The sequence below is a fragment of the Thunnus maccoyii genome, chromosome 16 (genome assembly GCF_910596095.1).
Source record: "Thunnus maccoyii chromosome 16, fThuMac1.1, whole genome shotgun sequence".
Classification (NCBI taxonomy): Eukaryota; Metazoa; Chordata; class Actinopteri; order Scombriformes; family Scombridae; genus Thunnus; species Thunnus maccoyii.
In genome coordinates, this window is record NC_056548.1 from 10,055,338 (window position 1) to 10,288,365 (window position 233,028).

Below are 233,028 nucleotides of genomic sequence, written 5' to 3' on the forward strand. Positions count from 1 at the left end.
CAATACTCTGAATATGAAGGTGCAAATTCCCAGGACTAAATGAGCACATATTTGTATCACTAATTATTGAACATAGGTTCCCCTACAGTTGTTAGAAACAGAATGGTGCTGAACACCTTGTATCCCAGAGAGGCTGTGCTTCAATCCTTTCTCTAAAAGCAAGTCAACAGTGGTTAAGGCTGCAACTGCTTTAAAAAGCAATGACACGAGATCAACTAACGTTACTATTAGCTTTGCTACACATGAGTCGACGTTAAACTATATCTTTCCACGTTAATGATGATACAATCCAATTTCGATCCAACTTTAAAATTCATTAGTCACTCTTGTATAAAAACAATTGTCCAGGATGGTGCAAACGTATCTCACTGGGCAAGTAGCTGGAAAGCGAAGAGCTGGCGATAGTTGCTAACATGACAAATTTGATTGCGGCCCGTGTTACTGCCTTGTCAAAAATTTAGCATGACGACACTACCCGGGTAAAATCACGAACGAGTCCTACATGTTAGCTACCTGCTTAGTTTCTTTGCCTTCAGAAAAGCGATGTAAACAATGGCTCAATATAGCGTTAAAGTGGCTTCACAGCTAGAAGTTAGGGTAGAAAGCAAGCAAACACCATTAACTAGCCATGTTACGTGGCAGCTGGGCCAGATGCATCTTACCCGGTGGCTTAAAAATAGTTAGGTGGCTTCAGGTTCCCACTCCGTTAAGTGCCTGTCATGGTTAGCCAAGTTAGCTCGACCCACACCCATTGACACTTGACTGACGGTGCTGTTGCTAACGTTAGCTTAAGTGCTGTGCTAGCTTCTGTCTCACCGAACCTCGTCTCACTTCTGCTCAGTTAACGTTACTGATTAACTACCGAGGCGACGAATGCCTCCACATTTGGTAAGGCGTCAGTACACCACAAAGCAATACGTTACTATGAATAATGGTACAAAAAATGTTACTTATACGCCCCTACGTTTGGCTTACCTTGTGTCTTGCTTACACCGAAAAAGAAAAATCACTTCGCATGCGTAAAAGCTTCTGTACCGCAGGAGGAGCAGAGAGCGCAGGTGTGGGCTCCGGTGACGAGGGGGGTTGGAGAGGGGTTATGGGACGACTCATGCACACTTGTCCACTACTGTACTTTTACACTGTATTTTTCGTTCGTACTTTGTAGTGTTGTCAATGAAATACTGACGTACAGACTTACTAAAAGTACAGTTATGACGGGCAGGATTACATTACTGTGATCTTTAAAGACAGCGGCAGAAAAGTAGAAATACTGTAGTCTAAAAATACTCCAGTACAAGTAATAGTCATGAATTCAAAATGTTATTAATGTTATTATTAAATGTTATTAAGTTAAAGTACAGACTCATTATTAGCAAAATGTACTTAAAGTATCAAAAGTAAAATTAAAACAAAAGTATGCAGACTGGCTTCTTGTGTTTCATGGTAATAGTGCTGCATCATATTATATAAGTGTAGCATATGTTTTTTGATAATAATAATAATACAATTTATTTATATTGCACATTTTTAGTGTGTTTAGAGCTAAAAGTGCATAATGATTTTTTTTAAAGAGAATAGAGCACACAATTTAAACAACAGTTAGAATGTTTTTTTTGCAAAAATCTTGATCTAAAAAGTAACTACAGTAGGTAGTAACTATAAATGGCAAATAAATGTAGTGGAGTAAAAAGTACAATATTTCCCTCTGAAATGTAGTGGAGTCTCATAGCTAACTATAATAGGCATTTTTGGGGGGTCTGCTTATTTGTTTGTTTTTGACCCTCTTGGTGAGGGGGCTGCTTTGTGTTTGTCTGTATCATGATTTATAATGACTAATAGACTCAGGGCGTTTTTTTGTAATATCACAAAAACGGCCCACCATCTTGCATTTATGATAAAATAATTTGGATTTCAAACTTTTCATGATGTCTTCATTATCTGTTTGTCAATTTTTGAGATGGAATTAAGTTTACTTTATACAGAAAGATACAGACAAGCATTTCATTCTCAAAGCTTATTCTTATATATGCAATCAGATCACAAAACAGCTGTGACAGAAAATGCAAATGGAACAGTGATTAATAATGGTAGGCTACTATATTGTATTGTAATGTTGCAAAATACTGTATCTTGAGAGAGAGATTTAAATAGTGGTTATCATTTGATGTATTTCTTGTATATATTACATACAAATGTGGTTCTCAAGCAGAGTGTCATTCAACACCTGTTCTATATCATCAACATGTGTCTATTTTAAATTTAGCTCCTTGCTGTGTAAAATGAGGTAGCTTACTGTGTGTATGTTATTCAGCCTCATGTAGTTTAGCGTTATGTAGTTTTCTATGTCTCTTTAATGTGTTGAATTGACAAGCTTTATAGGACAGAGTTGTTTGTTCTTTGACTAAATGTGATAGAAATGTCCATATCTGTGTGCTGTCGTTCTGGCATATACGGTTGAGAAGAAATCTTACTCCTAGACTAGATAGGCTCTTTACCCTTGTTTCTATCTGAGGGTTGTTAACTAACCTTTAGGGTTAGCTATGGGTATTTTTGAGTTTGTACAGGGGTACTTAAGAACTGGCTGAGTATCAAGTCGCCAGACAGAGAAAAGGTAATTCTAGGTGGTATGCTCTCTCTCTCAGAAATATGATGCATTGTGCTTCTGATTGTATTATTTCATTACTTTGTTGATTACATTGTTTCAAAACCTGACAATGCTCTCTTTGTGTGTTTATTGAGTGATCAAGCAATTCTCCACTACAACCTCTTTAAAGGGGTTCTTGTTTTTACGGTTGAAGATGATGAGGTGCTGCGAGTTTCCTGTGTTTCCAGGTGTGTGTTAAATGATGGCTGTTTAGCTCAGAGCAAAAATGTTGTGTTTACTGGGAAGAGCTGACACAGCCAACTTGTAATTTATCTTATTTTCGTTCTGGTGCGTTTCTGAGGGATGTATGAGAACATTTCTTTGGGTAAATGGACCTGTCTGAAAAAACAGTAAATTTTCTCTAGTGTCAGTTAAACTTTTGTCACCACCTGTTTGCTTTCTGCTCTCCCTCATTGTGGATTTTAGGCACTCATTATTATTCCAAACAGAGTGTTTTTTATAATCTTGCAACATGTCTGGAGGTGATCTTCAATGATTATACAGTATTTCAAAACAGAAAATGGTAATTCCACAGATTAATAACATCAATATGAGGTAACCAAATGTGTCACAAATGAGTACAACAGAGACTTGTAGTAATATCTTGGCTCACTAATTCCACAGTTATATTTTTATTGATAACCAAGCAGTCACAATACTGAAATAAAAGATTATATTTCAATTAGGGATGGGGTTCGACTATTGACTTCAGTACACAGTAGGATTCAGAAATCTGAATCTTTTTGAAACACTACAGTGTTCAGTGACATCCTAATGTTCACAACCTGTACCTAAAACCTAAGATTGAGAAGATCAGTGTAATATATTAAATGTTAATTAAGTATCTGACACGTTCAATTATCAGCTGTAAGCTGAAACAATACTCCATACAAGATGCTATGCTAGCAGCTTTGTGAGGCAGTATGGGCTTAGAGCTAAATGATAGATGTTAAACCTGCAGTGTTTTGTCTCCCCCTTCTGGCAGTGAGAGTAAGTGAGCAAGTTAGCAGGGGTAAACCAGAAGCCAATTTTTTTCCCCCAGTATGGCAAAGTCATGACCTGCCCTATTCTGCCTCTGATTGGCTAGTAGTCATTCCCTTCATTGGTTGTGTTGGTTAGGTTTAGGCATGAGGAGTGAGATTGGTTAGGGTTAGGGTAAGCCAATCAGAGGCAGAGTAGGGCAGGTCATGACATCACCATCATGGGAAAAAAAATATTGCAAACCAGAAGTTAACCGGCTCGGCCGGTGGAAGTCTCTGGTGCGCATGCTCTATGTATGCACTTCAGCTCTGGCAAACCAATCATTGCTAGTTGACATAAAATGCATCACTACCGGTGCATCAGTGCGGGAAAGTCGCCACAGACACTTGATTTAAAAACTTTGTATACTGTGAAATATTTGACATTTATCTGGCGGTGATAAGCTCATTCATTTTATTTATTTTTTATTTGTTTATTTGTTAGGGACAGGATGTTGAATGAACATCAGTATAAAATACAAGATGTAAACATGTCGGAGTTAGCAAAAAATGCTTATTTACATCTGTAGTCCCTAGGCAGGTAACCAAAACAGAAACATGCAAATACAAATATACAAATACAGTAGAAAAAGACAAAAAAGACTGTACACAGGTCTGGTTAAAAGTGATCACAGGTCCGGTTTGCTTTGAGCCGTTGTTTGAAATGAGTCTTAAAAGTGGGATATGTGGAGTACTCCCTTATTGAAAGAGGTAGGCCATTCCAATATTTACTCCCCTTTACTGACAGTGCAGTATGTCCAAATGTAGCGCGTCTATGGCACCATACAGTCCCCTCCCCTTCAGTGGTGGCCCTGGTGCTATTGCCACTGTCAGCCCTTTGTTAAATGAATTCATTTAAAGGAGACGAGGTGGGGCAAGTCAATGCAAAGCCTTATACATGAAAAAAGCATATTTAAAATTTTTAAAGTTTCCAAATGATAGTTTCCAAATGATAGTTTTCCAGGATGTTACAATGATGGAATAAGGGTGTTTTTTTTAAATCAAGAACTTTTATGGCTTTCTTGAAGAGTAATTCTGTTAGTTTAAGTATTGTTACACCTGTAAGTGATCAGTTAGTAAAACAGTACTCTATGTGTGAAAAAAACACACCTTTTTCACATGACTTACAAAGTCATGTGAAATAGGGAGTCCAGTGTGACTCCAAGATACTAGTACTCATTTACAATGTCAAGCTCCTCGCCTCTCAGGAACACTTATCTAATAACGGAAACACGATATTGCAATGTTGTTTTTTAGGTAGCACACACACATATTTATGTTATGAAAAAATACTGTCATGTTTTCTTGATAGATTCTGTCTGTAATTCACCAAGTAATTAGTGTAATACTACAAGGACATAAACATAGAAACACACACCACACACAAGATGGACAGGTCCATGCACAAACACAAATAGACTACACAAATACACAACTGTTGTCTCAAGCATCTGTAGCTGTTTTGAGCTGCTGCAGTTCAGTACCATCTTTGGGGGTCGCTGCCTCTGTGTTTTTTCGTCCCTTCTTGAAGCCAGCAGCAATCTCCTTGAATGTTTTACCCTTGGTCTCAGGGACCCGGAGATAAACAAAGATAGTGGAGCAAAAAAGAATCACAGCAAACAGGATGAACACATAACTGTCCAACCAATCCTGAAAAATGAAAAGTAAAAAGGCAAATCAGGAGGGACAGTGTGTCTGATGTTGTGTGAATGAAGCAAAGGCACATGTCAACCCACATGCAAGTTGTGTTGCACAAGCATACAGTACATATTGTGTCCCTTCTGCCTACCTGTATATATGGAAATGTCATGCCTATGATGAAGTTGCTGGTCCAGTTGCAGCAGCCAGCAAGAGCGATGGCTGCCGGTCGAGGTCCCTGGCTGAACAGTTCAGCCACTATGAACCATGGAATAGGACCAGGACCAATCTCAAAGAAACTCACGAAAATGAAGATAGCCGACATGCTGACATAGCTCATCCATGAGTAGTCATTCTGAAAGAGAGAGTACATCAGTGCATCACACTGAGCTCAAAACATGTTGCACGCCCATCTGCATGCTGTCAAGACACTTTAATGTCCATTTTGGACATTTTGAACTTTTGACAGAATGAACTTTCATGCTCAAAGGATGTAAACAAATGTAGGGGATTGTGGTACATGATGACAACTGAACTAACTCCATGACAACTGAGAAAATCTTCAGAAAAAGCTACTGTAGTAAGTATCTTCAGCTTTCTTTTGTTTTCTTGCAAGAATGATCTTTCACACTAATGCTAAACTGCCACACATATTTTAGTGTGAGCAACACAACATTGGGCGCATTTAGAAAGAATGAACCAACAAAAATACAGGTTGTAGAGAACAAAGTAAATGATTGCAGAAAAAGTTTACCTTAAATGAACAATTCTTGGCTGGGAGAAGTAACTTCCTGAGTCCCCATGAGGTTGCTAGGCAACCAGTGGAGATTGCAGGAAGTCACTGGTCCCGGCCAAGAAAGCACATAATGTCCCATAACATTGCAATGTGCCAGTTTTACACATTGGTTTTGGTACGGATTGAATAAACAAGATATAACATGTTGCTGAGCTTAGGTACGTATTGTCGGATTTGTTACCTTTGGACAGAGCCAAGCTAGCAGATTTCCCCTGTTTCCAGTCTTTATGCTGAGCTAAACAAACCAGCTGATGAATGCAGTTTCATATTAAATGAACAAATACAAGAGAAGTATCAATCGTCTCTTGATAGGAAAGTGAAAAAGCATATTTTTCAAAATGTTAAAACATTCCATTAAGATGCTGACAGACTAAAGTTCTGAAGCCTGATTGGACAAACCTGGAATTTGAGGCCCACTGTCATAGCAATGGCACAGCAGCACATCCCTCCCAGACCAACCAGAGTCAGAGTACGCCTACCAGCCTTGTCCACCAGTGCAACCTGGAACATACAGTAAAAAAGGAATGTGTGTAGTAAAAATAAGATGTGCATGTTCATGGTTATGTGTGTGCAAGTGTCTGTGTGTTTTGCATCTGTCTGCATGTGCATGTAGCTACTCACAGACACCAGAGTGAAGATGGTGTTGATGACCCCGACTCCTATGGTGGCATAGACTGGCTGTCCAACTCCAGCCCGAGCGAAGATAGACGTAGAGTAATAAAAGATCTTTACGACAAAACAAATACAGATTTTTTCCATGTTACTTAGAATCGTCAGTGATTATAAAGAACAGTTTGAGTGACATATAAGTAAAAAGTCATACAATAGAGCAATATACATTTTGCCAACATAGAAGGGAAGGGAAAGATTTGTGATTTTTTTTAAGTTACTGCTAATGTGTTTATATGCTCTGACAATGAGACCATCATTTTCATCTTATCATGACAAAATAATAATAATAAAATAATTTCAATCAATGAATTAAAATCTGAATGAGAGGCATAAAGAGGCAGAATTGAAATAAATGTTACACTCACAGCATTGATGCCAGAAAACTGTTGGGAGAGGTGCATCATAAGGGCAACAAACAGCTGCTGTCTGTACACAGAGGAGCAGATCTTGGAGAGAATAGAAAACAGTATAATATTGTCACTGCAGTTGTGTTTTGAAGCACACAACTAGAATACACACACATTTTTTTTTAACTTTTGACCAGCTGTTGAGTGCATTTCTTGTCCAGTCTTTCCCGTCACTCAGCTTTGTTATAAACTGTTATACTAACTAGCTTTACAACTAGAGAATGCATGCAATTTCAAACAACATCATGTGTGTTTAATTGTCTGCTGTTGTGCATGAAATAAGTGTTTTAACATGTTTTGTGATTGGTGAAATTCCATTTTTGATTTCATCTATAGGAACCGTGGGACTGCATCTGCAGCCTTTTTACAGTAGGTTATAACAAAGTGTATATATCAGCAATCTGAGACTTTAAGTGTTCTCAGACTTTTGGACCCTACTGTTTTTAACATTAACCATAAGAGATTCATTACAAGGCATCATGACATTGTCAGTGCACTTTGGTTGCTGTTTAATTTGGACAGGAGGAAGAATGTTATATTTCAGCTCTATTATATAATTATAGTGTAACGAGAGTGTTTTGATGGCGCAGGAGGTTTCAAACATAATATTAACTACCATAGTTCTCTTCAAACTTGTTGCTGAAAAAGTTGAAGTAAAATTCATAGAATATAAGCTGACCATATTTCTGCATAGAGACATACCAAAGAAAGGATAGAGATCCTGGGCTCCTTGTCTGCCTCCTCTTTCTCTTTTTTCATCTCCTCCAGATCAGAAGTTGCATCATATGCCCCCTTTAGTCGATATAGACCTGCAACAAAACATAGAGCAAGAGTCTACATAAATGCAGTTTTAAGATCCTTTACTTAAGAAAACGTAGCAACAACATGAAAAATAATGTAATAATACTGTATTACAAGTTCAATCCTAGCATATTATCATCATGTGTAGCCTTTATATGTATATTTCTGAGTGAATTCTGAGAGAGACAGATGATGGAGACAAAGAGTTGCTGTGTATAACTCTTACTTTTTCGAGCCTCTTGCTCCTTGCCCAGATGAATATAAAGGTACCGTGGGCTCTCAGGGCACAGAGGCAGCATAAGGGATTGTAATAAAGCCGGAGCCCCAGACAGACCAAGCAAGAGGGGCCACATGCCATCATTACCAAGTACGAAGTCCAAGCCTATTACCTACACTCACATCCACACACAAATATACACATACATGGTTTAGGTTATATGTTTTGGGTGTCATCAAGAGGAGATGCAGCTGTGAATGTGTGAATGGGTGTGTGCATCTCACCTGGCTGATTAGGATGCCAGTAACAATAGCCAGCTGGTGTAATGTCCCCAGAGCCCCTCTGTAAGCCTTGGGTGCGATCTCTCCAATGTACATTGGAACTAGCCCACATGTCAACCCTGACACACAACACACATTATTAGACTAATTGACTTAAAACCATAATTAACTGCCATGGCTCCATGTACAATTTGGGAACATTGATCATTTTTACCATATATATGAAACACTTTGCTTTCAATATGACCCTTAAGTAGTAAAATAGTTCAATTTTACAACTATTCCTAATTTACCAATATGTGAATGCACAGTGTAATGTGTATTTATTATTATGAATGTTGGTTCTATGTGTTGTTAGTTTTATATCTGACTCAGAATGAGCATAGTATATATTTTTAAAAATGTATCAAAGCAATTGATAACAAGTACAATTTGCTTAATCTATTATATCTCATGAACATTGGGATTTCCAACTAGATTATCGGAGTATGAATTGAAGGTTGTAACAGTGGCTTTACTGTACCACAGTAAAATCCCATAACAGCACGCCCTGCGATGATCATGATGTGAGGCTTCCACATCTTGCAAAGACCCATCAGCAGTCCAGCAGCTACAGCCAGAACATTGACCATTAACATGCCCTTTACCCTGCAAGACAAAGAGAGATTAGAAAGTGACACCTGGTGATACAGAGAGACAGATGAGTCATAAGGGCATGTATACAGTACCATGGCATTCCATATTGATCCTGGTTTAACTTCAACTTTTAAATTATTTTCCTACTACCCCTATCTCTCCTTTCATCAGTCTCCATACTCCATGATTTCCCTAAGGTATTTTTTCCACCAAACGTCCATTCTTCCACTATTGTGCACTTATTATTTTATACTTTCTCTCTTACCTGCCTCTCAGGTCTCCCACAAATCCCACCAGGAAAGAGGATAACATGCCACCGATGGAAAAGATTGACACCGACAATGACCAATACATGACAACAGCAGGGTGTTGTCCTGCCTCTAGGAACTCTTCTTCTGTACTGTTTTCTGACAGCAAAGCAGCCTCTTCTGACCATACCCCCAATGCCCGTCCATAATGCTTCTCAATGACCTATGACATGGAGATTTTTTTCATCAGCACAAAGTACAGTGTAAGCATGGCTGATCACTGAGAGACACAGACCAAAAGGCAGTCACAAAACAATAAATGTGATTTAGAATAAACAAATGTTCAGTGTATGACATACATTAATGACATAGGTCTTACATTGAATTAAATATAACTTTGTCAATTGAAACAAAATAGGTATCAGAGGCAATTGTAAAGCTTAAACACTGTTACTCTAGTACTGTGACACTACTGGAACACTTTAAGTGGTACATTTGGTGTACATCGCCTCAAGTGAATCATAGTCCATCAACAATGTCATATGATCGGTTGTGGGCTGTGTATTGCCAGTCTCTTTCATTTAAGAATATCCATATGTTTACATCTGCCATGTCTTCACAGTGGCTTACAAAGTCCTCTAGCTGGACACCATTATATGAACACACTTGAGGTCGCAGTTAGTATGCTGGTGTTTCTTCTTAATATGACATCTGACAGCAATTTGACAATAGGCCAACATTGATTTCTTTTTAGTATACTGCAGCTTAACCACTCATCCAGCTGTGGAGTGAGTGCATGATGTTTACATGCACTCACTCCACCAAATGGTAGCAGTTCAAGTACTGTCTAATGGTGGTGAAGTGCTTTGACAGCCATGGCAGATCCTGCTTGAGAGATGCAGGGCATATCAATCGATGTTACACTCATTTATTATAGGAAAGAAAAAAATCTAATAACTGGTTGAAATTAACCAGTAGAAGGTGTTGGAGAAAGAAGTGGCCAGCCATGGCTCAGTGAAGAATGGGAGATTTGCATCTTTTGTATGTTTTCTGTCCTGAACAATGTCTACATAAGGCCCAACCTCAATTCTATTGAGAAATGGCTGTTAATGGAGAGGGAAGCCTTGCCCATTAGGAGCTGGTACAGCTCCAATTTCTTGCCTGCCAGAACTTCCATTTCAAGCTCCTCCACACAGTCTGAGATGTAATCCACAATGGGTCCAATGAAGGCAGATCTAACCACCAATGCTGGTCTGTATAGGGAGGAGGCCCAGTAAAAGAGTTCAACATCACTTGAACAGAACTGAACAAGGGGACGTCCTCATTGGGTGAGAATATAGTTGTCTTTCGGCAGGGAATGAGCTGAAATAGCAATTTACAATTTAAAATTTCATTTAGCAGATGCTTCTAACCAAAGCAACGTACATCTGAGAACTGATGCAATACAAGCAGGAATCTAATCAGGAGAGAACAACACGAGTAAGTGCTATAAAGCTAATTTTGAGTCTGATAGGATGTAGGTCCCAACAGGCAGTGCTTAGAGGAAATGCATAGAGTGCATAGAACATATAGAAGTTTTTTTTTCCTTCAGTCCATCAAGTGCAGAGGTGTTTGCAAAAGGGCTGGGTCTTTAGTCTTTTCTTAAAGATTGAGAGGGACTCTGTGGATCGAATAGAGTTTGGTAACTCGTTCCACCACTGGGGAACTACAGAAGAGAAGAGTCTGGCTAGCGTACACCTAAATGAGGGAGTTCAGTTAGGTGGGAGCTGTTTTACTTGCTATTTTTAATTTGATGGGAGCCAGTGGAGGAATATGAACAGCAGGGTGACATGCTGTTTTGGGCTGGTTGAAGACCAGACGTGCCATGACGTTGCAGTAGTCAATACATGATATTATGAGATCGTGTAGCAGGAGTTGTGCTGCATGCTCAGACAGGTAGGGTCTGATTTTCCTGATGTTGTACAGGGTGAATCGACATGACCAAACAATTGAGGCCCTGTGAACCTTAAAGGTTGGTGGGTCATTGATCATGACACCCAAGTTTCGGGCAGACTTTGTGGACATGAGTTGATTCGAATTGGATGCTGATGTCTTGTTGTATAAAGGGAATGGCTGGGATGACAAGGAGCTTGGTCTTAGAGAGGTTAAGTTGAAGGTGGCGTTCTTTCATCCATGCCAATACATATTGGCAAGGCCTGACGAGATCCGAGCCAAGATTGTGTGGTCTTCTGGTGGGAATGACAGGAAGAGCTGGGTATCGTCAGCATAGCAATGGTATGAGAAACCATGGGAGAGGATTATTGTGCCATGTGAGGTGGTGTATATTGAGAAGACAATCGGACCAAGCACTGACCCTGTGGATAAGCCGTGCAGTGTGGACACTTCTCCCCTCCAAGATACTCTAGAATATCTCCCTGAGAGGTAGGACATGAACCAGCATAGGGCAGATCCTGAGATACCAAGTTTAGTTAGTGTGGAGAGGAGGATTTGGTGGTTAACCATGTCAAAGGCAGCTGACAGATTTAGCAGCAATAGAGCTGAGGACTGACTAGCAGAACATCTAGCTGAACATAATGATTCCATGACCGACAGGAGTAGAGTCGTGGTAGAGTACCCCCACTTAAAGCCAGACTGATTCGGGTTGCACAGGTTGTTCTCAGAAAGGAACTCAGAGCCTTGGTTAAAGACTGTGTGTTCATGTATTTTTGATAGGAAGGGCAGGAGTTAAACCAGTCTGTAGTTTTCGAACTGGACTGGGTTAAGTATAGGTTTTTTGAGTAGTGGGGTGACCTGAGTTTGCTTAAATGTGTCAACGCTGGTGCCAACACTGCCAGCACCTTTCCTCAGAGAAACATCGGCACTTGGTGCATTCTCATATTTCTTGTCCCACCCAACAAGACATGTTTGGTGAAGAGGCACTCAAAGTAGCTTGCAGAGTTTCAGATGAAAGAGTTCTTGGTTGGCTACAAAAGAGGACTTGTAAAAGGCTGTGGTAAAAGCTATTTCCCAAGATGCAGAGAACAGTTTGATCTCTTAGATTGTTCTTATGTTGTCTCCATTGCTGCAGAAAAGTAATTACACTTGTCTTGTCTTGTTGGGCAAGTGGCCATAGGGTGAAGTAAGCTTATCCTGACTGGCTAATTATACATGAGGCAATTTGATGGCCGAGTAGGGGAGTGAAGGCTGTGTTAAAGTACCTTCTGAGGTGCATTGATGACTCCCAGACTGTAGCCATACTGCAGGGACCCCAGGGCTGCTGTGAACACAGCCACAGCCAGTGTGCCCGTTAGCTGCTGCAAGATTAATAGGTAATTGATGTGATAAGGACACACACACGAATGCATGAACAATAAACACATAATTTAACATGAATGTGCACACAAGCAAGAACATGAGTATGTAACTAGTAAAACAGCTGTACTCACATAGTATACACATTCACAAATAAAAGTGCAAATAAAGATGCAGAAAACGACTTTAACTACATTATCAATAGATTAATTACTTCTTCTACCACTTCTTACTTTTACAAGGATTGCCTTTGTAAATTAGTTACAAAAGTTAAAATAATAATGCTTTATAAATGAAAAAATGCATGTGCACTTATAATTTGAATTGAGATCTCAATGTGGCAGAATTGAATTTGATTTATGATGCCAATATCCATTGCAAACTGACAATGCAAAGGACAGATTATCCAAACCATGTTTTCATTAAAAACTACTAATTTCTTCAAGACAGCTGTTTGCAGATATTGCTTGCATGATTTAAAATAAAGAGGAAGAATACATAACTATTTAATGAAATATGAGTAAAGAATGTATTTATCAAGAATTCTCTTTACCTTTCCCGACTCCATAACGGGTCCAGAGTTTAAACCAGTCCTCAGCCAGGGAGATAAGTAATCATCAGTGAAAGCAGGATCACGCAGTGTCCACTCACTAATCGACAAACACATGCATGCACACAGATGCACATGCGCACACACACACATCTATAGTGCTGACAGATTTGTTAAACATAAATGAGGCTGTGGCCTTATTTTCCCCTATATACAAACACATACATTACTCCTATGGGAGAGAAGCAATAAAATAAAAATCACAGTGACAAAATGTTGAGCCAGTCTGGAATCTATTTAGGAAAACATTGGTTTCAGGATCATATGAGTGGTGTTACATGCTGGTGCACTATGGATAATGATATTCTGTATATTACAATCAATAACGGAATGCAAAATTACCACCAAATAGCAAACAACAAGTTTCATCTAAGCACCTGTTGCTGCTCAGATCCAGCCCTGTTGTTCGATAGTACTAGTGACATATGGGCACCACTCTCTCTCTCTCTCTCTCTCTCTCTCTCTCTCTCTCTCTCTCTGTCACATTCACGCACACTATGCAGTTAATGATATACTGGGGGGACAAAGTCTGAGGGTCGAAGCTGATACAAATGAGCACATCTTGCAAAACAGACATCCACAAAAAAAACACAACTCCAGAAAGACAGCATAATGCTCTAGTTTCATTTATTTCTCTCTTACAGCATCTCTTTTACAAAACAAATAAATCCCAAAACAGGACATTAGTAATGCTCTTTCAAAATAAAGAAAACAGGAAATAAACAGAATAAAGAATACAGTGGTTTTGTCTTTGAAAGGAGAGTCCTCAGTGTAATGACTGTCAGCATTTCCAATGGGAAGAGTGAATTCCATAATGGACAAACATAATATTAATGCCCCATTCACACTTGCTCATTAATCATACACACAGATGCATGCACGCGCGCACACACACACACACACACACACAGGGAAGACAGTGGTTTCTTCAGCTCGGCTCTTTATTGCTAAAATGTTAGCCTGCTCCCCCTAACAGAGATCAGTGAACCTAACTTACAGCTGCACAGGAACAACTACTCAATGCAAGTGTAAAAAGTCCTTGAAAATACAACAGAAACCAATTTCACAGAAAAAACTTGATTCAGATGATGATTACATTATTGGGGAACATGTATTCTTTTGTGTCATCTTAACTTTGTTAACCATAGGCCAACACTGCCAAGCCTACAGTATATCCACCAAAAAAAAAAACTAACTAATCTGCATTATATTGTTCTCCAACATGGATGAGTATGCATGGACTAGTCCACCCTCAATAGTGTTATAAATTGAATGTATTAATGATTGAGCTGTACTAAATATGTATGAAATTGTAAGGTTTTATCATATCATGTTCAGTTACTCCTTTCAAAGAATAAATCAAGTCTCAGCTTTGTTAATGTACATCTCCATTAAGAGAGACAAATAACATCGACTATGTGTTAAAGTTAGATCATAACACAAAGAAAACTGTGTAAAGTGAGCCTTTAGGCAATATAAATTTTAATTATAATATCAGTGATAATCTTTTGGCCTCCATTTTAGTTTTGCTTACATCATGCTAGGCACCATATGAACAGTTAGGAGCCAAAATCAGAAGAACCAATCACACAGGAGCATGATTCAAAAAGGACACCACAGCTTTCAACAATGAGTGCTTTCACATGCACACAGTATTGGGGGTACTAGCTCATATCCCATTAAGGTCAAATTCAGGATAAGGTGTTAATATGGATCTTTATGTCGCTGTGCTCACAAATAGCCAGACCATTTTGAATATTACTGTGTCAAAGGAAACAGAAACATACTCCAAAAATCAACCACTAATATTGCCTATTTTTAAATGCATGGTGTTTAGATACACCAACTCATAAACTTCATACTAAGAAGATAATATCATAAATCTGCATGTAAACACACTCAAAGTTGCTTTGATCGCATTAAGGTCAGAGTTCACGCACAGAGACTGGATTACTCTTTTTCTAGACATTGACTTCAATGTCGCACTTTGATTCGAACTTGATTTGAATGGGATTCATTTCAACATCAAGTGAAACGCACACACACACACACACACACACACACACACACACACACACACTCACGCTGACACACATGTGCTGTACAATTCATCAAGCTTCAAGACTGACTGACTCCAAACTGTTACACAGAAAAGGAAAAGAACAGAAATAAACATATACCTAATGAACAGAATGACACTCTCATTCTTCATTGTAATATTACAGTATATCTGATGCAGCACCTTCAGAATTTAAAGACATTAAGAGTAAAGAGAGGTGTGTTGATGATGATGATGATGATGATGATGATGGGGGTTGACAGGAGGAGGGAAACAGAAAGAAAGGAGACAAAATGGACCAGTGATTTCATTTTAAAGGGACACAGACATCATGTTTGCATACTGTTACGACCTGCCTATGACAGCAGAGTGTCTCATCGCATCTCTATCAGCAAAAATGCGATCGAACACTACATCACAATTCAGTCTACTTGGAGCCTGAAATGATGGCAAGAGGAGGAAGTAGAGGAGGAGGAGGAGGGGAGTGACGGAGGGGAAAGAAAATCAATCAGGTCACTGCCAACATCCTGAGTAGATTTGTCATCCCTCAGCTGCCCTCCCTGCACTGTCATATTCAGAAGTATATATTTAAATTTAGATTAAATCATATTCCTCTATTCTTCCTCCAGCCTGTGCGGTGTAGTTCTCAGGGAATGGGCCCACACGTGGTGGATAGGAAGTGAGGGAAATGGAGCACATGGATGTCAAAGGACTGAAAAAGTGATGACTTGATGGAGGGAAGGAGCAGAGGCTTGGTCATAAAGAAGGAGGGGGCAAAAAGGAAGAGGAGATAAAGGGAGGCAGGTGTAAAGTGCAGCTCTTAAGTTGTTGAACACTTGAATGCACTGGTCCTTGCAGAGAGAAAATAGAAAAAGACAGACAAAAAGGGAAAAGAGTAACAGACAGGGAAAGAGAAAGAGGAAGGAAGAGAATATTTGGAAAGTCAGTGGCACCAGTTTGCCAGTCAGTTGAGTAACGATGGCTTCTGCATGACCTGATATAATCTAGGGTAACATGTCTCTTCATTTAGAACAGGTCGTTGTTGTTGTTTTTCTCTACAATAACTTTGACTTTTTTTTTCTACACCTTTTTAGTCTCTCCAAGTGTTTAAGAGTTCACTTGTGGCCACTCATCGATTGGGTTCATTTGTGAGATGTGCCGTGGGCCAAGTTGGGCTGGCCAAGGGGAGAGTGAGGCAGAGTGGACAATTGCAGGAGCCATCACCAGTTCATCATAGAGTTTCTGTTGAGTGTCATGAAGAAAACTTGGCTGCTACCTCCTGAACGCACCGATGCAAAGAATACCTAGAGAGAGAGAGGGAGAGAGTAAATAATATTAATTGTGGTCAATTTATGTGGAAACTGTGGATACATAATTTTGGACTCAAATCTCCGTACATTTGAAGTGTTTATTTTTTTTATTATATTTTTATTTATTATTTTTTATAGGGTCTGTGCAAGATCTATGCAAATCATACCAAACTTAATGCTCACAATCTATGTTTTAACATCTTGTGTATGTGTCCACAAGAAGCAGCGCTGAAATCAAGACCAAGTCAAAGTCAAGAGCATTGTTTTAATGTTATGTGATTTACTCCAATAATTTTCGAGCATGACATAAGAATAGCCAAGCATCAAAGAAAAGAGTTTGCAATCTGATTGTGTTTTACCTTGTCGTTCCTCTCACAGAGGAACTTGAGTCTCTGGGCTCTCTTGTGCATGAAGACTCCATCCAGATGACCCGTCTCCACAGAGCGGATCTCTATGGCTTTCTCACCCCAGCCCATAATCTGATTAGAATGGATATAGGCTGGAAAAGAGGAAAAAAACACAGAGGAAATTATATACACTTCAGCTTTATTCAACTTTTACTTTTATAAAACCAACTGCCTACCACAAAAATAAATTAATTAGTTAATACTGTTACTTTCATACATTTTTTTGATAGATTATGGACATTTTATTTCTTTTTGAGGCTTTATTAAGATCATATGATACAATTATGCAATGCTGTATTTTATTATTGGGTAATTCTCTTTGTGTTTTTGAGGTCAGGGTCGATTACAGAGATGCACCGCTGCAGCTCGAGGACATTTCAGGAAGGACGCTTGCTGACACTGGACAAGTTCATGGTACTTTCAACAAAAAAATCTTAAAGCAGGTTCCATAAACCAAAGTTATTCAAATGTACAACGTACAGTAGAGTCCAGATGTGATCCGAAAGTGTAATATCCCTGACTGCCACACGAGGGCACTACAATACAAGAAATTAAATGGTATTTTCTATTGAAACAAGGGCCCTGATTACACCTGGTATTAACATCCGTCTTGGGTGATCCGATCACAAGTGGACGGCTCTAAATATGGGTGTAAACGCACCCAAGACGCATTGAGGACGGACTGAGATCCGATCACTCAGATCACATTCGGAGGTCGTCTGGGCTGCATGTAACCACATTCATCTAGCAATGTAAATGCAAGGCATCCTGGACCACATTGAAGGACCGCCTACTCAACTGACGTCCTCTATTTTCTGGCAGACTAGACAGGTAATTGCATTGCTGCTTCGGGGTCCAAAGCAGTTCAACTTGTTTGATAACAGAGTAAACAAATTAATTTCATGTTAATTAAAAAATGAAATCCACCTCCTTTTTTTCCTGTTTTTCCTGTTCCCCTAACCAGTTTCCCTCTTCATATCGACAATTAGAATGGTAATTAAACCAACCAGAAATTAACTTGTTTTTCGCTTGTCACATGCTCGCACGCATCAGCTGGTCTCTCTTGCTTACTTCCTCTCTCTTTAACTCCTTGTTTCGTACTCCCTCACTTTTCCTTTTACACTCACTATTAATCAGCTTTATCCATTTTTCCTCTCTTTCTCAATCTTTTACCCTCACTACCCTTCCCTCGCCTTTCTTGTTCCTACTAAGCACTTCTGGAAGCCTTCCTGTGAAGGCTGATGTTATAAACTGATTTCTGAATGTAATTAAACCTTACATGAACCCCCATAAGCTCAGCCTCACAACACTTTTGATCTACATTGCAAAACACTAACAAGCAAATCTTCTTAACTTCAAGTTTCGTGAGTTTTAAATTACATTTTGGATCTGATTATTTCTCTATAATGTCTTAACTATTCCAGTGTAGATAAAAACTATTTAAATCAACAGACCACAAACATGAATTCACATGTGGTTGTAACATACCAACAGAGGTAGGCATCTCTCCCCATTGTAGCACCACGTCCTTGGTGATTCGACCATAGGTGTTGACGTAGACGCCCTCGTCCTCGTAACACAGCAGCATCTCCATCCCATCAGTCTTAGGGAGCACCACGATAGCATGGGGTGTCACCTGGCTCTGGATCTAATACAGACACAGATGCACACACGCAAACATTTCAGAGGCTTTAATTAAATCTGTCAAATTTAATCATAACTTACATTAGATTCAAATATTATAATAGAGGTTTCATCATGGGCATTTAACGCAACAGAATTTGGCTGGCTGTTTAGCTTTTTTTTTGTTTGACCGGCTTGCGTTCTGTAATCCTCTAAGAGCCAACTTTGTTGACTTTGACGAGGCTGCCAAATATCAGGCGCATCAATACTGCAAAAAGGTCGAACTTAGGTTTGTTGGCTGAGAAGCCTTGTTCTGTATAATGGGTGAATGGACAAACAGCATAGCACATTTTCTCTCATATTAATTAACATAAACAACACCAGAAGAGTTGAGAACACTAACAAGCACACAGACAAACAGTAGCTTGAATCTGTGCATTTTACTCAAAGTGTAGCCCAGAGATACAACCCCCTATATTTGTGCCAGCAGGCTATTATGAGGTCAAAACTACACTTCAGGAGCACAACAAGGGATTATAACAGTACAACAAATGAGTGACAAGGTAGTGAAAAAACTCATCTTAACCCATGAGAAACTGCATTTACACAAGAATTCTGCAGAATTTATTGCCACACTTCTGCTTACTCATGACCATGTAAAGGAAGTAACTTCCATCAGATAAGAAATTGATATGAGAAAATGGAAGCACTGTAACCAAACAAAACCACTCTGAGTGCATCATACCGTGGTGGTGTTGCTGGTTGGAATTTTGCAAGGTGAGCGATAAAAATATTTCAATGCATTAAATGAAAACTCTATTTAATTGAAAGTAATACTAATTATGTGGAAGTATGTGGAATTAGGTTTGAATCTGCAATTCTGTGTTGCGGCTCCAGCATGAGACCAAACTTCTCGCTGGGAGTGCAGTATCTTTACAGAACCTTGTGTTGGCTGCTTTGGGTTAGATGAATTTATTCATGCAAACCTAGTTCTAACTAAGTTATCTATTAATCTCTACACTAATGAGCTGTACTACACATAGACACATAGAGTTCTGCTGTGCATCTACTATGGGGTTTTACTAAGAATCTATTGTCCAAGTCTAAATGGTGGATGGCAGGATGTCACCTTTAGCTGTTTGGCACACTGAAAGAGAAGTTGGCAGGGAAGGAGAGAGAAAGGAAGTGTGGATGAAAGGCGGAAACAGTAAAAGACAATCACCTCAGAGGTCAAGAATATTCCTGTGGTGCACGTATTACATAGCATAACCTCAGTCACTCAAGTTGAACACACACTAGGCTACGTTTGCGTGTTCCAACATCTGTACTCAGAGGTTTATGCTCACTGAAATATTGCCACTAAATCAAGAATTTTGGCTGAACTGCATTTGAACCTAATTTGAGTAAAAGCATGCGATTAGTGAAGCCACCACGGAACAAACTAATCTGCATGCAAGTACCAGAACTGATTTGCATTCAAGCACGCAACTGTACAAACACTGACAGTCTACCTAGCTACAATGAGTGACTGAGAGACTGCCTACATGTCTGCCTGCACGGTGCCATGGTAAAAAGAAGAATGCTACAAGAATAAGCTGCCTTTTCTTGCCAATAATGCTCTTTGGATGACCTTTGCTCCAAAAGGAAATTTGGTGGCAGCTACCACATCTTTGTGTTCTGTAATGAGAGAAATTCTGTGATTTGAGCTACATTCTGTGTACTTAAGATAGACAGGCCATATTTACCAAACTACAAAAAAATCTAATAAAAAGAGGTCAAACTGCCATTGATCTTTTTTCTCGCACAACAGTAAATAGATCAAAGAGGTAATTTGTCAAAAGAAGTCATTGTATTCCTTGATGCTAATCCTCATGAGAAAGTCCTGTGTGAGTCACTGCTGACTCTGGCAGAGCAGGAAATCCATAGGTAATACAGTAGGGTTGGGCATGAAGGATTTCAAAAAAATCTCCCTCTACTTTGTCTTGAGAAAGGCTTCGGAAAATATGTTCTCTGAAGATTTACAAAGGATTCATACGCGCGCACACACACACACACACACACACACAAGCTTACATGTGAGGGGATGTAGATGTCGTAGGGGTTGCCTGAGTCCACATCGATGACATGGAAGCCCACGCTGGAGCCATAGATGACCTTTAACCTCTGACCTTCCTCCACTGTAAGGTCAACCAGCTGGGGACGGTGCTGCAGCTCAGTGAATGACTGATAGACAGAGAGCAAAACAGAGGAGGAAGAAGAGAAAAAGTGAAGCAGGGTAAGAGAAAGGGGAAGGCATAGACATTCAGGAATAGAGGGTGATAATGGAGTATAGTAAATAGAGTGAGAAAGGAAACAAATGACAAATGATTGATCCAACCAAACAAAATTTTGAGATATGATGGAAAACATTCAAGGCTCATAGTCATATAGTATACATATAATAGGTCTGCATCTATACATGTGAATGAATGAATGTATGTGACGGTTAATGTGTGTATGCATTTGTTTCTACTTCTGTACCTTAAAGGCCATGAACTTGTGGTAAGGTTTGGGAGCCCAGGCATAGATTTCCACAGAGGTCTTCAGAGCAATCACCAGGAACTTAATCCTCTCATATTTAACTAGAAACATGACAAAGACAAATACACATGTTAAGCATAAATGGAATAAAGAGTCACATTCATTTTTCCATTTGCTTCAAAGCATGACTGGCTGAACTTTTCGATGTGATCACAAATACATTATATATGTTACATTTTTAACATGTATTGAAAGATGACTGATATGACATTTTCTATTTCTCAAAATCAGAGCCGCATTTAAACCCTGTTGCCTCCCAGTACAAAGAGCCCACTCACTGACACAAATCTCCTGACTGAAGACAAAGATGAAGAGCGAGAACCAGAAACAGCTGTTGTGCTAGTGTAACCAGGTAAAAGGCAGACAACATTTCAGCTAAAAACTGGCATATCAAACCAAACCCCATTTGTTTTTATTTAACAACAATTTCAGCCCACTCTGGAATGACAAGCCCAGTCAAAATCAGTCCAAAATATCAGCCTCTACATATGTGATCCAAATTAATTACTTCATCATTCATACACACACACATACACACACCCTTACCAACTTTATAATGCACACAGCCCTCCAGTTCCCCAACTGTAATCCAACCCTGCTTCTTCTCTACTTCCGGGTCGTTGTGTAATATTCTGTTCCTCAGCCAGGACAAGTAGTAGACACGCAACTTATTCTTTTTCCCTGAGAGAGGACGGACAAAGGGAGAAAGAGAAATGAGATCAAATTTACTGGAATAGGGATATAACCCCAAAATAAATTGGAAACCTTTCTGGGTTCCTATTAAAAAGTACACAATGGAAGCTGATCTGGCCATTGTGACTGTGCTAGATGTGTACTTTGAGAGTAATGGAAGAAGAACAAGCATGTTATGAGCTACAATCTGCATTTCTGTGAGGTAAACAGCACTCTGCTTTTTCATGTGTGAGCTGGCATGTTAAATCAATCCAGATATGAGCATGCATTAGTGTGTGTACATACAGGGTGAATGTGTATGTTAGACCAACCAGATATGGTGACTAGCACATTGAGCCCCTCCAGCACATCCATTTGTAGGAAACGCCGTCTGGTGATCAGGTTATACACTTTTCCCTGTCCACTTCGGTCAAGCAGCATTAGACCGTTCTCCGTCCCCACCAGAAGGTTCACACCTGAACAATACACAAACATGCAAGAGTCAGAGACACAGACAGATACACAAAAAGACATGTAGAGGTATTCTGAGTAAAGATTTTCCTATTTTGTTTTTGTTTTTTAAGTAAGATGAAGGATGTACCCCAGAGCGCAGCACACAGGATCTCAGAGTTGAAGCGTTTCTTGTATTTGCGGATCTCTGGTGTGTCACTGTGGGGTCTGATGTTTGTAGGGTTGACGTTGACCACAGAGATCTTTCTGGCTTCATTTAGCCTGGCTTGCTCTTGCCTCAGCAGTTCATTCGCAAACATGGCTGAGATACCACAGAAGAAGAGAGAGATGGAGAAAAACTGTTTGTTGACAACTGTGCAGACATTACAGGTGCAAAACAAATTCACACAGTTGGCTTTTCTACTAATGACGCTCTGGATTGACTAACTGAAAAATAGTTGCCTGTTTACAATAAAAATGTTCTGGCTGAATAAATGTAATGTGCGACCAAAGCTTTTCTATGCTTTCCTTACCTGCCGCTGAGTTCTCATTATCATCGTCACTCGGGGAGGTTTGATAGACACGTGGATCGACAAATGGGGTGAAGGATGCTTTGGACCCGCCCAAACCAAACTGTAAGACAAAAAACATGAGCAATTACTTTGTAGCAGCCTACATATACTGTATAGACATAAACACACCACCCAGACTAGCCTAAACCTATACCAAGAACATATTAGTATCTCCAATTTTGTTTTTCTTATTTCACAGGCATAAACATACATCATATCAGGATGTAAAAATGGGCTTATCTGATCAGGATAACTACAAAAAAAGGCTGAATTTGTTTTCAACCTAGTTATTTCTTTCTTCTATGTGAAGTTAGATAATTTATTGCATTAATTCAATTCATGTTTTATTTACAGCACGATATGCAGGATTGTGTGTGTGTGTGTGTGTTTCTGACCTCAGCCATGTCGCCAAGTTCCTGCAGGGCTGTGGGTGTGGCTGAGGGAGAGTTGCTCTGCTGTACCAGGTCGGGGAGGTTACCATGGTTACCGAACCCATTGCTCTCTGTGTGACCACCTCTCCTCCTCTCCTCTGCCTGAAAGTTGAGAGTTGATAAACGAAGGGAAGAGGAGATTTGATAGTGAGAGAAGTGAGGAGAATAGAAAAAAAAGAGATAAAGATGGTGATGAAGAAGCAAACTGTACCCAGTTTGATGGTAGAATATAAACAAAAACAGTATTTTCTCTGTTAATTTACATTCTTTTATCTCTGAACCCATGTGGCTCATGTGTATATGTGCACATTCATCACCTCTCTCATCACTAGAGTGCCGTCCTTGGAGCTATTATAGGCATCTCCCAGAGAGTCCTCCGTCAGCCCTCCATACGACTCACTGCTGCTCTGCACTGCTGGCCTGCAACGCACACACACCACAAACACACACACAGACCAGATCATTTACAAAGCATTTCTGCCAAAACTATACTGACAAGCTACTGGCGTGGCACATATTTCAAAGACATGCATATCCCATCACAAATGAACACTGACAGGTCCAGCTTGAAAAAAACCAAAAAAAAACCCCAAACCACATAGAGAGAGAAGAAAAAACAAAAACAGAGGACAACTTACATGATGCGGGGTATGTCGCTAACAGCAACTGTCCCATCATGCCCCACCGTCTCCCCGTCCTCATCACTGCTCTCTGATTCTTCACTGGAGGACGAGTAGTCTGTCACCTTCATAAGAACGCAAGATGTAAAAACAAAAATGCAATCCTTAAATAAAGAGAATTGGTGAGAAACCCTCTGAGAATAGAACACTGAGATAAGAAGAGGAACTTATTAGGGTAGTATCTAAATTACCCACCAATACTCATGTGGACTTTTGTGGACACACATTTTCAAAATCTCAGTGTTCAGACAGTGGAGAGGAATAATTATTCAAATGAAGTTAGGTCTCACAAAATTGTAAAGAGTGCAGGTAGTGAGTGGTCTGTGCGATTTGTGGTCCTAATCCACCTTTTCCCTTCTCTGGCTGTGTTGGCAACACTGTTAGCTGAATAAATGTCAGAGCTCATAATCCTTTGTCTGTATTCTGTATTCTTCTAAATCTCTCTCTCTCTCTCTCTCTCTTACTCTCTGCATAGCATGTGAGTAGATCTTTTATTTAACTGTTCATAGTAAACAGTGGTCCATATGGTCTCTGTGGTCCTGACCAGTTGCTCGGTGGTGTCACAGGCAGACCACTGAATTGGCTAAAACTCCTTCTCATTTTCATTTTCAGTTTCATCCGAGACTACCATGATTATGCAGGTAGCTTAACTAGTTAAGCAAGTTATTCATATTCTTTTAGGAGTTCACAGGCAAAAATACGTTGTTACTATGTATACTGTTGCAGTTCTCTGGAACAGTGATAAGGGATCTCTAAAAACAAAAGCATACCTTGAACTTTTGACAAAGAAATGTTCTTTTAATAGTCAATCATAAGTCTGTTTGTTTTGCATGGGGTTTTTTTAGCCATTATTGCCTGACACAATGATCTGTCATCCTGCCATTACCACAACAGCTTTTATAACAAAGCTTGTACTGTAGTTTTATTGTGTTTTTATTCCCAGCTATCTTAATTGCAGGCAATCAACGGGTGATTGCAGTCTTGTGTTTACCTTTATTATTGCCATATATCTATCATCTCTCATTATTATAAATGTCATCCTACCTTGACTGGAGGTCTGCTCCCCTCCTCTACTCTCAGTTCTCTGAGTTCCTTAGCCAATGCACTTAGGTCCTGCAGAAAGAGACAGAGGAGAAGAAGAGAAAGAGGCAAAGTCATTTAGTTCATCTGTTCTTTATCGTCACTCTCATAACCTGAGGAGTGAGAGACCAAATCACATACGAGGACGAGGGGAGCATAGAGGAGCAAAGAGTAGGACAAACCATCAGCATCATGACAAGAGGACAACTGATTTGTTGCCACACAAACATCCGGGGCTATAAACATAGGTGTCCTGGAACAAGAGTGCTTATCTGAGGCCACTTCATTTTTTTTGATTAGCAACAGTAAAATTTTTATTTTGTGACCTGAGAGGTGAGCACAGATCAGCACTTTTATTCACTCGAGAGCAAATATGATGTACACGAGTCATAAGTAGAGAGAGGTACAAATAATCAGGCTTGGTGTACTACTGGAGTGCAGCATAAATCTGCACCCCCTCTACCAATCACCCCCATGCCAGAAGGCCCGTTGTTACTCCCTCCCCATTCAACCCAGCTGATGGATCAGACCAAATCATGCAGACGGGGGGGAGGACCGTCATACACGGTGGGCTTACCAGCTCCTCCTGACCCGTAACCGTGACAACAGAGAAACAGGAAAAGAGATTCAGAGACTACTCAGGTGTTTGGCAGTACAGGTTACACACCTGCACATACCCACATACACACACAGATCACACAACACATGCATGTCTACACACAAACCTGCAAAAGCACAGGTCCGCGTACACTCTTTCAGGTATGTGTGTAGAAGCACACATGCACTGCCGTCGTCACAACACCCTGATATTTACAAGTTAAAAAATGAAGAGAAAAATCATCTTCTTGTGAAGCCAACTAACTCCACCACGCCAGTGGGGGAAAGAGAGGCTCTGAAGATCGAGGCAAAGGAAAAACCGGGGTAAAGGAAAGGGGACTCAAGTGTTACTAACCTCATCTATGGCTTTCTTATAGCTCTGAAGAATGGAAGGAGAAAGAGAGAGAGGCAGAGAAAGAAAGAACCAGATGAATAGCAGAAAAAAAAAGAAGACGGGGCCTGTAGAGGATTCCCAGAGAGGAGATTGCTGCCATAGAAAGTAAATGTGTGTGTGTACGTGTGTGTGTGTGTGTGTGTGTGTGTGTGTGTGTGTGTGTGTGTGTGTTGTGTGACTCACTGCAGGTCTGCTGGGTCTGGCTGATTCACGGCCCTCCTCCTGTTTAGGCTTTGTCTCCTGATTGGCTCCCGGAGGGGATCCTTCCTGCTTGGTTTGACCTATCAAACCGAACAAGGGCATAATTACACATTTGACCTACATACATAAAGAATCTTCACATGAGAATCACCAAAAGCATTTATTAAAAAAAAGATGTCAGTTTAAAAGACTGGTTCCAAAGCTGTTTGTCTTAAAGGATTTATCTAAATTTGTTCAAACATGTTGTGAAGATTTTGTGTTTGATACCAGTTTGTATTTTGACGACACTGACTCCCAACTTGATTGCAAAATGACAGTGACCTGTCCAACCATACTTCAACCTCCACCCCTCTCACTGTGCCATGTGTTTGTCAGGGGGAGATCCATGCATATCTTAGATATCCCTCTGGCCTGTTGTTTGACACATCGCTCTACGCCTCTCTCTATCTGCCTCTCTCATTTCCTCTCTTCTATCTCTCTGGAGGCTGAGAGTAACAGGGCACATCAGACAGGTTGATCAGAGCAGAACTGCAACTGACAATGTCCCGCTGATAGCCTCTGAAACATGATGAAGCCCTGTGAGTGTATGTGTATGTGTGGTTCTCCATTTGCATACTGCATACACATTACTTCCATGGAAATGCGTCCACTAGTTTATGTCTGTTTTCATTTTATGCGTGTGCGCGAGTAAATGAGAGTATTTTTGTGTGTTCTAGATTTTGTGAGTACCTCTCCTCTCGGCTGAGCCTCCCTGAGATGAAGGGGAGGAAGATGACGACGAGTTGGAGGAAGTTCTTTGCAGCATGGCATCCAGGGAGAGCTCTGAGCGTCGTAGGTCTGGGTTACTGAAAAAAGGATGAAAATCTTTTCATGCATTTCCCAGTTGTTTATTGTTAAAAACATGCATATAATACAGAGGTATGAGTTGCAGGAGTGATATGTCCTAGGTATCTTCTGCAATATAAAAACAGAATTGATGCAGCATGGTGGAGGTTCTGCTAAATGATGTTGAATTTTATCTAATTTAACACCTAGAGCAGTCTATGGTAACACTACATATCAGCAGTTTTTTGTAATAACATAAATATACAATAAAAATACAGTAAAGTAAAGTTAAAAAAAAAAACCTATCAAAACAATTCTACTTAAATGTGTTAAGTGGCTCAAATGAGACTATAAAGGTGACTTCAGATATTTAACTTAGAGGTGCACAGTGTGCTAATATGAGCTTTACCTAGCGCGTATGAGCTGAGAACCCGTGCGAGGGCCCAGACCCACTCCTCCATTAGGGGAGTTCTTCCTGACCAGGGCTGGGGAGATAGAAGTGGTCCTTTGGGGGACCTAGACACACAAACACAGAGATAATCACCACAACTAGTTCGGCTTGGCTTTAATCCCGTCATGCTTGTATCCAGAATGTTTTAAATTAATATATCATCTATATATCTGTGTGGTTGTATGGTAAAACACAAAGACCAGCACATTTACTGTAACTGTAGGTGGTGACACTAACTACTCTGCTACTGAGTAATAATGATCAACCTGTAGTTTTACACCTGTCCTAGTTAACAGTGTCAGTAAAGCCAACATTAAAATAAAGTAAGAAAGTTAATAAAGAAAGTTAAAACATTATATAAACAATATACATTCAAATATTTGTAAGCCACAACAAATCTATACATCATCACTGATTGTGTGTTTTTCTGATTCTCTGACCTTGGGTGGGATATCCTCCTCTCTCAACCAGGCGGTTCTATCCCGATCCTTGTCCCTGTCCCGTTCCCGATCTCGTTCCCGCTCCTCCCTGCCGGTGATACGCAGCGGTAGGGGTGTAGGTGTGTCAGAGGTGGGGTCTGAGTTCTGGCGGGGCATCTCAGGCCTGGGGGAGCCCACGCTGACGCCCTCACTAAGAGCTGAACCCGTCTGGTCCTGCAGTGACTGAGAGCCAGACATGGAGCTGGAGTGGGTTTTCACTGGAACCAGGTGAGCCATCTGTGGGAGGGAGAGAGACAGAGGAAGAGGGAGAGATGAAGGGAGCGAGACGGGTGTATGGGAGCAGGTTGAGGTTGGTGGGGACAGTGATATGAAGGTATGGCGGAGAGAGGGAACAAAGGAAGTAGAGAAAGATGGAACAGGGTCAGATGGGGGAAAAATGAAGAAAGAGAGAGAAGAAGAAGGTAGAAAGGATGGATGGAAAAAGTAGTAGAACAGAGAAAGCAGATGGTAGGAGGAAGAAAGAAAGGATGGAGAAACAGAAGAAGATCAAAAGGTAGAAGTAAAGAATAAGGAAATGGGAACAATATGATAGAGAAAAATGAAGGGAATGAAAAAAGGTAAGGTAGAGGGGAGGGAGAAGAAAGGAGACAGTTAACAGAATAGAGGAAGAAAGTAGATGCATTATGAAATTAATGAAAAATGAAAATTAATGAAAATGGAAAATTTGTAGGGAAAGAAAGGACAAGAGCAGAAAGTGGATTGAGATGAAAAAAAGGAGGATAGAAAGAGGTAAGGCAGTAAGGAGGGAGACAGATATATGATAAGAGTGTTAGATTGATTGTTATGGAGACATGAACTTTTTAAAAAGGGGTTATAATGAATATAAGAGGTCTGTGGTTTGGAAATTCTGCTCACTAGTAAACACATCAATCACTCACTTGCCTTCTTTTGCACACACACACACACACACACACACACACACCTGTGGTTCGATGGAACGGTGGATGGGTGGGGTGCGGGCGGGCTGCATGCCCCCGCTGCTGAAGGACTCTGAGCGGGGAGGGAGGGAGGGGTCGGAGATGCGGTTGGACAATTTGTGCTGCAGCGCTGGAGAGCTCTGTCTGTTCAGCTTAGATCGTTCCTCCACCTGGGACAGGTCACATACCACTGTCACTCACAGCCCAACACGCAGAACAACTAATCACCACACTTGTACCACTCTGGGTTATCGACACCCTAAGCACCCCTGCAAGCCACCAGACGACCTAAACATCGCTCAACTCTGTGGGACAATAACAACAACGTGGTATGTAACTGACCTGAATGAACGTTGATGATTGCATAAGGAAGTGATACTGTTTTTTACTTCTTTTTGTTTTGGTGTTCTATTTCTACAAATCCAATGTTGAGAGATTCAGTGGAAGGCTTGTTTTGCCTGTCATAACCTGCCTTAACGGTCTCCTTCATATATCATTGGAGCAAATCCAAAAACATCAACAGAATATACAAAATCTAAACTGGCAGGTTTGTTGATACAAATTTGGCACACAGAGTCGCACTTTGTTTCTCACGCCTAGTTGTTTGTGTATGTTTATCTCCATGCCCCACATACAGTTGAGGAGTAAGAGCATCTGATGGCTATGCATGAAAGGTCAAGAATTATCCCTAATCTCCTTTAGCAGACACCACATTCAAACCTTAATCAAGGATTTGAGCACATGCAAAGGTGTGCACTGATAGCGTGTTCACACCTGCGAAACCATGTTTGATTGTTTGTATATGTATGACTTTTCCCAATGACTTGTGGGAGTGTGTGTGTGCGCATCAATGCCAACGCATACCAAATATCTGTGTGTGAGGAAAGGCAGAAAGCTCCTCTTGCCAGTGTAATCAGATTATCAGATTATCTGCTGTGCAGTAAGAGAGGCCTCCAAGGAATGCTCCCAGCTTCCCAAATCACACTTTTCCACTCTTAACAATCTACTCCATGATCCATGGAGAGTTGAGTCATGGATCAGCAGGGCATAATGTCAATAGCCCCCAGGTAAACATGCGTGTGCAATGAGAACTATCCCCTTTGGAGGCTCTCTGTAATTCCACATGAGCTCATAATCTGGTCGGATTATTTGAGATTATGACCTGGGTCAGAACAGCAATGCAATACTGTGTCATTCCTCAAATCTTTGCTAGTTGCCTGCTAGGGAGTCAACTACAATAAGGTAACTGGTGATGTAAACTCAAAACAAAAAACATCTACAGTATGGTGGCAGAAAAGAGGACTGTGTTTTTCCAACATATTAGTTGTTCATTTGGGATAAAAGGAAGCTAAACAAATGTAGACAGATAGTCATTAACTATAGAGAACCAATGGAAAAGAAACCTATACAGAGATTCAGGAGAGGGACTGCTGTGATCAAAGTCAGGTCATTAGAGTTTGATCTGTAGAGGCAGTCAGAGGTTAGCATGAACTTCAACTGACCTACGAGAGAGATAGTTTACTATTAAGAAAAAATCTCCTCACAGAAGAAAAACCTTTTGGATGGTGCTGCTTATTTCTGCAAATTTTGTGTATTAGTTGTTTTGGTTTTGCTCCAGTCTACCACCCAAAAGCTCTTTCCTACTATGGCAGAGATTTAAAGAGGTAAAACAGAGCATTGAAGGAAGTTAATTTCGACCACTGCTGCATCTACACTAAGAAAGGACAAGGAAAAAGACAAATGAAAGTAGTTGGAGGAGAGAGCGCATCCTCTGAGGATCCAGATTTGCTGGAAGGATTCCACCACCACTTGGCCAGCACCCATCACCAAGCTTGGAGAATCATTGACTGGTTAACTGACCTAAAAGAGAGCTGGGACGGGTAAGTTTCCCAGATGACATCGTCACCAGTATGTCTAGGAGCCGGCTTGCCATGGTGCATTGTGGGGCATTAGATGATAAGAGTGACTTGGGGGCTGGCACAGTGGGGGAATTGAGGTCAGGTTGTAGTAACTAAGCTACCAAGGGATCAGGGTGATAATAAACTGTCCCTGAACACTGGCACCTCCTCTATGGATCTCAGTCCCAGTAGAGAATATTTTCAATACAAATTAATACAATTCCAGTATATGTGCATTAACATGTATGTACAGTTTGTATGCATGTTCTTGTACTTCTATCTTTGTGGAGACCAATTTGACTTTTAGAACTTGAGACAGTGAATATTTTTCAGAAGTGAAGACATATTTGCCTCTTCTTCACAGTGACCTGTTTGAGTGTTGGTTTTAGGATTAAATTTATAATCAAGTTTAGTTTAAGAGGTGTTATCAGTTTTGATTTATGGCGAGATGGGCATATTTTTTGGGTTACAGTTTTGTGTTTAAAGGGCGACTCCATCTGTGTTTTTTTTTTCAGGTTGTTCAAATGGAAACGCCCACAGCCATTAGCAAAAAGCAGTGACTTGGGTTAGAGGGTTATTTTTTAAACCTTGAGCAGCAGCAATAGAGAGTGCTCCATTTGTGTGTGTCTGTGCGTCTGTTAACACATTTAGCAGAGCAGCAGCAACAGTAAGTGCTCAGTCTGTCTCTGTGGCTATTGGCTAGGTGGGCTGAGGATATATATCGTTTATATGTAGTAATGTCATCATGCAGAAACCTATGTCAGGTCATGTGGGAAGAAGTTTTTAGGGGGGCTTTGGAAAATGGCATTTTGACACTAAAACATACACACTTCGACCAAAATTTGAATTTTAGGATTTGAATACATGTGGAACACTGCTGGGAAGCTACAGAATGATATATAAACCTTAAAAAAATGGACTTGCCCTTTAAAGATTAGATTCTGAATAATTAATTTCTAATTTGTCCTTTTGTTAGTTACAGTAAATGTTTCATCACTTGTCAAGTTAAGTTGACATTTGAATTTGGAGCTACAAAAGAAATGTGTGCACCAAAACCTTCATGTGGTATCAACCAGTACTAAATGCAACAAAAAATGTGTTGAGATGGTTGAGTTTAGAGTTAGGGGCTAAGAAATACATTATTTTAATCACAAATATAGAAGTACAAACATATGTGTGTGTGTGTGTGTGTATGTGTGTCTGTGTTCTTATATACATGTGCTTTGGAGAGAGGTCTAGCACTCTGCTCCAACAGATCTGATGCAGATCTGGGTCTGGGATCCAAAGGGAGAGCCATAGGGGGAGCAGTGAGGAGTAGAGGCAGGTGAGATTAGGTGGGGAAAGGGGGTCTGGTTGGACAACTGGACGTGGGGGCGGGAAGATGGAGAAAATTTGTGGGTCATGATGTCAGGAGAGAATGGAGGGGAAAGGGTGCATGGGGAGGTTGAGGGTGTGCTTTGTGGAGAGGTGCGAGGAGAAAGGCCCAACCAAGGAGCTGGAATGGTTGGAGTGTTGGATACCAAGGAGTTAGAGGAGCGACTACTCATTAGATGGCCTACAGCCAGGCTCCGTGTAACCATGTCTCCTGGGGTAGAAGTGCGAAGGTCACACATAGAGGAGCTACCTCTTACTGCATCCTGCATCCTGCCTCCAAATCTCTCATTCCTTCTGTCCCTATCAGAAGTAGGGCTAAGGAATTGATTGTTACCAGGGACTTGGAGGAAATTACAAATGCGGGGGGCAGGTGAGTAGGAGCTCCTCTCTCTTGGTAGGGCGGAGTGGAGAGCATTTTCAGGGAAGGATTTAGAGAGGGGGTCAATGAAGTCACATGGTGTGACTTCCCAGTCCGAGGGCAGCATAAGGCACTCGTGGCTGACGGCTGGCCTCATCTCTTTTCCCCACCCTCCCTGATGCTCTAGTTCTACATCTACATCTACTCTAAAGCAGGGTGAGTGCGACCTGGCGCGAGTATGGCCACTAACCAGTTTGATTGCAGGGTTGGACCCAGAGTTAGATCCAGACTGAGGTTTCCGGACCTGTCCTGGGGACTTAGGATGAGACTGAAGGGGCTTAGATTGTGGGTCTGGAGACAACAGCCCCTGGATGGCAGCCTGACTGGGGGCAGAGAGAGGCCTGTCTCTAGCCTTCTCTTTCTGATTACCTGACCCCAGAGGATAAGGGATGGGTACTGCATTAGACTGACTGATTGGCCCTTGACTGGAACGCTCTTTCTGGTTCTTACTCGGTCCCTTACTAGGCCCTTGGCCAGCAGCCTGGTTGTGTTCCCGGATGGGCCCTGGGCTGCGGCCCCTCTGACTCAGTTTCTGAGCCCTAAACTCTCGGACCTGCTGACTTATCTCCTGCTTCAGCCCCAGATCTAGCGGCTCCGCGGGGTCTAGTGAAATATGGATATGGGGGAGGTGGGTGGAGAGGAGCTGGGCAGCATGGGACGGGGTTCGTCTAGGGGCCTGAGCTCTGGGTTGGCCATGGGAGGCAGAGGATGAAGCTGGTTGGTTGAATGACTGGTGATGTCGTAGGTGAGAGCGGGGCGGGTTACCGTGAGCATGCTGCTGCTTCGGGACCTAGGAGTCAGAGTCAGAGGAGTTTGAGCAACAAAACCAACACACACAAAGGAGACATCACAGTATGATTATCAAAGCAGCGTTAATTCTCAGGCTCTAAAAATATGTTTATGAGTGGGATCCCCAAACATTCTCCTCCCATTTTCTTCACAGGACTGCTGCTTCAGGTAAGACCTGTTAAATAAGTTATTACTATAACATAAAAAGGCCACAGGGTGTGTATAATATACATTAGGGATGGAAAGGAGGTGCCTTTACTCACCTAAGAAAGGTGATTTCACATTTTGGAAAGAAACTCATCACATATTCATATCTGCATGCATGTCTTTGTATGTCATGGATGTTGTGACTTACCTCTTTAGCCCAGGCAGGCTTGTCAGTAGGATTGATGACATCTTTATAGTGGTAAAGCTGTTTCTTCTCTGCTTGCCTTCCATCCTGCTGCTGCTGCTGCTGCTGCTGTTGTTGTTGTTGCTGCTGCTGCTGTTGTAGAGACACCAGGTAGGCTCTCTCCTGCTGGAGCTGCCTCTGTAGCCGCTCTGCCTGCCGCTGCTCCTCTACCTGCTTACGCTTGTACTCCTGGAGGGAGAAAGGAAGAGGCAGTATGGGAAGGAGGAAAGAGGTGAATGACAGGAACGAGAAAACAGAAAGAAAATGAGAGTGGAAAAAAAGATTATGAGGAAGGCAGAAAGGGTTAACAAGAGGGATGACAAAAGTAGAGAAAGAGACATGGAGACAGAGATCAACACCAAAACGTAATTTTCAACCCATTGAATGATTAGCAGTGAGAAAATAGTAGTTGCAAATCATTCTTAGTATCTTTTACGACTTGCCAGATGTGTGGCGTTCACTGCTTTAGGATAACTTGCAGATCACAATCGTAAAAGTCACAATTGAAACTTGGTGTAATTTGCAGGAAGCTACACAGTTTTTTTTCCTCAATTGTTCTGTTTTGTGTGTATTTGCAAATACTGTCACCAATGCCAAATTCAGGTCATGCATTCACAAATGAACCGATAAACACAAATACTGACAAATGGGATCACATAGATGGAACAAGAGCACACGTTTCGCGATTAAAATCACAATTTCAAGGCTAATAATGGATAACGGAGACTAGGATATTATCAGACATAAGGATTCGGCATGAGTCAAGGGAGAGGAAGATAGGTACTGTAGGGAGGGAAGGAGGGATTGAGGCAGGAGGGATGGCAGTATGAAGGGAGGACACATCCCTGGGTTTCTGTGCTTGTACTCAGTGTAGTTTGTGGAGCTTTGCATGGATGGGATCTCAAAAGTTTTCCTTAAAGGCTGAAAATGTCTCTTTAAATAGGATGCAAAGGGAAGTGGACAAATACTACAAGACATAATGTGATTTCTTACACTAATAAAGCACAAAGCTGTTACCCTAGACAAGACTGGGAGTGCTCTGTGGAAAACAACTATGTCCTATTTTCTCCTGAATGTTCTTGCATTGTGTGGGCCAACATGATTCTCTACCCGCTGGGGAACTCTCTGAGATCCAGCCAAATTAAGTGCTTCACATGCAATCACTGATGTCAAGATATCAAATACAAGATTAGACATGAGCAAAAGCATCATGTTTCTTCAAAACATCGGTAAGTAACAGGTTGAGTGATTCCCTCACAGTTCCTCTGTACAACCGAAACGCAGGTGCATGCAGTGAGGATAAGGGGCCACACAGCACAGTTGGGGAGCAGTAGTAACACGTGGGAGGGCTATGGTTACCAGCAGTAACGCTTGTTCCTGTAGTAGTTGCTGCTGGAGAATCTCTAACTGCCTCTGTTCCTCTTCCAGCTGTCTACGGATATACTCCTGAGCAGCATGTAGGCACAAGGACATAGTAGATTGAGAGAAAAATCAGGAAGTCTGAGCATCCAAATAAAGACAAAGTGAGAAAGACAGAGACAGAAAGAGAAATAGAGAAGATAATCTCCTGAGATGGCTGTGAACGAGGAGAGAAGATAAGAGTCAGAAGCTACAGGAAGAGAAGGAGACCGTATTCTCGAACAATTGTAATGTGTTACAAAGGAAATAATGATGAAGAGACATAGAAAAAAAAAGATTTGAGGATATCTTTCCAAAACACTTGAAACAACTAAAAAGCGTGGGAAGAGAGCAACAGAGCTAAGCAGGACAGACAAAAAAAACACAAACCAGTCCAGCAGTAGGTTCAATGAGAGGACAAGGGGAAAAAAAATGTTAAAAGAAAGTTGGAAAGCTGTGCAGCTTCTGGATCTGTTTTTTTTAATTCAAGGAATCAGCTTATTAGCTTTAAATCCAACTTGTAGTCCAACTCATCTTTTTGCAATATTGGCAACATTTAAGATGCTGCAATAAAATATTGCATTATTGCAATATCTCATCTATTATCATGTCTTGGACATGATGATGTCCAAGAGATGGACATAATCAGAGAGGAGGAGGCAGTGTTTAGGTCTTTGCATGCAAGATCTATGAGCAGGGAAAAACAAAGATAGATTAAATCAGATTAAAATCGCCCGAGTTCTGTGTGTCTGAAACTATAAACCCCGTCCCAACAGAAAAAATAATCTCTGAGGTACAGAGGTAAACAGAGTGACTCAGAAAAGACATGAAGGACAGACAGAAAGTAGACTATAATCTAAGGATTCTGGACTTGAGTTTCACTTGTTTGCATCATTAGGTTACACATATCTGTAGCGCCGTACTACCTGTGTACATATCTGTATCTGAATAGAATCTAACAGCAAGTGTATGAACCTGTTCTCTCTCTGCATGCCTCCTCTCCTCCTCTCTGCGGAGCTGTTCCATTTCCTCGTAGCGCCTCCTCTGTTCCCTCTCATGCTGTTTCCTCAGCTCTCGCTCTCGCTGTTGCTGCTGTCAGGAGAACAGAAGCGCGAGAGGGACAGAACGTCAGTCAGGTTGCGCGATACATTTTGTATTTCCACGGAAATTCAAAAATCAAATCAATTTATTTCTATAGTGGGTCTTGGCTTAGACTAATTTATTAAATAAAAGGGAGAAATTGTGACAGTGCGTTCACACAGGACACAAATACACAAACACTTATGCTTTCATATTTGCACAAACACACATGCGTTTGCTCACACACGCTCACAGACACACACTTGGCCCATAGCGGAGGGGTCATGTCAGTTGAGTCGAGTCATGGCGCTTAGCCGTGCGTTGGGAGGCAAACCCTGGTGGGAACCCAGAGAGAGTGCACAGATTATGGGCTAAGGATTTCCTTCTGTAAATCTGCTCTCTGGAAATAAGAGAAGGACACTGGGGGAAGGCTGTGTGTGTACATGTGTGCGTATGTCTCTGTACTGCTCTTTCTCTTTGCTGCAGCCTCAACCAAATGGTGAATGTAAGGTTTCGTTAGTTTGAACTGTCGGGATTGGGTCCAATTATGGCTGCAAATATGTCTTTAAGTGTTTCAGAGGAGAGAGAATGGAGAGCCAAATAGAGGGCTTCCATTATGATTTGGTGTGTGAATTATATATAGAGTCATTTCAAATTGACTAGAGATACATTTCAGTGTACCTGAATTTATCTGAATGACCCTATCTGGTGTAATCCCAATAGTTTAACCTGCGCCACACATACTAAAATCATACATACTCATGTACACTTCCTAAGTTTCACCATTCACCAAGGTCAAAGGTCACAGTTAAAGCCTCCCCTTTAACTTCTTCCTGCTTACTTCCTCCAGCCGCTTCCTCTGCTCCTTCTGCTCCTCGATGCGTTTCTGTCTTTCAGCCAACAGTAAGCGCTTGTGCTCCTCGTTCTGCTGTTGCTCCAGCTGCTGCCGCCGCTGTGCCTCCGAGCGCTCCTTATTGGCCAGCTGGAGGCGCAGGAAGTCCCGCCTAAGGGTTGATTCCCCGGGGATGTTGATGATAGAGCTGTAAACAGACCAATGAGAGTGAACTGACAGTGATTGAGGATGTCAAACATGTCTTTGGAAAAAAAAAGTTGTAGAGAATGTGTTTGTTTATATGTTTATATGTGTGTACATTTGTAAGGACACTGACCTTGGTTCACCCATGTCTCTTTCTTCATCCTCCTCTTCACTGCCACTGTACTCGTACTCTGTCTCATCTGACGAAGAGAGAAAGTAAAAAATAAAGAATGAATAAAATAAAAGTGAGTGAGGTGATAACCAGCAGTGAGCAAAACCATTTTACTTTACATTGAGCATTTTTCACTTGAGCTACCTTTGGTCATTACTACACCGCTCACGATTTTGGCATTCCCAGATCTTCACTCCTTCAAGGCACTTTCTTTTAGCCGCTTTGAATAGGAGTATAAATTGTCATTTTACTGTGTGTAGCGAGGTGGAGAACATTAGCTCAGAGCTCTCTCAGTCAAACGGGGCTTAAAGCATAACGGAAGCAGAAGAGGCCCCGCTCTTCCCGAGACACATCCGCATGGACCTGTCCTCCGAATGTGATAAAAGTGACGGCTGCAGAAAGCCACTGTCTCTACAATGACAAGACATTTCTATACATCATCGCGACGTCCGCCCTGCGGTATGTTGTTTCTTGAAGCGGTTAATGTGGTTCTCGCTAGCGCAGTTCTGTGTGCGAGTGTCAGTCTATCACTCAGATGGAGTGTGTTTGTGTCGTGGTGGAGTGGAATACAACTTTGTCACTGTTATTTCCCGCTCTGCTGAAATCCAAGAATGTGACGTTACATGTGTGTCAGAATTTGTGTTGGTACACGTCTGAGAGGGTATTACATCTCACCCTTGCAGCTGTATTTCTCCAACGAAGTGCTTGTTGCTTGTGTGTATTTATGTGTGTATCTGAGAGAGCATTTCAGCTACACACTGAATGTAATGGGAGTGTAATGGGTTGTTCCTATTGGTTTTGGGGATGAGCTTTGGTGCCACATAATCCAAAGAAACAGTTTGAGTGAGAACCACTAATCATCTATCAAGCGCAACCACTTAATGAAACTGTCGCTCCATCTGCCATGTGTGTATAAATCTACTGGATGTGTGTTTAAATCCATATGTGCACATGTCTACAGCATATGTTCTTCCTCACCCCTCTCTCCTCTCTTCTTCTTGGTGCGGTCGATGTGGTCCTTCAGCTGGATGCGGACCTGCCTCTCGTTGGGCAGGTCTCTGATGAAAGGGTGTTTGAGGAGCTGCTCTGTGCTGGGTCTCTGGCTGTGGCTCTTCACCAGACAGCTCTCTATGAACGACTGGAACTTCTTCGACCTGAAACCACACACACACATTAAAAAAACTCATTGTAAATGTGTATATACAATATATATTGTAGTGAGTAACAAACGTTCAATGAATGGATAAATAAAGTTTTTTTTACAGATATTGAGCATTTTTAACATGTGATGATACTTGTTCTGGTAAGGATACATTGAGTAACATTTAAATTCTAACTTAATTTCTAATCTTTTGTTGGCAATTTTAAAGAGAAAAATCTTTACAAATACCATCATAGAGTTTCTAGGTTGTATTTACCCATCCATCCATTGCTCAATAGTCTTATTTCCAATCCAGTTTATTTCTGGACTCATTTTCCTGCTTTTAATAGTGATAGAAAACATGCACCGCAAGCGCAGTTATCAACATAAACACTCACCATTTCTTTGACTTGAGTCTGGGAGCGGGGTTGCGTGGGATGAGGAAGAGGGCTCTCATGGGGTGCATGTCACACAGCGCTAAACGGTCAGATATCAGATACCAAACACGGATGAGTTAGGGTGAATGTTTCTAGGTAATTGTGCTAAACATTATCATGGCATATAGTCAAAGCCAGCTGGGATTAGCCCTCACCTGATCAATATAAGCTGTCGATACTGATAACAATCTGTGCGTTACATTCATACAAACACACACACATCTACAGTATGTGTTCTTATCGAACGCCCATGCTGGTTATCCATCTTACTAAAGAACATGTAGCCAAAAATGGGCAGTAAATATTCAAACTTCATATTTTCAAACCTATCTTGACTATTGTTCAGCTAAAAATGTCAGCCAAAATAAAAGAAAAGACATTTAAAGACATACATGTTTTAGATCGATTATTTCCTAGCCTTCATTTCATCCTATGTGTGTAAAGTGACTGCCAGTTTTCACCAATTGCTGGCCTGAAGCACACACTGACATGTTCTTTTCCAACTGGAAGACTTTTTTTAAATGTCTACATGGGTATAAAAATAAAACAAGGATAGGACGGAACAACCTTGAAAAAAAAAACTGAATCATGTCCTTCAGGTTTACCATGATTAATGACCAACTGTAGCTTGGGCAACTTTACACCGAGGAGTAGCTTTTTTACTTAACCATAATTAATAGGAGGGAGGAAAAAAGTCTTGCTGCCTCCAATTACAACAACCATGTGCCAGCACCTCTAGGATTAAGAAAATAAATAGACAACCAATTATATATATCAGTTCCTTGGCCTTCATTAAAAATATGGCTAAAGATGAGTAGCATTGGCCTGAGCTGCAAAATGATCTGCCTCTGATTATAGTGATCTACTGTAGTAGCACTAAGAAATGTAGCAGAGAATGTAGGTTGAGATGTAGGTTATTGATTGAGTACGTACGTGGTGCTCCTTCAGCCATCTCTATTGCTGTGATCCCCAATGACCATAAATCACTCTGCAGTGAAACAGTGAGACACAGTGCATAAATACTCAAGGTGATCAAGAAAAGGCACAAGATATCTTCAGAGGGGGGAGAGGAGGTTGCCAAAGCACCTTGAAGTCATACGTGGCGTCGGGGTTCTCGTCACAGGCGATGACCTCTGGTGCCATCCAATATGGCGTCCCGATAAATGTGTTCCTCCTTCCTACCGTTCTGTCCAACTGGGCCGAAACACCGAAGTCCACTACCAGGCAAATGCACAAACACACAAAAAAATATGTCAGGGCATAGTGTGTAGCGTATTTAATGTGTGTTTTTGTCTCGGTTTTTCACTGTGTGTGGTTTGTTTATGTGTGTGTGTGTGTGTGAGTGTGTGTGTGTGCGTGACACAACCAGTGGGCTTTAGTGAATTTCATCATGGACTCTAAACAGGAATGAATTACCCACACAGACACACCTTATAATTCCCACTGAGCTTTAGGGAGAGAGCTAAAAAAAGAGAGAGAGAATCCCTTCTTTAGCAATCTGCACCACACCGTAAACATTGGCAGAGGTACAGAGAGATGAGTAGGCTTTATTCAGCATAAAAGAAAGAAAAGCCTCACAAAAACGCACGCAAACACACTCACACACACCTCTGAGCCATCTGAAACTTTATACCTCCTACTGCCCTCGCAATCCTAAAGCCTTTTTGTCAAGCAGGGTAAGATGACAGACTGACCTAGTTTGACCTCTGCATTCTCAGTCAGCAGGACGTTCTGTCCCTTGATGTCTCTGTGGATGACCTTGTGCTGATGGAGATGAGTCAGACCCTGCAGACAGCGACACAGACACACGGTGAAGGACAGCCACTGCAGCAATGAGCCATGTCAAGATTACCATTATTACTATATATAAAGAGCTCATTTCCGAAAGGAAGTGTCCTTGAGCAGGACTAGCAGCTCCAGGGTAACTGCTGTGTAGCTGACCTTGACCTCTGACCTCCCTATGCAGGGGTGGCAAGCAAAAAGATCCTTCCTTACAGAGGAAAATGTTTTTTGCAACATCATTTGGTAGCAGTAGTAGTTTGGTGGTAGCAAAAAACAGCATCTGAAGAACATTACTTTGTATTGAACATTTTATACTGTTCCTAACATAACCTTTATGCAAATATTTTATCATTTTGTCAGTATAATCAACCAACCAACTATTCATTACACAAGGAAAAAAAGTAAAATTTTGATTTTGGACATGTTGTCTCCATCTTTCATTAAGTATTAGGAAATTAAGAGATGTTTGCTCTTGCAAGCATAATTACATTTGCACACATACTGTAATATATAGGCATTTGTGTTCAATAAATCCAAGCTGAAATACAATATTGTCTATTAAGTATTTATGCTTTGACAATTTATGTACTAATTATTATTTTAATGTAGTCTCTTATATTGATTGTAAACTGACTGAAATTAAAGGTAAAACACTGAGAAATAGGAGACAGTTGAGAGACAGAGACAGTAAAAATCTTTAAAGGAAACAGAGGGAAGGCGGGAAGACATAGAAAAAGGACAGAAAAATAGAGAAAATCAGAAGACAGCCAAAAGGGAAGAAGAGAGCGGGTCAAACAGAGACAAAATGCAAAGCGACAGAGAGAAAGAAAAAGAGAGGAAGACCAAATCAGAGCATGGTGAGAGAGAGAAAGAGCGGAGAGCACGAAATAAGACGAGCAATGAGGGGTGAGAAAAGAAATATAAGTGGATCAAAGGAAATTGTTGCCTCAGTTCAGAGAGGAACGGTGACTGACAATATGTAGTGATGTTGCTGCTCCCTGTTTATCCCTCAGCACAAAAAATGCACATCCATAGCAGAGAAAAAATGTGAGTGGGAGAATGAGTAAGGTTTCCCAGGAAGATCTGATCGTGGGTTTCGATTCAATTCATCTGTCTAAACCTGAGTTAAACCTGACATGTTGATTTGACTTGTCTCTGCCAGATACAAAAAAAAGTGACGTTGCTGCTCCCTGTTTGAGGCTATAGCCCTCAGCACAAAAAAATGCACATGCATGGCAGAGAAAAGATGTGAGTGGGAGAATGAGTAAGGTTTCCCAGGAAGATCTGATCGTGGGTTTCGATTCAAATCATCTGTCTAAACCTGAGCTAAACCCGACATGTTGATTTGACTTGTCGCTGCCACATACATAAAAAAGAACATTAAATTTTTGATTTTATTAACAGTTTCAAAATGTTAATTTGTAGTTTTATTTGTTATATTTGTGTATTTTTGTTCCTGCTCCTACGCATGAATGCCTGAAGTTTATTTTTCCTTCTATGGTTATTTGTAGATTGGAATGTTGGAACTAAAGAGTACATGTACAGTTCTAGTTCTGCTGCTAAATTTCCAGTGCTTGGGAATATTTTTCTCCATAAATCAAGTCTGTTCATTCTTCAGCAGTATCTACTTAGAAAAAAAAAAAGGAAATGTTTTCTTGTGAAAAGCAACTATGAATGTTCACACCATCTGTTGTTGTTTTTTTCTTTTTTTCCTTTCAAAATCATTCAAGTAACTGACGACTGCTGATTCAAAGAGTCAAAATGACTCAACAGTTATTTCTATAGAGGTTTGAGGTCTGACTTGGCAACGTGGCCACTTACCCTGAGAATCTCTCGACAGATGTAAGCAGTCCACTCCTCTTTCAGAGAGTTGCCCTTGGTGTTCTTGATCAAATCTGTCACTGAGCCAGCTCCACAGAACTCCATGACCAGCTGCACACATACAAGGTTGATTATCGACTGTTCTGTAAAATCAAGCAGGTCTAGGATGTGTTCCAGACAACCCAGTAACTCCTATAAATCAACCTCCTGTGATAACTAGTGTATCTTACTTGTTTATTTATGTACTTTGTGGAATTCTTTGCCGTTGAACTGTAAAATATCTTCTCTCAGCTAAAAATATCAGCTTCTCTGATATTGTTATCAGCCTCATAACTCTGGTGCTAGCCAATCTCAACAAAGCACCAATAGTCATAATGTCTCTTGGATATATTCATTTTTATAGACCGGTACTGACACATGTGCACTGAATAAAAAGCGCTCTCTTCAACATGGTAGACTTTGGTAAAGAATATACACAGTATAATCACATTACTGTAATAGCATTAGTAATAAAGACAGAACGGTACCAGGCAATAAACATGAACAACACACACACAGACAGTCGTGTAACACACACTCTTTCTCTGTCACACTTTCCAAACACACACACACTGCAGAGACCACAGAAATTACTGGCATAAACTGACTCAACAGGATCATGAGATCACATGAATGAATCAAGTCCTTCTCTTGACCTAAACACAATGTGTCCATTCTGTCCATCCCTCTCCTCTCCTCTCCTTTCCTCTTCTCTCTCTCCTCTATCCCTGCATTACATCCGTGGATATCAGCGGCCAAAAGTTCAGCTGGTCAGTCCTGGCTTCGCTTCAAGCTCTCTCTTCATCATCACTCTGGATTACATAGAGAGAGGAAGTTGGCGAGTAATAGCTGGACCTCTCTCATCCAGGCTTTACACGTGTACTCAGACACGCAAAGACAAAAGAAACAAACTCGGACATGCATAAACATAAGGGGACACATGTAAAGCATATAAGCGTACAATGCATCGTCATGTTACTCACACCCACACACACACACACACACACACAGGGAAAACAGGCAGCTGTTGAGTCAGGGGGAATTATGCAGGCAGTAGATCTAGCTGCTGTGTGAATATACGCATGTGTTTGTGTGTGTGTGTGTCCTCTCATTGTTGTGTGATGAATGCTACATGATCAGAGAAGAGAGAGCTCCCTTAGATCGTGTTAACACATGATTTATTGCAGCAGCCAGCCAGCCAACCACACACTTATTCATATCCTTTCACACACACACACACACACACACACACACACACACTGACACTAAGTATATATGCATATTCCAGTGCACACAAATCTACAGTCACTGCATGCATGAACAAACTACAAACTGGCTTCTCTAACCTAATGTAACAGTGAAAAATGAAACTTTTACAGAGACGACAACCATCTTCTCTTCCTGTATCGCTCAGTTTCATACACACAAACACATACAGTGCAACTGCAGATAAAAAACAAACACACACACACACAAATGATGCCATACCCATAGCTGGTCATCTATGCCAGGAGGGTTTTTCTTGATGAAAGCTCCGTAGTAGGTGGCGATGTTCCGATGGTGGCTGTACTTCTTCAGCATATTAATTTCTGCTTTAATCTCCTCTTCCTCATCCTGAAACGAGCACAAACACACACACACAAGAAGAGAAAAATCAACAGGCATAAAACTGCAACCTCTATTTGTGACCTCTTGAACATCTTAATGGGGTGGTGATAGAGCAAAACGGATCAGGCTGTTGATACTATGGTTGCAAAGAACGCAACGAGGTTCTAAATGATCCTATAACAGCATTACTTTTTAGTTACTTGTGTTTTAGGAGGTTACTGCCACAAAGCCAAAAGCAGTTGTTTGAAACAAGTTGCTACAATAGCAGTTGTTTACTTAAAAATATAATTTCTCATTAATTATCCAACGTCAGGAAATTGTGCCGTGATTACTTCAAATTAGGGCTCAATGTCTCGGAAAACAAAGACACTTGTTTTACTAAGCTGATTTCGTACAATATCGGCTCGTTTAGTAAGCAATTTTCGTGTTTGCCCTCATTCACTAATACAGTCATTAATTTTTTATTGTATTTAAGCAGATTTATTTAACAGTCATACACAGTTTTGTTTATTTGTTCATTACTTCTGTTTCGATTCGGTCATTCATTCATCTTCACACACCTTCCAGGACATGCTCAGTCATTTACGCTCATATTCATTCATTCATTTTTTAAAATTTTCTATTCATATTTATTTATCCATTCATAGGTTCCATTGTTGCTCCATTCCTGCAGACCTTCATTGTTTTGCTGGCAGCTGAGTGCTGACAGCGAGGCGTAGGGTGAGAGGATCTCTAAATATAGCTGAGATTCCCTCCTGCTTTACAGACACGCCTGAGACCACACTGCTGTCCTAATACCTCCAGCTAATATTACCATGGCAATAGGCCTGTCCTCATTTCCTCTCTGCCACATCACACACACACACACACACACAAACGCGCACGCACACACACACACACACACACACGCCAGCACTGACTCATCGCTCATAATTAGATGACATGGTCGACAGTGGTATAATCACTTGAGATGATTTGCTGTGGGTAGGTATGTGCGTGTGTGCGTGCGTGCGTGTGAGTGCTGTACTATATGTGTATATGTGTGTGTCTTACCCCAGTGACATCCATGACCTTGATAGCTGCCAGCTGCCCGGTCTTAACATGGCGACCCTGGAGAAAGGAGGAAAGGAGGAGGACGGAGACGCAAGGAGACAAAAAAGACAGAGCAGAGAAAAGGATTAGACATAAAAAAGAATACAAGAAAAACGTGAATGTCTTTGAAAGACAGTTTTCTCAAGAAAATGCACATGCACAGTTGAAGTGCACATCTTTCACTTTCAGTCAAACATCACAAAGCATTAGACAGATTAGAAAACCTGTAATCTGTCTAAATGTAAAGGGTCATCCCACCAAAATCCATTGTTTTGGATTTTGGTGGGATGGACAGGAAAGGACTATTATCCCCAGATGAACTGACTGGTCTTTTTTTAAGTATTTTTGAGGCATTTATGCTGCACTTAGAGATTTAGCAGTTGAGAAATTACAGAAAATGAGGGCAGAGTAAAGATGAGGAATGACACGCAACAAAGGTCCCCATCTGGACTCAAAACTGGAATGTTGTGGTTCATGGTCATCGCCATGTACCCATTGGACACTGCATCGCCCCAATCGGCAGCTCTTTTAATACAAGGAATAACAGCAGGCAACTAAATTACTAATATTTTCTATTGCAGTTAAGGGTTTATTTACATCAATTAAGCTTGTAGGCAGGAAACTATTTCAGCTGTGATAAGCTGTGAAACATACAAAATGCTCATTTTCATTTTAAGTCTTTTTTTTTTCTTTAGCTATGCATGTGAATGAGTCACATCTGTTGTATGTGGTCAAAACTTATGAATTGCAGGCTTTAAGTAGTTGGAAGCAGAGAGCATCAGAAAATGATAATATGGTGTCCCTGACAAATGTCCCTGACCGGATTCAAATCAAGGACTTGACAGTAAATACATTTGACTGCTGGGTCAACGAGACACCCTCGTATATCACTGTGATTTGACTTGTACTTGCAGCATCAGTCCAATCAGTGTAACTCTAAAAAATCTCAGATAGCAGTTTAATAAATACACAGCTGACAGTTGAAGAGACAAACAGATACAAAACCATAGACCCGGGTGTGTTGTATAATATCGAGGCTAGGCAGATGCCTGGGGGGAGCGATGGTGAGGAGCTGGGAGATTGGAAGCTGAGGGGCGAATGGAAGGCCCAAGCGGTTCGTTTGCAACAGAGCATCTGTGGCTGTGATTAGCTAATGAAGCTAACAGGGCTAGAGACTCTAAAACCACTGACGGCTATTACTTCCACCTGTCTGGACTGAACTGATTAGCATGTTACAGTCTGAGAAGAACAGCTTAGCAGCAGTGGCACAAACAAGCAAATACATACACACATGGGCAAGGACTCAAAACAAGGGCAGGACTGTTTTCCTGGTGGAATTGTTATAAACCAGATGGCATTAAGGGTCTGGCACTAAAGCGCCTCCTGAGGGCTTTAATCGAAGGGCCGTTCTGATAATGAGTGCTAGAGCAAAAACAGAGGCTAAGAATGCTACAGCGCCGTATTATGGCTAAACATCAGTAGCGTTATTGCTTTGCAATTCATTCAGGAGTGATTTTACAGTTGCAGAACAGACTCTGCACCCCGCCACCAGTCATTAGTCATTCTCATCACTTCACATTCTATTTTTTATGACGTTTTAACAGATCAATTGTACCCACAGGCTCACCAAAACTCACTTTACTTGATTAAAAGCTTGTGAGTAATATTCAAAATATAGAGTTGTTTACAGCAAAACAATGTAGGCAGCTCAATTGCTTACTTGTTCTGTTACACCTACATTTTACAAAGTAGAGAAATCGGTCAACATAACGAGATGATAACGATGTTTTTACTCATGAGGTCAGCTGGTGTTTAGGCTAGGGTCAAAGTCCAAATTTAAAATCAACTTAATGAGTTAATTATCAAGAAATTAATTCTGAAAAAGAAGAGTTCATTATTCACTTATCATTTTGTAAACAAAATGCGTCACTTGCTTACTGTGCCTCAAAAGTCACCACAGTATTAGAGCCATTACTAGAAACAAAACTGTTACTGTTCATTTGGTGGGTTCCCACAAGATGACTGGCAATATGTTAACATCAGCTCAGGTCCCTGAATGATTTATAAATCATGAGAACTTAAACTTCTCATTAAACTGCTCTTCTGGAATTAAAAAAAAAAAACTTTTAAACTCGCTGATTTATTGCTAAAAGAAAGTTTTAATATGATAATTCATTGTGTCACAATCCAGAACCGCACAATGCAAACTAAGTTGAATGCTGTGATCAGTCTCTCTCTCTCTGTCTCTCTCCCTCTCTCTCTCTCACACACACACACATATACACACACAGTCCAGATTCTGTGAGAGTAAAAGAGCTGGAAAGATTGAACAGGGATTTCTCATTAGGATCAGACTGCCCCAATTCCACAAGCACAAGGACTGGCTTTGTTGGAGACCAACAAAGGAATTACAGCCACTTACAAACCAGTAACTCAGACACACACATACACATACATGCAGACACACACACACACACACACACAAAATACAAAAAGATCTCCCTTTTTTCCACTACTCACACAGACAGAAGAACTCTTGCAAACGCCCACACATGTACACACATAGACGCAGAGAGAGAGAATGATTGAGGGAGTGGAAGAGTGACTAAAAGAGCGAGAGAGAGAGAGAATGTGTCAAATAGATTTTGGACATGGATATCATCAGAAGTGGATAAAGATTCATTACTCTGAGCCACCTGACAACCTCCCTCCCTCCATCTCTTCTTCCCTCCTGGAGCAAGTAATGTCACCCAGCCTTATTAAATGACCAAGTGTGAAAGGAGCAACAGAGAAGAATTAGCACTGTCAGTTCATCTTCATCTCTCACTCTTTCTTTGTCCTCCCACGGTTCATTTATTTGCAAATTCAAAAGATGGGATTTGGTTTGGCCTTGGTTATATGAATGTCAACTACAATAGTATTTTCAACAGCAGTTGAGAGGAGAATGTGTGTAACAATGATGTCAAAACAATTCAGAATAACTCAATGAATTATTCCATTAATTTTCATCAACGAGTTCATTCATCAAGCTGTAATGCCACATATCCAGCTTATCAAATGTTAGAATCTGCTATTATTTTCTTTTTCATAGCATTGCAAATTAAATCCGTTTGGGTTTTGGATTGTTGGTTGGACAAAACAAGCTAATTGAAGACATTATCTTAAGCTCTGGGAACTTGCGAGGGGCGTTTTTAACTGTCTGACATTAAACACACAGAAAGAAAATAACAGTAAGCAATCAATCCAATGTTTGGAAAAAATGATTGATAAATTAAACAAATACTTTTTTACTTTCTGGCTGAGAGCTTGATAAGGACATTGATACCACTCTTGTGCCTTACTTATGAAGATGGAGCCAGGATGTGGTTCAAATTCTCAAGAGGCTGACTAGGCACAAATGTAGTGAGAAAGAGTGCAAGACAGAAATTATTTTTATTTTAAATTATTATTTTTTGTACATTTCTTTTTTATATAATTAAAGTTAAAAAAAACAACAACTGGAAGTAGACAAGAAATACCATAAATTTAGCATAAAGACCTTTGGTGATCCCTGAATTGTCCTCTAGCAACACCAGCAGGTTGACATTTTTGGCTTTTGGTGAAATATCTTAACAATTATTGGATGGAGTCATGAAATTTGGTGCAGATATCTGTTTCCTCCTTCTAAGCTAAGCTAACTGGCTCCACCTCTGTACTTAGTTCACAGATTATCCTCAATTAACTCTCATCAAGAAAGCAAATATTCATATTTCCTAAAATGATTGCCTTAATCAAAAATGAAAAGTATTATTAGTTACAGCCTGAATAATGACAAATAATTGGAAAAGAACATCACACAGTATTGAAGTTGTTCTATCATCCTTCCTTCTCTCTTTCTCTCTCTCTCACACAGAGATGAACCATTCTCTCCCTGAGCTGTCCCATTCACAACGAAGAGCTTTGAGCTTCACAGGCCTGTTCATCCCTTCCTCCACTCGTTTGTTGACTGCTTTGCCTCTCTGACCTAGATCTGCAGTTTCTCTCTCCCTCTCCCTCTGCCTCTCTCTCTCTCTCTTTCTCTTATCCCACTGATTCTCTCTCATTATCTAACCCTCTTAACTTCTCACAATCTCCTCTTTATGCCTTTCATTATTCCTCCCTCTAGATGTCTCGCTTACTTTTGCTCTCCCTGTCTCTTGTATTTTCTGTCTCCCTCTCTCTCTCTCTCTCTCTCTCTCTCTCTGTCATGCCTCACAGCTCAGACCAGCGGCCTGTGAAAAGCGGGTTCTACATGGACATGACTGAGCTGAGCGCTAATGCTTGCGAAACAGCGTTCGGCTCGGAGCTCGACAAGCAAATATGACACAAACCCAGGACTCCCCGCAAAACCTTTCACTTTGTGTCTGCTAATGCATCTAGCGCCTTCCGGAAACCACAATGCACTGACACGGGCCTGAGTGCCTCCTCAAAACAAAACAAACACACACACTGTATACATAAATGCACATAAATGCTTTCATCCTATACTTCCTAACTGTCATAATACTGAGTACACTGTGCATTAACGTCACTTCGCATCATATTGACGTTTCAAATGAGGTTTTTGGAAATTATTCCCACGTGTCAATTTCTCCCCTTCTTTAATCCCGTGGAGGTATTTTGACCAAATAGGATAGCAAAACATGTCACTCACACACACACACACACACACACACACCTCCAACTCCACACACACCTACAAGGAGTTTCGATGCTGCCAGGCCAGGTGTATTTGAGCGATAACAGACCAAATTGACTACGTTCGTTCCGCTTGGATGGCCATGCTGTGATGGAGACAGCAAACTGATACCAAACTGATCTCCAATCAGCCTTCAGGCGGCCGCATCACGGAGGAGTCATTACTTAGCGACATCCCTGCAGGAGTAAGAAGTATGCTTTCCTAAAACGGGGTCATTTACACCCGTTTAGTATAAATGTTTAAAAATATATTTGCTATTTTAGAGGACAGTGCCTTGAGTGATTTGATTTTTTTTTTTTAATCACACAATTAAATCTGAAGAAAAAACAAGAGAGTCTTCTTGTGATATTTGCTCAGCTGTTAATTTGTTCATTCAGCTGTGATGTCTCAGAGACAGCTGAGTAGATGTAAACAAGATTTTGTGGGCAATGAAGCTTCTACCCAGCATTTTCACAACTATGATTTCATAACTTAGATGTTAAAACTATACAAAAACAAGAGGGATGCAAAGGAGGTGGACACAATAACACAAACAGCTGCTCAGCAAAATACCATTGCAAGAAATATGAGCATTGTAAAGCTTTTCATGTTTTTTTTCCCCATGATTTAATGTTTAACGGTGTCATAAAAGTGTTGATTCAGCTCTAAAATGCAAGTTAGGGCTCAAGCTACAGATTTATTTAATTATCAATTAATCTGTTAATTACTTTTTTGATTGATTTCACAATTGTTTTGTCTATAAACAATGCAAAAATGTTCCTCACTTCTTCCAAGCACTGAAGGTGACATCTTCAGGTTCCTTGTTTTGTTTGATCACCTTTTTCAGCATGTTAAAAATCCTCAATTTTGCATCTGTATAATCCCACACTCAGTCAACCACTCACCATGTTGTCTATATATGTCCTATACTGCACTGAAATTTTCTTGTGACACAGTGACGCAAAATATGATTTTAGGTCCGATGTTATATGGTGCTGATTCATCTCTCATCTCAGCTGTCCCCTTTCATGTGCCGCATGAGGGAGGTGTCAGAATGACACAAAGTACACCTAATCCAGTAATTATCATCAACACGTCATAATTTTGATTAATTGCACCTGCCAAGTGAAAGTAAAGTCTATGGGGAGAGGTACTTGGTATGATGTGTGTTTGACGATGAAAAAACAGAGGTTGTGTGTGTGTGTGTGTGTGATTCTCTTTTACGATTTGTCTGCTGCTATATGGAGCTGAATGTTGAGGGGAACAAACACACACACACACACACACAAGCACTGCAGGCTGCAGAGGGAAGCATCTCTTCATCATTCTCAGCTTGCAGCCTCAGTTAGGCAGGACCAACATGCTAACCACTGCTTCAATACAGCCTGCCGGTGGATATCATAATGCCCAAGGTGTGTCTGTGCGTGTGAGCGAGAAAGAAATGCTTTTACACAGTGTGTGTGCATTTTGTTTGTTGGTGTGCGCATCCATGCCCTTGCCAAGTCAATTACACAGACCCCCCCTCTCGGACACATTTACTATGCAGGACACTTCCTGTCGTAGCCTAGCAACAGTCTTGGCTGGCCAGAGTACAGTGTGCACGACACGTCAACACACACACACACACACACACACAGAAAGAAGGAGAATAAAGGGAATAAGAGACTATTGTCCTGATATGGGAGAGTTGTTGTTTAGAAGAAGAGGTGAGGATGGGGTGAGGAAAGGAGGGTGGAAGAAGGAAGTGATTCAGATATGAGGGAATGGATGAGCGTAAGACTACTTCGCTGACAGCTGAATTTCACAGCGCATCTGTCCTCTGTGCATGCCGGCTGTGTGGCCAAGCTGCAAGGTCAGAAGAAAACCGTCCAAATTTTACTTTTAAATGACTGTCTTGTGGTTTCAATTTGATCCTTATTTGACTTTCATTTGCACAAACCAAAAGTTTAAACACCCATAACTATGGTTATGCATGTTTTAGCCCATTAACTACAAATCTCATTACTTGGGACGATTTTCAAAAGCCTACCATAATTAAGATAGATTTCCTACTTTCTAGGGAGCCCTTGGTTTCATTCATTTCCCTATGATTAAAATTAACTCAGAGACATGAAACCTTCTTATGTTAGCCAGTCAATCATAATAATCATCTTGCTGCTATTATTTATCAGTTTGGTTGTTTTTTTTTCAGTTTTTTGTCATCATGGTGATGCAGTTGCAAGCAGAGTCATTTTGGAAACCTGCTACCTGTCAGTGTGTTTAAGGACACTGCGACATCTGTGAAGTTGGCTGCCAAAATAGGAAGTCTTTTAATACGAGCAACACCCAAATTCAAATGATCAGTTTCAATGCTTGTTATCATTTGTCACCTAGGTTTCATTTTCTGACAACTTAGCTGACCTAAATGCGATGCTTTTTGACATCTGACTCTGCGTTAATGAACTGCAACATTGGCATGGTCCTTTAACTCTCCGTTTGAATTTTGCAAGATAGAAACCATATAAGTACAAAAGTCAAAATTTTCATTTTTCATTAATTATGAAGAACTCAGCGATGTTACGCAACCATGAATTCCACTTGCATTAGTCTTCATGTCACTTGTTTGCAAATGACCCAGAAAGACAAAAGCAAACATACACACATATGAACACACATATATACACACACACACACCAATGGAACAACAGACTGTGATGCCAACTCTTTGTTAAAAGGAAATGGGTCACACCCTAATCCTAATCTGTGCCGTTGCGGTAATCCACACGTACACACAACAGACACCAACATCAAGCAAGAATCCAATGAATGGCATCTAAGTATGCTCTCCTGGCATAGGGCCTGTTGGCATGGTAACGGTATCATAGGGGAGAAGTGCGCTATGGGATGTGCCCCTGAGATTTCACTCTATACATTTTTCTTTCTGTCTGTTTCTACTCTGACAAGCAAGTCCTAGAGGGAGATTACACATTGCTGTCACACACACACACACACACACACACACACATACATACATAACACATACCAAACTGTATTTCAGATGCGTTAGGGTTGAAGAATTCAGACAAGCAGTGTTTCAGTCTGTACCCTAGTATCAACAACCACTGGTTCTAGTCTGTAGGCTTACAATCCCAGCATGCACAGCAGCGGGTGCCAGAGCTGCAATGCTGAATTAAAGCCACTTTCTGCAAACAAACGTAACAAACACAGTTCTGCTTCAAGGATCCCAAAGAAATAAGGGAACCAATACTCCGAGACACACCTCATTGCAGTTCAAACACCTGCAATCATTCCGCATTCGCACGTGCTCGCACACACACACACACACGCACGCACACACCAATGCATGCAGACAAGTGCCCACAAACACACGCAAGCGCACACACCGTTGGGGAATCAGTGAGGCAGTAAATAAAAGTGACAAAGGCCTCCATTCCAATCTACTACTGCACTGCCCAGGAAATATAGAAGCGCCCTGAAGCTGTTCACACACTGGCACATGAGAGAGGAGAGACACAAATTGAGACAGGAAGAGATTTAAAAGGAGAGGAGATATAACGAGAGCTAGTGAAGATGAGGGAAACGTATACAAGCAGGGAGCTTGTGGGAAAAGGAGGTAGTAAAGAAAGAGCGACGGAGGAGATGAAAGGAAAAAAGAAAAGATGAGAGGAAGAAAGATGAGCGCAATGATCTGTAGAATAGTCCAGAGGGCTTTTATTGACAGCTGAAGGGAGGGGGGGGGGTAGGTAGTTGCAGAAAAGAGAAGCTGGATTTTTGCGACAGACAGCCAGCATGTGTTGATTCCACTCTGAATGAAACCCTGTTATCAGCTAAAGCCTACTGAAACAATAATCTATCAAGTCTGAAATACAGCTCATTAACCTGCCTGATCGCAGTACAAAAAACAAGCTAATTAACAAGCCAGTGGACACACAAATGTTTGGGGAAAACAGACTAATCTGGGGTCAATGAAAGGATTTGACGCTAAATAATCTCAAATGCAGGCACATGGTTGAAAGTAAGAGAAATTCTGCAAAAAGGCAAATACACAAATTTGATCATAAGCAACATAGGCACATCTGTCAGTCCTCATGGTGGTGCTAGAAAATGAAATGACACGGCAGATACTGTACACAAAGCCCAAGTAAGTCCATCCTCATGACAGGAAATATGGTCAGTTTAATGTTATATATGTAAAAAGGGATCTGCGGGCATGTGTATGTGTTTCTGTTTATGCATAGAAGACAGTAAAAGCTTGTCCTCATCACAATATCTCCTTTGATGTGATGGAAATAAATCAACCCTAACAGGATAACCACTCGCTGGATGAACATGTGTGTGTGTGTGTGTCTAAAGCTTATTTATGGTAGGCATTTGAGGCTGACACAGATTAAATGAAACACAAACTCAACACACATATCAACACATGTACCGTAACCTACACAAATGTCCATTTTTTTTTTTAGCTGAAATCCATCTTAACAGCTGTATGACCCCCCCTCTAAAACTGTTAACTCTGCACCATCACAACAGTATTTCCACAGACTAACATACTGCTTCATTGAGTCACTAACTCATTTACATAGGTTAACTCACAAATGCACTCACTGACTAATTCACTCAGTTAGCCACTGACCCACCCACTTATCTCTCATTTCAAATCAAACTGCCTAATGTCTTGTGCCTCCCTCTCCTCCTCCCCCCCGATGTTACAACATCTGCAGAACAAGCAGGCACAGAACTGGAGGAAGAGAGAGTTGAAGAGTGTGCATGACTGAGGGAACACTACAAAAGGAGGTGCAGCAGGAGGAGGAGGAGGAGGAGGAGGAGGAGGAGGAGGAGGGGGAGGGTTGCGGCGAGGAGGCAAAGCGGCAGGTTCAGCACATCGGCATCACGCTCTGGCGGCTCTGGAGGTCAAACAAACAGCCAAGCTGATTTACTGTACAGAGCGGAGGTGAGAGAGGGAAAAAGCGGAGGAGAGAGAGAGAGAGAGAAAAAAAACAGCTGAGTGAGGGCACTGGGAAGGAGAGTGTGGTAAGGACATAAAAGATGAATATGAGAAGTTGTTCGGATGGAAGAGAGCAGGGGTAGAGAATGAAAATGAAGAGCTAAAGGCTGTGAGAAGAACACATTCACAGGGAAAAAAGGAGAGATCAGAGGCAATTAAGAATAATAGAGAGAGCCAGGCCTGGTATAGGTTATTGATTTAACTATTGATGGGCAGTAGTTCTAACTGTGGGAATAAAACCTTGGCTAAATAGCTCTTTACAGTGCACACTATCAATTAAAGAGAGGGGAATCCGACTGGAAAACATACAGTAGAGGAGAGAACGAGAGAGAGAGGCACACAGAGAGAGAATGAGAGATTGTTATTGACATCAGGCATGGCTAATTGACCCTGGTCTGGGTGGCAGGAGTGCATTGTGGGTAAGTGGGGCATGTGGCCTTGGGGAAGACAAAGTGAGGATGTAGGCTAATGAACACACTGCCAGGTGTGTGTGTGTGTGTGTGTGTGTGTGTGTGTGTGTGTGTGTGTCACCGCACACAGGCAGAACGAGTACATCTGCTGTTCCCACGGAAACAAGCAACATCCACCTCAGTCACGGTTCACATTTCATTCATAAGGACTCCAGAGATTGAAGTGTGTGTGTGTGTATGTGTGTGTGTGTGTGCGAGTGAGTGTGTGTAGACAAACTACAAAAGGAGCAATGACACGGCGTCAAACTGTAAACAACTGAAACGACGTCTACACCCGGGAAATACAGTAGTTATATGGCAACAGGCAAACACACACACACACACACACACACACACATATCCATTTATTGTACACATGAGCACAAACAATACCCGAGCCTTATAGCCTGCAGACACGCCCAGCTGAGACCTTCTGACAACTTCCCCATTAGCACTAAGGCTACCATGTAGAACTACATTCTTTATTCATTTACATGTGTCAGCCCCTTACCACGCTAACTGCAATTTACTGATACGGTAAGCATGACTAGCTTATACATTTTTTAGGGGAGGCTGTGTGAATGAGTAATGTTCTCCCCTTGTGCGAGAACAAGAGTGAGACTCAGAGACCAAAATTTTTGGTGAATTTTTAAAGTAACAGTCATGGCACAGAAGTTGTATCTGGGCTCAGTCGAACAGAAGTGAACATCCACTGTACTCTTTGCAAATAATTATTATCATCATTCAGATTTGTGTCCCTATTTACAGGAATGTTTTGGTCCTATGTGATCAACTTTCATTGCTTCTGATATTATATTATATTAAGTATAAGTATATCATGGTACAGATTATTTCTTCAAAGGAAAAAAAAACAACAATGAATGGGTTATGACAGCATTGCATATACTGTATCTGTTACATTTCAATCTGCATTGTTAAAATGTAACAAGTCTAATCATGTTCTGCTTTTTTAACTGTCAAATAATGATGGATGAAGGATGAAATCAAAACCAACAATGCTCTGATCCCAACAAGATTAGTATTGTGCAACCAAAGTCTGATATTCCTCACTGATAAGTGTGACACACCTTTGCAGTTACATAACTTATTCCTTCATTACAAGGAACATGGGCACTGTGGTTTATTTTGAACAAATCTCACAAGCACTGTCCTGCTGCCATAAATACTCGCGATGGCACGTATAGTGGTCGACAAATACACTATTTACTCCTGTATGAGCAATGTTTTCTAAAAACTACCAGTTGTTTTTGGAATTTCTCATCCTTTATCTAGATGACAGTATATACAGTGTATTCATGATGTGTTTTTTCTTTTCCATTTTTTTCAGTGGAAGTAAACGGGATTGGGACTGAGGGTCAGAGTGAGGCTGCAGAAGTCAGAAAGTACTGAGAGAAGGACAAACACATTGTTGGTTTTAGTCTTTTCATAGGGTATGTTGATAATAACAAAACTAAAGAATATAACCATCATCCTTTAAAAAATTAAGATACAATTGTAATATACTGTAAGTGTAATCAGATGTTTCACTGTTTTTCAAAACCGGCTGGCTGCTTACGAACAAATCCAAGTGCGCCTGTCATTACTGTGTTGCTATTTTTAACCAATTAAAGGACCAGTGTGTAGGATTTAGTGGCATCTAGCAGTAAGGTTGCACACTGCAACTAACTGTATACCCCTCCCTTTCAAAACAGGTAGGAGAACCTACAGTGGCCGCGAAACTCACGCAAAACACAAAAGAACCTCTCTAGAGCCAGTGTTTGGTTTGTCTGTTCTGGGCTACTGTTGAAACATGGAGGTGCAACATGGCAGGCTCCATGGAAGAGGAGCCACTTCCTATGTAGATATAAAGGGCTCATTCTAAGCCAATAAAAACACAACAATTCTTACTTTCAGGTGATTATACACTAATTAAATCATACTTATAAATATTATATTCCATTTCTGCCTATAGATCCCCTTAAATCCTACACACTTCTACAAGCTTCTAGTTTTCCAATTAAACTATTGATTTCTCCTCATTTTTTTATTTATTTAATCAATAAATCATCAGTCAATCCTTCTGTTGGTAGTACTGAGTGACTGATGCAGGACAGTTTTGGTTATATCAACCTTTTGATCAAAAAAATAAGTTAAACTAAAACAGAATAAAAAATGATGTACAGAGCAGGAAATAACATAGACAGTATAAAATGTAATGTGACCGCTGATTTGTCAAGTTGCCATTTTAGTATAATCTATCATTGACTACTTTCAAAGAGAAACACACTGTATATGCTTGCTTGCTTGATCTTCTTTCCTGCTGTGAAACACTAGCTGGAGGAGTTCAGAACATCAAACAAAGAGGAATAAATGAAGTCACTCTATCTTCCTTCCTTTTCAGAGTCTCTTATGCCAGGCTTTCACACTTCACGCTGCTTCTCTGAGGTGTGTGTGTGTTTGTGTGTGCCTGGCGTGCAAATGTGTATGTGTGGTAGTGGCGTCGCGGGCATACAGAGAGAAAAAAATCTCCCACAGTCCTTTGCGGCGTGACTTCCAGCAGATAAGGAAGATAAAATAACTTTGAAGTTTTATGTGGTTCTTAAGAGGGCAGGCGAGGCAGGAGAAGGAGAGGTGGGCCTGGGTGCAAAACAGACAGGGACACTGCGGGTAAAAACAAAAAAAGACACATAGACACAGAGAGAGAAAGAAAGAGAGGAAGATACAGGTGTTGTTGGTTAATAAGATGAAGCATTTCTGTGAGTCCTTACATTAATCTTCGTCCCATCCGTTACATCCAGAGACCCTGGATTGCCACGGTAACAAGATTATCATGATATCAGCAAAGACACGAGGTCATAACTGCACATGACTCCGTTCTGCATTGTGCCATCTCATCTGTTCATCAATTTGAAAGATAACAGAAACCCATGATAAGAAGAAAATCTTGTTCATCTTGTTCAGGACCATACACACACACACACACACACCACCGTCACTCCTGACTGCATGAAACAAACATACACAGTGACATGAGGCTATGTCACCACTTACATGCTCCTTGAAGCCCATGTACACAAACATATCTTTTTACAGACGCACACCAGTGCAGTAAATGGAAACCACAGAGCTGCTCTTTGTACTGAGTTGCTGTCACAGTGGGTGAGCATATAAAAGCCCATACGGCCCAGGTCCCCAACCATCGCTTTTGCTCTGCTGTGTGTGGTGTGTGTGTGTGTGTGTGTGTGTGTGTGTGTGTGTGTGTGTGTCAGAGTGACTGGTGAATATTTTAAGAGTGCGGAGCACTTCGCCTGAGGAGGAGCAGAGTGGATGTGTTCTGTCATCAGAAAGAAAAAGATTGGTCGCCTCTTCTCCTCTTCTCTTTCTCCTGCTCCTTTGCTGCATGGATACAGCACAGTCATGGAGAGAAACTATGTGAAATGTGAAAAACAGCACACACACACACACACACACACACACACAAATTCACGCAAACACCGGAAATGTTTCATTGCTGCCAAACCCGAGGAGACAAGTCGATGAGACCATGGGCTGAATGTGTCATCGTTCACGTGTTTGTGCATGTGTGTGAATGTGTGTGTCAGTGCCACATTTGTGTTCTTGTGACCGATATATGATTAGTTGCCCTCTAAACTTGTCCTTGCATCCATCAAGGAGAAAAATGACCTCTCCCGCGGGAATGACGAGGAGCTGTGATTAATCAATTAGCCAATCAATAAGCCTGTCAGTCAATAAGTCGTCTTGTCAGTCAGCCAAGGAGCATTTCGGCAAGTGGCTGCCCAGGGATAGTCCCCATTCCCACCCCACTGTGGCATTATGTGTGAGGCGAGGAGTGCTTCCTCAATTCGGAGAACTGCAATTCCCATAAGCCCCATCAAATATTCACACCCATAAGAAAGAAAAAGAGAAAGGGGGGAGACAGTAGAGGAACAGAAACGTGATGAAATTAAAAAAAAAAAAAGAGGAGAGGGAGGGAGAGCTGGAGGGATGAGAGTGGAGGAGAGAGAGACGTGGCAAAATAAAGAGAGGAAATACCAATGAGGGAGCGGACAGAGGGAGTTGATGAGAAAGAGAGTGACAACAGTAAGAGAGAAAAAGGGAGAGAGAGAGAGCTGAAGGAGGAAACAGAGAGAGAGAGAGAGAGTGGAAGATGGAGAGGGAGGAAAGTGGAGAGAGAATGTGTTTAATTATTCAGCATTACCCGTGTTCTCTATTTATGGCCCTTTTAGAGCAGCCAGTAGAAGCTATATATACACGCGTACTGTAGGCACAGGCTGCTCCCTTAAGTACAGCTCAACAGGGAAGTTTCAACCCAAAAAAAAAAAAAAAAAAAAAAAAGGGGTTACCAGAGGAAAAACGTGATTACATATTGATAAGAGAAATGTGCAGAGGCGAGGAATGAAGAAGTGAAGGGGATGAATATACAGAAGAGGAAAAACAAGGAAACAGAACTGCCATGGAGATGTAAGATGAGAAAGGGAGGCAGAGAGAGAGAAACTGAAGTCAAGCTAAAATTATCTTTTCGCTGCGGCTACTCGTCTATCACTGTTCTCGGCCAAACTATTTCTTGCTGACAGGGAAATTGCAACAAAAAACAACAACCTGGAACAACTTTTCAAGATGTTTTTTTTTTTGTTTTTTTTAATTGAGATGAAATTTTTGGATGTGCATGAGAGGGGGAAAAAATGAGAGAGATGGAGAGAGAGAGAGAGAAGAGCACCACAGAGCAGATCTGTATCATTTAACTAGATGGGGTAATGGAATTGTTGATAAACCTGTTATCTCTTATTCACAGACACACAGAACTGTAGCTACACTGCACATTATTGGCCCTCCATCACCAATAACATAAAACACTGTGCTGGCCATTATTATCACACGCATATACACACACACACAAAAGGGATGCATGCATGGGTACACATAAACCTACATATCTCTAGCTTCATTACACATAGTCCACCGAGTAAAATGCACTGCAGCAGAATGCAGTGGACTGGTTTGGTCTTGTTTTTGCTGCAGAAAAAACACCAAAGTATCCCATTACTGCTCCTTGTTTTGACATGTTTTCATATTATAATCCTATTGAAAAGCTTAGATCTCCGCAATCATGATTGCTTCAGAAATGTCATAGTTGTTAGCTTTTAACCAACGCGTTTTTCACTTCTGACTGGCTAATTAAAGTTTCAATAAGCCCAAAGGTAGCCTGAATCTGCCTATCCACAGAAATAAACGGTCAATTTCAGTGAAATTAAAACCTTTTTTATCTCATATGTATCCGTGTAAATTTCCCAATAAATTCACCAAGGAACAAACTAAAAAGATTATATAAAGAAGGTATAAAGATTGTTTGTATATGCTTGAGTTGTCTGTTCATTCTCCCTTTTGCAAACAGCTGCAGCAAACATTGGCGTGAAAGAAAATATCAAGGCACAACTTGTTAACTTGCAGTGTATGATCACAGACACATTAGAGAAAAACTGGCCCCTTGCCACCGAGCAAATTGAATTCATTTTTTGAATCACAGCAAGGAGTAAAAATCATATTTACAGCCCATCTGACTCTAATCTTTACATCTGAGCGAAAATTCAAAGTCCACCTGTGTTCACTCGATTCATTGATTTTGACTGGAATACTGTAGTCCAGAGGTATATATGATATTCTTATGTTATTTTCTCTGATATAACAAGTGTCTCAAATGGTTCAGAGAGAGCCAGAGCAATTCCAGTTCACTAATACCTAGCAGACTGAAGGTCAATTTATCTTCTCTGTCTGTGACTGAAAGATTCACCTGCTCACAAGAAGTTGATCCTTTTCAGGCTGCTTACTTAGATAGGGGATCTCAACCGCATAAGGAATTTAAAATAGATGGCATTTTTGCTCAAGTGACGCCGCTCCTTATCTGTATGTATGAGTCACATTTTTTCCAGTTCACATCTGTGTCTATTTGTGTAGTACTTAAGGGGCAATTTGAGCACTACAAAGCATTTTCAGCATGTTTTCTGCTTTTTTTTAATTTAAGATTTATATCTATATTAGGGCTGCAAGTAGTGATTCATTTTACTAACGATTAATATGTGATTGTTTTCTCGTTAAAAAATTTAGTCTATAAGTGTCAGACAATAGTGAAAATTGCATATTGTTCAAGATGACACCTTCAAATTTGCTTTTATCGAAAACAGTGCAAAACCACCCATAAATACGTTTTCTGTCAAGTGATTGATTTACTCACTTATCATTTTAATTCTACTTTCTAATGTATTTTGTGTGCACATGCTTGTATGTGAGTATTTGTTCTTAAAGTTTCCTTGCATATTTCCACATATATATAATGAGCATTTGGCCCACAAAGCTCACTAAAATATCTATTGGACACATTCAAAACATCATAGGTGTGAAACAGAAAAGAAAATCGTACAAATGTAATTTTCTGAGCTGCCAAGTAGTAAGAAGTAATAGTGTGAACCTCACGATTGACTCCATTTAGTATTATACACTGTGTGACACCCAATCAGAAACCAGTGTGGATCAGCTGTATGGGCTACAGGCCCAACATGCCGCTGCTGTTGCCATAGGCATTCTGTGGCTCTGTAATGTATAGGAACAGACTGGCTGAATGTCAGCCAGTAAATGAGCCGTGACTTTCACCAAGACAGCACAGTCAGCAATAAATGGATACACATAACTCTCCTGTTCTCCATTCCTTTTGTGTTTTTTCCTCCCCTCTGTCCCACTCACTCACACACACACACACACACACACGCAGATTATTTCTCGGAGAGTGAAGAGTCATGTCCAACCTCTGCCTGACCTTTCATCTGGTCCAATCTGCTGTAAGAACAGCTCCTCTCCATCACCACCTGACCTTGACTCACTGCTTCATCAGACACAATCTAACACGCACAAAATACATGCGCTCACAGGGGGCCTTCACATGTCTATATCTTCAGATATTTGAACAAACACATGTTTATTCCAGCCATAGGTGATTGAACAAAGTGCCACAGGCTGCTGTAGAGTGGCAGGATGAGGCAGCAACATCAGGAAAAGGAAGCGAGGACTGGAGAAAGATGGGCCGACATGGAGGGAAGAGGAAGTTCAGACAATGACATGGACGGAAAAATTGTGTTTGAACGACAGCGGGAAACAGCTGAGTCCAGCTGACAGCAAAACCTCAAACCACAGTGATGTCACAACAGACACCAATTAAGAACAAGCACTTCCCACTTCCCCCTACAGATTTTATTCTAGTCTAGTCTTTTCCCTCTCTAATCTAAAGGTGTAGATGTATAGAAAGACATGTAAATACAGCAGGGAAAGGGAGAAAAGGAAGAAAAAGGAGTAAAGGAACTTCTCCTAAAATCACTTTAACGTGTCCCAGTTTCTGCTTCTCCTCTCTGCGTTTAAGTCTCTTTTACATTCGCTCCATTTCTCTCAAGCTTGTGCGTTGCTTTTATCTCCTGTCTTCTCTGTTTCCTTCAGTCACAATGCATATTTCTATTCTTTGTCTCATACACTTCTGGAGAATACGTAAGAGCTGATATGATACAGAGAATACTATCAGAAAGATGGATATCAGTCTATGTGCATATCTTACCTTGTACACCTGTCCGTATGTGCCATTTCCCACGAGTTCAACCAACTCAAAGATCCCAGCAGGGTCCTAGAAAGACAAAGGAAACATGATGGGATTATGATCAATAGGACTAACAGGAGCATTAATTCATACATTCAACTCAAAAATAATGTTAAAAACCCTTCAGTGTATATTGAATCAGATTTAGAGAATTATCAAGTATTATAAAGTATGACGTCAATTTCTTAACCACACTAGCAGCGTGGCACGAGGAATGGCAATGTTGGATGGTCGGTCCAGACACTTTGAAATATCACAACAACTTTTGGATGTACTGTTATGAAATTCTGTATGAACATTCATGTTCCAGTGGAATATCTATACATCTACTACATGAATTGACCCAAAATATTGTAGACATTCATGGTTCCAAGATGATGTCTCCTAATAGGCTTGAGTGGTATTAAGGTATTACGGTATAGCAGGGTATTTAGAAATCCCCAAAGTATGATTTTCAATACTGTCAAAAATACAGACACTCCTCTAGACAAATACGTGTTCATTCATTCTCAACAGAGTGTTACGTTATGGATTGTTTATAGCTTTAATGTTGCTAGGCTAGCAAGTGTCTTTAAGTCTGTTTATAGTGAGTGTGTTAGAGTTAGTCAGCACTAAAAGTGTTTCGTTAGTCCAGTTTAACCTGCAGGAGTTCTGAAGGCTTGTGTAACGTGTCTTTCTGCCAAGGAGGAAATAAACTGCAGAAACTGAATATGTCAAATACCGCTGTCACAGATAATAAGGAGCTCAAAAGATAAACTGGCAGTTGTATAAATGCTAACTGCCGGTGAAAATAATTTTTGACTGCTCCGAGAGCCTGTTAGGAGGGTGTGTGAGTATGTAACTATACTATGATGTAAGTTATATTCAAAAAGTATTTTTCCAAAAACAGGTGTTGGAAAAGGGGGCGTCGTCTAATAATCAGGGTTGCCTTATATTCCAGCTAACATGGTATTTAGGAACCAATTATTTTATAACATCTAAGGTTTAAATTATTTTTTTATGGCAGTTGTTATTTTACTATGACGGTTTGAATGGCTTTGCTAATTTGTGTGATAAGGGAAAAAAAATCAGTACTGTAGCAGCTCTATTAGACACACAGCATTGTAGGCTAGACAGTGTCATACATGCAACAATGACGTCCAGCAGCTCAGCTTTTACATTTTTTGTTGTTTTTTTGTTAAGCACAGATACTGTCATATACCGTATACCCTGGCGAAATGTCAAGAAGGTATGAAGGTATGAAAAAATAGATACCGCCCAAGCTCCTAATGACTTTGGTAGTCGCTTAATCGACTAATCGTTAATTAGCAAATGCTAGCATGCTAACACACTACACTAAGATGGTGAACATGAACAAATATACATGCTAAACATCATAAACATCAGTATGATCACATTGTTATTATGAGCATGTTAGCATTCTCATGTTAGCATTTAACTCAAAGCACCACCAAAGTACATGCATTTTGAACAATTATGGGAGTTGTACCTCTAACCCAGTCGGTACTGAAGTGTTGCTCAACCAACTGAGCGCTACAAGTGTTGACACATTGGTCTGAAATGCAGTGCTGGATTGTTTTAGGCCTGTGTCCAGACTAGCTAATCATTTAAACCAACAGTCGCTGGGTTGCCAACACAGAACTCAACACATCTCTGACACAGAGCAGCTCGAATAGAGCATAAAACTCACTGACCCCACACACACACATACACAGAGACACACACACACACACACACCTCCCCCTTCTACTCTGCCGCATGTTGCTACGGCATTCCAACAATAGCTGGTATTCACCCTCTCTTTCCTTCTCTCTCTCTTTCACACTCTCTTTGGTCCACCAGCTTCTGTTCTCCAACCGGCGTTGTCCAGGACAAGTCTTTCTTTACAACGCTTCTCTCGTTTCAACAGAGTCCCAGAACCACTGAGGCGTTTTACCAGCTTCTGTTGAGTATCTTTTCATCTAGTGTGTCCTTGCCATTTGAAAGTTTTGTAAACTTTACATACCTTTTTTTTTTTTTGTCTCAGTCGCAACTCTCTTCAGGTTTATACCTTGTTCTTTCAGCCAAAGGTGTCAGAAGAGCTAGTCTTGGAAAAAATTCATATCCACAGTGTCTGTAAATATGCAATATCAGCACTCTTGCAATTCTCACTATACAGTGCTTGCAATGTCAATTGCCTTGGATATAAAGCCAGTTGTACTGGGTCAGATACAAATAGTGTTTATAAATGATTCTGATAGAAGTAGAATGCGTCTTCAGATGAGCCAGAGAAGGTGTTTAAAGATGAGATCTTCGACTGGGGCAGAGCTAGAGGCTTATTTCGTCGCTGATTCACTGAAATAAACCGCACCATTGTGTAGATCTGCACTGGGACTCACGCAAAGCTGGAGAACAGATGATATTACACGATACCCACTTTTCACAGAGTATTCCCCTCTCAATAAAGCATCTTTTTATTTCCGTTCTGAAAAGCCACACACGCACTCTATTTCCATCCCTGTCTCTCCCCTAGCCTCATCACATCTCTCTCCTGCATCTTTCGTACACAGTCTGTCTTGTTTTTTTTTTTTCTTTTTGTTGCTTTCTCACTTTCTGCATTTCTGTTGAACTTTCCGATAATTTTGCTGTCATAACATGCATAAATAGAGAAGGAAATGACCCGAATGTGCATTTTGGGCCCTGCAGTTTAATACTGTGTATATGCTCACGGTATCTGCAAGTGTATATTTTAATACTGTATCCTTGTGCATGTTTACTTTCTATCTTTCCTTCTCAGTTTTTCCTCTCTCTCTCTCTCTCACAGTCTCTGTCTATCCCTCTCTCCCTCGCTCCCTCGCTCTGTCTATATATGTTAGTTTCTGCGGGTCTCAGCAGACCTGTCAACCTGTCATCCGCTTCTGAAGACAGGGCCTTGTGCTTTTTCTTGCTCTCTCCTTCCTTTTCCTGTCGTTTTCTTTCACCCTTCTCTCTCTCTCTCTCTCTCTCTGTTGTGTGCAGCAAACACAAAGACACACAAATGCACTTTCCCGCACATACAAGCACGTGCACAAAAAGGCAGACAAACTCATTCTCTCGCTCTCCGTCTCAAGTACATCCTCCCGCTGTCTCGCTCTCTCACACTCTCATAACCACACACACACACACACACACTCAACAACTGTGCCAAAAGCACACTCCCACACGAGTGCTAGCGTTCAAATGTTCTAACGACTATGAGTGGGCATGAAATGAAGAGTGTGTGTCTAACTAAATGCGTGTGTACATGCGAGAGAGAGTCAGAGAGAGAGACTGCAAGCCACTTTCAGCAGTGCAGACAGCAGCATCCAGTAGTGTGGCTGTTTGCGTTGCCATCACGCCTTGAGCTTATGCAGGTAGGTTTTTTTCCTCCCCTCACTTCTTTTGTCTCTCTCCAACTGTGTGTGTGTGTGTGTGTGTGTGTGTGTGTGTGTGTGTTTGGCAGCTGTGTGAATTTACTCTCAGAGCTGCATACAAACTTCTGACAGGAACTCCCAAGACACATTCAAGGATGCACTCTCTTTCTCTTTTCACACAACAGAACCATACAGATAACACCAAAGCATGCACACACACACACACACACACACAAATGCATATGTATATACTGTAGGCACCACAAGTACTGGACATGCATGTGGAGCTTCCTTCTCTGCCACGCACAGCATACAGAATGAGTGCTATGGCTAGAGAAACAGAGCGTTTTTGCTGCTCCAGTTCATACATGTCCTTAGGCTTGCTGATAAAAATATAGCACGATATCATTCATATTTTATAGGCCACTTGCAGAATGAGCTCTCAGCGTGCGCCAGGCTTTGTCAGCGTGTCTGCGTTTGTGTTTATGTGTGCGCGCGCCTGTGTATCAGTGGTTTAGAGTTCCCTATGACTGGAGCAATTTTGCCCCCTTCCCCTTTCTCATTTTGTGGTCCTGCTGAGCATTTAACGGCGTCACATGACTGCCACATGACCTCACCGGTGGCCAATGAATCACTGTGCGTCTGTGTGAAGCTGCTGAATAACAGAAATACGTTCATTATAGCTCATTAAACAACATAAATCTGCTCACAAGAGGAAGAATGACTATCAGGCATTAGGGAGGTGATGTATGGTGAAAAAAACAAACAGACACATCTCCAAAATGTGAATCATGCACCATCATGTGATGACGGTGCAGGTTTTTGTTTGGTTTTTTTTACTTTTTTGAAATTATTTCATAACAGACCTGACATCTGAGAATTTTCCAAACCCACAAAAGAACATGACTTCCCTTCATTTCTGTGAGAATGTTTTTAAAGAAAAGTTTCATTAGCAAGGCTTTCACACATCACAACAGCGATTTTACGTTTAAGTGTCTTTAAGATCGTGAACTGTTTGTCCAACCTCACTTACCACTTATCCAGAAGTGTGAAAAAGAGCAACATTATCTTGCAAAATTCAAAGCGTGACATTTAATAGTCAGACGTTTAATCTCCATTGTAATTTTTTACACACTCCTAGTACAACATAAAACAAGAAGACAGGATTTCTTCTGACATCCCTGAACATCCACACATAAAAATTCTGCAAAAAAAAGTATTTTGCCTCTTTTACTTCATTAGTGGCTTATTTTTTTTGCCATTTCTCCTGGACATAGAAGGGTTTTGTGCAAAAGTACGACCGAACTTTGGACACTGAGATGAATACAGCACTGAATCCACTCTTTTCTCTGAACAGGAGGTCTTGGTTCATGAGAGGCACAGGCCATTATAAATAATAGCTTTTAGAGTGCAGGGCTGCAGTTCTTGTGAAAGCCACTTTACAACATGTGTGAGGAATTCTACTGACTGCATTCGTATTTTCATTCCTCAACCTAACCTTAATCCCCTTCACTACATTCCTGACCCTAACTCTTACCTAACCAAAAGCTAATCCTGGTGCTGTTCTGCATTAAAATCCATCTCAGTGATCCAATCACAGCTGGTAAATAAAAGGTGTGAACATATTCAATCTGATCACCAAAACCACATTCAAAGATGATAGGGGATTATCACCACACTGCATACATACGTATTTGTTCTTCACCACACCGTGCCACAACTTCTGTAGGTGAGAAGTTGAAAGTACACATCTGTGCGTCAACAAAGCAATAACAAATGTGACTCATATCCTGATCAACACATATATCAATGATCATCTGTTCGTAGCTCTCTCTCTGATCTGACTATTATGTTGTCAGTCAATGTGACCATTTCAGCGTTGGATTACAGAAATACTGTTTAGTTCCATCGGATGAAATGACTTTTCCTCATGTACATGTAACATGAGAAACACCTGAGAATCTATTTTTGTTTCGTTGTCTCTGGCTGCCGCACAAATTCCTGATCCATTGTGCCAAATCATAACAAGACGGCTATTGTGCACAAATGGTTGGTGCCAGAGCCATTCCTTATATTTTTTCAGGTAAATATTTGAACTGAAGTGCCTTCAAAAGAAAGACAAACACTTAAAATCTGAGTACATAAAACCCACACCTGCTGACTAATGAATGTGTTCTTACTAATCACCTTTACTTTATACAAATATACCAAAGAACTCTCTGTAACCTGCAGATCAGAGGAAGTTTTATTACCAAAGAAATGTAACTGATTCGCCATAAAGGGCTTGGTATGAGATATCTATCAGTTATGGTTTCTCTTATCAGTTGAAGTCCAAACATTTCTATCACAGTCTGTCACACACACACACAAATACACACTTTAACAATATCGACATGTGACGTGGATTAGTAGGAAATAAAGCGTAAGGTGGATAGAGAGGCTGTTTTTGCACCAACTGTGCAATATGTGAAAATTAGATTTCCATTAAAAAACTGAAATAAATCAGTGCAGATGTGGGAGCTTTAATCTGTGAGGGTGCACAGTGGCCCAAATTACTAAAGAGATAAACTATAATCTCAAAAGAAACTGCACTCTTACAGACAAAAGCACAAGCAATTTGTTCTTTGTATTCATGAAAAATCTTATGACATTATATACAGTATCTACTGCATGTTGATACTACTACCTACTGCCTGTCTCTATGTGTACAGATGTCTTCAAATTGCTGGTTTTGTCAGACCAACAGTCCAAAAAACAACACAAAGCAGAGCAGTAAATCCTCATATTTGAGAGAATGGAACCAGCAAATGGTTGGTGTTTTGCCTCAGGAATTACTTACTCACTTAATAACTAATTAACTGATTATCCAAGTATTCGTTGATTTATTTTCTTTTGCCCGAAGTGAGTAATCGACTAATCATTTCAACACTAGTGTGACAAATTTATGTGATGAAGATTGTGGTTAGCCTCAAAAGGTGAGTAATATCAATTCACAAATTCAAAAGGTTCAAGATTCACTTTAGCTTAGCCTACATAGATGCTAGATAATGGGATTTGCAACAGAGTGGTATAGTTTGTGCCTGAAAGTTACTATAATTACAATTAAAGCTGCACCAACCACAATTTAGGTGACAGAGGACTAATGACTGCAGTTCTCGTCTGCTCTACCAAGTGCTTTAGTGTCTTTCAGCTCATTGTTTTGGTTTTATGGGCTGTAACCTTCACTGTTTTGATTCACCGCTCTCATTAAAATAGTTTCCAACAGGCATCCGTTTTCAGCAAAAAGACTCGACTGCACACTGCCTGCCCAGCACCAAACCCCAAAACAGACAAAGTCAGCCACTAGCTAGTGAACATAGTGGAGCATTTAGCAGCTAAAGTACCAGACATTTGCCTCAGAAGTTGGTGGAGAGGAAAACTGAGCTAAAAGAAGAGTTAATATTGACTGACTAACAGTCATCAGGTGGCTAGAAACATAACTCAAAATGAATGCTAACGTTGCTCTGTGTCTGGTGGATATGTAAATAGGCAAGACATTTGCCATATCAACTGTATAAGCAGATATATGTCTATGATGTGTTTAGAGCTTGTTCCACTGCCTTCAACTGGCCACAAAAAGTCTATTAATGCTGCTTTAAGTATTACAAAGTGGGTTACACATGCTTTTCGGAGAGTGATGATACCTTAGCTTACACGATATGAATTGTCTAGGTGCTATAAAATGCTATTTAATGCATTAGAACAAAAAAGGGGAAAAAAAGTATTTGTAAAGCTAATAAATTGTGTTTTAAAACCCACCCTGACTGTTTCTTTCATATAGGTCTACTCTGTATCTATGGTATATCTATGTTTCTGTGTACTAGACTGTGCAGCCAGGTGAGTGCTGTTAGTGTCTATAGAAAGTGAATTACAGAGAAGTGAGGTGGATTGAATTAGAGACCCTAAGAGGATGATAGGAGTCATGCTGGGGCCAGGTCTGCCTCTTATAAAACCACTTACACTTAACAACACAGCTCACCAATGCTTGCTTTTACAAGGAGATGCTATGGTAGCCTAATTCCCAGTACATCTCACCCAGACCATTAACAGGAGTCAACCCTTAATCACAGATTTACAGCCTGCCGGAGACGATACACGCTGCAGAGTTTGTTCTGCGATGCTAATGAACCCATCCGCTCCTCGCTTCTCGCATTCCATCCGTCTCTGCCAACTTGTCATCTCACACCTTTTCCTGTCATCTCTCCATCCATCCTTCCATCCCCCTCATCATTCATCTTTTCTTCTCAATTTTTGCCTGACGCTCTCTCCCTGTGTCGTTTCAATTAATCTTGCTTTCCTCGCTGCCCTGCACCAAGGAAGTCAAACACAGCAGAGGGATTCATCTCCTACTATGGACTTGTTTACATGCGCATGATTCCTTCAAGCACTTAAGATCAAGTGTGTGTGTGTGTGTGCGTGTGTGTGTGTGTACACTATGCATGTGTTTGAGTATGAGAGGAAAGAAAAAGGACGACAGTGTGCTACAGAGTGTGTGCTTGTGCATGCTCATGTTTTAATATATAATCAAAAGTCTTTAAAGCAAGATGATGCATACTTATTACAGTTTAAAAAGTTATAATCTGGAGGATCATAGCTTTTGTTTTATGTTTGTGTTTGCTGGTTTCTTTTGGCATCGTGTTTTCTGATAAGCAGATATTGCTGTGCTGTTTTTGCACTGCACTTCCAAGAAAATTTGAAAGTCAAAGTATGACACTGTGATGTCTCTTTCCTTGAAATTGCACTTCCTTTGCCTGCTCAAAAGCTGTGCTTACACTAACTATAAACCACTGGTGTTTTTGCTGGAAACACAAACTTCATAACTTCCTGTGCATGAGAGAATATTCCCAGGAAAACCTGCCCTTAACCTGAACATTGAGAACAACAACTCTTTCCTGGACTTGGTATAGGCTGAATTGCCACTTTCCTAAATCAGCTGATGATAGCAAGTAGAGGGAAAGGACATAATGTCAGTGATAACTCATTTAATTTGGTATATTTTTGTGCATATATCTTAGTGCCCATATAAGTATAGCAGAGAATTAAAGACTTGATGTGGCTCCATCAGTGACTTGGGGGGGAAAAAATAGGTCAACTAGAAGCAGGCAGGCAGAGTGGAAAGGAGGGTGGGAGGGAGAGGGGCATTTCTCAGCGACAGACTGCCATACAGTATATAGACTATTCATGAATAAGCTCTGTGTAAGCCTTGGGCACTGCTGTGGCCCCGTTACTATGGTGTCCGTGGTGAAGGGCCTAGGAATGTGGCCTTACTGGGCAACAGGGATGAAGAGGGAGGGAGGGAGATCTGGAGAGGGGTCTTTGCCTTGGACTACTTTAGTCACTGGTCACATCTCCACCTTTAGCCCAAGTGCAGCCTTTGTCACTTTGTCTTCCTCTTCTCTCTCTGCTCTCTCTGTCTTTCGCTGTCCCTCTAAATCTCTCTAAGCTCCATTCATCTTCACACGTCCCGTTTCTCTCTCTGAATCCATCGCTGTATCCTGCTGCGTCTTTCCCCGACCATGTCACCATCCCTTCATCCTCACCTGCTCTCTCTTTCATCTCAGATCTCACACCTGAGTCCCTGCACAGCACATTAGTCTACTGCCAGTGTGTGCATTTGTGTGTCTGTGTGTGATGCTGTGGCTATACTTCCTGCTGGTTTACCATCTGTTGCTCTCGTCAGCTGACTGCACGAACCCGTGCTTCTGACGCCTCTGACCTGCATGTGTGAGCGCGTGTCCGTTTCACTTTAGATAAAAACCACTGTCTGTATAAAAGGAAAACCACAATGTTTCGGCCTCTTCTGTTCTCTAGGTTGACATTCTGAGTCACGCCGAGACAGAGAAACAGAGATGACATCTCCGAGACTGGCTCCAACTCTGGCCTTTCCCACTTGAGTGAAACATGCGGCATCTATACAGGTGCTGCCGGGGCTGATGTGCGACAACAGCAAATGTCAGAGAAAGCCGACGAGGCATGGGGAAGAGAGGGAGAGAGAATAACAGAGAAAGTGCAGAGACAGCAAACATGAGAATCCACTTTTCTTTCTCCATTCTACTTCCCACTCAGTTCAATCTGTCTGTGGCTTTGTGTATCAGTGTGTGCATGTGTGTGTCTGTGAGATGGTCATTGTGCCTAAGAGTAACCCATTGCCCCACCCCCCGCCCCCATCGCCCCCACACACACAGACACACAAACACAATCCCCCATCATCACCACCACCAATGCCAGTATTATAATGACCCCCCATCCCTCCTCCCCACCTCATCATCGTCAGAGCCAGCTGACCTACTTCCTGTCTAGTCTGTCCAGTGGTTGACTGTACACTCATCTGAGTATGTGTGTGTGTGTGTGTGTGTATGTGTGTGTGTGTCTTATCATGATAAGTCAAAACACACAATGAAAAGACGGAAAAATGAGGGGGGGAGCAAGAGGGGAGCAGTACAGATAAAATCATAAAGAGACAGAGGTAGCGCTGAAACAATAATGGGAGTGTACGCTGTAAACAGACAGGTCCAGTCCAGGCATGTCTTGCTTTCCTGAGAACGTCTATGGTGTTTACCATGAGAATGTATGTTGTCATTATGGAAAAAGAAATTCCTTAGCAGCTGGGATTTCCATTTGCTGTAGAGAGAGAACAAAATGACATCTCTGTGGTATATCTTACTTAAACTCTTCATATTATAAAACATATTACCTCTTACTTAAATCTACTTAAGGGTTTGAGTAGATTTAGATTTGGAAAAAAATATTTTAGTCCACACTATCTGACAGTATCATATGTTGTCTTATTTTGGCTTGTTACAACTCTTCATTCAGGCTATATGATGTTTACACTGGGTGAAACATTCAAACCCAAATTTCATTAACTCCATTAAAAGGTTATTTGGGTTTAAAGCTTATAATTACTGGTCAGTGGCTGGTCATGGGGGTTAAAGGGGGTTTTTATGTTACTACCTTAGCCAAAGGAATCTATGAGTGTGCACATACAGGTGTCAAATGATCACTAATGATGAGACTGCTTCATATTCAGATACGTACGGTCTCACATACACGCATACTTTCAGATACGCGACCGTGCCATGTAAAATGCAAATGTATGAGCATGTGCGCGTGTGTCCTTGTAGCCGCTTCTGAGTCACGGTGAGAGACATGCGCTCGAGATCACGCCTCTGAAGGAACAGGACATGCATGGGCTGACTCCCAATAATGTACAAACACTTCCCTCCTCTTCATCTCCTCTCTGTCTGTCTCATTCTCGCTCCCCTCCTCTTTTTCTTTCACCTTTCCATTCTACCTCCCCGCCGGCGAAAACGCGCTACAGTACATACATGTAAAACCCTAGAAGTAATGTTTGTTAGCTACACATCACTCACCTCCTCTGTGAACGTTACTTTTCATGCAGGGGAGGTGGGCAGCGAGATAATGGTAAGAGACAGAGCGGCTGGCAAATAGACAGGGAAGTGCATTCAGTCAGTCAGACAGACAAGATGCTGGAAAAACAGGCGACAAAATTGATGGAGAGAAAGATGAAGAGCATGCGGGTTAGATAGATGAACAGTTGTCATTTAATCAGGGAACAGATAAGCAAAACACAAAGAGAAAGGGACAAGCAAAGAGAGAATAATGGTATAAGAATGGACATGCAGGCGTAATCAAGCAGAGAAGGAAACAGGTGAATTCAAGCAGGCAGACAACAACTGCATTGTGTGTGTGTGTGTGTGTGTGTGTGTGTGTGTGTGTGTGTGAGCGCATGTGTGTGTATGAGATGTGGTTTTGTCGCTCAGAGCGTGAACAGCAGCAAACAGGTCTTTAACTGAAGCCCTTTTCTCATGTGCAGCATGCCTTACTTGTGTGCAGCTGACTATCAGCCCGGCAGACACCCACACATTAAAAGCACACACACACACACACACACACACACACACACACTCAGAATAACACACCATGCCCAGTGAGGCGAAAACATGGGTATCCACGCATAAACACAACTGCAGAAGGGCTGTTTGTGTGTATGTCTGTCCATATATGTGTGTGTGTGTGTGTGTGTGTGTGTGTGTTATGGTTTGCAGCACACACTGGATGAACAAAAGAACTGGCTATTGCAGCATGCGAGGCTTCAGCTTTGATGGAGAACAGGCTACACTGACTACAGGTAGGTTGGCACTCACACACTCACACACACCAACACACAACGAGCATTAAAAACAGCAAGAGGGGAAACTAGTTTACCACTATGGGGGGGGGGGGAGAGAACTCTGCAAAAGATAACAATTTGAGGCTAAAAACAAGGGACAACCTCTCTCACACTTAAGCCTGGACAATCAGCAGTGTGAGAGAAAAATAGGTTAAATTCCACTACTGTCTGAATCAAGGCTGATGGGCCTATAATAGGCTGGCCCAGTGAAAAATAGATACACAAACACCCCTATCCAGGTCAGCAGAATCCCAGCAACAACCTCAATTCAGCATCACTCACACACACACACACACACACACCATCAACATTCCTGTTACTGACATGAATGAAGATATGGCATCAGCAGCGCGAGCCAGATGTCATATTAGTTAAGGTCTATATATAATTTGATCTATAATTTGACACATTGTGACGGCCTGGCTGCCCGTCTCCCACACATCCGCCTCTTGCAGCCTCCTCCTCTGCTCTCCAGCCGGTTGCTATTCATGGAGCGCTGTCAGGTGCAAAGAGAACCAGAAACGCGCGCGCGCACGACACGCACACACCGGTTTGTTTCAGATGAGGCTAAATTTCAAGCTTAAAAAATAAAATTGCAAAAAAAAAAAAAAAGTAAGTCACATCATCTCACCCTCAAAGCGGAAAGGTCGATTTCGTCCAGACTCCGAGCTGGAGAGTCACTCGCCATGATGGAGGACACAAAAAGCCGCTCTCAGTTGCCCGATATCCTGAAACGGCCGTTTGCTGTCACGACTGTGTGGTCTTCTCCTGCTCAGAATCTACTGTCCTCTCTATCTCTCTCTCTCTCTCTCTCTCTCTCTCTCTCTTCTGCACAGTGATGTCTCAGCGAACCGACAAAATAATAACAGTCCTCTTCTGGTCGGCAGCAGGACGTGTCTCGGACCGGGAGCGCACAGCTAGAGCGCGGGGAGGATGGGAAGCAAGAGCGCCGTGCACATCGGTGTCTCCAGGTCCATGTTTGCGGGATGTAGACGGGTACAGAGAAAGGTGAGAGTGCCGTGGAGAGTGGATTGCCGTTACTGCTCGTCTTTGAGCCGCTGCTGTGACAGCCAGTGGATATACAGAGGGAGGGAGAGGGAAGGGCACTGCCTACTGCCTCACCAAACCACGCCTGTTACTGGGCGGGGTTTGGTGAGGCAGCAGCAGGGACCCCCAAACTTTTTCTTGCTAACTGAATTTTGATATAGAGCAGTATCCTTTTGTATGTTGTGTAAAGTAGATATGAGGATATAAAGGTCATCCGTTTTGTTTGTGAGATGATGATACTTAAGCTGAAGCAAAATCTCAGCCACACAGTCAAAATAAAAATATTACATGAGGTTTTATGGTTGTATTGTATTGCATTATGTAGTAAGATGTCTTAAAGGGGTACTCCAATGATTTAGTATTGCACTTCCATAAAGTGTGGGGACTCAAAAGATATAGTGTATATTTTTTTTTTAAAGAATGGTCAAAATTGGAGCAGCAGAGTCTGAAATGTCCTGACTTTTGGTCCCATGTGAAGATCTAAAAGACACTGGATCCTACATCTCCTATACTGCAACTCCATAGATTCTTTCAGTAAACCTTCCATGGCTTTTAATTGCCCTCATCTTCCATACTCCACACTCACAGCGTATATAATGCAGGTTTTCTGTCAAAAATTTGAACTGGAGCCTAACTCAAGATAACTCTGATGGCTTTGGAACCATTTTCACACACTGAGTAGAAATCCTATGATGAGTTAGTTGAAGTTCATACGTAAAATTGGTGGAGTGTCCCTTTAGAAGCTCCCAATCTGACAGACTAGACATAATATAGTACATATTTTCCTGTCTTCACTGTGGATGAGGAAATGACAATTGATAAGAGTAAAAAATAATGATTGAAAACATTCTTATTTTGCAAATCATGAGAGGAAGCTTTTTGAGGATTCCTGGATTCATAATCTCACTTAAGGAACCACTAGAGCTGCCTGAGCGCAAGCAATCAGCATACATATATTATGAGTGTTTCAGATTATGCATCTGGCATTTGGGGGTACTGTGGATATATGAATTATAACACTGCACATTACAGAGCTATTCAGTCGTTTTTGGGAGTTCATAAACTTATACCAGCTCTGGCCATTAGTGGTGATATTGGATAGGAACTTCCAAATGTCAAACATAAATGTGAGATGATTCAAGTTTGGAAGTTTGGAACAGACGCGTGAGTATGCCTGACCAGGTGCTCACTGAAAGATTTCTAACTAAGACATTTTGCATGAGAAAACAACATAATATAAGAATCCATTAACTTGGAAGTGATTGCTGACGTCTTCACTTCCAATTAAATAAATCCAGTGTTGAGTATAATTTGGCACCTGACAGGAGAAAATGTTGTGGCTCGTTCTACACATTGAAAAAAAGTTGCGCAAGTCTTCTTTGGAATATCTTATAGGCAGTTATTAAATCCTTTTCATGCCTGACCTTGTATTATTTTCCAAAACAGATTACAGTGTACTGTTCATAATGCCAAGCACAAACTGTTAACTGCTAATTAAGAATATATTGTCTGATAAAAAAAAAAAAAACAAAAACAACAACAACTACATTGTGGTGCCTTTTATGAAGCATCATTTATCCAAAGATCTCTGTGTACATAGTTACGTTCAGGTATATTACCATTAACTATAGAAACAGGCAGGTTTACTGGTCTCCCTGAAGAGAAAAGACTGTTTGATATGTGAATTAGATGAAACTGAGGACAAAATCAATTTTATCACGTTTTATTGCTCCTTAAATGGATATATCATACACTATTTATTAGAATGTCCTCAATAGGCAGTTATTAAATCCTTTTAATGCCTCTTGTGAGAAAACAAAACATATATTTCAACTGAAAGCCACAGTGACACTGTCTTTCTTTGAAAGATGTTTTTCCTTAGAATCTTTCTCACACCTGAGTGAGCAAGCAACCGAGATTATTAAGGATTAAGGATTTGACAGGCGTTAACAAAGTTGAGCACATCAGCTCTTGTGACAAGGAGGAGGGCAGCCAAATTATGAGCTATTTTCATGGCAATCAAAAGTGCTTGAAGGGTTCTGCTTGAGCAGCTCTGCTCTCAGGTGCGGTTTATTGTCCTGGGATTCCCCCTTTGACTTCCGGGTGCTCATTAAGCTTCCCCTTGTCCTCTATGTCATGAGAACAAGTATATTTAAATGTCAGAAACCCAACGACTTTGGCAGAGCTAACTGACTACAACACTAGGGGAAAAAATAGTTTGATTATTTTATGTAAAACCTTATTTAATGGGAATCAGTGGTTTCATGCTTGTTGAAAATTGCCTGTTGTATGCACTACAATTTAAGCAGCAAAATACAATACCATCATTCTATTACTTCATAATTCTAATACTTGTTTTATAAAACCAGTGGGTTTATTTATTTAACCCTAACCTTCAGTGTAGTGCTTCTTATTCCCATTTCTATCTACTGCAAACTTGAAAACATCTCCTGCAGTTAGCACAGTATGTGCCTCTCACATAGTTGTTGATTTGCATTGATTACATTCATATCACAGAGTTGAGCATCTGATTCTCTAAGAAAAAAAGAGAAAAGCTTAACTTTGACAACACCTAACATTCTTAACTTGTTTCCCAAGATGCAACTGAACTAAACAAAAAAAAAATGGAAATAACATCTCCATGCTAATTTTACAAAGCAAGAAAAAAATATGTTATTATACCAAAATGGTACAAAATGAAACTGTTGTTTCAGTCAGCAGTCACTGTTGAATACCATCTTTGTTTGACTGAACGGTCAAGAACTTGGAAAACAGGTTAAACATCTTCATTGTCTAATAAACCCAAACCTTTTTGTTTGCGTGCAGTTGACAAATGACTTGTTTTTAAAATAGTTTAATTTGTATTTGTCTTTTAGAAAGATGTGTAGATATGGGACTCAATTCCCGTGAGAACCAACAACTTGGTGTTGCCTTGCATTATGACAAGCTCCAATCACAAGTTATGACGTGACTACTGTTATTGTTTCCAATGACGAAAAACTGAAATTCCATAGATAATTTTATTTGTAGACATTTAAATTATGAGTTACATTGTGTTAAATGAACAGATAGAAATTAGAAATATACTTTCAACTGTACAAAAAGGTATTGTACATAAACAATGGAAGCAAGAGCAGATAAATTGAAGATTTAGGGGTAAATACAAATGACAGAAAAGAAACGGAGCTTGATGATTATGCAGAAGAAACAGTGGCTTAATTACAAATCCACAACCATCCATACAACTGTGCCATACATTTAAAAAAAAAACAAATGTTTACAGAAAGTTAAATGGTTTCTCTTCCATAAATAATACATTGACAAATACAGCAAGGGTAAACAATACAGGGTGTGTTGTCAAAAGTATCGAAAAGCAGAAGTTTTTCATCTTTGTAGGAACAAAGTCCATGATCTTTCCAAACATTATCACTTCAGCTAACATTTTTCCATTTCCTGGTCCCATTCAACAAATCAATATTTTAGTATCAGATCCTGGACAATGCAGTTATTGTCTGCTTGTATTTAATAACTGATTCACATGTTGAGTGTGTGACGTGGACAACAAAGAACAACTAAAAGGTTTGTGGCCCTTTCGTGACAAAACATTTCTTCCAGGATTTCTGCCAAACGAAACCATTTACCTTGATGATTCACTGAATTCCTCCCTCAGACACGTCCGCCTCCAGCCTTTATTGTTTCATAACCTTGATGAAGATTTTTAATCAATTATTTGCTGTAACATTATATGTGGTTATCAAATATTACTGAGAATAATTAGAGTTAGGAGTGGTTCTTTGACTTCACATTAAAAGGGAGCCGCTGATGAAAGATACTGTGACATATATTAAAAATCAATCAACACAGAGTTCATACATTCACACATACAAAATACATCAATTGCCTGATAGGTCACCTTCCACAAGAATCCTTAGAAAAGTTTAATTAATTTCATTAGAGGGAGCAGCCTCTTCTCAGAAATATGCTGAATTACAGATCTTTTCTTTTCTTTTTTTTTTTTCTTTTTATGAAACGCTTTGAGGAGGAATTTTATTTTCACTCTGAGAAAAACGCTCCAACACACACACGCACACACACGAAAACACAATTGGAACTGCCTGGAAACAAGAAACAAGCAATTACAAACTGGATTTTTACATGACAACTTTGCCATTAGCATCAGTTGTATGCTGTGTGGAAAATCTAGTTTTCAGAATTGTTTCGACAACCAAACCAAGAGAAACCATTGGGAGAACTGAAAGTCCGAATCTCAGACTGTACACACTGTACTTTTAAGAAACTAGCACCATCTGTTGAGCAAAGAGGAAATTACTTCTCAGAATTTACAGGCAGATTGTCTCATCCAGCCTTTAATGTTGGCCACTGGCACTAACATTTTTCCACTTTGTAATTATTTTCAGCTCACACTTTCTGCACGGATATGATGAGTTGAATTAGCTTTTGTACCAGTCCACAATGTTCACTTTGATTCAGCTTGATTTCAGCAATATGTAAGGGTTAGATCTCATGTCACAAAACACTTTTGACAGTTTTTCAGAGCGGAGGTGTGATTGGTACATGCATCATGGCAATCATGTTAAGAAAATTTGAGCATAGTTAGTAAATCATGCGCCACTGTTGATCCAGTTACAGTATATCGTCTGTGTGCATGTACCACAGTGAACAGCAAGCACATATTTTAGATTTGTTGTACAGAAACGATACAAAGATACATCTTAGATAACTAGCATTTAAACTCAGAGAATTTCTCTAAAGCAGCACATACGCAGGCTAAACAACTCATAAACAGCCTACATAGCATGAATGCACCTTAAGAGCGTACATCACAATCTCACTAGATCACATGCATCACCATCTCTGTGTGTTTTGTTATATCTTTAACCTGGAGTTTAATATTGTTGTTGAAAACTTTTACTTCTGCATCACCCTGGTCCCATAGAAATCTTCTGTCTTTTGAGCTTTTCCTGCAGTCCAAAAGCGTCCAGAGTTGAGTTTGATTCCCAAAACCCCCACGTCCATGTGCCTGTTCATCTCCACAGTTAGAATTCAGACATTGTTGTTGTCCTCAAGTGTAATGTCTATGTGTTCTTCATACATACAAAAACGTAGTGTTTATCCTGACAAGTTGTAACTACTGTTTAGTGTTGTTCAGTAGCGACAGATTTAAGAGATTTGTCAATGCCCAGCAGTCATATCAACCCAGAGGAGAGCTGTAAACCTACCTCTCATCTCTGGATTATGTAAATCAAAGGCAATCTCTTGCAAATCCAATATCACACATTCGCTGACGATCACAATCCAGAGACTTCTCTCAAAAAACAGTCAAATTCGGATGTGTGAGTAGATGGCAGTGAGTTTCACATCCTTTATGTCCAGATCTCAGTTGGGACCATGGCCTCTTTTGTTCCAACAGAGGGCATGAGGTTATGTTCAGACAGGAAGTCTAGAGGAAACTGGACCAGGAAGCCTCGGATTTTGCGCAGCTCCTCTTGAGCACGGGCCAGGTCAATCTGAGCCAAACCTGGTTTGGATTGGTACTGCTCGAGCTCAGACATGTTCCTCACCAGGGACGAAGGAAGGCAGCGAAATACCTGCAAGAAAACAGACATTTGTACTGCAAACATACTGCTGTCTTTAACTGAAACTCTTGTCTTTCTTGCGATGGCAGTGAAAATCAGTCTGTCTGCCCATTACTTGGGTTTAGACTGAAATATCTCATCAACTATTTTGCCATGATATTCAACACCAACTAGTGTGGCGAGGTTTAGCTCAACCTTCAGTTCAGTTCAAAGTATAGTTGAGGCTAAATATAGCTGAGGCTGATGAAAGTTGAACCAGGTTTCTGAGTCTGAGATGTCACAGAAAGGCCACTTTACAGACGATAAAACCTTTAGATTTAGGTAACATCACGGCAATACATTTCAGGCCCCAGTAGCATCTAAGGATAGTCTAAGGATTTTCATTTTTTTCATTGTGTAATGACAATTATAGCCTCAAGGAGGAGCTAACATTGGTATGTAGACTATTAGTCTTGTAGAATTTATATGATGTGAATATACCAAAATAAAAAACAAATACAGATTTCAACTTAACCTTATGCCAGACCCTTGGAGAATCATAACTTTGCTTTCCCACATTTATCATCTAATATTATACCAGCTTACACACTTTTAAAAATAGATCTGTAAATGAAGTTATGCTACTAAAATGTTTTACCTCCATCTAACACACATGTTCATTTCTCAACCTACAGTAATTGTCCCCATGTAAAGATTAACCATCATGTTCATACTACCTTCTCATAAATGGTGGCATTGCGGCCAGCTGTACTCATCCAAACGTCCTTGTAGAAGCGATCACTGATGGGGTCAGACAGGTCAATGCTGGTGTCAGTGTGACCTCCAAGAATAGTCCTGTTCAGAGAGAGAGAGAGAGAGAGAGAAAGCGAGACAAATGTTGCTTTGCTTGTAGAATTTGACCGGAAATGTTTCCATCATATGAAGCCCCTTCTCTAAAACGTCTTGTTTTTTTCCCCCTCACGTACCTGAAGCATTCCAGGCGCAGCTGAAGCGCATAGGGTCCAGCTTCAAATTCTTCTCCGTCCATCACAGAGGCAACTCTTTCAGAATCCTCAACAATCACTGCAACCTCACTGTCGCGTTTACCCAGCATGCTTCTGTCGTTGATGTTAGCAGAACCTGGAACAAACACACAAAACAGTGGATGAACACTGAATCTCTGCATTTTATATGTCTTGCTGATGTGGACATTACCTCTTAGTTATGCTATAAATAATTAGTAATTAAATTTGGAAGAATTAGAATCAGAGAGAATTTTTAGCCATTTTTTGTGTTGATTGTTGTTGAGATTCTGCGTGAGTGTGAGCTGCACCTTATCAGCCAGCAGGTGGCACAACAGAGCTATGTTGCAGCACAAAAGTATTTGTATGTGTTTGTTGTAGCAGCACACATGGTGACAGAAAAAGAAAGCCAGATTTTTTGATTTATCACATTTTGATGGTGTCAGTGCAGAGTGGTTAGTTGCCTCAAATAACAGTCAGTGAAGGCAACATAACAAAAGAGAGACAGAAGGTGAGAGAGCAGATCAAGGACAGACTAACCGATGATGACTGTGTTGTCGTCAGCGATGAGCATCTTGCTGTGGACGTAGATGAGCTCTGTGACCAGGCGTCCCTCCAGCTCACAGTGAGTCCGTAGACCAGCGAAGGAGATGTAGTTCATCCACTGGTCGTCCACTGGGAAACAGAGGAGAGGGGAACATTAGCATTTTTCCAACTCCAACCTTAATATCATGTACCAAAACAACTGATGTTTATTTTTGTACTTACTCTCCCTTTTCAGCTGGGAGATGATGGAGTATTCTCCTCTGATCATGGTTCTTCAAAGACAGGGGTCAAAAACTCATCAAAAAGCACACCCAGATATGAATACAAATTATATTTCCACATCTGCTTCTGCTTTCTCATTTCCTTTCACTCTTCCTCTTTCAATATAAAAGTCAAGTGACATGTGGTTTACCTGTAGTTGAAGTGCATGACAGCCTGGATGGCGTTCCCTCCTCCTGTTGTGATGTCTCCCTCAAAGCCAGGAAGCAGAGGGGTGACCACATACACACGGTACTTTTTACCCTCCCTGTGAGCAAACACACATCAGTCACACTCAGACACATGAAGACTACCAGTGTTAAGCTGTGAAAAGCAGAAGTAGAAGAGCTAAAAAGACTCAGAAAAGAGGTTTAAATAAAGGGAAGTACTTGTGTGCTCTGATGATCCTTTCGATGATAGCATCTCCAATCTTGTTATAGACCGTCCTGTTGTCTGCACAGCTGATGAAGAACTGGTTCTGAGCAGAGGGGGTAGGACACAAACCCCGAAGAGAGAAAATCAGAATGCTTATCAGTCTCAGGCCTTGTTTTCTCAAGTACAATATAAAGTTTCTATGCTACAGAGTAATGAGGCTTTTCATTTCACAATGAGTTAGTCAGTAAGTACACTCGCACTGACAGAATAATTACACACATCAAAGCCAGTCTCAATGGAGGTATCTCATTACTGATTTTATTAACAAATGACTGCAGCACTGACAAATATACACAAGCAATTTTCCCCAAAACTGAATGCTGCTATGAAATAAACCTTTCATAACAATTTCATATTACAGTATTATACTTTTATTCTCACATCCTGTCCTCACTGCAGGTTTACCTCTATGTAGATGTAGTGTTTGCTCTTGGCGATGACTTGGATGTAGGCATTATGGATGGACTCCTCGTGGTACTTTATGCCCGCTGACCAGTCAGCTGCTGACCGCAATACCTTATACATAAAGACATAGGATTATTATAACAGTACTTTTTAAAAGTGGCAGCATCTTGCACCCATTTCATGGCAGTTATACCCTTATGATGTGTGTTGTTAGTCTTCACCAATACAGCGTGCATCGATAAGAGCGAAATGTAGGAGAAATTAGGTGACAAAGTGATTCAAAAGTCATTTTTATGTACTTCAAACTGCATCATTCTTGAAACACCTATAATTCTATATTTTTAAGTCTTGAACAGACAAAAGGATGGCTTAACTTTCACAATTATTATTTTTTGCCTTTGCTATATTTGTCAGTTCTTGTTCAAGTAAGGTGTTCAAAACTATGCCTCAACAGACATAATAAAGCATGTTTGGTTGTGTATTATGTGAATTATCAGCATTGTGTGAATGTTTTTCAGCAGTCATGCAGCTTGCTTAAATGTACCTATACAATAAAATACAATAACTACTGACTAGTCAATAATCATTTTAAGACAATACCAAACACTGATTTTAAAAAACTTGGCATACATCTAAATATTTAGTGTACATAATTCTGTAAGGACATTGACTTTGCTGCAAATAAAAAGGCTATGTAATGTCAAAAGGACAAAAATAAAGAAAAAGACCCTCCCCCAAATCATTGTGTATTATTAGTGCTAGTTATAATAAATCCAAATTGAGTTGTACAACGTCTTTAAAAGAGGTGTCAGTTCAAAAACACAATGGACTTATGACTTATGATCCTCCTGCACTTCTTATTTTAGTCAAGCATTTCACTCAAGGGTCAGTTCCTTTCAGCTAAAAAACCTCAAGTGTCAATCGCAAGTTCAAACTTTTGTAGTTATACAACATTTTGGCCCATGGAGAGTTTTTCAATGCTCACTCTCTTTTATCTCTTTCCAGCAGCGCTTGCAGACGTGCAGGAAAGTGGGAGTTTATACAGTGTGTGTATTTGTGTATTCTCTATCATTTTCTACCAGTGGTTCCTTTTAGGTTTGTTTCACAGTTGGCTTCCCCCCCCCCCAGTTTCTTTTTTTGTATAATTACAAATACAAAACCCCTAATTTTGTTGTTTTGTGAGTGCAAGTGGGTAAAAATGGTACTCGGTGTGCTCTCTTACCTGTACTTTGGCATTAACACAATCAGGGACTTGGTATCTGAGCTCACTGGCACTGGAGTGAGACTTGGGCAGCAGGAATGGATAAGACAAAGAGCGATACTTCGGCTTCATGATCTGTAGGGGAGGTAGTCGGAGAAAGTGGGGGAATGAGAGGGTAAATATGGAGTCTGGGAGAAGAGGAATGGAAAAGAGTAAAAACAAGAGAACCAGAGGGAAAAAGCTGGTGCCATGGAAAGCATTAGTGTGAGGATTAAGGTATTTTTTCCACTGTTCTAGCCAGACCATGATTTAGCCAGGTTAGTGTTAATTATCCTGTTTATAAATGTGCGTGTGAATGGGTGCAGTGAGGTTGTGGTGAACAAAAAAGCAGACAACCTCCAGTCAATAATTATCTTATGACAATAAATTCCAACATGCTGTCAGTAATAATTAAATAGATTTATGACCATTATAACAACTCATTCAATTACAGTTTGCCATTACTTTCTTCAACTACAAATATGAATAAGCATTAGAAATATTAGTAAAGAAATTGAGATAATATCAGTTTGAAAAAGTGATTAAATATTACCAACGATAAAAATTCAGATTAAATGAGTTTAGCGAGTTTAATCTGGCATTACATCCCTGTATGTGTTTGTTCATGAAAATACGTCACAGTGCCTTAGTGAAGTTCCAGCGCTGAATGAAGTGTCTGGCCACATCCCGGGCAGCTCTACCATGAACCACTGAGGCGATGTCATGCCAAGGCATCCTGGGAGTGGTGTACCTGTTGATAAAGTCTGCACAGAGCAGAAGGAAGCCAGTGAGGATAAGAAAAGGGTGGACATTAAAACAGTGTGGCAAGCAAAGAGATGAAAGAAAGGACACAGAGGAATAAAAAGATCCATTGGGATAAGATGAAAAAGGCACAGAAAAACATAGAAGGAGAGAAGATGGAAGAGTTTGGTAAAGAGGGGAAGAGAAAAAAAAACAGTTCCAGTCCACATTAGTTTTCCAGATGACTATTTGTTTCCATCAAAATTGTGTCAGGAAAAAATCATGAGTCCAGGATTAATGTTAAGTAGGGGTTTGCATGCTGAAAAGAACTTTGGACCTTGCAGTAAGAGGAACTTTTTAAAATAAGTTTGTGTGTGAGTGCGTGCAACTGACCATCGAAAGGTTTTTCGAGCTGAATCCAGTCCCTGTAGACAAAGTTGCAGTAGTCTTTTCCATGCCAGAAGCGAGTGTTGCCCTGTAATTCTCCAACACCTGTCTTTAGGCTTTTCACTGAACCACTCCCTACACACACAACCACACACAGAGAATTATTATTTAGAAAATTATCATGTTTTTATTAGATAAAACTTTGTGTTTAAGCATAATTTAAATGTCTCTCTTTATACTGCTAATGCCTCCTACACAGAAATATAGCGATATCAACCTCAACTCATATTTCAACATTCTCAGTCTTATTCTCTCATTTTCTCTCTCTTTCTTCACACCTGCGCTGTCGACACTGGTGACGCTGTCTGCTTGCTGCAGGGTGTGTTTGTGCAGGTGTCTGTACAGACTGAAGCGAGCCTTCCTACTGCGACCAATTCCCTTCAGCTTGGGCAAGTCCACTGGATCACTGGGTGCGGTGCCTCGTCCATTGCTCTGGCAGATGCCATCAACAGAGGACACGCCCTTACTGGATGGAGTGTTGGTGGAGCCAGCCTGGGGTCATGAAAACAAAAGAGGACACACTCTGAGCTGTGAGTTTATTAGCCATGTTCATGTGTTTCAACCACAGGAACTTTCCCTTTCCCTTTGAGAAACTCAGTTCCTCTCCCTGCATTTCCACTGAAGGGACCAGGGTCTAAATTAAGTTCCAGGGAGATTGTTTTAACGCCCCAAAAAGTCCCTGCTTGAGGGGTGGGTGGGTAGGTGGGGTGGAGTGGTACTTCTCAGGAGCTTTAGGGGCAGGGTTTGCAAGGAGGACTGTCGCTGATTGGTCAAACACACACAGCGTGGCTGCTTTGACTTATGTGCCACTTCATTCACAGAACAAGGAAGTATGGTGCTCTAGTATTGATTTAGGACCAGTTTAGTATGAGGGGGAGACATTTCTCTTTGTTTGTTAACTTGAAAAGTAAAGTAAGGCATTGTTGTCGGCTTCCCGCCTTGTTTTAAAGAAAGGGTGAGAGAAAAAGGGAGAGAGCGCTAGCGAGCTGAGAGCACCAGCGAGCTAGATAAAGAGTGAATGGAGAGAGAGAGCAGCGGTAGCGAAAACAAAGCAGTGAATCAAAGAAATAAAACATTTTCTGATTGTTTCATAGCGATTACGTTCTAAAGCACAAATAAGACCATCAAACACCCAACAGATGATATACTGTGGAGACAGACGCTCAAGTTTCAGTTTCATTTTCCTCTTTTGTATTTCTGCTTTTCATTCATTCATTCATTAGTCTACATCCAACTCATGTAAATTCAAAGAACAGGACAAATCTGTGTTGTTATTTCCTCATGTGTTAATGCTGCCATCATTTTTAAATTGCTCATGGATCTAATTTGCACGATGTACCTGGTTCCTCAGATGCAGTAGAAATGCAAACAGGACTGCACTACAGGGACTTTAAGTTCCAAGTTTAGTCCCCGTGATTAGTTCCCCTAGTTCCAAAGTACCTGGAACTTTTGGTCGAAAAGGCTTAGGTACACCTACAGCAGCTAAAACTAATGCAGTCTATTACAACAGCCCTGCGGGAAGGTTATAGGTCACTTTTCAGTTTTTGTTGAAACTGTCGTTGATTCAACTTTATCCTAATTTTGGAGGGTGTCATTTGTGGTGATGTTGAATTGTACTGCATTATATTGAGAATTGTTTCTAATATTACATCTGTGCACATTGATAAAAAATAACAAAGGGCAGGCTAATAAAGGCAGGTTAAAAAGACAATGGGGTGTATTTTATTGTGTGTCTGTGTAGCTTGTAATTCTATCTTTGTGAGAATCTGTTTGAGTTTTGCTTCCCAGAACTAATCAACAATCCTCCCAAAATCTAGCAGGTACTCAGGGTCAACTCCACAAAACATGAGCATGACTGTGCAACCAATTTTAATATGCAATCTTGGTTCATCCTCATGAACAGAAGAGCATGAAGTAGTACATTTGTAGTCAGATTTTAATGGAAATATTATGGCATTTTGATTTTTTTTCACTACAATAAAGCTCAGGGTTCACCAAAATATAAGAATTTATTCTCTAGGGACATTGATATCTGTTGTGGGCCATGTCATAGACCAAAGTGTTAATTTAGACCTGACGGTGGTGAGAGTCAACCTTCAATGCATCATTAGGCCCTGCTGGGAAATTTATCTACTAAACTTGTACATTATGAAGATGGATTAGGCTTTTATTGGATTAAGGGGAGGGAAAAACTTACATTGAATTTCCGTGCTGATACTTTAGAATGCTGATGTGTGTATGAGGGTGTACAAGTGTGTGTTTGTATGCGTCATTAAATTGAAGAAGCCAAAGTAATAACAGGTGCTCTGTAAGAGTCTGCTCTTAATATTCTGTATTTATGCGCATAAACAATCACCGCAGGATGCCACTGAGGGTACATGCAGTGCTACTTCTTCATTCCCTCCTGTGCCACTGTGTGAGTGTGAATGCAATCATTTTCTCCTTTTCCTCTGCTCTCCTCCTTTTCCCCATATTTGAACTATTTGTCAAATCAGATGGTAAGAATCACATTGCCTATAACTCCAAACTGTGGACACGACATTTGTGTGTGTGCATGTGTGTGTGTGTGTGTGTGTTGTGTTCTATCTGACCTGCTCCAGGGCCACGGAGCGTGTCACACTGCCAACATCTGTCAGCCGATGCTCTCTGTCGTCCCAGCGACCATACGCGAGGTCGATCCCGCCGACGAAGGCCACTGATTGGTCAATGATGACGATCTTCTCATGATGTGCCCACAGATAGACGGAGGAAGAGACGTGGTCTGGATGACGCATCACCTGGACCACAAACACATAAAACACAGCACATATAAATTCAGACATTAATGCAAAAGGCACAAATATATTGATATTTCTTAACTTGTGACATGTCCCTTTATATTCTTTTTTGCAACAAGCATACTGCAACCTCTTTCTACTCATAATCCTTCAGTTACCTTGATGTTGGGGTGCAGGTGCATGAGGGTCCTCTTGCTGTAGCCCGAGTTAATGCCCAGGGCGAGCTCCACCTCTTTATATAACATCACAAAGATCCGCACTCCCTGTGTCTGTGGACAGACAGAAAGGAATATAAAAAAAAGCATTATAAAAAACATACTTCTTGCATTCACACCTGGAAGCTGCCCAGTACAACCCCAGTCTGATCTGCCAGTCACTGAGCAGCTCCACTGGAGGGCTTGCTCAAGAGCACCTCAGTGGTGCTGTTTCACTTTCCCCACCCAGATTTATCCTGGCAGTCCAGGGATTGAACTGACGACCTTCTGGTCAGGAGCTAAAGTCTTCTCATGAGTATAGAGTCTACAGTCCTCATTCTATGCCTATGGGTCATTTCGCTGCCATAATTTAGGCAATTTAGTGCAGACTTACTGCTTTGCGTTTAAGGATACAGTCCAGCCTCCACCTGTTGCCTTCCACCACAGGTCTCTTCAGGAAGATCTCTGGACTCAACCTGAGCAAGGGAGACAGAAACAGACACAGAGAAAGACAGAAGCATAGAGAGGGAGAGGTAGATGAAGAGAGAAAATTAAATATTCCTTTCAGGCACAAACAATAAAAAAACATTAAAAGCAGAAGAAAATAAATGTTTATATTCATCCATCAGAGCTGCTAACATATTTTATATACTCTACATATGACAGACATGACATAATGATAAACTCTCATGAGTCACTCACTTTGGCATCCTGAGCTTACACGTCTACAATGCCATTGCCTCACATTACACAGGCTGACACCTCATTGGACTGCCACAGACCATAAGCCCAGTGATTACTGCCTTAGAACACAGGGATTTCAGCCACGTCAAACTGTTGCACATTTGGCTCTGAGGCACCATAAACTACTATGTTTGAAATGACACTGACAAAAATATTATAACTGTGGCAGTAGAGACAAATAGAGTGTGTATTCCCCATTAGAAAACTTCATACAAATGATAATAGAGGATCAGAAAGGCAAAACAGTGATTAAATGGAACTTCAGATGAAATACAGACAAGGATAAGTTTCCTAACTTTGCAAAGCAGTTGAGCCGGTTATTGATTAGATTAGATTTGCATCTTTGCTATACCGTGTGCCTGGTTACTGTACCCTCAGAGTGCAATAAAGTTTAGAGCACAAGAGTGACTGTCATTTGAAAACATGAGATAAATTAGATTTTTCTTTGTTTTCAAGAGAAATTGTGTTGCTTAATTCTTTAAAATTACATAATATCCTTGTGGTACGTGCAAAACAACACACACATTAGAAAACAGTGCAGTGTGCTCTTTCAGACATCTGATACAGTAGGTCAGATAATCGTTTATCACATGAGGATCATATGTAAAAAGAAAAGTGGAGTAAAATAAGAAGAGACACAGACAGACAAAGGGGCGTGTAGCAGAAGTGTAAACGGATACAGGGACTGTATCTTTCTGTCAGTGTATTTCTATTCTGGGTGTGTGGATGAGGCTGTAATTAGAGCATGAACCATTGCATGGCCTGCTAGTGAGCCGGACTTGTGGGTAAAACATAAATTAATGTGTAACAGCATATACTACACCAACTAGGTATCAGAGTGTCATTGCTGTCTGCTCATTCTTTGGCAGCAAGAACTGTGTATGGTCTGTTTGTTTACCAAATTACTGAGATCAGCCAATATAACTATCCTTTATTATGTTCAGCTGGTGCAGGATACAATTTTTAAAGCATCGCCTATCATACTACAGTTAAATACTGCTGAATGGTTTATCCATCTTACCATTTAAAAAAAGGACTGTAGCATTATTATTACATGACAAGTGCAAAGTACATAAAAAAATAGACATGTAATGGTGGATTCTGAAACACTAAATCACACATGACGCAATATAACATATGACGTATCTTGTAACCATGACAACAACCAAACCCTACCATAATCTACCAAAAAGAGGCCACTATGTTCTGTGCACTTCGTATTTTAGAGTTTACACAATCAGTCAGCAACCAGCTACAGTGTGGTATGGTGTTACTGTTCCCTATTGGTTGAGTCCACTAATAGCAACACACTGTGTGTTTTTATGCTGTTTTGCCTGCAGGATTACTATTCTGTATTGGATGTTGCAGTGTTATTTTTTGTTTATTTGTTCTTTATTAGACATAATAGGTGAGACATGACATAATTTAATATGAAATGTGATTTGACAAGGTTGACATGAGACAAAGATGCTTTGCATTGAATATATACAGAACCAACAGCGAAAAAAATAAAAAACATCGTTAGGTTCGAGTGTGAATTGAAACTGCGGATACAGTTGCTCTTGTGTTGATGTAGGTGTGTGTGTATGTGTGTAAGTGTGAGTGTGTGTGTGAGTGGCAAGTGGCATCTCAGGTCCAACCCTATCAGCCATTTTATGTTATATCCTCTCTCTGCTTGCTTTTCTCTTTTTTTCTGCTTAATCTTTTTCTTTTTTCTTTACTTTATAAAGTATCACTCATGCTGAGTGAGGCAGGGGGTTTCCCTTCCTTTGGCCGCCCCCCTGCCCTTTGAAGGGAGTTGGCTATAGATGTTGCAATGTTGAAGCAAGACACTGGGTTGTTTTTACTTGTTTCTCACACTTACGCTTGACAGCAATCACACCTCAACCAAGATATCTTCGACATGCATGCTACTCACCACCAGTCAGTGATAAAGATTTCCTCTTTAGCCTCCTCCAAAGCATCAGCGACATCCTCCATGTAAGTCTTTCCATTCACATACCTGCAAAGGAAAATTACTGTTACACTGTTTACCCTTTGAAATCAGTCATCACTGTCACATTTGCTTGGGTAGACATATGCAAACATGCACATGCAGTGTTTCACTTTGCACTGTGTACAGTCAATGAATAACTTGTGTCATTTTAGCACACACTGTCCTATCACAGGTCGCCTTACAACTACCACAAAACCACAAGTAAGTCATAAGCAGACTGAAAAAACAACACAAAAAACAAGAGCAATAAGAGGGTCATGAAAATGCATTTGTCTGTTAAGTTCCCTGACTTTCTTAACCGTGCAGGCTACACCCATAGCTGTGTCATCATGACATAACTGTTCTTTAAACACTCTCTTTTTCCATTCGCTCACAGGCCCACATGTCTGTCCCTCAGGCTCTTTGCTGAGTACAAACGTAATGACGCTACCACACGGACAATTCAATATCACAGAATCTGCGTGGTGAAGGAAAGAGACTGCAAAACTTCTCTCCCAGTATAGCTACCATTTGGCAGGGATGTTTTCCTCTTCCTGTGCAAATGATCCAAAGCGGTGATCTCGGAGGAAAGCCTTCCCATGATTCCTCACAAAGCTTTCAATGCTCTGACCCCACCAGCGGGCATGTCTGTAGCTGCTGCACTTAAACACCAATGTCCTGCAATGAGAATGTACACAGACACAAACTCAGACACAATGAAATAAACTTTAATGTCTGTGCTCAAACACACAGACACATATAGTCTTGTTATGGGCTATAGGCATGAACAACATTGGTTCCAAAACATGAGGCAATTATGTGACTTTTAGTCTCATTTATCTTATCACCGCTGAACAGTTTATCAAAGCTGGCATTTTTGTTTTCCTTTTGTGAGATAAAAGAGCTGAGCAATTATTCCTGAATTAAAATAAGCCTTCAGGAGGTTGGAATGGAAAGAAACTTAAGACAACAATCCACCCTATAATACCAGACTATTAACAACCAATTTAAGCAATGTACTGTAGCTATGGCTCCAGGGATGGCAATGTTGGTCTGTCCTTCTTGTCCAGACTGACAGTCATGCACCTCAGAGAATTATTTCATTGTGACTTTGGTTATCCCCTGTCTTTGTCAGTAGCACCACTAGCAGGTCAAAGTATTGACTTATCCAGTGAAATATCTCAAGATCTACTGGATAGATTGCCATGAAATTTGGTACAGACATTCATGTGCCATTCAGGATGAAATGTAATGCCTTTGGGGATCTCCTGATTTTTCATCTTGTTTATGATCAATTACCTGAAAAAGTAATGACATTTCCATTGATCTCAGCTGTACGTTGTGGCTAATTAGCAAATATTAGCATGCTAACAAGCTAATCTGCAATGGTGAACATGGTAGACATTTTTCATGCTGAACCTTGCAGCCGCTAGCATGGCTTAGTCTTGTTTATGTTTTTTTATTTTTATTTTTAACATTGGTTGAGATTTTCAGCGCAAGTTGGATGGAAAAAAAATATTTTTAGCTTTTAAACATCTGGTTTTGGTGCCAGACCAGGGGTTGACATGCCACAATCATACAGGGAAAAGTTAAAACACCTTTCTCTGCGGTTGTAGATTCAACAAACCCGAATGAAATACAATATATTTTCACCAAAGGGAGAGATTTAACATCTTCTCCATAGCTACTATGGCTGCCTACACATTAAAACTCACAATGGAAGCAACAGGTATGCCTGTTCTCTGGGGGTTGTGGGAGTTGTATTTTTCTTTTATTGAAGGAAATCACTGTTTAAGGACTGAGTGAGACAGACTGAGAGAAAATATACTACCCCATCACAAAATAACCCTCTGGAATACATTTTAACATCATAAACCGATTTTATTTTAACAGAATAAGCCAGTCACACACACACAAACAAAAATATAACCTGGATAGGCTATCGACCCTGACTCCATGTTTGGTCTCTGTGTCTTTGGAGTCCATCTTGATGCTGAACTCTTTATCCACCAGCAGGACGAAGGAGATGGCCCCTGAGTCTGGTTTCATATACAGCAGGAATGAGTCCTTCACCACCAGCCAGCTACACAAAGCACACAAATACCTGTCATCATTATCATCATCATCATCACTGTCATCATGAAGATTTATGATTTGTGTGTCTACTTTATGTAAACTTCTGTGGATCTCTATTGATTTCTGTGGACCGGTTCTTAAGGGTGTAGGAAGAAAATCATCACGGAGAGGTAGGTGGCTGGGCTGAACGTTTCAAACGTGTGGGATTTTTTTGTGTTGTCTTTAGAAAATAACAATAAAACACTGCTCACATAATAATTTGGCTGTGATAAAGAGAAAGAATGAAAAACGAACAGATGAAGAGAGATGAGGTGGTGTACGTCAATGAAGCTGGGTTGAAGATACTAAGATACTAAGATGTTTGCAAAGTACAAACATAAATAAATACACAAGAGAGCCAAAAATACCTCTTATTAAAATGCTATCATTATTATGTTTTTAATTTTCAATGAATGGTGACTGCGTTTTAACTTTTTTCTATTTTTTTTTACCCACTATTTTTTAACACCCACACTCTGACAGCTTCATGCCAGAAATCTGCGTCTGGGAATGTGTAATTTCTTTTGTACGTAGCATTCATCACACCCACATTTTTAGACATGTTTGCCAGTTTAAAAAAAAAAAAAAGACATTCACTGAAAAAAGGAGAGAGGGAAAAATGCAAGTCTCTCTTCCTGTGTATTATAGTATAAAACGACAGTATTGTTAAAGAGAGACAAAGAGAGCAAGAGACAAAGACAGAGGTAACCACACACCGTTTGGACCAGCGGTAGCAGGCCTGGCTGTGACCACAGCAGTTCATGCCAGGGATACGATGTCCACCTGAACGCTTATAAATCATCCCTTCCCTGGAACAGACACAACAAAACAGTAAAGGGATAAGCCAACACGTTTTTGTGGAGTTTGACATTAAGAAAAATATACAATAGACTTCATGCTTTAAATATGTTATATATATAAAAACTTGGGTATAAGGAAAGTATATTCTGTAAAATTTGTAAATAAGCATACTCAAAAAAGCATTTTTTTCATCCTGATCTCAGATTTCAGCTCAAGTGCTTCACTCTGCTGTTAACTGTTAATGTCTTATCCACCTGAGACAAGACTGACATAACAGTTTTTACAGGTGGGATGAAAAGGGATTCAAAGAGGAGAAAATGCTCACAGTCCTTTGGGTCCCAAGTCATGAATGAAAGATAGTTGGCTGATGTCAATGAACTCCATCTGAGAATAGACAAGAAGAGACAACAAAAGGCTTCACATGGTGACTCTTGTGAAGAAAAAAAGTGATATACAAACATCGACATGTGACTGTGGGCAGGCAACTATTACATCCACACATACTATCCATCTGAATTCAGCTCATCTTAAATTATGTATTGTCACCTCAAATATAAACTTTAATGCATCAGAATGATGCATTAAAGATGCACTACGCTGTGGCTAAACATAGTGTTGACCTGTTTCAAAGGCTCCATCTACCATAAGGGTATAATGAAGAGAACATATTATACATTTCTTTATTGGTCCAAATATAAGACAACTTCCACTTTTGAACAAATAAAAAGTATTTGGATGCAGTGTAGAAGATGATAATCAACATAAATGACAATGCTGTTTTAAAGAAATTATCTGTAACACAAGGTATAGTATATACCCTTTTGTATATGTAATTTCCAGAAAAATAACTGTCTTATATTCAGGCTGACATACATTTTTTTTTATTCCATGCATTCAGGAGTCATCAGGCCTTTAACACATATGGGTAACATACAATGAGCAGCGATAATATGCTTAAATTCCTTGACTGTGTCAACATAAAGCAGACACAGTGCTATGGGTACACACAGATTAAGCATCTGTGTCAACACTCAATGTTCCACCATAAGGGTAGAACATGGAATAAGGTAGAAAAACACTGCTAATTATGTTTACTTTAAAAGTGCATCTCAGGCGTCTAGCTGACATGAGTCATTTGGTTCATATCCAAAGAAATTCCCAATACACACAAAATTAGTATAAATGTTAAAATCTAGATTGGCAAGCAGTCATTTTGAGGTTATGTCTAAGTGTGACATTGCAAAGCCTAGTAGGATTACTCACCGTATGGTGATATTTGCGGTACATAGCCATCCTCAGCAGCTTGTTCAAATAGTCTTCTAATTGTCTCTGCAGAAACACATATACTATATTTTGGCCACTGTGAGTATTTTAATGACAAAATCCATGCATATAAACACTTCCATGCACACACACATACACACACACACACAAGCATACACACAGTGAGAGAGTGTTTTAGAGGATACATGTGTTGACAAGTACCATGGCAACAAGTGAGTGCCAGGAGAGCTCCTTTCCATAAAGTGAAAATATGACAAAAGTGGATTTTCCAGCCAGGAAAACAAAGGCTGCAAACACAATGCTGTGACATACCCTCCTGCTGGAAACCTGTTCGTCTCGCACCAGCTCATCTCCTCCTCCCCTGGGCAGGGAGGGCATCTCCCTCACCTCACTCTTCCTCACTGTCTTCCTCCTCACTGTGTGGCTGAGAAAGAGAAGAGGAGAAACCAAGAGTTTGTGTGTATGTTTGTGTGTGTTATGTATGTTCACAAAGTCCCAGAGTACAACAGTCTGATGGCTTGCGGATAGAAGCTGTCTCTGAGCCTGCTGGATCTGGCTCTGATGCTTCTATACCGCTTGCCTGATGGTAAAACAACATAATTTCCTGTGTACCTTCCAGCGAACAGGTGTTGGGACATGCAAATATAAAAGCTTGAATTAGATGACAGCAGGCTAACTCAGTGTGTTGTTTTATATCGGCCAGGGATGCAGAGCGGCAAAATTGACAATAATCATATGAAAACAGTGATACAACCACCAAAAAGAATTTGAAAATACACCCTTTTATGGGAGACACAATAAAAAAAAGTCAACAACACAGACAAAGAGAGTGAAAGAGAGAGTAAGACCAAAGCAAATACTATTAAAATCCACAGGGCATCATTCTATTGTTTTCAAGTGGGCACATCACCAGAGTGAAAAAGAGACAGAGACAGAGAGGGAGGGCAATAAAGGGAGAGACAGAAAGGTGCATTTGAGGACATAAAGATCAAATTGTTAATTCATAGAGTTAAGACTTGGTTTGAGGTGAAGGTTTATCTCTCCATGGAAAGACTGTGAGTCAGTGCACAGTGACAAAAAACAAATGTGCATGTGTGTTTGTGTAAATTAGTGTTTGTACATATGCACGTCTGTGTGGAAGTGTAAATCTGCGTGTGTGTGTGTGAAGGCGCCAACCTGCGTGATGGCAGCGGTATCCTCATGAGGGTCTTGTATGTCCTCAGCTCTCTGTGCAGCTCCATGAAATGTTTCTCCTTTCTCTTTACCATCCAGGTAAACTCACCGTGCTTCAGCTCAATCTTAAACACTGCTGGCAGAGACTAAACACACACACACATAGGTGGAAAGTCAGAAATGTGTGTTTACAGTAAGAGAGAGAAAATATCTGTTGTAAATGATGATGTATTATATATCAGGGTAAACATTAAGGTTAGAATCATTTTAATTGCTTTAGGAGAAAATATTTAAATTCAAGTGTATAAAAAGTCTGTAAGAATTGTGACTAAAATTAATTCTAGTGATTTATAATAACAATTAAGGCATTTTAACTTAAAGCATTCATTTTTTTAAAATTAAACCTGCCAAAACATTGCCATAAATAAACAAAAATAAGCATAAATATCCAAAACAAAATGTTGATGTATTCTGGAAATAATAAATTGCGCAACATGAAAGAGAAAGTGTGAGACACTTTGTTTTTGTGATTGTATACTCTGTGCAGTACCTTGTTGACACTCCTGTGGTGAGACAGGTTGAAGCGGTCCTGTGCGGTGGTGAATCTCTCCACCTCCAGGATCCGTGCAGTAATGGGAACAGTGGGGAGGTAGACCGTAGCACTGGCCTCCTTAAAGCCCACTGTGGCGTACACGGCTGAAAATGGGATACGACAGTCCCCTAGGAAGAGAGAGAGAGAGAGGCGGTTGTTGTTCAGTTTGTGCATGTAGGAGTTTCTCGGGCTGGTTTTGGAGGCGAGTAGGCTGCATTGCTGAAAAGTCGGCCTTTGTTCAAGATTTTTTTTTTTTATGCATTGCTAGTTTGCAGCGTTAGGTCAAATGTTTCTGTTTATTCTCTGGTAAAGTTTGTGAGATCTAAATTACGTAAAGGAAATAGTGACCCCTCAGACTCTTGCACTGTTTAGATACCAGTTAAGAGGCTCACTCTCACTTAGCCGTCCTCAATTTCCTACATTTCCCAGAGACCCTGGGTACAACCCTAAGAGGACAGCATGAACTTATTGCTCTGGGCTTACAGAGACATGTACAGTCGTTCCATCAAGTTCAGTCTCTTGGGGAGTTTGCATAATCCTACCATCTGAACTGTTTATCACTGGAATAAATGGGCACTTTGTTTAGTTTTAACTGGCTTTTGAATAGTTTTTGCAGTATTCTTTAAATATATTGTTTTCAAAATAATCACACCTACTGTACAGTAGGTGTTTGTATCACTCAGGGTTCTTTGTTCTGTTTTTTGATTTAGTCTATTTTAGGTATAATCTTGTACTTGAGGGAAATGATGGTGAGATCATAATATTCAATACAGAAAGACAACAGGCAAATACAAACACACCTACGTAGTTTCCATCATCGACCTCCTCTCCCTCCCCTAAGTCCAGCTCTCTGGTATCCAAGCTTTCCACAAGGTCAGCCATCTTGATGCCGTCGTGTTCGTCCAAGACCGTTGTGGTGTCAGAAACTTCCGAGTTCACCAGGTTGAGGTTACTGGTAGTGGGCTCAGCTTTACCCTGCATGCTTAGCAGTTAAGCCCCTGAGCAGGGTTCACCTAGAGGAGAGGAGAGGAGAAGAGAAATGATCATTTTGAAAAATCAGAAAAACTTTATGACATTGTAGTCATGTTCTGCGGAATAAATGGAAACTTGAGAATTTCTGGGTTTACATGTTCTTGTTCATGTTGTAAGGATGTGACCATTTCCTGAGTGTACATACAATCCCACAGAGAGGGTCATTTGACCTCTAGTGATCATACTTCTCACGACTGGTTACCAAACCGTGCTGTTTTAACATAAGAGTCCCAAAAGGACCCAGAAGAATGCAGGACCTTTGACAAACATACGCACGAGAGACAGTTGTAATCCCGGATGAGCCCCCATTGTTATGTTATGGCTGGTTCAAACACCAAACATAATAATGGACACAACACCAGTAGAAGTTTACTACATATGAGTTTATTGAAGTAAATTAATCAAATGAATGAATGAATGATGACCTACCTAGCACCTAGATACCTAGCACCACAAAGGTGCTGCTACAGCAGGGTGGAGAGAGAGAGACTTCTTGTTTGTGGACTGCTGGTCTTGCTTAGCCTGGGATTTTATTTGTTTTTGTTAATAAATCCCATGGTTTGGGTATTTTTAAAAAGTGTTAGGGTTTTACTTTGGGTAAATGGTGACATCTTGTTCACCCCGTAAGGCCAGCTAAGGGTGAGGCATAACACATGTTAGAGGATAACATGTGGACAGCATACTAGACACAGTGGCACTAGGATGGGAATATGTAAAAATGAGACAGTTCAGTGCTGAAAATCAGCCAATCAGGTGACAGAAAGGAGACGTTCAACATAGGATCTGATGTCTGTTTTGTAATCATAGCTCCAAAATTTGCCTATTCCAAACACAAGGTTAATAATAAAGATGGTAAATATATACGGTTGCAACTAACAATAGTTTTCATTATTGATTAATCAGCCAATTATTTTATATCATTTTAAAAATAAAATGTCAGAAAATAGTGAAAAATGCCCATTATAATTTTGTAGAGCTGATGGTAACATCTTAAGTCTTGTTTTGTTTGATCAACAGTCCAAAACCCAAAGATAGAAGATAAAGTCCATGTAAAGGAAAATCAGAGATTTATTTCTTAACACATTATACATGTCAGAAAATGATTGCTGTAAACATGTTAAAAGACTGAACTATTGAATTGTGGAGTTAGAGTGTTAAACTGTTTTTCGTCATTTCTGTGTTCAGGATTTTTTGGGCGGGCCAGAAATGGAGGCTTGATGATGTAGAGGGGTTACCAGCATGACCCCTCCCCCACTATATAAAACACTACATCATACATACTCATAGTTATTACTTTTACACTGGATAGTTTTTCAAACTTCAACTGGATACAACTAGGATTCACTTCAGATAATCCACTGTTACTAGTGAATGGGGCCATTTTCGCTCAATGTTAACACTCAAGGAGTTATTTTAAACTGTTCGGCTGGGAGGACAGAAGGAGTCGGAAGCAACCGACACCTGCCTCCGCCCCCAGCCTCAGCTTCTGCATTGGCTGTGCGGCTGGGAGGTCTCTGGCCAGAGGGGAGCATTTGCTGGGCAGCACTTCATCAAACAGCACAGCGTGAGAGGCAATTGCTCCAAGGGTGAAAGCCACAATGAAGTTGCCGAGGACTTTTCAGCAGAGAAGTGAGTAACATTAAGTGCACCAAACTCCACTGACAAAAATGACAATGTAACATAATGATTGGTAATGGATCTCCTGTTAATTAGTCATTTAGGTTATATTTTTACTGAAATAAGTCTATATTTACCTAAAAAATATGTGCTGAATTAAACAGTGTCTCCTAACGTTACTTTATTTTTAAAGCTCTTAAAAATAAAGCTTCAAAAGCTTTATTTTTAAGCTCTATAAATATCTATGGATTACTTTTGACAACTAAAGCTAAGCATATGCAGTGGACAACAAATATACAGATGGATGAAGTAGAAGTAGAAATAACTCACTTACTGAAAAATGTCACATAGCTGGGATGTGATCTGTGCCAAACATAGTATGAGTCATAGATCTTACGCTCATGTTAAGATTAAGTAATCCCCTTGTGCTCTCTATGAAATCATCCACAGTTGTTATGTTTATCCACTAATTACAAACCATTGTGTTGATCATTATTCTTGGAGCCATAAAATAAAATAAAAAACCTGATTTTTCTGCAGAAACATTTGCCATTTTCTTTTAATGATGAAGAAAACAATCATGCTGAAATACAGTCCTAAAATCAGGAAAAAACCCTGTTATATTATCTCTAATACTGCACCAGACAGGGCTGCAGTGCTTAATTGCTTGTATCTTGGATCCAAAAGTGTTGTTGAGAATAAATTATTTTCTGACCGATAAATGTTGCACCAACCCGACAACAGAAGAGCTTTTGAGAATGGGCAGTGCCTTTAACTGTGGTGGGCTGAGATTAAGTTGTTCTCTCTATGAAAGGGGGGTTAAAAGGGTTCAATTCAGGTTGTGACAAAGTCAGATTGGTTTATTATCTTGGTGATTCAGAGAATTATTTTGTGCTTCTGAAACTCAGCAGTACTGAGATCATACACTCACTACCGCACCCAAATTTCCAGTACGGCACATTTACAGTAAAATTAACCTTGTTTGGGAGTTATGGCTGCCTGAATAAAATGTGCATGGCACAAACTGCTCTCTCTTGCTGTTCGTGACTTCAGAGGAGTATTTATCAGCACACGTCCACTCACATGTACACATCCCTGAGAGCTAACCTACTTAAATCCAGCTAATGACCAACTACTTGCCTGACTGGAATTCAGTGACACACACAGTGACTGACATAAAGGAATCAGCTGACACCTTCCACCCCACCCAAATCAGACATGTCATCCCGAGTTTAATGACTTGTTATGTGCAGATGAGCCCATTTTGTCACTTCTTAATTTTCTTCTGTCTTTCATTTATTATCTTGCCCTCTGGGTATGGGTCAATGTCTTATACAGTGCAAAAACATTGCAATAACTAGACAACTATAGGACAGAGACCATCATTGAAATTTTAAACTGATTTTTCTATTGATTACCCTTTTTTATTATTTTGTTGATCTTTATCTGCATTATTTAAGGTCTGAATGTATTTTCAAAAGGAGAATCAGCATTGAATCATCTACATTATGTCAGTAATCTTTGTCACACAGACAGACTCTACATGCAAGAGGAAGACAGTTTATAAAACATATTTCAAATAAGAGGAAGAACTACTGTATTACTAAATCTTTTCCAAACACAAGTTGACTAAAAACATGTCAATGCACAGTTGTTACAGACACACACACATAAAGTCCTCCTGGGATGTGCACAGCATCACCCCAGTTTCATTTTAAAGGCGGCTTCACCAGAGTGTATCTGATGAGTGTTTTATTAGGGTCAAGAAGTCATTTATTCATCCACACGGATCTTCTGCTTACAGATTCTTATTTTATATTCGGGTCAGTAACGTCTCTGCTTTCCCCAACCTAGCAGTATAATTTCTCTTTGACTGAGATTTGAAAACATTCTATTTTTGGCAGCCTTACAAAATATTACTCCACAGTTTGTGGTATTTTGTCAATGCTGTATCTGTAAATGATTTCACTGACTGCACCCATGGGAGTGTGTGCTAGTGATGTGATTCACTGTGTAAGATGTGCTGTAAGACACCATCACACTGAGTAAGACCTTGCAAAGTGAGGCCTTTAGGACCCACATGCACATCACACACACGCACACATCCTGCCACACGTACGTGAAGCAATAACATTAAGTGCACCTCTACCTGTGCAATAATGCTAAATTAACACAAAAATAAACACAATATGCATTGTAAACACAGTCAAAATACAACTTTTTGACAACTACTCCTTGCAGCATAGACACGTGTAAACATGCAGCAGGCTACATTTATTTCATGTTAAGTGGATGTTTACGTTGAGCAAAGAGCAGTGAAACTGTACTAAATTCCCCTTTTTTTTGTTTCACTATAACCTCACCAATACACACTGCAAAGAACATGAGCTCCTGTTTGTTTCGAAACAATCCTTGAGATGCCACAAACCTGCTAAACCTGAAAATGACCTATTTCATGTGTTTGATACACAGCTGCTCCGGCTTCATTTCAGCCCCAAGAGCAGTCATCTGTAAAATCCTGCATTACTAAGGCAGGATACAGGCAGGGTGTGGGAAATAACAGTCCTGTAGTTACAACAGCCACAACTGCATTTTCAATCTTCCACTTTTCAGTGGGAAATAAAAACCACTCAAAAAGAAAGACTCAAAATTCCACCATGCAATATGCTAAGTCATCCAAGACTACCCCATGCTTATGTGGTCCATTAATAAACCTCCCTCCACCCAAGACAGGACAGAGTAGAGAAGAATAAAGAGTCAAGAGAGCAGAAAAGTGGGGAATGAAAGAGAGGAGCTGACTCAGCAGAAAGGTTCTGAAAAGGTTCATAAAAGTTTTAGTATAATTGTTACTGATGTACATCACTGCGAATCATTTTTATTTATTCTACGCTGTCTTCTGTATTAGCAGTTCAACTCAATTGTAGTGGTATAGAAATGTAGTTCACAAGTATGGCTAGTGTCTTATGAATACTGACTTGACAAGAATGTGATAAACGTTATTCCAGAGGATGTTAACAAGGCCTGTAAGATTTATTTTGGGAATGTGCTACGTGACTAATGTCTTTATAAGCAGTGCCGATGCCCCCTGCTATCTTACCCCAGCTCACAGCGATCCAAAAGCATTAATATGAAAGATGAGCATAACATCATTAAACATACAAACCAACTAATGAAAGGCAGCCAGAAAGCAGCTGATAATAAGAAAAATAAACATCCTTTTTGGATAGGACACATACAGAAGGGGTTTACAGGAAATGTGGTGTAAAGTTTCAGAGACAGCAGCTACAATGACTAGCAAGAAAGAACAGCTGTGACTATTATGATGTATTGACATAGCAAGTGGAACCTCGTTGTCACCAGTGAACAGAAAAAATAGGTCTTTTCTGGTCTGGTTTCAAGTGAACAGGGAGGAGTAGCACCAAACGATGAGGGTTCTGGTGATTCACCAGATTTCTGGTCTGTCCTCTCTGAGGCAAGTTTGGGCAGGAACAACACACATATAATTATACTGTCTATACACAATGAAAAAGAACAAGGTCAATTGTTTCTTTACAGTTATTGGAGGCAAAAGAAATCACACCCTCTGAGACTCACATAGGTTTACTTGTCCGCTGATCAGCTGTCACTAAAGCCTAAATTTAACACCGATTTGACCATAATTTGTTTGAGTTTAACCTTAAACTGAAACCTGCCGAAAGAACACACCCTGCTCAAGTTTTAAAAAACGGGTAAATTGTATTTCTTTCCCTGCAAAGTGCTAAATTCCTCTGTTTGGAACTAAAAATGTCCGTGACAAGTGAATAACACACAAACACATACACCAACAGATAGCAGCTTGACAGTAAACATTCCCACTCTTGAACAAGATCCAACATGCTCCTACAGTCAGAAGAGTCACCAGCAGTCACACCTACAGTGTCTGCATGTCTGTCTGCTTCCAGTTGTCCAGGCCATTAACTCTTCATTCATAGTCTTGTTTTTTTGTCTGAAACAAGAACACTAATGTAATGTTCATAAACATTCTTATTGTTTGAATCAATAACTTGAGTAACAAATTATTTAAACTCCTTTTTTTAATGTTTTTTTTTAGATTCTCAACCTTTGCCATTCTCAAGTTTTGTCAATTACGTCGACACTGACACTGAAGAACACATTTTGTGAAGTCACATTTTGCAGAGAGGGACAACAGCGTGGGGGAAGACATTTCACACAATTAAAAAACAGTGTGATGTCTAATTTAGTCCATGTACAGAAGTATAGAGTGTGCATTTTGTCCCACTGACCTTTCATGATGATCAAACAACTAAATGTTTTTATGTGCAAGTAACATAATGCCATCAAGATCTACTTGATGGTAATTCATTTTTCATTGTTTTTAGTCTTCAAGATTAAAAAAAGATCATGCAGTTGTGTAACAATCTATCAAAGTGTATGTGTTTTCATACCACAAACCTCCAATATTAAGTCCTACAGCAAAGAGAAAGCAATTTTTTTTGGATTTGGTCTTTGTAGACATATGGGATGCATCAATGTCATTCAATTCAACAAGGCCCACTGGTTAACTAAGAACCTTTCCAAGTGTATGTGGAGTTCATGCAATCTTAGTTCCAGAAGAAATATTTATGACAGTGCGGTTATCTCCCTGCTCTAAGAATACCCATGACCACCCACAGGCTTGACTCTCACATAGGTCAACTGCAGAGGGACCTGGAATGCTGAATGTAGTTTGAATGTGTGCATGTAGACTCAGATGTCAAACATATATGCATGCACACACACGCATAAAAGCTCTGGTCATGGTAATTCTGTTCATGCAACCTGACGGTTGAGCAGAGAGAGGGTGAGAATGTAATGGAACTGCGGGAGTTATCTCTGTACTCCATTCCAATTGTACACTGCCTACTTCCTGCTTCCTGTCCTGTTGTCATGGAGATAGTTTTAACAGCCAGCAAGCAGCTTATATATAAATATCAACAGAAAGAGCTAAGAGTGTCCGCCTCTCCCTTCATGTGCTCGCATCCCTCTTAAATGTCAATTAGTTGGAATTGACACACTGTGAAATCATAGATGAAGAAATGAAAGAATGTTGAGTGGGAGAAGAACTGCAGAGTTTCAGGAGGGGGTGAAGCAAAGAGAGAGAAATATTAGGCATCATAAAAGTAAAGTGCATGGGCATTCGTCAATCTTTTCAACATGTGACACATGGAAAATTTTGTCTCTCCCCCTGCACTGCAGAACCATTAAGAACACGTCATGCTGGGACCAAATCTCAAATTCTAATATTGCCAAAACCATTACTGAGAATGTGACATTTAACTCAGCATTTATGGTGGGCTGTGTGCTACTGGTGAACAGAGAAAGTTTGGTACCGCTTTCTAATAAAGGCACAGTTTATAAAGCGCTTATAGAGGAAGTTGTAGTTAATGTTTTATTAATGGTTAATAAATAATTTACTAAAGCTTAATAGCTCGGCTAAGCTATTATTAAGTACTAATTATGAGTTGCAATGTTGGTGAAAAATCTAGCTGGATGGCATTTAATCATCTTCCAGCAGGACACAAATTAACAGCTTATTAAGATTTACAATTAAAGACTTAAAGACCTTTATTTAACCAATTAATATTTATAATTACAAATGACTTACTTAGTTTTGTTGGTGACTCATTAGAAAGTGAGAATCCTGTTTTTATGACATTTAAGTCTTTAATTGTAAATGATAGCAGCACTTTTCCAGAACGTCAGAGGTTAAAAAGTCCATGGAGTAGCCTACCTGTTAAACTAAAGAATTACATAGTGTCTCTATTCATTCCTTATCAATATTTATAACTGGAGACTTGATTATTATTGATTATTAGAAAGACTTGAAAGTTAATTGCTCACCAACCAGGAAACCCAGACATTGTTCTAACTAAAGGCTTACAACCTCTCCATTGAGCATTAGTTGATGATTTGTTAACGTTTCGTCATTATGTTCAACTTTTTTTAGTGGACCCTCATGGACAGCCGTGTTGGATATACAGTCCCTCACATGGTTCCACCTGCTCTCCTGAGATTTTTCATAGCATAATAAACTTCTGTCTGAGGTTTTGAAATAAGAAAAGAAGAGACACACTCTTGTTTGTCTGTGTTATGCAGCAGTTCCTTCCTTGTAGCCTCGCTTCTCCAACAGTGCAAAGACCTGAGAGGGACACATGGGAAGGAAGACGAGGTCACCCTGCCATGTGTATCTACTGGCAGAAAATAAAAAATCTTCATCCAGTATCAGTTTCTTACCTAAGCTGTCCAAAAATCAAGTTCAGCCAAGAAATTTGTGTGAATTGCAGCCAAAAGTTTGATTCACTGCCAAACCTTTGTGAGCGTGGGAAGGTACTGCCACTGATTCACATGTAAAATGATCATGTGTGTCTGAAACTCGTTCTTTCATCTTTAATCATACTCTTGTATTTCTTGCACAACTAAATATGAAACCACTGTTTCATTTAACACTAGATAGACGGGTGATTTAGGGCTTTTTTATCATCTCATTGGTATGCTATGAGTGCCCCTTTTTTTAGGTTGCTTGCAGTGATGAACAGAACATATTCATAAACAAAGACACTACAGCCTTTTTCCTGGTCTATACATAAATTATCTTTTTACACAAAAGCAGCATGATAATGATGTGACTTGTCTGATCTAGTCTGGAGGTGGGAACTTGCCATGCTCCAGCTACAGCTGGAACTTGAGTTGCGCTCACTGCATGAGTCCTAAACCAAATACTGAAAGCTTTGAACAGGGAAACAGTGACAATTTCCTCACCCAGATCTGGGTGTAGAATATTTACATTTCAAATATGCTACGGAAAATGATAGGGCATCCTGGTGGTACAGAGGTGTATGGTAACATACAGATTATTTTTATCATTTAAAAGGAATTCACCACAGCAACATTCCACTCTCATTCTTTGCACGTCATCTCCTTTTTCGCTCCACTCGTTCACACCGCTCTCAACTGCTTAACGTCTAATAAAACAGAATTTCCCAAATGATTCATTCTTCTCACTCTTCTCACTCATTCTCCTTGTTACAGTATGGTCAATGTTTTTTGGAATATAGAAAATCCAACATCATATTTTTTCTCATTTCCTTGGCCAAATGAAGACAAGGTGAAGTAATGTCAAACCAATTGTAGCACAGCTCCAGATCAGTTTGATAGCAGAGGATGTTTTGGCATCATAAACACCAAGAGTATACCAATTCAAACAGATAATAATCACACAAAGAGTAATCCAGTCTATAAAGAAGCAGAGATACTGCAGGGCTACATGTATTGCGGGATGATATCATTTTACCAATCTACAAATGTCCTGTTGTTCATATGAGTGAGTCAGAGCAAGCTGCAATTAAAAATTAACGAAATGTCACTGACGTCTTTGTGACACATTCAAAGAGCTTCGATCTCATGTTATTGCAACGTGGTGGCTCATTGCTTTGAGAATCAGTTTGATTATTTTATTTGGAAGTGTGCATACAATACATTTGTGCTTTGAGAAAAGGGGAAGAAGAAGACAAGACAGTTTGAGCAAAGTTGAACAAATTCCAACATTTCATAACAAAGATGTGGGATGCACCGGGCATTAGAAATTTCTGAGTTACTGTAACAGTAGATTATTTTTCATATTTATGGTGAGACACAATGATCAAGAATTAGTCATCATCAGTGACCAACTATCACTATCATCATCACCACTTATTTTAAGTTCTACTGACCAAATGACTCTTCATCACCACCCAGTCAAAGCCAGATTAAACAGTTACATCAGCATCTGTGTAGTGACAGAAACTTGTTTTACCCAAAAATGCATCAACAATTATACATACCAGTTTCTGTCTTAATTAAACTGAACTCTGCCTATGTCAAATGTCAGCTGATGCTCCTACTTTTGTCCCTCTACACCAGGCCTGCTTGCAATACATGTCTGAAAAGTGTCAAATTATTGGAGAGAACACTGGAGGCGGACTGAATATCTGTGTCAACATCAGCTGAGGTGCTGTCACTGATTACCCATCGAGTGTTAAGAAAAATAGATAACTTGTGAAATGTACCATTTATTCCTGGATGTGGCATAACAAACTTGATATTTACAAAGTACTGAGACAAAAACAGTGAATGATCTAAATACCTCTAAAGATACCATACAATCAGTACATACAAAAACACTCACAATCACACATTTACACAAACACACACACACATACATAATACATACATACAATGAAGATCGCATAGAAACATTGCTTGGCATTTACAGATCGCATGGTGCCAAGCTCCTCATGGCGCAGATGGTACAAATAGAGAGAGCGAGAGAAGATGGAGGGAGGTAGGGAGAGAGAAGCAACAAGGGTCTGTGACACCTCTCTTTCTCTGCCCACACTAAGCTGCCTATTATCTAATCCTTCACACCATGGATAGGGGGGATAGGGATGGTCAGAAAGGCATAGAAAGCAAGACATACAGTACAAGTAGATGCCAGAAAAAGACAGGGAGCAATCGTCGTCGTCACCAGAGTGGCGTTCTGCTGGCGTAAACACAAGGCATCATTGTACTGAAGGAGTGAGGGAACTGCTCTCTCTGCTCTCTCTCCTCCAGCCAAGCCCGACTCAGCCCAACCAAACCAGCCAAGTTTGAGCCTGGAAACAACCAAACTATAACTTGTGTCCAGACCACTAAAGTGACTCACCATGATTAAAGTAGCAGAGAAGAAAGTATAGAAAGCGTTTGTGCTCTTGGCTTTAAAGGGTCAGTTTGTCCAAATTACCAGCTCCAGTGGTAGTATGGAGATAGTTTAAGGTGTTAAAATACTTGCCTCTGAGATTTTTGCCACCAACCCAGTACAATTAAGCTGAATGGAATAGTGCCTGTGGTGCTCACAACTCCTAGAAAACAAAGTGGTTTTGGCCAATCTGCTGTTTCTGTCAGAGCCTCTCAGGATTGGAACAATTTACCACAACACATAAGAAACTGTGCCAACTACCATTTATTCACCACAACGTTAAGAGCCTGGTTCATTAGAAATCAAACTTGTGAACGCTAGAACAGTGAGGTGTTTTTGCATTGTTTGTTGTCTTATTTGTCATTATCATGCTCGGTGTAAGAGCTGCTCTTGCTTATCATAGGCTCTCTACATAATGTCCACACTTCACCAGTCCTGCTATGCTATTTGTCGAATGTGCTGTCATGCTGTTTGTTGATTTTGTGTGTCTTAAAAGGCTATCTTTCTTGCCTCTATGTAGTGCAGCTTCTGTTTGTATCTGCATATTCTCACCACTTTTATAGTTGATTGTAATTTCAATGCTTTTATTCGCAACGTCTGTGATTCCAACTACTTGCCCGCCCAGGGACACAGCTATTGAAAATTAGCCTTTCTGGCTAACTCTAGCATATTTTCAGAAATGTTATTAAAGTCCTTGTCATATAACGTAATAAATTTTAAAAAATAACAACAATAACAATTTAAAAAGCTCTTTCCAGATGTTCCAGTTAATCAGCAGACCACATTGTGAACAGATTTCATTGGAACTTCTTTCTACAGAAGAAATCATTTGCATGGAAATTGTGGATTTGTGGATTTATGGATTATCGTGAGTAATGGACACATTGTGTCTGGAAAAATATGTTGAATTCATTAAATGTGACATTTAGATGCTGTGGGCAATTGTTTTTGGGGACGCAGGCAGAAATCTCTGACACAGATATCCTCAAAACATGTGAAAATCAAACCAAAACTATTTGCATGACTAAGAACTACTGAGTGAAAAAATATATTTTTTTGTAATTTGGGTGAACCAAATTGAAAGGTTTGCAAGAAAATAATCTGAGTGCCCTGGACCTCATTACTTGAGCAATCATGAGGCAGGACATGAAGCAGGTCTGTATACAAGCCAAAAAGTAGCTACACTGATCCGACAGAGACTTTACACACAAAGTAGGTGCTAATGATGAATGGTGTATTCCAAAGAGCACATTGGCATTTTACAGTATTTAAATAAATCATTTCTATTTTTGCATATGAGAACCTTTTCATTTGTCTTCTCCACAGAAGCAAAACAGTACTGTCTGCTGCATAACTTTAAGATTTAAACCTCTTATCTATAGAGGTATCATATAGGAAAACTCTAGACTTCTTCCCAGTGTTAGCTATAAACAGTCTTGTGATGCAGAAAAAAAGCTACACAAACACTGTCTGTTGTACAATCCTAAACATAATGCTTCAATTACCCGCAGATTATCATTTCTAAGGCAGTGGTTGGAAGCTCGAAGCAGCCTGCCATATGGCAGAAGTATGAGACTGTAGTCCACATCTGGAATACATTTACTAAATCTGTTTTCAATGTTAAAAATATTTCAAATCCCTCCTGAAAAAAACACTGCAATAAGATAAAATTCTTATTACATGACTTTAAATTCAGCTCACAAACCGAGCAAGACAGCGCCACATAGTACAGGTCAATACAGTGAAACACACATGCACACACATAAAGCCTAAGGCAGGAATAACAATTAAGTTTATGTTTATGCTGGCAACACAAGAGAGAGTATTGAGGTTGTGCTTATTCTACTGCCTGTGCAAAAGGAAGACTACTGAATGCCAAAGGTCAGTATCATGTGTACCAGTTGTTAAGACAGAAGAAGGGGGGTTGTTGGGGTGAGCAGCAGAGAAAGAGAAGCAAAATATCTCCAGTCTCCCCATGAGATTCCAGCTGCAGCAACTAACTCTCACAACAGGGTGTGAGAAAATGGGCAGCATGCAAACGGACAAACACACACCTGTGGAGTCTCATACAACAAGTAAAACAACACTTGTTGCAATTAATATAAGTGAATACTCTTAACTTATGAGCAAACACAACTGTCTTTACACCCACTTAGTCAAGGATTATCATACACACATCCTCTTCCATGATAGGACAAAAAGATAAACAGACACAGCTACACCTTGTTATGTTAAGTACATATTTGATCAGCAGCTCCCAGTTTGTTTCCATTTAATGCAGACATATAATGACATGACTCAGGCATACTATACATTCTTCTACTTGATCTCACTGACAACCCAAACCCAAGGAATGTCACAGAGACGCATATCTCCCCCCCCCAGCTATGGACGCAAATAGACCAGAGCAAACACAGACTCAAACAGTGAGAGTTAGGGAGACATTACCAACCTGCTCTTTTTGTGGACATGTAGTCCACATGTTGGCTAATCTCATCAATCCACTCGGCTTCACTCAATGGACGGTTTTGCAAAGACACGCGCTCTTCACCTGAGCAGGCAAAGAATTGTAGGCAGCAGTGGCAACAAACAGCCAGCTCTGTGCTCCTTGTTCTGTAACTCAGTGTGGCTAAGCAAAACTCATAGTGAACTCTCTCCAACTCCTCATAAAAGGAGGGGTCTCTGAAACTCTAGACCAATCACAGAAGGAGGGTCCACCCACAAGCCATTTTCATTGGATTAAAAGTGCTGGACTTTGGGTGAAATAGGAGGAGTCCTCTGGGGAGAAAATACTGACAGTGATCTTACCATTATCTCATCAGTTCACACTACGTCACTTTGTCCTCATCTCCCTGCACTTGTTTAGCCCAAATTCTTTGCATATTTGTGTTTTGTACATATATGTTTGTATCCCTCTATGTCAGGGTGTGTGTCTCACCTTCTGCATCTATGCATTAATGAAGATGTAAGACTGTCTGTGTGTCTTTTAGCCATTTTTGCACTAATAAAACAATAAAACACATGAAACATAAGTCATAAGAAAAAAGCATATAGACTTATGAAATAGAAAAAATAAAACAAGGACAACCATGCTGTGCGTAGTTAACTAACTGCACTAACTGTGCGTACACATGCTATGTGTGTGTTTCTGCTGACTGAGCTCTCATCTAAAGAAATTTATCCTCATATCACACCTGTAGCAGAAACCATTCATTGTGGCCTCACAAGCATCCTCAGTCAAGTACAAAACTATAAAAGAATCTCTTCCTCCATCTTGTGGATAAAAGGATGTACTGCACTACATACTGACAGAACACACACTCACACGCACAACGATCAAATTTGTGTGTATATCCTTATTACAGGGACTTTAACCTGTAATCTACCACTCCCTTGAAGTTAGTCAAAACGATACCCGAATACCTATCCACACACCTGGCTTTGCCACGTTTACCAACAGACGCGCTCCTGTGCTCATGAACCATTGAGAAATATAGAACTGAAACGATAAATGTATTGCATGTACAGAATACACAGCAATAAAATCCTAAAAAGTTCAGACAGAGAGATGAACGGCAGGAAACTATCTGAGGCCTCTGTTGTGTTATGTAATACGACAGTTCACAGCAAGAAAAATACCAAACAGAAATCACTCATGAGCCTAAAATACAGATGTGATATTTCAGTGAAGATACTGAGTGTTGCTGCTGTTATTACCTCCTGTTGTCCCAGAAATACCCAATTTTGGCATTTTGGTTGCCTCAATAGTAGTGATTTCAGCTTGTTGTTTGGAAATCATTACCATAGTTGCTGTGAGCACAGCCTCATTGAAATGTAAATAGATTACACAGCACAAATGTCAGAAGTTCATAGGTTGAGATTTCTTCTGAATATCAAAAAAAGCCCATCACCCAAATACACACTCACTTGCACAAACACACACATACAGTCTGGACACAGCTAGCTACATACCAGATATGATGAAAAGATCTCACAGAGACTTTGAAAGGCATAACTGTCTTGACATGTTTCCTGCCCGTGTTCTTTCCACTGATCTCTCTCTTGTTCTCACTCTCTATTCACTTCTTTCTTTCGCTCTCTCTCTCTGTCACACACACGTTTTGATTTAGTGGTCATAAACAAAATGGTATCTGCTGGTACACACAGCGCAAAGGGCAGAGAGATAAGCATGAGTATCACATTAGTGCAGTAAAATGGAAATATATTGCAACACTGATTGTGATGGGATTCACACTTATATATGAAAGTGGCTATTTGGTTAACCAGTGAAGCCTCCAGCAAGCTGTCAGTAAGAAGGTCAGAAAATAGACAGCTGTTTGTCAGTCTTGTTATCAGGCATAATTCTGTTAGAGTTGAGTTTGTAGAGACAGCTGGATCTCAGCCAATGACAATAATGCAGTGGCAGTGGTAGTCAAGCAGGTTATTGAACTGAGTTTGCATTACGTTCATTACTGTATGTATCTAAACCTGAGTCAGATGGCCTTTGCAAATGAAACTCCACATGATGCTAATTACAAACCCTCACTGCAACAGCAGTACTGTATTTTTATAAGTGCCCCGTCATGACCCTTTCTGCAGAGGGCAAATTGGAGCCTTGAATGTGCTTCAAACAGACTATTTGACATTTCATGGCTGTGGAGTTATACAATTCCACCAGGGCAGAGAGTTCTGAAATATATAAAAATATACAGATTTGACATAGCACCAGGTAAAAACCGTACATTCCATTTCTTGTACTGTACTTTACCCCAAAAAGCTCTTAAAAAATGTTTTAAGGAGCAAACGCCCGACTCATCACTAAAGTGATCCCTATAGAATCTCTATCTTTTTCAACCTCCTTGCAGGATTTGCATCAACTTATTCCAAAATGTGTGCTGCAAAGCCAGACGTTTGAGTAAGAAGCAATTCTGAGTCTTATTCAAGGACACTTCAGCAGACTCTTGGCCGTTTGGAAGAGTTTCTGTAAGGTCATTTATGCTCTCTGAAAGAAAAGTGGTGAACAAGTCTCTAAAATTGATGAACATCAAGGGCAGTCATCATTGTCCTAACAGCACCTGTAGGTGGCGTTGCAGCACTGGACTCACTGTAGACCCCAGCACACCGCCCCCCTCTTCAACAGCACCACTTCACCTGTACATGATGTTTTGCGCACTGTGAGTCAGGATTCACACACTGGATATGCGCCACAACTAAAGGAGCAGATTTGGACAGCCTGGACGAATTTCTTTGTATTCTCAACTACTTTATTTGACTTCAATTTGATTATTTGATGACTGTGATGACAATGCGTCGTTCCTACGTGGTGCTTGTGACTTTTATAAAACTGTCTCCGTTCCGTCATACAGTATTTGTTTTCATGTTGGTTGTTGTTTATCCGTTTGTGTTTGGCTGAGTTTGAGCCCCGGCGCCCTCCCTATAGGACAGATGTTCACCGCCGCTGCTGTATCAATACGACCCTGCCTCTGACTCACCATCACATGCTGTCCGGTGCCACTCGTCTCCTGTTCCACTATTTTGTTTTTGTCTGACGCGCTGCTGGTGATGGGAACTTTGGGACTCTGCGCATGAAGAATCCTCGTTTTTTATTTTTTTCCAAAGTACTCTGCAGCTGCGGGCTCCCAGAAACAGAGAATGCAGGAGTTAAACTGTCTTTTAAGTTGTTCTGTTTTTTTTTAGATAATAGATTTTGTGCTGTGGTTTTTTCCTGCTGTTTTGATTGGACTGCATCTCCCCCATGAATTTCGGCTGGCGATGTGTAACTTGCAAATATTAAGCATGTAATTTGTTTTGTAACTTACACGCCTACTCTTCTTATGAACAAGTGGCACCAAACATTTAGGGACCACTTCAGCATGTGTGTTGCAGATGAAGTGGATAATTTGGATCGACCCTAAAATTGCTTCGTGTTCATATCAGAGTCTGGAGAGGACTATCTGTTCCCCGGAGAAACCCAGACGTTTTTTTTTTCTCAGATCAGAATTGTGACTTAGACTCTTTTCACCTTCATTGTGAACAGGGGTTCAGATTGGTTGCCAAAGCGCGCAAGGATCTTGGTTTTACGCACGACTGCCAACCTTTAACATTACCTCCGCAACTCAAACAGTGATAATGGGAGGAGAGGGCAGCTCCAAGGGGCTTGAGGAGTCCCTGACTCGGGGTGCCTTTAACAGTCAGGGCCAGGCGCGGCCCCGTGAATAACCGCGCGGCGACAGCATGCCCTCTTGGCCCAATCTCTCGGAGTGCCTCTCCCATAACTGCAGCTGGGAGGAGACCCACAACTTCACAAGGAACAGTGACCTTGATCTCCCTCCTCTAAATTACTACTCAATCCCTCTCCTCACGGGCATCACCATCGCCTGTACACTGCTGTTTCTGGTCGGGGTGGTCGGGAACGTCATGACCATTTTGGTGGTCAGCAAGTACCGGGACATGCGCACCACCACCAACCTATACCTGTGCAGCATGGCAGTATCTGACCTGCTCATCTTCCTCTGTATGCCCCTGGACCTCTACCGCATGTGGAGGTACAGGCCCTGGCGCTTTGGGGACGCACTCTGCAAGCTCTTTCAGTTCGTCTCCGAGTCATGCACCTACTCTACCATCCTGAGCATCACCGCGCTTTCAGTGGAGCGCTACCTGGCAATCTGCTTCCCGCTGCGCGCCAAGGCCCTCGTTACCAAAAGGCGGGTGCGCGCCCTCATTCTTCTACTCTGGACAGTGTCCCTGTTGAGCGCCGGACCTGTGTTTGTCATGGTAGGAGTGGAGCGGGACAGCATGGGACCGCCAGATTACATTTCTGAAATGAATGAGACTGGCTTCTTTCTGGAGGCCGGGGACACCAGGGAGTGTAAGATGACGCATTACGCCGTGGAGTCAGGTCTGATGGGGGCCATGGTGTGGCTGAGCTCTGTTTTTTTCTTCATGCCGGTGTTCTGTCTCACAGTGCTCTACAGTCTCATAGGCCGCCGTCTGTGGCAGAGACATAGGGAGACAAACATCAGCTCCCGAGTGGCTCACCGGGACAAGAGCAACAGACAGACCATAAAGATGTTGGGTAAGTTTGGAAAAGGCGCAAATTACGCACAGTGCACGAGGTGGCTCACTTAATTATTCAACATATGAAAGGGTGGACATCAACCACTGAATAAAGTCAAGGTTTTAACTCTATCTCAATTCTCTCCTAACCCTTCCTCCTTCTCCTCTCCTTCCAGTGGTGGTGGTGTTGGCCTTCGTCCTGTGCTGGTTGCCGTTCCACGTTGGTCGCTACCTGCAGTTCCGTTCTCTGGACGCTCCGTCTCCTCTGCTGTCCTTGTTATCAGAGTACTGCAGCTTGGTGTCCGTAGTTCTTTTCTACCTGAGTGCCGCCATCAATCCCATCCTCTATAACACCATGTCCTGGAAATACCGCGGCGCAGCAGCGCGCCTCTTCGGCCTGACAGACAACCAGCTGCCGAGGGGCCGCACAGCAAGCACCGTGAAGGGAGACGGCTCCAACGGCTGGACGGAATCCACTGTCAGCTTCTAAACTTATGACTGTAAAAGTGTCTGGATATAACTATTAAAGTATTAGTCACAAGTTGAAAACGCTGACCTAAACGCCATTATTTCAGTCAGGCTGATAAAAACATTTGCTTTGTACATGTGAGCGCAGCATTTGCCTTTACTAGACTTGGACTAAAAGGACCAGAAGAAGCTGCAAACTCCTATCAAAGAGACCCTTTTGATTTTTTTTGATTTTTTTTTTTTGCACAAATACATTTCTTGTTGGATCACATCAGCAAATTTCACCCACTATTCATACAACACACTCCGCATTGAAAAGCACATCTGGTGGAGTGCAAAATATACACTAGCCTGAAGTGCTTTCATCGATCCAAATGTGAACAACATACAGCACGGGTGCACGCCCCTATGCACGCACACATAGGCTAAATATTACTATTACTAACATCTGCAATTGCCTTATATTGTACTCATATTCTGGATGACAAAGAAAGCACTGTAGAACTTGTGGCACTGAGCTGTACTCCTTTAGAGAGGGGCAGAGGTGCAGTGTGTATGTGTGTGTGTGTGTGTGTGTGTGTGTGTATGGGGGCGGGGGGGGGGGGGGGGGGGGGGGGGGGGGGGGGGGTATCTGCATGTGTGTATTAATATTGTGTGCTAGGTGACATGGTTTTGGATGTGATTTATGTTATTTCTTGGAGAGAGTGTGAAAGTGCAAAACTACTATGTCACTTTTTTTTTTCTCATGCTGAATGCCCTGTATCTTGGAAATTTAAGTCCATGCTGTGTTGATGCTGCCAAGAAGGGCCATTTGAGTTGGTGGAAAGTCCCCAAAATGAAAATAATTAATATTCCTTGGTAGCCATGTAATCAATGTTGGTGTCTTGAGTTCATTGGAGCCACAAAGCAAATTGATTTCTTGGAATATTTTACAGAATGCAAACATTTCCAAGATATATATCATTATGTTTTGTAATTATATTGCGTTCTTGATAAATGATGTAAATTATTCAAGCAGCAGGCCTCTTACAACTGAAAAGAAAACTGAAGAAAAAAAATCTATTCCTACATTCTCACTTAAACCATGCAGTGCATTCAAGCAGCATTAATTTGCTGCGTAGACAAAGAAAGCTGATTGGTGTTAGTGTAAAAAAATCAACATTTCAGTTGCCATAAATGCCTCAGCTTACTGAGATCAACACTGTTCATTTTCATCACGACATGTTTCAGCCATCTCAGGTGTACTGATGTCAGGTACCTTGATACAACATACAGGGCCTTTTCAAGAGCTGTGTGGGGAAATGTGCTAGTCTGTGGATTCCAATTGTACAGAACATGTAGCGGATTTGGCTTTTGTCACTTCATAATTTGCCAGATTTGACAAGACTTTGGTAATTAACAAAAACAATTTAGAAAGCTAGAATTGCATTTTTCATCTTCCACACATCCACAGCAGTCAACCTGGATTATTAGCTGTCATGTGGAATCACAGTCTTCTTTGGCACAAATTGTTCCCTACTTCCAAAACTGTTCAGTGTGAGCAAACACAGTGACTTCTTCAATGGCTAAATCAAACACGCACAATGTAAATTATATGATGTATGTTTTATTTATCTTGTTGATTGATTTGTTCAAAGTTTGCATTTTAAATTGACCGCACGGGTGCCCACTTGAAACTATTTTTCACAAGTGACTATAGTACATGATGGTGTGTGCACTGAAATAGAAATGTCCTAAATGTGCCAAAGGTGACAACCTTGTTAAAATGTCACAACAATATTCTACATAAGTTTTTGAAGTTGTCTTTAATTTAAATATCTATAAGATAATACAACTGGTGGGAAAAAAAATAGTGAGTTTTGTAGAGTGCATCATGCAGCATTATGGACAAAAAGAGGATCAGCGAGCTGTCTATAAGTGATGTTATGCTTGCTTTAACTTGTAAATAGAAGCTTTGTAATGCTACACACTCAATGCTTTATACTCAGATGGTTTCAGCAGTCCAAATCACCATAGCAGCCTCCACTAATCTGCACTGGATTTTAAAAACATAGCCTCCTGGCTCTGAAGAATGTATCTCTGTTAACAAATGTTTCTGACTGCACATACTGATGTCATGGCATACTATTTATTAATCTCCAGGATGTATACTGATTAAAATAGTAAAAATTAATTTAATATTTTCTCTTTGTTTTTTTGTCTGTGAATATCATCTGTTGGGTAATGTATCTGTTAATGATAAAGTCTTGTAAAAGTAAAAAAAAAAAAAAAAAAAACAGGAAAAAATTACTTCCTCTTTTTGAACCTTTTTGTAAACAATATTTGTATTCTTCTTGCAAGATGGCACACATTTGACAGTCAAGTAGCTGTTCGTCTCAGGCAGGTAATGAGATGTAATTTGCAACTAGATAGGTCTGTGAAACTAACAAACCACTTAAGGCTACCCTTACACTCACCCACACCAAACATCATCAAGTACACTGCTCAGAGTTGACTGAAAGATACATACTGCACCTTGATAAGGCCTGTAATTTCCTCTCCATATGATTCTACTTTGTCTTGTTATATAATGTTTCGTCTCTGCAGGGTGTAGTAGATTGTAATCTTAAACATAGAGGCACAGCAGTGTGTTCTCTGTCATCTCAGCTGGCGTTGTATTTATGTGGCCCCAAGGCACAGCGCCACTCTGTCACCTTGGACAGCTTCAAAGCCAGCAGGCTCTGCTCTTAGATACCACACATGACTCAAAGGACCCCTCAGTCAACATGGTCAACCCAGGTACCTAATCAAAACACCTCATCAGGTAGAGTGCCTGCAAAACCTTCTGAGTACAAGATGTTCAGCAGTGATTTGCAAAAGAACAAATAATAATAAGCAAATGTGAGCCTACCTCACTAAGAACATTGAAAAGATGATAAAAATCCAAAAGAAATGATGGAGGCAAAGTAAATGAATGAAGTAAAACCTAGGTTGGTGTCTCATAGAAGATCAGTAGTGGGTGGATGATACTGTGGATGCAGAGAAGAGGTGTGAAAGAACTGCAGGGATGAGGACGAGGTTCCTATTAAAAAAAACGTGCAATGAAAATATACAAAAGGTGAAAGAAGAGAGGTGTAATCAATGAGTCAGACATCATGAGAGTTTATTTAGATGTGGGCTGTGGAGAGAGAGAATTACTATCAGATAAAGAGCAGCAGGGCGGGGTAGAACAAGAATTCACATCCATATCATTATCTGCCTTATGCCTCCATTTACCAGCTGGTACCAGTTAGGACAAGCTGGTGCCAGCCAACTGGTTCCGGCTGCCTGGCAGGCAATCACAGACATGCATGTACAGCTTAGAGCTTTATTTGGTGCATGAATTCAGTAATGTGCTGAAAATGTTCCACAGGGGTCTCAGTCCTTGCTGTCTCAATACCAACACACAGTTTTTGGAGATTCTGTGGTGGCAGAAAATCCCAGAGGTGCTCTACTGGGTTCAGATCAGGACTGTGTTTAGACACAGCTCTGTGAGGCACGGTGATGCTTTAAGCTTAATGCTAACGTCAGCATGCTAACATTCTCACAATGACATTGTTTAGCAGGTATGTTTACCATGTTCGCCATCTTATTAGTTTAGCGTGTTAGCATGCTAACATTTAGCCAATTAGCACTAAGTATACAGCAGAGGCTGATGGGAATGTCAATAGTTTTGCAGGTATTTGGTGAAAAAATCTAAATTTTCACCTAGATGAAAAGTTACGGCATCATATATATATATATATATATATATATATGTAGTCATCCCTACCTTACCATGCGTCTAGCATGAGTAGATCAAGGTCCGAGGTTCAGGTTTGGCAGGCTGTGTGTGAGGTGTTCTACACATCATTGAGCTATTAACTTGCAAACTTGAGCACCATTGTACTTCCATTACAAAACCAAAAAGTATATTGCATTACTTCTCCTTCAAATTCACTGCTGTTCTTGATATACTTTGTATATGTGTGTCACACTGTAATACTGTGTATGAAAATTACGGGAATTCGGCCGCTTCAAAGATGCCAGAATTGGTGCATCTGAAACCAATGATCCTACCACATTCAGACATCTGTGTTCAGTGATTCACACAGTGACAGTGCTTTATCTTTCAGCCTTATTCATTCAACATGCTATCTGGAACGGCAAGTTATTAAGTAGCAACTGCTGACAGTGCACTTCCCCAACAACAGGGGTTATATTACTGCTGTAATAAAGTTTAATTAAAAAAAGATAAAGTTGAGATAGTGGGAGGATGTTGTTTTGCACCTATTTCATAACTAAGATTCTACACCACTTTTAACAGACCTACTGTATGTACATGCACCACAAAACGACCAAGGATAACACAAAAGGTCAAGAGACTAATATTCCCCTAGGGTCCTCTGGTCGCTGCAGATTGAGAGGAAATGAGCGTGCAGTGAAGCAGTCTCTCACTGGTTGCCCTCAGGGACAGCAGGGAATAATGGTGTCTATGATTTACTCTTCTCAAGTATCTGGCTAAACATTATTGAGGCCGCTGGAGAGTAAATCTACAGCTGATACACCATGCATGGCTGACATACTTCCACACTGATAGTCCAGCTTAAATAGACACGTGCTGTACCTCTACATCCTTAAAACCTTGTGATAAAACATTAAAAATCCCCCTCCAGTCAAAAATGTGTTTTTCTTCTTGTTCCTATAGTTGAATGTTTGAGCTTCACTGTGTAGAATGATGTATGTACAGAGTCTGGCACTAGAAGGCTGTTTTCACATTGATCTGATGAAGCAGAAAAGTTTCTCTGTGCTCAGTGAAAATCCGATTTTAAGGGGTGGGCCTTTGAGCATGATTTGTGACATCACAAATAGTTTGGAAGCCAGTCCCAGTCCAGTATGCAACTTACACAAGGGTGATGTGGAAACTTGAAGCCTCCAGTGCACATACACTGAGGATGGAAACATCTTGTGTGCAATAGTTAAACTTCGGAAATGAAATATATTTGCATATTTATAGATTCTGGAATTGTAATGAGGGAGAAGGAGTAGATGTCATTTTAAGGATTTTAATGTGGTAAATTATACTTTTTTGTGGAAAACCATATCGGACACACATATTTGTTCCAAGCAGAGTATTTTTATGTTTTACTACATGTCTAGAGGGGATCTTTAACTGTCTCTTTACTTACTATGACCACACTACTGGTCAAAAGTTTTTCAACACCCTAATTTTTCCAGTTTTTATTGAAATTTAAGCAGTTAAAGTCCAGTGAATAACCTTAAATGGTACAAAGGTAAACGGTAAACTGCCTGAGGTACAAAAAAAAGGTTTAGGTTTCCAAAAACTGAAAAATGTAAATTTCAGAGTTACAAAAAGGCCTTTTTACCAAGAAAAACTCACAGCTTTTCTGCAGCAATGGAAGTACATTAAACCTTGAAAGTTGATGTACACAATGCCAACAGGTGTCAACACTGTCAATATAAAAGCATGGATGAGGAAGTGTGATTGTCCAGAGCTCTTTTGCTGGATCCAGAGTTGGTGACTTGCACAGAGTGATTGGCACCAAAAGACCAAGAGGGCTACCATAGCATCAGAGCCATGCAATACCCACTGGTCTACATCTAGTTGGTCAGGGGTTCATCCTACAGCAAGATAATGACCCAAAACATACCCCCAGGATATAGAGAACAAGGCAGTAGGCTTCGAATCATGAAGTGGCCAGCACAGTCTTCAGACTTAAACCCCATTGACTTTGGGATGAACTGGACAGAAGGGTGAAAGAAAAGCAACCTATAAGGGGAATACATTTGTGGGAACTTCTGCAAGTGTTGGGAAGAATTTTCTGTACAATATTTGATTTCCATTGTAGAAAGAATGCCATGAGTGTGTATGGCTGTTATGTCTGCGTCAAAAATTTAGATTAAATTTTGTTAAACAAAAAGGTGATTTTTTTAAAAATCTCAAATTGTTAATTTGTGCTCCACTTTAATTTCAAAGTACTGAGGCATTTAAGTACATAAATTTCCATACAAAAAGGAAAAATTGACATGTTGTAAAACTTTTGATTGGTAGTATACATAAATAAGTTTCTGTAACATTTAAAATGTTGTCACCTTGAAGAATTACAACTGTTTGGAGCCATAAATCACATTATTAATTAAGATTATAATCATAATATTACAAGTATTGATTATTACTCAGCATTGTTTACAACACTGCACAAAAGTGGCTCTGATGAGGGGCGAGTCATCATTCACCCTTTAAATCTTGAAGATAAAAATCAATAATGATTCTCAACAGTAAATGTCAGGGAACAAATTTTATAGTCTAATACAGACTCATGCATGGCTGATTGGTATCAGTGGCTATAATGCTATTTTGCTCAATACAGTATCTGTCCATTTAGTTATCAGGTGACAGTCTCCAATGTGTTTATCTGTAGAAAACTGATCCATACCAAACCACTATTGGGTTTATACCATAAATACACATGTTGTGAACTTAGTGTGGAACAGTGTATACATAAAGTATGTGGAAGTGCTGATGAGTAATGACACAAACAATAAAACATACACTTGTAATCAAAGTCAGAAAAAAAATTAAAACATTTATTGGGCATAAATATATTATATATACGCTACCGATACAGTTACGTCTTACATACATAGGGTAGTATTTGCAAAAATCTATACATTAAAATTGATATGGCAGTTTCTTTTATATAATGCATATGAAATTGTCTAACATTTACAATACAAGAAGAAATGCATGAATTTCTTTTTTTTTCAATTCGTAGACCATGACAACATTGGAATGTTTGTTTTTAAATTGTGAGGTAAAAATATGTTTCTTTTTTTGTCTCGCTTAAAAAATAGTTAAATACCTGTGAGTCTCGTTTGTCAAATCGCCAATCTCTCAGTCAAAATCTCTACTTACTGTAAAACGTACAAAACATAACAAAAAAAAAAAAAAAAAAAAATGATCAGAAGGCACAGACGTGGGGTTGCTGGGCAAAAAAAAAAAAAAAAAGTCTCTCATTCTTAACATACCCGCCAAATGTGCAGGACCTGCAGGGTGGGTAGGTAGGGTGGGGGTAGGTAGGGAGGGGAGGTCTATAAAATCACCAGCATTTAAAAAAAACAAACAAAAAAAACCCAAAAACAACAAAGCACATAAAGGGAGTACCCTTCCCACAAACACACAGCCTTTTGGTTAACACTGTGTTAACCTCGGACTATTCGACACTAACATGACTGGTCTGACCTTGGCCAGACCTGCTCTCCCATTGGGTTGTTAAGGCTTGAAAAGGGGAATAAGGGGGGGCTGTGGGTGGGCAACATAACATCAGGGGTTTAAGGACAGGACACCTCACGCGTAACCTGTCGACTACATTGCAACAGGCTAGGTAGACACACCATGAGCACGTCTGAGAAAGGCACCGTGCTCCCTATGAACTGTACTTCCTTTGTTTGTTGTAGTTTGCATTCTGCAGGGAGCAGGGTGCCGTTTGAGAAGCACAGAACCATGCTCCAGTAATGCCAATGTCACAGTGACGCCAACGACAGAATAATGCCAATGAATGTAACAGACGGCGTTGGCAGTAGTGTTTGGAACAGAACGAAGGACTGCATGTCTCCTCTCACTCATATTAACCTCATCAAGACTAATGCTCGGCATAAAAAAAGTGCTTCAACTCTGTTAGTCATAATGTATTTACCATCTCATTCTATAGCTCTATAGATATCTCTGTATATCATCTCTTAGCAAAATACTGGATACAAAATACTCACTACTGCTATACCAGCACTAGCCTGAACAAGGAATCGACAATATTATTATTATCATCTGCCTGAAATCATTGTATGATTGTTTTGCCTTTTTTTCAGTGTGAAATCAGGTTGTGTTAAAAACTCTCCTCCGAAAGGGGCTACACATTTCAAAATGGCACATTTTGCTTTACAAAACAAAACAAAAATAATAAAAGATAATATGAAAAGAAGCATAATCACAGATCAAGTTAATGTTTTTTTTTTCCTTTTCAGAGAATAATAATAACAATAATAATAATCGTAATGCTGTGTCGTTACAGAAGAACATCACAGAACCCTTTAGACAACTGGAAACGCAACAACTAGTGGACACGAGAAGCCTGCACTTTGGCAATAAAACAGTAAAAAGATATCAGAAGCTTCATTATAACACTAATCTGAAAAAAAAAAGCCAAAGGCAGCGACGTTTATCCCAATACAGATGACTTGAACTGACCCTAAGGCCTGGCTTTGCTACATGTCTCTCTAAGCATTACAAGAACTGCTCGGCTGTGCATGGCTGAGACAGGAGATGAAAAAAAACAAAACAAAAAAACAATACATAGGCATTTGGTTACATGTTTGAAACGGCATGATAACTGCAAGGCATGGACTGATGAGCTACAGGTTCCCAACAGCTGTAAGAGAAATACTTAAAGGGTTACTGAGATAAGGAATGCTGGCCTTAATCATACAATCTAACATACATCCATTAAAAAAAAAAATTAAAAAGAAAAAAAAAACATGCTACAAGGAAAAAAAATTAGTATATAACTACACTTGTCTCTTAATCTTTAAACAATAAATAAATGAAGATTGCACTGTAATTGGCATGTAAAGTACTGTATGCAAATATATAGTATAAATAAAACCTACAAAAGAACTCTACCTTAACTTTCCCATCGACTTTGGCAAAGGTATTTTGAGCTAGTAAACCACTTTGCTTACTGACACATACAGGAGCAAGGCACAGCATAGACAGAGGACAAGATACAGCATCAAAAAACAAAAGAAGAAGAGAAGGGAGGAAGACAGGGAGAAAAAGGAAGAGAGGCTAATATAATGACTGTGATGACAGCGATGGGGATGACAGGATTAGATCTCCCCTCTGTAAGGCCTTATCCCTGAGGTACGTTACAGGCTGCCAATCAGAGCTGAGCGGTGGGGCTAAACTACTGCCCCCGCCGCTCCTTAACCCCGTTTTCCCGCCCAATCCCTACTTCCCCACACCCCACCCGACAAAAGTGGACATGTCACTCGTTAATCATGCGGGTTTAGGGTGACTTCTTTGGATCATCAGGGTATGTATTGGGCTGTACCTTGGCTTTGTTTTCGGGTTGGGGTAAAGGGTTTCGGGAGTCAGGGGGGGAAGGTCAGGGGGTGTAATGCGTGTCAGAATGCCCTGTTCCGTTGAGTTGTGTTCTGTCAAAGGCTTGTTTGTTTAGTGAACATTAGTTCAAGTCCCCAGAGAACATGTCTGTCTGAGGAGAGACCACAGACTTGCTACTGCTCTGATTACATGTCAATAAAGCACCTTTTAATAGAGAGAGAGAGAAAAGAGGGAGGGAGAGAGAGAGTAGTGCATGGGCAGAGAGATGGGATGGATTGAAAGCAAGAGAGGAGCAGCCAGAGCAAAAGGTAATTACATATAATTATGGGCAGGAGAGGAGATAAGAAGAGAAGAGTCTTCAGATGTATCGATTCACAGACTAGCTGGAAGGAGAAACTACAGCTTCAGCAATGCTCTGGCTGGTGGCTGGCTAAATTGTAGAGGGGTAAAGCTCAAGCTAACTCCTAATGGCTTTCCTGGTTAACACACACAGACACACACACACAGCTCTGAGAAGGGCGGCTAGCTGGCAGGCTGTTAGCACCTCTGGGTCTGTGATGCTACGGGCATATAGCTACTAAAGCTAAAGATAAATAGGCTGGAGCAATAGTACTTGAGATGGTAGAATATGGAAGTGAGAGCCAGTCAAATGCTCAGGCCAGCCTTTTCCTGGCAAGTCGCAGCCAATCACGGTCCAAGCCCTGCTTCCTAAAGCCAGTTTATGCCCCATACAGTTAACATTCAAATACCTGCAAATGGTTCATATTCTAAATCGAGGCCAGCGCGTAAGGGCTCCTTCAACGGTAAGCACAAGCTGCTGAACTGACCTCAGAGCTGTTGTTTGTGAGCACCTAGAGTCAACTCCTCCCCTTTCACACCGTACTTCAGACCTTACATTGCCATCACTTATATTACATCACTTCTATAGCATCATAGATATTTGTTATAATATATATATATATATTTATTGTGTGTATATATATATTAGATTACTGGTTTTCCATTCTTTCTTAGTTATAATAAAATCACAGGATAGCAGCATCTTACACCACACATGGATTGCATCACTTTGGTAGCTGAATGAGTGAGTGATTGAATGTTAAAAGCTGAGCAGATATGTGATTGACTTCTTAGGAGGAAATGTTTGTTTCTCATTGTCATTGCATGAGTGTAATTGTACGTGTGTGCATACATATGTAAGTGTGTGTGTGTGTGTGTGTGTGTGTGTGTGTGCATCGTGTCTTTGTCAGTCTGTGTTTGTGTGTGAGAGCAGGTGCAGATTGTATGAATTGACTGACAGCCTGTAGAGTAGAAACAAATTGAATAATAACAGTATGAACGGCTAAAGCTTTGAAGGCCTACATTGGAATATGGCTGAATGAATAAAGACTGCAGCAAAAAATGCAAATTAAACATTGAAAAACAAAACAAAACAAAAAAGTAAGTCAATGACCGTCAAGAAATATACACTTTCTCTAATTGTATATGTTTTAAAAAGATACAAAATAAAAACATGCAAGTCAGTCTGAGGAGCAACTGCTTTGCTCACAGCTATTTTAAGGCTTGATTATCAGTTTTCTTTCCCAACCGAGGTACAGCTAAGACAAGGCTTCCCTCGACAGAAATCCTTAACAAATGAGACAGACAATGATACAAAGACAACAGAGACATAGAGAGAAATGAGACCAAACTGAGTGAAGGCAGAAGACAACAGGAACAAGGCAAGGAAAGCCTGATTCGATACTTTGATTAAAAAAAAAAACAAAACAAAAAAAAAACATACATAGCCTTAGAAGTATATCTCAAGTGTTTGTTTTGATTTCATTCGGTTCTTTCATAGACGTTTTTTAATAGTTTCTCTGTGATTTTGCTTTCTCTTTCTATCCTATAGTTAAAATTCCCTCACTTCATGAAGAAGTACTGTAACAAGCAGGCGATGAGGATGGAGAAGCCCGCGAACACGCACACAATCAGCGCCGCAAATCGCTCGTCGCTGGAGATCAGGCCCGCCCCTTTGCCCGTTTCCACGGCGCACAGCTCTCCTGACGATGCCGTCTCCTGGCGACGCAGCGTGAACAAGGAGGAGGGGCTCAGTGGTCCGCACAGTTCCTGGCACGTATCCTGGCAACGGCGGCAGGCGCCCACACGGAAACGATAATCTGTGTTGCCCTGGAGACCAGAGATTTGGAACACACCCTCCTCTCCCTTAAAAACCTATAACAGGAGAGAAAGATAGAAAGAATAAAGTTTTACAGCGAGGTTGTAAAGAAAAATTATAGTTTGTTTTTCTCATCAACAAACACATTTAAATCAATACTGTGCCATTGTTACATGAGATGTGCAGGTTTTCATTCAAGAAAAACACAATGCCGGTTGATTTTACTGAAGGTGTGCTCATGAGTGAAATGTTACAATAGACAGCCTGCATACTTGTTTGGGTCACAGGAGAATATGATTGCTTGTTTTCATACAGCAGGTGCCCATTTACAGAGGGAACTGGGTCAAGTCCAATTTTGAGAAGACACATTTGACAGGGTGTCACGGCCATCTTAAAGTGAAAGGATCAGCACCCACTGTTTGAGCATCTTCAGAGAATCCTGTTCATAACAAACACGCTTGATGTTTGCGACACCTTGACGACTGTGTCACGCTGCTGATTAAATTTCAGCTGTTATTTTCACCAGTTGTGTACTCAGTGCTGCTGAGGGTTTTATCTATTGCTATTTTTGATTTCGGAAGTAATACAGTTTTTCTTTGATTGCCTTCTCATCCTCTCTCTCTCATATGCAACCTATCTGTTTCTCTTGCTCTTTTATTTTAAATAAATTCCCATCCCACGTTTTACCCAGTTAGCAAAAGGGCAAATGCCTTCTTTGTGCGTGTGGTGAGGGAAGAAACAGTTAAATCTCTCCTGAACCAAAATATACATGATATTTGATAAAAAAAACATATTATGAGTACCTGAAAATGAATTGCATCTTGTAATGTGCTGTCCCATGACATTTAACTCATCCTCCTGTGCACCTACTGTTCTGGCTTCGAGGTGTAAATTATATTCAGGAAAGGGGACATAACTCCAGGCTGTACTTACAAATAAACAAATAAAGCTATACAAATAAACTTACCTTGAAAACCACTGCACTTAAAAACAGTGATTGAGCAATTGCAAGGTCAAACATGAGTTAATAAGACTCGTATCCTGTATCCTGGAGACTGTCTCATAAAACAACAGTTATATTATATTACGATGAAAGACGAAGGACCCGACACCAGTTTTAATCTCTTGACAGGTCACCTTCTTCATTCATCTTGTAACTGAAGAAGTACAAAATCCACCCACTGCTGTAGTTTATTCTATTGGTTTACAAATGTTTTTTTTCTTTCTGTAAAGTTAATGGAATAGGCTTGTAGCTGATCAAGAGCAGAGAAATTGTTTTTCTGTGACAGCAGCAAAAACATTCTTATCATTCACCGAAAGTATTTCAAGGCCTGCAGTTGCACAGGAAAGCTATGTGTGTTTATGCAAAGATGAATTGATTTATAGTTTTAGTCTTTAGACTGACCTATTCTTTTTTTTGCATTGGTGAATTTGGCAAAATAAACAGTAGATAGAGAAGACAAATATACAACTGAACGAATGCACTCACTGCTCTTGTTGTAGTGAAATTAAAAACACACAAAAACAGATTAAAAAAAGGTAAACCTACAAACATTTGAAAAGCAGCATTACAGATTTGTATTGACAGCCAATGTGTGTGCCGATAATCAAATAAGCAAACATGTATCACAAATACCCATATGCCCGCACATATACACACAGCTGTGGTTTTGTCTGTTGGTGAGCATCAACAGTTCTTCCCTCCAACCATTCAGTAATTAAATAACAGGGAGTAAAACAGCTCCGAAGACAAATGTCTGTTTGTCTGCAGTCTACAAGTCAGCTCATTGCTCCAACTGCCAGCCACCTAATCCCATATTTCTAAGTGCAACCAGAGTCTTTTTCAGTTGTTTCTTATTAGAAATCCTTCAATACCATTCAATAAATACTACTGGCACTGCAGATTACGTCCAATTTCAGAATGCTGTATCTCTTAGCGCAGGAAAAACAGGGTGTCTGAGAGTGTGTATGTGTGTGAGAGAGAGAGTGTGTGTGTGTTTTATTTTTGCATGTGGAAATTTGTGTCTATGTATGCGTGTGTATGCGGGTGGCTGAGGGTGCAAACTGAACTTTCTGCTCCTCGGGGAGGTTAGAAAATATCTTCCCAGTTGTCATATACACTTCCACAACATTAAGAATGAACCAAATAATTCAAGTAGAGCTCTGGACTAGAGAGACACACCAGAACTCTCAACACTATCCTCATATAACCTCTGTGTGTGTGTGTATGTGTGTGTGTGTGTGTGTGTGTGTGTCTGTGTGAAACCCACCTGTTTGTACTCTGACTCGCGTCCCACCAGTACCTGTAGCACGTAGCTCACAGGATCCCCTCTCATTGGTGGGATTGTCTCCCATGTGATCTCACACATATTTCCCTCCAGCTGGTGCACTCTGGGAGCTGTTAGGCAAAAAAAAAAATTTAAAAAATGGGATCAGGTCATGAAATCAATCACATGACAGGATTTCATACACAAAAAAAGTAATAGAATATCAAACAAATATTTGGATTTTCCATATTTGGCCTCACTAAAAATAAATCAAACCTCTCTCACAAACACACAGAAGCGCGGAAATAGACTGAAGTCCGAGTCCAACAACAACAGTTAACCGCTTATGAATGATTTAATACAAACATCCATCTCCCTACTAGAAACTAGTGCTTCATATCAGCACTAATGGTTACTGTTAATGGCTGTTAGTGTCAGGCTGTTTAAACTGTGTAGCTATTGCACATTATCCAGGATGTAAGCCACAACAATGAAATTAGATTAGTCATGTGCAATAATTTTGTTTTTCAGCGCTGATAATTGTTTTGCAAAGCAATAATATCCTGGGGGGATAAGGTCATTTAATATAATAACAACATAGCAACAATACTCCAATACTGCATTAATTACGATGCTATGAACAGCATAGCTTTTCTTAAAAAGTTATGGCGACCAGGGACCTATTCATTGATTTGTCTCATCTCCCGTGTTTTATTGTTCTGAGTGAATGCTGCTTTGCGGAACATTTCAGACAGCACACATGTAGTTCTAGCAGTTTTACAGAAGCAGTTTGGACCCTTGAGGCTGTTATTTACCTGTTTATTGATACTTCAATGCTGTGTTGCACATTTACAGCTTCACAGTCATACCCAGAATCCTCCCTGGTTTTATCACCTGAGAGGATACTATTTACTGTGATTATGGTGGCTATATAAGCAACTGCCTCTTACTTTACAGCAAGGATCACATACTGGTGGCAATAATCAATGCTACAGTAAAGCTGTCATCTCGAACAACCAAACAGAAACAGATATATTGCAGTATAGCACTTATTTAGGGCCATTCGCTGTAACCCCTATATGCTGAAGCTAATTGCAAACTTGGTTATATGTGGAGATTTATGCATCACTGAATTAAAACCAACCAGTTTATACATTACAAGTTATGACATTTCTTAAGTTTTAATGGTGCAACATAATTTTGTCAATTGCTAGTTTGAAACTAGTGAGTAGTTACTAAGAACAAAGGGCAAAAGATGGATTTGCGAACAGAAAGTGTAACCCAATACAGGATTAAAGCAGTGACGTCATTCCCCTATGTTTCATCATGGACCAAAACACACACAAACACGGACTTTGCCAAGTTCAGTTTACCTTTGAGGGCAGGGGGTACAGACTTGGTGGTGCAGAAGGTGTGTGTGTCAGAGAATGGACCCTCCCCAGCATCACTGATGGCCTGTATTCTGAAACTGTAGCTGCTGGACTCAGTCAATCGCTGCACTTTGTAGGTGTGGCTGGGACCGCGGTAGATCGTCACAAACCTGGAGAGACAGGGAGAGAGGCGATGAGTCACAAATCTAGAGAGAAATCTAACAATCAGAATGAGGGATGGAAGAGAGAAAGAGGGAGTGGGGTTGGGAAGGACCGCATGACAAAGCCTAGACAGAAGACCCTTTATACAGAGATCCTGCAATATTGCTGTAAAGAAGACCCGTCATCATGGCGGCTTTGTTTTTTTACCCTGAAACCAAACAAAGCCGTTATAATGCTGCCCCTGTGTGTGATTTTGGATAGCAAGCTGGTGTTCCGAAATCAGAGGCGTGACATGTAACACAACAGCATCGGCGTCTAGTGTGTGTACTCCCGCCACGCTGGCTGTCCCTTTTACACAGACGTCGATCCGGCAGTGTGACTACCTCCGCTGCCAGCTTAATGGCAGAACAACAACGCCCACCCATTCCATGTTCATACCTTTTAAACAGGACAGCGAGGCGGAATAACGGCGCAACATTCCCGCCTTGAACAGGCTGTGTAAAAGGGACTAAAGAGAAAGGGCAAGTCAGAGATAAAGGAGAGGGTGAAGAGTGAGGTGAAGCTGAGAGAACGGATTGATGGTGCAATGAATTGATTAGAGGAAGGGACAGATACGGTGATAGAACTCACAGTTAATAACTTTGATAGAAAGAGCAGTGAAGATTGAGGCATCAATACTTGGATTGCAATTATCACATAACTAGTTTTGGGGACCGATTCAGACCACGTTCATTGATTGAAGTGATGCACTTTTCCTCGACTTCCAATGGTTCATTAAAGGAATAAATACTAGTTAACTGTGTAAACTGTTCTTAGTGGTGCCTGACATGGCTGGGCTAACCACATATAAATAAATTACAGCTTTTAGTTTTTTTTAAAAAACAAAATTTGTTACTTCACATATCGGTCTGTGTTTAACCACTAATGTGCTTATTCACTTCTTACCAGCCAGTAAGACTTTACTGCATCAACACAGGTTTAGCATATGCCAACTTGAGGTAGGCTTAATTTGAGAAATAAGTAGTAGACCTTGAAAAGAGACAGGAATGTTGACAGGAAAAGAGAAGAGTGCATCTTAAGAAAAGATAGTGGTTGGATTTATGAATAGACAGGACGACTACTGACAGGCCATAGTCACAAATCTGATGAAAACGAGTGCCAAAAGTTTCTGGCTGGCTGACTGGCTGGCTGGCTAGATGGACAGATTGATGGACTGAAGGAGGGATGATAAGTGAGCGAATGAGTGAGTCAGGGAGAAATGGGAATTTGAGCAGAAAAAGGGGGTTATTTATCTCAACGCAATAAGGTAAAAGGTCTGAGCTTGGAAGGAAGAGAAAGACAAAGGTGATGGTGTGAGTGAAAAGATAGGAGGCAGACAGTGATGAAGGAAGAAAGTCAAAAGAATATGAAGGAGAGGAGAAATAAAGGAGGGAAAGAGTTGACTGGTAATTACAAGAGTGGAGACGATGATGAAAGATCTGCTGTGAGAGTACAGAGGAGAGAGAATGAAGAGATGAGAGGTCATGGTTTAGTAGAGGGCTATAACTCCTGATGAGCTCTTCATGTAGCTGCACCGCAGAGAGGCGATGTGTTTCTCAGGCTGATATATGGTGTTGTTAATTGTTTGCCTCGCTGCTGGCCCTTAAAGTTCACACACACACACACAAACACCCAGAACCAAGTCTCCCCCCTAGTTTACACTACGTTAGCTCTCAGCTAACAAACACAAAGCCGAAAGCGAGCAATATTCATATCTGCATGTATACAGTAAACACATTAACTTTTTCATCGTCATGAGTTATGACCCCTTCTCATTTGGACAGAGCTGAATGGTGGAGTATAAAAACAATTAATACTCAGCACTGTCACCAGGACACAGTTAATGAGATGAACTGCAGCCTTGGTCCAGAGCCAAACAGCCAACCAATTAACCGAACAAGGACCAGAAGAGGGCAGAGAAGGAGAGGTTAGACGCAGATAGGGAGTCTTCTGTACTTATTCAGAGGAATGCAAATGTTGGATTTTTTTTTTTAAATACAGATATCATACAACAGAATTTTATTTATTTTGTTTGATTCTCAGGTTTGCCTGTTGTCCTGTAACTGTGAGGCTTGTGACACTTTCAAACATTGCTTTGTTAGTACCTTTCCTTCATTTTTAAACACAACGCTGTTTCTAAAAGCCTGCCGTGATTCACCTCACATAGAAAAGCTAACATTTGTTTTGGCATTACATTATCAAACATCTTTGTCTAGCTTTTTCTTTTCAAAAGCAGTTAGAACCTTGGACGCTTTCCCAGAGGAAAGCGTGATTATCAGACTGTTGCCTCAATATAACAAATTTCATTAAATATCCAAAGGGGAAATCTGTGTCTGTAAACCATTTCAAAAGTTTCTAGAAATCCACAGACAGTTGACTGATAACTTTGTCCTTACAACATTGATTAGTAAGTAACTTAACAGCATATGATACCCAAAATAAATGATCACATCCACATTATTAACAATAATAATTGTCATTAATAAGGAAATCATCATAAAATTTGCACAATATAAATAATTTTGTTATTGGTTCCAACGTAGTAAAATAAATAGTAAAGTAAATATAATTTTAAGCAATTATTGCCTGATATCTATGTACCATGCATGGTTATGTAATAATAAGGTTAGTGTTAAAGACAAAGAACGATGACAACTTGTTTTTAAGGTGGCTGAATTGCTGGCTGGCTGGCTGAGTGGAAAAAACAGATTGAGTGCATAAAGAAAGAAACAGCAAGGATGGAGTCATAGAGAAATGAGGAACATGGATGGATGGATAGATAAACGAATGGGTGGGCTGACTGGGTAAATACATATGGATAGAGAGATGGATGGGTAGATAAATAGATGGAAGAATTTAACTTTAGAGGGGCTTAAGGACACAAAAAGAGATGGAAAATGGAAGAAAGGGTGGAAGACGTAGTGATGGACATGTGGATGGATAATTCTCATGAAGGAAAGCACTCAAGACTTTCCCCCAGTGCCTGTCATTCAATGTAAACTCGTCTTAAAAATGCTTTGCATCAGAAGGTTGCCGCCTTCGTAGCCTGCGCTACCAGTGTTGCCATGGTGCCCTTACACTCCAAATACCCCTGCCAGAATGCATCCTGGGTAATATGGATGAGGGGAGAGTGAAATGAGAAAAATCAAACAAACTCGGCAAGCGTTTAAAGGGCAACAACAGAGTGAGGATAACAAGTAAAAATGAAAGAGCTGTGTGCGAGGGAGGACAGAATATGAGCAACAAGTCTGCATACAGGGAGATAAGACTGGAAAAATAAGGTGTGGGAGAAAGAGGGACAGAGAGGGAGAAGGGAGGAAAGTTAAAAAAAGGGCATTCGGTATTTTGAACCTGTGGATACAGCTCCCTTTATCTTCTAATACAGGCGGATGGGAGAAAACAAAGAGGGTAAAAGATGAGGTTGGAGGAGAAGGAATTTATTAAAGGGGGTGTTCATTTTTCTAGAGGTCTTCCAGAGGTGAAGTCACCTCTCTTACAAGAAAATTAGATAAATAAACATGAATTAGATTGGCCAGAGACAAAGAAAGTGAGACAGCGAGAGACACGGGCCGAAAGAGACGGCGACAGTCAAAGACAAAAACATAAATAGTAAGTGTATTTGGTTAAAAATGACACTGATTAAATTTATTGCCAAATCAGAAATTACATTTGCAAAATTGCAGTCGGCTATTTGATATGTTTGTTTACAAAGCAATATATTTTCAAGACTTCCATACTTCTTATTTCAAAGTGCCCTTCCAAGCTCTCTCGATACATTATGATTAGCAGTGAAGCAAGTGGTTGCCACAGTGATTTAACCAATTATATAAATTACTGCTAATTCTTTTTAATAAAGTGTGATTAGAGAGCACAAGGAGGAGTAGCATAGGAGGAGGCGTCCTGGCTGGAAGTATGGTGAAACAGCGCGAGCCGTTCATCTGTTAATAACCCTTCACACACAAAAGGTGGTGCACCGCTAATGCACCCACTAATGCAGCCGCTTGCACGCCTAAACGTCCCGTCATAACCGCCAGTAGCTGCAAGTAATGAATCCTAAGCAAAGGCGATTAGGTTGAAACAGTCAGGAATCACACATTCATTATTCAGTCAATTATATTCGACGGATGGTTTCCTTGTGGAGGAAATGATGGAGATGGAGAGGAGAGTGCAAAAATGTTTGTGTGGAGATGTTGCTATTTATATTTGTATGTATTTTATTTATACCAACCAAATTATCTGTATTAGTATCTGAATGAATCTGAAAATGGGTATTCCTAAAGTGCGGGTCTTACAAAAGTGTTAAAAATCCACCTAGTTCATTTCCCCCTTATTCACTGCCATTGCTTAACCTGAGTGTTGTTTATAAGATTACTAAATAATCACCAAGTATAATAACCATTTTAAATACAGCCATAAATATATGTCAATTGTGTGTGACTATGAATAATATATGAGCGATAGAGGCATTAATTATGAACTGAATTTCCTCAATATAACTTCCATATAACTTAGTTCCAACCCCTTGAACATATGTGAACTTGGATAGCAAAATGTCAACTTTTTGGTATATATTCTGGTATTGATAAAAATGAAAAAACACCTCCTTGACAGGAAAAGATACTGTGCTGTGGAGGATTCCTACTTAAAGTTTTCGATTTTGTGAACATTGAGTGTACTGCAATGTGAAAAAGTAAGCCTCAATTCACTCTCAGGTGAATCAACCACTCCTAAAAGTCTATTATCAGAGGGATCCATAAGTGAACAAGAAGAAAAGAAAGTAGAACTGGCCAAACTAATGATAAATTACAGACGAATTTCAGTCTATTATTGAACCAAACAAAAAGCCACTGAGGGACACAAAAGATTGGGATTATCCAATAAAATATGCCATAATCAGAGGAAAGAAAGAAATAAGTACAGTACTTTCTGCAATTCTGAGCAAGTTGTAGCACTTGCTCATATTAACCACAAATACCAGTATTCCCAAAATACCATCTGAAACCGATACAGTGTTTGCAGCCATACTGTATGCATACATACACAAAAGCATTCAAACGTGGTCATAAAAACACAAAAACACACAGACTAGCATACTGCCAGACTAATCATGGTGTCAATTAGAAGAGAGTAAATAAAATTCTCTCAACTGTGAAAGCTGTTTTCATTTGGCTGGCAGGGAGTGTGTTTGTGCTTACGTGCATAGATCTGTGTTTGTTTGGATCTGTGTGCGTGTGTGTCGGTGAGGTTAACAGATCATAGCCTGCCGGATAGGGCCCCATCTGTTGCCTGCTGTACTCTGGCCCATTCCAGGGGTGCCAAGGTATCTTGGTGCCAACTTGATGCCAGCCAAGCCTTAATTCAAACATGGATAGCTGGCTAACCAGAATGAAAGAGGGATGGATCGAGGGGAGAAAGCGAGACAATCTGACAGGTGGGCAGACAGGAAAGCCGATAAAAGTGGCCATTCAGTTTCCTGCATCTTTGTGCATCCCTCGCTCAGTCCCACTCTTTGCTATTTAAACCAAAATATATTAAAGATTTTTTTTAGCTCTACCATTAATAAAAATGCCCTCCTCTTGCTCTCTTTCCAATCGTGTGGCTAATTCCTGTCAGTGATCATGTTCTGCCCATTTGCCTCCTCCTCTGTCTGTTAATTCTGTCTCCCTGTTTCTCTCTATGTCACTCCTGCCTGAGCAGTCAGTTAAATGGAGGGTTGATTGTTGGAGGCTGTATCCAGGCTGGCTCCAGATGCCCTCAACGTGACTACTCCATGGTACATCTGGTTACTGCACACACACACAAAAAAAACCCCACACACACATGCAAGCACACAGATCTACACACGATCTTCTAATCATGCATGAATGCACACACACTCCCTCACCCTCACTCAAGCCGCTCATGTTCTTCTGTTTGTGTGTGTCTGTGGTTTGTGTGTAGTATTGACCTCCTGGGTCCTGATTTGCTGTACTAACCACCTGCAGGTTGAGAAGTCTTAGAAACGTGTTGTGCAAGGTGGCCTAGAGGTTGTAAAGGCACATTTTCTGAAGGGATCATCACAGTTTTTCAGTATCATGTCGTAGCTGAGGTTCCATATATAAAATACCCATTAATTTTTGTCTCTACAGAAGTGCATACAATGTTGATGAGTGCCTCTGGTGACCAAAAATGACAATGACAAAGCAATCATATAGACAAAAGTTCATGTTAAAAATATTTTGTATGTTGCATTTGTACTGGTTCTTTTCACCTGCATACATTGTGTTTCTACAAAGACAACATTAAAAGAGATCAGGGTTGGATATGGCTACTTTTGTTGATAATAAACAATGTAAGTTGTTTCAGTTAAATACTAGTATTTGTTGACTTTTAGAGTAAAAAGTTCATAAACTATGTAAAACAATAACCAATACTAATTCATGTTTTATAAATTAATGATTCAGAGAAAGCTGCAATTCAAAACTACATGAGTCATGAATGAGTCATTTAATACTTTGTTTTAGACATGAAGAGTTTAATGAAGTTTAGTGAAGAGTTTAATCTAATGTCATACATTAAAATGGCATGATGTTTGATGATAAATGCAGTTTAACTGCATTAAACATTACATGATTATTCTATGTGATTTTCCATGCATTTGCTATGTTGTGATCTATATTGTTATCTCAAAAACCATCGTATTAATATCATGATATTGTTTTCGACCATACCACTCAGCACTAATGTACTGTTAGTACAGCTTGTTCTCATGGAGTGTTGCTTTTTCCATTTTGTGCACATTTTACCACACACTGTTGAGCAAACAGTGCAAAGAGAGGCGCTTCTGATAACCACTTACAAGTGAACTATGTACCTTTCAGCCACAATGCAGCCATATCAAGTGTTAGTATATACCTAGTGTATAGAACGAAGTATAGGGTGTAGTGTATATAAAGGACTGAGAAGCTGCAGTGAATGACCCAAAACTACATAAAACTACATAGTATCATTGGTGGTGTTCAGATCCTTTACTTTTTTGGTGAAATATCAGATCATTTGAACATTTATCAAAATTAAACCATGTGAGAAGTTTAGAGGGAAAAATCACTATTTGGTGGAGCTGTTAACAACTCATAGACATCTGAAATGTGACCCCGACTACACACTGCTCTTAAGATATCAAAAGCCGAAAAGGTTGGCAACCACTGGTTGAGTCTTTAACAATGTGTTGTATGTTAAAAGCTTGCTATATTATCCATTGTGTCAAATCTTGATCTGAAAAGTATCTAAAGCTGTAAAATAAATGTAGTGGAGTAGAAAGTACAATATTTCCCTCTGAAATGTAGTGGAGTGGAAGCATAAAGTAGCATAAAATGGAAATACAAGTACCTAAAAATTGTACTTCAGTACAGTACTTGAGTAAATGTACTTTCCAGCACTGTATAGTATACATGATGTGATGTACAGTTTGAACAAAACTTGGGGTTCCTGTCTTTCTTAAATATGGTATAAATGCCAGTTTTAAACATTTTCATGAGTTTTCATTGTCATATGTACACTGTATGTTTTGATGCTTGAAATGTTATCTTTCCCCTGCCATGTACACATGGTCTGAAATAAAGCAAACTGAGTGAATTATTTGTACTCCTTCTCACTATAACCATGAGGTAACCAGTGACGTAAGAGGGTTATAGAGCGGTGTGTGTTTACTCCACCTGTGGTTTTTGTCCTCCATCTGTAGTGTGTAGACCATGTCGTCGGCGAGCAGGGCACGCGTGTGTGTGTTGCTGGCATTTTCACCCCACTTCAGTTTCAGGCTTTGAGGGCCGGCCGCCGAACATTCGAGAGGGGGCGGGGCCGGAGGGAGGGGGCGTGTCCTCACCAGCAGAGGTGGACTCGAGGGGCTGGAGCCAATGGCATTAACTGCCTGGATCTGTACACTGCAAGCAATACAGGAAGAGAGAGAGATTGTTACATTTAGGTAAAATATAAATTCTGACTTGGATGATCCCATTTTTTGGGAAGTCATGGTGTAAACGCAACATATACTTTCATTTTAGTGCGAAAAAGTGAACAGGGTTTGAGTCACGTGCAGAAAACTACTGCATAATGTACATGGTACCTTATGTATTCTCTATGTTTACAGACCTATTGGTCTAATGGTGGGGTAATTTTCCATGAGGGCTAATCTGGTGTTATTAGCTTTGACCTTTGATGCTGCTGTGATCCTGTCTCCCATTACAATTCAATGTACTCTTCAGAATAAGGCTAAAATATGTCACTTTTTTCAGAATACAATATATTTGGAGCGCCATGGTAGTCGAATGGTTGCTGCGCATGCCACATAAGCGCATGACATACCCATCTATCTCCCCTTGTTTCCTGTCTGTCACTTCACATTCCTAATAAAGGCAAAAATGCAAAAAAAAAAAAAAAAATCTAAAAAAACCAAATAAGTTAATAAAAAGAATACAATATATTCAAACAAAAGACACTGCTGCAGTGTTTTCCAAGATTAACTTTGTAAAGAACATTTTATTTCCAAGCAACACAAAGCAATTTCGGCCTTATTATTAACTTGATTAAGGTTTTTGTTCCAATAAGCCAATCTAGAGGTGGTTCACAACAATAAACAGGTTATAGTGGGTTTAGTGCAATGCAATTATTAAAAGGAGTGTGAGTGCGTACAGTGTGTATTTTATATCATATACCGATATCATAAAAACACTAACATATACATGCACCCACGCCAGGACACGGATATCTACTGCTAATTAAAAAGGACTGTCAGAATTGGATTTGTGTTTTCAAACTCCCCTGCTGCCTCTCTTCTAGGAATTCCCCTCCCTTCCTCACCCTCTTTCTGCCATGTCTGATCAGCTGGTTAGCATCCACATCAGAGGCCCTTGGCTAGATGTCTGACATTTAATCGCTGATACTCTGTAACTGTAACCTTTCATTATAATTCATGTAGCTGAGTGAAGACGAAAGAAAAAGGGCAACATTGACCCATCCACTGGGTAATTAAGCATATAGATAAAAGATGACTAGAGAGTGAGAAGAAGGAAGAGAACGAAAGATAAAGAGGCTTAGCTTTTGATGATAAGGGATTATATTTAGTTATGGTGGGATTTACATATCAAATGACGTTTCTCTTTCACAACATTTTGTTTTATCTTGAAATTAAGATGAAACTGAGGAAAAAGATGAAACATTTTCTGAACAAATGGTGGCACCTCATTGGCATCTACAAAACCATCAGGTAACCATGATCCCAGCTGAGAAAACCACCGAGCCCCTCACGCTCAGCTTAATGACTGCTTGCCAAATGACTGAGGATACAACAGTCAGCTTTTCAAATTATATACAAGATGCATAATGGTACCAGTGATTTTCTTGTCTGTTTTAGAGTGCACTTTTCAGCACTGCAGCTTTATCGAATCTATATTCTGTGATGTGTGCCTTTGTACAATTATCCTCTTAAGGTGTCTGCAGACTTACATACTTTTTAACATTATTAATGGACTAAGACTGTATTAAGCGAAGATGCCAAAGGGTTGCAGTGAAATCTTGTGTCTGGGAAAAAAAATATCTGCTTCCAACTAAAACTAAAGACATTCTGCATGATTTCTGGAGACCTAAAAGTTATGAAGCTTTCAATGAAAACATGCAATGTAATTAAAAATACATGAAATCTAAAAAAAAACAAAAAACAAAACACAATCTGTATTATTATTTAGATTTAAATTTTTTTAACAAGTAAAATTCCTTCAAAAGAATCTAAATTACTATTTTTCTCTTAAACAAACAGCTATTGTACTTCAGTATAGGATCAAAGTCAGTTATCCTCAGCATGGATTGGGGAGCAGAGAGAGGAGAGGGAAAAACACCTCTAGTATAAAGATAATGTATCAACAATAATCTCAGAACACAGGCATTTTAAACCTGCACTAAAGCACACACAGCCCCACTCCTGACAAAGCAAACAACATTTACTGCGGTCTTTCACAAAGCCATACACGCAAATAAAATATGAATAATATTATTTGAAGTACCTCACCGCTGTAAATAACAAACAGATTTCCCGTCATTGGCACACACATAAACTCCTACAGGCAGACTCTCATGCACACACACACACACACACCTTCGTGCACAAACACACACATGCACAGTGTTCTGCCTCAGTGGTAGCCCTTATGCAAGAGAGCAGAGTGACATCGGGACAAAAACAACCTCAGAATGAAAACAATGATGTGTGATCACTCTGCCTCTTCACACATCCCCCTGCCTCGGACGCCCTCTTTCCCCCCCAATTCAAAGAACTCAATAGTCTGCACATACACACACACACACATACACACATATAATTACAGAATCACTTACAGAGACATAACAACAGTAGCTGGTGATTCACATTACTAAGTAGTTGTTTACTGGTGTGTGAGTATAGCAGGGTCTGACATGGCTGTATATGAAAACATCACACAGGCTATCCCAAGCTACTATATACTACTACCATTACCTGTGTACTGATTTTTATCCATGTATAATAAGATTTTTGGATCAAAATGCTCTGTATAATATGGTACAATGCTTTTTACCTATAATTTCAACAGAAATTCTTAAAACAAGTGGAAAGAATTTGCAATAATAAATGTTATCATTAATCCTTTTTTTCGAGAATCAACTATTAGCTAACTACTGTGGTTTCTTGTTTTTAGTATTTTGTGCATAAGGACCACTCCACATTAAATTCAAGTTAAACATTTTGAAACCTGTTAATGCAGAACCGCTATAGCAGGGAAGCAGACATCAGTTTCAATGACAGTATAATTAAAAACTAGATAGATGACCCCCCTGATGATGTCATCAGAGATTATCTTATTAGAAAAGACGAATTCCTGTCAGAAAGCCTGCATTTTGGGCATTTAGCAGGTTGGTTCTAATGAAAAGATGCTATTCGTTACATTATGGGAAACGGAGTATCCACTGTTTATGGAGCTTGACCCATACAAGGGACTAAAAGTCAGGAGATTTCAGTTTCTGTTCCAATTTTGACACTTCTTTTTTTTTTTTTAAAGCTACCTTTTACGTAGGTAATAAGAAACTTTATGGGAAGGCGCTACTAGTTTAAGTACCCATTTGAAGGAGCTATAATCAATATTTTTATATTCACAATAGATCACATAAATAATTGGACTTTATGAGAAAGCGGTTGCTCATAGTGACAAATCCACAGATAATTATCATCCAACACTACAGTTCCCTTGCTCTACAGAGCGTTTCTGCATCTTTGTTTTAATTGTAAGGCCTGCAACTTTAGAGACAACTGACAACTCAAAATGAACACTAATGTTGCTATGTATCTGCTGGAGGTGTAAAAAGGCAACTGTTTGCCAACACGTTCACCATTTCAACTTCATAAAGTGATAATACGTCAATGCTGGCATTACAGCTTGTTGTTGTTGCACGCACGTGGTCAAAATATCAATTAATGAAGGTTTATTGTTTAGTGTCTGTCTCCAGTGTTTCATATTGATTTAGGTTTAAGTATTGATTGGAATTATGTCTCAGATGCTCTTGTATTAATGGACACTTGCCCACCAATCAAAATATTAATGTCTGTGGTAGTATATTTGGGTTTTATTTCTACCTCGTGCTCATGGAGGGACACAGTGGTAAATCAAAACGCCAAACCCAAGATTTAGGGATCATCATCAACATAAATCACACTTTGTATCCAAGAAAATATCTATTTTATATGGTCCTCACATCAGCTCTGCTGCTTACTAATTTATGTCAGTACCTGTATTCGCTGTCTGGCTGCAGGCCGGAGACAAGGTGACTTGTCCCTGATTCCACAGTGATGGTCTGGTCATCCAGGGTGATGATGTAACAGGTGATCTCCGCCCCATTGCTGTTTGGCTCATCCCACTTCAGGAAGAGGCAGGTAGACGGAGAGTGACCTGACTCTGAGGAGACCGGGAGGTCCAGGAGGTTGAGAGAAGAGACCGGGTCGGGATTCGTCGCTGGGGTTCGGAAACTCACTTGCTCGCTGTAAGGACCAGCACCTGCCTGATTCACCGCCTGAGGGGGACACAAAAAACACAGAGAGGGTGAGAGTTGTCATTCATAATAATGGGATGAAGGGATCTGAGGATAGATAAGGTGAAGAGAGGAATGAAAAGAAGAGGATGAGCAGAGACAAAGACCAAAACAGACAGATGAAGGTTAACAGTGAAAAGAGATGGAGACAGAAGTGAAATGAATTGGCAGGAGCAAGGGTAAGACAGACTAAGAGCAAGAGGAAGTAAAACAGAGGAGAAAGAAGACATGAAGAATGGAATAAGATGAAAACCAGCAGCGGGCGATGAATTCAAATTAGCTGTGACAGAACATTAGTCTATTTCTTGCGCTGTGTAAAAAAACACATTTATATTCACCTCGAGTATCCTCTATTAAACGCCCTTCAATCGCTTGTGATTTGTAGTAGTCTATTTAAAAGACTCACACAAACTCAATGAGGAGGAGGCTCAAACAAACTATGCCAGTATGTTAAAAAAAATACATCTTCTACATTTTAAAAGCTTGAATAAAATGTTTTAAAAATTAGCAAAATGTTTAAATTGTTTCCTGCATTTGTTTTAATGTGCACTTAATGTGACAGGCAAGATAAAACAACCTGTCTGTAAGGAGTGATGGATTTATTAGTAATCATCAAAAAAAGACAATCCTTTCAAAAACATGAGGAGGGCTTAGTTTTTATTAGAAAATGCGCCATATCCAACTTTCCAAGAACAGCCTAGCAACATTAACGAGAGTGCGCATCAAGGAGTAGAAGGCAGGATTTGCAGACTACAGTGTATACTTATAGAAAAGTCTTCTGATCGCTCGAAAGAAAAATACAAGATCTCTAGTCTTAGTGCTTTATCATGGCAGTAAATTATTGACATACTTTGAGGTCCTGAAAATGATACTACAGTAATATTTCTGATTTATCTTCAGCCATCAAATATATTTTGGCGAGACTTGAAAACATAAAGAAATGTGAGGAACTTGTGATTTACCTTATCCTGCGATACTGTCTGGCTATTTACAGTGCCCTCATAAAACAAGTGTATGTCAAGCTGTGCAGATTTAAGACATTGCTACAGTAGATGAACCACTACAAGTTCATTTTCAGGTGCAGGACCTATGGAGTCACAGAGAGTTCAACCGAGGCGATGGATCTCGTGCGATCTGTTCTTGCGGTCCTCTTATGAGGGACATTTGTCCTGTTGATGTGCACGCTACGACGCACATAAACACACAAAGACAAATCATGTGCGCACACTCAAGTATTGATTAGGATATTAGGATGACCTTGTGCTATCCTCTGAACTTTATAAATGAGCCCATAACTAGACGAGCCATATAACATGCTTTTATTGGATTCATAGCTTCAGAGTGTGTATCAGAAAAGCGAGTGAGAGAAAGGGAAAGAGAGAGAGAGAGAGCGTGTAAGACAAACACGGAGAGAGAGAGAGAACTTTTTCTGCACCAGATTAACAGCTGCCGCACAAAAGAAACAATTATGATCAACCTTTCACTGCTCTCTGTTTGTTTGTGTGTATTCTTGCTTTTGATGCTACCATTGGCTGACATTTGTATGTGCATGTTGTGCATCTGAATGTCTATGTCATGCACGTTTGTTTTTCTGCACGTCTGTGTCCTTGTATTATTTATGTGATTTTTTCTTTGTTGCAGCACGTGTGTCTTGGCATGACTTTCATGCCCATGACTGGATTTGTGAATGTTTTTGTGAATGTGCCCGTGGGCTCACTGTAGTGCAGGTGTGCATTACCTGTAGCCTGCAGCAGTAATCTGTGGCAGGCGTCAGGTCTGACAGTTCACACTGTGTAGCAGATCCGCAGTAGATGAGCTCCATAGGTTCGTCTTCTCTCGCCCACTCCAAACGATACTCAGAAATGTCTGTACCCGAACCCTCGGGACTCTGAAACACCCAGAAACATACACTCAGCTCAGGAAAATCAATGGGAGCTTGGAGATAAAAAGAAATCCCGCCATGAATGGATTCCAAATTCAATAAAACCTTTCAAAGAAAAACTATAAGAAGGAAAATATAGTGCCATGTTCAAGCAGGCCAATGGGATATGAGGGATAGACTAAAAGATGCTGTGTATCAATAATAATACAACACCAGAAGCTTTCAATCATTTTCAATACATCATCCAGACCAGCTGGATTGCTATGAACAACACAGTCATCTGGGTCTACTTGTCAACAACAGCCCAAACAGACAAATTTAAAGTGGCAGGTTTGTACGTCAGTAGAAACAGAAAATAAGAGGCTGAGTTTCTTTTGATGGCTCCGATGAGCACTTTAAGAAATGTGGTCTCTCTCTCTGTCTCCTTCTCTTGCTTCGCTCATAGAAACTGTTTCTTTCTTTCATAAAAATACAGGTTTGTATCTGTGTGTTTCTCACCTCCCAGTTAAGCGTTACGCAGGTGTTATTGGTAAGAGTTATGAGTGGTGCCCCACACTGGCCAGGAGGACCCGCTGCAGTCGTAACCTCTGTTGGCTCTGAGTACACTCCGAACTATAAGAAAGAAAGAGACAACACACACGATGAGAGGTGTGTTTGAACTAACACAAGTTTTTCTCTGACTTTGTATAGGCAAGAGTGCTGGGTTGTTTGTGTCGTCTGCATGTGTGCACTTTTCTTCCTATTTTTAAGCGTGTGTGTGCTGTGTCTGTACCAGCTTTTGATCAGCAAGTCTAACTGCTAGTTCAATCTTGAGTGTCTGGATGATCAAACCAATCAAATGTTACCTTCAGACTGTGGAACATTTCTCAGTCCAAACATAGACGCTGTTAGTCTGTCTGGGACACTCTGACCTAATGGCCCCTGTGTTTCTGTGTCTGTGTGTGTAGCTACGATAAAAACCATTTTCATTTGGATTTTGTGTTTTTATTCATATTTGGGTCCAATTAAGAGGTTCCACAGTTCATGCACAGTAGATTTCATGCCCGTGAGAGCCATTAAACAGAGAATTTCATGCTACTCAAGCAGAAAATAAGAATTATTTTTATAGATTTTGAAAGGCTGACTTGTTGAAGTGCATAGTTCTTATGTAAGGGTTTCACTGGAGAAGTGATTTTTTTTTCCCAGAGACAATTTTTTGGTCTTGTCTGGTGGATTACCAGTTGGTTTTCTGAAAGAAGAAACTGTAACGCTGATCACATTCCTGCCAAGTGTTTTTCTCACCCCAGCCTCGTTCGCAGCCCGCAGTCGGAAGCTGTATGTGGCACCAGGTAGCAGACTGCCGACAGTGCATTGCAGCTCCGAACCATGGTACACCTCTGCTGGCTTGGTGTCCCCCTCACTCATCTCAAGACTGAACACACACTCCTCACACACTCCCTCAGAGACAGGGGAGTCTGAAGGGACAAAGACAGGGAAAGCATTTACAATCAAACTGTGATCTGATGACATGTATTCAAAACCACTGGTGATGGAGAGACACATCAGCTATAAAGATAAGATGTGTTTTATGTATAAACTTCAAGATATTTATTCAGGATGGTTTTAGTTGGATGGTAGGATGTTTAGTTTTAGATGACTGCATACACTCTTTGCTTCACTTGGTCGCAGTATATTGAAAGTAATAAATGAAGGAGACAGTAGGGAAAACCCTCCAGTACATTAAGTGTGACCTTCAACTCGAGCCAGTAATTGTAGCTGCGCTGCCTGAATATAAACTGATTAGGGCTGTGGCCAGCTGTATTAAACTGGTTAAAACAAGAACTTCATCACCGTCCCAGGCTGGGAAACTATGCCTGCCAACAGATAACAGTACTATTCTGCAATAATGGGTGGACATTAGGAGAGTTAAATCAGGCTGAGGCTAGGTTAGGCATTTAATGGGCTAAATAAGAGCTCAATCAAGCTGAAACATGGTTGACTAAGGTTAGATTAGAGTTGGACAGGGAAACATATTAGGCAGCCAGAAGGTCATTTAGCTGCCTTACATTAAAAAAAAAAAAAAAAAAAAAATCAAATATACTAGTGAATAAAACTCAACACAATGTTCGTGTATGTCTGCACTCACCCCATTCTAACTGCACTTCCTTGTGTTTGGCCTTGCCCACAATCCTTGGTGGCTGGCAGGGCCCTGGTGGGACGCTTAATGTACGGACCGGAACACTAACAGTGCACTAACAGGAGCAGAGATAAACACAAGAAATCAAAACAAATGAGAAAGAGCAGTTTGATATCTGGCAGAAATGTTAATTATGATATATTGGTGATTGTGTGTGTGCAAACTGTAGATTTTCCCACGGTTTTCTACATGAGCAACACTGAACTGTTTGTGAAAATTCAAAGTTCACCAGTGTGTGTGTGTGTGTCTTACCTGGCTGTGTCCTCCGGTGGTGATGCTACACACACGTAGACGGTAGATGGTCCCAGGTGTCAGGCGCTCACACACACATTCTGTTGCTGGACCACTGTATGCTACCTCCCACTGGCTCGCTGCACACACACACACACACACACACAAAAAAAAAAAAACACAATTACACAACTGATCACATACATCAGCCAACAAATCAGCATAAGCGCACATACATAATCTCCAGTTGTTTCATATATATGTCACGGTGACAATTATTATAACCCCACTGACCTAATTAATACTTGTATTCTACTTAACAATGCTGTTTTTGTTCTGTCAATAGATTGTGTAGGCCTGTGAAATGCATTATTCTACCTGAAGCAGCACTCATGTTATGCAAATATAGCTCTTGTTTACAGAACTGAAAACAGTTGCAACAGAAGGGCCACATATTGCGATTATGTAACACATATGCTTGTATTACACTGACTAGTGCAACACAAAGTGAAGTTTAAGTAAACTTTCAAACGCTGCACATCACAGAGGCAGTTCTCTGTGACTGTGATATGGAACTTTTTTTTTTTTTTAAAGTTAACCCAAACATCTGTTTCAGAGCAGTAAAGCTCACAGAAACCACACTTACACTATGATGAATCACAGCTAAATCAATTAGATGAGGTCAACGCAGCGCCCGCTGCTACAGCTCAACGGGGGCGAGAAAGTGCAAAGGACGACGACACAATTAAGTCTTTGCTGTTCCTAAATTAGTATAATGTCTTTCCTCAGCATCAGCTACTGAATACAAAACTGTGGTAAGTAAAATCACATCCCATCATACTTCCCGAAAAGCACAGAGCAAATGTGCCAGGGACTAAATCAACCAATTACATCAGTTTGGCCTAATTAGATCAATCTGCTAAACTTGGAGTTAAAGATGTGTTGTAGTTGATCCAAATGGCTTCTTCATTTCCACTGACATTGCTGTCAATGTTATTTTTCCCATTTGATGTTGGCACACAGAGTAGCAACCATGACAAAAGCCCTCTCATTATCAATGACTCAAGAGGAACATGAGCTTTTGCTGTACTACTCTTTCATTCTTTGATATTGGACACTAGTCTCCAATAAACAACTAACTCCTCTTTCTTTGATGTGATTGAATTAGTATAGACTCAATGAAATTACACCTCTTTTCATCCCCTGCTATATGGACTGAAAGAGAACATTGGGTTTCCTGGAGCGGAGATCTTAGGAAATCCAAACAACGCTGTGTTTTAAATTGAGGCTAACAAAGACTGAATTATGGCTGATATTCTTCTCGGTAGAGTAAGTGAGGGAAATGGATGCACGGAGAGAAGGAGCGCAGGGGACAAAAGGATGGACAGTACATTTTGAGCTTCATTTTATAAAATGATGGACTTAGAACAAGCATTCGAATGAGATGAACATGTGACACAGACTGGTAGAGATACATATAAGTCATACCTTCAGAGCATCCCTCTGAGATCTCTAGCAGATATGTAAGAGCCTCTGAGCCCCCGTTATCCTGGGGAGGATCTGTTGGAGGAATTGATAGACTGATTTTAGTTTGGGTAGATGTCACACATATAATTATAAGCTTGAGAAGAACTCAGAAGTCTACATGTAAAAACATTTCATTTTTCCATATCATTATTGTGTCAAGAAAATATGTCAAATTAATCATTTCATATTATACATTCATAAGTTATCAGTTGAGACTTGTCATGACATTTAGCAATGACTTCTCAATCAATTCTGAACACGTAAAACAATAACTCATAACCTGCCAGGTTCTGGCAGATTGCTTGCTTTTGAGCAGAAATGGTAATTCCCCAAAAGCCTTAGTACCAAAATGCTGCCAAATGTTTTATTAGCACCCTTGGGAAGAGCTGTTTTAATAAATAAATACCAACAGCCAATAAAAGAAAGCACACAATAGTCACACATTAAGAAATGCAGTGCAGCTATATATATTTAACATAGTCGAGTTGTAGAGACAATTGTTTAGCCATGTAAAAATGTGTTTATGGCTATCAGAGTCCAGTCAGTGATCTGAATGCTGACTCAGAGACATACAGTAAGATCTACGTCATGTTTACAACCTTTGAGAAAGAACAGACTGTTCTGATCCCTGCATTATGAATGCAGGACAGATGGATGACAGCAGACATGATGGCTTTTTATGGCTGTTACCTGTGCTGCTACATATATGATACACTCTGATACAAAAGTTTTTTTATCTGAGTGTTTTTACTCCTGTTTGTTTGTGTATCACCAAGCAGGTTCGATCGAGAAACTAATGAGAAGATTTCAAAATTGTTGTGATTTGGTGAAAATTTAGGCTCAGTGAGGTTCACGTGTTGTGCCGATCCTGAAATTATTCAGAGGGTTTCTTAACATTGTGAGATAGAGCATTTTAAAGCATTTCCATTATTCTACAAGTATTACACATATTTGAAGGAAAAATGGCAAGTTTTGACTTATGGACTAATTATAGTACATAATTACAGAATATTTAGTATCCCTGCAACTAAGAAGGTGTTTAACACAACACTATTTGAATAAACCCCAGATTGAAAAAAGCAGACTATTTTAGCTGTAACTGTATGTTAAGAGTGGAAATGTTGGGTTTTCTAAGTATATGAACAGCCATCAATAACAAATAAATTTTATATATATTAAATATTTATAAGTTTCTCTTTTGGTGGCCATGTTAGTGCAATTCCGTGTGACTGTGTGTATTTCCACTTACATCTTGTGTGTTTATATGGTATGCACAAGTGTTTGTGCACTAAGGGTGTTTTCCATCTTTGTGTCATATGTGTATATTATGTGTGTATGTGTGTGTGTGTCTGTTTACCCCATGTGACAGTAAATCCGTAGGGCGTTGATGCGGTGACACAAGGTGTAGATGGAGGGCCTGGTTTGTCTGGATTGGTGGTGCACACCAACACTTCACTGGGACTGCTCTTTCCCTCCATGTTCGATGCTATCAGCTGCAGGGAGGGAGATGGATAGAATAGAGGGTTAAAGGAAAAGAGCGTAAGATGAAGGAAAAGAAGGTGGAAAGAGAGAAGGGGAAGAAAAAAGGAGAGGAAGAGGGTGACAGGAGATTAGAATGCAGAGGAAGGATGATAAGAAGCAGAGGAATGGTGGAAAGAACAGGGTAAAAGAACAAACAAAATGAGTAAAGATGGAGTGTAAGACAAGAAGAAACACAGAGAGTGTGATAAGAGAGAGAAGGGAATGTGCAGAGAAATCTATCAAGAAGTAAAGCAACAGTCCTGATTAATAGAAGCCATTACTCTCTCTGCTCCTTCACCTGTGATGTTCACGGCTCCTCTGACTTCATTTCTTTTCAGTTTACTCCCTCCATTACCCCATCATATGGACAATCAATTTGCTTTCCCCCAGATGTTCATGTCGAAGGAACATCACAAAGAACACAGAAGTGTCTCTTTGTGTTCGACCGTGTGTGTTCGTGTCTTAAAATATCTGCTGCCTCAGCTGGAGGTTGTAAAAGTACATATACGGTGTTGTTTGTCATGATTGCACCATAATAAACTGTTGACCCACACATATACACACGCGCATTTACACTAACAAATATCTCCTCTCGGTACATTTTGTTTTGCAATGTCCTTACATAACGTATAAACAGCTATCACAGCTTTCAGTGGGGTTGTCCAGTGTTCTCGTCCTGCTAAATGGCTGGTTAATTGCCTTGTTTCACTGTTAGTTAAATTGCAGCCAATTCGCTGGTGGTAAAATGGTGTATTCCTCTTGAGATTGATGGATGATGTATTACAGCTGAAAGATATGTTGATATATTTGGAAACAGTTCGTTTTGTTCAATTTAACAAAAAGAGAACATCACTGACTTGAAATTGAGAGAGCAAGTACAAGAGCAAGACAAGATGACTCAAGTAAAAAATGTTCTCAAACAAAACTAACTTTAAGTCAAATAATATATACAGGTGGGTCTTTTAAATGTTAACTGTGGTCTTACATGATTTTTTTTGAGGAGGAGGAGGAGCTTAAAATGCTAATTATGTCAAACGCTTTCTATAATTCTGATACACATGTAGCTACACAACACACACATGTATCTTTAAATGAATGATGTGACTGATTATGGCAATTACACTTATTTGCTTTCTTGTGGAGAGTAAGATGAGAAGATTGATACCACTCTTGTTAGCTTAATATGTATCAATCTTCTCATCTAGTTAACTCTCGGCAAGAAAGCGTATTTCCCTAAATGTTGAACTATTCCTTTAAAGAATTTTCGTCAAGACAAAAGGAAAAGGAAAAATTAAAAACAAAAGTATGAGAAAACATAGCAATATAAAGACCCATTATCTCATTAGAGGAGCACCTATATGCTAATACTAACACAAAACAGCATCCACATCCATCACTTACCCTGAATTTATACTGTGTACTCCTCTTCAGGCCTTGTACAGTACAGGTCAAGTTTTCTCCAGTGTACTTTGGATGAAAGTCGGTTCCCTGTGGGAGACACACTGTCAGTAGTCTGTGTGTATATATACATGTATGTTTTTCTTTCAGCGTGTCATCATTATGCATTTTTGAGCATACGGATGAAATAAATGCCGACTTTTGCCTTAAATTTGTGTATGTGAGGGAGTCAAAGAGTGTGTGGGAGCATCTTATATACATGCTTAATCATTAGCATATGGCGTATGTTTCTGTATTATGGGGATGCGTTAATTTTCCCAAATTATTTTGTAATGCTTTATCCAAGTAATTTTTAATATTTGCTCATAATATGTTTTTTTTTTGTTGTTTTTTTTAAATACACATTTCCTGTTGGAGAATTTTCGTTCTCCTTTTCCTGTGGGATACTAGAGGCTGATAGGAGCAGAATATAACATAAAACAGCTCTGATATAATCCAGGATTACCATAGCTAGCGTCTGCCACTATGAGTGCAGATTTCAACGTAGTGGGATAGAACCTGATCCCATAACAAACTTTATTAAATATGAGTGCTTTTGTGTAAGTATGCAGTACTCACGCTGTTGTCTTCCTGGATCTCAAGTGTGTATTTGAGCTGCTCCTCACTTGGACTGCCCTCAGGACGTCCCCACTCCAGGGTCACCCAGGACACCCCCGCCCTGACCAGCCGTGGTGCAAGAGGCAGAGCAGGTAGGGTGCCCATGGTGCAAATCACCACCTCTGTGCTGAAGCCACTGCACCAAACACAAAAACATTTCAATTTCATTCACATTGTTTTAGTTTTACTCAAAAATTTTTTGCTGAAGCAAATTATTGGCTTGTTGGATCATTACTTTTGAGGGATGAAGGGGAGCAGTGCAAGAGGGAATGGATGCTATGGGTTATGAATTACAAATTCAACAGAGCTGGAGGAGAAATTGTGAGTAAAGAAAGGACACTGATATCTGTGCTCATTTGAAGGGAGTGCAGGGGCGCCTGTGGGGTTGCAGACAAGGATGCGAGTGTGGAGATATCCCAGCGGAAACATTAAGAAGAAAAAAGTTGAAGAGCCATGACAGAGCAAAAATAGAATATATATATGCACATGTCAGAAGCCAGATGGAAAAGACGGGAAGGGGAGCTAATTTGCGATTTGCAGGAGATAAATAATTTGAATGCATAACACGCAGCAGAAGTCTGAGAGGTTGTATCACTTTTTCCTTGTAGGAAAAATGGAGAGTAAACTAAAGCTTGCGTGCACCAAGTACGTTTGTGCACGTGTGTCCACAGCTTCAAAAGGTGAATCAAGCTGAAGGATGCATTAAGGCTGCTTTGAGTTCAGCTAGAGAGCTAATATCTCCTCTCTCGCTCTCGCTCCCCTCTATCACCTCCTGTCACCCAAACGACTGCAGGCGAGATGGTCCCCACCATAATGACAAAAAGGGGACGAGTGGAGAGGGGAAATGGAGGGAAAATAACATAGAGGAAGAGCACACATGCAGAATAATAGCCACAGATAGGCTGGCGCATGTTTGTGTTTCTATCATTGTGGTGGCGTACGAATTTATACAGACTTTATCATGAAAATACATGTGTTGTAGCTAACATTTGCTATCATGCATGAATGTCCATGGTTATTAAAAATATGTTCTGACACCCCACATCATAGTGTAAGGTCCTCATGTGAGAAGACGTCATATATTTCAATAAATCTGTGCTCCAACAGCATATGATCAAGGAACAAGAAAGCCTTATGACATCTGCCTTCTGAGGTATTTTGAGCATGTGAACATGAATACAGTTATCATTCATGTGTGTGTGTGTGTAGCATACGTGCTTGTGTATTCAGTAACAGGCGACAGTACCTTGTGCCTATGTCGTTGTGTGCAGCCACTCTGAAGGTGTAGCCACAGGCGGGGAACAGTCGTGTCAGCTTACAGTGTCTCTGGCTCCCAAAGTAACATTCTCTGAAAACACTGTTCTTCTTTCCCTGTGGATGAGGAGAAGAGAGGAAGATGGATGCAGAGAGAGAAAAGAAAGGAAGACGAGATGAGATGCGGGGGATATGATTAATGCAGACAAAAGATTAATGGAAGGAATAATATAGATGAAACACAAATAGCATGACAGAGTGAAAAAGTATTGATGTGAGAAGGAGAGGAGGGACCGACATTGATTGAAAAGGCATAATTCACAAGTTTATTACATCTTGTCTGAGGAGTCGAATATTAACACTCATTTAATGACATCTGTGATAGGTATATTTTGAAATGAGGATAAAGCATGACAAATGATGGACAACAAGAGAGAGAGAGAGAGGGAAAGAGAGAGAGACCTTACCTCATCCCACTCGAGCAGGTAGTTTGTGATTTTGGATCCGTTGTCGCCTGGGGGCTGTAGTCGATGGGAAATGGCCCAAGTGAGGCAAGAGACGAGAGAAAGGCAAAGAGATTAGCCAAGGATAAAAGACTGACACTGAGACAGACAAAATACCTGCCGTGTTTTTTAAGATTGGCCTCATATCCTGTCTGGGTGACTGATGTCACTCTTTATCAGTGACAGTGTGAATGGATGAATTACTTCATCAGAAAAGGTCAGAGAGGACGCAGGGATGCACCCTGAAGAATGTGTCTGCATTAGGTGCTGCGGAGCTGATAAAGTCAAGCTAGAGGATAAACCAGATGAAGCAAAACATACTGTTTACTTTCATCACATAATAAAATGTTTTGCCAGGTATATCACTGTATAAACAAAGTCCGGTAGACATATTGGATTAGACATAAAGAATCATGAGTCCGGCTTTGACTCATCTTAGATTGATTTCTAACATCATTAAAACTAATTGAGACATCAAAACATTAAATCACTGTGATGTTCATTAATATGCTGTATGAGTTGTCTTCGAGATGAAGAGGAGTGTCTGAACATGAAGATGTCCGTGCCTGTACCTTCCACTGTAGGGTGAGGGTGCTCTTGGTGCGGTGGGAGAATTTCGGGGGTAATGGGACATCAGGGACGCTGCAGTGTGTGGTGAACGAGCCGGTCTCTGAACACGAGCCTCGAACCGAGTTGTACATTGCAGACACCCTGAAAAAAAAAAAAAACGCAGAAAAGACACCAAACATTTAAAAACATGAAAGGGTTCTTGTTTTAGGCAAATACTTTAAAAAACATTACATACATAAAATGAAATAACATCACATAACATCCAAAAGGACAGTCAATAAAAGTCCTTACCGTACGTGGTAGTCTGTTGCTGGCCTTAGGTCTTTCAGATGATACTCCAATTCTTCGCCACTGTAACACACACACACACACACACACACACACACACACACACACACACACAGAAAGAACACAAAACATCAGAAAAGCATACTTTATATGAGCCTACTTGAGGTGTATTTGCGGTTAATTACGTATTCATTCGGTTGGATTGCGTCTCCTACCTGTATATAAGGCGGTACTTTCCGTCGCGTCCCTTATCTGAAAGAGACACCTCGTAGGAGCAGGACACAGGCATCCCGTTACTATGCCTGTTCACCAGCCCTGCCGGGGGGGCCCAGGACAATCGTGCAGCCCGCGCTTGCACATTGGACACCTGTAAGAAAAACACAAATATTATATATATATATATATATATATATATACATATATACTATACATATTTTATATACACAACAAAACCAAGTACAGCTGCTCATGCGCACATTTTTTCCTTGTATGTAATATGTGATATTAAGTTTACAGTTATACACAGTTATACACACAATTCATTTAATACAATTTTATTTGTAAGTAATTCTATTCTGTGCTAGGCTGCAGTAATTCTACACGCATGAATAGGTAAAATGGCTCTATCAAGGTGTGTGTTTTACCACAATTTTGAACGCATATGTGTGTCACAGTAAAACAATTCATTGTGACTATTGCTCCATATTGGAGTCCACACTCAGACTCTTTCCAGCTCATGCACATTCATCGAGGGAACGACAAGAAAATTCAAATGAACAAACATGACAAAGAGGCCTGCATGTTGGTGAGTTTAACTGTGTGCCTACGTGCGAGTGTGCATATGCCTGCAAGTGTGTGCATGTTTATTGGAGTTTTAGTTGCAGCACATGGTGGGCGAGCCAATTTAGTGTGATTTAGCACAGTCTGCTGCCATTCCAGACTCCGCATCCACTGAATAGGCGATGAATGTGCCTTGAGGGCACTTCTAACCACAACCATGCCTAGACTGTTTATGAGGAAGAGAGAGACAGAAAGGAAAAGACAGAGAGACAGACATGTCATTTTATAGAGAATTTTGATCATAATGATTAGGTTTTATGAGATCACATCACTGTGTCCACATGCCTTTATCTTTGATGTAATTTATTCACAGATAAGTCCACTTTCTTATACTCATTCTGTCAAATCACTTCACTAATACATTACAGTATTTCCACTGTGACTTGTGATTCATCCATGTGAGATACGACCTGATACATACGCATGCAAAAGGCGAATGTGCAGAGACAAAGTGGGAAAAATAGAGAAAGACGGTGAGGTCAAGACAAAGTGATAAAAAGCAGAAAAGAAAATGGCACAAAGGACCAAGAAATGAAGAGAAAAAGAGGATAAGAAACAGAGATGAAGAATGAAGGCCACCATTTAGAGTTTTGTGGTCCTCTTGGCCTATGACCCCGAGAGACAGTCTGGTCATCATCTATTAATGATTAGGCTGACAGACCGAGTCTAAAGCAAGAATCTACTGTATGTCCATCATCAGTTCTCGTCTTCTATTCACTGGATGAGAGATTTAATAACTGTCTGATATGACCTTTCACTCCAACTCCTCACACTCACATATCCATACAATGGCTGAATTAATATCTGTACACACCATTTATCCAATCGCAATGCGATTAAGACAGAATAGGAGTAAGGCAGATTCCATGAAGACACCAAACTTTGATTATATTAATACTGTTGTACTTAAAAATCCAATTGAAGAGCATCAAATCGTGTAAATCTCTTAATCCAAACATGGCTTTCTATTAAGAGTTGTCAACATTTTGTGACACACCCAAAACAATCAGTCTGCTTGACAAGACACATGAAGGATGTCTAAAGAACAAAATAATTAACAACTTTAATTCAATATTCACTCAATGTCAGCCACAAGGGCATACACCATGCTAGCATCATGACTGAAAAATACGTTTTAAGGTTGAATACTGGTTCAATACCTATTCAGCAGGAGGTTTGGCATATTGAAGGCTGTCCAACACTAGTTAGTCCAGAGTGGAAGTGGACAAAAAAAAACCCTGTGACAGTGATTCTGCACTGGTGCTGTCTTGTCATTCCCCACTAACTCTAGATAATGGAGGAAACACTGAATGCATTTTGCTATTTTGTAAACATAATTTTGCTCATTCTCATAAACCTACAGCTATACTTTTTTTAGCATAGCATTTTCATGGTGGGTTCAAAATCACATGATGTACAGTGAAGTAAAAATGAAAAGAACCATTCCTTTGTCCCTGGATGAACTAACAAATTTACCAAATATACCAAATCCATACATTAAAAAAGAAAGTACCCTGCATTTATGTGTGTTTTATTATACATTCTGTATTTATTTGTATTTTATTGGGCATGCTGATTGTTTTGGGGATATACAAAACAATGTTCCCTAACGTTTGACACAGTTAAACAGTACCTAATATACAATAGGCCAACTCAAAAGCTTAATTATAAGCAAAACATCTATCAGTAACCATGGTGACAGATGTTTCCTGCAGTGGTAAGTTCGTCCTATAGTTCAACTGTTATTTTATTCCTTTCTCCTTAACACAGAGCGCCCTCCACGCACAGCTGTTAGTGGGATTTTGTACAGATTAGTGAAGGGCTAGTGCATATGGATCAGTTTAGGAATGGCTGTTGATTTTTGGAGGAGCCATTAATTAGTCTATGCATGGTGGCATGAAATAGGAATGTTAATAACAGGGTCTTATAAGCAACCTGGATAAATATTTTAAATAGTGTAATACTTACTGTGATTATTGGAAATAATCAAATCATTATGAGCATGTAAATATATTCAGTGGTTTTATGTACATAGAAATCGTTTGAAGTAAAAATAGGTTTTAGCTACATCTTTCTTAAAGCATAAAGAGTAAAATGAAAATGAGAGTAAAATGAGAGTGAAATCAACACTGCTTCTCATATTTCAATTCAACTCAAGTAGGGGCACCTGATTGCCATGGGAGTAAACAATACTATCAAAAGGAACAAGGTAATTTTGTAAACACTTTCTCATCTGCCTCTGCAACACCTGCTACTGTGTCTGCATGGTACACAACTGAATCCATCAAGTGGCACTTTTGCTGTTGTACGGAGGACTGGTAAACTCACTTTTGCTCTTTCTATATGTATATATATCCGTTTCCACTACTGCCTCCTTTATAAATGCATTAAGGTAAGGGAGTGTCAAACGTGAGGGAACATCACATTTGCAGTTTATGACACAAAATTGCAATTATTGACAAAAGGAGATGTCAGAATTGTCTTCCTTCTTTCCCTGCCTTTTCCCTTTTCTTCTCAGTACCAACTATAATAAACTTACTATATCAGTGTAGATGTCATTTGAGGTAAATGACATTAGATAAATATGTATTGAACATCAACTTCTGATCTCATGAAGGGTTAAACTCTGAACTAACCTCTTCCGTCATATCTGTCCTTCCCTCTCTCTCTCTCTCATCCTCTCTTTTTATACTCAATTTTCTCTATTTCTCATCACTCCATTCGTTCTATTTCAACCCCTGTTATAAACTCACAGATATCAAATGGTCCAATTGCACAGGCTGCTGACCAAACTGCTTTAACTGTGAGTGAGCAATTCCTTTCTAGAAAACCATGTCTGCATGGCCCCAGCTCATTCATTCACATCCCCCCCCCCTGGTGAAGAAGCAAAAAAAAAAAGCTCTGATAGTGTTTTTCAGGTGAAAAAGGCATGGTGGGAAGTTAATGGCATGGATGAGCTGATGCTGCCCTCCTGTGGCCAGGGTGAGCAGAGCTTAAATGAACAGTTGCCCTCCCTGCAACTGTTATTATAGCCCTGCATACACGAGTCACTACAGTTTTTTCAGTGTAAGCATCTGATTTTTATGTTAAACACAGAGACAGGAAGGAAATAAGGAAAAGACATCAAAAATTCATGCGAAAGCTATGACTGCATCGGTCAAGGAGGTGATTGATGAAAGTGGTTATAACTGTGATGGCTCTGTGTGTGTGTGTGCGTGTAGCTGTGGGAAGAGGTACGCATACCAACCTGTGGTTTGTCGATTGTAGACAGCATGTCTTGAACACGCTTCCCCTCTGAATCATGATCTGAGGAGACAGAGACAGGGAGAAAAAGAGGGTCATTATCAACCAAATCACCTACAGGGGCCTGTTTTTTTTGTAATAATCAGCAAAGAAAGAGAGACTGACACATGGCACATGAAGCAAGATCTCGAGGGCATTTGCGCCACATGGTGGCTGATACATTTCTGAATTTGAATAGGGCTCATGGCTTTTTCATCTGAATAAAAAAAAAAAGAAAAGAAAAATTTGATGATCCCAAGTTTCAAAACAGATGCACAATAGAAATTTTGGCAGCGCTGCAGAGAGTAGGGATGATTGATAAGGAGAGAGTTTTCAATTCCCACAACCCATGTTATTGTGATATCTAGAAATCTAAGGCTCATTATTGTCCAAGGTCAGCCAAGGTTTGCATCCAGATTGGGTAATTGGGGGGTCAAAGAGTAACATAAATACATTTTGACTCCCTAATCATCACCAGTATTGTCTGTCCAACTAGTAACTCAGTCATCTGTGAAAAAAAGAGAGAGTAATAGCCTAAAATAGAGTTAAAGCGGACCCAAATGCTAAAAGTGTGTCGTCTCATGTGTGATGCAACAGTTGTTTTCTCCAGCCACTGCCTTTTTCATCTTATCAAGTAATGATGAGCACAGCCCTCGGAAAAAAACACTAAATTATCCGGCACTCAACAGAAAAGCATTAGTCACAAATTCCTGACCTAAAGCAAATAAAACAGGGATTACCAAAAATAAAAAAATGACTCATATTCCATATTTCACAAGACTCTTCTGTTCTGTGTATAGAAACTGTTGCTAATCTTTGGAGTCATTGGTTCATAGAAACCATTATCCTAATCATTATTATGTATAATTTTCAATCAGTTGTCTCTACACCTGTGAATAATTACTCACAGAATGAACTGACGTCAGCAGTGTTTTTGTGGCCCGGCAGTACAGCTTATTATGCATGACATTATATTAAGCACAATGCCATGGACATACTGAATGTACTGTTATATGTACAATCTCCACAGACCTACATAGAAAAACTTGATTAAGATATTTATCTTAGGACTTAATGTACTTTTTAAATATTTATATTTGACAGAGAAGTGGAACAAAACACTGATCCTTGTGGAAATCACCAATCAGACACCAAGTGTTTACAAGACACTATGGATAGGTGTTAGTTATGACTATATACACTTTGTGGCAGAGTGAAAAAAAAGCACATTAATTCATATGAAAATGTTTTGTCTTACTAGTATATTATATCGATTTGAATGTTAACAAGGCCGTTAGTTCTGAAAAGATTAGCTGATTAATCAATTAATTGATCATCAGAAAATTATAGCAACTATTTGATAATATTTTATCAAGCAAAAATGCCAAAAGTTACTGTTCCAGCTTCTCAGATTTGAGGGTGCTTTTCTGTGTTTTATTAACAATTTAAATTGAACAGTAGAATTGAATAATCTTTAGGTTTTGGACTGTGGATCACACAAAACAATCTTAAGCTGTTACATTGAGCTCTGAGGGACTGAAAGTCTTCTTTTTTGTTACTATTTTCTGAGTAAATGATTAATCAATTAATTTTAAAAAATGCAGACAAATCAATAATCAACCCTAAAGTTTATGAAACTTACTAGACATAAAATACGGTCCCGTAACGTGAGCTGCACTGTTCTTTCTACTCTACCAGCTGACTGTTTGGGGTTGATGGACAGCCCCTTTGAGTGTGAGCTTCGGTGGACTGTTCGTTTCTAAGGGCAAATACACACACACACACACACACATTTATATGTAGCATAAACAAATGCACAAAAACACACGCCCACGCACAGGTCTGGTCCAGTGATATGACACGTCTAAGGGTGATTTAGTGGACACTGGGGGTTGCTAGGAGGGCGAGTGAAAGTGTATGTGTGTGTGTATGTGTGCACACATGTGTGGGTAATGGAAGTATTTCCCCTCTGTGTGATCCCCTAAGTTGAGGTTTTTCAGACCAGAGGAGGCCTGCTTTCTCCATCTGAGGCTGACCACTGTAAATCACACAGGATGTGTACGTGCTTGTGTGTGGGTCTCTGTGTGTGAAGGAGGGTCAGTCATACAGGACCTGTATGAAACCCAGTCTGTTTAATTTAGTGTGTTACTATGATACAGGACTGAGGAGACAGTGAGACACACAAAAACACTTGCATCAAATCAGCATTCACACATGAACGCAAACAAACAAAACACAGACTCATACACACCTATGTGCATATACACAGCATGCTTGTGTCTACGTTTCAAAGACCATTGTATGCTTAGATTAAGTGATGAATGAGAGATTGTGTTTGTGTGTGCGTGTGGAAGTGTGTGTGTGTGTATTACTGGCTAAGTCCCTCTGACAGGTTCTGTGGAGGAGAGGGCCTTACTGTGCCTGGGGGTATGCTTATGAGTCATGGCAACAGTGATGTCATGGAAGCACAACCTCGACTTGACCTCAGTGTGTGTTTATGTGTGTGCGTGTGTTAGACAGAATAAAAAAGAACACCATGTGTGTGTGTGTGCGTGTGTGCACGTCTCCAAAGTCCCAGTATCAGGTTACGAGAGATCAGTGATGGGTGATAGGAGGAGAGGAGTTAAGCTACTGTGTGTGTGTGTATGTGTGTGTGTGTGTGTGTCGGGGCTAGTAAAGTGGGCTGAGTTCAACAGGTGAAGTACACATTCTGCATCATCGCTAGACACACTGGCTCATTAGTGCACTTTTTTTTTTTTCATACACACACACTTGTCCCCTTTCATCCATTTAGACAAAACTGAGCTTTTCTCTTTTATGGAATAAAGACAGACTCACAGCTCCAGACATGAACAGTTCTGTCAACTAACAGGCTGACCCAGCTTATTCCACCCATTCATCACAGCTGAGTGAAAAAAGAGAATATGGCCTGTTTAATGCCGCAGTCCTGTAGCTACTTGTCTGATGCAGCTACCACTGCTAAGAAAGGGAAAGGTAGAATTCCATTACAGCATCGTTTCAGCTGTTGCATTTAGCAAACAACAGATGTTAATAATCAAACAACAGTCATGGCTGACAAACAGTTTTTTTTGTGGACGTTCACAGATTTATTGGGTACGTTTGAAATGCAATGACAAAAATCACATTTTTTGCCATTTACTTGTTTTGTCAGAAGCAGAGGCTGGTGCTGCAATTGCAGTTTTTTTTCCCCTCATAAAGTGATAGTTTGGGAATGGACTGTGGAGAATGTCTTCAGCTGAGGAATGTGCAATTTTGTTGCTTATATAATGAGAAAACTATTAATAAAGCTGGTTTAATACCAAGACGTGCAGCACCATCTATTAAAGGCTGTATAAAAGTAACAGATTACAAAATAGAGTGGAACAATATGACTTAAAATCTACATTGTCATATTTTTCTCAATGCTAATAAATGTAATAATAAGTATTTTTATGATACATCAACACTTACGCTGGTTTACTCTTGATATCTTCATTACAGTATTACCAGTTGCAGACTCTGGACTTCTGGTTTTCATTGACTGCTGTAGCTATTCTTTTTTTTTAGAGGTCAGTCAGAGATTCACAATGTCAATAACTGACACATTTGGTTAATTATCAAGCCTTATTCCAAAATATCCTGAACAAAATCCATCTGCTGATGAACTTATGTACACCACTAACAGTAGCCATCACTCACACTTTACTTTCTAGTGTTAAAAATGCAAAATCCAACACTTATTTCGATTATACTGTTTAATTTCAGAGACTTCTTTATTAGTAGTGAGTGAAAATATATTTTTGATCTAATTCTGAAATTGTAATTGCTTTTTTAATTAGTATTTAGGCTTTGTTGTAAGTTTGTTAACCTGCAAGTCACTACTGTATTTCTCAAGAGCTGAATCAGGACCTAAAAAAAAACACCATGTTCAGGTTAAAATCTTAACTTGAATAACCTGAAATACAATATGTATCAAGTTACAGCCCCAGAGATTCTAAATTCAGGGACAATATTTCAGTACCATGACAGAAAGTTGGCTAACCTACTAGGTCAGTTTGTGACAGAAGAGGGAGATTTATTTAATATTTCAGGAGACCAGTAATAAAGTTTGAAAAACACTACTGCTTTACCTCACCGCTGAGTGTTATGACTCGTTGTGGTTGCTGAGTCCAGCTGCTTAAGTGTTTAATATAGAGAACAACCACAAAGAGTTGATGCTGACGGCTGAAACAGAAACTGAATCTCTTCCCAGTATAACTCTGCACACACACACATACACACACACACACACATACAGTCCTCTGTCCTCACTGTCCCTCACCTCTTCTCTTTTCTGTTTATGTGCTGCCCACGCACCCTCACTTCCTCTCCTCGTCTGACCTCACATCCTGTCTGTGTCTGACCGCCTGTGTTTGATTACTGAGGACAGCCAGACGGAGCGAGGGAGCGCAACGGACAGCAGGAAAAGGAGAGGAATGAGGAATTGGGGAGGGGGGCGAGCAGCAGGCCGAGCCAAAACCAGGCGAGAGGGGGATTTAGAGGAAGAAAGAGAGAAACTGAGGGACAGACTGCAGAGAGAGAGAGAGAGAGAGAGAAAGAAAGAGAGGACAAGCAAGAGGAGTCTGGGTAAGAGATTAGGTACAAAAACACAAGGAAATTGAGAGACAAAGAGCGAGCCAGGGATCAACAGAGAGGAGGAGAAAGAGAGGGATGAAAGGAGATAGGGAGGAGAGGGCTTACGAGGATGTGAGGCAAGGATTGTACAACCTTATGTGACATCATACGGAGGTGCAGAGCAGATGAGCACCGATGATCTCAAAGTAGTAGTAGTTATAGTACTAGTCACTGCTCACAAATCTAGGTCGACCTTCCCAAAAGGCACCCAAAAAAAAAAAAAAAATCTCTAGACAAGTCTGAAGGTCAGAGCTTGGAAGTGGAGCCACTGGTCTGGAAATATTTTTTTCCCACTGTAAATTCAAATTTCAATGTTCTATTTTGATATCTTCAATGTTCCACAACAAAGGAACATGGAAGTCCCATGAATTCATGTTATGGTCAAATGCTACGACACCCGTGAGCCTCAGCCATCGTTGCTAGGAGGAAAAAGCCAGCCAGAGGCGCGAATCAAGAGCTGTAGCAAATTAAGAATGATAAATCTTAAGGGAATACTTGAACATTGTGGGAAATATGCTTATTCACGTATGAGAAGATTGATACCAATCTCAGTGCAGCCAGCTGTACTCATCTCATCTAACTCTCTGCAAGAAAGCAAATAAGTGTATTTCCCAAAATGTCCAATTATTCCTTTAACTGCTAATGTTTGGGTATAGAAATAGGTGTCTATAAAGCATTATGTTTAGCTTCAGCTTGAAGTTAGTGGTGCACGTGGCAAGATTTTAAGCTCTGTGATTGGATAACTCTTTCTGAAATGCACCCTGGGAGTCATAGTCTTCTTCTTCTCTCCTTAAATGTACACAAGCTTTACCTTTGACTTTTTTTTATCAAAGAACTGGATATTTTCTAATGTAGCAGCTGATTTTTTTGCACTGATGATTCAATCTGAGTGTTTCATGTCCGTCCAAGCCTTGGAAAGGCTCCAACCGCCTGTCACTTAATATTGCCTTTGCAGAAAATAAATGTGACTTTTGCCTCCCGCATCCTGGACACCCAAAATAACTTCTCCCACTGTCTCTCTATTCAACGGAAAGAGGTAGGGAAACACTTCTGTCTCCATCCGTCTCATTCCTTCCTCCCTCCTCACCCCCTCTGTCCTCTTCAAATACAACAACTATTTTTAATGTTGCACGCATACATGTTTCAAAATTAATGGCGTCACTTGCAAATAGAGCTACAGTAAAAATGAGTCACTTTGACAGTGAGGAGGTTGCATTCCTCCTGCATGACGGCCAGTGGCTCCGAGTCGCAGTCTGTCTGCACTGGGACAGAAAAAGACCTTTAAGGCCTGGAGGAAAAAAATGTGAAAAATGTGGCAACGGCCACTCACTCAGCCCCCACTCCACACACATACAGGGCAATGGGGTGTGTGTGTGTGTGTGGAACAAAGTGAGATATGATACCCATCTTTAGAAGCCTCTAATCAGGGAGAACAAAGCAAAATGACGGACGCTCAGCTGGAAGGAAAGGGAGCGAGATAGAGAGAGAGATATTGAGATGAGAGGGAGGACAGACAGTAGAGGACAGAGGGGAAGGAAGGAGTGGGGACAGAGAGGAGAAGGAGGGAGGAGAGGAAAAAGGAAAATGGAGGTAGAGAGGGCACAGGCCTTGGATTCCACACTATTATCATCTGCTGCATAGTGAGCATTCCATCTGTTCAACAGCTGGGCTACACACACACAAGGCAGAGAAGTCGTTGGGACATGCCTGAAATTGTGGTTGTCATGGTGAAGGTTTGGTTCTCATGGCCAGAGCCCTGATCGTTTATAAAGAGGATTAGTGAGGGAGAGAACACAGAGAGACTGGCACAGAGAAATGGAGGAGTCGAGTAAGAACAAGAAAGAGAGCAAATGAGGGCAGAGAACAAAAAAAAAAAAAAAATGTAATTAAAAAAAAATCAAACCCCAAACAAACAAGGACCGGAAGAGACACACAGACTGAGACAGACAAGCAACCTGGTCATTACGGTCTTTCTACTTTAACCTGATTTCATGGACATCATGTAAATGAGAAACCCAGTGTCTTTAATTGGGGTGAAGATTTGAGAGAACCTGGTTAACACAGCTAGATTTCTGCAGGAGAAACCTGATTTCTTGCCACGCATAACTTATAAAAGCATGCCTGTGCAAGACAGACAAAGAGAAGCAGAGGTATGAAATGGAAGATCATTACTTGTACTGCATCCTTGTGTCCAAAATAATGATATCCAATGCCCAATTTAAACTGAAACTAAAATAAATAAGTCTTTATATAAATGCATGTAATTGCATTCCGATTTTCCGCCTTAACTGGGATTCTTTTGTGTATGTAAATGTTGACAGAGAGAAAAAGAGAGAGACCTTGTCCACAGCAGCCCTCTCACTACAGAAAGATGAGCGATTCAACTGCCAAGCGACACAAAAGCTCGCTCTGCTTTTCCAAGAAGAGTATGAAAGTGTGCACACGTATGCATGTGTGTTTATGTAAGTGTGTAGCGCTGTGACCTGACCAGGCTGTTAGGGATTATGGGAGATGAATTTCTCAGAACCCTGACCCCATCTGACCCTGCTCAGCCCAAAAAGACTTGCGAGAGTGACTGCAGACTGGCAGACTAGAGTGGAAGACCAATTCACTGTCAGATATGTAAACAGCACAGGCAGAAGCAGCCGGTTGACAGTGGCAGAAAACACCAAACAGAGATAAAGAAAAGACAGAAAAGCACAGATATCGACTGATGGGAACAGAGAGTTAGACTGACCAAGGCCGTGAAAACATTGAAAACATTTGTTTTGTTTGTTTTACCTTCCATTCACACCTGTCATTTTTTTTAACCACATAAAATAGATCTCTCTTCATTCACTAGAAGTGCATACATTTAAAGTGCCAGTCTTGAGTTACAATGTGGGTGTGTGATGTGATCTGCTGGCTCATGTAGCCTGTACATACCAATTACCAAGAATTTATTTTACATTTTAATTATCTAGATGTTTCATTGTTGCCAATTTTTTGTAAGCAGCTGTGTGGATATGCAACTTGGCATCATTGGTAACATCAGTTACAAATGTATCCACTATATACTGTACATTCAAAACCTGAAAACAATGTTGTGGTGGCAAAAGACAGACCAACTATCACATAACAGTGGTTTGGACCTATAAATGTCCTGTATGTAGTATTCTAAACAAAAAAAGGGGAAAAAGGAATATAACCTCTCACACTGTTGTATGTTCTTCATATAATGAACACAGTTTTTCTCACCACATCTCTTACTGGCTGTTGGAAGTGATTCTTCTAAGTATTTGTGACTGCGTGTATCTTCTGCTTACAGAATCCTCCCTTGCAAAGAACTCCTCTCTTCCTGTTTTGTTCCATAAAGCAATACAAAGCCCAGTTCAGTGGCACATATAAAGTAAAGGGCTATAGCAGCTTTTAGTCTTCTATGTGGTGCTCATGTGTGTTTATAGCAGTCAGACAGACGTCATGGAATTAGTCCAATATTGGTCTTAAACTGCTACTGCAGAACCTTAATATCCACTCCAAATCTTTTAAGTGTACACAAATCGCTTGAGCAGTAAGCCCCAGATGTCTGGGGTTTGTGCATTTTATCTATTCAGTTACTTAACTTGTTTAGGTCAAACTCAGTATTACCCTGCTGAAGCAGTTTAAAGGACTTAAAATATTATGTAACCCAGTTCTGGTTAATACAGAGCGGTTGGGCGCTCTAGCTTGATAGTGTGGCGAGTTTATCGCTTGTATCACAAGGTTCATTCAGCTGGATGGGGAAATGTCTGGTGTTCTCATTGTGATTGGCGAGAACAACCTCCCCTTCTAATCCCACTAGTCCTGTTACATGATATCAGCGGGTAAGACATTCCTCTGCTGGTAAAGCCATCCCTTGTTCTCACTCTGTTTTTTGTGCATCCCCCCTTTTTTCCCCCCCTTTTCATTCCGCAATTACTGTCTTTCTTGATTGTTGTCCTTCATTTCTTTCCTTTCCTTTATTCTTGTCTCATCTGTCATTTCTTTATTCTCTCAACACTCCCTCTTCTAGCCTTCCTCTTCCACGCCACTGCCCTCCATCTTGCCCCACAAACATGGCCGTATTTGGGTTTGTGGGAAGGGGTTGGAGTTCGGAGGGGGCTGAGATTATCACCATGGCAATCTACATCAAAACAGGCCAGAAAGGGAAGGGTGGGAGTGTGTTCACACATTGACAGGCCTGTTACTACAGTTACAGCGGGAGGAGCAGGAAGAGTTTGATGTTAATATGAGAGCTGAGTCATGGTTTGGTCAAAGGCCACTAGAGCTAATGAGGATGACGTCATCAAAATATTACAGGACACCATTTTTATAAATGAGTCCTTTTACCACCATCATTGTTCTAAAATTGTCAGTTCATTGCTACTGTAGTGTCATTAACAGGAAACTCTGTCAGGGTCAAAAATAGCACTAACAGCACTAGAGCTAAACCCGTGTCACTGACCCGAGACAATGAATCTACTGGTGATATCTGCATCTGTCACCATAGAACTTCTTGTATTAAATGTGTTTGGTCGCCTGATGTTTTAAATGCTGATGTACACTTAACCAGCAATTTAGGTAATGTGGTTTTATCTTGCTTTTATTCTAAGTAGCTTTCAATAACAGCCACCATCTACATGACTAAAAACTAAAGTACATCAGTTGTGAATCATGAAGGCAAAAAGAGATCTGATTTGATTTGAAGCTTGTCTGCCATCAAGTTTACAGCCGGAGTGAGTTTGAAACAAGGAATTGAAATTTTTCCCCTACAAATTTAAGTAACACATTCTTCCTCTTAAAAATTTTAAGTTAAATAAATAAGCTATAAAACACACCCTTGTTTAATCTAATACACTCACAGGTTTGCTGCTGCAGCCAAACATCTGGTCTGGCATGACCAGTAGCTTATGATGTTAATTAAAGGTGACAATCTTTAAAATATATTGTGTAACTGATACACTCTTATCAGTTCACTGATTTACTGGCCCTTCTCTACTTGTGCTACTGTTATTTTATTCTGTAATTGTTGCATGTGGCCACAATGGCAGCAGCAAAAGTTAGCCTTGCTTTAAAGTTGTTTTTAAAGGTAAGAAAAAATAAAATACTGAACCTTCTCACAGTCTACCAGACATTGCAAAAATGTCCATGGCAATAACATTCCTGCTCAGGTTAATCAAATCTTGTACTGTTGTTATTGGCACTTTTTTAGGCATAGGTATTAAAAATGTCTGACAAAAAAAGGAGGCCAAGCCAAACTGGGGAGGTGAGCCTTGGATTTTTATATGAATATGCCAGAAAATATATAAACAAATAATTAACTATGACCCTAATGTTTTGTAAAGTCTGAAGCAAATCATGTGGCAAGACCTAACAGAAAATGAAATGTTCCTTGTTTCAAAACATCCTTCTTGGCACATTGTGATTGTGTATGGCAATGAAGAAAATTTGTAAGTAATTTCTTTGGTTTAGATTCATTATGTCAACGCTTTAGGTACCTGAAATGTTTTCCCTTATTTTTGTTGCTAAGACAGTTGTGCAGCTGAAAATAAATTCCTAAGAGACTCAAAGTGCACTCAAGGGAAAGTAAAGGAAACCTGGTCATACAAATTTTTAACTTGAGTTACATTTTCCCTCTACATATTACGTGGATGTAAAATGTGTTTTTACAGTTGTCAGACCACTGTAACGTCTATGACCCCTCCTCTTATTTCCCTCATATCCCATCCAACAGAGCCAACATGGTGGACACAGCAGTCAGTGCGCACATCTGGTTTCTCCTGAATTCACAGCGCTCGGCGGTGACGTAGAACCAAAGATGGAAGAGCTGAGGGAGCTGGTCCATCTGTTTCTGCTGAAATCCCAGTTTCTCTGAGTGAGAGACAGGATCTGCGGTGGTGATGATGCAGAGCCAAGATGGAGGAACAGAAGGGACGGGGCCCACATCTGTTTCTGCTCAGCAAGCAGCTCAGTTCTGAGGAAAAGGGCCTGTAGAGCTGGCTTTACTGGGGAATGGACACTGCACTCGCCAAGTCAGCCTGCTGCCTTACTGGCACTCGGGCAGTAGCCACACACACACATACAGTATACACACACACACACACACACACAGAGCAAGGGCATCAAGGGCAAAGCGTAGGCGGCTCTGTGTGTGTGTGTGTGTGTGTGTGTGTGTGTGTGTGTGTGTGTATGTGTGTGTGTGTGGTATTCTGGGTTGGACCATACTTGGATGCGCCGGGCCAAGCAGCAACTTTGTCGGAATGTTTGTACTCTGCTCTTTAACTCTCCGTCTTTCCATCTCTTCCCTGTGATGTAGGAGTTCTGGTTCAGCTTCTTTTTTTTTTTCGCTCTTTACAAACCTTCCATCTATCTTCCTCCTCTCGTCTGTCATTCAAATCCTACATTCCTCTCTTCTCTCTGTTTGCCCCCCCCCCCCCTACCTCCCGCCAATCCTCTGGACCCTCATGCTCTGATTGTTTTACAGGAAGCCCAGTCACGAGGTGTTTGTGCATGTGTGTGTTGTGTGGTACATCTAGCTGACTCAGCCTGATCTCCAGCCCACTACTGAGACCCTGGTAGACCAGAACAGACAACCGACGACATGCTGACATGCTACTGTCTGTCATGTATGTTCTTGTTGTTTTGAGTACTCTGTCCAACTTCGGTATGTGCCACATGAAACTGCGAAACTTATAAGCTTCTCTGTCGACTTCGCTTTCCTTTTCCTCCTTTGGCACTCCTCTAAGATGATTCTGTTTGTGTGCTACATCAGTCTGGAGTGGAGTGTGTGTGTGTGTGTACTGTAAGAAGCTGTGGAGTCTCCCCCACTGCACTGCAGCCAAACACTGCTTCTTCTGTATGCGTATATGTTTTGCATCTGTTCAGACTTGTGTGCAGGTTTGAAAGCATTTAAGTGTGTGAGAGAAAATGCAAATTTGATCAAAATGTTCTATGTGTGATGTTTAAAGGGGCAGTTCACCCCCACCAAAAAAACTGATTTTCTCACTTTCTCACCTCTTGTGATATCTAGCCATTCAGATAGTTTTGGTTTTATTTGATCAGGGTTTGAGATATCTGTCATTAAGATATCTGCCTTCAACTCTAAAACAATGGTGGTGAATGCAATTTTACTTGTGGTGCCCAAAACACTGAAAACTAACAATGCCCAAGTTACTCTGGGTAATGCATAGACATTGCAGTGAATTGTAGAACTGCAACATTTTTTTTTTAATTAATTGATTAAGACAGATCGGAGACAGGTTGATGGCAATATAAAACTGAAAACAATCTGCAGGGATAGATATCACTAGCGGTAAGTGAATAAACATGTTTTTTTGGTAAACCTTTCCAATATGTTTTCATCCACCTCAACCAAACTATCCATTTGTGTTTATGGACTTCCAACAACTTTGTCGTCCTGACAATATTCAAAACAATTCTGTCATTACAGAAATAAAATTGCTTAAAAACATGGTCATTTGAGCTACACTTAAAACTTCACAGTAATATCAGATTTGGGGACACATACACACACATAGCGCAGATGGGATATTCCTCTGATGTGACACCATGCTGTGTGTGGGACTGAAGTAAAGTTTTATGGGGAGGGTAAATTTAAAGAAAGACTTTGACAGTTACAATGAGGGAGTAGATGAATTTATGTGCCTCTTTATGTTTTTTCTGTCATCACCTCCACAGACAGCCCTGTGTGTTATGTGTATGTATGTGCATAAATGAGATATTCAGCTCTTTTTAATAACTCAGACATACATCTGACGGGTCAAGACATGTCATTAAACAGGACCACTACCTCAAGTAAGCATGTGTGCACCTTCATGTCTTTGCACATGTGCATTACTTTGTGTGTGTGTGTGTGTGTGTGTGTGTGAGAGAGAGTGTGTGATAAGGCTGAGCTGTGGTGTCTCAATCTCAGAGCTCAAAGGTTTCCTTCATCTCAAGCAAGACTCTACAGGTATGTGCCCCCCCACCCCCACCCCCACCCCCCTTCTCGCTCTCCCCTCTCTCTCACCCAACCCCCCTGTGGCTCAGCCTTCACCAACAAGGCCGGTATTGTAGCGAGGGTAAAGCGATAGCGCTCAGGGACAGGTTCAGCTATGTGGTTACCCAGACAACCCCTCTTACCCCCTTCCCCACCGTCCCACCTCCACCACCGCCACCCCCCTCCCGGATCCCTTCACCTCAGTGAGGCTGCATTCATCCATTCATTTTTTTGGGTGACTTTCTGTGAGAGAGAGAAAAAAAGAGAGTGAGAAAAAGAGAGAAAGGTGTGTTTTATCTGGCCCGCTTGAATGCAAAGGGGGCACTCTCAGGTTGAACAGGACAAAGCCAGTAATATAGAGACAGACAGAGAGGGGTCAGAGAGGATATTCCTCCAAAAAAGAGAGAGGGTTTGTTCCTTGTTGAGATATCCTCCATCTGGAGAATAAAAACATCTCTCAGTGATGTTTTCTGACAGGAAGCCATGTGAAACTACAGACATTTGCAGACATTCAGTTGTGTCTCCTGGCTGTTGCTTTTAGTGTAAAATTTTAAATTTTAATGTCAGGTGTTCTGCATGTACATGTGTATTTGTGCATTAGAAATATACACATACATTGCACTTTGCTACTTTAATTATGCTTTTTTGCATCTACCTTCCTGTATTTATGTCTGGTGTTGAGGTTTGTGTCTGTGTTCTATGAGACTTATCGACTGAAGGTGTTATTTGATGTTTAAAAGCAAAAAAACAACAAAATCAATGCTTTCTGGATAGGAGAACATTTAAACCCACTGTGAAGTGGTGTCGCTGTACGTCAACAGTCTGTGCCAGTCTCTCTCACTCGCTTTGTGTGTTTGTGTGTGTCCCCTACCTTGTGTGTGTGTCTCTGGTTCACTGTTTCGTGGACTGCTGCGGAGTCGTCTCTCTGGTTTCTTTCCTCCTGGACTGCTGACTCCGCCCCCCGACCCCACTGACCCAAGCGATGGGGCATGTGACTTGTTGCTGCATCACAAAAAAAAAAGAATTGCAGCATCGTTTAATGATGATTATGAAAGTATATGACATGGACCGCTTCAAACCAGTGAGTCCTTGGTAAAAAAAATTGCTGATGAAGACTGGTATTTGTCACGCAATGTCACCTGGAATCATATATTAAACTCAATATAGCTGATAATTAAAGAAAATACATTTTAAGCTGGTTCAATTTAGAAACATAAGTTCCCCTGCTGCCTTAAAAATGTGAATTAAGTGAACTTAAGTGAGTCAAGTTAACTCTACGAGAGATAAGCTCAACATACTAATAAAGATAATAATAATAAAGGTATTAAGTTGACTCAACAACTGTTCATTCACTTTGACAAATGTCATGGTCAGACTTACCTTCTATTTACATTTTCTCAGTTTGTTGTGACAGTTCTTTATTTATCACTTCATACCAGAGTCAGTACAAAAACAGCATGTCAGGCTGCTCTAAATGAGCTTGTTAAATTACAAATGTACAAGAGTGGGGACTGAATTTGATACTAACCTTCATCATGGTTTGCATTGTTTTCATGGATATTCACATAATTAAAAGAGACCATGACCTGTCTTCACATGTATTAAAGACACACACACGGTTTCCATCATCAATATTTTCTTCAAATTACAAAAAGGAAGAGCCTCTGCAGAGTTTTAACTCTCAAACAATGCATCTTGGGAAGTCTGCTAATAAGCTGATCATGTTTATTTAAAAACTTAAAATTAATAAAACTTATATATTTGAGTTAAGTTAATGACAAAAGATTAGTTGATTCCACTAAATTCCTGTATAATGTTTTACAGTGAAAGCATATAGAGATTAGTTTGTTTCTCATTGTTTTTTTGCCCTGTTGTTGTGATCAAATGGCCAACCTCAAAAAAAAAAAACAACAATCAATCAATTAACCAGTCAGAAGGACAAAAGTCAACCAGGAGGCGTATGACAGAAGCAGTATGGTCACCTGTATCCGTTGTGTGCTGGCCCCAGGCTGCCCTTATACAGCGTGGAGGGAGGGGAATTAAGCCGATTCTGTCGCTCTAGTTGTCTCTGTTCCTTTATCTTTTTGGGCTGTGGCTTACTGTACGTGTCCTCTCTGCCTATGTAGTTAGACATCCCATAAACTGGGATGATTTCTGGAGAGGAAAAGAGAGGATAAATGATGACTAACAATCTGTGCAAAGTACTTGTAAAAGTAAAAATTGGATTAATAATTGAGTCCAGTCAGCATGTCAGTACCTGGATCGCCATACATGGGGGGAAGGTGGTGCTGGTAGTACTGGTGGTGGGGTAGCTCCCCGGGGCTAACAGGGGGGTAGAAAGAGTGAGAGTTTGGGATGAAGTGAGGGTGAGCCAGGTAGGGGGGCAGGTGGTGTGTGGGGGAGAGGGCTGGAGAGTAGGAGGGAGGGTAGCACTCTGGAGACTGAGGGGTCACCACCACCCTGCGGACCCCTGTGGTATCCTCCAGCACCTGCAGGACAGAAGAGAAAAGAAAGGGAGGGGTGTGAGAGGAATAAAAGATATGCTTCTGGGATTTCACAGTAAACATTACACTTTTGCACACTGACAGCTCCAAATGGCAGCGGGACATGCTTTAGTACCCACATATCATGTTACGCTGGTTAACTACACCCAGTTTGTGATTGCTTTATAATGCACATTGTTATGTAGAGGTTTCTCTGGGTGGTGCTTGCTCAAAATGGTTAAGGAGCCAGTGTGTGTTTCATTACCAAGTTTTAATTTGGCATTTGGTACATGACACAAAAAATTCCATTCATTTTGATTCATTGAAAGTTAATAACAGGGGATCAACACCGTTATTTTTCTCTAGTTTCTGCTTATGATTTACTGTTTTTTTATGTATGCAAAATGCTAAGTATGGCTTCAAGGAACAGTTAGACATTTCGGGAAATATGCCTAATCTTTTTCTTGCCAAGAGTTAAATGAGAGTGCTATCAATCTTTTCATCTGTCAGCAAGAAAGCGAATAAAGTGTTTTCCAAAATGTCAAGCTATTCCTTTAAAATTCTAGTGTGTTTTAAGTGTTTATATCTATTTTTAAAAGATATTTTAAACCTCTGAGCCCTAGGCTATTTTCAGGGTAATTTCACTACCTTCACTTACTTTTAAGCTCTTATCTTGGTCATTATCAGGGCTAGCTATACATGCTGTATCTTGTTTTTTTCAGTACAGTCAAGGCTATCCAGATCTCTCATCATTTGGTATGATAATACTTGCAGTGCGCATGAGCCTATCTGCCCACAGGTGACCTGCACAGGTCTTTTGACCACAACTTTCGAATCATTGCAATGAAAAGCAAATACATTATTTTGTGTTTATTTTTCATGCAAAGTGGTATGTAATGTCAGCCCTATAATGGAGACAATGCAGAAATTTTGCTGTAATTTCAGTACCAGATTACTTGACAAGGCTTTGTCACACAGAGAAACAACTAGCATCATTGGAAAGGGTAAGTTCTGCTGTTTCTTTTGATATGCAGTACATTGTTAAGCAATAGGGACTTTGTGACTTATTCAGCCGAAAACAGGAGTGTGAAAATGGGTGAAGAAATTAGAGAAGATATTTCTTTGCAGAAGTTTGATCTGTCTTCATGATGTGATTACTTCAGTATGTACAATATGTGACTAGCTTCATTGCAAAGCCCTGGTTCTGCCCTTTTTTGTGATAAGTGTTGCATATCTATGCAATGAGAAGTTCATGAGTAAATCAAACAATAATAACGGATGTGGAGATGGACCCAGAGCTGTATGCAGATTGTAACTATGATTAAATTTGATCGCTGCGATGAATACTTCACAAGCAATTCAACCGAGAAGAAGGGATGTGAATTTGGATGCAAATTGCATCTGTCAGGCTTTAAGGGTTAAAAATTCAAATGGCTATTTAATGGCTATCACCTTAAGACTATTTTGCTGTCAATCATTTCGTAAGAGCAGGTGTCCTTTCATTTGAAAAGTATACAACTATTGAGAGGGAAAAAAATGCACAATTTATTGAACATCTGAGACTCTGCGCAAACAGGATGCTTTGGCCCTTTAAGTGATGAAAACAAGCTCTGCAATGTTGTCATCAGATGGTCTGCAGATTTCAATAACATCAGTTTCAAAGAACTGCCTCAAATTAACATAGATTCCATACATGTATTCACATTCACGGACGAGGACACACACACACATACACACACACACACACACACAGAGACAGACACACACACATTCCAACTATTCAGACACTCACAGGCTTGCATTCCAAGCAGAGAGCAAACACACACTCCCTGCAGTGAGGGGAAGTCATCTGCTGGTCCCTAACAACAACAACAAACCACCAGTCTGTCTTTCTCACACATACATACACACACACACACACACACACACACATACCAAATAAAACTACCCCAAAACCCCCACACACACTGACAGGCAAGATGGGGATCAACAGACTCAGTGCCAGAATACGACAGACAGAAAGAAAGAAGAGAGAGTATTAAAGAGGGTCAGGAGGGGAGGAAGAGGGTAATCCGAGTGAGAAAAACTGAGAGAGGGGGAGAAGAAGAAGAGGAGGAGGAGGAGGCGGAGGAGGAGGAGGAGGAAGAGGAGGCCCCCCAATCTCCCCCTCATCCACAGAAAAACAGAGTGTTTACAGAGAAACAAGGGCAAAGTCCCTGCATGAGTACATGTGGACCCGACCCACATGCCCACGCAACATTTCCTGGCAAGGATACACACACACACACACACACACACACACACACACATATTCCAAATAATGCTGGAAGGGACATACACACCATCACAATGCAACCATTAGCACAAACCACCAAGGACATACACACACACACGCATGTGCAAAATCCATCTGTCAATGCACTACTTTCCACCACCGCAGTGCTCTTTCTCCATCCATCCCTTCTTCCACCCCTCACCCCCCAAAAGACCTACCCACCCAGTGCCTGTCTCCCCTATCGGCCTTGTTTATGTAAGAGTGACAGTGTTTCCCGCTCACACTTGGCCGAGTCCCTACTAACACACATACCCACACACAGGCAAACACACACCCACGGTGAGCCAATGACCTGACTTCCATTGGCATAAGAACACAATCCCACCACAGGCAGAAGTATTTGTAAAACTATGCTTTTGAGGACAGTCCAATGAACTTGTGTTGATAAATGAAACCTTGCAAAACTTAAAAAACCCTTCTCGATTTTTCTCATCTTCCTATCTTCACGAGGACAGATCAGGTCAGATAGAGAACACAGTCATACACATATTAGAGAGTCAGAAAAACAAATGCCCCCCTGACACTCAAAATTCAGCACATTCCTGCTCGGTGCTCTGTTGGGGGAGGAGGTCGCCTTGGTTACTTCTTTGCTGATCTACAACAGCCAGGATAAGTGTAATGCCCGGTGCATGCTTTCTGTGCAGGTTGACGTGCGCAAGCGTTCCACAAATAGTCTGTCTTCCATCATATTCATGCTTGCTACCCTTTAATGACGACCACTTGAGAGACTTCTGGTAGTCGTTCATCAAAAATAAACAGTACAAGTCTAACAGCTAAAATCTGCTCCACAGAAACGTGTCATTTGCAGCTGCTGTACCTCGTATTTGCCTCAAATCTCTTAATGCAATCAGTTTCTCTAATGATGCATAAAAAATTCAGGACACAAGCATCAGTATGCTAAAACAAACCAGGCAGGCTACTCAACTTGCACAGATGACCTTCAAAATTACAAAAAAAAAAAGAATATATTTGCATTGGAAATATTTTAAATTATTTCACCTCGCTAGCAGGTTTTACGCCTATGTTACTAAGAAAAATATGATTTGAAGAGTCAATACTAGATCACAAGATGGCATAAGAAGGACTTGTGTGTCTTTCTCCTGCCTGACTGTGATTGCGATTGAAAAAAAGGACACACAAACACAAACAAACCTGTGAGATGTATCCTGGGGGTACATGGATAGGGGGAATTGACCCATTTGGGGACATCATGGGAACCTCAGCAGGACCTGCAAAAGAAGAGGAGATTTATTTATTTAACCAGGCAGCTCACCTTTGAGTGAATTCTCCTTTACACTCGTCAGTCAACAGTACACATGCAGGGGCACAAACACACGGTGCCACACACGGTGAAGGGCAGAGCAGTGTGACACATATGTTTAACATATTGTTTTACAAAGCCATTCACTCCAGTGTATTAACCAGTATCTCAAAGGTGAATTAATAGATTATGGTCATATTAGAGTAAAGTCATCTACAGAGTCAACAAATGACTTTAGACTGGGAGAATTTATCCTTCCTTAGTTTAGTTTTAAGTGTCTTGTTGTACCTACAAATCATGAAATAAACTCAATCAACCAATAGTGTGTTTATTATTTCATTCTCAACAACTTTTATGAGCGAAGTCTTAAAGTAAGTCAGTCTTTTCAAGGCGGTAGCAGAAGCCGATGTCTGCACTCAACAGTAATGTCATGATTAGGGGTGAGACAATAAAAGAACACTCATGATAAGTTACTGGGATAATTGTGTATCGGAATAATCGTGAATATCCTCACGAATGACTTGAAAAAAACTGTCTAGCTCATTAACATACAGCCCTATATTGATTTCCTGATTTATTTTGAATTGCCAAAAGGAGAGCCTGCATCTTTCCAGTCATTGTTTGATTGTTTGTTTTTCACTAAAAAATGATGTTCACTAAAAAATCGTGAGTTCTATCTGTGATGCAATAAAACAACAACATGTAAGGTAAAGTGATTCCAGTATGTTTTAGTGTCATTTTGAGAGTTTTAAGCATATTTAGATGATTATCGGGATGATATTGTGAATCAGGATTTTCATACAGTCCCATGCCTAGTCAAGATAGATGTATGTGCAACACATAAGGGCACAAGAACACTCGCTGAAAAAGAAATTCCTGCTCTGAAGTAGAAGCAAGAAAAATAGAATTAGCAGATTGAATTGATGTTAACTTTTCCACTATCCATATCCCCCCCCCCCCCCCAAATCTCTCCAGTCTCTCTCTTCCTCCGTCTCTCTCCGTGATGGAGGTCTGCGGCTGGTAAACTCATTGGGACCCCATTGGGACAGCTGGAGGCAGACCTGGCCTCAGAATAAATCACACACGGCACACACACACACACACACACACACACACACAGATGGGCCTCATCACCTACAAACACACATGCAGGCATGAAGGCACGCTAATATTTTCTGTCCATGTTGCCACCAGTCAAATGTCAGTTGAATGTTCTAAAACCTGGTCTCCTTTAAAGGGTAATTTCACCCAAATTAAAAAAAACAAAAAAACATGTTTCATTATCTCATTTACTTCTCACTGTGAAAGTATTTCTTTGTTATGATTTGGAATTTAGGTGAACCAACCCTTTAACTCCTGTTTTCATCCCTCCCTTGCTCTTTCACACTCCTCCCTTTCCTTCCTTCCTTCTCTCAGTCCATCCTTGCGTCCCACTTTTCAGCTTTTTCATCCCTCCATCTTCCTCTCTACTTTCACTCTTCTTCCTAACTCACTCGATCCCCCTTTTCTTTCCATCTTTTTTCGTCTCCTTCCTTCAATAACCATTTTAAGAAATTCCTCCAGCATGAACCTCCCCTCTTTCCCTTCTTCCAGCCATTACTCACTTCACTCCCTCCTTTCATTTCAAATATTACTCACTTCATGCTTCCTTATTTCCCCTAAGTCATTCTCTCCTTCTTTCCTACTAAAAATCACTCCCTCTTTCCTCCTATCCCTCCATCTCTCAACCCACCGCTCATCAACCAAACAAACAGGTAACAGTACAGTAAACACACACACACACACCTACGCACACACAAAAACAACCTGGGCAAAGTCTGCAGTGTGGGCTACAGTAGCGTGTGTGTGAGTAGGTCACAGGTATGGAGAGACAGACCTCTTTCAGTCCTGTCTGCTCCCCTACCATGGAGACTAGAGGGATATGAAAGTCCTCATTGAGTAGAAGGTCATAGCATGAGGAGAACACACACACACACACACACCGCAGACATACAGTGCTCCTCTAAACCTCTTTCCATCACTGCTCATAGCACATTTTCCCTCTTGCTCATACACTGTCCCAAATACACACTCTCTCCTCTGTGTCTCAGTTGCCCTCTCTCTCCCTCAAACACACACACACATATATACACACACACACACACACACACACACACACTATTGGCAAACAGACGTGTGTTTGGACAGTCTCTGCTGCTTCTGTGCTCTTCACTCAGCAAACAGCAACATTCCTCTGCTCACACACACACACACACACACATACACACTGAGCATTCCCATCTCTGGCCCCCAGGACTGGACCCAACAGGCCCAACTACCCCCCAACCCCTACCCAAAACACAAGACACTCTTTGTCCTACTACCCTTCACACACACATTCACACACACACACACATGCACACACTGCTGTAAGTCATATAGTATTAGACTGACTGCCATTTAGAAAAGCTGATGATAATCAAGCAGTTGTACAGTAGGTGTGTGTTTGAGCGGTTGTAAGTGCGTCTGTGTGTGTGTGCGTATATGGAAGTTAAGTGAGTGGTGCACAATCCACGTTATGGTAACGTCACTCTCTGGTCTTCAGCCTCCAGCTTTGCCCTTTAAGCGCCACAAATAGAGTCACGACTTCCTCTGCCTAATCCTGCTGGAATCCCAGACAACTCGACTAACAAAATCCACTCCACTCTCCCCCCCTTCTCATCTTGCATCTGTTGCTCCTTCCGCTTCCGACTGCCAGAGAGGTCAGGTCAGAGATCACTTATGAGGTCATATCCCCCATGTGGGATGACATCACTGTACTACCTGAGCCACTACGAGGCATTAGTCATGTGTAATCTGGCCCTTAAGAGAGGCATCCAAGGGGTATCTGACTAAATGAGTAATAGTTCATTTTCACTACACTTGTATTTAAAAATGATTACTTACAATAGTTGCCAACAACAAATGAGGATTGTGTCGAGATGATTAGCAGCTTCTGCTTCAGCTAGAGCCAATGATTCTCATAATTATAGTTGGACCACATATCACATAAACCCTGACATTTCTGTCACAAGTGGATGTGACTTATTATTCATCCCGTCCCAGAAATTGCATGCTACTATTTCTCAAAAAAAGAAAAAGAAAGGAAATGGATAAAAGCTCCAGGCTGAGTGATAATTCAACATTATCATTAATTGACTTTCACTTGTATTGTGTCACGAAGGCGCGACCGTATTGTGTTATCATTTTATCAGTCCAAATTAATGATTTCTAGCAGTGTAATGAAAAATAACTGTTGAAAGTTTTCTTTTACACTTTTCAAGGGTTTTTTTCCCCCCCTGTAAACATCAACAATGCATAAAATGTAAAACATTAATGGAATATAGCTCATTGCATTGCACATCAATTTGATTTAAATGTGATTTTGCCTCATATATACTGAATAATGTATACATATGAGTATTTATTTCAACCATATTGCCCTATTTTAAGAGCTAACAGTGAATATGTAATAATTATTTATGATCAACTTTAACTTTAGTTCATGCAGAGAGAACAGCGTGCCAAGCCAGAATATTTCCTGTGAAATCCAATCAGGCGGCTCAATGTGTAAAATGCTATGTATAGTGATCAATGTCACCAGCGTTAAAAGGCTACATGTATCATGTAAAATTCATCTTAAAGTACAGCTTCTGAAACTACTGTAATTATGTTTTTCTTTTGTTATCTGTACAGCCCGCGAGAGTTAATCAAAACCACATCTATGACTAAACCATCCTATTGCGAAGGTCACTGAAATTGACGTGAGGTCTGTGGTCAAATGTGTGTTCGTTTGGCGGTCAGTGACGTGTGCACGCATTTGTTCGGGAGCCAATGTCTAAGGAAACCGGGGGGACCACAGGAATGATGACAAATTGTGTTTTGTATTGCATGTAACAAAGATAGACGAAACATAACGTTGACACACAGAGGGGGAAGAGAAGAAAGACAGACAGGTGTTGAATGGAAAAATACTGTTTTCATAAGGAAAAAGAGCAACAAGAACCAGAAGACAGAACAAATTAAGAAAATGTGAAAACATTACGAAATACATAATTAAAATTAATTAAAAGTGGATATATAGGGCAACACTGATCCCCAACTTTATTGGAAAAAAGATCTTAATGCTAATCTAACACACACACACACACACACACACACACACATACAATTTTAAAGCCTCACCTCAGAAAGTTAAACTTTTGTCGCCAAAGATTTACACTAGCAATATACACACATGTTCATGGTAAACATCCTGTCTCATACATTACCACACACACACACACACACACGCACACACACACACACACACAATCCCAGACAAGCAGATAATCTCATATGGTCAACTCTTCTATACTGACTCATTCATAAAAACAAAAAACAAACGAAAAAAAACACATCCTTGGGATTTCGTCCAGCTGCCCATACATACATTCACACACATACAAAAACAGAGGAGATGATGCAACATTTCATCAGATGTTTCTCATGATACAGCTGTCAAAGACAGCTGTGACTGGGCCCCCAAAGCACAACACACACACACTCAAACACTGACAGAGTCCCGCAGTCACACACTCCCAAATACTTACATCCGTAATCATGCATTAACTTATACATACTGAATAAACACGCACAACCATGCACACCTATCGATCAACAGCGCTGACAGTGAGTGTGTGTACTGTAGGCCGACTGTGTGTATCAGCTTGTGTTCTGTCTATCAGATGGGAGTAGCATTCAGCTTCTAGAAAGACATGAAACACTTTCTCTTTTTCCCTTCATGAGCCCTGCACATGTGGTCACCACATTGAAAGGAAACACAGACCCTCTTGGGAAAGCATGTGTGTGTGCGGTGTTGGTATCAGACCAAAGGAGCCTGTTTGTGAGCTGACCTACATACAAAACAACCAGACTCAGATGGATTTCCCAAAAACACACAGACAAAAAAAAAAAATAGTAGTGCTAAATAGACAAGCTTAAAAAAAAAAAATCCTTATCTCAAAAGTACAACACACACACACACAATTTGTACACCCTATCAAAACCCCATGAAGGAAGCTGTCCGATCTAGATGGGTATTTGTATTCTTGTATGAGTCTGTGTTTGCATGTGTGCGTGCATCTGTGCGTGTGCATGTGTGCGTGCGTGCGTGTGTGAGTGTGTGTGTGTCTGGGTCAGTTGTGACGTGGCGTTGCCTGGAAGTTATGTAAGCATCAGTAGGGTAATGTTATCTGTCCTCGGAGCTCCAAGAGCGAGACACTCCCACGACAGCTTCCTCTACTGCCTAGCCAATACATACACACACACACACACACAGACACACACACACACACACACACACACTGTGGAGCACGGCACACACTGAGGAGCACGGCCTATTGTCATATATAAAAATGAAACAAATCCCCATAGATCTTAGACATAGATCTAGACAACTAATATAGCTACTAGAAGCTCAGCGAGAAAAAAAAGGAGAGAAAGAGAGACAGAGTGTGGAGCATGATGCTAAGTGCAGTGAAAAAGACAGAGAGGATATGGAAGCTAGAGCAGAAAGAGCAAGAGCCTACAGTTGCAGGAAATGTGGGAGACAACTTTAAAATAGCACAGTGTACTGTATATACTCATCCCAGGTTACTGTAAAAACATGTGATGCTACATGCACATAAATACACACACACACACACACACACTAGAGAGCCCTCTGGTCCATCTCCGGTGAGTCAAGTCCGGCGGACATCTCTGCTGTGGGCAGGGTGAGGTTCAGTGATGGAGGAGGAAGTCAGGACTTCCTGCGCTGCCCTGCCCTGCCCTCAGTAACGACACAGAAATTCTGCAAAATGACGCAGTACCTAGCACACGCATGAACCCACACATAGACGGACATGCATAAGTGCACACACAGCTGATGTGCTAGATATGGATGTAACAAACGCCTATACACATGTGGACAAAGAAAACACACAGCCACACCTCTGATCCTGACTCTGTGTTCTGTGCGACGAGTCTGTAATTTGAGTGAGCTGCTGATTTGCTGTGGAATGTAAATCATAAGCTGGAGAGTTGCTACGTTTGCACACTGGGTCTTACTGTATGTATGTAGTGTGTGTGTGTGTGTGTACACAGGTATGTGTAAGCGAATTCCTCAAGAGTGTGCCCCCTCAACTTATAGCCTCCGAGCTCAACGTTGCATAACAGTATCATAAGTAAACATTTGTTCTCAGTTGTGCTGATGAAGCTGATGAAACGATCAGTGCCATGACTACTTCATCAATGTCTGACATCAGCATATTAAAAAGCTGAAGAAGAAACAATCACTATGAGGGCTGTAAAACTAGGGTTCTATTTTATTAGCCCACTGGCTCGCACTCATATTTCAAATTAAGCACACTCTCCTTCATGTAGATTATGAAAAAAAACAAAACAAAAGTAATAAGCCTTTTGCAACACCAGTGAAGAAAGCTTTCCATCCCTACTTGTGTAAAAAATGCTGCTTGTCCTTCCATGCCAAACGCTGTATGGGGGTCTGATGATCGAGAGGTTTGCTGCCAGACAGAACATGCACTAAAGTCCATCTCTGGTTGTTTGCCCAGAGTTAGTAGCAGTAGTTGTGATGCCCATTCCCAAGTTGACTAGGGGATTAAATCCCATTGTAACCTGCTTCTGCTTTTTCAACTTTTACACTGTCTCTACAGATATAATTACCATGGAGGTTGTCCAGTTTTCTATTCTGTGATTCTGAAGAGCTATCTGGGATCAGATTCAGGGGAAAACTGTAAATCTAAATGCCTTATATATCTATTTTGCAAAGAAAATACAAAAACAAAAAGACACAGGGTTTGTTATTCAACTTACAGTCACTAATGTCTTGATATACAGTCAATAAAAGTGATATTTCGTCAACCGAGGATGCCATTATTATCAATCATTTCAAAATGTTTTTATGTAGGTGGACACATAAACACTTCATAAATCTAAAATGTTTTTCAAACATTTAAAGCCCTCATGTGGTGCTTGATTTATATTCAAAGTCAATAGTGTTTCCTCTAATACGGAGCTGCCAGTCTCTCCAGGTCTGGGCCAGTCTCCAGGTGTTCCTAAAGACTTTAAGAATCTTTGGCATTTTTGAAATGTATTTATTGTATGATCTTTATTTATCCAGGTTAGTCCCTGTGAGCTCAAGTGTGTTTATTTTCTTTCTTTTTTTTTTTTTTTTTTTTTATAAGGGAGAACCGGCCAAGACAGCAGCAGCACTTGAAGTGTTTAATACTCAATAGCCCCAGAGCAGTGCAAAATATGTGGAAGTTATTATAAATCAAACACTCCTGCTCTTTTTTTTATTTTTTGAGAATGATTTAATTCCAGATGGGGAGGTTTGCTCCTAAATGTGATACACCCAATTTATGGAAAAAAAAACACTTAACACATTAGGATTATCATTAGTGCAACACACAACCCCCATGCTTTTGGTGAATTTGGATACTTTCAATCATTTTGGGACAGTATGCAACAATTTCTTTCCTCTAAGTGACCATATACCTTATAGTGTTACATCTCATTGGGGGGAAAAAAATCTCAACTAGCTCCAAAGGGTTAAATTTCTCGAAATGTGATTTTAACATTAATCTTATCATGTTCTGATCCTGTATGAACGGTCATTAAGCATACAAGCCTTGATCTGTTCAGTGTTCAGCATTTAGCAAGGGTGATAGCCCATACCTCCACCCAGCCCAGATCTCTCTCCGGCTCTCCCCCACCCAGAGGAGGGGCGCAGTCGGCCGACCTACTTCTGGTGCTGGGTCTGCTCCAGAAGAGAGCAACGTAACGTCTGGAGGGACACTGAGCCCCAGCCATGCTTTGTTCTCAAGATTAACATGCGCGAAAACACACACACACACACAGACACCTTTGCAGCCTCACATGGATGCACACACAATCACACATAAAGACCGTCATACACGTCAGATGTCATGCTGACATGGACCCACACACACACACACACACAGTTGTCACACACATGCACACACACTTGATTTTTGGAACACATTGACATTTGAATAGTTTACACTGACAGAAATCGCGGTCACCTTGGCACAAACATCACGCACCAAAATGGGACATGAACACACAGACAATGATACAGTTACACATCTAGACATAACTACTGAACACACACGAGAGTACACACACACACCCTAGCTTGCCCTTTTCCAGTATTATCACATGAGGCTATTCTCAGGTCTGCAGATATAATTGTTTTGAGTTTGGTAACCATGCAACATACTGCATGGAGTGACATGCTTCAGTTATCACTCTTGCCGCTCATGCACGACACATACATGCACGCGTGCAGACAGGCGTATGTGAGACTCCTGACATACATGTGCAAGCATGCACGTGCACACGCAAATATACACAATCCAGACACTGATGACTCATTGTATCCATTCCCTAATCAACTCTACATGTCTAGAGGGAAAGAGAGAGTGAGAGAACAAGAGAGAGAGCGAAGAAGTGCAACAGCTGTTGGTGTGTAAACAGACTCAGAGTCTAATAATCATTTCCTGCTCTCCCTCCCTCGTTCCCTTCTCTTTCCCTCACTCCCTTGAATCCTCAAGATGCAACAAATTCTCAAACCTTGACCTACTAAAAGAACAGCAATGCTTTTACTCAGTTTTACTAATTTTCCCCCAAGCTGCTACTTTTGTACCCAGCTGTACTCCTCACCATTCCTCCCCTCACTCTCCTCCTTCTATCTCTCCACATGTTAATGTGGGGCATTCCTTGTGTATGAGTCACAGTCTGAACAGCACTGAGTTTGTGTCCAACACAAAGAGCAGAGAAAGTGTGTGAAGGGAGAAATAGGAAGAGAAGAGAAGAGGAGAGAAGAAGAAGAGAAGAAGAAGAGAAGAGAAGAGAAGAGAACAGAACAGAACAGAACAGAACAGAACAGAACAGAACAGAAGAAGACAGAAGAGAACAGAAGAGAACAGGAGTTGTGTGAATGTCAGTGGAAAGGATGAAGGCAACACTGGAAGTCCTAGATTAGCAGGGACTTTCCCCCACTCCCCAACTGAATTCTACTGTTTTTGTATATGTGTTTGTACAAGAGTGTGTGTGTGTGTGCATGTTGGATGCTGTGGGATAATCAGACAAGTAAGGAAGTGTAGATATGGTGGAGATTGAGTGGATATGCGAGAGAAAATGGTAAAATGAACTTGTCTTTAAGATCAATATCACAACCTTTTCTCTACCAATCCCTCTGATCATTCTTCAACCTCATTGACTAGGCCCTCCCTTTGACCGACATACACTTCCGCCTATCCAATCAGATCAGGGCAACAGAAAAAAAAGGGGGGCTTCCCTGTGAAATCTAAACACCCATGATGTAAACAATCACATGTGCAACCTACGCAGCTGTGCAGGAGGGCTCAAAAATCCAGGAACATTTGCTTTACTCTTTTTTAAATCCTAATCTTCTTTGGTGTTGGCGGTTCTCAACCTGGGGTCCGGGGACCCCCAGGGGTCCTTAAGGGGGTTCCAGGGGATCCCCAGAAAAATTAGGAATATTTTAATTTTGTTGAAATAGACGTTAGCTCAATGAGAGAATGTATAAGAATGAGTATTCTTTTCATAGGTTTCACACTCTTCACTGTTAATCTGCCAATCTACAGTATAGTTATGACAGACAGTTATGGAATAACTAAATCTTATCAGATGGGGATCCCTGAGACTACATCTTATCAAATACATGGCCATGGCCTGATGTGTATCAATTTGGGGGTCCTTGACACCAAAAAGGTTGAGAACCACTGATGTATCCCAATACCATTCACTGCTACCACAGCCCCATGTGATCAATAAAGTTTCATCCAATCTAACTGAATCTAATCTGAAAAGCAGCATGAGCAACATGTGGAGAGGAGTCAACATTTTTAAAAGGCCCTCGAGTGTTACATTGAAGTTTAATTTAATTTAGCTAACAGCACGCAAATCACCAAAACTGAAGTTACGGGAGTGAAGCTGCGGTACAGAGGAGGTAGAGAAAATTTTTAAAAATACTACAAGATAGAAACACGACAGGCAGAGAGAAGGAGAGACAGGGAAGCAAGGGAGGAAGTGAAGGAGGTCAGAAAAAAGAGAGGGAAAGGAGGAGGGAATGAGGGCGGAGGGAGGGGAAAAGTGCTCCAGCTGTACCCTGAGCTTCAAGGGAGCCAAGAATTTCATCCCTGGAAAAGCTCTCCTTCTTTTTCTCTCTGTCGCTCTCTCTCTCTCTCTGGAAAATTCTGTAAGCACTCCTCTACACAGCTGCTGTTCACACACACATCCACTTTCACACAGTCTTACATACAAAGACAGACACAGTATTCTCCAGAGTTTTTGCCCACTCTTCTCTTCTCCCCAAACCCCTCCCACCCCCATGTTGCCCCTGAGTGGGCTAGTCCCAACAGCGAATTCAATCTTCCCCGGAGCTGGCAGACCAAACCAAGTCAGCAGCACAGGGGTGGCTGGGGTCATTGCATAGAGGAAGTGGCCTCGCCCGGAATGCATGGCAGCAGACACGACCAGACATGTAGCGTCTGATTCTCTCACTCTATCCCTCTTTTTTCTTTCTTTCTGTCTCTCTTCCTCTATTTACCTTCACTCATTCTGTCGTTTTATTTCCACTCCATTTCTTCCTCCCTCCCTTCCTCCTTCTGCCTCTTCATGCCCTACTGTGTGAGGGCATTGAGTTTATAAGTGAGAACTGGGCAGGGCATACAACAACAATCAACTCTCTCTTTCCAGCACACACACACACACACACACACACACGCACACTGAAGTCAAGCTCTTAACTACCTTGTGCCAAATGAACCAAGCCAATCCTCTCTGTCCTTTTGTTTCTTGTAAAGTACATTTGAGTGGAAAATACTCAAAAAAAAAAAGAAATCAGCAGGTATGCCACACACAAACACACATGCGCACACAAACTGTGCCCAGGGGGACCACATTCCATTACACACCACCTGGAGTGAGAGTCCGTTCCCATGGTGACCAGTTTCCCAAATCCAGTGGGACATAACACAAAATTAAGACACACACACTTACACTTAACACACCCCCACAATCAGTTTTACAGCTGGCCCCAAGACATAAAATCTTGCAGGTAAATCCTCTGCAAAAAAAATCTTCCTTTCCTTTCCTTTGCTTTCCTGGCTGTCAATTTAAAACTTCAGACACCCACACACATACAGATGCATGCATGCACCCAAACACACATCACACACGTGCGGAGGATGTCTCTATTATGCACTCACACTCTGCATGTGTCCCACCCTCCTCTCATTCCCTTTTTTTCCAGCAACAATACAAAGTATATTCCATAAATACAGACTCAGCAGACATCAACCTGAAGCAATTTTAAACAGAGAGGGGAGGGACAAAACGACAGTGGTGAGTTAGCTCTTAAAAAATACTAGACTGAGACATCGCTGTTTGAGCTTTACAGAATAAGTTCACAATTTTTCAAGTCTGTCTTAAAACAATAGTCAGGTGCCCATAGGAACATTAAAACGTGTTTTGCTTGCTGCAATCATTCCTCCTGTTCATACTGACCATTATAAGATCTTCTCCAATGGGCTTACAGTGTAAATGATGGGGGACAAAATCCACAGTCCTCATTTTGAGCAAAAAATTAATTATTTAAAAGTTAAATAAAGTAAATTAAAAGTTTATCTGAAGATAATATGAGGCTTAATTTACAGTCTTTTTAGAAAAAAAAATCCTTATTTGTGTCTAGACAGACAGTGTTTTCCTGTCCAGCTGCAGTGGAAAGATTGTAACAAAAACAAGGAATTTGGCACTAAAATGACAGTATCTTTGGAAGATATTGAATTTTTTTTTTTTTTTTTACTAATTTAGATGGCTGAAGTCACAAGTAAACTTTAAAAACACTTTTTTTGCAAGGAAAGAGTGTTGTGGATTTTGTCCGCCATCACTTACAGCGAAAGTGTATTATAAAGGGATCTCTTAATGGTCAGTGTGAACAGAAGGAATGATTACAGTAAGAAAAACATGTGTATGTTCATTTGGGCACCAGACTTTTGTTTTAGGACAGACTTGAAAAACTGTAGACCTATCCTTAAACACTCACTACAGCACTTTTGGATATGGTTTCCCAGTCTGACAGACAACATTAAAATATAGCGGTTGGCTTGTCAGGAGCTGGCTTGTGGATGCAGATAAAATCTATATACTCTTACACAACAATATTTTTGATATGATCAACCAGTTCAAGTATAACATTAGCGATGTAAAGGTGAACATAGAGATGTCTGAAAGGCTGCATGCTGCAAACAATTAAAGCATTGCATAAATATGCAACACACATTAAATTGGTTATGGGATTCATGATGCCTGGGGCTAAAAGCATGTGCCATTTATACACATAAACAGAGGAGACAGACACACATGCAAACATTTTGCACACATTTTTCTACACATTTAGGTTGAAGAATATAAATCCATTTCCTTTTAATTTTACAAAATAGGGACCAGAACACATCAAAGCTAAAATATTTTGAGCATTTTACATATACTGCAAATTGTTTAGTTGACTGGATTACAGACATCAGACGCTGTCTTCCAGTTGCACAGTAGTTTTCAATAATTGTGTTTGATTGTCACGCTGCCCTATACGGGTAGGAGTTTGATTCCAAGACAGCTTTGAAGAAGTTCCTAAAACAACCCCCTCTGGTTACAAGCAGCAACGGGACCATCAGAAACAGTACTCTAAATTAAGCCTTTCTGAGAAAAGTGTATTTGTGTCTTCTCCCTCAGCTTGTTTAGAGCCATCTGGCTTGGTATAAACACAGGCCGCGAGACTTTCCACCATATTTCTCTCAACCAGCTATTTCCATTTACATCAAAAGGCTTGGAGTGTAGAAGTGCACACTCAGGCAGAAGGCTGGAGAAAGAGAACCTCAGCATGCTTCTGTAGTGATGCAGTGAAGCCAGCGAGAGGAATATCAGCATCCTCCACCCAACGGAGGCAGGGAGGGACTGAGGCAAACGGAGTGAGACGAAAATAGAGAAATGGACACAGAGACTAAATGATAGAGAGATAGAGGCTCCCCTCCTAGTAGAAAAGACTTGGGAGGGAAGAAAACACAGGGTACAACCCAATTCCACTATTCCTGTCCTTTCTTCTTTGGGTCACAGAAGATTTTTTCTAAATCTAAAAATTCAAGACAGACATGCAAGGGAGGAAAATGAGTGAAATGAGACATCCTATCCAGTCAAGCATCATCTAAAGTGACGTGATCAGTCACTAAATAAATGTCACCATTTTGCTAGCTGAAAAGGATTTTCCATCTAATTATGTGCATTTTTTTCACTCATAATTTCATTATTTAATATTACAGATTATGATGATGTCTCATAATGTGCAAAAACAATTTGTTGGCCATTTTGGAAAAAAACAGCACATTTGAACTATGATGTCTCTGGCTGGCTGTGACTGATTGCACCACTGAAACGGAATGGAAATGATGGCAATAGACAATTAAAATGTGTTTATTGCTGAAAGAACACAGATGGTAGTGACAACAACAAAAAATACTCTATTTTTGTGGTGCTCTATAAACATATATTCCTTGTCATAAGACCAACATTCAGAAAACATCCGAGTATAACAGCATTATGAATCAAAAAAACAAATAAAATCTAAAAAACTAGAATGATATTCAAAGAGTGTCGCTGCTCCGTCTCGTCTGTCATCAGTGATTTGACAAAACTGCAGTGTTGAGGTGATGTGGATCAGCTGCAGCATCAAACTACTAAAGCATTTCCAATGGTCCAATAAAAGACTTCCTAGCCGAGCAGAAATAAGGTAACTGGAACATCTTTAATGATAGCGGGCCTGATTGATTTTTTTTTTTTTTGGAGGAGCGTGAGATATGAATCAGAATCAGGATGCACCCACAGAGGGACAGAAAGTGGGCGACACAAAGACGGAGGGCAAACAAACAGCTCACATCTGCTGGTTAAACGCAACACAGACCTTGACATGATTCACACTCTGCTCTGTCCAGATGAAACACACACGCAAAAGAAGCATGTGCACACAGCTGGTGCAGACACCACATCACAGAGGTCACACTGACCACCATAACCATTGTTTGTCAGAAAAATGGCCTGGCCAACTTGTACTGCAGCTGACCATTTCCCATTATGTCACTGCAGTAATGCAGCTGTACAGACTTCATCATCCACACGTTCTGCATTCACAGACAGAAACCAGGCTGCGTAGGAAAAGCAGAGAGCACAAACACCCTCGGGTAATCAATAAAATTCAATAATAGAATATTTTTTAAATTTGTAATTAGGTTAATTATCTATGAGAAAATAGCCCAAATAAACTAATTTGTTTGTTTTTAGATAGTTATTTGTTTGGTTTGACATTACACATCTGCAGCCAATTAAATTTCCCTCTAATCTCCAAAGGAATACTCACACATACACACACAAATTAATAAAGAGAAATGAATAATAAGAACATGAGGTTATGAAAATGGCAGTGTATGTTGTGACTCCGCTATCAGAATTTTGTCCTTCAAAAATTCAAAACAAGTTACATTCTGCATATTTCCCATGCTAGCTCAGTAACCGTTCTGCACGACAGCAAGCTTCAGATATAAAGCCAGGATCGTGGTCATATAAAAATAATCTGTTTTGAAAAATAACTTGTCTGATTTGGTTTTTCTGCAAAAAAAAAAGTCAATTACCTTGTTAAAAAAATACATCTATTAGTTCTCCATCACTGAAATATCCATAATCTATGAAGATGCAAATATCATTCAATGTTTAAAAGTTTAACTGCTGGACACATGATGTCTCTTACTCCACTGACTAAGTCAACTCTCAATACAAGTTTCCACATCACACTTGTGTAAGTTGCATACTGCATCACCTATCACTCCAGACTACTTGTGATGTCCCAAATCATGCTCATATATACATATCTTAAACTGAGATTTAAGGTGGTTGCAGAGAAACTTTTCCCCTTTCAGGAGATGAATGTGAAAACAGCCTTTGAATATCTAACTCTGCACACACATACTTACATTCGAGTTCAATCCATGTGAAGGAACGAGAGGAAAAAGAAAATTGGACTCAAGGGGGACTTTAAAATAAGTGGTAGCAATGTGTCAACTGGACTTAATTTGTAGTCTTGTATCTTGAATGACAGTAGAAACACTTGATTCTAGTAGACACATAGAATATCTTGTATAAATAAGATGTGTTTATCATAAATGCAGTGAGTAGGTGATTAACTGCCAACAGGTAAAGTTCTTAATGCCATGAGAAGAGACTAGCTGATTACATATGTTGTGGCCAATGAACCGAGGACCTCTGGGATGTCCGCAAGAGGATGCGTTATATCGTGACAATCAAACCAATCAAACTGTTGATTATGCTAAATCTCAACCAAAGCCGGAAAGCATAGCTGCTGCCACCCAGGCCTCATGATGTCACATCGTCCCTGGCGGGGCACAGCTTCCTGCTCCTCACCCCCTGCCCCCATCATTCCTCATAAAAGTCCAACAAAGAGCAAACAACACAGTAAACCAACACAGCCTTGTAAAACACACACACACACACACACCCACACACACACACACACACACAAACACCCACACATATTAACACACTCACATTCCAGAACAGGGTGCTCTAACACACCCTCTAGAGTCTTGTCCTTTGATGTGAGTGTGGGAAAGCTCAGGGGAATGGTCTTAGTGGGGGAGGGAGAGAGAAAGGGAGTGGGGGAGGGGAAAGGAGGGAGAAGAGTGTATACATGAGAGCAACTCGATGAGACGGTGAGAGACTGGGAGTGGGAGTGGGGGGTGGTGGTGGTGAGGGGGGGGAGGGGGTCAGTTGAAGCTGACCCCCGGAGCACTGAGAGGTCAGTCTGTTTAAACAGGGGATGGAGACATGCAGACACACACACGTACACACACACAGAGAGAGACACACACACACATACAGAGTACATGCTAATTAGCAGGCTGATACTGGCAAAAATTCACTTCTATGAAAGTGGCACAAAGCAACACAGAGAGAGTCGTAGATGCAAAATAACACAGAGACAAACAGGAAGAAAGCAGCAATTAAGACTGAGCTGATAAAGCACATCTCTGACATAACTGATAGAAGTAGCACCGAACTGAAACTACCTCCAAAATGTTCTTTATTTAAGAGCAAACATAAATTATTTGAACGTGCACAGCGCAGAACTGAAAGCATTTTATGGGCCCTGAGGTTATGGAATTTGTTGAGCTTAATAAAATTCTATGTTAAGTTTCAGTCCAAATAAAAGAGCATAATCCAGCCAATAGCGTTTAGCGGTGGCGTGGCTAATGAGCAGCACTTAACATTAATCCAACAAATACAATGGTTTCTCTTCTGCTCAAGGTTTGCTCTAAGGTAGAAACAGACAGATGAGGAGGAGAGGAAAGAAGGAAAGAGGAGGGAGGCGGGAGGAAGAGAGGGTTCATATGAAAGAATCTCTTTTGGCTGCTGTGTCGACGTCTCTCGGCTGGTTCTGCCTTGGCAGAGCATCTGTGTCTGAGTGTGCACGTGTGTGCATGTTTGCATGCATGCACCGCAGTGCAGCAGCTAAACAGAGGTTACTTTATATAAAAGCTGGTTCCTGGTTGTGCCCTGAGGTCTCTGTAATCTCGCTCTCTGTCACACACACTTGCACATAAGTACGCCAGAGTGCAAACACACACACACAGGCACACAAATACACAAGCGTGCGCAAACACGCATCTCTGAGGTCTCAGTAATCACACCAAGTCTCTGTCTAAAGAGCGACTCAGTTCGCCTTCAAAAAACACTGCCACACTCCACCTCTCATTAAACCCAGTGACCTCCTCCAGAAAGCGACAGAGAGAGAGCAAGAGTTTGTGTGTGTGTGTGTGTGTGTGCGTGCGTGTGTGTGCGCGTGTGTGGCCCTCCACATTAATATGTGCATTCAAACATGACCCCAAACCCCCAGCCCCCCATCCAATTAAGTGTCGTCAACCGCAGTAAAAGGCACCAAAAACAGCACACACACAGATACAAACTGTGCCTTTGATGCTAAATTTTGCATACAAGTGCACACACACAAACACACAACCATCAGACCCCAACTACATCAATACTGTGTGTTTTTGCAAATCAGTGTCTGGTTTCTCATTCATCTATTCACTGTACACATTAAACCATTCTTTCATCTGTCCTTTATCCATCTTTCCGTTCATCTAATCAGCCAGTCACTCATCCATATCTAGAAATTTCTCTGTCAACTGTATCTGTGCATCTTTGCATCCATCCATCCAATCGTTCTATCACGTACTATATCTATCTGGCTTTATCTGTGCCTCCAAGGTCTGCCCGGGGCAAGCCGTCTGATTTCAGGGAAAAATTGAATTACACGGCGGGCGGAGAAAAAGAGGCGGGCTGTAATTAGTTAGAACATAGAATACGGGGTGGTGGTGGGGTTTTTTTTTTTTTTCCAGTGGAGGGAGGGATCGGTGTCTGAGCCAAAACTGCACTCTCTCAAAGAAAACCTTCACACACAGGCAAAGAAAGAGTGACAGAGGAAGAGAGAGACAGACAGAGAGAGAGAGAGAGAGAGGCTGAGAGAAAAACAAAGAAACCCTTTCAAAGTTTCTGAGTAACAGCTTACTCTGCTGACATCATCAAAGTGAGACGCGATTCCACAAGAGTTGGGGGAATTCCCGTGCTACTGCCACCTCCTTCCGTCTTTGAGAGCCTCTAAGTGGCTTACATTTCCAGTCTTTTCATGTACTGATATCAGATGCAGCCAGAGGGTGAGACCATGGCTGCCCACTCTGTCCCAATCTGTCACTGAGTGGACGATGCTTTTAACTGGGGTTTTTAATTTGGAGATAACACGCTTAGATGCAAGCATTTCCCGTCTGCTTCCTTTTCTTCATCCTTACTGCTGCATAATTGACTGCTCTCTTAGAAGACCACAATAAAGGATTATTCTGGAGTTTTTGCATGTTTTACACCAATGTAAATCAGGCATTTTTAACATTACTTCTGACAATCTTCAAAACCATAATTTGTTTTTGGGTTTTTTTACAATTTTTGAAACATCGGTTTAGAGGCTTGTCATGGAAATTTAATAAAAATGGATTTCCCAAAGAGGGATTGTCTGTCAGAGTTTTGTTCCAACTTCATATGCATATGGAAATCAAAGTCTGAGTCAGACAGTGAGACAAAGAGCGAAATCAAACACTCTTATAGTCATAGCCACGCCCATCACTCAATGTTATAGAACACTCCGTGACCATTGTACAACAGTTGGTCCTTTGTGCATCCCTTATCACAGTCTCTTCCTGGAGGAGTTCTGTCTACTCATCAATCTGCCGGGAGGATGTGAAGTGAACACCATAACTAAAAGTTGAAGGTCGGACCACTTTCTCACGAGATTTATGCAAATAAAAGAAGTTTATATTGCACATGCACATCTAAGTATAAACACGTGACTCATAGAACAGTATGAATAAAAGTCAAAATTTCCATCACAGGGCCAAAGGGGATTAATCAGAGTGATCATAATGTCTGATGTTAAAATGTCACATAACTGTTGTTTGGTAATGCAGCTGAAAGAATGCACTGTCAGTTTTGTGCATTCATTTGCTGGTGGAGAGCTCCAAAATCCTAGATTTGAGAGATGGTTGCTGAAGTTTGCTTTCCCAGGCTATGTTGTCGGAAAAACCCGGAAAACAGTTATCATAATGGATGTCATTAAAAAGGATAATTTGGTAGCTTCTTGCTTTAAACAAAAAGTGGAAAATTTGTCTGACTTGCTTCCAAATGGTAGTTTTTCCTATCTATTTTCCTGTTTATTTTCCAATCTTCCTGCAATAGCACATGTGCACCGTTGTGCAAACTTGGAAATACACTTCCAAAAATCTTTTCTGTCAGCTGCATCACCACACAAAAATATTATGACTTTAAAAAAAAAAAAAATCAAAACTAGCATTATACTCCCTGTCCCTAACACACTGAAATAAATGGAAATTAATTGTTTTGAAATGACATTAAATGCAATGTCATGTGCAGTGAGTGTTACTTTAAATGAGGCAGTTAGGCAATAACATAGAACAACAATGGTATAGTCCTTCAATGGGTAGAGTGAAAGTGGCAAACCTTCCACCCATAGCTGTATTCAGGAAGTTGACCAAGGTAAACATGTTTATTTGCTTTTCAAATTGCAAACATTTTTGGACATACTTTATTCAAATTAAAAGTGAAATAAGTTCTTGTCTTTTCATTATTTCATTGCATTTTCGGTCCATATTATGTAAGCATAAAAACCAGCATTTAATTAAACTGATGGGAAATACTCTGGAAATACAGTGACTCACATCGGAGCAGACACCAGGCAACATTAATATAATAATAAAATAATATATGAAGGAACTGACCCTGGATGCACTGCAGTGAGCCGTCCTCTGCCCGGATGGTAAACGTCTCCCCCGGGTTCACCTGCACCAGGATCACCTATGCATACAAAAACACACACACACACAAAAAGAAAAAACACATATTAGCAAGCACAGATGAGGTTAACTGATGAAGATCAGATGGCATTAAGGAAAAAAAAATGTCACGTATAATGCCATAATCATACATCCATCTTCCAACAATCACAGAACAGGACAAACACTCTGCTGGGCAGCCAATAGGCTTGCAGATGTGACATAACACACAATAACCATCGGATCCTAGAGTAGGGCGGACACAGAGAGTTCACACATATGAATGAGGTGTTAAGCTAATGGTGAGACCTTGCTGCTGTCTCACACACCCTGATTAGAGAAAAGCCTTTCTGTTTTCACCACAATGACTGGCAGAAAACCACAGAAACCAGCATAATATGAGCAAACAAATACACATGGAGTGATGCATGTATCACAATTAAAGATTCAGACAGGTGAGCATGTACAAATGAAGCTAAACCATATAACACTGTTTTGATTGCAGAGTGTTTCTGCTGAATGTGCCTGAAGAGAGTATGTGTGCTCCTTACCGTCATATTCTCCGCATACAGATTGTTGAGAGTGTACACGTGGCTGTAGACATGAAACAGGTGACCCTCCATTGCACACACACGCATGAATTCACACACACATGCATGCAGACACAAGCACAGCCCTGTCTATGCTCTACAGGTGTGCCGTCGTAAAATCCTCATATCCTGCGTTCCTCCTGTAGTGTCTGCATGCTCTCCCATCTCAGCACTAACCCGCTCCTCTGCCTCAGACACACACACACACACACTCACACACTTCCTGCTGTCTGCTGCAGCGGCTGCTGCTGTTGCTATGGGAACCCCAGCATAGTACAGGGCGACCCATGTTTCCCAAGGACTGAGAAAACCCCCATATCAGACCATGTGGGTGGGTGTGTATGGAGTGAGTGCATATATTTATGTGTTATGTATTAATCTACACAAGCCAAGATCACAGTATTAAAATAGTGATGCAGCACATTTGTTACCTTTGATAACATGATCACTGAAGCTTTAATTACATTAAAACAAATCATGGCATTTGGCAAAAAACTTACCCATAAAATCTATTTAAATGTAGGTTATATAAGATTTGTATATAAATAGAATTGAATTTAAGAATAAAACAATTACTAGATGAGAATTTCCTCACTCATGTATGAACAAAAATGTTTTGTCAAGTTACATAAAGTGCAAAAGTCTGATTTTGGCGGGATCAACATCCTCCTAACATCTTATTTGGCTAGGCTACAAATATTTATTCAAGCATCTGCTGAAAAAGCAGATTTTTATCTCGGAGAGGACGAAGACATGTTTTTAATTTCAAAACATCAACATGTCAGTATTTTCAGTAAGTCTTTGAGGACTGTAACAGTTCACAAAGTTAATGAAATTTAATTTTGCTGCCTGGCATTTAATAGACAGAGCATAAACAAAAACTAGGGATGCACTGATCTGACTTTTTCAGTCCCGGTACCGATACCTGGGCTTTGGGTATCAGCCAATACCAAGTACCGATCTGATATCAGTGTTTAATTAATAAGCTGTATGCCTCACTGCGTGGAAGAGAGATCATTCTTTTACGTGTAAGACAACATTAGACTTGACTTTGCTTTCCTAACATTGCATTCCTACAAAAAATGTAAACAATATGGGATTTTCTGGATTGAGTCAAGTGAATCTACTGATAGGTGGTGTTGACCGACCACAGCAGGTTCTCCGTCAGAAACACAGAAACCTGAACAAACTTTCTAAAGCAACTGACAGTAATCCCAAGACCATATATTTCTTACTGGAAGGCTCAGCGGTACCAAGAGAGGACAGTAATCCCAGATGGAAAAGTGCCCGTAGTAAGCCAGACGAGGAGCGCTAATGCTAACTGCCACCCATTACTAAATAATCAAACGGAAACTTGACTTTTATTAGTCGCTTGCTTTGACATAACCACCATGGTTGTAAAGTAGACAGTTGGAGGATTTTGTTAACGGTTAAGAAACATGTTTTGCTGTTACATTTTGCAGTTATATTTTAGGCTACACACAGTTTTCTTTTAGGAATTTAAGCTACAATAGTCAGTCTTATTGAGGTTACACGGGCTCCTTGGGAGAGCTGCTATTTACTAAGGATGGCGTCTAAAACAACTTCATATAGTGTTATAAGTTAGCGTACACTTTCTACTGTCTATTAAGCCTTGTGCTTCACAATGCTGAAACAACAGCAGCAACCTGGCTCCAGCGGGAGAAAAGCGTCTAATGGCACCACAGGCCCCGTCACTGGGTCTTCCTTTCTAGATAATAGATCGGCCAAGACTGGCCCCATTGTCATCCATGACGATTGTCACTCGCTGAACCACAGAGAGCAGAGGAGAGTGGTGTGACCATAAATGACAGCAAAACACAGTAGAGATTATCACATGGAGCTGAAATGAAACAAGTGCACATAAATGAGGTAAATAGCATAACTAAACATAGTCTCTACTGCGTGTTGGTGTCATTTATGGTGACACTACTCTCGTTTGCTCTCTGTGGTTCACTGCAGGCAGGGCTGAATCCTCTGTGTGTGCAGCACACAGCGCAGCAGAGGAGAGACAGTGAACCAGGCGAAGCACTCGAGTTGACGACAGCTACACTTGTTACGTCACTATAAATGCAATAAAAGCTTCATGACTAAAAAGCAAGCCCTGCAGTGATGATGGTATGATTTATTCATGTACAGATGTTTCGGGCAGACGCCCTTTGTCAGTGTGTAAACTGGCAACAGTGTTACAACCAAGTTGAAGAGCAACAATGTAGATGGTTCCATGTTCTAAATGGAAAAGAATACGGAACCTCTTATTGGCTACATTACTTCACTTCATTATGTCATAAGGGAGAAACTGTTACTGTGACATTAAATATGCACATTGCTGGCCTCGAAAACTTTTTTGGGATCTGTACTTTTTTGGATGCTAACAAATTAACTGTTACTTAACTTTGTTAAAATCAGGAAGGAACCAAATTCAAAAAGCAAGTGCTGTAAGTAGACTCAGGAACAACTTTCACTTTTTCAAAAAGGCCAATGAAATGCACCAAAGCTAGTGAAACAACAGCCGGTTTGGATGTGACGTCAGGACTTCGACTCTCGGTATCTTTTAACTCCATTATGCATATAACATTTATTTAACATAAAAAAATCATTGCCTGATATATTGTTGCGCCCCAGCGATCATATATTGTATCTTGATCTTTCTGCTTGCATGCACCAAAGGAACACAGACTGACAGATAAACACACATAAACAGGTGTAGGCAGGTAGACACAGATAGACAGACAGGAAAGCTGATAGACAAGCAAGCAGACAAACACAAACACAGAAGTATGTACACAGACTCAACACAGACACTGAAGGGGTAAAAGAAAGCACATCCACACACACACACACACACACACTCAGACACAGTGTAAAACAGACCAAGAAACAAACAAATACACACAAACACGAACACACACACGCAGAGTCAAATCTATATAATCATCGGTCTAGATCGCTGATTCCACACTGGGAACCGAGTTTAAACTGCAGGGTGTTACAATAAAAAGAACTCCCTAACTGCTGTGTGTTACAGCCAAAACCCTTCCTAACTGTTATGTGCTGCAGCCAAAACACTCCCACCACGTTTCCTCTGGGCTGTGAGGGCATGGGCTGGGGACCATATATAAACATCATCATCATCCCCAATCTACCAAAAGCACACGGTGTTAAAAATGTATCTGTGACAGTGGGATTAGACTCAGGTCAATTAACTGTGATGCTTTTAATTATGTTGATCGCTTCCTTTCGCATGTGCTGAGCTCGGGTGGGGTTCTGCTCTTTGAAGACGATCCAGTTGGCTCTTCAGCATCTGATAAGATCAGTCAGTCAGTCATAAAGAAGCTGTTGAATCCTTTTCCAAAGTAATTCAAGCTAAGGCCTGGGATTCATCAATGGAGCCAGTCAGCCAGATACTCACCGCTGAAAAAAAATTGAATGATGCATGTGTGTGCTTCTGTATTTATTCTTTTTCCTGCTAAATGACACATTCTTTACTGTAACAGCTTGGCAGCTATCCATTACCTATGGCAACAATCCATGAGCTGTGTGACGAATTACACGGATCTTTTGATGGGTGTTCTTGCGTGCATGCGGTTGACGTGTGTGCGTGTGAGTTAACACAGGAATGCTAAAACTTGATGCAATAGCGGTGACTGCATTTGCATGTTCACTGTGCAAGTGCGACTGAGCAGATGACAGATGTGTGTCTGTGTATGTGTTTACCTGCTGTGCTGCGTCACCGTTAACCATGTGAGGCATGAGCGGGACCTCTCCGTTCAGGAGGGGGGGCGGAGCCAAGTCCAGTGGAATCTGGTCTGTCATCATCATTGTGACGTACATTCATGGAGAAATTCACTGAACTGCCCTACCTGGAAAAGTACAGAGAGAAAGAGAGAGTGAGTATTGTTAAGTTACTCACACACACACGTTGTCCTAGGTCACTCCTGGGGATATTACATAGATAGATAGACTTACATTCATTTCCTGGAAACTTACCCCTAAACCCTAACCATAACCACTACTTGCCCAACCCTAACCTTAACCCTAACTTTAACCACTGACCCAAAAATGAGCTTTTTCCCAATTAAGGACACGGCTTTTGTCACCTGTTAATTGGTCTTAAGTCCAAAATTTGTACCCAAAAATAGGCTATGACACGCACACATACACACACATACACACACACACACACTACATTGACTACTTGACAGTGACACAATTGAACTGTCAAATCAACTTCACAGAAGACAGGAGAAGTAAAAACCAGAATTGGCGTATTTCCCTACACTGGTTTGAAGCAATCACACAGCATCCCTAAATATATTCAAAAAAAAAAAAGAAAAAAAAAACACTGGCAAGAAGAGTAACTTGCTGTTGATCTTCACTGTCAGCTAGTGTTGACTGTGAAGATCAACAGCAGACATATTTCAACCTTTTTACCCAAGGGTGAAGGTAAAATCTGGCCTTTCATGCAGATTGTTAACATCAAAACCCAGTTTTGTGAAAAACAGTTTGACATTTCGAGAAATACACTTATTCGTTTCCTTGCCACGAGTCAGATGAGAGGATTGATGATATTCTAATGCCTATACTATAAATATGAGGCTGGAGCCAGAAGTCCATTAGCTTAGCCTCACATAAACACTGTAAACAAGGGGAAACTACTAGTCTGGCTCTGTCCAAAGGTAAATTCACCTACCAACACCTTTGAAGCACACTAGTTAATGTTTTCTGTCTCATTTGTTTAATCTGTACAAAAACTGAAAGGTAAAGTGTTTCCCCCCATTTTCAGTTTTATAAGATAAGCTAGACGAACATGAGCTTACCAGCTACTGATGGACAGGTATGAGAGTGGTATTGATCCTCTCTCTTTCTAACTCTCCACAATAACACACATACTGTAAGTGTATTCCTCAAACTGTCAAACCATTCCTTTAACGGTTGTTCAATGAAATATGAGACCAGATTATCGCAAGTCTGCATTACGCCAGCCTACCAATGTGTTTCCACTGGGGCTGAACAATTAATCGCGATATTATCGAAATCGCAATATGGCCGAGTGCAGTATATCCAAATCACAGGAGATGCAATTTATTGATAAAAGTAAAATGCATCGCAACATACTATTTTAAATGAAGCATTGTGGTGCTACAGAGATGCCCTGGCTAACAAATCATATTTTCCAGATACAAGGGAACATTTTTGTTTGGTACAGACCTCAGCAAAAATCTTTTTTTTTTTTTTCAGTGAAAATGAAATGCAAAAATGACCATTCCCACTAAAATCGTGATTCATATCACAATCACAATATTTGTAAAAATAATCACAATATGATTTTTTTTTGCATATTGTACAGCCGTAGTTTCCACTACTCTTTATCATGCAATTTCCTTATAGACAAAACAATTTTCCACTTCAAGTGAGCGTGAAAACCTTTTTGAATTGTTGAGGAGCTTTTATTAAATTCTTCTATTTTCATCAGGTTTACTGCAGTCATGTTGTTTTAATCATGATCTGGACCAGATATATTTCTAATAACAGAGGTACATGAAACATAACATACATACTGGAATAACATATACTAGAATGAGCTGGAGATAGAGAGAGGAATTCTAAGGGTTTATTTTCACAAAGGTGCACACAAGCGTGAGAAGAAACAAGAGAGAGATGGGGAGACAGATGATTGGTCCAGTAAACAAAGGTAAGAAAAGATAAACTTTTGCACAGGAGGAGAACAAATAGACACATGGGAAGACACAGACATTACATTATTCCTGTGTTTTTAACAGATTAACATCAGACTTTTGCAAATATTTTGTCTTTTCCTGCTCGTGACAATTACATCTTATACTGGCTTTGTACATGCGTATCACATTCAGTGAAATACAAGTCATATCACGTTAACAAAAAAAAGGAACAAGATTAAAGAGGTAGAGGAGAACAGAGACTTGAGTGAGAGACTAATTCAAAGCTTCATCATCAACAATAGTCTTAAAATACAGGAGGGATTATAGTGAATATCCTGTTTGGAGGATTAATGAAAAAAGAAATATTGGATGAACGTTGCTTAGTTTGATATGTGAATAGGGATAACTGCACCTGCTGTTGGCTTTGTAAATACAGCACACGGCAGAATAGTACTCCATAAAAACACACAATCACACGGCAAGAATAGGAAGCCTTTTGAGGTCCTCTTAGGTCAATTAGATTGGCTCTTTGGAGAGTAACCCAGAGAACTAAATCTGGGTACCGTTTATTTGCTTGCATACTAATAGCAGTAAAACCCAAAAGCATAACTTTAGGGCAATTTAAAAAAAAACCTTAAGCAAAGTGTACCACCTCTGCATGTGGTCCTCATCAGGGTTTTAACTGAGCTGCTAACCCGAACTTTAACAGTCAAAATGCATATGCTTACATACACACACAGTGTAAACCACATAAACACACAACTCAACCGCTGAAGCTCCCATATGTCAGCAGCAATACATACAATGGCTGGGGTTCTACTGTGCGTGTGTGTGTGTGTGTGTGTGTGTGTGTGTGTGTATTCCCCGAGGAGACAAAAACTGTTTTGCAAGAGCTAGCCTAGTGCACGCACCAACATATACAGTACGTATACACACACATATACAAGCACACATAGATTCATTGCCAGAGGTGGATTACTGAATGATGTAGGTGTTTCAATTCAATGCTGTTGAGTGAAATCACCGTTAAAGAGCTACTGATGAATGGCTATAAGCTGCTATTAGCACACACACAATACATACATAGATTATGCATGAGGGATTTTCTTTTTTATTTAAGTAAATAAATGAAACACGATATCTGTCTCTGACATAATGTGCACATGTGCACACACACTCATCGTTCCTGAGAAAACAGCTGTGTGTCATTGTGTGTCTTTTCTTTCAGCTGATCATCTTCTTGCACCGACAAGGTCTTTGAAAGGGTTAGTAGATCGCACAGCTGTGGCTCATACTGTTGCAACATAAACACACACTCAATCACACCACCCTGTCAGTGTCTTTTTTGCCTTTTTCTCACTCTATCTCTCCTTTTAACTATACATTTTACTCTTCCCATCTCTCAGAACTCTTCCCCCTTTCTCCAACTGAGCCCCGTTCCCAGCTCAGCCTGGCCATCCTGCCTTGAACACACACACACAAACTGCGTCCCGGACACATCACAGACAGATGGTAACACCACTCTCAACTCTGCCAGGAAAAAGAGAAGAAGCGAGACAGTGGAGAAAGGAGGGAGGAAGAGAGAAGGGAATAAGTAAATGAAGGATCGGCTTAGATGATGAATAGAGGACAGACCAACACATCTCTTCCAATAACCACGTGTTCTTAAAATAACCCCTCATTTCTGAAGAAATTCATATTTATACAGTCTTTTTACTCTTGAATACACATGAGTCTGAATCAGAAGAAGAAATGAGATTCCAACAATGAGCACTAGAAGTAATGATGTTTATGGAATTCTGGTGTTGGGTAAGGTTATGGGTGAGGAAACTATAAAAGAAGGAAGGGTCATTACATCATAATACCAACATTGTAATGCTCTGCTTGGTGCCAGGCTTCGGTGCCAGTTCTATTGAAGCCTGTGGGAGGTTCGTGGAGAAGCACACTAAAACCCAACATATCTATGTCGTATGAGCTTGGATGAAGAAATGCCTCTACCAAATGAAAGAACGCACTTCAGAAAATACTGACTGATTTTTCCAAATGTGTGCATCATTTATTTGTTGTTGGTCTCCAAATAGTATTCAAAGATGATTATAAGCATGCTTTACAAGGCTCATGGTGAGTCAAATTAAAATGCTCACCATGGCAAATTAAAAAAAAGTTGCAAGTGAAGTGTCCCTTGAAATTATTGAGTTTAGGATGAATTAATATTGTTAATAAAATCTGTATTCTTCATTCCTTCTTTCTTCCTTTTATTACGGCTGCCTGATGATGATTGACAGGGCTAATAATAATGGTAATAATAATAATAATAATAATAATAATAATAATAATGGGCATATCACCTAACCTCCTCTGATTAGTAATTGTGCATTGGTAGGCTATAAACTAACCCTCATCTATAAAACAACAAAGGCATATATTTCATGGCAATCAGAAACTCGATCATCAGAAAATAATGCATCGTAATTATGAATGAAGCAATCTCTGCTGTGATAAAATCAACACCTGGGCTGTAAATTAATCCCATTTGTCTGGTGCCCTGCTGTCACCTGGTCACCGTATCACAAACTGTAGATTACATCACATAACATTAGCTAACGGGCTCAGAGTTCATTTAGTTAGGGTAAAATCACAGTTTAGCTAACTCACTAATGTAAGTCTGTTACTAATCTCAATCACAGATGCATAAGAAGCTCTATTGTGTTTTTATGTTATTGTAAATCTAGCATGACACTAATGTAACTTGCATGCAATTAAATGATTGAAATTATTGAAAACACTTAAAACGTTAGCTAAATAACAACACACCAAAACAGCAGTGTCTCCATCACCCAGATTGATAACTTGTGAAACCGAGAGGGGAGAGATGAAGGAGAGGTCTGCCCGTTCACCACTATGCTAACTGCGCCAAGAGCTTTCAAGTGTGGCACCAATGTGCGTTCACATGCTACCCAGTGACGTAATGACCCTTCTTTTATAGTTTCTTTGGTTATGGGCAGGAAGTCTTATCTTCATACAGGAAGTAAGGAATCTGAATTCAAAAATCAACATTCTATAATAAAATACCGTTTAAAGGAACAGTTTGACAATTTTAGATAAGTGCTTTTTAGCCATCATGCCGTGATTTAGATGATGAGAACGACATCACATCTCTTAACTGTGCATTAAAAACAAACCTGGAGCCAGGAGATGGTTAGCTTAGAATAAAGCTAGCCTAGCTCTGTCCAAACATTAAGAGACTATCAGCGCCTCTAAAGCTCACTTTACGGGCTACATGTAGCTGTTTCCCCCTGTTCTTTCTAAGCTAAGCTAACCGTCTCTTGGCTGTAGTATTTCCGAAAAAGTCAACTATTCCTTTAAAGCTATAACACGCAAGCATGGTAGATAAACACAAATGTGTTGTGTTCAGCTTACTGATGTCTTGTTATATAATTTCTTGGCACTGACAACCTCTAAATTTAACTGCTTAACCTTTCACTGCAATTTGAAGCAACTGATGTGTGAAATTGCATAGTGCAGAAGGAACTTCAAGGGGGGAAAAAATATCCATTTGTCTACTGACATCTGATTTTGCTGATTTCGTGACAATTTGCCTGGTAAGAGAAGTTAAATCTAGGCAAAATGAAAATGCAGTTTTTTTGTTGTGCAGCTGTTTTCGGTGGAGTGTTGTACACATTTTTAACAGGGTCTAATGCATATATTTGGAAATTTAATGTATCAGTGAATGAATAATAACCATTGTTTTCCAGTGGAATCATTAGAAGATGGATGCTGCTGTTGAAAGCTTCAGACATCACCATGCACATACACACACACACACACACACTCACCCACACACACACACACACACACACACACACACACACAGTGGTTTCCGTTTCCCGGTGGAATGTGGGAGGAATAAGGTGTCGATTCCCAGCAGGGATAAAATGTTAAATTGAGAAATTCCATGTTGGATCCAGAAAACAATCACCCACTTGTCCGAGTGTATGAATGTGTGTGTGTGTGTGTGTGTGTATGTGTGTGTGTGTGTGTGTGTGTGTGTGTGTGTGTGTGTGTGTGTATGCATGTACACGTGTCTGTGTCATTAGACAGGAAGCCCTGTGTAAGCATGGAAACTGCCTCTCTAACATAAAAGATGCATAGAGTAAAACACACACCGAGATGTAACGCACACACACACACACACACACACAGAAGCCCTAGATATTCAGCAGCAGCACTGACCTCATAACACGACAGTCATTACTCATATAGCCATTCATCATTCACATACGCACACACACACACGCACACATACACACACGCCCAATGACTCCTGTTTGTCCATCGTGATGAAGCATAATGGATATTCACAACCACCTAACAGACTGTCTGACTTACTTCCAGTCGACTACTTCATGCCTCTCCTTCTCATTCACACTGCCATATAAATACAAACAAACACAGTTTTTGAGACTGGTATTCCTTACTCTGATTGGTCTTGGACACTTGAGTTAGCAAAAATATAAGCAATAAACACATAAAAAATTCAAACGATCCTACGTGCAGACAGCAGACTACACCGACTTGCACTTCTCCTTTTAAGCAAATGAATGAATTATTCATAAAAACAAGACTTCTGGCGAGACAATGTGAAACTGATCGCACGTCCATTTCTTCTAGCTCAAAACACTGAGAATTTTCTTGTTGACGTAAAGAAAACAAAACCGACCAACCAGCACACAGTGAAAGAACACATAAGTAATATAAGGCTAACATTAGCTAATTGGCCATACATTTATTTGCTTTTTAATTCCTACTGGGGGAGATCAAAGTCAGTCATGTCCTGGTATTTGTCATTCCGGGCAGAGCAATGCCAAATTAATACATCAGCATGCCGGACTTTTAGTATTTTTCCTCTGCTATGAATAATAGCAGCGAGAAGCTTTGTCAGCCCCACTGTGGTAAAAAAAAAAAAAAAGTTTGAGAGTTTTTTTTAAAAAAAAAAAGCATAAAACTTAATTAACTTGAGCTCAAATAAATGCAATAACCCTTCATTTCAAAGAGCGTTGTCCAATGGTCATTTTGAGCCAGTCATAGAAATTAATATTTTGACTGATCAGAGTAATTTTTATCTGCCGTTCTCCTTTAAGATGATTTTATTCTAACTCCTCTTGACGTTCTTCACTCTTAGATAGATATGAGTAAGTATAATAGCAGGCTATTGTTTGTTGACTTTTCATCAGCCTTCAAAACAATGCAACCCCAATTATCTGGCTGATAAATATATCAATAACTTTGGCATTTTGCTCCTGTGTAGTCCACAATACACTGGTCTAACATTTGTTACTAGTTTTGCTTTTGGCCAGTCTTTTTAGAGGGAGGTGATAGATGGCTCACACTGACTAAAGAGAATGTGTCACAAAAAAAAGATAAGCATTGATTTCAGATGTGATCCTTCTGTCCCCAAAGTGCTGTTATCAAGGGACAGGCAGTGGAGATGATGGAAATCTATAAAAGTCTAGAATCTCGGACAGAAAGCGGGTTGAACTTTGAGAGTCTTAATCCCCTTTTCACACATCCACTGCAACCCTGAGGTTATCCGGACATTACCCAGAGGAGCTGTATGTGAGAACCCAAATGTCCAAATCAGTTAGAGCAGACGTTAAATGGACTTTACCCTGCCAGCTCCGTAGTACAAAGTCCGTGTAATGTCTGATCAAGCACATGTGATACAGCAGGTAAGTTTCCGGAGAATTCACAACAAGCGAGTGGGCGTGTTGATGACGTTTCTATCGTGCGACTGGTGTGAAACTGGAAGAATACAAGGGTGAAGAAGAAGGGTCATTTACACGAAGACACCAGTGAAAATGTCTACCTAGAGAGACGACGAGATTCAGGAACTTCTGCCAGTAAGGGCCAATGCCAAAAATGTTAGAAAAATTCAAGGAATAGCCAGAGACTCAATTGTTCATGACCAAATTACGAACTGGCTACATGCATACTTTTTGTGTCATGTCCTACCTCCTGCATGTTTAACCCCTCGCTAAGTGTTACACAGTATACTGGAACTAGAAAGTACTTTACCCCATTTTATTAGTACTGGTACTTTAAGAATAACAGTGTTTTAATAAGAGCCATATTTCCTGGGAGTTACGTCGACGTGCGAGAGCAGGGCAGTGTGTCTGCAGTGCTCTGCTTCCACTCCCTGTAGGCAAAGTGGGTGTGCCAATCGTTTTTAGGTTTCTTTTTCTCTCATATGCACATTGCAGCTTTCATAATGAAAGCACGAGAGGCATGGCTGCAAGTACAAGTACTCTTGCTGACCGTATACAACTTGTTGACAAAGCAGACGCACGGAGAGAAATATGGCAATGTTATGCTTACATAGCCGAAAGTCAGGGCAAGCCCACGGACACCACAAAACCTGTCTGTAAAAGATGTTTTAAACCCACACAGACCAAGGGAGCCAACACATCCAACTTGGCAAAGCATCACGCCGACAGACATGCTGACCTGTTCAAGAAATTCAAAAAGTGACAGGTTAGCATGACAGATGATGTGATAGATAACATAATTACATGCCCTCACATATAAGTCAAACGAGTGTGTTTTATTTTGTGAGAAGCAAACTTTTTTCACCATCGGAGTTTGACGAGGCAATTAAGGGCAATGATATCTGTTTAAGTTGGCTTTAGCTTTTTAGCTAACTTACCAATGTGGCAAACATCTCTATATGCAAACACAATGTTCACACTGGTAACGTTAACTTTACCATAATTGCAAGCTGCTAAAAAAACAGGCAATCAATTTATACTCAATCAGTAATGATAATGGTAATCATGGCATGTACATTTTTGTCAATAATTATTTGTATTACTAGAAAATACACTCAGTAGAGCGCAGACTTCTGTGAAGGAGGTGTAGTGAGTCACTTGTGTTCAGTCTACTTTGGTGCACTACTGTAGTGTTTCTACTCTTTTTTAAATTATTAAAAAAAACAAAGAAGTCAAAGAAGTTCCTTGTTCTGTCATCTAATATATTGTTCCATTACTTTTCCTGTTGTTTTAGGTTTTTGCAGTGGTATCAGTATCGTTATCGAGATATTTAGGCAGGTATCGTATCAAAGTCATAATTTTGGTATCATGACAACACTAACCCTCGCCTAAACCAAACGGAGTATCTCCAGTAGGTGAGAACACGTCTGACGGGGACAGTCTCCTGATGTGTGCCTCATGGTTGAAAGGGCAACTATGGACAATGTTCAGGGTCAAAGGGTCAATAACAGCTGGCCTATTTCGTGTGAGGAATGTGTCTGTCTGACTTGGAAAAGATAGTGGTGCTCTGTAAATGTTACATACTGCAGTGTGTCCTGAGCTTTACTTTTGTATGATGCTATGAAAACCACACTTAACCAAATGTTTTGTATGATTCACTGTCAACTGCTACCATCTTTGTGTTCATTTTTGTCTGGCACTCTTTTAACTTGAACTAATTATACACACATACTGACACATACGCTGTGATATGCAGGAAGTACATATTACATCAGTGTATCACTTCTCAATTTAAACAAACATGACTGCATCAGATAGCTTGACTGTGACCCTTTTGGTCAACTGTGGAGACCAAAAGAGGCCACTGTTTCCTTTCCTGGACAACTATTTAGTGACATACTGAACACCCCCCTTTTTTTCCAGCTCACCAGCTTTTCCAGGAACATAGGACCTCTTTCAGGAATTCAGGAACTTTAAGATGATTCTGATTCTGCTTCCTTGGTTCCTATCATAGAAACGGCCCTGCACCCAAGATATAGTGGGCTGCAAAACACTGGGGTGAAGTTTGGACTACTGACCTTTTGTCTATTCTTAATACACAAGCTTTGTGAGAATTTTACACAATTTCTTTTAAGAAAAAGAGAAGCAAGCAGATCTGATTTGTGGTTGCTGAACTTTTACTTCCTCTACTCTCTTAAGTTTCCTCTAGTGGCAAAGAGGTTTAATAGACAAAGTAAAAGAAGAGAGCGGAAAGAAAAAGGCCAAACATTATAGGAATACAAGCTGAGAAACACATTTTCAATGATGCAGGTATCTAAATATGTCAACATGCATCATTTACACCAGCTTTGAGATGTGGGCTGAACACAGATCAGCAACTGCCTGACGTCAATGTTTCTGTTAGCAATGGGAATTTTATTGTACCTGTGACTTATCTAATCAGGAAAAAGAAAGAAGAGCAAGCAAGAGAGAGAAATGAAAGTGAAACTGAACATTATTTGGTACTTAGAGTGAGTAATGTCGTTCTCTGCAAGTCTGCAAGGTTTAAAAGTCGTGAGTATGGAATTATACTTTTGCAGATTGGATCTATGATGATCTATGAGTTCAATAGACACATATACATCCATTCCGTGTATTAAAATACACTGGTAGAAACGTTAAAAAGCCATCGGCGTACCTGAATTGTAATATCCATGTAAATGCAGGGTCAGAGTAGGAGAGAGATAACAGAGTTAGAAAGGGGAAGGTATCCTGCTCCTCATCCTGGATGTGTTCAGCAGTAAGGAATGCTCTCAGGTGTCGGTGCTCAGAAAAGAATGACTATCTATTCACTGCAGTAAACACACACACACACAAAAATACACACACAAACACAGTACGCGCCAAACACTACTTGGATGGATTCAAGTCCTTTTAAACCCCTCTTATCAGCTGACAACTTTAATACATGTGGGCATTTAATACACACACACACACATTGATATTGTATGTGTGCATGTATTTGTGTGTGTGTGTGTGTGTGTGTGTGTGTGTGTGTGTGTGTGTGTGTGTGTGTGTGTGTGTGTGTGGAGAAAGGGGGAGTAGCTTCTAAATATGGTGGGAAACTGCCACCAACACCACTCCCATTCAACCCCGGCTCCTTTTACAAAAGGTATTCAGTCTAGGAGAGACCTGCTCTCTCTCTCCCTCTCACACTCGCCCTCTTTCTAATACCCACACACACACACACACACACACACATACACACGGATTGAGTGAGTACCTTTTTACCAGAGGAAAGAGAGAGAGAGGTGGAGTGGAGAGGGGGGGATGCAGAAAAGAAGGGGGTGAGGGGGGGAGAGGCTAAGAGGAATTCTGTGCCTGTGCTTACTCTGAAGAGAGTGTGAACACACACATGCACACACACACACACACACACACACACACACACACACACACATTTGGGAAAGACAGAGAGGGGATTTATAAAAGATGGAACCTCTTGAGGTTCCCACGTCGGCCAGCGGCTTTCTGCACATATGCAGGCAGTGTGTGTGAGACAGAGAGAGAGAGAGAGAGAGAGAGAGAGTGTGCATTGACAGAGACGCAGGAGAGGCTGAAAGAGGGGAACAGAGGCAAAGTGTCTTAAATAAAATTCCAAGTTTCAGCTTGTTCTTCAATTTACCTGCATACATTTGGCTCGCATATGTGTGTGCATACATTTGTGCACTGCCTTTATGTGTGCACGCCTCGGTGTGTGTGTCCTATAATTGCAGTAATGATATGTCATCCACAAGAAGAACTCCGAACGGGTGGAGTGGAATGCAATCCACACATGCAAGCGCAGACAGACACACACACACACACACACACACACACACACACACACACACACACACACACACACAAACAAACACACACACACGTTCCACTTGGAAACCATGTATGAACAAGCTCTTCTACAAACTCCATGAACTGAGGCCTTTAGGGCACCCTTTTCCCTCTAAACAGATGAGATCCTGCACCTCAAACCACATTTGATGGTGAAAGAATGCTTCAACCGACCAGCTGCTTATGGGTTTCATTTTGTTTTTAACAAGTCTCCTTTAAAACTTTAAATCATGCCATATTACCTTGGTGCCACAACACAAATACAAACAGCAGGTGTGAGTCTGAACCAGTGTTGTTTTATTCCCAGCAGTATTAATCAGTCATATCGTAATTCCGGGATAAAAACACTGGTCTCCTTAATGATTCAATCCCTCAAGGTAGGATAAAAGACAGTAAAATTTGCTCTTTTCCAGGTAACGTTGCTTATATTTGCAAAACACCTGTTATTGTAAAAGTTTAGCGTGCATTTAGACCTACAATGAACTAGCAGTTAAATCTTCATTGTCTTGCTCAAGGACATTTCTACAAGACACAAGGTGAACGTCTGGGTGCAGGATGATCTGTTGCATCACTTGGCAAACCTGCCAAACCGGGAGTATATAGGATGAACAATGCAAATCAAACATAAAAACAGAGAATCCGGCTGACAATTTCCCCCCAAAACAGTCTGAGATTTAAACTAGCAGCACTTCTTTGACAGCACCTCTTTTCTTCAAACTCTGGCTACTGCTATCCATATCGCAACAATTTAACACTTTTGGAAGTTTTGTCATTGCCACGTCCCACATTCCTTGCATGAATGAACATTTCTCTGCTTTTACAGAATGCAAATGTGTCTCCAAGGTTATACTGCGGTTGGTTGCCTGCATCTTGCACATAACTCAAGGCAGATGAGGAGCTATTAACAGTCTGCAGTTAGTCCTAAGAAATGCAGGAACACCCCTAATCTTCATGTCAGTGCAGTTGAACTGTCATGCTGCATTTAATTAATCCAAGATTAGGTGGCACAGAAACAGCATTGTGCATTAACCTTTTCCCTGGATTACTCCTCTCAGAACTATTCTTTCTCTTTAATTTTTCTCTCTTCTTTTCCTCTTGTCTATTTTTTTTTTCCTGTTTCCTTTAAATACCAGGCATTCTGCAGATCGTTGTGTGCAGCCGGAGCGCAGACAAGTCAGGACTCAGCCCTGCTAAACGACAGGCTCAGCACTAGTCTCTACACCCCCCCCAGCTTCATCCTTTGCCCTGCACACACAAAATGAGCACCCTGGGCAAAGCCTTTCTCCCCTGTCATCCTCCCATCCAACCATCTACCCACCCATCCAATCCTCTCATCAGGCCTGGTTTCCAGGAACACAGGCCAGAAACAGACGACCCACTGACTTAAAATTCGCACTCTTTCTCCCTCTCCTTCCGCCCTCTTCTCTCCCGCAGAGCCTTTTTAAGATGAAAGTAATACTTAGTCATCCGTCCATCTTTCTCTCTGTCAACATCTACAGTGTCCAGCTCCAGATAGCTTTAAATAAGAAAGAAACTGCCTAAACTCCTTTACTTTCTGTGAAAAAAAACAACAGAATGCTCTTACAGACACATAAAAAAGAATTCTAAGAACTTCGATCAGCTTGTTTCCAAGCAAAAAAAAAAAAAAAAAAACAGAAGTGTATCGACATTCAATCTTTTCCAGGGAGCCAAGTAGCTCAGCCAGAGTCCAGGATCTGACTCTATTGCCATCCACTTCCTGGAAAGACCCCGCCTTCCTCGCATTCCACTGCCCTGTCAAAACACAGCTCCCCTCTCCAACTGGCTGATGGGAAACCCAGCGGCTGCCTTATAGGCTGTTGCCGGGGCAGTGGGCGGGAGGAAGTAGAAGCGGAGCTCAGAGAAGCAGCGGCCCATTCCCATGGAGAGACAACAGTTACATAACTGCGCACACACACACATACACACACGCACACACACACACACAGGCATACATACATACACAGGATCAGGACAACACCCTCAACACACAGCGGAACACAAAACAGGGTCAGGGAGAAAGAAAGGTGAGGAGACAGTAGAGGGAGTGCAGAGAAAGAAAAGGAGAAAGAGCGACCGAGAGAGGAGAGAAGTTGAGAAATGGGTGAGGAAGAAAAGGGAGGGGTAGGTGAGGCATCAGTTTTCCTTGTGAACAAAATGAAGAGGAAATGGCTATTTTACACTCAGGTCAGGAGCTGTGGGAGAGTATTTCCACTGTGTGTTTGTATGCGTGTGTGTGAGACAGAGAGAGAAAGGTTAATTGGTGTGTGGTGGAAGATCACCTGCATCAAAACCAAAGCGGAAGAGAAGTCAACCATAAAGGAGAACTGTGCCAAGAATAAAGTACACCTACATACACACAACACACATGTGACTGACAAAGCCCTGTAGACTTGTGAAAAACAAAGCCATTTGGTGTTATTAAATCAATATTATCTGTTGCCTGTCTGCGCGGGGTGGAAATGATGGCAATCTGTTAACCGATAGAAGGGCAGGGAGGGCAGGATGGAAAGAGGAGGAGGAGAAGAAGGAGTAGCAGAGAAAGGAGAGAAGGCAGGAGGAAAGGGGAGAAGGGAGAAAATGGGGAGGGGAGGATGAGGGGGCCAGAGGTTGAATGTGTGTAAAGAGAGAAATGTATGGAATCCTAATTGTGTTATTGCTCCAGAACAAACATTAGTCCTGCCTGTCATACCACAGACAGCAAGCAGCGAGCAAGTGAGTGTGTGTGTGTGTGTGTGTGTTTGGGTGTGTGAGTGAAAGAGACAGAGGGAAAATTGAATGAGTCCAGCAAATTAAGAGTCAAGCGAAGCAAGTTTAAAACATGCTTTCCACTTTTTTCCCTGGCTATTCATGAAGACAGAGCATTTACAATCAGCGCAGTGTTAGACGTTAGCTTCACATTAGCACGGCTAGCTCCAGCAGATGTGTGCATCTGCCAGCGAGCCCTCCCTCCTGCCGCTGTACAGCTGTGGGCTGGCCGTGTGTGTGTGTTTGTGCGTGTGTGTGTGTGTGTGTGTGCATGTGTGTGTGTGTGTGTGGTTGGGCAGGGGGCCAGCAGGCAGTAAACCCACAGTAGAGGCCCTGACAGTCCAACGCTTGCCACGTAGCCATGTAGCAGCGACGTAACTCCAGAGGAGAGGAGATCTATATTCTCTCTATGAGAAAAAGAAGCAAGCATAAGGGAGAAAATAATGGAGTGAAATAATGTGGGTCATTGTGTGGGATTCAGCGCATAAACAGAGGCAACGCAAACAGTCAAACACACGGAGACAAAGTGACTTTGTGATACAGTTTATGCCAGTCAGAACACTGATGTTTCCACCAATTACATCAGCCAGGACTTCCAGACTCCTTTTCTCCAAATGAGAGCTCTTTTGACTTACAGATGTTCGAGGCATGGTTTCACAAACTGGTGACCACACACATGCACACAACAAAATAGTTTGCAGACCGGCACAAACACAAACCCAGCCAGCCCGCCCTAATCATCATCATTATAACTGAGTCATTGTCTTAATTACTTCTATCAGCTTCATCAAAGTCTCTAACTGTTAAGGTCTTCCAGGCTGGTACTGCCAACACCTTCATCTTCATTATCCCCATCAACATCACCATGCCATACTGCCTTAAGAAAATGCTGTATTTTTTGTTTGGTGTTTGTGTGTGTGTTTAATACAGAGGAAGTGGTTATTCTCCCACAAGCACATGAACATGACTCACTCTTCTTCATGGCAGCGCTTCCAGATTTTTTTTCCTTCTCCTTTTGTCCTTTTCTCCCCCTCCTCCCAGTCTCTCTCTCTCTCTCTGTCTCTCTCTCTCTGTCTCTCTGTCTCTCTCTCTCTGTCTCTCTCTCTCTCCACACACCACAGTTCAGACTTTGCTCCATCAGATCCAGAGAGGCTGAGCGCTGAGCACACTGCAGCCCAGAGAGGAGCACAGAGCCTGAGGAGGGCTCACAGCAAACCCCTCCCTAACACCTTGGATCTCCAAGGCTCAGTCTGGCCACACACAGGGAGGTTAGTTCCACAAGCCAGCAGACTAAAAGCCGAAATGGGCTGACTGGTGGGTAGGTATTATGACAGGCGGCTTGGCGCGGTGAACTTGCTAATTATGTAACATAGGGTCATCCAGTTTGAAGTCTACATACTTACAACATTAAACTCATTGTTAATCATTCAGTAATCCTTGAAAAACTTTAGCCCCAAGCCCAATTTTTGGCATGTATGCAGGTAAAGGACCGTAAATTCCACCACTGATCTTTAACCTGTTGACTCTAATTGCTGAAGATGTGCATACCCTCAGGTGTGCTTGTGTTGTGCAAGCTAGTGCAGTTAAATCTAAATAAAATGAAGGCTGTGGTATGCAGCCTAAGTGTTTTATTTAAGATGCCAAACAAGTGCATGTCTGTCTGGATGTCTGGCAGACAGACATGCACACAAGCTATTGATCAGACAGGTAGAAAGAAAGACAGAAAGAAGAAAACAGATACTGTAGATAGAGAGAAAAGCTTGACAGTTATGGAGCCGTTGATTTTATATATATATATATATATATATACACACTGATGTGTCCATTTCAGAAATACATGTTATTTCAAAGTCCTTTTTCCTCTTGTCACCATGGAGATATGAACTCAACTCAGGTTCAAACATTCTCTCTTTGTCTGTCTTGTTCTCTTTCTCTCTCTCTCTCTCTCTCTCACACACATACACACACACACACACACATATCACCGCAAAATGATGCACACTGTGGACATTGAGCGAGTCCTACATTCATTTAAATCCAAGACATGACAATATTATGTTAGCATGACATTATACAGTACCGGCTCTGCATTAGCTCCCCGTCCTCAGTTCATACTTATTCATCTCTCTTCTATATGTCCTCACCCACCATCTCCTCTCAGTCTTGCCTTTATTACTGTGTAATGCATTTGGTTCCATATAATACAGCCCTTTAGCGTAAATATGATGCTTTGCCCGCAGAACTGGATCCTTTTCAAGTGGCGGCTCAGATAAGGCAGCGTGTGTGTTGCGTATGACTTACGTGGTTGCATGGTTTTCACAAGAAAGGACTACTGGCCAATGAACATTAGTTACACTTTGATTTCTATGCACCAGACCTCTCTCTGCCTCCCTCCTCTACTCCCCCAACCCCTCCTCTACTCCTCTTCTGTCCCACTTCCAGCTTTAACCTGTCTCCCTCCTTCTTCTTCTTCTACCCTCACCCCCACCACTATTGGCCTTACTTCCCAAACAACCCCTCAGCCATCAAAAGACAGCCGCCCATTCAGAAGGTTTTGGGGTCGGGTGGGGGAGGAGAGCAGTATAGGCTTGGTGAAGGGAAGAGGGAGGGTTGGTGGGGGGGTGGGGGGGGTTCAGGGTTCTCATTCCCGCTAAATTGTCCCACATGGCTGAGCGTGCTTAGTTTAAACAAACACAGCCACTTCCTCCTCACTGCGCACATTGGCACACAGACACAGGCGCGCACACACCCCACATAAACACACACCAATTGGGCGCACAGGCATGCTTGAACTCCAATACACAAAAACAAGCATGCACGCACATATATAAACACACATGCACACAATACATTGTATACCCTGGCAGGCAGCAGACAATACGTTAGAGTCTTGCACTCTAGCCAGTAAACTCACAGCTGAGCCCAGACTCCACACCAAAACACAGAACTGAAGATTACTCATTGTATAGTTCGCCGTGAAGAACAATTTCACATGCATATTCAGCATATTTACTGTATGATTTGGCTTCTGGTTACAAGGAGTTTAAATAAGTAAAACTTTTGTGGGGCTTTAACCATACAATCCACAATAAACATCTCAGCTAATGGGTCCCTGGAGTCCAAACCCCAAAACCCAAACTGATACCACAGAAGGAGACTCAGGGAGCAGACACTGGACAGCATATGTGTGTGTGCGTGTGTGTTTGAGCGTGTATATGCAGGTTTCGGTATGTTTGTTTAGAAAGCAGACAGAGAGAAAATGGAAATGTGGAGGATGTGGCCATTGAGAGCATTTTGATGGATCACTGCAAAATCTGATGTTTAGAGTATTGTTATATTTAGCAGCAGCCTGACAGTGACATGAAAACATAAAATACCATACAGGTAATGCATATCTATTGCAAAGTGCACAGAAATGTGAGCAGTCCTTTTGAAAAATTCCCTCCTCTTTCATTTAACAGTTACATTACAAGCACTTACTGTAGGTGACGCTTCAATCCACAGAAAACTTGAAACTAAATAACAAGTACAATATGTAACAATGTAAATGGTGGGTTTGGTGCCAAAGGTGCATAACAGGTATGGTATGCAGTGTTTTATTTGTGTATAAATGTGATCATTATTTAAATCACAGCATCATTACTGAGAGATATTTGCTCAAAGTCGACTTTTATTATTTTAACTCTGCTCTAAGTTTTCTGTCAATACCAGCTTAACGTCTCTCTGGCTCTGCATCCTCTGCGTCACCACATATTTTAACGCAATGACCTGCAATCGTCATAATCAGCTCTACATTACAAGCAGCTATAGCGAGAGGAGTGGTGAAGGAGGACAACCACAGTGTCCAGACAATAAGCCCACATTCACTGCCAGTGGACCTGCTGCCGTCCAGGTCTGCACACACAGCACGTCTCTGCCACTAATGCCGCGCTCCATCAGGGCTGCATGCCATGAGTCTTAATTAAGACAGCTATGCCAAGTCAAGAAGTGAATTCTACTCCCCCCCTTCCCTCTCTCTCTCTCTCTCTCACACACAGACACACACAAACACACACACACACAGATACAGGCGGATGCACAAACACACATTCTCGGATGGGCGAACATGTAGACGCAGACAAACCACCAAGAGACATTCAGATCAGCAGTTTTATGGGCCATGAAAAAGCTTGCTCAGTGGGTGGTGTGTGTGTGTGTGTGTGTGTGTGTGTGTGTGTGTGTGTGTGTGTGTGTGTGGTGCTGAGAGAGAAAGACTATTTAGTCACACCTACATGAGAAACCTGTCTCCTCTCCCACAGACAAGACAACAACGGAGTCTGAGAGATATGCACACACACGCACACACACATCCTTTAAATGCACAAACGTGCAAGCAAATCCTGAATGAATGGTTTTTAACATGCCTTTATTCTATGACTAACTCATAGTTGTGTTTATGAATGTATGTGTGTGTGTGTGTGTGTGTGTGTGTGTGTGTGTGTGCATGTCTAGAGAATAGGCTGCAGTGTTTAATCCATCAGAGGAAAACTGAATTGGGATGAAAAATTAGAGAGGACATTTCTTGGGAAACTCAGGCCAATAGAAAGTGTACATACAATCACTTGCTCCCTAACATCAAACACACACACACACACACACACACACACACACACACACACACACACACACACACACACACTTATAACACCCCTCCCAACAGCCTGGGGTCACAAGGTCACATTCCTCCTCCTCAATCAACCTCAGGATTTCACACACTAGTTCAGGGATGTGGTTGTGTGTTTCTGCCTGCCTGCGTGCGTGTGTGTGTGTGTGTGTGTGTGTGTGTGTGTGTGTGTGTGTGTGTGTGTGTGTGTGTGTGTGTGTGTGTGTGTGTGTGGATTTGTGTGTGTTTGGGATGTTTTAGTGATTTGTGGGGGGTCCGGCTTGAGGGCAAGGAGGGGAGAAGTGAAGGAAAATAGGGGACTGCAGCCACACTAAGCCGACTAAATTTGAAAATGCATCTTTTATTCTTTTTTGGCCTTCTGTTCACACTTTTTTCAAACCAAAAGAAAAGCTTTTTGAAAAAGTGAAAAAAGTTTTCCAAAATGATGAGATCTGCATCAACATGGGCAGATGCTGTGCTGCAGTACTGTTAAGAAAACAGCTTTCTGCTGTCTCCAACTCTCTTGGGACTGATCTTTTTATAAATCAGTACAGCCAATCTCACTATACAGGTGATGTCATTAATCTGTATTAAGAATAAAGTAGTGATTTGATTAAAATCTTAGCCCAGCAGTGCTAGAATTACCATTAACTTTGGTTGAAAGGTGATCAAATCACTATTTTATAATCAACAGAAAAATATGTCAATGATAAAAAACTAAGTTGTGTGTTTGCTTAACTTGAAACACAATTATGTGGTGGTGAAAATGCTGAGGTTTGCAAAGGTGTATCTGACCCAAATTCTTATGGAAGAGGATATTTATCCATTTTCTTATTATTTATATATCATATCGGTGAGGATGAAGAACTTTTCCAAAGCTACCTAGACATGCTAGAGGGTATGAAGTCATTCAGCATTTTCAAATTTATTGGACTTTTTGTGGAAGTGGCAGAAGGAGAAGAACGAGAAATGACAGGTATGTGGGCGATGGGTGGGGGAAGACATGGTGAGAGGAGGCGAGGGAGGGGTCGAAGTGTGTCTGCATGCCCTGGAGGTAGGAGGAGGAGGGTGGTGGGTGGTTTAACAAGGGAAAGCAATAAAACATGTGGCTTTGCATTAAAAAACACCTACTTCCTCCATGAGCAGAACCCTCAACTCTGGTCCTGCACACCCGCTGACATATGACAATGTGTACAACATACATGCACACACACACACACGCACGCACGCACATGATACATACACATAGACAGTCACACGCACCGAAAATAAGCATACTTGAAAATGTGTGCATGTACCAGTTCCAGTTCCAATTCAAGCCATTTATTAATTAGAAAAATAACGAGTTAAAGATTGAGTTCCCACACTCCTACACACACATACACACACACACACACAAGCACACACAAACCCCAGCCCACAGCAGACTCTAGACACTTGAGATACACACTCAAAACGCTCACAGTCAGGCATAAAAACAGCCATTAACGACTGGCGGAACTTTCCATGGGCCTGCCAACTAGCAACACCAACACGCCTGGCATGCTAATGTAGGCACGTAAAGTTAACTCTGTGTGTGTGTATGTTTCATGCATGTGTGTTAAGTCAGTGCTCTGTGTGTGTACAGGTGCACGCCTGATCCCTTTGGCCAGCTGACCACGCACGCACACATACACACATACATACACACACACATTGATGGGCAGCTTTTCAACAGGCTATTTCTATGGATGATACCCCAAGAAACTGTGCGAGGGCATGAGCAGGGCAGGGCAGCCGAGCGCTACGCAACTCATTTGGCTCACTTAAGCTTTTATGCGTGCATGTATCCACAAAACTTCACAAAGTGATAAGAACTTGATAAGAAACTTGACAGCCTAATTTCTGGAGTCCAAACATTTTATCTCTTTGTCATTATCGTTTTATTTCATTATCTGCACTCTTCCTGAAATGCCACTGCCTCTCTCTCTCTCACCGGTGTTTCTGCAGTAGCCATACAGCTGCCAAATGACACCAAGAGCTGAGCAATGACTCAAATAAGCAACTACAGAAGTGAAAGCTTTTGGTAAAGTCATACGTTGCATCATGTGCCAGCAATGTTGTGAGCTGAAATGCAACAAAGCTGCTGATATTTGCACAAAAAGTCTACTGTATTCCCTCATAGAGTTATACTGTCTCGAACTATACTGTACTGTAGTTCTGCAAATCACATACGCTCCTGAATTATATTAGACACTGTCTACATTATAGTAAGCCTAGACATATTTGCTCAGTGTTGTCTATGGCTGAAATTTTGTCTGTTTTAGTTATTGAAGAGCTGCAATTAACAATTATTTTTGTTATAGATTAGTGTGAAGATTATTCTCAATTCATCAATTATTCATTCTATGAAATGTTTTTTAAAAAAGTACTTAAAAAACGTCCACTACAGTTTCTCAAAACCCAAAGTGATTCCTTCATATTGCTATTTTTGTCCAACCAACAGCCCAAAACCCAAATTTATTCAGTTGAATGTGATGTAAGACAAGGAAAAGCAGCAAATCTTCAGTCTTCTAGAGAATCATTTTTGCTTGAAAACTGACCTGAATGGATTATCAGAATAGTTACCAATAATTTTCTGTCCATGAACTATTAGTTGATAAATTTTTTCAGCTTTTTCAGCATATATACAATTGCCTTGCCTTTCATTACTAAAGCCACAATGCAGAGTTTAATTCCAAAATGCTCTGCACATAACACATTATTTTGATCAATACTTTAAATCAGATCATAATATCTTTCAAATTGTTCAAAAAACTAGCAATTTTAATTTTCTTTCATACCAGCTGTCTTTTTAATGATAGATTTCTGAGTTACTTGCTGTGAAATCCTAAAAGGTTTAGGATAGCAGAGAACCTCAATGACTTTCAATGACATTCCTTACAGAGTTTTATTTTTTACAGTCAGTCACAGTAGGCATCACATTTCTCCAAATGTCGGCTCTTTGATGGATCTTTTTTTTTTTTTTTAAATCTTTTTTGGACTGAAACCCACGAAACCCAGAACCACTCGACGTTTCACTAAAGACATTCGCAGAGAGGAAAGGAGAGGAGAGGAGAGGAGAGGAGAGGAAAGGAAAGGGCAATAGGGAAGAAGAGGGGAGGAGGGAGACGAGGAGTAGAGAAGTTGAAAGGCTTCTTTTATCTTCTTCTAAATCAACTGTCAACAATGCAGGAAATTATCAAGGGAGACAAAAAAAAAAAAAGGGAGACAGGGCTCTGGAGAATAAGAGAGGCAGAGAAGGAGGGAGGAAGGGAGGAAGGGTGGGAGGGGGGGGGGCAAAAAGAAAGAGAGGAGGAGGAGGGTAAACATTACAGCTCTGTGCCAAGCAAACATGAGATGCTGGGATACTTCAACAAAAAGCCTCCGTTCGTATGGGAGAGAAAGAGACCAAGAAACAGAGAGACAGAGAGAGAATGTGAGAGAGAGACGACCGCGCCACCAGCAGAGAGACGGAGGAGAAAGCTGGGAAATGGAAAGTGAAAGCGACAGCTGTCATGAGAAAGGACAACGTTTGTTTTTGGGGAATCTTTGGACTTCACACCTACATGCAGCTCTGTGTTTACATGATACTGTATAATGCAGTGTTAGCAGGGTTTTGTTTCACCAAAATGTCACCTCATGGGTCAATACATTTTAATTAAAATGAAACTAGACACTACTGTAACTCCTAATGCAAGACAACTCTTTCACTCAAGCTCATAAAAAAATGACCAGGACAAAACACGCTGACAACTTGCACCCAAACTTGCATATATAATCTACAACATCATCCAACTGTGCTTTTACTGCGAACCATGTGAAGCCTGGAAAACACTATACAATCCCTTCCCATTTACTGTGAGTAAAAGGAGCCACATGGTACATAACTTTGAACTGCAACTCTAAGTCAGTGCCAACAGAAAATGTACAGCAATAACAAATAATTAATTCATAGCATGAAGATTTATGTCAGGTTGAAAAAATGACCAGCTGCATGTTTTTAATATAAATATAACATTTGGTAATATAAGTCCGGGTTGGTGTACCCTCTAAAGCTTTTCTGCACTCCATCATATGTCACGGCAGCCGCAGCAGAGGCAGTTTTCAAGGCTGCTTTACCCCAGGAAGAACCTACGTATGTGCTTTACATCACCGAGACAAGAGAAACTGCTGAAACTCTCCTCCTGCACTCCAGGTGTCGACCCCTTGACCTCACAGAGCAGGAACGCCTCCACACATCCAACACAACCAATAAGCAAAATTCCCTTCACAGGTAGCAGGAAGCAGCTTGTTCGCTTGACCGAACCAAACCGCACCTACAGCTACAGTAACAGTAACTTAATTCTAGGAAGCACACCTGTTGCATTTAGGGAAACAGATGTTACGACTGATAGCAGACTTTTTACAAAATGCAGACATTATGTAGCGTTGCGCATAGCGGAGGCACACCAATTAATGGGAGGAAATATTTCAAACATGGGCTGCTGATTGGGGCCAACTATAGCATTTTGAAGGTCATAATGAGTACGTATGCTAATGGCAATTATGGCTGATTATTTGCAGACATGGTGAAAAGTGTAGATGATAAAAGTTGGATAAAGTTCCATCTGCAAAGCCTATTTCATCTCCTTATTTACTTCTAAAGTGTCTGGGGCTTGTGCACCTGTTTTATTAGCTAAATCAACATTTTAAATGATAGAAAACAACCAATTAATGGCATTCAGTTTTTTTCTCTCTGAAGAAAAACAGCTACTGCAATCAAAAATGTACAATCAAAAGCACAATGGGGTGGTAGTGAAGTTACAATTTGCATTTAGACATCGCAACAGTTAAACAGGCTACAATCTCTGGTAAACTAACCTAACAGGAAGTAAATAGTGAGGAGGTTTACCTGAAGCTCTCCTCTTGTTCTTCGCCTCTCTTTCACATGCTCACACACACTCTTTCCAGGGCCGCATTGTCTTGTCTGCGTAATTCTATAGCCGCTACATCTTCTGTTCCTGACACACAAGTACTGTTCAGTAACACTACCCCTCGGATAACATGTTCTAGGTTACCAGTCAGACACACATGCACACATACACAATGGCTAGCATCATCCTGCCCCTTCCCTGACCCCATTTCCATTACCTACCTGAAGGTTTTACTGGGCCAACAGTGAACCACATGCTGGTGCAGGTGGAGGGCAGAGAACCCAGATTTTGCTGGAGGTTACAAAGAGACAGATGCTCTCGGCATCACGAGTCTTCATGAAACATGGGAACAACTTCCTCATTGCGCTTAGAATAACTTGTCTTAGAATAATAGAGGCGAACCATCTTACACTTGACACTAAAACACAAACAGTCAATCAAACCTGGGCTGGGCTGGTATGTCATTCATACAGTTTCTTTTCTGGAAAAGCAGACAGGAAAGTGTTAACTTGGCTCAAAACCCAATAAATGTACTTTCAAATGATATATTTTGACAGAGGCACTCATTAGGCTGTCCTGATACAGGCACGTACATGGAATAAAACATTACTCATAAACTGCTTAAATGGGATCAAACAAACTAGATGCAAAGTAACATTTAGCCCAGGTGTAGGTAATGACACACCGTCACACTTGCCAACACAACTGAGTGAGTTTTACCTGTGTGACAAAGCTATGTGGTTACAGAACGCAGGTCGTTAACTTATATAAAGTGTTATTCAACCCCTTTGCCTATTCATGTGAAAGGTAGAGAAAGGCCAAAGCAACAATGGCTACCCTCCTTCAACCAGACTCCAGTCTAAACACCGTCTTTTCAGCTCTGTTATATAATTGCAATGTACTCGATTTTAAGGAAAAAAAAAACACACACACACGCACTGAAAAAGGGAATTTTACAAATGACAGACTAGAACTAGGGGGGGTAAAAGATCACTTGCTTGCAATTGCATCAGAGTGAGTGCAAAATCCCTGCTTACATTATGCTGTTGTACATCCTCTAGCAACACATTCCCGGCTCTCCACAAAACCAACCACACAGAGAAAGAACATTCTAAAAGAAATAAAATAACAACTTTCATTTAAAGCCGTCGAAAGAAAATTGAACTATTATTATTTATTGAGCGAGCTTGGCACACAACACAAGAGCGCTTTCATAACTTTTTAGATACCGGCCTATGAGCTTTGTTTACATTCTTATTGTGTATAAATGTTGAAGCCAAAGAGGCTTAACTTGCAGAGAGCACTGCACAGTGATATAAACCTCATTCAGCTTGTTAATAAAGGATATGGGTGTAGCACTAAACCCATGCAAAAACACAATTATTGCTTTGAAAATATGGACTTTTTTAACTCATTTTGGGGTTCGGCTGAGCACTTGGAAACAAAAGAAACAAAAAGACACATCCTGAGGCTGCAGTGCAGAGCCTTCCCAACTGAAATCTGGTTTAGGGTCAGATTTTAGAAATTTTAGAACAATTCCAGAAAGTTATTTCTAGAAATTTTCAAACATTACCCATTTGACAATTAACTAAAAAAGTTTTTTTTGTAAACAGCATCAATTCAATCACAGGGCTCCAGCCTAATTAAATCATTACTTCCTGTTGTCCACACCTTGGCTAACTGTCCGTATCCTAAACTTTTGATGCTAAGGCTTTTTGATGCCTCTGACTTGTGGAAGCAAAAATAAATTGGCCATTCATGCACCACAGGGAGAATTCCTTTGCAGACCACCTAAACCTAAACACACCTTTCCCCTCTTCATCCCCACACACGCACACACACGCACGCACACACACACCTAAAAAAAAAGTCGGATATCAGTTTTTCGCAGAAAAAAAAAAATTGCATGGCCACATCAGCCTTTCACCAAAGGAATGTCATCTGACGTCATGTATTTGGGATCGGATTTCTCCTTCTTTTTCTCTCTCTCCTGAAAAAAGTAAGCGTGTGTGTGTGTGTGATGTGTTATTTTTTCCCCCTAGCCTATATTCTCCAACGTGCCCACTAGATCCAGAGCCCACAGCAGGGGGATATCACGGCTCAATTATACCCCCCTTCCACCGCCAATCATGACAGCATGACAATTAACCACTCAGCCCTGTTATTTATTTTTTCAACTGACTCACAAGCACCAAAAATGTGGATCACAAGTCATCATCTGCATCATAGATTTTCCGACCTCTTGCTGCCACATCCCTTCCACGATGAGTGAAAGCGCTTTTTTTTTAATTCAGTGTATTCGGTACGTGGAAGGCAGATAATCGATCGTTTCAACCAGGAGGAGACCAATGTTTGATTTCCACGTCTGCATCAGAGAGGCTGAGAGAGAGAGATTTGTCTTCCCTGCACAAACAGACACGTAGTCGTTTCTGAGAGAGAGAGAGGGAGAGAGGGGGAGAGAGGGAGAGAGAGAGAGAGAGAGAGAGAGAGAGAGAGAGAGAGAGAGAGAGGCTGAGACTGGCTGGAAGGAATGCTAGGATATGCTGGAGTTGAGATTTTTTCTGCTCCAAAGCCTTTTTTCCTGCATTCTGCAACCGCACACAAACTCTATGGAAAGTGACTATAACACAAACCCTTCACTAATACTCAACAGTTATCGAATGCATTAAAACCCCCTATAGTGCCAATTCAATGATTTCGCAACTCCCTCTGTCAAATCTGACTGCCTCAGCATCTTCCATTCCAAGTTATTTTCCAGCTATAAAAGTGCTCATTTCCTGATTTTGAGCAGCTACAGCGCATCCGACTATTTCCAGAATGCGAGTCGCGACGCAACAGCTGCCATTTGTTGCAGAAATAAGCACAAGAGAAAAGGTTTTCTCCTGTTGCGCACTCACTCCATCTGAAGTCCTCGGAGACAAAAACACATTCTTTCGCGAAAGCTGAGAAATCGGGACCACAAAGAGCAGGCTCAGCCCCGACGCGTTCACTGACTGTGGAGAGAGCTACCGTGACAATCGCCGCTGTTTTGCTTTTTCCTTGTTGTTTCAAAAAATACACGAGGAAAATGCCCAAAAGTTTCAATTCACCCCCTCCGCAGCAGTCAAGCAGTTTTCCTTTTTCCTTTGCGCCGGCCAAGTGGCCCAGACCGCCGGCGTCAGCGCTCAGCTCTCCAAACTCTCTCTCTCTCACACACACTCACACACACACACACACACACATACAGGCACAGACACGCACTTATAAAACTTTTTCAACATCGACTCCATCGTCCTCCATTCCCATTCTTTACGGACTGAATGAGTATGGTTAAAGACGGCTAAAAAACAACTCACCTCGCTGCAATAAAATAATCTTCAAACAGACGGGGCTGCGCGTTTTTTTATTCCCAGGGTCGGGTCTTGCCTGTCTGCTGGCGCGGCGCGACGCGTACTGGGAGACTCCGCCATGTCAATCAAAACGCGACGCACATGGAAGTCAGAGCCCGCCTCCTTTTACCGTAATAGACGCTGCGCACCACAAAAGCCAAAACAGAGGGCAGAGCTTATTCAGCCCCGTCACCTTTGTGACAGAGACTATCAAGCGGCTTGTTTACAGTCACTTCAGAGGAACTTTTGAAGCAGAGGAGGTATTTTACAACCAATAAAGACGACAATTGGAAAAAAGGTTTATGATCAGTTGTTGTGTCATGAGAATTTCCAGGGTTATGTCAGCCTGATAAGGTGTGTGTGTGTGAACTCTTCCGCAATAAAAGCAAAACTGAATCCAGATTATTATTCTTGACATTCTTTCATGATGACATGCAATATCTTTAATCCTTCTAGCAGTTGACCTGCGTCACCCAGTTCCCATGGGTCATTTAGCAACTTAACGTTGAGTAAATCCCTTTTATACACTCAACAAAGTACTAAATAGCCATCTATAGTGCAAAAAAGGTAGCCAATTATAATATATAATTGTTTCTTACATATGCAATCTAGGCAAAAAAACAAAAACAAACAGTCAAGTGGGTCAAAGCTCTGTACTTTTGCCTCCAAACAACTTAGACAACAAACCAAAGTCCCTCTGGTGGCTGCAATGAAACCTGGCATCCCTCAGCTGACTGGTCCAGGGGCCACAGGTCCAACACATAAAAATGACCCCAAAAATCTGTGGTGAATGTGGCGCAAATATGTGTTTGAGAGGACCACAAGGCATCACATATGCCTCACAGAGCAAGATATACTGAAGAGACTGTATCTGAACTTCCTTTAACAGAATACATTACTACACAGTTGCATGTATTTACAGAGCAGTGTTATCTGTGGAGGAGATTATTTGGGCGTGTTGATGCTTGAAATTAAGACATTAACGCTGACAAGTAGGCTACATGTCAGGATCAGAGCATTAACTTGCCAAGTGTCTCAGTGCCAACCGCATAAGTTGAATGGTTTCATTACAAAACCCCCCATTTGATGAAAGCAGCAATTATTCTTCCTTCATCAAGCTTTAAAATGAAATGGGAGTAAAATTACAGATCAGAAAAACTCAACATCCAGTAGTTTTTTTCTCTTAAAATAGATTGAATTCATACTGGACTCTGACTATGAAGAGATGTTAAAGGGAACTCCACCCAAAACAGCATAAAAGTGAATCCTTGCATTTTGTTGTTGCTTTTTGCAGATTATTGTTTCATTTTACATTAGCATAAGTGCACCGACTGCAAAACAAGCTGTTAAATTAACAACAGGATTCCGTCAGTCATGTACGTGTTTGTCTCAGACAGCAATCGACCTCTTTCTTTGCTGTATTTTCAAGCAAGTAGACTCAGCCAAATACACTCATTGCCCTTGAGTTCTAGATTTCTCTCCGCTGGCAAACACACACACACACATACACACGCATACACACACACACACACACATTCCAGCAACAGCACTAAGAAAACAGCCACTGGTGTAATTCTAAGCCAGTAAAAAAAACGGTCCTGGACCACAACAGTGTGCCTGTGAGGAATTAAGTTCAATTCAGTTCAATTCAATAAACACTAATCATCTTCAATTGATATGGCAGGCAGAGAAATCATGCTCTCACACCAAAGAGACAACTATATTATAGACTATACAGTGGTCACAGACAGACTGTGGAGCCCTCTAACTGTAGAAAATCAAATGCATTTTGGAGTTAATGTACCCTTGAAATAAACATTTACTTCCAACGTTCTTTTGTCATATGAACTCATCCATGTTTATTTGTCTGATAGATTACTTTTTGTCATTTTTTCATCATTTTAGTTTCTTCCACATAGACACACTACAGGGGCTTGTATCTGAAGGCTATACACAAATTTGTACCATGCATACTCTCAGGCAGGTGATAAAATATTCTATCTCAGTATATGTACTTTTATATAGTGATAAAAAAAATACTGGATATTTATTTGAACTACAAAAATACACCGTTGTTTGTGCTAGGCTGTTTTCAATGTGTAATATTAATTTAGCTTCAGGATCGAGTCTTTTTAACCTGTCACCAACAATGACTCAGCAGATATCAATAAATCACCTGCAGGGGTATCAAGTGGCTAGTTGTATAAAGAAATTTAAAGTCACTTGTGGAACTGTTTATGACCAGATATCACATAATATCCACTCTTTAGGATCATCTAGTGAATTACAGAAAAGGTACTTCATCACATTAATCCAAAAATCCAGTCAATCTAATCCAGTCCTGCTCCTTGATGATTTTCGACATTACCGGCTTTGGCTAAGAACAACCAGAGTATTAAAGGGATAATTACTGCTGTAGAAATTGCACAGCAAGAGCTGTACTGGTTGAAACATCTTGATTGTCTCATGGTTTGAATTGTCATGTTGTTGTGACAGCATTTTGGCATTGTCATTCGATATAAGGCACAGAACTGTTCTC

At 40.6% G+C, this 233,028-nt stretch overlaps 6 protein-coding genes across 15 annotated transcripts in view; 1 reads left to right on the plus strand and 5 right to left on the minus strand.

Annotated features, from left to right (window-relative positions):
* The window catches only part of eif5a2 (eukaryotic translation initiation factor 5A2), an 8,699-nt gene extending 7,599 nt beyond the window's left edge, over window positions 1-1,100 (minus strand). The window contains exon 1 of one of the 2 annotated variants that reach the window (XM_042388867.1): window positions 976-1,100. The gene's annotated coding sequence lies outside the window, so the exon portion shown is untranslated. Of the gene's footprint in view, window positions 1-662; window positions 898-975 lie in introns of those variants that run through there. The other variant, XM_042388869.1, reaches the window with a different exon arrangement.
* Window positions 1,101-4,123: 3,023 nt separating this feature from the next.
* Window positions 4,124-13,218, minus strand: slc2a2 (solute carrier family 2 member 2). Of its 3 annotated transcripts, none has more exons than XM_042388367.1 (12): window positions 13,204-13,218; window positions 12,557-12,649; window positions 9,377-9,582; window positions 8,999-9,123; window positions 8,479-8,594; window positions 8,204-8,366; window positions 7,879-7,985; window positions 7,135-7,215; window positions 6,719-6,823; window positions 6,497-6,598; window positions 5,453-5,656; window positions 4,124-5,313 (listed from the first exon to the last, which is right to left on the minus strand). In XM_042388367.1, exons 1-12 carry the CDS (start codon window positions 13,216-13,218, stop codon window positions 5,107-5,109), a joined length of 1,524 nt encoding a protein of 507 aa, XP_042244301.1. In that variant the 3' UTR covers window positions 4,124-5,106. The 3 variants fall into 3 exon arrangements, with proteins under 3 accessions (XP_042244301.1, XP_042244300.1, XP_042244302.1); XM_042388366.1 differs by having other exon boundaries at window positions 12,557-12,652; XM_042388368.1 differs by lacking the exons at window positions 9,377-9,582; window positions 13,204-13,218 and having other exon boundaries at window positions 12,557-12,570.
* Window positions 13,219-13,870: 652 nt separating this feature from the next.
* Window positions 13,871-76,009, minus strand: tnika (TRAF2 and NCK interacting kinase a). Of its 4 annotated transcripts, XM_042387960.1 has the most exons (34): window positions 75,525-76,009; window positions 63,251-63,316; window positions 45,447-45,503; window positions 44,274-44,399; window positions 42,747-42,857; window positions 40,838-40,928; window positions 40,230-40,360; window positions 40,077-40,131; window positions 39,105-39,183; window positions 38,544-38,719; window positions 37,527-37,593; window positions 37,199-37,397; window positions 36,253-36,369; window positions 35,239-35,325; window positions 33,844-34,068; window positions 32,890-33,489; window positions 29,015-29,179; window positions 28,033-28,308; window positions 27,551-27,657; window positions 27,046-27,161; window positions 26,299-26,396; window positions 25,089-25,157; window positions 24,003-24,109; window positions 23,682-23,784; window positions 23,329-23,466; window positions 22,895-22,994; window positions 22,513-22,683; window positions 22,244-22,387; window positions 21,786-21,920; window positions 21,180-21,280; window positions 20,733-20,882; window positions 18,525-18,684; window positions 16,989-17,128; window positions 13,871-16,623 (listed from the first exon to the last, which is right to left on the minus strand). In XM_042387960.1, the coding sequence occupies exons 1-34, from the start codon at window positions 75,579-75,581 to the stop codon at window positions 16,540-16,542; spliced, it is 4,608 nt and encodes a 1,535-aa protein (XP_042243894.1). In that variant the 5' UTR covers window positions 75,582-76,009; the 3' UTR covers window positions 13,871-16,539. The 4 variants fall into 4 exon arrangements, with proteins under 4 accessions (XP_042243894.1, XP_042243895.1, XP_042243896.1 ...); XM_042387961.1 differs by lacking the exon at window positions 35,239-35,325 and having other exon boundaries at window positions 75,525-76,008; XM_042387962.1 differs by lacking the exon at window positions 32,890-33,489 and having other exon boundaries at window positions 75,525-76,006.
* Window positions 76,010-78,987: 2,978 nt separating this feature from the next.
* pld1a (phospholipase D1a) lies at window positions 78,988-112,290 on the minus strand. The gene is made up of 26 exons (XM_042389162.1): window positions 112,119-112,290; window positions 99,066-99,278; window positions 98,224-98,393; window positions 97,677-97,819; window positions 96,813-96,924; window positions 96,480-96,545; window positions 95,542-95,600; window positions 95,132-95,224; window positions 94,231-94,383; window positions 92,829-92,978; window positions 92,244-92,327; window positions 89,976-90,057; window positions 89,546-89,656; window positions 89,202-89,387; window positions 86,889-87,102; window positions 86,557-86,685; window positions 86,068-86,186; window positions 85,405-85,518; window positions 84,183-84,293; window positions 83,732-83,820; window positions 83,497-83,610; window positions 83,307-83,356; window positions 83,079-83,213; window positions 82,503-82,656; window positions 82,254-82,371; window positions 78,988-81,549 (listed from the first exon to the last, which is right to left on the minus strand). Exons 2-26 carry the CDS (start codon window positions 99,244-99,246, stop codon window positions 81,325-81,327), a joined length of 3,162 nt encoding a protein of 1,053 aa, XP_042245096.1. The 5' UTR covers window positions 99,247-99,278; window positions 112,119-112,290; the 3' UTR covers window positions 78,988-81,324.
* Window positions 112,291-114,865: 2,575 nt separating this feature from the next.
* ghsra (growth hormone secretagogue receptor a) lies at window positions 114,866-117,760 on the plus strand. Its single transcript, XM_042388534.1, has 2 exons — window positions 114,866-116,741; window positions 116,899-117,760. The coding sequence occupies exons 1-2, from the start codon at window positions 115,901-115,903 to the stop codon at window positions 117,210-117,212; spliced, it is 1,155 nt and encodes a 384-aa protein (XP_042244468.1). The 5' UTR covers window positions 114,866-115,900; the 3' UTR covers window positions 117,213-117,760.
* Window positions 117,761-124,226: 6,466 nt separating this feature from the next.
* Window positions 124,227-230,535, minus strand: fndc3ba (fibronectin type III domain containing 3Ba). 4 transcript variants are annotated; one of them, XM_042388839.1, is made up of 27 exons: window positions 230,457-230,535; window positions 203,181-203,326; window positions 198,802-198,877; window positions 179,179-179,255; window positions 175,466-175,697; window positions 175,191-175,362; window positions 174,080-174,210; window positions 160,504-160,562; window positions 156,632-156,783; window positions 156,420-156,479; window positions 156,131-156,269; window positions 155,523-155,576; window positions 155,048-155,172; window positions 153,763-153,937; window positions 153,148-153,234; window positions 151,583-151,718; window positions 150,187-150,258; window positions 148,720-148,838; window positions 148,417-148,522; window positions 147,573-147,745; window positions 146,790-146,903; window positions 146,148-146,297; window positions 144,111-144,391; window positions 140,017-140,241; window positions 132,125-132,291; window positions 130,755-130,882; window positions 124,227-128,540 (listed from the first exon to the last, which is right to left on the minus strand). In XM_042388839.1, the coding sequence occupies exons 2-27, from the start codon at window positions 203,295-203,297 to the stop codon at window positions 128,229-128,231; spliced, it is 3,639 nt and encodes a 1,212-aa protein (XP_042244773.1). In that variant the 5' UTR covers window positions 203,298-203,326; window positions 230,457-230,535; the 3' UTR covers window positions 124,227-128,228. The 4 variants fall into 4 exon arrangements, with proteins under 4 accessions (XP_042244773.1, XP_042244774.1, XP_042244775.1 ...); XM_042388840.1 differs by lacking the exon at window positions 230,457-230,535 and adding an exon at window positions 230,019-230,443; XM_042388841.1 differs by lacking the exon at window positions 230,457-230,535 and having other exon boundaries at window positions 203,181-203,346.
* Between the last annotated feature and the right edge of the window lie 2,493 nt (window positions 230,536-233,028).

Excerpts from the sequence above, each read along its gene's own strand:
- slc2a2 (XM_042388366.1), bottom strand. Across the intron at positions 9,583-12,556 it reads TCATCAATGCACCTCAGAAG|GTCATTGAGAAGCATTATGG; the intron begins GTACTTTAACAC and ends TCCATGTCATAG. Across the intron at positions 9,124-9,376 it reads GTGGGAGACCTGAGAGGCAG|GGTAAAGGGCATGTTAATGG; the intron begins GTAAGAGAGAAA and ends TTTGTCTTGCAG.
- tnika (XM_042387960.1), bottom strand. The coding sequence starts at position 75,581 with ATGGCGAGTGACTCTCCAGCTCGGAGTCTGGACGAAATCGACCTTTCC. Across the intron at positions 35,326-36,252 it reads GGCATGCAGAGAGAGAACAG|GAGTATATCCGTAGACAGCT; the intron begins GTTCATACACTT and ends CATGCTGCTCAG. Across the intron at positions 18,685-20,732 it reads ACATCTACATCCCCTCACAT|ATCCAGAGCCAGGTGACACC; the intron begins GTAAGCTTGTGT and ends TGTCTGTATTAG.
- pld1a (XM_042389162.1), bottom strand. The coding sequence starts at position 99,246 with ATGCAGGGTAAAGCTGAGCCCACTACCAGTAACCTCAACCTGGTGAAC. Across the intron at positions 83,214-83,306 it reads CTCCCAGCTGAAAAGGGAGA|TGGACGACCAGTGGATGAAC; the intron begins GTAAGTACAAAA and ends TCTGTTTCCCAG. Across the intron at positions 81,550-82,253 it reads ATGCCACCATTTATGAGAAG|GTATTTCGCTGCCTTCCTTC; the intron begins GTAGTATGAACA and ends GTTTTCTTGCAG.
- ghsra (XM_042388534.1), top strand. The coding sequence starts at position 115,901 with ATGCCCTCTTGGCCCAATCTCTCGGAGTGCCTCTCCCATAACTGCAGC. Across the intron at positions 116,742-116,898 it reads ACAGACCATAAAGATGTTGG|TGGTGGTGGTGTTGGCCTTC; the intron begins GTAAGTTTGGAA and ends CTCTCCTTCCAG.
- fndc3ba (XM_042388839.1), bottom strand. The coding sequence starts at position 203,297 with ATGTACGTCACAATGATGATGACAGACCAGATTCCACTGGACTTGGCT. Across the intron at positions 153,235-153,762 it reads AGATCCAGGAAGACAACAGC|GGAACCGACTTTCATCCAAA; the intron begins GTGAGTACTGCA and ends TGTCTCCCACAG. Across the intron at positions 151,719-153,147 it reads GTACACAGTATAAATTCAGG|CTGATAGCATCGAACATGGA; the intron begins GTAAGTGATGGA and ends CCCTCCCTGCAG.